Genomic DNA, 209,635 nt, shown 5'->3' on the forward strand with positions numbered 1-209,635 from the left:
GGGCAGTCTTTTTTTTTTTGAGAGTTTCATATGAGCATAGCTTGCATACTTTTGAGATGTGATTTTGTCTTGTGATGTCTTAGCCCCTGCAGCCATAAGCATACCGATAGTATGATACAGAATGGCAACACAAGGGAGACAAACCCTTATTATTATTACTAGAACATGTGCATTAGTCCTACATCTTGTGATTTTTTCTTTACATAGCAGAATATGCTCCCACCATAAACTGATGCAGAAACTAGTGCATAAAAATTCCTAAGAATGCAGGAAATCGTGAGAGATCCCTCTAATGCTACGGCATCCATCAACATTTCTCAGTTTGAATAATTTCCTTATTTTGTGCAATAGTCCACAACCCAAACATCTTAAATTCACCATCATGGACAACAACACACAGACAACAACACTTTGTATTCTAACTCTGGTGGCAGCAGATGAAACGCTGTGGCCAGGCTTTCAACGAGTGTTAAGAGACATTGGACCCATCCTTGATGCAGCTCACTTGATTTCCATGATTTGAAGATTTTATCATTTGTTTTTAAATCCTTGAATGGTCTGGCTCCTGCTTTTATCTGCAATCTACCCATTCTCTGTGGGCCTGATCATGCTTGTTTGAGATCATGAAGGTGACTTTGCTGTGTGGTCCCCTCAGCTGAACTGGAGCTCTCTGTTGGACTCTCAGTGTCATCTGGAAATAAATCTTTTTTATTTGATTGAATGTTTCTCCTAACAAATTCTGATTGTTGTATTTATTTAAATTATCTTATTTTGTTACATGCTAAGTTGTATTTATCACTCTGCCAAGGAATGCGGTGAAGTTGTGTGGCAATCGGCGTAGGCTTGTCTGTCTGTCTGTTTACCTGTTAGCAACATTGCTCAAAAACGGACTCACGGATTTGGATGAAATTTTCAGGAAAGGTCAGAAATGACACAAGGACAACCTGATAAAATTTTTGCTGACAATAACATGATTGTGATCCCATTATAAATCCAGTGGACTTATTGGGACTTATCTGTCAGAAATCACACAAGGACTGAACAGCCTTGAGAGAGTACTGTGCTCTGCTCAATGCTTTTTCTTTTTATTTTAACATATTTTGATAGTTTGTATTGTTGTTTCTGAAAGGTGCAAGACAAATAAAGTTCTATCATAATTAGACAACTAATCAGTTAATAACAGTTGTTGGTTATTTATCTATTAAATAACTGAATAATTACACAGATTATTGTTTCACCTTTGCTTACTTGGTACACTGCAAGTAAAACTTAATACGCACAAAATCAGCTAATGAAATATGATGCCCTATTTTTTACTAAACTGTGAGACATCGTAGAAACAGACGAGGTCAGCTGTCACTGATCCATCTGCAAAATCAAAACACTGCTTACACTGTGATGCATCAGTGACAATAATCTGGTAATACACTAGACACACACTGCCGGGGCTGATCCAGGGCTCTGGCACTAGTTATGTTACTGCGCCACAGAACTCAGCCGTTGTCCACAAACTATTAAAACCTCATCAGTGAGCCACACTGCTGCACTGCGTGGCAACCTCCTTCATTTTCATGAACACGAACTGTAATTTGTTGAAAACCACTTCCATATACATCTCTGCTGCCGCAAACAGTCAGGCACCAAAAGTGCAGTAAATGTGCACAGCTGGAAATAGGACTCAACAAATTTAGGATTTCCTAATGTTTGAGTTGCACTTTGCAGAAACAACACTGTGAATTATTGTAAGTTCATTTAGCTTCAAAGTTTAAATTATCCATCCATTCTCTAAACACCGCTTTATCCTCACTAGGGTCGCAAAATATGGCAAGTCATATATCCCTGGGGTCCGCTTGATGAGGGTTAAGACAGATGTGTTTTTCTCATTTAACACAAAGAACTTATAGCCTCAGTTGTTCAGGATTTTCTTCCTTTCTTTCTTTCTGTTTTTTTTAAACCAGTCAGCAACCTTTGTCACAGTTAGAATGCTTTAAATTATTGTGAACAGAATCAACTGAAACTTTATTTGACAAATGAAATGAATTTAAATTATTAAATTTCACAGCAGGTTTCTGGTTTTTCAAAACATAAACAAACTAGAGTCTCTGAGGAGTTTATCTCTTTAACAACGCTTCCTGGGAAGTCTGTGTCTATGCAAAACTAATAAGTTGAGTGAACTCTCAGCAGCTAATTCATTCAAATTTCAAAATAAGAAATGTTACGTCGCACGAACTAGAAATTGGGTAAACATTTATATTTGCATCAAATAAATGAGAAAAGATGATTAGACTGAATTCCATTATGATGTTTTACTGTGTGCAATGTGCAGCTTGTGTCAGACATGATTTCACCTCCCTAAACAGACTGTCAATGGACACAGATCTATTCTTTCATTGAAATCGATGACATAAGAAAACCACAGAAGCCGCAATCACGAACACTCCTCACCAGACTTCTGCCATCTACTATCAATGAAATATCATGAAATGAATTAACAAAGACTTAAATTAGCACAAAATAAGCACACATCATGGGTTGCTCAGCATGCTGACTCAACAGTGACAGAAGAAATGGAGAAAGTTTGTCTCCCTTTTCTGCTTTTCTTTTTTCCTCCTCCGTCAGTCACTTGCGCCCTTTGTGAAGGCAGCAGCAGAACATCTGCTTAGCTGGCCTCTTTTCAGACGGCCTGGCCGGAGAGCGTACAAGGAAGAGAGAGTGTGTGTGAGAGAGAGAGGAAAATAAAAGGAATGAGCGTGTATATGTGCATGTGGGTGTGTGTTAGGATTTGGGGCTGTGCAGCTGTTGGGGCTCTCCTCCTGATGGCGGCCCATTGTTCCCTCTCTCTGTGTCCCTGGCTCTCTCCCTCTGTCCCGGCCAGTTTATGGGCCTTCCCCTCTTTTTCACAGCACACCGCAACTAAATTTATACCCTTGGACACAAGCCTTTCTCAGGGTATAAATTAGGCTGGATGATCCCCGTCAGAGGAGCATTGCCAAGAGCCTGCAGCTTTACGTTCCATAGTCACATTATTGTCATAGCCATTCACTTATATTTTATTACTGAAAGAAAAAGGAATTCTTATTGTGCCTCGTTAAAGTTGTGGACACGTAAATTAGGTTTCGAACCATTTGTGGAAGCTTTATTATATCTTTGCTGTCAAAAAATCTTTACATTTTCCCCACCTCCATACAGTTTATGGTGAGATTTACACCCAAAAGTTAGTGCTTTGTCAGAGTAAAAAAGCCATTTAAGCAACAATCAGCAGCTGAAACTCTTCTATAAGAGAGTTCAGGATAAATGTGTCAGTCAATATTACAATAAAAACTGTTTAATTAAAGGGATAATTCAGTATTTGCAAGACCAATAACTACTTGGAGACTGGAGCCAAAAAACTTACTCTGACCCACAAAACACCCATAAAAACACTGAAGTGTTGTTTTACATAAAACTCTGCATGTGCCTTCACACTGTGAATTAAACAGAGAAGAGTATAATGTGATCATTTGTGAGCATTAAATGTGCCGTTAAACTCATTTTATCATCTTTGTGTAGAGCCAGAGTGTCTTTATGCTAAGCTAAGCTAACAGGCTGCTGGATATAACTTGACATATGAATGGTATCAAGTTTAAAAACTAGAAACATGGAACACATTCAGAGAAGTGTTTTGTTTTATCGGTGTAATCAGGCTAAGGGCAACATTATAAAACTATGCAACCTCCGCATATTAACAGGCTATCATAAAACCAGGCGTCAGTGAACTGATTGCTGTAAACATAAGCATTCAGTATCTCCTCATATACTCCAAGATAAACTCTTATCTCACTTTACATAAACCTGCCTAAGATAGCGGAGATATTAACCTTATATATTCAGTTTGAACAGAACATAAAATACTGGGGTTTAGTTTTCATGTTGCTTTACAAGGTGCACAGGCAAAAAATAAATAACCAAAAAAGGGCCGTATTAGGGTTGCAGCATCTGGACTTAGAGGTGCACACAGTGATTCATCAAAGTTAAAATTCAGCAGTCTAAATCAGGAAAAATAATATTTCATCCAGTGCATGGCTTTTGGATGATGTTGAAACTCCCTTCTGTGCTCACTGTGCTGCTTTCATTGCTGTAGCCACCAAGAATCCAAGTGAATTCATCTTAGCAAGTAGCAGTAAATAGAGGAACAACCGCTCAATAATTTAAATATTTTATGGTCAAGTGATGCCAGAAAGGACAGTGATCCACACTAACCATTGTAATAGGAGATAAATGCAATGGAACTGAGTTGCATCTAATGACTGTTTTATTATTTATGAATCCGGTTCATCATAGACCAGTAGGAGTGCTGGTTCCAATTTTCAGAAGGCAAACAAGCATAATATGAATAAATAAACAGAACTGACGTTTAAAGCACATAAATACATGCATTATGCATTATTAGTTTGCGGTTACACCCACACATCTCCACTGACAAGCTAAAAATACTGGAAGATCTCACAGGATCTCCTCTATGGCCCTTCACATTGCTCACACTGGGTAAACCACAGGATGACAGACATGATGGCAAAATTCCCACAGATCCTCCATTTCTGACCAGCCATCAGGTCAGCTGATCACCAACCAGTTGATTTAGGACACGCACACACACCGAGAGCCTGAGCTGTTCTTTGTGTCTGCGTTATCAAGAGACCAGCCTCTGAAATGTTTATTGTGACAAGAGGTCAGACTTCTTGTCTCTTGCTACTGTTCTCTGTCGTCTGACAGCTTGTGGATGTGCATTCCTCCCTCTGAGCATCAAGTCCATGTTGCCATATTCACACTGGTGTACTTGTAAAATCTCACTTGTAGGTTTGAAATTCAGTCTCAAGACAGTTTTCAATATCTTATAGATCCCCTTTGGTGGAATTAAAGTTTTTTTTTTTTTTTTTTACCTTTTAACCTACACTGCTGTTTTAAAAGTTTGAGGTCATCCAGGGGAATTATGTTTTCCATGAAAAACTCACACTTTTTTTCATGCGCTAACATAATTGCACAAGGTTTTCTAATCACCGATTAGCCTTTCAACACCATCAGCTAACACAATGTAGCATTAAAACACAGGAGTGATGGTTGCTGGAAATGTTCCTTTGTACCCCTATGTAGAATATTCTATTAAAAATCAGGCCAGTTCCAGCTAGAATAGTCATTTACTACATTCATTTATGATTAATTTATTGATAAAAAACAATGCTTTTCTTCAAAAATAAGGACATTTCTAAGTGACCCCAAACTTTTGAACGCTATGTTATGGTTGATTTTTTTATACTGGATGACACATTATGAGTGAAATAAACAACCATTGCAGAGTCAATGACCTTGAAACAGCAGCGCACTGATGACAGTCTCAAAAACACAGATTCATAGCAAACTGTGGTAATCAATCTTGCTAACTTGCAGAGTGGGACTATCTTTGTTTTTCTTCAGAATTAGTTTTAAGTTCGAACATGTTTGGTTGGATTACTCCATTATCTAGTGTAGAGTAGTTTTGCAGTATTTGAACAGAGCCGTGGGTGAGCTGGTGTGCTTGAGGTTCTTTGTGTGGCAGAGGGGGATGCAAATCCAGGGCAGATCTAAAAGTTACATTTCAGACATCATAAGGCAGGATGGGACTATTTTATGGAAAATGTCTCCAAATCTGTAACTTTGACACACAGAAATGACTTTGTAATGGGTAAATTGATATCCAGAGAGGAACTTCAAAGTAAATCAGTTCGCTGAAAGCTATTAAACAACTGAAAAATACCTACAAACATTTGTTTTACTGCATGACTTCATTCATTTGACCAGTGTTAATCCTTTGACTGTACCATAACACATTCCCTGTTCTCTGTGGCACAAAATCAACTATCCATGACTTACAAGAACAGCTTTGTCGTCAGATTTGTGGTGACGCATTTTTAGTGAATCCAGTGAGTTTAAAATAGTTTAAAATGAACATCATCAACATTTGATATTCTGTCTTGCTGACATTTCTGTGGTTTTTATCCATCAAATGTTCTCAGCTTATGTAACAGCCCTTAAAAGTTTCCACTGCTACAAGCAGACCTATAAACGTCCTGCCATTTATCATTCCTCTTCCTATATCACAGTGTGCAGCTATGAGCGTTATTTTGTCATTTTTTCTGAAGATCTGATGACACTTTACAGATGGTCTTGGGTGGTATAGAGGAATGGAACTGTTATGTCAGCTTCAAACAAGAGGGGAATTTTTGGAAATATTCAGCTGCAATCAGTGGTCCGATACCACAGCGTTACTGTAAATTACAGATATTAAGTTACCATCTGACCATGTCGTTTGGAAAAATTCCACCCTGCGCTCCAGTCGTGAGACCACCCAGGAGAGGACCTCGGGTTTATAAAAGGCCCATGCCTGCTCTGAATCCTTCTGTATGTTCTTCATAAAAAGATTTCAATGACACAAAGCATGGAATCAATAATAATTCTGTGAAATCATGATCTTATAATCGAAAGCACAAATGACAGAGGATCTGTTGGTTCCCTGCTCCAGAAGAGGTCTTCTTGTGCTCAACATCTGTTTCACAACGATCGGTCCAGAATTGCGTGTGTGAAAAAGCCAACTGTCTTGCCTGCAAGGGAAACATCCAAGCGTTGAGGGAAGGTTTTAGAGGAGGTCAGTGTAGTGTGTTGACACCTGGAACCACAGACTGAATAGTACAGTTGGCGACTGAAACCCTCAGTGACATCATCATCCGCTGGTTTCCTGAAGAGCAGTGTGGTGGCCGTCACCATCTTGGCAGTGTCTGACTCCTCTTAGCTCCCAAGCTAATCTAAAAATGAGTAAACAGGTGGAGCAGAAGTGGAGCTAAGTCGGGTCATTCAAACATCTCTGGGCCGTGGACTGTCCCATAACAGTACCCACCTGTCACTCAAAGCAGCCAGGCCCTATAACTATAAGCTTTAATATCATTTAAACAAGGAGTTACAGAAAAATTCACCCCTGCCTAGTTGTCATTAACAGGGACATTAGCTTTAGAGGCCAACACAGAATATTGTACCAGGTTGTAACAGATTGTCATTTCTGCTTTGAAGTTGAACATGTTAACGTGGGGCTCCGTAGGGACTGACTTACTTTTGAAGCAGGCCTCAAGTGGACATTTGTGGAACTGCACTTCCATGCTGGCTTTCATTTTTTTAGGTTTGGAGGTGTCAGTTGCATGGAACCAGTATCCAATTTCGTGAAATTTAACGGACCCTTTAGAATCGACATATTCTGATGTAGCAAATGAATTCTCTGTACTAACTTGCTTACTTCATTTTATTACCCATCTTACTGTTTTTACTAGTCTATTCTAGCACTATACACTGCAAAAACTCAAAATCTTACCAAGTCTGTTTGTCTTATTTTTTAGTCAAAATGGTCTCTTCCCCACTTGATTTAAAATAAATTTAACAAGCAAAATTTCAGCAAGATGGAGGATTGTTCTCAGACATGCATCTAAATAAATAAATACAAAAAATAAATGTCTTGTGAGTCAAACAATCTTGAAATTTTCTTGTTTTGAGTTGTATTTTACAAGAGAACTCAAAGCAAGTTTAATACATCTCAAATTAGGAGGTTACATTTTTGAATGAAAAACTAATTTTAAGCCTGTCTGGCTTGTTTTAAGACACCTAAGCTTTACAATCCTGGTAAAAATTTAGCTTAAAATAAGTTTTCTCAGCCAATTTTAAGATCTCAATATTCTAAATATCACATCTTATTTCAAGAAATCTTACCAAGCCATTTTTCACTTATTCTATTGGCAGATATTTTCACTTATTTCAAGGTAAATGTTCCTTGAAAAAAGTTTTTGTTTCTTGCTCTGAGAGAGGCATTTTTCCAGTGTATGTTGCTCATCGTTTTATCCTTTTTTTTAACCAGTGCACTGTGATTCTTCTATGGTTTTACAGTTGCTCCACAAGAAAAAATGTCACCAAGATTGCACTGTAAAATCTCTTATCTAATCTAAATCCTTCGTGCCATTATTCTGTATAGAAAAGTCAGTACATCTATCACTTTGGTTCATACTGAAATATCTCACCAACTATTAGATGGATTGACATGAGTTCTTCAAAGATATTCATATTTCCTAGATGATAAATCCCACTGACTTCAATGATCCTTGGATTTTTTTCCATGAATGCTATTTGGCTGATGTTTTTACTTGTAAATGCGATCTCTTCACAACTAATAGTTGGATTGCTTGGAAATTTACTACAGATATTCAAGACCTGTAAATGATACATTCAACTGATGTTGGTAGTGGCCAGACCTTTTATTAGCCCCATCACCAGGTAAAAATATCAATTTTCTCCAGCACTTTGTATGGCATAACAGCTATTCTTATTCCTCAGTTGTACGTCGTTTTAGTGCTAATTGACCAGTTACAGCATACTAACAGAATAATCTAAATGATGATATTACTGACAGTGTTGGCTTGCATGCAAACCATACATGTTTTTAGAATTCAAAAAAGGGGAGACAAAGTACTCATATTGACTCTGGGTGCCCTGCAGCACTAGACTGGCAGCCACAACTAAATTTACATACAAGCTGCGACATTGTGCTGACTGTGTGAAACTGTCATAAGTCAGGTAGTAGCAGCTGCTGGCAGGCAGCTCAGCAAAGGTCCCTGAAAAAAATCAATGGGCATCAATGAGGGCTTGACCTTCCAGTCTGTTTGTCAGAATGATAAAAGGCTGCTGTGACTGACACTTCTCATAGCCCTGAGTAGACCGGGAAACAGCCCAGAGGTCTTGGAAATCTCCTGCAATTTTAGTTAATAAGTCACAAGTGACCGCAAACCTTCTAACTATATTTGACACTTTTATATTTTGAGTTTTATTGAGGTGAAATTTGTCCGTGCTTCTTTCAGATTTCATTGACTAAAGCTGTGATTGTATCAAGCGTAACATAAGACCGGGATGTTCTCCTTTATTAAATGAAGATAAGGTCAGCCATGTGTGACATCCAGTGGGACCCAAAAAATGCTTCACTCTGGTAACATGATCTAAAAAAAACACAAAGAGGCTGCAGGAAAGAATGTTGTGGATATCAAAGACAGCAACAACTCAACACCACAAAAACACAAAAACTAAGCTGGAGCTGTTGTTTTCCAGCACAGTGAAAAGCAACACTCTTCTGGGAAATTTCCAGCTACTAGACTGACAACGAGATGAGTAATTCTTAAAACACTGATGGATATGACCTCGCTGCTTGTTACTCATACAGTCAGTATGGAGAGAAGAGTTATTTGTTCGTAAATATGGCTGATAAAATCAGCGAGCTGCTGCCGTCGTGCAGGACCAGGTACACATTTCAGACAAGGCCGGGCACATAACTGGAGGCTGGAATTTTATCAGAAGCATATTTACCACTATTTCATGTCAACTCGTGATGACAGATAGGCCAGGAATTCCTCTGATCACTAAACTGTTGCAAAGTGGAAACTTTTTCGATGCTCAGAAAACCATTGTATTTACTGCAATGACTGGGAACGAATAATCTACTACCTGGATAAAAACAATCATTAAAATCATTTTAAGATGTGCTTTTCTGTTTGCTGTTTAGTTCATGATTTAAAACTAATTTCCTTCCACCAGTACATTTGCAGAATGAAAGTAAATGAATGACAAAACAACTTTATCCATAATAACACTTTTTATTGCCTAAGTGGTTCATAGTGAGTAATACACCACTGAAACAAGACGGTTAACTTCTCCATAGAACTGTTTACATCGAATGAACACGTTAGCTGGAAGAAATAAAAGGTCCATAAAACAATACAATGTTCCAGTAATCTCCAATAATCTGGAATAATAAACTCACAGGAAGCTGATTTTGTTTATTTCAGCACCGATGTGAAGTGTTGTGCTGTACAAGGTACACGAGACTGAACGGTTTGTAAGCATCGAGTATCTCAAGAGAACTGAGACGAGACAAACTTCTGAATCGAAGTTCAGCACTTCCTTTTTAAGAAACACGACATATGTACACGGGCCCTGGTTGTAATTTGGGTGCTCAACATCATTCTTCACTCTAAACATGGAGGGAGTTCTAGTGTAGCTTATGAGCGACATCTAGTGGCCATAGGCTGGAAGAACAGGCAGTTTTTAAATTGCAATTGAAACAGATTTACAGCCATTTTTACTCTAGATTCTAAGGAAAGTCAGTGTCAACACAAGACACGCGCGCACACACACACACACGCCAACATTTCAGTGGTGGATATGTATTTAGTATAATACAACAAAAACACAAGCACAGACCAAATACACCACCACAGCCGTTAATTCAGTTAATTATATTCAAACAAACAGGAGGCAAAGCAAACTCACCAAACCTTCGGACCTTTTGCTGACAGCAGATTAAACTAAGATCAACTGATTACTGACCTTGCAGATTACAGGATTCTAATTAAATTTAAACGTAATTTATGAATATCAGTTTGTTTACTGTTTAAGTGATTCCTGATCAAAGACATTAATTTAAGGAGCGGTACTTTGGTTCTGAAGCAGCTGCCTCACTGCATCTGTAGTGAGCCCTGTGTGATCTGAAGCAGCATTCCTCCCACAGCTCTATCTGATCGGTTACATAATAAAGCAAGACCTGATATCAACACTGAAGAATAAATGAGAAGTTCTGATTTAACTGGACATACATAAATAAAGGCATTCTAACAAAATTCCTGTTTTTTTTGTTAACAAAATGCACCGCTTGAGTCGATGAATACACCCAAATTTGAAGTCAAATACTTCTCTCGTTTTGGCCTTCATTCCTGTCAGTTACAAAAACTATGTATTTACCTGCCTCTTTGCGGAGTCCAAGGGATATGGCTTATGGACAGTCTTAGATCGGATTGCTTGGCTGAAAAAGGCCAGTGCTCTGTACAGGCTGTAAAGCTGTGCCTAGCAGTATCTCTCATCAGCGGATCTTTGGAAGAGTACTGGTAAGAAAGACTGTGAAAATAACCGCCCGATTGCAAAACACCAAATCTCGTCCCAAAATAGAAATAAATGAGAATCAGAATTCAGCTTGGAAACTTTGCACATCGACTATTAATGTTCTGTCTGGTTCCTCTGGGAAAAAAAGCCTTGTTAAACACAACAGCAAAGAAAAACGGCCTTTCATGTGTGGGTACATCCATCTGAACACAAAACAAATACTATTGCTAATCACAGTATGTCAACACATTGATAAAAAGACCCTGTATGTGTGCAGCATCCGCCTGTGTTCTCTGCTGACATACGATGTTTAAAGTATGAACCAACTCGTGGCTGCAGACAGCTTGGGTCTCACTCAGCATTTTGCCTGAGGATCCTTTTCTCTTCTTCTACAAAGTTCTTGTCAGAGGTCGCTTGTCCCATGTCCCTCTTCCTCTTCTCCTTCTGCTGGAAGGTCTCCACTCGCCGCTTCTTGGCAGACAGAGACTGTTTCTCAGATTCTTCATCTGAGAGGAGGTTGGTTGGGTTCGGGAGGTGGAGGGAGGGTGGAAAATAATAGTTTTATATAACTCAACAGTTCACTGTTCAGATATAACAGTATGGCCTTTGTTTTCAAGCAGGGGCAAAGTGGAGAGCAAATGGAAGTGTTGTTTTTGGCATGTTTAGTCACTATTTTGCTGCTAACATCCATGTTTCACCAACACAATGGAGTGGCACAACTGAGGTTTCATATCTATGCAACTGCTTTGCTTTAATGTCCACTGTCTTAATGTTTGTTTTATTTAGAGCAAACATATATTAGTAACAAATATTGACTCAGTCTTCTTGAACACATGTAAGAAGAATATTGGTCAATCCCGAGATTAGTCTTCTTGTTTATCGCAAATGCAAGTAAACTGATCTTCTTTGTGGTTTTAGTTGGCTAGTACTTCATGTAGTGTGTGTTTAAACGCATACAAAATGTTGGTAGCATTTAAATACCACTTACTATAGTGTAATATTGTCAGAGAACTGGTGTGGTAATCGTGTACAAAGTGACGCACATCATCACTTTGGTCACATTGTTCATTTAAGTCAATGAAAACTTGTGTGTTTGTCCTGCAGGACCCACCTGAGTCGGACGGCTGCTCCTCTGCAGGTAAGAAGCGGGCGTTGCCAGAGTAAGCCTGCGGTGCGTCTTCTCCATTGTCCTCGTAGACATTGGACCACTTTATTGCCATGTCCATTCCTGGTGGAGGACCCTTCTTCTTCTCTGGCTCTGCAGCGTAGCTCTCAGGAGGGGGCACAGCATTCGTCTTCCATGGCTTAAATTCTCTGGGAGCCTTCAAGCAATAAGAGAACAGTTTAAGAGTAATGAAGAAGGGATGATATATTGTACATCTAAAGCTGTCCACAAAAAAGCAAAGATGGTTCAACTCCTTTGGTCCCTACAGAGTAAAACAGACTTAGACTTGTACGATACATCGGTCACAGCTAGTCTCCATATCACAAGGTATCAGACAGTGTTGTAACACTAGGATGATGAATCAGTGAGGACATCAAGATTTAAGGTAGACAATGTGTGAATCACTGAAGTTCTTGTCCTTCCTTTCCTTTAACACTTTCACCCCGTCTTTCCTCCCTCTCTACAGGGCAGCTCAGTGATCAGCCTCACAGATACACCTCCACCTCCTGTCCAGCTGCTGTTTCTGTGTGGAGTTTGCATGGTGCATGCGTGGGTTTTCTCTGGGTTCTCCTGCTTTCAACCGCAGTTCAAAAACATGCTCAGGTTAATTGGTGATTCTACATTGTCCATAGGTGTGAATGTGAGTGTGATTGTTTGTCTCTATGTGTAGTCCTGTGATAGACTGGCGACCTGTCCAGCATGTCCCCTCCCTTCACCTTGATTCAGCTGAGATAGACTCCAGCACCCCTGTAAGTCTAATGAGGATTAAGCGCTATGTAGATAATGGATGGATGGATAATCAAATGTATTTGTTGCCTGTGGCTGTTTCTCTGAGCAAACAGAAATATAACTGCAGAGCATTTCACCTGCTGTTGCTGTACCAACACTGATGGATCCATTTTAAAAGATTTGAAGCTCTAAATTTTTATTATTATTATTGGACAGGATTAATTTAGTAGAATTATGTAGTTCTTGTTCCAAACCAGTCAATATGACCGAAATCCAAACAGTGGTGATCCACAGACATTTCAAACAGATTCCATTATTGAATGACATTAGATAATGTGGCTAATGTCACTGATGATGATAATTTATTATTATGTGCAACATTTCATTTTCCTTTGCAACAATTTGATGAATTTTAGCTTACTAATTTTATTTCAGTAACATCGTATTTCTATCTTACTAGTTTTCTTCTTGAAGGCACTGCATTTCTTATGTCATCTGTCGTTTCTGAGCAATATCTGTTACAAGATTAAAGTTTCTTTTGTCATTATGATCTAATCCAGTGTAATAGTGTCACTATGCTGAGATGACTCTCTCTAAAAAATCCTTAACGCTTCCTGCCGTGTGCGTCTGTGTGTGTGTGTGAGGTGAGCAGCTGTGATGCTCGTCTTCAGGTTTTACCTCTTCAGGCGCTTTGACTGACAGGCTGTCCCAGTCTATCTGCTTGTTCAGAGGGTTATACAGGAAGGCGGGTTTGGACACGGAGTTGAACAGCTCGTCAGGTCTGGGTAAAGGAGCCCCTCCAGCGGCTCGTTTGGTCCCCTGTGAGGAGGACTGAGCTGCGCCGCCCGGACCTTCTGTCTCCGCTTTCTTCTTCCGACTTTCTCCCTCCTCGTCCGAGTCGCTGCTGTCGCTCAAATCGTCGTAGCTGGAAAAGAAACCCAAAGAGCCGGACTTCTTCTCTTCCGACATTTTGCAGGAGGTAATAAATTTATAACGACAAACAAGCTGTTAAAGTGAAAAATCGAACAGAAGACGAGAGCACAGCTGCTGAACCTGACTCGGGTTAAAGAGAGCTACTCCATTTTGAATCAGCCTCCAAAACAGTCGTAAAGCAGGGAAGCAGTGTCGTGGCGACTGTCGCAAAGCCATGTGATTAAACAGCTGACTGATGAAAACACTAGCAGGCATGTGCTGGTATTACTGTTACAAAACAAGATAAAATTAAAGCTGCAAACAGCAGTGGACACACCTAGACCCAAAGAGGAAGAATCCGCTCAGATGGGGGCCTTTTTTCATAGCTGACCTATATGTCATGTATCACATATACATCGTTGCTGGTCGGCGAATCCACACATGTCCACCAGGTGGTGCTGAGACCGAGAGTGTATTTCGGCCTGTGGATGTCATCGGGGCTCGACTCTGATCACACATGTAAAATTTCAGGCAGATTGAAGCACGTATGGGGCAGATCACAGACCAGCTCTGTGTCCCAGCAGGGCCATACATTCATCATGCCTGTTTGCCTGTAGTGGGAAAACAAAATATATGTAAATATAAGTAAACCCTTTGACTTTTGCGGAGCATTTTTGATATTTTTTCATCAGGAAGGTGTGTTGCACATACTGGCCAAATTCGAGGTCTCTCGGACTTACCCTTGATGAGTTATTAATCCTGTTGGGTTTAAAGTATGGTAATGATTCGTGTGTCCTGTCCTTGTCACATACCCACCAAATATTGTAGCTGTAGATGAAACATCGTGGAAGTTAGCCTAATGAGCACATTTTTCAATTTTGCAGGGGGCGCTATGGAGCCATTTTTCGACACACATGCGCAACTCCCATAAAATGTCAAATTTTTCACCAGTCCTGATGAGCATGCCAAATTTGATGCATTTTGGGGTATGATAAGGCCGCCAAAAATGCAATTTCCCTGGCAGACTTAGAAAGTAAAATACTAAGAAACCCTCGGGTTTCAGTAGGGTCCCAGGCACCACTGGTGCTCGGACCCTAATAAATAAACGAAATAACATTTAAAAAAAACTCAACTCTATGACCTGAAAGTTTAACTCATGTAACTGATTCAAATAATTTACCCTTGAACATAGAGCTCACTTCACAGAAGTGCCTGAAATGCATTTTGTGAATTACTTTACTTGATCCGCTAATTTACTGTAGATGCCTAGGCTGGTTGTATGTAGCTGCGTACATTCATTCCTGTACTGCTCATGAGTACAGGAGCAACTTTGCTTTGAATACTTTTCATCAGTATTGTTTCAGAGAGAAATGTTTAATTTTTTACTCTTCCAATTTATCAGACTGCTCAAGTGTAAAGCAAATCAGAATCAAATCAATTCTACCTTCTCCAGACGATGTAATATATTGCCACAAGTGGAAATATTAATGGGAAGAGAGGCCGAGGTAGACAGAAGATGAAAATGATAGACGGGCTGACATCATGACGACACATGGAAAGTAGCCTACCCGCGCTAGACCCAGCTCTGAAGACGCAAGGGTCTAGGAACTCTCGACAGGGAGGGAGGCGGGCTAAAAGGTTGTCTATCAAATCATTCTGCAGGAATTGGGTAGATATACAACCAATCAGCGCAACGAATAGGCTGACGTAGTTCCTAGAGCGCCAGAAATCAGAGGATGCGGTAGTTCGGTAAATCCTTATTTATACAGTCAATGGGTGAAGCTCAAGTGTATTACAGACATGTTAACAGAAAGATTATTCAGAGTCGGTGCTAATGGAGCTCAACGACTGTTGTCGTTTTTGTTGTTGACCCTGGCAGAGAATTAAGTTCGTTGCAGTGGGTTGTTAGGCACGGCTAGGCCAGTTGTTTCCGGTTGTTTCTGTCAGAATCGTCGCGGCTCTGTCGTCACTTAGTTACGCCCGCCTTCTGACTCTACACTTCATGGTGATTCGTCGGCCAGTTTTAGGAGCATCCAGCCTCGAGGCTTACCAAGGGTAACTAGACCCTTGCGTCTTCAGAGCTGGCTCTAGTGCGGCAAGGCTCCATGGAAAGGGCAGCAGTCACAATTCAGAAAGCAAAAGACCAGATTAGATGAAGAGAACAATCGCCTACGGTGAATGGCATGGCACTTGATTGATTGACATAACCAACAACTGTTATATCTGTACAACATGACATGACAGCATGACTTTCTGCATGTCCACAATGTTGGAACAGAAGAAGGACACTGTGAAAGAAACCAAAAAGTAGCAAAGTCACTGACATTTTCTGACCACTAGAGTGCAGCACAGTCATAATAATGACACACTGGTGGCAACCCTGCAAAAGCCTGATTATTGTTCACCGACTTTTTCACATTAGTAATGTTCCTGTCAGGTATGCTCGTATAAAACTGCTCCTTAAACTCCTGGTTATGGCATCATGAACTTTACTAGCAAATAAAAGTCTCTAATAGGCCTAATGAACCATTTTTTACGACCAAATTCATTCATTTGTTTCCTTAAATGCACCACAAGCTCACCACATGTACTAAACCTCCACACCAACTCTCACAAAAAGGTCAAAATCTTCCTGTTCTTTGAGTCACACCCCATCTTCTGATGATTAGGAGGCATTTAAGGAGGCTAAAGTCTGTCTGAGCTTATTTTAAGTCAGCTAGACTGAGAGGGGCCATGCTTTGCCCTGTGTGCAGGTCAAACACCTACTCCAGCGCATATAATAGTCAAGGAAGCATAAATCTGCCAGATATATTGCCCACATTTTCTCTCTCCAGTCATCCTTCTCTGTCTTTCCCACCTTCGCTGCTCAGTAATCACAATGCAGATGCTTCAAATGAGATGTTCTGCATTTCTAAGTGAGCTGGAGGTCAGACCTGTGTGGAGATTTAGTGGAAGTCCGGTCCTAACACACTCTAAAGGCTAAAAGTTCATGTAGAGGAACATATTTGCACTTTTGTCACCGTGGGGTTGAGAAACGTCTATTTTTGGTTATGATTGATTGTTGTCTTCATTATACTTCGTCTTGCAGTATCAGAAACCCAAAGGAAACAGTCATGGCAGCATTTAGCTACTCAACCAGAAGCAGTTATTACATGTGCAGAAGAAATAGAGAAATTACCGATCAGCTGATTGCACTTTCTGACAACAGAAATCCTCTTTTTATGAGCAGGATGTTTTGCAGTGAAGGCTCCATTTGTAGGACCATTTATTTTCATTTGCAGTATTTTTGGGGTGCAAAAAAACATTACGACCACTAATTTACTTCAAAGGGGAGTGAGATTTTCTCGCCCACAGAAAATGGAAAGAGAAAAAAATTGTTTTGTATGATACGGTTTTGGGTGAAATGGCCCTTTAAATCCATAACTTGTTGGTTAGAAAGTTTTATTTGGATGGAATGAGCTTTTAAAACTATAGATACTTGCACAGAAGGTAATATTTTGGGTTCAATAAACTTTTAAAACCATGAATAAAGTATCATCTGGGTGGGATAGACCATCAAAACAATAAGTGGTATTTTAGGTGGAATAAACCTTTAAAACCATAAGCGAGCTTTAGCAATCATTCAATTTGGCGAGTGGAAGTCAGGATATTTTCAGGCAGCTAATAACACTGTGAAGCTAGCCCAGAGCTTTCAGATATTCTTCTTTTAGTGTTCAGCTGGACTGGAGAGATAGTTTAATGGACACAAAAACTCCCCGCTGAACTTCTTTTAGCTTAGTGGTTTTTCCAGCTCCTCTGCAAAGTTATATCAGTGTTACAGTTTTAGTCTTAAGACTTAAAGGTTGTCATTTCACTATCGAGTTGGAGCCCCACTGCCCTCCCTATAAATCCTTAACAGTCTTAATGAGCTTTTTCTGCAAATTCGTGGAATGAAACTTCCACAGACTGCTCTTTGGTTTCTATCCAACATTCAAGATTTGTCTCTCTAAACAAAGAAAGGATGAAATCATTAAATTGTTCCCAGAACAATCACTCTTGTTTCCTGATTCTAAACAAGACAGAATGTGGCACATTAAGAATTTGAGCCGTTTATAAACAAATCGTTATTTTTGCTTCTGTTATTTCCTCTGTTGCACTACAGCCTTTTGTACAGAGACTCCAGTACCGCCCTGCTATGACATGACTCCTCTTCCTCCCACATGATATTTTAAAGAGTACATTGGTTTTTTTAAGTCATACTCTCAGCTCCTGACCATCTTAAGTCTCCAGATACTGTGAGAAGTAAATGATAGTAATCCAGAAGGATGGATGCTGCCCTGCTGCAGAGCTGGTGCAACTTTCTCTTCCTTTTGCACTCGTTTTCCTCCTTTTTCCACTGTCCCTGGCCATGATGTGAGAAGTTCCACAAGGAGGTGAAAAGCCACACCTCTCCAAGGCTGTGTTTAATCTAGCCATTCGTAATATCTAGGATGTCTTTATTTTATCCATAGACTTAGTTCAGGTCACGGTTCACTCAGCTTCACCTTAGACAGCATGGAGCAGATGTTTCCTCTCTTTCTTTTAACCTCTGATCGAGAGAGATGCTAATCAGAGCTCACTTTTCCCTTAAATAATCCTCATTAGCTGACACAAGGCATTGCATTGCATCTACTCTCACCTGCAAGTGTTTTCCTGCTCTTGAATGCACTGTGGGTGATTCTGAGCAGAGTTTGGATCTTAATTGTGAAATCCTGTTTACATTTTAGGTAATTACAGCCATGGCCATCATCCTGAAGTTGCCAAACAACACCTGCAGGATGACAAAGGTGTTTTAGTGATGTGCCTATAAAACACAGATGTGTCCATTTATCTGCATATCCTAAATAGTAATTGTAGTTGCACCCTCAATGAGGGAAATTTTTAAGGAGTTCACCCATACTTTGTGCTTAAATTAGTTTGAAAAATCTGAAGAGACTATCAAAGTGGTTTGTTCTGATTGATGCTGCTGAGGCGACCTGTGACCTGAAGCTCCACTGATGTAGTGGATGACACAGAAGCTGGAATAGTGACCTCAAGGTTAATGGAAAGAACAGACATGTCAAGATCATTTCATATGTTCTGCGCACTTGGTGCCTCTTATGCTGTTTTGTTTCCATTTGAGAAGTCACATGCGCCCCAAGCAGCATTTTTGAAATCATATTCTTTCATAATCTATAAGATTCAACTTCGTAACATCCCAGATCTGCCCCACTGACATAAAACATGAGTCCTACACTGAGGTAAGTGATTGCTTGTGTCATAAAATTATTTGTATTTGCCACGTGTCTTCAATTTATCTTCTTTTTTTCTAGGTAGCTGACAATAAACCATTTATACATGAATTTGGCAGATTAAACATAAACATTAACAGGCCGTGTGGCTCATTATTTACATATGCTGCTCATTTACAATCAGCAGGTTGAAGCTGTTTCCATGTCATCCTCTTTCTCTCTCTCCTCATGCTCTGTCTCCAATCTGCTGTCCCCGTGTACTAAAGAAAACCAATCCGGAAAATAATCATCTTAAAATGAAAACTACACAGCCCATTTCTAAAAAGTATTTTTCAAAGCCAGTGTAAATGATGGATTAGATGACATGCAGTATTGTAGTTTCAGGGGCATGCATGTACTTTTCATCACTGTCCCATTATTTAGTTTTTATTTAATCAGAGGATTAGTTTTATGTCATTTACAAGGCAATCTGGTCTCCTAAAATGATCTTCACACACAGCTGAACTCAAATCTCAAGAAGATTTTTAGAGAAGCTAATTTTCTCACCATTTATCTGTGACATATCACCAATATAATTCTAATCAACATATCTTTGCAATGTATTTAATTGTTTTTTTAAAACTACGGATCAAACTTTAGATGGGGTGAGAGCTCCAAACATGTCATGAAAGGGTCGTATTTTAACCCAAATCATGATGCTTTCTAGAACCTAACAATGTAATTTTGGTGTCTGAACCTAATCAAGCTCCTAACATGTAGTTAACATCGCGAAAGGGGCTATTGCAAGCCAAAGCCTGATATTTCCGTAAACCTAAGCTAGTTTTGGTGCTTAAATAAAACCAAACAGCAAGTGGAAAACAGACGTTAAGTCTGAAAGTAATGGTCCCACACAAGACGCAAACCCCAGTCTACTGGCTAAGTGATTTTTGTGCGAGAGGGTTGACAAGACAGATCAGGTCACAATAGCAGCTTAGCGTTTAAAACACATAGTAGGCAAAGCAAAACCTAAACAGTTACATTCCTCCTGAACGCTTGTGTCGTCCTGCGGGTCAAAACTGACCCATTTTAAAGTCTGAAAATGTGGAGGAAAAAAATTCACAGTAAAACTTCTGATGTCCACATTTTCAACATTTTTGGGAAATCTTTGAACATTTTTTGGTGGGAAAAAAAGAAATGTTAAAAATGTTTCTTTAAGAACATTCACAAAAAAATCTACCAAAATGCAGTGAATTTCGATGCATTTTGGTTGATTTTTGTTGTGAATGTTCTTAGAGAAAATATTAAAAGTTTTACTGATATACTGTATATGGAATCACTAGATATTTTTAGGATTTTCACTAATTTTTTGAAAATTACAAGAATTTTCTTGCCAAATTTTGGGGGATTTTTTTTTAAATAAAATTTTTCAGGGAAGCTTTTTAAGGAATTATTGGATATTTCTTCCTCAAGGTTTTGCAAATTTTCAGAAATTTGGGGGATTTTTTGCTGATTTTTTTGGACTTTTTTCAGACAAGAAAACTATATTTTTTTGTACCCGTAAATGAGGACAACAGGAGCGTTAAATGTGTTTTGAATTTGGTGTTTAAGTGCGGAATGCCTGAAATCAACATTTTCAAAGAAGTTCCTGGAGGATCATGTCAGCTTCATGTGTCTATGATGTAAAAGTCTTTCTTTTTAGCTGTCATAGAAGCAGCTAGATCTGACTTCTGAGTGCTTTAGTGTATTTGTTTACATCTAGTGGGCTACATCTCATCAGGGTTTGACTGACTGGTCTGAGGTGCTTTTGTAATCTAAAATATGGCATTGAGACTGAAAACTATAATCAGTAAGCATTGTTTAACCAGCATGCACTTTTAATGTTATTGTAAATGCCATGTAACAGTTGAAATGTAATGGAAACAACCATAGCGCTACATTTATTTTCCTTCGTAGTCACTCATAGTCTTACACAACATACAGCGATTATTCACCGGTCTGGTATGGAACATGACAAAAAATGAGAAGGAAATGATCCAAAAGTATCAAAGCAGCACCTGTGAAAATCAAATATTCATGCTCACCTTATCTTGCAGCATAACTAGGTATACAGTATATCTGTCATCTCTTCCTTTTATCTTTTTTTTTTCATCTCTCATTCTATTTGAATTCAGCAGTGATACAATTACGTGTACAAAAAAGCTGAGGTGGAAATAACATGTGGGGTCATGACTCGTCTTTTTTTCCCCTTTTTTTTCCACAGAGAAAAAAAGACACGCATCTGTTTTAGTTGGAAGTCAAGCCGTGACACTCATGTTAGAACATGCATTTTTATATTTATACATGCTGGGTGTGCTTGCATTAGCAGATTTTGCCTATGGATTACTTCTGTCTCTAGCATTTGCCCTTCTTTTTTCCCCTTCTTCCCTTCATTTTTCTTTCCTTTTAATTCCATTCCCGTGCCTCCTGTTTTTGTATCCACAGCTCTTTATACAACACATGCACACATCCCCTCCACCGCTGTGCTCTCGCTGGTCACTCCACACTTGATTTCAAACCTGAGAGGTGGCATTCCTTGGCTCATTACATTAACTCGAGGCTCTGTGTTTGCACCGCGGCCTGTTGGGGCTCGTGGCTGGAGGCCGGAACAAGATCCAACCGATGTGGCAAGAGGAGAGGAAAGGAGGGGCGGAAAAAAGAGAGACAGAGAGAAGAGACGAGGGGTTTGTTGGGAGAAGGTGTGGGAGATCTGGGTCAAAAGGACAGTTTGTGGGCGAGCGGGGTGGGATGTGGTGTGGGCAGGGGCTGGGTATTGAGGGGTGATCATCCCCATCACATGTTCCACGGTGTCCTGCAGTGTGGATGGCTGTGGGCTAAACACACACAGCACACTCAACCCCGTGCCCTTCCTGATGCTTTGATTTTCACCGCTTCTCCCTCCTCTGAAACCCTGCAACCCGCAGAACATGCTCATACAGACACCACACACACACGCACACGCACACAAACACACACACACACACACACACACACACACACACACACACACACACACACACACACACACACACACACACACACACACAGACACACACACACACACACACACACACACATGGTCTCTGCTGCACTCATTCATAGAAAAGTACGTGTTTGAGAGGGACAGTCTCTGGGTTCGTCATGCTTCTGAGTGGATGTTCATCTTTTTTTTTACTGCTTTGCAGCTAAGAATGGATGTCAGAATGATGAATGTTACTGTATGAGGTAACCACACTGTCAGTTTCTGATTATAGGTCTTCATTGTCTCCATGTTCAACTACTTTAAAACACGCAGGGAAAAAAATACACAGATAAAAACTAAAACCCAGTGTCCCAAATATTTAACATTTTAGCTGTGTTCACAGCATGTTAGCATTTAGGAAAATAAGCTCCAAAGAAACTGTCAGAGTTGTGGCTCTTGTCCGTGCCTTCATGCTATAGTTTGAGTTTTTAATCTGTACTGTCTGTCTCTCTTTGCGTCTTTTGGCTCTTGGCGATCCGTTGTCCTTGTAAAGCTCGGAATGATTGGTTAATTGTGTGGTTTCCTGACAACAGAATGTGTCCTTTTCTTCTCCAGATGTAGGTTCTCCTTAAAAGATGTTTCGCTGAAAGCTAAATTGAACGAAGAACTACATGTACTCATGAAGGCTTTTAACTGGAAAGAGTAAATTAACACTTCGTCAAGTTCTAGCTTTTAACAGACCAGTGAGACGACTTACACAGGAAGTAAAGGGGAACAAACATAAACATGCAAAGACAGTTTCTATGATTTCGTGGATGAGTTCCAAGGCTGTCTGCAAAACATATTGGTCACTGCATGGAAAAGCCTCCCCGCCTGTATGTTCTGCACATGTCACAGAAGAATGCTTTGAGCTGAAGCCAGCAACATCTACCATTCAAATGCATAATTCAAATGGCCCCATTCAGCTCAGTCTGCCAATCATGCCTGCAAACATTAGAGGAGGACAGGGTATCAAGGGTAGACAGCCGGATAGCACATAAATATAGCAATGATCAGATATATATGTCCATCTGAGGGACAAGCGAATAGCTTTCTACATACTGAACATGTTTTTTACAATTGTCAGTGTTAATTAAACAATGTCTGAACCATTTTCCCTCATATTTGAAGATAATAATCCTTTAAAAGAAAGAAGAAATATTGTCTGAACAAAAAATTGTCTGTTAATAGAATCATCAGATTTACAGCTTATGTTTTTCTTTCAAACTAATGTGTCCTCAAGTCAGATCTGAACTGTCACACCGAAGGAATTACAGCACACGTATGTGAGAAAGGGATTTTCCCTTTAAGAAGAAGAGAAGGCTGTGTGCCAGAAATTATGGCACTTCATAAAGATTACTCTTTGTCTCCATGAATCACTCTTATTTAGAACACAGAATGCATTTTTAGACAAAAGATGATTCGTATTTAAGATTTATTTGTCATTTTGCCTGCATTAAATGTTAATGTCCGTTGATGAGAGAGAGAGAGGCAGACAGACAGACAGACAGACAGACAGACAGACATCATAACTTCAGGTGGGCAAATATCAGCCTCACTTGACTGAGGTGAGCAGAGAGCAGAGAGAGAAGATGAGAGAAACATATAAATACATGGAAAGTGAAATAGAAGAGAGGAGGCTAGAGATGCACAGGTCATCGTGGGAGGTACCCCAGCAGGGTTATAGCGGCATAACCAGGAGATGGTTCAGGGTCAGCTGAGTCAATCATGAGCTTTATGAATAAGGAAAAGCTAATCTTAAAATTGGGGAAGGCGACAAAAGAGGAGCATGCAAGCTGTACCTACTCTGCCTCCCGTTTTAGTTTTGGAAACTCAAGTAACCTTTAAGAGAGTAAGGTGCTCTAATGGGATAATAAAGTATTTTGAGGTCTTTAAGATGTGACATGGCTTGGTCATTAAAGGCATTATGGAGGATGATTTTTTTTGTTTAATTTGTCTGATTCACATAAAATGAATATACTGGCCTTTAGTGGACTTGTATGTATGGTCTCTAAAAAAATTAAAAATTAAAAAAAATAACTGTGGACATGGCAGGACCTGAAAAACATCAGCCAATCAACGCGCTCGGACTGAGGCGTTTGGTTTGCTCCCTTTCCTGTCAATCAAAAATCTTCCGGCTCAGGCCTAGTTACGTAGATTATGTACACCTTGGACTTACGTGTTTTCTGTATGTGTTGCTTTGGTATAGCTTCGTAGTTAGCTGGCGACTTGTTTTGCTGATCTTTTTTTACATAATGGCAGATAAAGATCCAGGGGGACCCAGCCGTAAAAGACAACTTCACAAGTCCTACGCAAGTTTCTGGAGGGGGGCGTTAGTGTTAGTGCTATTGCAGAACTCTGCTACCTTTTGTGTGCGTGGACAAGCCATTGCTAACAGGAACGAACAGGAATCTAACTACTCAGCATGGCTAAATATGAAATAGTTATTATATATGTAAATCAATGCCAACTATTTCAGATTTTCTCTAGTTTGGAAATTATACAAGCAACACCTCTGTACACCTCTGTAGGTAAAATTGAGCTTTTTATTTCCAATGTATCATTAGTGTATGTTATTTTTATTGAACGAGTTCTAAAAATGTGCAAATATAACTCTAGAAATTGTAGCACTATGTGGCCTTTTCATAAAATGTGCCACTTGCTGAAAGCCTGTGGTGACAAAAACAAAATGGAGGCAGTGACTTTCAAAGAAACAAAAGGAAAAACATGAAAGCTTAATGTGTGAATTTGTCTGTAATATATGCTCAGAGTTGGGCAGTTTCCCTATCTTGGCTCTTTGCGTCAAGCTTTGCTAAACTGCTGCTGCTGAGTGTACCTTCACACTGAATAGTGGTATCAGTGTTGTCAGAATGTCAAGACATTCCTGTAGACCATAACCAGTAATTCCTCTGCCCCTGTGATGCTCAGATGCTGACCCAGCTTTCTGCACTGTCTGTTCCTGTGCCAGTCCTCTCCTGCTGTAGGTCTCCGGTGTGATGGGGCATGTAAGAAAGGGATTGGGGGCACATTTCACACCTTGGGGGCAGCTTGGTGGGGGGTTGGCAGCAGTTTGATGAACAGAGTGCACCTGGCTGAGAGCTGAGGTCCCCCAGCCTCCCTGGTACAGACATGGTTTGCAGATCAAAGGGGTAATCCCTGCTCTATCCAGTCACACTCCTCCTCCTCCTCCTCCTCCTCCTCCTACACCTTCTCCTCCTTCAAGTCCCTGTAGTGCTTCATCTCTCCAGCTCAGAGCTCGACAGTCTGCAAAATGCTCTCCTCATCCTCACCGCTATATGCTTGAACTACCTGTTTCCCCCGATGCCCATGGTGAACCCTGAAGCCCTGGCTGTGGGATTTTCTGACTCATTAGCTCTGCTCAGTCAAGTGGAGCAGCCTGCAGATTCCTTCCAGCCAAGTTCATCAGTCCAGCCAGCAGCTCCGGCTGTGAGGTGATAAGAGAGAGGGGGCTCCAGCCATCGGACCCCGCCGCGACTTTGTTTAGTGTGAAATGAGATGAGGAGGAGGGGGGACAAGGAGGAGCTCGTGGGGAGAAGATGGGAGTGCTAATCAAGGCCTGCAGATGCGTTGTGATGCCGTCGTATGAAGGCAGCAGCGCACCCTGACGCAGTGCAGCGTATTTAACACAGCTTAGCAGTGTAGTTACGGGAGTGTTAACGCCTGTCAGTTACGCGGCTGCTCTCCTTGGCAGCAGGTGTCTGTTTGACCCTGGGTCTAATGTGCAGACGGTGTCCTGTTGACCTGGACTGTTTAAAGAAATACGATGAATAACATGGAAAGAACACCTTTTCACACCAACATTCACAAAACGTTTTCTGTTGACTGGAAGTGCTTAAAGGATGATAGTTTCTCTCATCACATGTTCTCTGATGCTTAGCTTTTTGGACATACTTGAATAAAACAAAGCTGGGGAAGAATTTCAAGGTTAATTGTTCTGAAGAAACTTGGAAGTGTGCAAGGCTTTATCATCATTGTTGCAGATCCCCTCTTACACTTGGGATTTAGAAGCAAACTCCGACATTTTTAGAGTATCAAATCCTCGCGCTGTTCCACAAAAGATGTAAACATCTTTTGATGTAAACGGACTGCATCAGAGCTGGAGAATGGTCTGACTGCACTTTATTATCATTATGTTCTAGAGGGGAAAAACACCCTTGCTTCTTTCCTTTCTTCTTCCTGTATTTCTTTAAACCAATCACAATCAACTTGGGTGGTTAGCCCAGGATTGAGCATCACCAGCATCACTGACAAGAGAATCGCTTTGGTGGAATATTTGCACACAAGGAGAGCCAGCTCTGTCAATAAAATGGCTAATTCAGTTAAAAGGACCAAAGAGGCTGACAACCCAAATCTTCAACAAAAGTTGCTGTTTTTAGGGTGTAGGCTGTGGCATGGAGGTGGCTGTTCTCGTTTCCCGAAAAGGATTTTAAAGCTGGATCACAGAAGTGGGAGTGAATGCTGTGTGAAATGAGTTGCGGAAATGAAAGACTTCTACTCCCTGTCTACATCCAGTGACTCAGACTATGTATGCTAATTGAAAGCATAGTCTTAACAATGCTTTCGCATTGCAGTAGTTAAAATATTATCTAAATGTCATTGCGTTTCTATTGTAGATCAGTTGAATAAACCAAACATATTGAATTTTGTGGACATTTTGCTGTGGAAGTGGACTTTGCTGTCCCTGCTGAACTTATCCTCTGTAAACAAACAAGCAACACATTTTTCAGAAACACTTGTCATGGATACAGGTGATCAGAACTTTATGCTTAAAAGAAATACACAAAATTAAATTGTAGGGGTAAGTCTTTCTTCATTATACATTTTTATTGTTCTGTGAATGATTCATTTTAATCCTACAAGAGGACAAGGGTCAGTGACACATTTCTTTGCAATCTGAGATTCACAGGTTCCCCCTGTTGGACGTTTGAAGGAAGAACTCAGAGGATTCCCCTCTCTGGAAAGACGATGTCCAGCGCCGATGTTACTTAGTGAAGTTTCTGTGCAACAGGCGTGTGACGAGCTGGTGCTGATAAGTATTTGAGCTCCTACAAAAGATTCCACACAGATTTTGTTATTCAAACCAAAGCTTTGGCAATTGAGCACTTATTTTCACCGGTTTCTGTGACTACACTCAGAACAGATCTGAGTCCAGGCACAGTTTCAATAGAAGACCTCTCTGGAGAACCAGACCAAGGTACTGAAAATATTAGATATCTTCCCCCTAATGGGAGTATGCACCAGTTTCCTGCTTTGTTTTACCCATTTCTGAGCTCCTGCCTCCAATGTTGTTCACAAATGTGCTCCTTATTTGTCTTGGCAGAAGAAAAACAGCAGAGTAACACAAATATAGCACTGTGAAAGGGAAGATCAAGTGTCCTTGTCACTGTGCTGTAAATAAATGCAGATGAATTAGAGCAGACAAGCAGCCAGTCTCTGGAATGACAGTGAAGTCCTTTAGCTCTGAAACACTAGTGACATGAACACGAAGAAAACTGTTGAAAAATGATAAGATCAGGCATCAATAGTGTTACAGTTGTTTGCACCTTATTTGCATCACATGACAACTTTAAAGGCAGTCTTCTTGTTTCATTTAGGTGTGTTCCCTACAATTTAGCTTTTATGTTCCTCTGTATTGTCCACAAGACATGGTCATGTTCAGAGTGCAAATCCACCAACAGTATCATGCAGGGCACAGATACCAGCTGGATTCCTTCTCTGTGTTTCTTCACCCCACAGGCTGCTGGTTTGGAGAAAATTGTTCACAGATCTTACCCCAGTCGCTGTCTTGATTAAGAACAAGCTTTCTTTCCATTTGATTCAAGTTTGGACTTGGTTGCAAGAGGTTTTCCTTTCAGTGTGGAAGTGCTGAGTTAGGATACCTGAGCTTTATGCTGTCTTCTAGACATGAATTTGTCATCTGGGTGTCCTGTCACTGGACATGAGTGTCACTGAATTAATAATGTAAGATTAGAAAGTGCTAAAATTCACAATTAAAAAAACCCCCTGAATGCATCATTTTCAGGGGACACATTACTGTAGAGAGCTTTTCAGGGGACTGTAGGGTGATGAACTTTATAATGACACACACCCAAGATTGCTTTTTTCAGAGTTAACTGGAGCTTTACATTTATAATACAAATATGAAATTGGTGTTGATTTTTCTTCTGACTCATCAAGGAAGTTAGCGTGTTTTTGAAAATGCCAAGCCATGCATTAGAGCTTTTCATGCCAACACAAAAAATAAACTGTTCTTTAGCTTTATTATTTAGTGTTTACAACTTTTACTTTAGCAAGATTACTGCACACAATACAGCTTAACTGATATGTTTTATTAGGTAAGAATAGTGTGCAAAACATAAATTGTTCACGAAGTCACAGATGTAGTGATGGAAGTTTTTACAGTAAAATCACTAAAAAGAATTATTTTTTGAGACATTTATTCTGTGTCTTTATAAATCTCATTACATAATGTATCCACATCTGACATAACCAATGTCTTGGCTGGTGAATGTTTGGGTTTCCGTGCTGCCCAGTGTCCAGCAGAGCCAGTCAGCTCAAAACAGTCTGGAAGTCATGACCTCAGTCCTACCTCTGTCTAGACTGCTCAAATAAATCTATGGTTTATTTTCAGGTTTGCAACAGGACGTGTTCCAAGAGAGTATTCATGATCTTTTAATCACAGCTCTTCCAGGAAGAAGAACAGCACATGTACAAAACATCCATTTACATGAAATAGGTAAAGAAAAGCAGTGTGGTGTCCTACTGGGCTACAGGAACTGATCCGTTTATCAGCTGTGTCTTCTTAACAAAAATAGGATCTCTTAGGATGTTTGCCAAGTAGAATGTTTTGAGTCAGATTTGTAGCAAATCATTTGTCAATAATTCACAATAATAGGAGAAATATTAAGTCATCTGGGCTGACTTACTTGCTCTATGAAGCCTTTCATTTCTATCCAAAAATGCAGTCCATCCATGATATTTGGAAACATTTGTGTGGCTATTAGTCTCCAGCCAACCATCCTACTTAAAATACAGACGTTGACAAGGGAGTCATGAGTATATAGTTTTGTGCTTACAGGCTCAGTAGTTTCCTAAACAGCTTGGCATGAAGGTTTTTGGAAAGGTAGTGTCTACAGATACGGACCCATACCCGTAGCCTGTGGGCTACGGATACAGCACTTTCCATTTGCCAGACAGATACAGACCCGTATGCGAGTCTTGCGACTCAAGAAGCTGCTAACCACTGCAAACTGTTGAAAGGTAAGCAAAGGTTAAGGTTAGGGTTAGTGTTAGGGTTAGGTTTAGGGTCCGTACCTGTCGTACCGATGCTACGGGTCCGTACCTCCAGCGTCTACCGGGAGTCACGTGACCAGATCTCGCGTATCTGATTGGCAAATGGAAAGTACGGGTCCGTACCTCTAGCAACTACCTTTTGGAAAACATGCATCAAACAGGAGTTACCAACACATTTGTTCTTCACTGTTTCTAGCTGCAGGTTGCTACACAATTGATGTTTTAGTGACTGTTTACGGAAGCTGGACAGCAGAGGTCAGGTTGACGAAAAATACACAATAGTGCTGGTGTTTATGTTGAAGAATCGTAATCCAAATAATTATTAGACTAAGCTGAAATTTGTTACCATCGCTTTTGGCTACCACTTTTGCCAAGTTGAGATTTTAGATTCAAATTTAACTTGTAGCATGTAAGAATGGCTTGTATAACACTACTGCACTTACATCTATAATGAGGAAAAAGCTATATCCACAGATTTCCACTGAGCAAATGCTTTGCAAATCCTAATGTCAACCCAGAACTATTCATCATGGAAGATTTTTACATTTTTCACAATTCAAGCCTCTTACATTGGAACAGACTCTCCCAATCACCTCATTCATCAGTCGACAAACCCCGTTTTAGATGTCTAAGTGTCTCTGATTTGGGGCCACTGAGAAAGTATATGAATGGAGTCTTTTTATCCAGTTAACTCCATAGGAAATGTTTAATCTTAAGTCCTTCATGGTCCAAGAAATGACCTAAGACTTTGCTCTTTTATGTCTCTGTAATAGTTCTCCTGGCAGCTTGGCCAGCGTACACCAATGAGGTAATGATTATGAAGTCTTCTGCTCCAAGACACCAAACCTGGCTGTAGCCGTGATAGCAAACACATGAGGTAGTGGTGATTGTCCATCTGTGTCTGGGGACCGGCTTCTTAACCTGTGTTGTGGCTGACAGGTGGCTCTGGCTCGCTGGACGATGGGGCTGCAGGGCAGGAGGCCGGAGCTATTTTTGCCCGGGTGACACTAGATGTTGACATGTGGCAGCTGATGGATAGAGAAGTCTGAGCTTAAAGCAGGCCTGACACATAAGGAGCAAAAGGTCCCTGCCACCCACCCTGTTCTTTTGGGTGGCAGTGGAAATTTACTGTGAAACATATTCTCACTGTCTTCCTGTGACCAATTTTTCCATTAACTTTACCTTTGAAGTAGCAATCATCAATATTGTCATTTTAGCAGTAGATCAAATTACTATCTGGGATGTAAAAGGGCTTGTAACATAGAGAATTATTTCCTGATTATACAGTTCCTTTTCTTGTGAGCATTGTAGTACCGTTTCGCTCGTTGTTTGTTCCAGCATGCTTTCTGTTTTGGTTCACTCACTCAGCTCTCGTGGTGTTTTTAGGTAAATAGCTAATTCTGCTAACATGTTTGTGAATATGATGATTGTATAAATACCAGCAAAGTCTGCAAGAACATGGCTTAATGCTGCAATAGGTTCGATGTAGGACTTTCATTTTGGAGAATGAGGCGGGATTTAAGGGTAACCAGGTAACTCTAGGTTTAACTTTGGGTATGTCGCCATGGCAACTGATCAATGTGGATTAAAACACTGCCTGTAGATCAATCAGGGTTTTTTGTTTTGTTTTGGGTTTTTTTTGGTAAGGAGCGTCACTATTTCTGGAAAATCCTGCAGAGCCTGTGGTGAAGATTCAGAGAGAAATGCCAGAGTTTCTAAAGCTGCAAACTTTTCATTGTTCTGTATGCCTTTGTAGTGTGAGCCTTGCACTGGATGGCCTGTTGACCTTACAAGATTTGCAAGTCTGCTTACCAGTTTTAATTCCCTTTTTATATTTGTTCTTTACTTGCTTCCAAAACTGTTTAACACAGCCAAGGTTGCAGCTGAAAGAATAAGACACAAAAGAATGGGATTGAGTATTAGATGGCTGAAATCTTCCTCCACCAAAGCATTAAAGTAGTTTTATTGTTATTACTTTATTATATATTTTTGTGAGTAACATAAAGGAGCTACATTTAAAATTTCACAATACATTCTCGTGATGCATGAGGATAATAATTAAACAGAATATTGAATTTTTCTTGAAGCAGCGTCAACACAAAGAGGCATGGATATTGATAGGTCCATTATTAATGCTTTCACATTGTCTGCGTTTTTTCCCCCTTCCTCACACATGCTCAATGTGTTGCTTTTATACTGTATTATATTTTAATATGCATCATATTTTGTAGGATTGTAGTTTATTTTTCTTGTGACAAATATATGGCTCCTGTCCATGTTTGCGATTGGTCGTCGGGTGCCGGTCCTTTTATTTGATTGCATTTGTAGTCAAGATCAGAAGTCTTTATAGTAATGAAATGATAGACTAGTCTAGTACAGTACCAGTACAGGTCTCTGGGTTTGACTTGTGGGAGAAACCACAAATGTATGTTGACTTTAAGCTTTGCTGTCAGTTATGACAGGTTTGAAGATTTCAAACCCTGTATTCTCCATCCCATTTCAACCACCTGGGGGTTCATGTCAAATAATAATAGTCTGCAGTATTTCATCTGAAAGATTGACAAGATGTAGTGTCCCACTTTCTGTATTTGAACCAGAACTTAAACAGCTTGAAATTGATCTGCTTTTGCCCATCTTTGGCCCAGATAATGGTTCCCCTCTGCCTCTTGCTCATGTCTCCTCCTCCTCCTTGGGGATGTTATTGTGGAAACCAGGGATCACAGCGGGTCGTCTTCTCCTGCAGCAGTATGATGTCCACCCCCCCCCGAAACTGGGAACAATTTTCTGTGCAGTTGTTTCTAATCATTGGCAGAACACATTGTTGTTGTCTGCCTGCACTCCCACGAAAAAAATAGCATGTCTGTTTTTCATTGTTTTTGTTTGTAGCTTTGAGTAGATGCACTTGGCCCTCTGGACGGATCTGCACGACCGCAGTTTCATGCACAGGTAAAGACGAAAATTTAAGATGCCCTGAGAGTGGAACTGGAGCTGACTTTTACCTCGGATGGCCTTACAGGGCACATCCACAGTTACAGAAAGAGAGACATTAATCGCAGAGACACTCATGTAAAGCCATAAACTCTGTCAGTGAAAAAAAATATGGAGTTTTTCCGAGTGTGTCCTATCTCTATTTTCTCAGAGCACTCTTCCATTGAGAAGTGTGCCAGATAGTATTTTAGCAGAGTGTTTGTTTGAATCTATTCAGAGCACCAGATGTGGAGTGTATATTCATAGAAAAGTGTATTTGCTTTTAAACAGCTTGAGATTGTCTTAGCTTTTTGGCTCTCACACTCTTACTGGCAGAGTCAAAATCAAAGCAAATTCATAAAGCCACAGAGGAGGCCCTCCAAAAAACCAAGGATGCTTCTGTTTTGGATATTATGGCTCTTTTTACAGAACCACCATGGCCAAGTGTTGTGACAGGTGTCATAAATCTCTCAAGTGAAAAATTTTGCCTTACCGAAGTGTTCCTTAGCACCTTCACAGACACCCCAGTCTCCACCTTTGAATCTATGAGATGATATGAGGGCAGACAAAACTTTCTTTTCTTGTGAAGTTGCAGGGAAAATGATAACCCTGGACCACCTTCTGCCAAAAGCCATAATTACGTGATGAATGAAAGTCAACAGATGAGCACAGGGGGTTGGGCGGGGGTTGACCTGAAAGGTAAAGCAGGCCTGCAGTCAGAGCAGAGCAGACATGTAAAATATTTCTGTCCCTCTTAAAGTGCAGGAGAGGCGGCAGCGAGCTGGTGTGAAGTCTTTTCTTGGGTGGACACTTCCGTCCGTGAGGGAAGGCCGTGTCCTGCTGAACCCGACTGCCAGTACCACCAAGGTCACTGTTGTGCAGCACTGCTCTTGTGAGTTTGCCACCTGCGTTGTCTCTTCTCACAGCTACTCTTCTTCTGAAACTGGATCCGGTAACCACTAAAATCTGCTCCTGAAGTGTGTCAGTGAGATTTACAACAGTGTTTGTAAGTTCAGATACTTCCAAATATTATAAAACCTTTTGGCTCAGAAATCGTTCCCAGAATCGTAAACCATCCTTGCATTCCAGATCGCATACTTTAGACTTTCAGGATGTACTGCAACTACTCACACAAAGTGCGTATTGTTGCATGCAGTATGAACACAACTACTACATACTACGTGTTTATTATATTGTGCCTTGATCTGTCATGGACTTGTATATATTTCCATCATAGACTACAGTGTGTGTGAGCACTTAGTGGCTGTAGCTTATTTTTTTAGGAAGATACTGTGACACATCTTTACCTATGCAGAGGATTGTGGGTCAGAATGATCAGGATACACTACATCTTTTTCTGGCATAATACTGAGCATGGTAGTGTGGACAACTGAAACAGAGACAGTCCATCTTGTAGACAGTCACATTGCAGTTTGAGCTTTTCACAGCTGACATAAGGTGAAAGACAGGGTACATGCTGGACAGGTCAGCAATCATCCACACTTGCAATCACATCTACAGCCAATTTAAAATCAGTGATTGACCTACCATGTACACTACAGTTCAAAAGTTTCTTATCTGTTCTGTAAACAGGAAACCACCAGCAGCAGCTGAATTTGTTTGCCGCACAGACTGAAAACAGGCTGAATCAGCTAGCCTGGCCCTGTGCAAAGGTAATAAAATCTGCCTACCAACACCTTTATATTTCCTTAACTTTCAATTAACATTCCTGAACATGCTGCATTTCTTTCAATACAACCCATACAAAAACCAGAGAAAGTAATTTCCAATTTTATGGCAAGCTATGTGCCCAACTGTTTCTTTAAGCCACATTTCTGCTGGTTGTAGCTTCTTATTTAGGATGCAGATATCAGAGGGCAATAAAGCGAGTCAAAGTTTTTCCCTAAATGTCAAATGCAGGAATTATGAGGACAGATGAAATGATATCTGTCACAAACAGGATTTGGACGCATGATAGATGAGTGACAAACCATCAGTCTGCATAAGAGTACTCTTCTTTGATTTTCAGAGTCTCCCTCATGATTGTTCAACACATTATCCTTGCATAAAGATTAGCATCATCAGCACTGGCTTCACTTCACACAAAATATATGGGATCAGGCCTAAATTACTCACAGCCTAATAGTATCACTGGAGATAAGAGTGAGCAAGCCTTTCAAGCCATCCTCTCAACCCTCTCGAGAAATTAAATGGGATTTTGTATGAGGAACATTGTAGTTAGCAGGCATAAAGCCACTCTCTGTTCCACAGCCAGCTCCTCAGAGAATTCACGCCAGACAGAGGATCAGCTCCAGAGATGAAAGTGAGGTCAAGGTGGCTTTTTTTTTCATCCTCCCTAAATCAAGCTTCTTCTATGGCGACTCCTCTCTTCGTTCCAAACTGAGAACAGACAGTGCCCTGCAAAATGAGGGATGATATTGATGTAGAGGAACTGTGTTTGCCAGTCCTGGGCTATGCTAGATTAGGCTGTCTGAATGATGACATCTAACTACTCAGCACCATATTAGTTGAGCTGGATTGATTTTCAGAAAGATTGCCCAGTTGTTTTGCTTTTATAATGTATGACAAAAGTTTTTCTTGTGAGTTCTAATATAATGTACCGTTTGCACACTCAACTGAAAAATCTAAAAAAAAATCTCTCATTTAAAAACCATTCACACCTTTTGCTATGGCACTCTGACTTCCGACAGGTGCATCCTGTTGGCTTTGATTATCCTTGAAAGGTGTCTGATTGGAGTCTGCCCGGAGCTAAAGTGAGTTGATTTAAACAGAGCTTAGAAAGGGAGACACCTGTGTATAAAGGTCCTCAATCTATACTGCATGTCAGGACAGAAACTCTCCAAATATCACCATGATAAGCTTGTAGTGAAGCATAGATCAGGGCAAGGGCTTAAGCCTTCTTTGACCTTGAGTGTTCCCGTTAGTACAGTGCCCTTGATGACTCTGAAATGGAAAAAGTGTACAACCACCTGGACTCTTCCTAGATTTGGTCTACATTAACTACGCAAGAAGGGCCTTGGTCAGGGAGGCGCTAAGAACCCAACAGTCACTCTAAAAGAGCTTCAGAAGTTCACTGCAGATTGGAGAACCTGCTGGAAGGACAACCGTCTTAGCAGCACTCAGTCAAACAAGTCTTGATGGTAGAACAGCTGGAGGGAAGCCACTCTTTGAGTAAGAGACATATGCTTGGAGTTTAAAGGACTGGGAAAAGATTCTCTTATCCGATGAAGGGTAAACTCCAAACATTGTTTCTACTCAACACCAGGCACTGCTAACAACCTGACTAATATTATCCCTACAGAAGGTTTGAATACACTTGCTTATGGATGCACACAGACAGCTGCAGACAGCTGTGGACACCTATAAATGCATAGTTTCTGTTATCATACTATGTTTTATCAAAAGATTCAATTCCATACTTTCACAGCAGGTTGCATTTAAGTTTTCCCTGTGTGCACATAAATGCCCAGCATTATTTCATTACTGCCCTTGTTTCACCTCACTGAGTCAGTCCATCCTGTAGTGTATGACAGTCTGACTGAACTTCATTACCATACTGCTATAGGGAGAAAAATAGACACTCTGGTTTGTTTGTATTTCTTTAAGCCAATCACAGTTGTCTTGGGCATCGCTAAGACAAAGATGCGGTTTCAGTGCTTGTTAACCACGCCTGATGTACACGTCAGCGGGGTTACTGCATTCGCTTCGGTATCTGGCTGGCTGGGTAAGTATGTATGTGTGTATGTCCGTTCAAATATCTGGGCGTAGTTCTGCCATCTACTGAGGGCTGGTCTAGCTCAAATTAGCGACAGGTAGAATTATTTAGGTAGGACATTTGCATGTGAGGAGATGTGCATATTAAAATGGATAATCCACTGGAAAAAAAACAAATAGCAGGTTTGTTTTGCTGCATGATCCAAATCCTCGTTAAAACCAGAAATTTTCCTGGTGGTAGATTGCTAGGCTGGAAGTTTTTGTGATTTCTGTTTTCTGAAACCAGTGACATGTATAGGCTTGAAGGGGAGGACAAAGACACTTTACATGAACAGCTAATGACAGGCTTATACCTTCAGCCTACAATCAGTGAGTCAGACTATAAGGACTCAAACTTTGGACTGCAAAGGGGTCTGCGTGGACTCTTATGGAATAGGGAGGTGACAAAATGTACATAGCGTGGACGCTAGTGGACTCATGTACTTGCAAAAGTGGACAATTTGATGCCTTATAGTATGTTCCAAGTCTGTGGAGGTTCACTTGGAAGACTCTTGCATACATGCACAGAAGGTTATATCTATGGCTCTCATTCATTTACAAGACCCTATCAGGGAAGACACCTCAATACCTCTCCAACCTTCTACAGCCCTCCCATAACAACTACACTTTCTATCCCCAAGGTTTGCACTGTCTTTGGCCGGAATTCCTTTCAATTTGCTGCAGCAATCGATTGGAATTCCCTCCAAAAATCTCTGAAACTGCCATCACTTCCATCACCATACATATTTAAGCAGAAGCTGCAGCAGACCCTTGTTAAACACTGCACATGCTGAATGTCTTCATTGAATTTCTAACATCATCATTGTAAATGAGAAATTGTTCTCAACTGATCTTACCTGGTAAAATAAAGAATAAAAAAAATCTATGTATTCTGTACAAGTGCATACGTATGAGTGCTGAGCGGTGCACCATCACCCTTGTAGTGCAGTCCATCATCTCTCACAGACTTGAGGATAAATGTAATGTCAAGCAGACCCAAGTGGACCCTTCTGACTTGCAGACATGGAAAGTGGTGTTAGCGCCACACCAGTGTTGTACTTCTCAGCTGCAGTGACAGGATCACTGATCAGAATCAAAAGGAGAATGAATGCTGGCAAATACATAGTGGTCCTTGAAGAAAACCTGAAACATGAGACTGGAGAAGTGGCTCACCTATCTGCACAGCAGTGACACCAAAGCAAACAGCCAAGACACCGCTGGAATCACTTCAGGAAAGTCTCTCACTGTCTTCACGTGTCCCAACCAAAACCCAGACTGAAACCCCACAGATCATCTGAGGAGAGACCTGAAGATGGCAGCTCGCAGAAGCTTCCCATCCAGTCTAACGGAGCTTGAGAGGATCTGCCAGAAAGAATGGAATAAACTGCAAAATTCCAGGTGTGCAAAGCCTATAGAGATTTACCCAAGGAGATTTTAATGTAATGTAAATCCAAAGAAGAAGCCATTCAGTGGAGCCACATCCCTTCTAATTTCCTCTGGACATTACATTTGTTTAATTTGGAGGCAGCGCAATTTTCCTTTCTCTTCGTTAGTGAGAAAGATGGGAAAACCATCCGAATTCTTTTGGATGGAGGCTTGATTTAACAACAGGTGATTTTAAAGCCACTGGGGGAGAGACAGAAATAAAGACGCAGCAATGGGACATTAATTACTTCCACAGTGTAAAATGAAACAGACCTTGATTTTACACGTTTCTTCTCTTCCTGTTCTTACTTTCCAGCCAGTCAGTTTTTTTTCCTGGGTGTAGTTAAATACAAGTACAGACACTGCTCTGGGTTCCTAAAACCTGTTAATTGATGATGGCAAGGAGGCCATAAATGATTTAACATTCATCATTAAGTTGTGTATTTTATGTTGCTGCAACAAGTGATTTTGGCTGTATTTAGATGCCAGGGGCTTTTTAAAGTTGACAAACAGGCTTGTTTTTGAGGGCTTGGTTGACTCCTGCTCTACATGTGCAAAAACTAAACCCCTGTTCAGCAATGCAATCCAAAGTGAAATAGTGGCCATTTTCTGGTGAATTCCTCGCAGCAGAGAAACAATAACATTTTTTCTCTTGATGAGTGACAGAAGAGATTTTCTGTGAATGAAAACTACATTTTAGGATGCTGTTCAAATGAACCATGAAGTAACCAGACATTGTTTCAAGAGCTACAACTGTAAACTGCGTCCATTGTGCTTACGAGACTTCACAACAAAACGGAACGCCGAACATGAAGCAGCACCTCCCCTGAGCAAAGCGTGTGTGTGTGTTCCTGCTCGGTGCCCCCTCCATCCCACATGACCCCCAAAGGAGCTTTCACTTTTCCTTGCACACTTCCAAGCTTCCTCCCTGCCTAAACACCCCCTTCTCCTTGGACTCCCCTGGCCCCTCTCTCCCTGCTTTTTCCCCATGGTCCCCTAAGCACTGCAAACCACCCGCTGCATACAACCTCACACACACACACACACACACACACACACACGCGCACACACACACACACACACACACACACACACACACACACACACACACACACACACACACACACACACACACACACACACACACACACACACACACATATGCTGTTACATGGAGCATTGTTTCAGCTATCAACCTCTCTGTTTCACCATCTGTTAAGCACTCTCCCAGCTGTTGCCCACTCTCTCCCTGCTCAGCAAAATAACAGCCCTACGAGCCGGTGACACGCACACAGGACAGAAATTACACAGGGCCATGTCTGCTAATTAGAGACAGAGGCAGGCTTCACGTCTAGTCGGTCTGCAGGTATAGTCAGCTGTCAACCTGGTCGCACAGATGCATGCCGACCCTCCCCCAGTCAAAGCCACGGCAGACGCTTTCTGATGAGCTGTTTACCTAATGAGGCACACTTAACCAACCGTGTCTGCAGCATTATGTCGAGAAGAATGAGCGTACAGTGGGCACTCAAGAACACATTTTTATTGAGCCTAATGACTGGTTACAAGACAACAGTTTGTTTTACGCTCCGCCGACCGCAGAGCTTTTTTCACTTTGCTGTTTCTTTTCCTCTTTAACCAGCCTGGTTGACTCTTTGCTTATAGTCTCTCGTTCTGAAAGTTTCCACGCTCCCTACATTTACAAGCTGTTACTGTGCTAAGAAATGTTCATCTGAAAGATAATATGTTCTCCAACCAGCACATGGGATTTGTTTGGCTTTCCAATAGGAAGCTCTGGAGCTGAAATGACTGAAGGAACAGGAGTGTGCAGGTAGGAATATGTACATGCAGCTCCTGGGACCACGACCAGCAGCAAGGCTGAGTCCAAATGAAGCACATGAAGCACAGACTCCAAACACCATACTGCCAGCAAATGCAAAATGTAGTTTATGTATGAGAAACATATGAAACTGAACAAGAAAAGGCTGTTTTAATCATGCAGCTCACGGCAGAGTTGTTGTCAATTATTTTTTTATTAGTTATGGTGCATTTATTATCAGCTTTGGTGCATTTAGATGTCAGGTTAGAATAGACATATGTGTGTGTTTTGTAATATTTGATTATATGGCTGTGATAATCACAATCCTGTTTGGCCTTTATGTACTTATAAAACTCTATAGCCATTGTCCAAGAAGCCTGGGCTATGTTGTGATTTGGAGTTGATTACAGCACACATTTACGGGCCATTTCACTGGATAAGTTATGAAACTACACGAGGGGAAGACCACATGTTTCAGACAGGGTCAGTGTACACTCATCTGTATCTGCCCATTCCTCAAGAGAGAAAAATGAGCAGTGATCTGATTCTGATTATCAGACACCAGTCACTCTTTGGGCTCAGTGTTTTGGTGCACTGTACATGATGGACTGATTAGTGCACATCTGGAGATGAAAAAAATAGAATATTCATCTTGAAAAGTTTGCTGTAAAGTTATGGTATAATAAACAGTTGTTTTATATATTTTATAGAACCTTTTTACTTCAATAGAGACAATATATCAATAATTTTATCAAGGTTTTATCAACTTGACCCGTCTGAGTTTCTGATTTTCCATATTTTGCCAGTCAGCAAATGGTAAATGCCATATTTCTATATCAGCTCTGTGCCACAAAAACAATCATTTATTAAAGGAAAACCCAACATGTGTTGTCTTATAGCCGCATGCTGCCAGAACAGCTTCAGTACACCCTGACACTGATTCTTCAAGTCTCTGGAACTTTAATGGAGGGATAAACACCATTCTTCCAAAACATGTAACCTCATTTGGTGTTTGGATGATGATGGTGGAAAGCGCTGTGTAACATGTTGGTTCAAGATGCTCAAACGAGTTGAGATCTGGTGATTGCGAAGGTAAAACATATGATTCGCATCACTTTTATACTCATCAAAACATTCAGTGACCCCCTGTGTCCCGTGGATGAAGGCAGAGGACAGAAATGTTTCATCATAGGATAAAAATGATCACTCAGGACGAGTGGATCCAGATCATGCAACTGAAATGCCCCTCACAGAGCTACAAGACGTCCTCACTTTCAGGCCTGTAGCAGGTACACCACATGTGGTTTCCCAAGACTTGATAAGAATGCAATGAAAGATGACTTGTCGGAACATATCACTTGCTGTTGGTTTACGCACAATTGAACTCTCAAATGTGTGTTCATCTTTGCAATAAGGGTTTATGCACTGCTGCCCTACTGCGATGTTCCTCTCTGTAAATTTCATCACTGAACTTTCCTGCATATACTAGATGCTATTACTTAGTCGATATTACCTCACAGATCACACTAATGCATGTCTATCACAGCCACTGGATGTATGCTGTTGACCATACTTTCCAATCCAAATTACTGATGTTTCTCCATAGATATAAATGCAGCAGTCTTTTCGGTCACTGCTCATATATAAATACTAGTTGAGCACTCTTTGTGGCAGAAGCTTCTGCCATCCGTGCCTCATCAATAAACCCTTTTCCTGTTGCCATCTTCATACGAAAACCCCAATCAGCTGCTCAGCATTTCCATAGCTGCCACAGAGCATGACAAGATGCTTAATTGTACCATACATCTGCATCTGCTGTGTTGCTCCATTCATTTATCAAGGTCTTTCCTAAAATTTGTCACCCGTCTGTAATTTCTTCATGATGTTGATTCATGGTCTTGTCAAAGAACCAGCATCTGAGCATTTTTGCTTCCAGGAAGTGGAAGAAAACATCTGGTCGAAGCATTGCTATCCCGAGATACTGGCTGATGGCAAAGCCAGAGAGAGAGAGAGAGTGTGCATCCCATGCATGTGCTTCCTCCTTGGAGACAACTGTCTTTGATGAAGAGAGGAGGTGAGTCTGACCCACTGCTCCAGACACACACAGACTTCTGTGGCACAAAGAGCCTCAGATACCTTGTTTGCAGGCACCATGAAGCCTTTATTAACCTCATTGTTTATACTGGCTGGCAGGCTCTCATGGAGTTTCCATGTCAATCTGACCTCTTCTGTTTGACTCCATGTTTGGGCATCGTCACTGTTCACTGTAACTGCCTCTTTGCTGTTTTCAGGTTAACAAATCCTGCATGCTCCATCTGGGATTACAGGCAGGAACTGCTCTGTCTCCTAGTTGCGTCCTGCAAGGTCCCTAAACTGCAAACCATATGGAGTCCCTCTTGTTCCAGGCAGGAGCGAGGCTGCGGACATCCAGAGGAGGATGCTGGGGTGTATGGGGGGGAGCGAGGGGCAGGGCCTCCGGACCCACAGAGCTCTGTTTCTTCGAGGTTAATGGGTTAGTCTGGACGGGGAATGGTGGAAGTTGGTTAGAGCCTGTTTGTTTGGAAAAATCGATGGGAGAGATAAAAAGAAACGGTGTCATTTTCAAGTGGGGAAACTCTGCGGTGCTGTGTTAAGACTTGGTTACAATGAAAAAAAGAAGGGTTATTTCCAAATGTAATCAGAGCCAGAGGAAAAATGCCTAATGATAAACACTATTTGAGTTTATATACCAAATAAATCTCTGCAGATGGAGCTGATGCGAAATCCAAACACCCCAAAACGACATGGCAGGCTACCTAACGCGATAAACCACTTTCACATTTGACACCCACTGAGTTGCTTGTGCTCTGAATAATGACTGTTTTCATGTGATTACAAATGTAGTGAATTAAAATGAATAATTATGAACTTTATTATTTTTGATGATAATGAAGACAGTGCAGTGATGCAGTTGAGTCATTTCACACAGCAAGACCACATAAGTCTTGGATGCACTACTGCATATTTTCTCACACCAAACCTGACATGTTTCCAAGATTTTATACATCATTTTTTTTAAAAAACAATTTGATCCAAGAAACATCGGAGGTAGTCATTAGCCAAGAAATGAACGACCAGGAAACTTCCTCTATTACTTGTTCAGATGGATTTTCTGACACAGCGCATACAAGAGTCAAACTTTGGACTTGTGATGTCCAATCAAACAGGATACTACTCCGAACTGCTGTGAAATTTATTTTACTGATAAGGGGGCTTTGTTAAGGCAATTCTACTTGAGCTCAAAATAAAGTGTTGTAAACAAGTCTTGGTATGCCTTGTCTAATGCTGGATAACAGATCTTGTTGCCATTTTGCCAGAACAACAGAGCCTTGAGCTGCAGCACCTGGCAAATTTGCTTGTCAGCAAACAACATGAGGCTGAACCAGCTGAAATCTTCTATTTCTCTCTGGCATTATTTCAGTCTTAGAGTGCATGCGTGTGTGTGTGTGTGTGTGTGTGTGGTGTGTGTGTGTGGTGTGTGTGTGTGTGTGTGTGTGTGTGTGTGTGTGTGTGTGTGTGTGTGTGTGTGTGTGTGTGTGATTGCAGACAGGCTCTTTACCATGGGATGTACAGTGCTGAATATACAGTAAACATGGGCATTACACCAGCTTTAGGGTAACACGGTAGTCCAAACTGACAACACGCAGTGAAGAACACAAGCCAAAAGTCTATCCGTGATGTCACGAGTCAGTAACTGGTGAAATCCAACACCACCAGCTGGTAGGAGTTGTGATGGGGAGAATACGGGTCCCCTTTGCATCAGTGCAAGTCAAGGCACATAGCAGAAACCACCGCCTGGAGGTAAAGACGCACAGGAGAGAATCTGCAGTGGCGCTGGAGAGCAAGACGCTAAATCTATGTACCCCTCAGAGCAGTCGAGTTAACGCTGCTGCAGAACAACTAGCCGCACTCCAAGCCAGGTTTTTTGTTCTATGCAACTGTTGCGCGTCTCCACTTTGGATAGAAATAGCCAGATCACTGCGCGCCGCAGAGCGCAAAGGATCTGAGGCTGTAGGCTTGGAAAGAGTGGGAGAGATCTCTCCTCCGCACTGCTGAGGCTACGATGAGGAAATTTTGAAGTGGCAGCACTCCTCCGTCCACTTTACGCTTCCTTTGGCTGTTACCAAAGGTTTAGCCCATGTGCAGGTATCCTCAAGAGTGTGATTCTGTTTTCACCCAGATCTCTGCTGCCTGGACAAATGCATACAAATGCATTTAGGAGCTCAACGGACAAGGAGTGGACACGTTTCCGCGGCAGCAACGTAAGTGGACATTTGGTTCAGTATTACGCAGACGTCACAGTATCTCTGCACTGTTCAGACTGTTGCCAGATATTCATTTGCAACAACAGCAACTGGAAGACTTATTTCTGTTCAGGTATTTGGCCTCTTTCCCTGACAGGGGCGTCAATAGACAGAAAAAGTCCCGGCAGCAACAGATTTTAAATGAAACGTGACTGAAGCTGTGTATGTACCATATGCATTTAGTCACATACATACAGTTTAGTTTTGGATCATTGATCTCTGTTCCTATTCTTTCTTTTCCTGATGTTTCCAGTCAGATGCATTTGTTTCAGTTCTATTCTTTATTTGTACAGAATAGCTGCAGTATAACTTTACATATGGACCGTCCCCATCTGTTAACTCTACTTTTCCTTGCATACATGTGTTTAGATTTTAGAGTCAGATTCTCTTTCATACTTGTCATCTTGGCTTTGAACTCTCCATGTGAACATGCAGCCTGGGCTCTCCTACATTATAATCTGAACACCATGTGGCCTACCGCTCAACCCCCTCCTTTTTATTTATGTTTCACTCACATAGCTATGATAAGCCAGAAAATAAACACTGAAGCATGAAGAGAGAGAGAGAGAGAGAGAGAGAGAGAGAGGGGGGGAGAGAGAGAGGATGAATGAGCATGTCTCGGAAGCGATGATGCTTATTCAGCAAGTGATAAATCTTTGTTGCACTGATATAAGCATTGAAGCAGCTGTCATCAACCCAAGAGTAACAGATTTATCAAACTCTGTCACAGTTTTTAGGCTTTAAATAGAGAAAAGCATCCATTTAGCGCCCTTAAACCTAAACATTCCTCATGGAAGTGTGTATTATTGACATGCAGCGTGCAGGTTTTGTTGTCTCGTTACATTCATTCGGGTCTGTGGAGGATCAGAAATGTGCACTCGTTCAAAGGGTATTTAACAGGAAATTTATCATCTTCTATCAGAAGTGAGTCCAAGTTGTCTGCAGTCTATTAAATCCCTTCCAGATATGTTCTAAAAAGGGGGAAAAAAAATCTGAGATCACAAAGAATTCTGTTGTTCTGTGCTGATAGTGTTTGCTCAGTGGAAAACAAAGTGGACCTGAAATCCTGAGAAATCCTTTTTTTGTCTTTGAGCGTGAAAATGAGAGTCTTATGGTGGAATAAATGTGGCCTCCCTTGAATTCACAGAGTTAGTGTGTATGCATCAGTGGTTAACTGGCTCCTGAGCCTCAGACAATCACCCACTGTTGCAGGCATTGCTGCTCCGTTGCTGGCAATGGTTGGACTGTATAGCTGCAGAGACACAGCCACTCACGTACTGTACACTTGACTCAGAGCAAGAGTCTCCTCAACATAGATCCCATAATATGTTGATAATGCAGGTGTTGATGTGCAGGACTTTGGTCTCTGAAGCAGACTGTCTAGAATTAAGTAAGAATCATTTGCTTAAGTTTTAAAGTGGCTTGAGAGGAAAGTTCTGGAAGATGTCTGCAGTAGTCTCACATCCATAATACACCGAGGGTTTTTCACAACGTCACAGGAGGCTATTGGGGTTGACTGATTGACTGTGCAGTGTTGTCCAGGCCAAAAGCCATTCTTCAGTGATTGCTGCGTTCAGCGTAATGCAGCTGAAGTCTTGAATAGATGCGTTTTCTGTTATTCTTAAGTGAAGAAAGCCCTCGTGAGAAAAGAGCACAAGACTAAAGAGCATTATTGATACTCCTATTGATACTCCACAACCCATCGTTCTCTTTCCATGTGCTCACTAACTCATGCTGTCATTGTACTGGGTAGAGACAATGTAGCTTACCACAATATCACCATCACATGTAATTATTTTAATCACTTTAATATGACCACAGCCTTTATTTTCTATGTATTATAGCTGGAATTCTTTTAAAGACACACATTTACACACATAATACATTACATTTTCAAAGCATTCCCATAAAAGTCATATTAGAGCTTGTAATGGAATGGATTTATCTCATCTGAGTGACATAAGATAGCATAAACTCTGCTTTCAGCAAAATATAATAATCACAGTAATTACATTTCCCACTTCTAATGGTGTCTAAGAAGCCAGTTATGCTTTTATTTGTCCCTGCTGAGATTCGCGCTGCTTAGACTTAATCCAGTGTCAAGTTATAAGGGAGTTGAATAGAATTTAATTTGTGGGGCGCAGACATTAGAAAATTTATGAACCATCACTGACATGGGAACAACTTAACAATAAAGTGTCTTTGCACAAACAATGTTCTGGTTACTCAGGATAATCCACAGACCTCACTGCGAACAGCTACTTTCAACCCAAGCTGAAAACTATCCAAAAACTCAGCCCATAGTGAGGCCTGTGGATTCACAAGCCACTGCTGAGGTGCACAAATACATTTCTCTTTTGGTTATTGTTTGTGTGAACTAAGCCTGATTATCCTTGAAAAATGATGCATGTGGGGGATCACAGCCTCACCAGCATCTCACTGCAGGATGCTCACCTTCTCTGCATCTGTGGCTGTATGGATTTGGGCCTGTCTCTGTGAGTGAGTGTATTTACCCCTCCTAACATCTGCAGGTCCCTCCACAACAGGAAAAGGGCAAACCAATAAAATCCCGTGGAAGTTTACTCACAGCCCCTTGTCTGCTCGCTGTCTTGTGGACTAAGTCAATCTTTGCTCTGGACTGCGGTGACCTCTTGACTCCAAGTACCAATTGAGTGAGCTGACAAACGAGAGCCACGTGAAGCTCTTTGTCAGAGAGGTAGAAGCAGACGAGACACGCTGCTGCTAGAAAAATGCATTGCAAATTACATTTTGATGTACTTTGGAAGTCGTTATGATGTCAACATTTGGCAAACAAAGCAGGCAGGTGAATCCTGGAAACTAGTAGACTTGCTAATTTTCGCTGATGGCCATTTGGAGAGGAGAAGACAAGCTCATTTAGTTCCTCCATAATTCAGTCATTATGATCAGGATGCAGGTAGTGAAGCTGAAACACGGCCAACAGGAACAGATACTGGCAGTAGATCACTTACTTCTTCATGTCCAGGAATGTTTTTGTTGAGATTGAAAGGCAAATCGTGCAGGAACAGAACACCTGATTTGCAAGAAAGTCATGTTTTCATTGACAGAAAGTTTTTACATGAGGCATCTAATCCTTATATGGTGGACATCATTTTTCTAGTGTCTTAGGAGCTACAATACAGCTCCATAAGGCACCGTGTCATTTTATGTGTGTCAGGGTTACAGCTCTCCTTCTGTTTTGAATTCCTCCGCTCTTTTTTCTTGGACTCGAGCGGGCCACATTTTTGCCAAATGGGGCACATAACAGTAGAGGTTAGGCAAATGCTCCGAGGTCACGCTCTATAAACCTCAATTTTGTGAATAACGACTCTATGTGGCAGACTTCTGAACAGTGCTACATCCACTGTGTGATATTCTGGCTGGCTGAAGCCAACGTCAGTCAGTACAAGTGGTGAAATGGGATGGGTCAGTCAAGGTGACTTCCATCAGGTTTCTTTAGCTAGTCCTACATGTCCTTACAAATCAGAGAACCTTTTCACAGAAAGCAAAGGAACGAAAAGCAGTTGTGTACATTCTCGAGCCCAACACAGATCAGCAGCAGTTTTCTTGGTACCAATTCCTTTTGGGTAATCCTCAAGAAGTTTGGAGTTGTTTGGGCAGATTAACAGCTTTGCATGCTTTGTTGCTACTAATGGATTCAGTAAAGGGCCTGTCAAATTAGACATGTAAACAGTTTAATGTGAATACCACTGCTCACAGAGTCACTCCCTGACAGACATCAGTGATGAACGTAAGAAAATAGTTTCCCTTTTCTTATGAGGACTGTAAACAGAAGCTAAGTGAGTTTGCTTCTATTTGCCAAGCCTAATTGAGCACTTCGCCTCTCCGTTTGTTTCTCAGCCTTCTCCTCAGTTGAATGAACCATTGTTAGGGATCCAAGCTAATTTTGAGGGGAGAATGGCAAGATCTGTTACCGCTGGAATGATTCATTGCAGAGGGGAGTTTAAAGTTGTGATTATTTATAGTCTTGACATGACACCCACTCTCCACATAGTGGTATTTCCCTTAGTCAACAGAGCACTGTTTGGGGAGATTTTTCTCGTTTCGCCAGTCTTTTCCATTAACCGCTAAGACTGGGAAACATGTCACTGTCACTTATGCAAGGATTTACCTCAGAATTTAATAAAAAAGTAGAAAAAAACTGGCAAATCTGCATGTAGTCTGTTGCAAATTATTCTGATTCAGTTTTTGATGTTGATGTATGCATATAAGAAAATAAAATGTCAAGATTACATTGATGTTGGAAATGAAAGCTGGCAAATGGCATGGGGTGAAAGTGCGGGAAAATTCCCACCACCTGTGCTGACGTCACTATAGATGTGCTGAAGCGATGAACTGAGTGTGTTTGGTGGCAGAGCCTCAGGGATGCTTTAAATGGCCCCGAACAGGGAGACGGTGAGACAGACGGCAGGAAAGCTGTCTGAATCAGCATCAGATGGCCCCACACACCCCATGAGGGAATGTTAAGTGTTATATATTTTTTTTCCTTTTCTAGTCGGCTTTTAAAAGTTGCCAACTTCTAAGCAGAACCAGCTACTCATCGGCCCTGTAAATGTCTTTTCTATTCTTTTCTCATCAGATGAATGATTGCGTTCATAAATCCAGCACTCGTTTCTTTCTATTACTTTTTCCTGCTTCAGGGATATGTCTGTGTTCCAGGCTCTGGAATGTCGCACCACTTTCTCGATGGGGAACAGGTGACAGACACAGCTCGTGATGTTTCTACTTACAGTCAGCCCATTTTCTTTTCCAATATTGTTGTCTTTGTCTCTCTTATTTTCCTCTTCTTTTATGCTTTTGATTAGATTTTTTTCCTTGAACCTGCAGGAGAACATTACTCTGGGAAAACAAATATGGCTGCTTGTCTGTTGGTCTCTGTAAAACATGGCAACACAAACACTTGTAGCCTTTTTTTGCAGAGTTAGTCGGATGCTCAAAGGCCATGTAAGAGAGATGATTTTAGGATCATCCATCATGCTGTTTGTGGCTATCACACTCACAAAACAATCCCTGAGGGTTTAAGGTGTGACAGGACTCTGTGATTCATGAGCTCTTTTTAGGCTTACACAGCTGCATATTAAAATAGCAGGACTGGTGTCTCCTCACATGTTTTGCTCAGCTACCACACTGTGTCAGTGTTGAAAATTATGACACGAGTTGCCAGAACTATTCCAGCTTGTTTTAGCAGCTGTTGCTGGGCACAGGGCTGCTGATGTGATTGATTTGTTCTGAATATGCAAAGTATGCTTTGAAGATTTACTGTAGATGACAATGTGCTGTACAACATGCTGTGGATTATAAGACAAGGAAGCGATTTGGACTACTGTTCAGTGCAAATTCTGATATACTCTTTTGGTTTCAGTTTGGATGTAAATTCTATATTCTATATATATTCTATATGTAGTTTTTTCAGATTTTCACTTCAAATTTGTTGGTTTTTACTTAGCACATTGCCCTTAAATCTAAACTGCAATAAAATTAAGCATTTTTTCTGTAGCTCCTTATTCTAATTGTTGAGGTCTCTTCTAGTTGTTAGACAATGTCTGCAACTGGTTCATAGCATTATGCAAGGTAGCAACCAGGATGGTGACTCTGTAGATACAATGGGAATGGCTAAGCATTTTCTGCTGTCTTTGCTGTAGTTTTAGAGGTAGAACTGAACAATTTCAGCTTAAACTGTGGAAATACAGACTGAACTCATGATATGCTGGTTGAACATGGTAGTGTGGGTAATCTCTGGTCTCTGAGTCAGTGCTATCTCAAGGTGAATGCATTCTATGTGCATTTTTATAGAAAAGACTATCCCGAATAATTGAGGTGTTTTAACAGTAGAACTGTTAAAGAGAAGTGAAAGGAACACAGAACACATGTTATCTTAAAACAGAAATAATTAAAAATAAATAATTAACAATGTGACATTTTACCATTCTCTTTACCAGTGCACATATAGTCCATTTATAACTACTATTAATATGATATATATGTGGGGAAGCTATGAGGAATATGGATTACTCATGTCAGTGTAACATGGAAATCCACTCTGGTTTCCTTTACTGACCATGTATACTGCATACTGCCCCTCCTCTGTAGCTATATGGTGGGCAGTGCCACCTAGAGGTGGGGTCATTGAGGGTCAAAAGAATGAAGTCACATAAATATAGAGTAAAGTTACAAAATACAGTGCGTTTTTTGCACAGCTAAAAGGCTTTATACCTCATTGTGTGGTTATTGCTGTTGAAGACAATCTTCTGAAATTAGTGAAATGTAAGTGCAAAAATGTTTCTTGGGGTTTTTTTCCATTTCACAATCAAGATGCGCTTTCGCTTCAGCTGTGTTTTGCAGTTAGACGTTAGATGTTGTACATAGCATTTGCCACTTCTCAGAAAATACGAGCAGATAATGTTCTGTTTATTAAACAAAGCTGGTCAGCACTCCCTCAAAGGCCTTTGAAAATGAAGATCCTTGAAGTAACATATTCTTAGCAACTTGAAAAAAATTATTTTAAAAGGCAGGCGCATCACTCATCTTTCTAAATCTTCACTCTTCTCTCCTTGTGGTCAGAGCTGTTTGTGGCATGCTTCCATGAACAGCATTAAATTGTTATTAACGAACTATGCCTTTGAGACAAAATCCATCATTGTCTGGAAACAATAAAAAATGACACAGAAATGCTCTCTGCATGACTTTGACTATATTTTCAGACATAAAAATGTCAAGGTTTAATGCCTTCATAAACAGAGAAGTCCGGTTGCCTTTTAACAGGCTCCAGATTTCTTGTTTTTTGCATTTTCCAACTACTAATTCCAACTTAGTATTGACTAGGGCTGCGGATAATGAATATTTTTTATTGTCAGTGAATATATATATTATTTTGTTGATTGATCATTTAGTTGCTTAGAAACAGCTCAGTATGCTTGTGTTTGCCAAACACCATTTTCATATTGAAAGGTATTTAGAAAGGTCAGAATCAAAAAAATCAACTTCAGAACAAATGAACTTTACTGATTTACTGATTCTCACAATTGATGCCAGTCAACTGATTAATTGAGGATTTCAACCATAGTATTGACCTTTAACTTACATTCTACTAAGCTGCATATCTGCACCATTTAAAGTCAATCGTCATTGTATTGTACATAGTCATGGAATATCTTGGGAAAGGTATGAGCTGATTAATACTGCATTTACAGCATCAGCAGCTTTAACTTCTTGAGTGTATTTATTTAATTCCTTGCATGAATGGGCAACACCATAAGATGTATAGGCATTTTTGGGTAACTCTGTTATTTATTATCCTTATTTGGGATGATACAAAAACCCAGCCAGTTTTGGTACAAAGAAACACTGCCTCTTCATATGTATATCTATAAGGACAGTAGGTAGATTTGCAATTAAATGATTATACCTCGGGGCTGCTCAGCGGCGTAGTGGTTAGCACTTTCGCCTTGCAGCAAGAAGATCCCTGGTTCAAATCCCGGGGTGGGCCTGGGATCTTTCTGCATGGAGTTTGCATGTTCTCCCTGAGCATGCGTGGGTTTTCTCCGGGTACTCCGGCTTCCTCCCACAGTCCAAAAATATGCTGAGGTTAATTGAGTACTCTAAATTGCCCGTAGGTGTGAATGTGAGTGTGATTGTTTGTCTGTATATGTAGACTGGCGACCTGTCCAGGGTGTCCCCTGCCTTCGCCCGAGTCAGCTGGGATAGGCTCCAGCACCCCCCGCGACCCTAATGAGGATAAAGCGGTGTATAGAGGATGGATGGATGGATGATTATACCTCACCTACTTTAATCTTTGGTAGAGTGGTTAAAGTAATATGTTTATAATCTAATGTTGTAGTAGTCTTTTGTAATGGATATCAAAGCAGTAGTACTGCACTGTCAGCTGCATTTGGCCTCTGTTGTACAATTGTGTCTACCATTTTGGAAACAAAAAAAGACTTACCCAATAAAATAGGATTGCAGCTAATGCTAAAGTTAATAGATGATATACATTTTTGGTAGAGTTTATAATTCAGTTTTTCACTAAATGTACAGTATAATATTTTCCTCTTTCACACTTACCCTAAAGCACATGCTGTTTCATTTATAGCCAACATGAAGTGTATTAGCTGAATTTTGCTGAACTGCAATGTAACACACAATAAAAAAATAAGTAAAACAATCCATAGCGTAAATTTGGTGCATTTGTACCCTCAATAAAAACACAAATGAGGCAGAATAACTGCTAGAATAATACTGTTAGATGCAGCTCTGATTTTTTTTAGCACAAAAAATATGAATGGCTATAAATTATGAGTTCATGTAGCCAGTGAATCTAAAGTGGGAAATGTAATTAAATCCATATTTACTTATATTTTGAAATGTCACTGGGTGCTGGAATTTTGACATTTGCCTTTGTACAAATAAAGACATTTCCACCACAAATTGATCCAGTAAAGGCACAAATTGGAGCATAAAAATTCACGAGTGTACAGGAAATGAAGTGTTTGACACTCAAACACCCTTGGATTAGTGTCATCCTCCCAATATTGAAAGGAAACTGATGCCTAATAAAAACAATCTAGTGCATAAAGCAGCAGAGAATTGAGTTATGATACAGTTTGTTTATGGGTTTCTTTCATTTTGACATAAAGAACGGTGGAAAGTCTGGCATTTCCTTAAATGCCAAACACAGACTAAATAGCAGGTTATAAAGACCCCGCTCCATTACGGCGGCAGCAGCTTGGATGGACAGTAATGACATAGCTACGTCTTTGGATCCTGTAATTTTAATTGGCTGCCAGGTGTTCGTTAACGTCCGTAAACGGAAATCACTGCGCAACATCTAAAAGAAAAGCAGCATTAGCCCAGACTTTTACGACAGCGTTTCTTTACGTTTGAAAGTTAAACTGACAGCTAGCTAACTTTTATAATGCGGTCAGCCGTTTCCAGAAATAATCTAAATGGTTTAGTGACACGTTAGGAGCTTAAATAAAACTGTAGTTAAGGTGGAGGCAGAATGGGGCGTTCTCCGTCCTTCATCAGAAATTTGGGGATAACCATACAGTCTATGGGGATAACCCTGGAGGCGAAAGTTCACTGCCGCTTAGTTAAAGGGGAACTTCGGTTTTTTTCAACCTGGGGCCTGTTTCCATATGTAATTTCATACATGTGAGTGATGGAGAAATGAATTTTCGACATAGCTCCAGTATTTAGCCAGGCAGGCAGCTTAGCAGCTCGGCTAGCGAAAAATATGGGGCAACTGCCCCCCCCCGCATCAAAGTCCGCCCTAACGTGCTTTTTCCCCACACTGACCGGCTCGGATAGTCTCAATGAGTGTCCCACAACATACTAGAGATGGGCGTTTCTTTGTAAATGTTAAGAGGGGGGAGGTTAGAGGGGGTGAGGGAGAGGTTGTATGTGCGCATGCGCATGCTACGTTCAAAGTCGTAGGAAATTAAATCTCCTCTAATGCCTTTAAGGTATTTATGTAACATTTACAGTCGGTAGCGGCTGGAGCTATGCTGAAAAATACCAGAGAAGAAGGGTGTACACACTGAATTTTCGCACCGTAAATTTAACTATTTCTGTCTAAATCAGAATTTTCTTTGGTCTGTTGTAGAAAGAACATTTCTTTGCAAATGCCACGTTGAACAACATTTTAGATAACAATTAACAACGTGACTTAGATACAAAATACCCAAAGGCTTACCAGTATTTCAACAAGTTGCTCGGTAGCCTAACAGGACGTGAACATCTTATTGTTGGCATTTCTTTCCTTTTCATGTTCTTTAACTACTGATGTTATAAAATGTGATTGTTCCTACTCTTCCCATTCTATTGAAGGAGGCTTAAAAATATGTTCACGGGTGATGACAGACAACAACCGGATTGTTTAGTATCATTCATTCGCATAGGAATGGCGTCTTTCAGAGAAAAAAAAACGCTCATCTGTGTAACACATTGTTTACATAGCTTACATTTTTATATGGTACCTCATAGCTAATCTGTTTTTGTGCGTCCTTCCAGGTGGAACTTTCTCCTGCTCCTGTCAGTATGCTCAGCAGTACTCTCTGGAGAAGAAGATTACGTAGCTCAAGGTAAACAGCAAATTTATCAGTTTTAATATAATTACTAAGGCAATTTTTGTATTTTGTACATTGCAACTATTTCTTTGTCTTTATGACTAGTGTACTTGCCTCTCTGACATTTTATCATATGTACAAAGTAATGGGTCAGTTTGATATTTTTTGTTTGCTTTTGGCCTCAGCTGGTACAGAGTTGAAATGTCTCTTTGAAAGTTGCTAACTCAAATACAGAGAAGTAATTACCTCAGCAGAAAATCACAACTCTGGATTAGCAATAAAAATACCCCCTACTGCCCCAGAGATCTCTCCACCAAAACACTCACACACGTGTTCACATAAACCTTTAGTGCTCCATATTGATGCAAACCTTCTCTGCCAGTGTGCTTATAGATCCGCAGATTCACTCAGTGTATTTTTTTTCAATCCCTCCATTTCTTTCTCTTGCATGTACGCACACACGTACACACACATACATGCATGCAAATATACACACAGCATTTGTGTTTCAGTAGACATTTACAGTAACTCTAAAGCAGTTTTCAAATGGGACATATGTAACATTGTTAGCATCGTCATTTTGTTACAATGACAGCATTGTTGTTACACATAGGTTGCTTTTAAATGAATGCTTATCACAGCTTCATTTATACATGCCCATCAAAGTGATGGCGGGAGCCACGGTACGCACAGTGTTTGCCATAGGCGTGAGATTCGACAGTGCATTATAATGCATCAAAGATAAAATGGAAACTTATAACAAGCTTATCTGACTGTCCAAATTCATGATGAATATTTACTTATAATTCCCTAATAACTGAAAATTCTTTACATGAGTAATAATACTTTATCTACTGGATCAACTTATGGTACTATGCAATGTATATTCATTGTTACTCAGCCATCTGTTACCATATATTGGTAGTTACTTAAATGATTAGATCACATTCTATTAATAGACTTGTTTTTGGGAACATATTACATATAACATTACATTGCTGAGTAATGCCAATATCTGACTAAGAAATCAAAACCAACACATCACTAGTACATAAGCTTGTTGGGACAGAAAAATATTTTTACTATAGTAAGTGATGCTCAGAACTCCACTGTAGTATAGAATTTAACTGTAGCTTATAAATTGGGAGTCTGCGTGTGAAAGTTTACCTATCTGAAGTGATACTTCTCGATCAACCTGGTCATCCATGTCATAAGGAGATGTTCTTTAGTACCAATATTGGTGTAAAAAGTGTGTACAATCCTTTCCCAAATTGCTTTGCTTAACTCAAAATATGTGTACCTGTTGATGCGACAGCATGCAGTGTGTGCCCTACTGAATGTGACACATAGATGTTACTTTGTTCAATCTAGTGAGATCGCATTGCAACATTGCAGCTGAGAAGTTCAAATGCCAGCAGTGTAAAAATAAGCAGACCATGTCTGTATGTGTCAAATATCTATGTTTCCATTCATGTTAATATATTAGTCACATTAGTGTTGCCATTTTTATTTTTCCATGAAATGAGATGTGACACTTTGCACAGAATATCCTCTGTCTCCAAGTCATGTTTAAGCACTTTATCCCGTCTGTGCCTCACTGTCAACAGACTTAAGATAAATTCTTTGAAGAATTACTTGTGGCATGACAAATCATTGACAGGACTGCTTAGAGGAGAGCTGCTCTCATGAATCTCTGGTGGCAGATTGATTCATAAAGGCTGTGTGGACTGGTTTCCTGTATCCTAGTTCAGCCCCATGCTTCTTTAGCCCTCACTCTTCTTAAGTGCCACAGCTGCCTCTCCGTTACTTACTCTTAGGAAAAAAGGGGATGGAGACATAGAGGCATGATAGCTCATTATTTTTCCCTAGGCCATTTAACTGGAACACTGACAGATGTTTATTTGCATTTTCAGCAGTGATATTTATTTTTTGAGTTAAAATTATAGGCAGGGAAGACAATTTAGACATATATGACATTTGCTGTATCTATAAACAGTCAGAAATACAGTAATACATTTCAGTTATATATATATATATATATATATATATATATATATATATATATATATATATATGTATGTGTGTGTGTGTGTGTGTGTGTATATATATATATATATATATATATATGTATGTGTGTGTGTGTGTGTGTGTGTATATATATATATATATATATATATATATATATATACAAATAAGACCGCTAAAGATGGTGTGTATAACTTTAGTATTCTCTCTACACTGTGTGCCATTGTCATTCCCTCTTTGTTGTGATTTTACATATTTAGGATTTTCCAAGGATTGTTATGAACTGATTCGTACGTAGTTAAAAATGCCTTCATTTCCTGTACTGTCAGTTCTTTTCACCAGTCCAACAGTTCATAATTTAGTGTTTTACAAACTGGGGTTCTGGAAACTGCCTCTCAATTATTAAACTTGATGGGTCCACAGTAAGACCTAAACAGATAATTAGACTATTACTCTGATGGGCTAATACGATCTCTGTTAACATTATTGCCATTTTGGGCCCCCCTAGTCACTTCAGAAAATGCATTGCACTCTGTTTTTACAATCAGCAATTTTTGAATCCAAATCTGCTGCCAATACTAAAATACAAGTCCATAAAAACTGCCAGACATTTTTGTTTCATTACAGTTTCACGTATTAGACTTGTTTTGACACATTTATCTTGCATGAAATTACCACAAATACCAGTACTTCACAACAAGTCAAAGACTTTTTTTCTTTAGAAAGTAATGAGCCCAAACCTGCCTGACTCCTTTATGATCGAGTCTTGACATAGTAAACTTACCAGTGTCTCTTCTGCCCTTCAGGAGTGGATATCCTCTATCGATTGGGCCTTACAACACAAAGCAGCACAGACAATCCCTACGAAAGGACAAGTTCCTCTCCTACCACTTACACCAATGTTCCTTCACACTTGGATGTTCCTGTTCCTGGATATGGGGTGTTACTATACTCAAACTCCCTCTATGAGGCTCCAGCAGGCGATCTGTTCCCACCGGAGTTTGGTGAGGAGTTTTCTGTCGTGGTTAGCCTGAGCTCCTGGCGAGCAAACAATGCTTTCATTTTTAGTATCAAAGATAGCAGGAACAGGCTGCGTTTTGGAATTCAGCTGCTGCCACGCAGAGTGGTGGTTTATACTGCTGAGAAAGCCTCCATCTACTTCACCTACAACTGGCAGGATGGGCGCCAGCACCCTTTTGCTGTTGGTGTTCGTGCGCGTTCAGTGTCCTTCTATGCGGCTTGTGGAGCAGTGCAACAGCAAGAGCAGACCCTGGGGAGATCTCAAACACTGGCAGAATCTGGAGGTCTCTTTACTCTGGGGAGAATGAACTCCAAGGCAGCACCATTCATTGGTCGAGTCTGCCAGCTAGATATCTATCCCTCTGCCCAAGCTGCCGCGCACTACTGCAACTACCTAAAAAAACAGTGCCGGCTGGCCGACACTTACCGATTGCCTTTGTCACGTCCTGGTTTGGATATTGAGGCAAATGACCCCCCTTCCAGCCCTATAATTAAGTCCCTTCATGGAGTAGCAGCTACCCATCATACTCCCATCAAAGCCACAGCAGCTGTCAAACTGTCCGCAGGTAGTTTGATCACACAGTATTCAACTTTGAGCCCACCAGTGCAGCCTCATCTGGAGGACCAGAGCCACATTTCGGCATTGGAACCCCTATCCCACCCAACTACATCCTCACTTCAGCCTGACAGCTCCACCTTATCGACTCCAAAAAAGCAAGCATCTCTGGATCTCACGTATGGCACAGCTATCTCCACTACCAAAAATGTGTTTGTTAAGAGCAGTAGGCCCCAGGGGGACACTGATCACTCTGAAAACAGCACAGAGGAAGAGAGCAGCTCTGGGAGCCAGCAGACTCCAGACGCCACCCCAGGCCTGATTTCCACTGTCAGGCAAAGTCGAGTGAAGGAAGGACTCAGGAACAACTCCATCACCAGCACTAGGGAATCTCGCTTTGGACTTCAACAGAATCATCACGTCCTGGAGACTCATCTGAAAGCCAATGGCACCACTTTGTACAGGGAGAATCAGGTGGACACCTCAGAGCATCATGATTTGGATGGCAGCTATGATGATGTAGACATGGGAGGATATGATTATGGATATGAGGAGCCAGACTTCTTCTATGACTATGAAGATGGTTTCCGTGGCCCCAAAGGAGAGCCAGGTGATCCGGTAAGTTATTTGAGTTTAAGAATCGCAAGCAGAGCTGTCAGTGCTTATAGGATTGAGACATGAGTCAGTGCAGTAATGTTCCTTATCAAGAGTATAACAGAAATTCTGAACTACTAATGTGTGGTCTTCACACTTTGAATGTAAGATTAGGCTCTCCTACATACACATAGGATAAATATGAAATGTGTTGGTTGTGTGGTGCAGTGATTTTAAAGGTGATGGCATGTCCAAGCACTGTTTATTTGTCATGTATCTGCAAGTTGTTAAAATAACACGTCATTCCCTTGTTGAAATACTACCAACTGCTTTTGCTCTTATGTTCAAGAGGGTGATCAACTGAGGGCTGCGGATATACTCTGGCAATAAGAAATTAGCCGTGCATCTGTGTTCAAACCATGATGTAAGCTTTCTGTCAGGATAGCTTTGCCTCTGAACAGGCTTTTTAGTTTGCAAGCATTGCTTATGTTTCCATGAGTTAGAAGTGTCAAGTCTTTCTACCTGTGTTTAAAATCAGGAGTGTATTTAATGATGTAAGCTGTCTGAGCTCATCTTCCAGTTTCCATACTGCTCCCTCAGTTGTAAAGTGCCTGCAGGCCTGTGGGAGGGTCGCAGCTTTGACAGCACATTTTCTTTCCTTTTAATAATTCATCTCAGAAGCTGAGTATGTTTGACTGCAGTAATATGAGCACACACTCTGAGCTGCAGGTCCTTTCCAATGGATTGCATTTTGGCACATATTATGTTAAATTAGCCAGGGTGTTTGTTCTTTTGTGTGGTTATCTTGAAGTGTTTGTATGTCTTGGCTGCTCTGATCACTCAGATGCAGGCATGTGCTGAGTGCTGGGTCAGCTTTAGGTCACTGACTGAATCTGGGTCTTTGGCTCTTAGTTTGAACTTGAAAACAAGCTCACTTCTTCAAGGGAAGTTTTTTTTTTTTTTTTTTTTTTTAACAATTTTGTAGCCACATAATCAGGCGAGTGCAGTACAATTTTCACAACCTGCCTCTGGTTTCAAGAAGGGTTCTGTCATTAAGATTATAATACCAAAACACAGGATCTTTGCTGATACAGATTCCCTGTCTTTTAGTAGTGCTCTCATTTCCATATATTTAGTATTTGTTTTACTGCGCAGAACTTAGTGGGACTGTATTTGTGTTGGGCAACACAAGGTCAGGGATTGTTGCTATGGCTGTACAATCTCTGTAACTTAATAAATGTGACTCACAACAGAAGCAGCAAATCTGATCTGACTTATATGATCAATTTGGTGTACCCCTATTGCAAAACCAAGCTCAAAAGACACAGGACTGGTGTGAGCTTATCCTTCATGTTATGCTCTGAATCAAACATTGTGGCTTCTAACATTAAAACTGTAGTATAGGATACTTTATGGTATTTTAAGAATTTAATAGATTGTCAGTAAAAATGGACACATGTCAGTTTTTCATTTTGAGTTTTCCTCTGATAGAAAATTTAATTGTTACAGTGCTGCTGTTGGCCAGAGGAAAAAAAATGTATATCCACTTCACTGTAAAGAGCATAGCTGTGTTATGGAAAACAGTATTTTAGTGGACAGGGAGGTGTAGAGAGATGGAAAGAGGGAGAGAGAATAGATGGAATGGTGATCTAGTGAGCAAAGGCAAGGACATGTTGGTGCAAAACCTGATGTGGTGGCTTGTGAGTTGGCAGAGATATGCCTGAGCTGAGGGGATGGTGTCTAAAGCTGGGCCAACAGACTGGCAGAAAGACCTGGTTAGTAACATAAGACAATAGCAGTCTTGATAAAAGGGATTTTGAGATAGAGACCAAGACCAAAGTATACAGGCAAGACAGCACAATGAGCAACAGGTAACTGAACTGAATTTGGCCGTAGTGTTTGCACTACTTGGCCGACTGAACAATCTGGCAAGGAATGGAGTGAAAAAACAGGTTTTAAATATGGCAGCAAGAACTTGATGATTCGATGAGGACCAGATGTGCAGGTGGACTGGTAGCCAGGAGTTAACAGGGCTCCATGCTAAGAATAGGACTTGTATATACAGAGAGAGACAAACAGGGAAATGGCAAAAAAACACAAGGAGGGTATGGAGACAAAACATGTTGAATAAGGGGAACATCCAAGTAGCATAGGTTAGATTTAGTTAACTGCAATTTTATGTGGGGAAAAAAAATCAAATTAATTCTCAATTTACTATCATTGCATTTGCTCAGCTTTATCTGCATGTGATGCCTAACTAATGTTTCAGACCATTACTAGTACCCCATTCAAACACTACAAGGCTTTGAGTTTTAGAGGATATGTTGCTGCAAGTACTGAGAAGATAAAATATGATTTAGTTATAGTAATTTATCAGTGAGTTTGAAGGCTTGTCAGTTCCCAAAACGCTCATTATACTATTGGGCAAATTTTCCAGTGCTGTAAAATTATCAGTGCAGTCATGAGGTAAGCAGGACAGGTGTGCTGTTCATGCAACAAAGCGATTACCTGTAACTGTATGCTTTCATATGCTTGATTGACCAGCACAGGTTGTTAAATGACTTGTAGTGTTGGCTGTACCTTACATTTGGCTATTATCCTGCTTTTTAGCTACAGTCTTCTGTGTAGGGAACTCCAACTGTATTATCCCCAAGTTCTACTTGTGGAAGCTGTTTTCTTGTCCATTGTATTGATAGAAACTGTTTGGTTCTATTTTGATTATAGATGAATATAGAATACAGTAAATCTGAGCTTCTGACCTCAACAAGCAGACAGTTGCAATGGCACTGTGCCAAGAATCAAATCCTGATTGGTTGAAAAGTAACCTTGAACCGGAAAGACTAGAGAGTCCTTTCTTAAATCAATACTTGCTAGTAGCTCTTATTACAGTCAGATTTATTGCTGGTATGATCTTTCAGGTACGTCTGTCTGTCCTGGCTGTGAAGTGCTGCTTTGATGGGGCTGTTGGGAAAAAAAATTGCAATCAACCAAAGCATTCTAGACTGCTGCTCTTCAGCCTCAATCCATTATTTTTATTACTCAGTTTTACACCATTGCACTCCACTGTTTTCTGTGGCAGGACAAAAGCAAAGAGACAAACAATGCAAATACGAACAATTGCAGCCTACATGTTCGGTTGCTCCATATGTTTTTCATACTACCTTCTAGTGGCTGTAGACAACTGCAGCAGGTAAACATGCATCTGCAAAGTTCTGCATACCACTACACAGTGCCAACACAGCAGTATGTTTGAGTTTTTCGTCATTATCTTCTTTAGAAATTTCCCCTCATGATGATATCTCAGCTATATGAGCTGCACATGTACGCTCCTCATACAACAGGCAGCTTATTTATTGATGTCGGTTTGGGTAACAGTGCATGGGGTATTGTGATTCATCACAAGTTAATGTCACACAGTGCAACTGTTCAAAAGATGATTCATTCTGCCCTTTAACTTTCCAGACAACTGACCTCTTGAATTCACTCTGTTAGGAAGATTTGGCCCTGGTCTTGGCAGCACAGATGAAGCATGTGAATATTATCATTTTACTGCATGAGTGCCTTAGTTCCTTTAGGCCCTGTTGTTGTGGTGAAGGCGGTAGTGTGCTCACAGTTTCCATGTGTCAGTGTGTGGGAGTCTGGAGGAACAAACAGCTGTTTCTTTATTCATGTCTCACTCTGTGCCTGTTTACTGCTTTGACAAGGGATATGGATGCTACAGAGCACCCCACCAAAATCTCTAATAGTAACAGTAAAAGATCAGATCTTATTTAATCTATTGCATAATGTATACCTTTTTAGAGTCATTCTCTTTTTAGGCTGAGATGGTAATGGCATCTAAAGTCATCAAGTAGAGATGGTCGTTTAGATATGTCATTTTCAGTCAGTCTCTATTCTTAATTTACTTTTATTCTTCATTTACTATAAGCTCAGGCTAAAATTGTACTCTTCGAAAAGAAAAATATTTTTCCTCGTGGTCTTCCTCTATGTAGGTTTTGTTTTGAGTGCTCCGGTTTTCTCCTACAGTCCAAAGATATGCAAGTGAGATCATTTGGTGTTTGTAAATTGGCCGTAGGTGTGAATGGGAGTGTGAATGGCTGTCTTTCTGTGTTTGCCCTGTGATTGACTGGTGAGCTGCGCAGTGCTGTCCCTGACTTCTGATAATGCCATTTGACGTATGCTCCCATTCTCCCCTTTCAGTGATGACCATACTTAGAGAAATGTCACAGATTTATCCAGTTTTATTTGTTTTTTTGACCTTTCATCTTTTACTCTAACCTCTATGTCCTAATAGTGCTAAATTTTAAGCAGACCAGCTAGTTTGTAATGAAAACATTTGTTTTCACTGTAGATCAAAATGTCAGTGGAATTTTGGGGAATTGTTTGAGTAAACATTGGCTGTCATTTGAAAGTGCCTAGTAAGATGTATTTACATAAAAAAATTTTTTTTACTGGCCTGTGCCTGTACTTGTTAAATTGCTAAAAGTGAAATTAAAGTAAAGTAAATTAAGTCAGCCTCTGTACCCCATGTACATTTTCCATTAAAACTAATCATTTAGCACTAACAATGTCTCGACTGTATTTCTGATTAATATGTTATTTTCATTGAAAAAAAAAGCTTTTCTTTCAAAAATAAAAACATTTCTTAGTGACCCCAAACTTTTAAACAGTAGTATACATACATACATACATATATACATGTATGTGTGCATTTACAAATTACATCTTTTCCAACCTACTACATATTATATACTAAATGTCTTTCGTTGTACATACATTTAATCAGTTAAGTTGTTACATAAGGATTGCTTTTCAAAGTTACTTTTATGCTTTACTGTAAGTGAAATAGTAAATGACTGGACAACAGGTGACTTACTGGTTACACATGCTGAAGGCCTTATTAATGTAACTTGGCATTCTTCTTGGCATTCATAAGTGCAATACTTTGATAAATTAAAGCGCTTATACACGCTCAGATTTTGTTTTTTTTTGCAGGGTTCTGTATTATCTATCAATAATTAAATAAAGAATAAACAATTGAATAAAACTGGCTGACAATTGTTTTTGATAATCGGCCCTTTTTACAATAGTGCTTGCCAGAACTCAGATATTGTAGCTCCCTGTTTAACATATATTTATTAATATATTTTTGATGAATTATAGTACAATCCAACTTTTTATGATATGATTTTTGTTTTACATCTTGCATCCAACAGAACATGACATGCAGTTGTTACATTTATTTCATGCAATGCTTGCTGATGCTAGGAAGTTAAGTGTATATGCTGACCCAAGATTGCTGGTGTCTCATCTTGAAAGTGTGACTTGACCCTTCTGCTCAGAGCTTTCTTAATAGAGATTTTAGTCAGAACACTTGGCTCCTTTCTATGAACTTCCTAGCTGTTACATAAATATAGCACATGCTCATCATTGCAGAGGCCTGGACAGTGAACTACATGTTATTGCTTGCCATTAACATACTCCATCTCCTTTTTCTTTTTCCTCTTCACTCCCCTTTGCTCTCTCTCTCTCTCTCTCTCTCTCTTTATCTCTACAACATTCCCTTCCTTCTCTCCCTGTCCCCCTGTCTCTTTGGTTTAGGGTCCTCCTGGTCCCCCTGGTTTACCCGGTCCTCCAGGAAAAAGAGGTTCTCGGGTGAGTAATCTCTGCAAAAATGGTTGTAAACATTCAGTATGCTGTAATGTACATATAATCTATTCAGAAGGAGCATTTTGCTGATGCATATATGCAATAGTGGGATACTATTCAGAAGAAGTTAAATTATCTATAACTGCGTCTTTTTTCCCTCGTAATTCAATAGATAGCTGTTTTTGGATTGAAAGTTGTATATCTGGATATCTGTATTGATCTCAGACTATAAACTTAAATATCTCTCTAAAGGTCATAAGGGGAAAACAGAAAATGGATGAAACACAATACACTAAAAGTACTGTTTTGTTTAGAAGGCTATTGTGACATGCTTTGAGACATAGGCCACTCTATAGGGGTTGTCACAAAGAGAACTGTGGTCACGAGAATGATGTTAAGGTCAGATTTATTGGCTCTGAAAGCATCAAACACGCTCATCAACACTAACACATGAAATGAAAACTTAATCGTTTTCGTCTTTTGCTACGACAGTCAGCAGGCACTCGCCATATGTGCGTCTTGCAACTGTCGGGAAAGAAGTGCTGACAGACATGATTGTGGTTAGTGTGATTACAGTCAGGAAGAATCCTTGCTCTGTAAAGACACATGACTGTGACATAGTTCACTTTGAGGATGCACGGAACATTGTACTTGCTGACACCTTTGGAACATCAATAAGTGACTGTATTGTCACAACTGGAGCCAGCAGCAGAAGCATCGGCAACACTGGTTACATCTCTACTCTGGTGTTGAGACTACTCTGTATGCAACTGCCAAGGCTGTCATGACGTAATGCTGCGATCATGCCACAGACCCTGGAGGCATCCTTAAACAGAACAAGACACATTTTACTAGATAGATGTAGTATGTGTTAGAGGGAAGGTTTATAAATATGTTCACTCTTGCTCTTTGTTCTACCCTGCTCAACAACAGCACCATGGCTAATTTAACTCATGGAATGTAAATACCTGGAGTGGATGACAACGTGCAACACAAGTAACTTCATTACTTATAGAATGTTTAGAACACCTTCTTCTGAACTACATCAGACAGCAGCTACTTATGTAGTTTCCTTCTTGACTTTATAGTTAATAGTCTCAGTTAAAAGCAACATGCAGATGTAACAATTTACCTTTTTTTTTCAGTGTTTTAAAAATTGTATTAGATCCCAGAAGATAGGTGCAACTTCAGCAAAATCTGAGCAAGTTTCAGTGTTAATGCAAGACGACTCACCTTATTTCTGTCCATATCCCTATGTTTACATCCCTGCTGTGACAGTTGGCTTGTTATCATTAAGAAGATGAGGTTAACAATAAAAACATGGTGGTTGGTTCCATTCAAATGAAGGGTGGGCTCTCTAACGGTCTAAGCATGGCCTTGTGACTTGCTGTATTTTGACTGACAGCATGACAAACATGCTTGAAAGCAGACAGACATGCAGCTAGATGGAAAGAGGTGGCATATGGTAAGACATGTCTTCTAGTACAAGACTTGGAAAGCACATGGCTGGTATAGAGCATACTTTTAACCCAATCTGCAAAGTCATAAAATAGGAAAAAGTGAGACTTGGGATTGTTATGTGGAAGGGTGAAGGCAGTGCTTTGTGGCTGTCTCTGCTGTTTCACCTCAGAGCAGCGCACTTATTACAGTATGCTGCTTCTAATTGTTAGCATGATCAGACTTTAAGCCATTAAACCAGGCACATCACTGGATGTGGGCATTTGTCATGGAAACAGACTGTAATTTACTTAAGAAGTTTTTGCAGCCCATGGCTGTAACGATATTTAAGTGGTTATCAATAGAGTAATAAAATATTTTCTGACATAAAAGGGCTGCAGGTGATTTTTACAATGCAGTTGTTGACATTTTGAAAACTACCCTTTTCACTGTTATGGACAAATATTTGTGACCCCATAGAAACTGCTACATTTTGTCCTAAAAGTTATGGATCTATGTGTAAATTGAAATTTTAGACTCTCAATCAAATGAAGACTTTGAGAGATAATTAGTTTCAAGATTACACTTTTTATTCTTTTATGTTCAATGGACACAAAGCCTTTGCAATAGACAATGGACTCAGATTACTGTCAGACAAACTGACAGTGAAAGAGAGTGAGAAATGCAAAGGGTGATCCTTCTTCCTAGCCTTTGCAGAGAAATCCTGATCTGCAAGCAGCCAGGGTACAGATGTGCAGGAATGCAGTGTATTTATGATGCCTGTGTGTGTGCACATGACTGTGCACATGTAGTTGTAGGCATGTGTGGTCGTGCATTCATTGCAGAACTCTGGTGTTCAAGGAATTAAAGTGCTTTGCATTGAGAGCAAAAGTGATATGCAGGGATGGGAATTTTCCGCGGATCCGTGGATTTCCGCGGATTTCATCTCAAGGATCCGCGGAGGGATCTTGCTGTTCCCATCCCTGGATATGCTAAAAATTTAATTCTGAGGAACCACTGCAATTATTTACTGATTCTAGAGAATTACTTTCTTTCACTAAATGCTGTCATGTTGTCGGTCTTTAAATAGCTGGAGTAAATTTAGTAGTTTTATGATCCATCTTAAATACTGAGATGTTTTTGAAAAGACTTAGTAATTTGATGTTCTGTGTGTTCTTTTTTTTTGTCTGCATCTGTTCCAGGGCCCCACTGGTCCACATGGAAACCCAGGACAGCCTGGACCACCTGGGCTCAAAGTGAGTGACATTTTCCAACAAGGGGCATCAGCAGTTCCCTGAGAGTAGAAGAAAGTGGGGCTGCATGAATAATTGAATAATAATCACGATTTTGTCCTCCTACTGTTAAATGGACATGATCGACAGAGAAGCTTATGCCATTACACTTTAGATACAGTAGACACTGTGTTTAGCTTGAAAGTATCAGGTTACAGTTGGCTTATATATAAAAGAGAACCCTGGTTTTAATAATTGGGGGAGGCAATTGAAGAATCCTGATTTCCTCTGGCAGTTTGGTACAGAAAAAACACATTTTCTCACCACATTTATATACATTTTACAAGTATGCATCTGCATGACAAAAGACTACAGACAGGGAAAGCACTGGACGACTGGATAAGAGGAACAATCTTGGGCCAGTGCATTTAATATCAGCATCTGAATCAATCTGAATAAAGTAGATTGTTCAGAAGTCTAAATAAGGTATTTCCACTTCTGAACATTTGAGTATGTGTTTCATTCAGACTGTGCTGTAAAGAAGAATTCAGTTCTGCCTCTGTGTTTGTCCCATTTTCATTGGTTCTCCAAATCAAAGATGTTTCCAGAAAGAAAAAGACCTTCGGACCCCGTTAGTTTGTTGATCTCTACAGGGTGCCACTTCAGCTCTTGTTGTTTATCTTTTGAGACACTTGTGTAGTGATATCACCAGGTCACTGTATTATCTTTAAAGTTTTACACACTTGAGGAAGTGTACTGCTGTTAGCTTTTACCAAATGGCAAATGGCATCAATTATAGCAACTGATGAGACTGACGTATTGTCCCCTGAAGAGAACAGAACATGTGCAATTGGAATTAAATCAAACACAGCCAGATGTATGCAAGTGCAATAATAATAATGAGGAGACAAGCGTGGTTTTTGGTCTAAATGGCATATCCTGAGCCTTGATCGTTATTACGCTGGTTTTCACCACAAGGCACAATCATGCTAGTACTGGCTCATTAGCCACAACACTGATTTCACATAAAGGGGGAAAATAAGCAAACACAGCATCTCTGGTAAGCTTTTCCCCAGGGGCCACATTTATTGGTATATCGGAGCAAGTATGTGGGCAGCAGCTCCATGCAAATGTTTGTGGTCACTGCATTCCTGACTGGCCACCACAGAGTGGCTGCATAGACCATGTAATCAGTGATGCATGCCGAAAATGTCATGTAGGAACAGAAACAAAACATAAGTTGATGTTCAACACTTGCCTCCTCGCCACTGGCTGTGAAAGGTTTTGCTTAGTTGGTTCCTTGTCATTTGTAGGTGTAATAAAGTTAGGAATTTCATTTGTGAAATTTCTAAATGTTGTGTTTTCTCCCTTGATTGATCGGACAGCTTAGGGAGGCAGGCTTGTTCTGTGTCGCCTCTGATCTTGCTTAGACAGTGAGTATTTGACTGCAGTCCTCTGATAGGTTATTATGAAATACTGGGCCACCTGCTGCCTATCTGTCCCTTTAGCCTGCACACCCACATTCATGGAAACAAACACAAAGCATATCTAATACCGTAGTGACTGGTCGATGAGTCAGTCTTAGCCCCCAAAACCCTTTTGTGGAGGCAGGAATGGGATTAAGAGACATTCGGTTTAGGAAAACATGTCTTTTTTAAAAAATGGAATACTCACTCAGTACATCCAGAGGAATACTCACTGATGTAGAGCTTCGTTGATGTGTCACAAGCACAGTCTGCAATGTTATGACGTGTGCTGTTAACTTGTAGAGCATGCCAATCTGCTTCATGGGTTGCTGACTGTTTATTTTTTTTAAACAGGAAAGAGCTCTGGTTTTATGCTGTGGTAGAATTTCTGCTCTCCCGTCCGTCTCTTTGAACGCTTCACTAACTGCCAGTCAAAACTATGGAAATACGATTCTCAAAATCCAAAGGAAGAAATACCTGTTTTGAGTTGATATAGGCAGCAGTTGAGGAGAATGTGTTAAACATGTCCTGATAAAGTTGGAAATAACTGCAGTGTTTACCATATTTGTTCTTATCATATTTTAGTCTATACTCCTTAGCACATGTATGTGTTAAACACGCATCTTAAAGGATCAGAGAAGATGTTGTAATGTATTTACTGATGCTGGTTTGACGTCCCATCTTACTATGCATCCCCAAAAGTTTAAAGTGTACAGAATCATTTATTTTCTTGACTACTCCTCCTGTCCTGCCAGAATGGCTAACTCTTCCCGCCTATGATTTTTAGTGATGACAGCAACCAGTCAGATAGCCAGATTTAGTAATGATGCTAAAATTATTTGATGATCTGCTGGCATTGCGGCTTTGGCATTTCATAGCACCTCTGCAGATGAAGGAGTGACTGACTGGAGTTTAAACTTTGCTTCCCATTGAATGACAGCAGAAATGATTTTATAATTCTAATCCTTGTCAGTTTGAGAACAAACACTGTGGCTGTTGAAACATTGTATTGCTGTTCTGTGGAAACCATCAGTCTGTGGGGATCAGCTTGGCTCCAGCTGTCTTTGATTTGTTCCTCCACCTTGTAGGAGTTACACATGTGGGAGAAGAAAGAAAGAAGAATCTTGAGATTACCCAACTAATGCTATTTTGGTTTTTCACGTTTAATTAGTCATGTCTTCTGAGATGATACCAAAACTGAGTAAGGTCTGGATTCTCAAAGGCATTGTTACTTATTTGCTAAGAGATTTGCCCTGCCACTGTGCAGATAACCAAATACCAAATCTGTGATCATGTCTAAAAAGCACATAAACCCTTTCGATTTACTTGGTTTCCAACATTAGTTGGTGATAAAATGTGATCTGCAGTTAAATGCATAGCCAAGCACATCAAGCTTGTAACAGAAACAGTTATAATATTTTGTGTCTCTATTGAACACACCTCTTAAACATTCAGAGAAAAGAAAAAAAAAATGAGGTGAACCTTGAAGATTTACTAACTGGCGGAACCTCCTTTGGCAACAGTAATCTCAAAGAAGTAGTTGTGTTGTTCAGGAGGGATTTGACAGTTTTTCCCTATAAAACTGTTGCAGCTCAGCCATAGTCTTAGGGCGTCTGGTTTGAGTGTCTCTCTTGAGCATTCCACAGTATCTCCGCTGGCTAAATGTCTGGACTCTGACCGACATTTTGTAGTAGAGCTACTTTGATAATTGGGGTAATTGTCCCGCTGTATCACCCAGCTTCTGAGCTACAGCTGGCGGACAGCCATCCTGACATTATCCTGTAAGATAACTCGATAAACCTGAGATTTAATTTTCCCTTCGATGATGGCAAGCTGTCCATGCGCAGAGGCAGCAAAGCAGCCCCAGATCACAAAGCTCCTGTGCTGTGCTCCACTTTTAGGATGATGTTTTTGTGTTGGTATGTGGTGTCATTTTAATGCCATATGTAATGCTGCATGCATGGTTGATGTAGGAACAGAGGTGGTTTCCAGCTCCAGTGACTCTGTTAAGCGTGTTCCATTAGAATCAACACATGCTACTTGTGAATAGCAAAGCACTTAAGCATTTTTTTTGTCAAAGGAAGAGTAGCTCTTATCCAAACCTCCTATATTGTTTAATTGATTGGAACCAGGGTTCTCTGTGTCCTGGCCCCAGAAACCTTTTGTAGACGTCATTAGCCGAAGCGTTGACAACATTTCCAACCCACATTGTGACTGTTTTAGGCACAATCAGAAACCAAGACAGAACATGTACACTCATCCTATTAACTTGCCTCTTTTTTGCCTCTCAAAATGGAAATATTTATAAACGGGAGGTTTATATTAGTGAGAAGTGTTCATATCTAATTAATGTGGAAGATATTAGTGACTTTAATCAGAAAAGACTTTATTAAGTACAGTTCTAGACACCTTGTAAAATCTGGTGCTGTCAGTAAGCTCCAGATTAGAAATAAATTTAAGTTGCTAAATACATTGCAACCTTATGACCCTGTTTCTGTTTTAGGGTTCAAAGGGAGACCCTGGTCTGTCTCCAGGCCAGGCTCCTCCGGGAGTGAAGGTAAGGAATCTGCTACTGGTCTCTATGCCTGGCTTCCTATTCCTCTGCTACTGTCTGCGTTTCCCTCAGGCCTTCATGCTTTTTTCTCCATATATTTTTGTTTAATGTATCTCTCCTCTCTTTACCCATGGCTCGTACAATTTCAGCTCAACTCACTGAAGTTTTTTGTCTCATGGATTTCATAATGGCTCATTTGTGCAAAATATTGTGACAAACATTCACAATCTTAAAATGTTGGTACAAATCATACACTGTAACTAAGAAAGATTATTTAACAAACGTGCATGTGATTCATAAATATGACTCAACACTTTGTAATTTACAGATGATGAAAAACAGATTTATATTTTCAGCTACAAAATATTGTCTGTTTGAATTTGTTACTGCTTGAAGAATGATTTGAAGAGTCTGGTTTTCCTCATCCCATTTAATTCATTCAGCAGCTTCTCGAACTCCCTTCTATGCATTTCTGAGTCATTCTATTATCTTTGACTTGCGTGCCGTCACCACAGCTGTGTCTCTTACTGTTTCTTCATCCTTGTCTCTTTCTTCCAAACATAATCACAGTAATGATTTTCCTGAGCAGAACTGCTAAATCTCTTGAATTAATTAAGATCCAAAAGTATCGTTCTCCTTTGAAGTTTAATGATCTGCGCACTTGAAAAAAATTACCAATGAAAGACTAAAGGGGAAGGAATAATTTTGCCCGTCAGATCCTTCCCGGGTTAAACAGATTATTGTTAAATTTCACTTTGAATCAAAACTGTGTGTGTCCATGCAAGTTTATCCAGCTTCATTGTGATGTCATACCCACAAATTGCTGTAAACCTGTTATCACTTTTCAGGGTTTTCCCTCCTGTAAGACCTTCATGAGACTTAAAATACTTACACACAGCACCATGTGTTTTTACACAGTCCCCATGCTGAATGATCAAAAGAAATCTATGATGGAGGGAAAGGTATTCAGTAACATGCAGGGTTGTAGGAAAGCAAGACTTCTTGCCAGATGTGGCCGCAATCTTAGTAGAACTAAGAACACTGAAGTAGATTCCTCTCGTGCACATCTTGATGGAGCATGGTAACGATTAATCAGTCTACATGGGTTTTATAATGACACTATTTCACTCCTGCTGTATGCCCACAAAGCAATCTAAAGCATTTTTCTTTGTGTCAGGCCTATTTTTCTGTGTTTTACATATGAAACTACAATGATATGTATTAGTCCCTGAGCCTTCAGCATTATGTGTGACCTATAATTCAGTACTGTCTGAATTGTGTAGAGACATAAATGGACTGCAGCTGCTGCTGTGGCTCTCATAATGTGCTGCTCATGCTGTGCTTTCCATGTAGGCAGGGCTTTACACTTTAGTGGCAGTAAGCCATTGAACTTTCTTCCTCTCTTAGCATATTTGTCTGTAATAAAATAATCTGTCTAATCTCCATTCAACCTTTCACCTCATGTCTTTTCTGTTTTATATTTTTAGCCAAGTATTGCTCAGCATATGGTTTTGATTAGAAGCAGCCATCTCTAATATAGGTAGATGGCAGACATCGCCTGAGGTACAAAATCACCACTGTGCATCTTATTCACCTGTGGAAAACCTGTTTCTTTTCTGCTCATAATAAACATGAAAACCGTTTCTCCTAAATAATGACTCGTCTTTTGAATCATTGCACTTTTGTTCAGTAATCATCTGAAGTTAATAAAAATAATTAATTTACCTGTATGTGCTAGAAAATGATTTATTCTGTGCCTGGATATTATGTCAGTGTACAACTATGCATCTGTATATTAAACTCATGGGATCCGCATCTGTCTTTTTGCTCATATCTGAACTATGACCTTCATGGCAATACAAATGTGAAATTGCTCTGTCTTTCATTTGTTTTAGGGTGACAGAGGTCCACCAGGTCTACCTGGGCCAGACGGATTTCCTGGTTCACCGGTAAGATTTCCCATTTGAACTGTCATGAATGCGATTATCTGTGAGTATTGATCAAGATTAAAAAATATATGATCTAAGTCTCACAATCTGTCAGACTATTTATGTGGTAGGAAATGAACAGTTCATCGATTTCAATTGAAATCACAGTTTGAAAAAATACTATTAGATAATTGCACTGGCTACGATTTAGGATAAACAAGGTGTGGCTATTATATAATAAGACTAATGCTGTAGTTCAGTGATTTTTATTTTGAGCAGGTTAAAGCTTTCAGAGTTTGTTTATGTTGCTTGCCCATTGATCAGTGCACACTATGTGCTTTAAGTATGTGCAGTGTAGTTTGACAGACATAAGCCCAGACTCATTAGCATGTCTGACCCAGGGTTTAAACTGTTGTCAGTGGTTTCACAAATTTGATGAATCTATGGAACCACTGCTTGTATTTTACTTTCAAAGAAATGTGTATCTTTCACTTTATAACAACTTTTTTTTGTCTGTTATTAAATCCTGTGTATTTCCTTGAGTTTAATCAGTGTTCCTACTGTGTTCTCCCACTAGCATTACTGCCCGTTTTACCAAACTGTCCTTTATGTATCTGTATCTCAATAGAAGCAAGCATATACAGTATATTGTATATATTACCTCATACAGTGGATAAAAACTTGCACACCATTATGCATACATATATCTCTGTTTGTATTGCTACCCTCTCTCAGTCAGTGCTTTGGAGCTGGCTGTTAAGATGTGGCCCTGCCTTGTTTAAATCTGATAGACTTTGAGGCCAAAGTCAGAGGTCATCTGAAAAAGGAAAGGCACCCGGCCCAGGGCTGGAGGATCAGTGACACATACAGTGTGCCATGCCTCCTCAGGGTTCAATTGTTATGGCTAAAAACAGAGAATTTCATGGATGCTGCTTGCAATAAAATGGATGGCATTATACATATTCCAGCCCGATCTCACGGGGATTCGTGAAACTGTCACGTAAGTTTTAGTTTCGGTTTCGTGTGCACCAACATGATTTCGTCATGTTTTTCGTGCCGCTCACCACGAAATGCGCACCAATGTATTTTAAACGGCGGACTTTTCGTGCCACTCAGAACGTATTTCAAAAGAATGTGTATATTATATTTTTAATGTAAAACCGTGGCGAATCCAACGCTATATTTTGCATGACATCGTCCCTAAACATAACCATAACCATAACCCTAACCATAACCTAACCATAACCTAACCATAAGCCGGTGGTACACTTACCAATTTGCATAGGAATTTCAAGAATGTCCGGCGGCCGGCGGCCGCAAACGCAATCACACAAGCAGTATGCCGATGGACAGCTTAGATCGTCATGAATCCGCCGGTATAAACCACTTTCAGATGTGATTACCACAGCGAAAAACATTTCGTGGTGAGCGGCACGAAAAACATGACGAAATCGTGTTGGTGCGCACGAAACCGAAACTAAAACTTACGTGACAGTTTCACGAATCCCCGTGAGACCGGGTCAGCCCACATATTCACACACTAATTCATACCCCATATCCATCCATCCATCCATCCATCCATCCAGTCTCTATAAACCGCTTTATCCTCACTAGGGTCACGGGGGTGCTGGGGTCTGTCTCAGCTGACTCGGGCGAAGGCAGGGGACACCCTGGACAGGTCGCCAGTCTGTCACAGGGCTATACCCCATATCTGTTAACTCATATCTTTAATATGCTTTAGTGAGTTCATTGGTTTGAAGGAGCACGTGTCTGTTGTCTAGTACATTTTAATTTGCATTGAACTTTTGAACTCAGCAGAACTCTGTATCTGATAAAAACAATAGACTTCATCTGTTATATTAGGTTGCTCTGCTGCTCTCATGACTGTCTACACAGTTCTTCAAGTAGCCTCTTATTGAAGCTCTTAGTCTGGTTTTGCATAGCTGACCTTAACCTTGTCTCCCAGGAGGCCACATTAGTGTTTGCAGTAGCTGAACTTAATATACCCAACACACGAATTGTGCCCCATCAAGTATTTTCAGAGGAAATGACTGGCTTGGAGCCTGTGCTCTTTACCCCTATGTGGGCCGTTTATTGAGTGTGAAGGTTCATATGTCACAACCTCGGAAGCGCTTGATGGAGTTGATGGTACTTTTCAAGAAGGTCCCTCGCTGCCCTAAAAAGATACTGACCTGGCCCTGACCTCGTGTTTTGTTGCTGTAAACATCTGTTGTTGATAATCACATCAAAGGGAAAAATAAAGGGCTTCAGAGTAGAAAAGCTCTGATTTACAGAACAATAAATTCTGTTTAGTTTACAAAGTGTTTTTTTTTAACTAAATGCAGGATTTGGCTGAAGCTCAGAACTGATTTTGATTAGAATGAGGTAACTCAACTCTAAGAAGTCACAGAAGTCCATTTGAATTTCATAGAAAGTTTTCATGTTGTGACATGTTATAGTTAAACCTCAACCACACTGTTGAATGTAGAGCCATGTTTTTTTATACAGTTTGTCAGGGCCTTTTGTGGAATCTAGACTGGTGCAAACTATTTTGAACATACTAAATGTGATTTTAAAGAGTAATTTTCTAAAATAAATAAATAATTAAATGTATAACAATCAGACACGTATATGGTTTTATCATCTACTTTCTTAGCACAACCCATCTATTGCATGCACTGCCCACTAACAATGACCAATGCTCCCTTATCAATGTTCTTTTCAGTCTTACAGCCCACTTACCCAGAAACAGACAGTTTCAGCTATTTTGTTTTTAGTAACAACTATCAAACATATCTTAAATGACCCCTCTTTTATGCACAGGAATTTACAGTCAGTCATAGCCTGCTCACCCTCCAAATCACACCATCACGATTTCTAAATCATTTATTATTTACCATGACCTTGGACATTTAGAGTAGTACTAAAGTGTATTTTCCTTTCGGCTTTTCCCTTCAGGGGTCGCCAAAGTAGTACTAAAGTGTCATGTGGAGGAAAGAGGATTCAGAATATTTCTAAAACCCTTATTATCCGTCAAGTTGTTTCATTAGTTTTGTCATACTCCAAATGAATTACAATCAGCCTACTGAGACATCTTTTTACATTGCTCTAACTGTATACACCTTCAGCCATGCTAGCAGCTTGCTCTTGGTTGGTCAGTGGGCTTGGTCCAGTCTTGTCATGTAACTTTGATTCCCAAGCGCTGAATCCTAATGACTTAAGTGATCCCCTGAGTCTGAGGTTTTGTGTGGAAATCTTGACAGTTACCAGAGGAAATGCTATGACATTTGATGCAGACATTCGCGTACCCCTTTACCGCATAACATGCTAAACTAAGATGTGAACACAATACCCAGTATACTGCACACAATATCAGTGTGAATGTCACTGTGAGCATATTTTAACATTTAATTCTATTTATGGTGTGTTTTTACCGCTTTGTAGAACTACAAGCATTGCTGTACACTCTTAGTGTTGTTTGCTATTGTGCTGTATTTTGGTTGAAATATATCTAAAATACTTTCTGAATGGATTTTCAAAGGGTCCGAAAGGTTATCCAGGTCCATTTGGGCTTCCAGGAGAACAAGTAAGTGTGTGTGTGTCTGTGTGTATTTGGAAGCAGGAGTTTATCAGTGCAGTTCTCATTAGCACTGGTGGTACATGTGTGTCAAACAGAAGGCTTAAAGTTAAGGATTAGACACATTCTGCAGTGCAGTGGTTGCACTAATGCTAGTGGTCTGTGCCACAGCATTCATACATACACAAACCTTTACAGACTGGTTCATATAAATGCACACACACAGTCAGTTACATCAGTCCCTCAGCTGTCCCCTTTAGTCAGCGGTTTGTTTTGTCCTTTGTCATCCTTTTCTTTCTAAATATTCTGCTTGTCAAAGTTCTAACAAGTAACAAGCCCCACTACAGTTGGCTGAAACAACAGCAAAGTAACACAGTGAGGGAGGGGTAGGTTGGAGGGGTGCAGAAAGGTACACTTAGTAGACAGGATTGTCTGGAATGAACAGTGCTTGTTTTATTCCTGCTGGCAGTGCTGGTAGAAGTCTGTGTTTCTCCTCTTTCACTTTATCCATCCACCTAATCTCCCTATTCACTGTTCATTCATGTTCTCCCTCTCTGGTTCTCTCTCCTTGCTGCAGGGCATACCAGGACCTCCTGGGGAAGCCGGGGCTGCAGGTTACCCTGGCAGGCAGGTGCAGTGAAAAACACAAAAAATGTTCCTTCATTAATCCTTTCAGATTCTTCACTGCTCTATTCCACAGAGAGTACCAGCTATAACAATGATAACTGCCTCATTAACAAAGCTTTCTGCTGCCATGTGCACATTAATAGCTCATTTTGGATCTGAATGGTGAACAATTGCTATTCAGTTGTGTAAAATAATGAATTTGGTATTCCAAAGTATTTTTTTCACATGTGCAGTCTGTGGTATTTAAATGGCAGCAATGACAAAATATCAAGTGCAACTTAAAGTATAAACACATTTTATATGTATTTTCTCTTGGTCATCTGTCAGTGTGTCATATGTTTAGCTGTGCTTCTTTATTTGAAATCAAATTGCATGAGTGCACTGTGACAACCGGTTCTCCTCACCACAGTCTTTCTTTTCTTGCAGGGCTCAGCTGGGCCACAAGGTAGCCCCGGGCCTAAAGGTGTCCGTGTAAGTACAAGTAACTCTGTCTGTACTCTCATTCTGCCCTCCTTTCTTCAGGTGTGCTGGACTAAACATTTTATTTCCTGTAATGATTAGGACAGCGTCAGGCTTTTGGCCTTGCTTCAGTGAGATTGATCAGGATTTCACTGGTATTTCTGACAGACTGCCTTCTTGGAGTCTGCTTGTGGGAGTTGGTCTGACTCTGGGTTGCCTCTGTGAAGACTGACTGGTTCTTCTCACTAAGGTTCATTCCTCAGCAAGGAATGCCCCAAAACAGAGAGAACAGAGAAAAGACAAGAGGATGGAAGAGAAACAGATGGGAGAAAGTATGAAAGCAAAGGGAAAGGGGTCAGATGAGCTAGTGAGAGAAGGGACTTAAGTGGAGTGTTGCAGCCCAGAGAAAGAGGATAGCTGGGATTACTATGTCAGACTGAGCCTGGCAGAGAGAAAAGGAGCCACAAAGACAGACGGTGTACTGATAAGGCAGAAGTGTGAATGTGGAAGAGAGGAAAACAAAGAAAGAGGGTGGGATGAATATGTGCAAATGACTCATACATACCAAGTAAATCCTCTGCCAGCTGATATCAATACCTGAATGCAGTTTAGCTGATGCTACCTATAAAAAAATCATGATGTCCAGAATGAAAGTACAGCCAGTGTGGGTATTTAAAGGTTTTATGTTAATGTGACAGTCATTTGGCTGCAACTGTGTTTCCTTTACAAAACTACCAACAGATTTTGTGCTTCTTGTGCTGGTTGTAATAAATATATTTTTGGGTAGATGTTAGCCTACAGTGCGCAGTTGCAGTATCACAACAAGTCCTGACTTGTAATGGTTAATCAGAAGTTACTCCTGCTTTTTGACTCTGTAATTGCTACAAAAAATGAGATTAATTCATGGTCTCGGACTTACAGGTATGGACACAAACCCTATCTACATAATTCTTGGGAGCAAACAACTCCATTGCACGAGGACACTGTCATTTGCAAGCAACTATGTCAGTAAAACAGTCCAGACATTGCCTGGCACCACGTTACATTTACCTTTAACAAAGACTGTAAAGAGAGTGCATCGGGGCTGAATAACTAATAGCAACCTTGCCAGTGACACTAAAAATTTCTCCAGTGTTTCCCATAGAGTGCGTCTGACTCACAGTCACAGATGTTTCCTAAATCCAGAGAAGACATGTAGAAAGGATACAGTAACTTCCATGACAGTATGAGCTTCTTCTTTACCTCATTAGCAGGGATAATGGATTTGAGAATGACCTTTCATTTGGTCCGTGTGTCATCCAGACCAACATACTCAAGCTTCTGCTGGCAAAGTAGGAACAATGTTGTAAATATTCAGTTCCAAATGATTTCAGCCTTCATCCTTCATCACCAGTTCTCACCTGTATTTATTCCTTCTACATAATAGGTTAATCATGACACATAAATACTACTTGTTAGCCAAAGTGAGCATAAATGTTTATGTTGCTGCTCCGTGACATCACATTACTATTTTATCATCACATTTCTTTTACCTGATGTGCTATGCTGTATAAACTGATTTGTTAAACACCAGGCTAGATATTTGTATTATGGGGTGATTTCACTAATGAAATATCACATCTATCCATTAGCCAGTCCTATTTTGTCCTGTAGAAGTCATGGAGGGCCGAGGCATTTCTTAGCTGACAAGGAGTGAGATGAGGGCGTTATGTCTGAATAGATTGCCAGTCCATTACAGGGCTAACGCAGAGAGACAGACAACGATGCACACTCACACCTACAGCCATTTTAGAATGACCAGTTATCCAACATTGCTTGTGGACCCAGAACCTTGTTGCTGTGAGACGACAGCACTAATGGCACCAAAGGCCTTATTGGCTTACATTTTGGTAATATCCCTGGACAGTAACTTTGGGATAAGAAGACCAGGTTTCTATTTAAATAAATGAGTGTATAAAAACACCAGTCAAATCTAACAAAAACTGCTGAAAAAATGTGTGACGTTGCACCAGAATTGCACCTGCTTCATAGCTGTTATAAAGAAGATAATTGGGAAAGGGACAGGGCATGTGTCTTACAACTCTTTGGAGCTCCAGACTTCTCTCACAGATTTTGATTCATGCTGTTCTGCAATGAAATACTGCATTGTTGTATTTGTGAGGCAGTGTTGTGATTTGAAATGTTGCTAATTTCTAGGGTTTCATTGGGCCTCCTGGTGTTGCTGGATCACCAGGGCTGGAGGGTGAGAGAGTGAGTAATGTTTCTTTATTTAAAAGGCCCATCCTATCAAAATCTTTCATAGCTATTCTCATGCTCTTTGGCATATTTTTCATTTCCAGTACTATTTCATTTACCTCTAATTAAGTCCTTCATGTCTTTCCCCTCTCCAACAGGCTATCATACTTTTCCTAATAATGTCAGATGCCAGGTTTCATGATATTTTTTTTACTGCGTTCTTATCAACATTTAGCTTTCAGCTTTGATCCAGTATATCTTGATTTATGCGCAGCTACTAACTACTTGCAGATGTATGTCAGCGCATCTGTTCTTACTCTTTTTTCACATTTGCTAAATATATGCTCTTCTTGGAAAGTGTTGAGTAAAAGTAAAAGGTGCTGGAGTTATATATGATGGATTTAAAATTGTTAGACTAAAGAAAAAAGGAACTTTTCATTTCAGTTATGACTGAATAACGTCACACATTCCTTCATTCTTTGAAAATTCCAGGCTCCAAGAAATCCTGGTCTTTATGGCTCTATTATGGATTGCTGCACATGAGCCTAGGTCTGCCAAAAGAACTATTAATTCAATGGGATAAAATAGTTTTTGAATCCTGGCTTACAGTAGACTTTATTAAGAACCACCTCACGGGATTATCTAAACAGCTAATAATAAGGGTGGTGTTTTTACATCTTATTCCAATGTAGAAAAATAGAAGTGATTAAAAGAGCTGTTACTACTTAATTTCCTTTAGTCTGTCAAAACCTTTCAGTTTCAATCTTAACACTTGCTGTAACACATTTTCCCTAACTTCATACCACAGATTTGAGTAACCTGTCCACTTGTTTTTCTTTTCTAGGGCATTCCCGGTCCGATTGGGAAACCTGGTCCCAAAGGAAGACATGTAATAATTAGTTCATTTTGGTTTCTGCCATAGTTCATAGTTGTTAAAATGTGTGTCTTTGCCATCTGCTGCTAAGTATTGGGGCAACTGCAGGTGTGTTTGAATGTGTTTTCTGTTCTGGAAAAGCAGGCAGATTGGAAAAAAACTGATAGAAATGATGCCCTTTTCATAATATACGTATGTAGTATGTTCTTCTAACACAGCAGTACCCTATATCCACAAAAGCCCCAGGAGAAATTTATTTACATCCTGCTGCTGTGAATATGCTAAAGCAGCAGTGGACTGACCGGATAAAGTGTGCACAGCGAGAATACGATACATTATTCAGGTGACAGCAAAACACATGCAGTCTGGTATAGGTCCTGCAAAGTTTGTTTCAGGGTGGCATTGAAAAAAACCTATTTGGCCAGAGACTGATGGAATGTCTAGGTTGGGCCCTCACACTGTGAAAAGTTAATGTTTTAAAAACAAGCTTTAGTTTCTCTGTGTTGAGTTTGCCAAGCGGGCAGGCTGCCCAGTGTCTGTTTTATTTAAAGCTTTTTTTTTCTGCCTAATACACTGACTAATCTGGCTTCATTAAATAAGAAGTGTTTTCTTGCCATGTCCATGTAAAGTTAATCTCGGACAATAATTTGCGGAAAATGCATGTTACATGTTTTATGTAAAGTAAATTATAGGTGCCAGGCTTTACAGAAAACCCAGGAATTGATTTAAGTAGAGAATATAAATAAAAAAGATCATCTGCTGCTGTTTGTTTAGCAGTAGGGCAGTGCTACATATGGAAAATTGAGGTCTTAATTAGTAGTGGTTGCCTTGATTTTCTTAAATTGAACGTGGATGTACTTTCCCCAACAGGGTGTGGTGGGTGACGCAGGAGAAAGAGGGCCACCTGGACCAGATGGCAATGAGGTGAGAACTCTTGTCTGGTTCCTAGTGAATGTAGTTATCCAGCTTTTTTGGACAGCACTTCTCATTTCTGTTGTCTTCTCTCCATTTTTAAAGTTTGTGTTTACACATATGTCAGTTGTCCTCTCTTATCAGTGACAATGTGAACAAATGTAGTGGATGGACTGTTATTTCTATTCAGATTCACATACTTTTAAGTTAACAAGTTTTATATTTTTCATGCATCTTAAGGCCTCTTGTCACCACTTTGAAATATATTTTCTATTCAAGTACACAACTTTATCAGTAGGTCATTACAGTTAGATGCACATAAATTGACCAAACATAATTAAGCATTCTTTTTCGATTTTTTTCTTCTGTACTGTCCATGTCTCGTATTCTGTACTTAAGATGTTGTGATGGTGTTTCACAGGGGCCTACAGGTGGGACTGGCATCAGTGGATTTCCCGGTCTGAGGGTGAGTATGAGTTGTTTTAATGCAATTTTTTAAAAAAAGTATGTCATATTCGATTTTCCAAACCTAATAGGCGTTTGGCTGTCGCAATATTGTGGCTCTGTCTGTCGTTGTGCTTATTTTGAAAAGTTCTTGGTCACATCTTTCATTCCGTTTGTCTCTTGTGGTCAGATTAAGGTTTGGATAATGGAGTGTGTTGTGTCGCTCAATTGATGATGAACATGAATTTTCAAGCTATTTTTTGGTTTGACCTGCTGTATTGCTTTACTGGGGTTTGTATTTTAGATGACGGTATATTGCTCACTGGTGATCAGTGCTGCTATTAAAATTGTTGTGTTAAGTCAGGTCAGGTGACTCTGGTGAATGCTAAAGCCGCCATTATTTCACAGGGAGTCAAATATATAGAATGTACATAAGATGACAGTCAGAGCTAAAAATGGGCTTAGCGTCTTTAAAGAATCTCACTGAGAGCATTTGAGAAACTGCAGCCTGGAGTTCTTAAGGGGAAGGAAGACTTCAGATTCAGTTTTAGAAGATGCTGCATGTGTATTATAGCAGGTATACAGAGAGTGGAACTGGAATGGTTACTGGGTCACAGCTGTACCGCAGTTGATGCACTGTCCAATATTCCTCAGGGCAAACTCATTACCACCATGATGTTTTTGTCCTGTAACCTTGAACAATCATTTTTGTCATTAGTAACTCTACATAAATGGGCCTGCATTACGACAAAGACACATAGCAGATCAGTATATATATTGCAAGATGAAATGGTGTAAGTATAAACAGATTCACTGAAGCACTTATATTGACTCTGTAGCTTGACAGAACATTAAAAACAAACAAATCAGACGTGTCACCAAGGATAGGCTACACTTTTTAATCTGCCATTCTTGTCATAAGCAATAGTCACTGTGTGCCGGCGTCTTTGGCTTTAGAGATGTTTACTTTTGAAAGGAATGACATTTTCATAAAGATATGAAAATTTGACATCAGGCATGCTAGATCAATGCCACAAGTCAGTTTTTGAATTTTAAGAAACACCAGTTTGTAGACCAAAGTGAAATAAGTCACCTGAGCTCACTCAGTTTATCCATCAACCAGGAAGTGTTGGTGTTTGAAAGACACTCACAAGCCTTAAAGGTTACTAGTGTAACCGCCTGGGAGGCTCTGTTTCATTATTGCAGTGTGACAAAATCCAGACGGTCATAGGCCTAATAGAGAACAAGCTGTTTTTTCACAGCAGCCTCTAAAACATCCAGTTGTTCATGTCAGCAAAATTGATACGGCACCTTTCCTGTGGCATCCTTTCAAGCTTCACTTACGGGGGTGCTGTCCTCATAGCGTAGGATTTATTGGGGTGTTTGAAGGGTCACTGTGTGGCGCTAGACACATCTGGAGGGATGGGCTTCCTCAACCTTCACCTCAGCTACAGACTGTAAGTCATCTTTACTACTGACACAGTCTGACATGAAAAATGCAAACACTGTCCTTCATGTTTTTTGCTTTTGCCTAAACAAGCCTGTTATGTCATGTACATAGTTACACATATCAGGCAACCAAAAATGACTACAATGCAATATTTTGTCCTCCTTATGTTTTCATTTTGTTTTTTAACATTCAGTGGACATTATTTTAAATTTACTACAAATTTCTCAGTAAGAATAGCTGAATGTTTTTGTTAGGTGCAAATCAACAGTTTTTTTTAAAATGTATATACAGTGAGTATATATGTGCTATAAATGCATACAGCAACAATAAGCAAGAGCAAAATAAAACATTATGCTTTACTTTATCGGCTTTTAGTGGTAAAAACATGTCCATTTTGCCTTTGTCGTCTTAAAAAGATACATAAAGATGTCAGCTTTCTGATTCATTGCCTGCCCTGGCATGTCAGATCTGGCCTTTGCTGATGTGTGTGTAGAGTGGACACCGTGGCAGAAATTCAGTCCTATTGTGGGCCTTTGTTATATTCAACACACACAGTGGCAGCAGAGCCCCATGTGGCCAACATGCACTGTTTTTTTTTACTTCAAAGCTGAAGCTGGTGAACTGAACTTCACCTGACTGAGTTATGTTAAACGCATGTTCTGATGTAATCGTGGTTGCAAACTTCTATAGCTTCAAGTTTTTGTGGTATGTAACAGATCAAACGAAAACATTAATAAACTGATAGAGATGATGATTATATTATGTGTATTTAATGTAACATATTTACGACTGATATGTTGTTTAAAAAGCTCATATCTCAACAATGCTTGAGCTGAGCAATACATTATCTTGCACATAATGTAATCCTGTACCATTTTATTTACAAATTAGAAATTATATAAAACTTTATATAATTATCTGTTAAAATTATTGGACCTCTTCCAAAAAGAAAAAAAGAAGCAGAGAAGTTAATTATTGGTCATTAAAGCTGATTTAGCTCTTTCTTGTCTCTTTATAAACTATTAAGTTCTTCTGAATAATCACACTCGAGAGCCAAAATACTCACATCTCTTTAATCCAGTCTTTGATGTAATTCATATCCCACTCTCCAGCTGAGTGATTTTGACACAGGGTAGGTCTCACAAAGAACTTTAATTTGACATCAAAATCTAATTTGCACTTGCCAATGTCAGCCACATCCTTGTGGCTCTAAGTTTTGTTCACTCATTTATTGATAGGCAATTACACTTTTTAGTTAAGTAATCAGAAAGAGAACAAAAACAGCAAGTGTTCATTCTGGTATGCATTTGATGTCTTTGCCAGTGTGTGACTCAGCAAAATGTGATGCAGCCAGTTAATGGTTTTTATGTGCTTTTTTGTGTGTCTTACTGCTGTACCACTTGCTTCAACCAGTTTTGATCATTTTTACACGGTACGGTGACGCCTATGTGCCCTGTAATTTAATTGCATTTCCCTGCATGCATGTTACATTTAGAGAATATGATTGACCCCATTTAAACCCACTCTTTACACATCTTGGGCGGATTACATCAGGTCACATGAATACATCCAAGAAGCCTTGAAGATCAACTGAATTCCACTTTGTCAAATAACCTCAGGTGTGGGTTTGGGACGCACTCTAACCAGATTTTGGTGTAAAAACATCTCTTCATTTCACTGCAATTTTATTTATATAGCACCAATTACAATTCAGATTGTCTCAAGATGCTTTACAGAACCCACATGGTCTGAACATCTGACATTTGTCTCGCCAAGCTGCATGTGCAGTCTTTTTAAAAAAATATAATTCATGCCTTTATGTGGCAGTGGTAATGGAGGCACAAGAAAGCCTGGGGCATGTTGACATTGTAGTTCCGTTTTTTGCACCTTCACCATTTAAGCTACCTGGGTTGTAACCGCGTCAGTAAGTAGTCTGTGGAATCATCCAGCCACTTTTTTTTTCTAAATGCATCCATTTTCTGTCTCCTCTGCCCTTGAGATTACTGCATTTAGCTACCCCATAGTTAAAGTAGAATTAACTATTGTTTCATGTCTTATTAACACAGCAAAGAGAAACGGCTCCAGCAATTTCTACACATACAATAAAATACAAGGCACACAGTGGAGCTGAATGATCTGTGTGCTTGAGAGAGCAATGATTTGCATGAGAGAGGGAAGGAACTTGAGTTGGAGCCTGTAAATGCAATAAAACTTGAGTCTCACTCATAATTAACTGCTTAAGCTGTCAAGTGCAGAAGTTATTTTTGTGTGTAGCCAATCAGATTTGTAATGTGGCTAACAGAGACACATATATGTGGTTAAGTGTAAATTACGATGTCTTAAATGTCATCTGGGTTTGTCTGGATTTGAGACTCTTAAAATGACAAATGTAAATGGGCTTATGATGATACCCTGGGTGCATAAGCATTTTATGTTTGATTGGATATTCTGTGGCTGCAGTGGGTGTCTTCAAACAAGATTCACAGGAATACCAGAATCTGGTTTTCATCTAATGTTGAATCACTTGTCTTCCCGTGTGGCTGGATGATCTCTAATCACTTGGCAGTCAGGCTTCATCTTGACAGCATTTTGAGCCAAGTCTACGTGTGGGATGTTGATGTACCACACCACTTCAGCTGGACTAGCAGACACTAGAGTTTAAGAGAAAGTTGTCTTTCTATTTTCTACTTCTCCCAGTGTGTAATTTTTCATGTGCTCTCAATTGAAAACTCCTTTGATAGAACATATGTGATTTGTGTCCGTCCTACTGCAGTACCACAGTGGAGCCTCAGCATCAAACACCAACCTTACAGGGTCCAGATGGACTCTACTTTAAGCCACATGTCCATGATGATATATATAAAAGCTGCATTTAGGTAAATGTCTGAGTATATTTGTGAGAATGATCCACTATGCAGGGGCTCACATATTCCAAGACATGCACACACAGACACGCTCTCTTTTTGATCAGTGGCCCACCTATCTGCTTGCAAATTCCACTTTTTATTCAAGCCACTCTGTCTATTCACACCTCACCCTGTCAATTAGAGTGGATGTTGTAGGCTGGCAGTAGCGACCAGGGCAAAGCCTAGACCCACACAAATTAACTGAATAGACTGTCAGCACCGCTTAGTGCTTTTGGGAAGGTTGTGACAAAAAGGAATGCTTTGTGTAGGAAACTGCAGAAAGCAAAATAGTGTTCATGTCCAAAGAACATCATGATGGGATCAAAAATATGCCAGTTGGTGTACGTTGTTTTGTAATTGTGATACATAAATTCCATTGTTTTCTTCTCTCCACAGGGGGACACAGGGCTTGAGGGACTACGAGGAATTCCAGGTCTGGTGGGACCTCAGGTAGGCTAGATATTGGCTACTGCTGATGTTCTAAATTTTAGGAGAACACTGTACTATATAGTTAGTTATTTGTTCAATCTGTAAAATATGTAATCTGTTTGCCTGGAAAATCCAGACTGACTTTATTTATGTATTAATATAAATACAAATAAAGGCAATCTGGCATTGTGATGATAGGAGATGATTTCAAAAAGGAGGGGCTAACGAATGCAGCTTGAACGAGAAAGAACCAATCAGCGTAACACGGATGTGACGCACAAACAAATCGACTTTGAAGACCGTGTAGTCCAAACAACAATGGCATGCAGCCGAGAAAGCGTCGCGGTGAATGATTACTGCCGTTTTTGTCACAAAAATCTGCGAATACATGGGGTACTCTCAAGTACAACACTTATTTTTGAAAAGGCTACGCAACAAAAGACTCCTTCCGAACGATTAGCGGTGTTAGGAATAACTTTAAATCGGAGCCAAACCAAGTCGGTGCGTATGTGTAAAAGTTGCTTAAATTTACTCACACGTTTGGAACGGGATTTTCCTCTGTACAAACAATGGCAAGAAGCCGAAAGTAACGAGCCATCCACTGCCTCTTCATCGTCAGAAACGTCAAGTGAAAAGAGGCAACGACTAATGCCATCCAAAACGCCAAGAGACCACAAAAAGATTCGATTTGGCCCCCCTCCTCTCTCTCTCTCTCCTTCTTGTTTTACGGCAGTGGCCCCCCTCCTCCTCCTCCTCCGGCATCATCTTTATGGGTAATCCTGGCGCTGAAGATGATGCAGCATTAACTCCCGCCTCCCGTGCTATGATTGGTCGTACCAAACTGTACCGGGAGGGAAACGCGATTCAATTCGCCCAATGCCAAACTGACTCTCCTGTATCTCCTAACATGGAGATAGGAGATTACATGGAGATTCAGTTTGGATTTTCCAAGCTAGTAATCTGTCCCTGTCAGGTCTGTAGCGAGGAGGGTGGAAACGGTGGAAGAACTGGGATGGAGTGGTGGTGATTTAAAGGTTTTATTGTGAGGGAGAAAAAGATGATTCTGGAGATGGAAGGGTGGACCTCCCGGTCTGGGTCTTGGACTGGGGTTCTGTGATGGGATTCTTATTGGCGGTGGATCGGGCTGGGGTTCGGGTCCTGGTCTTGGCTGTGGTATTGTCTTGGCTGCGGTTCTGACTGCGGACCGTAGTATCCTTGTGGCTGTGGGTTGCGCTGGGGCTCTGGATTTGGTCTTGGCTGTGGTAATCTCTTGGCTGTGGGTCAAGCGGCGGTTCTGGGCTTGGTCCTGGCGGTGGTATCCTCTTGGCGATGATTCAGGCCGGTAGTGCGTGGGTTCCGAGCAGTTGAGACTGGTGAAGCAAGGAAAGGCAGAGTTATACACGGTTTAAAGCAAAACAACAACGAATCTTCCGAATCCAATTTCTGAGACAACTGGGTTTGGCTGGCGTGTCATTAACTGTGAGTAGTTTGAACAACAATCCGGCGAAGAGTGGATGTGACGACCGGCTTTTAACTGTCAGGGTGAGATGATGACGAAGTGGAGTCAGCTGCTCAGTCCAGGCTACGTGGCCAATCACCTGAGTGGCTCCAGCTGCTGCTGAAGCCACTCTGACCTGATTAATGAGGGTGAGAGAGAACCGGTACAAAGCAACACAGAAACACATGGCAACGGCAGAGCTCAAAAGACATGGCATGACATCAGAAAGGAAAACCCCACAAGGGTTAAAAAGGAGTCTGTAGCCAGCAAGGCAGGACGGGAGTCATGACAGAACCCCCCCCTCAACGGGCGACTCTCGGCGCCCTTCGGGGCTTGTCAGGATGGGCGCGATGGAAATCGCGAATGAGATCCGGGTCCAAAATCCGGGCCTTGGGAACCCACAGGCGCTCCTCAGGTCCATACCCCTCCCAGTCCACCAGGTATTGCAGGCCCCGACCCCGGCGGCGAACATCCAAAAGGCGGGAGACCGTGTATACGGGGTCGCCGTCTAACATACGCGGGGGCAGAGGAGCGGACACGGGAGGGGCCAGCGGGGCCTCCTGAACCGGTTTAAGCTGCGAGACATGAAACGTGGGATGGACCCTCATGGATCGTGGAAGATCCAACCGGACAGCGACTGGGTTAATGATCTTGGAGATTGTAAATGGACCAACAAAACGAGGAGAGAGTTTTTTGGGGGATGCCCGGAGGGGAAGGTGTTGGGTCTTCAACCAGACCCGTTGGCCAATGGAGTAGGTCGGCGCCTCGGACCGATGACGGTTGGCCTGATCCTGAGTGCGACGCGACGATCGGAGGAGAGCGGCACGTGCACGTCGCCATGTGCGTGCGCACCGGCGGAGATGGGCCCTGACTGAGGGCACCTCAATTGTCTCCTCCAAGGCCGGGAACACAGGTGGTTGGTAACCATACAAGCACTGGAAGGGGGAGAGACCAGTAGCGGCGCTGGGGAGGGTGTTATGCGCATACTCCACCCAGGGGAGTTGCTTGCTCCATGAGCCTGGGTTCTTGGAGGACGTGCATCTAAGGGCGGCCTCCATGGACTGGTTCAGCCTCTCTGTCTGGCCATTACTCTGTGGGTGAAACCCCGAGGACAAACTAACCTTGACCCCGAGTGCAGTGCAAAAGGCTTTCCAGACAGCCGATGTGAACTGCGGACCCCGGTCCGAAACTATGTCCCTTGGCAGACCATGAGCCCAAAAGACATGGTGAACGAGCAGATCGGCCGTTTCTATGGCAGAGGGAAGTTTAGGCAAGGGAATCAGATGAGCGAACTTTGAGAATCGATCTATGATAGATAGTATAACGGACTGACCTTGTGACTGAGGCAACCCGGTGACGAAGTCAAGGGCTATATGTGACCATGGTCGTCTTGGGATTTTCAGAGGATGGAGATGACCCACGGCCGGCTGTGTGGACGTCTTATTTTGGGCACAGACAGAGCAGGCAGCGACAAAGTCTCGACAATCCCCAGCCATGGAAGGCCACCAGAACCGCCGCCGGAGATTTGATAAGGTCCTGAACTCCCCTGGGTGGCAGGCGAACTGGCTGGAGTGAACCCACTGTAGAACCTCCGAGCGGGCAGATTCGGGGACGAACAGAGTTCCTGGGGGACCAGCTTCGGGGAATACTTGGTTCTGTTGAGCTCGTTTTACTACTGATTCTATATTCCAATTAAGACAGGCCAGGTGGCGAGGGGACAGGATGGGCTCCGGGATCTTAGGAGAGGCATCGTTAGAGAAGATGCGGGACAAGGCATCGGGTTTGCCATTGCATGATCCAGGACGATAGGCTAATGTAAACTGGAATCGATCAAAGAATAGCGACCACCTGGCCTGTCTAGGGTTTAGTCGTTTGGCGGTCTGCAGGTATTGGAGGTTCTTATGATCAGTCCAAACCAGAAAGGGAAGCTCCGCTCCCTCCAGCCAGTGACGCCACTCCTCCAGCGCCAATTTGACTGCTAACAACTCCCGATTACCGACATCATAGTTCCTCTCGGCCTGTGACAGTTTACGTGAGAAGAATGCGCATGGATGAAGCTTCCCATCCCCGCCGGCACGCTGAGATAGCACCGCTCCCACTCCGGTGTCCGAAGCGTCGACCTCCACAATGAATTGTTTGGTCGGGTCTGGTTGAATGAGAACTGGGGAAGAGACAAACAGAGATTTTAACGTGACAAAGGCATGCTTAGCGGCAGGTGTCCAGACAAACGGAATAGCGGCGGACGTGAGTGCGGTTAAGGGGGAAGCGATCTGACTGTAGTTACGAATGAAGCGGCGGTAGAAGTTGGCAAAGCCCAGGAACCGCTGAAGCCGTTTGCGGTCCCCGGGCTCCGGCCACTCAACCACCGCCGCTACCTTGGCTGGGTCCATCCTGACCTCTCCCGCGGCAATGATGTAACCCAGGAAGGACACCGACACTGCATGAAAAACGCACTTTTCAGCTTTGACGAAAAGACGGTTCTCGAGCAGACGCCCGAGAACCGTCCTTACGTGCCGTCGGTGCTCCTCCAGGCCGCGGGAGAAGATCAGGATGTCGTCGAGGTAGACGAAAACGAACCGGTCCAGGAAGTCCCTCAGGACGTCATTGACGAGATGCTGGAAGACGGCCGGGGCATTGGTCAAACCGAAAGGCATGACACAGTACTCAAAATGCCCCAATGGAGTGTTAAAGGCCGTCTTCCACTCATCCCCCTCCCGTATCCGCACCAGATGATAAGCATTTCTGAGGTCTAATTTTGAGAAGATCGATGCGCCGTGTAAGGGAGTAAAGGCTGAGTCTATGAGGGGAAGGGAGTATTTGTTCCGAACGGTGATTTCATTTAATCTTTTGTAGTCCACGCATGGTCTGAGTCCGCCGTCCTTTTTTCCCACAAAAAAGGTTCCAGCCCCGACTGGAGATGTGGACGGACGGATCAGACCGGCCGCTAGCGATTCTTTGATGTACGTTTCCATAGCAGCTCTTTCTGGTTTTGAGAGGTTATACAACCGACCTCTAGGAAGGGGGGCACCCTCAAACAGATCTATGGCGCAGTCGTACGGCCTATGTGGAGGCAGAGACACGGCTCGGTCTTTATCAAAAACGGAAGCCAAATCGTGGTATTCTGTGGGAACGTTGGTCAAATCGGGAGGTAACGACCGCGGTTTTGTTTCCGAATCCCCTGGGTTTTGGGCGGATACTAGACACTTGGCATGACAGTCTGAACTCCAAGTCAAAATTTTCCCTAGCTGCCAATCTACTTGGGGATTATGAAGTTTTAACCAGGGATAGCCCAGGACAATAGGCGAATTTAAATCTGACAGTACAAAAAATACGAGTAATTCAACGTGATTGCCTGAGGTTCTGAGGGTGACTGGGACAGTTTGGGCACTCACCTGGGCTAAACGGCGACCATTGAGAGACAAGGCACATAAAGGTGGTTTTATAGGTTCAGTAGGTAACGAAAGTTGACTGACCAGAGTTTCATCAATGAAATTGCCCTCTGCTCCAGAGTCCACCAGAGCCCCTACTGTGGACCGGTGCGTCTTCCAGCATATAGACGCAGGTACCTGGAGATGAGTCAAAAAAGGGGAGACAGAGGTTTGGCTCACCCGGACCCCCCCAGACCGAGGTGAGCCGTGACGTTTCCCGGCCTAGATGGGCATGTGGCCACTAGGTGTCCCCGTTCTCCACAGTAAAAGCAAGCTCCTCTCTTTAGACGTTCTGCTCGCTCCTCCGGGGATATGCGAGCCCGACCCAGCTGCATGGGCTCCTCTCCTGACGTTGGAGTAACCGGAACAGAGAGATTCCCACGTGGAGGAGGAAGGGACGGCACTGTGGAGCCGGAGTCGCGGGACCGAGGACCAGGGCGAGGGTGGACTGGGGGGGAAAAGCGAGACACCTGTGGGTTCGTATGCCTTTTCTCTCTTCTTCTTTCTCGCAGACGGTTGTCCAAGATGATTGCCTTGTCTATGAGTGAATCTAAATCCTCGATTTCGTCTCGGTGAGCCAACTCGTCTTTTAGTTCCTCGCTCAATCCTCTGAGAAACTGAAACCGTAAGGCTGAATCGTTCCAGTCCACGGCGGCTGCTAATGTCCGGAACTCCACCGCGTATTCTGCTACACTTTGTCCGCCTTGGCTGAGGCTTCCCAGCCTCTTCATGGCGTCCGCTCCGCGCACCGGGTGGTCAAAGGCGCGCTTCATTTCCTCCGTGAAGGCGGCATATGAAGCACAGGCTGGTCTCTTATTTTGCCAAACCGCTGATCCCCACCGAAGCGCTGCTCCTGTCAATAAGCCCAGGGTATAGGAGATCTTTTGCTCATCGGTACGAAAGGTCTGTGGCTGTGCGCTAAAAACTAGGGAAACCTGCATAAGGAAGTCACCGCAGGCTCCTTGATTCCCAGCGTAGCGCTCGGGGATAGGCATCTTGGGTTCTGGAAAAAAGGTCCGAGGCGTGGCGGTAGGTTCAGGGCTCGGTGGTGGTGGATTCGGTGGGGGAACCGGTGGCGGTTGTGGACTGGAGAGTTGAGCCAGAACGGTGGTAATCTGGTGCAGCTGGGCTGTCATACTTCCCATCTGCTCGGTCAGAAGACGGCTCGAAACCCCCAGATCGTGGAGGGCTCGGCTATGCTGGTCTAAGACAGAAGGAGCGGTTGCTACCTGGGTCATTTGGTCAGAAAGGGAATGAAGCTGGGTTGTTACCTGATTCCCTGCTTCTACTAGCTCCCTTAAGGTCTTGCTGTGTTGCCCCAATAGTTGACCATGGACGGAGACTGCGTGCAGAACCTGGGAAGGGGAAGGCTCGTCTGGACCCATGTTCTCCGTTTCCATTTTTGCTGGCCGGATTGTTCTGTCAGGTCTGTAGCGAGGAGGGTGGAAACGGTGGAAGAACTGGGATGGAGTGGTGGTGATTTAAAGGTTTTATTGTGAGGGAGAAAAAGATGATTCTGGAGATGGAAGGCTGGACCTCCCGGTCTGGGTCTTGGACTGGGGTTCTGTGATGGGATTCTTATTGGCGGTGGATCGGGCTGGGGTTCGGGTCCTGGTCTTGGCTGTGGTATTGTCTTGGCTGCGGTTCTGACTGCGGACCGTAGTATCCTTGTGGCTGTGGGTTGCGCTGGGGCTCTGGATTTGGTCTTGGCTGTGGTAATCTCTTGGCTGTGGGTCAAGCGGCGGTTCTGGGCTTGGTCCTGGCGGTGGTATCCTCTTGGCGATGATTCAGGCCGGTAGTGCGTGGGTTCCGAGCAGTTGAGACTGGTGAAGCAAGGAAAGGCAGAGTTATACACGGTTTAAAGCAAAACAACAACGAATCTTCCGAATCCAATTTCTGAGACAACTGGGTTTGGCTGGCGTGTCACTAACTGTGAGTAGTTTGAACAACAATCCGGCGAAGAGTGGATGTGACGACCGGCTTTTAACTGTCAGGGTGAGATGATGACGAAGTGGAGTCAGCTGCTCAGTCCAGGCTACGTGGCCAATCACCTGAGTGGCTCCAGCTGCTGCTGAAGCCACTCTGACCTGATTAACGAGGGTGAGAGAGAACCGGTACAAAGCAACACAGAAACACATGGCAACGGCAGAGCTCAAAAGACATGGCATGACATCAGAAAGGAAAACCCCACAAGGGTTAAAAAGGAGTCTGTAGCCAGCAAGGCAGGACGGGAGTCATGACAGTCCCTTTGCGTCTTTTATCGACATACCTTGAAATGTCCAAATATATAAGATAATGCGGGCGTAATTCATTTTTACATACTAAGTTACTGTAGCTAAATAGAACAAATTAGTTTTAGAACCTTTTTCTACAATATCAGCTGTTATCGGCATCATTTCTTTTCCCTCTTCAACTGTCTCTCTATCCTTTCTTCTCTCTGTGGCAGGGCCCACCAGGACGAGCTGGCCTGCCTGGATTGAAAGGTGATAAGGTGATCTAAATATTTATATTATTGCAGTGCATCTGTTTGTGATCTGGCACTATCCCATTTTTAGAGATTCTGCTGACATTTTGATAGCACAGCCACCAACTCACCCTTCATGAGCAATTTGAATGTTGGCAGGCCGAGTGAGTTAATGTGTAGGAAAAAGTAATAGAAATAACATTTTTGAAAAAAATATCTAAGTGCACTACACTTAGAGTAGTTATATATATATTTTAAAAACTTGGTCGTGTCATCACAAAATGGAGAAATTAGGTTGAGTGTAGCCAAAATGAAATGTGGACCAAGAAGGTAATTTTGACACTGAAAAGGCAAAAAATGTGTTTTAGTGTATATAGCCAACAGGAGAACCAGTGGAGAACAGGCCCGTTATCTTGGTTGGTGATTTATGTTGCTTATTTGTTAGCCAACATTGCAACTAACATCTGAGAAGTTTGCTGTTCCCTGTCAGGATATAGCAGTATAGTATTGTCTGTTTAATGCTGGTAGCTGTACGGATACTAACTGTAAAACTAATGTGCAAGTTTAAGCTGGTATCAGTCGTATATGTTGTGTGGTGTAATGTGACATACTGTGGGGAAAATAAAAGTGTTTTTAAGTTCTAAAATCCTCCATTTTCATTTGAATACTGAGTCAAACTTTTGATCACAGATTGCTTTTGCAGTTTAAAGGTGTTCCTGCACACTGTACAAATAGATTATGTAGTGGCTGTGTCTTATCTTTTTTTTGTGGTCGTAGTATGGTTGCTGTGGGAGGGCAGTGTTGTGTTATATCTCTTTTTGATACTGTGAAATCTAGGGTGAAGTGGGACCGAGGGGCGAGCCAGGAGAGATGGGGTACCAAGGTGACAAAGTAAGTCTGTCAGGCCATCTTAACTAAACATCTATTATTACTTGCGAATTAGGAAGAAATAAAAGCTTTATAATGACATTTCTTGGCTAACAAAATGCTTATATTTTGTTAGCTTCACATGGGGTCTGACAATGCTTTCATAATTAATGCATTTTCTTCGATTTTTCTTAATATTTTACACATGTAGAAGTGAGCTTTGTTTTTCTCCTGCTGTGGCAAATAATCAGACAAAGCAGAACATTTGTCTTTGCAAAATCAGAAAAAGATTAGTCAAAACTGTTCCAGTCCAGAAATGCATTAAAATGAATGCAGATGTTGGCTCATTAATCACATGAAGTCATCACATAATGCTTGATCCATGCCATTAAGGGTTTGTACACAGGCACATCCAGACATGCAGTGCTTTGTATGGAAATGGATGAAACATGCTTACAAAAGGACGTGTTAGACCAATGTGTGAATGTTGTTTTTGAAATTTTCAGGGTGCTGCTGGTGCTCCTGGTCCAACTGGGCCCAGAGGGAAACCAGGACCACCGGTATGTTCGTGTGAGTGTGAATGTGTCTGTGTAGGCAAAGCTGCATGTGTAACTATTACTGAAGGTGTTAGAACTTGTGCATTTGCATGTTTGTAGAGTATGCGTGCCATTTTATGTAGGTTCTATTCAACTTTAATAGACAAAGCCAAGTAAACATTTTGTACTGCAATAAAATCTGGATCTGTTTCTTTTCTTTCTTTTGGGTTGTAAACTAAAGTTGATTTGGTGACATTCACAACACTTCACCGTAGGGTAGAGCACTCCAATAAGGGGAGGAAAAAGTGTAATAGAAATTTTGAACAGCTTCTTTTTTGCTTATCAGTGGAAATAAAATGAAACATTGACAACTTCCCTGAACGATGATTTTTAAACAAGTCAAAGTGCTGTCCTGTCCACAGCATCTAGTTTCTATGCAGCATCGGCTGTTGCAAGAAATTAAGTTGCTACATGCCTTAAATAATGAGAATAACCACATGGTTTACCTAATTTAGTGACACGAAGAAAGAAAAAGAAGATTCACAGCACCACCACAAAGTTACCACTACTAAACTTTTATCAATTTTGTGTTTTCAGCAAACTAATTTTGCTACATTTCGACTAAAATGTTCTTTAGCAAAAAGTTACAAAAATTTTCTAAGACATGTCTAAGACTATGATCGATTGATTGATTGATTTCTTGATTTTTGTCTCATGCACAAAAGTGTGCCCAACCCTCATGGGTTTACGAGACACCAATATACCAGCATTGCAGCAGAGTACATCCAAAACAACACAATATTCTGCTGCTCAATCCTTGAACAAAATATGTTGCCTTTTATCCCAGGCCTGGCAAAGAAATTCTGCTATGATAAAAATCCTCTTCTAAAACATAACTCTAGTTTTTCATGGTCATCCAACCAAAAGAAATCAAAATAAGCAGAGGGCATCTTACTGAAAAGTAAGATGACTAACTATGACTAACTTCTGAAGTTTATATTCTGAAGGAAGAAATCAACCGATTTTACTGATTTCCTTCTCTACATTGAGGTTGATAAGTGAAACCAAAAAGCCTAATCAATATATAGGAAGATAATGTTTCTCATTTAAACAATTCTCATTGGAGACTCAAAGCAAAAACAACAAAACAACAACTAAAAAAACCAACAGACTTCCACATGACATATTTAGTAGAGTGCAATTCTGTGTTCTATAAAAGAAAGATGTAAAATACATTTCTAAGAATGCTTTTTATGTGGATTACGCTTAAGCAAACAAAAACTGCTAAATATGAAATGAATTAAAGATTTTGGGTTAGAGTTTGCATGGCTAGTGATGGATTGAGTGACCTGAATTAAGCATTGATACCTGCTAAGATACAAAGCAGCGTTATATTGCCACTGATGATGTCTGTGCTACACCCATCAGTGTGATTAAGCTTTTATTAAATAATCTGAAATAGTTAGAAGGACATACTGTACCCAGACAATGAGTAGTACCCACAGGAGTTGCACAAGAGATTGTGGAAATGCACGGAAAACAAATAAGTAAAGTTGAAAAAAATGCAGTTTCTTATTTCTGTTTGTCTTTGTATCTTATTGCATTGTAAACAGGGTAAAATTGGAGAACTGGGGCCACAAGGACCACCTGGGCCACCGGGACCAGAGGTAGGACATACATGTGACAAGCTTTCATATTTGACACATTTTATTGGTTATTTAGTATTTATTAGTTTTTTTTTATATTATCGTCATGACAGCTACCTGTTTCTGCATACAGTGAGATCTGTAAGCAGAAACATTTACAGCAAAAACCAGTCCACATAAAATGACACATGATGACACTGCGTGAACTGTGGCTTTAGGTCATTATTTCTTTATTTTGTTTACCTGAAGTACACAATTTAGGTGTAATAACTTAAATTCATATTCCTGTTTTCTACAATACTTGCAATTAAGTAGGCTGTGCTTTACAGAGGGTCAGTTTTCAGCTGTCCAGGACAGGTTCCTATATTTGTTTTTCAAAGTATAAACCTGCTGCGAAAACACAGTGAGAATAAATGTAAGTAAACAGAAGTTTTTCAGCCTTTGCCAGTGGGTTGTGGTATAGTATCTAAATGCACAGAAACATTATAAAATTAATACAAACTCAGTACAATAAGACATTACTACTACTTTTTTTTTTGCTCTACTTGGGCACAGAGGAATATGCAGAATAAAAGAAAGATGGATTGTGAAGTAGCTCAAACACAGACGTGCTATAAAACATAATCCTCTTGCTGTATCTACGTTACCAATTACACTGTGTAATGTCTTTGGCGCAAAGTCAGAATGCTTTTTTTATGGCTGCTCCCACTCAAGATTATGATCACTTACAAAGACATTAGAAAGATCGACACTGTGGGGGGTTAAAGTAGCAGGTAGCAGCTGAAAAATGTAATCTTCACTGCACATATGTCAGGTTTTAGCTGCAACCTAGGGTGTTGTTAATGATGAGCATATGTTGTAGGGCAAATCTATTTAGTACAGTGAACTGCATATAGACAATTAAGAACAATCCAGATGGTTGATGACAAGTTTTAACCAGATTGCTAAGCAGTCATGGCCCCTATAAATCATACTGATTGTATGCCTTCCTTATCTATTTCTGCTGGATCTTCACTTTGATCTATGTTCTGATGTCTTGAAAACTAATGGAGGGATTACTTTGCAATTTAATACAGATTTTCATGTCCCACAAAGAAGTGATCCTCTGGCATTTGGGATGGTGTTATGTGAAATACCTAAATCTTACAGATCACAATGATTTAAATGAAGACATTCATACTTGCCAGGGGAACTTTTTAAATGTTGGTCCTTCTCCAGACTTTCCTTTAGTTATATCATCAGATCATATTCTCAACTTTGTACTCGATATGAATGGTTTTATTTAGTACTGCATTTGCTGTGGGTACTCGTGTTTTTTTTTTTTTTAGACTTAAACACGTTTCTTCTTTTGCAAAAATGTACTCTTGCACATCTGTAAATCTGATGACATAATCTGAACAGGTGTCTTTGGCCAGTAGATGACCTTTTGATAATCTTATGACCTTTTCTTCCCTTACCAACCCGTACATCAACAGTTTCACTGAGATATATGGCAGTGTAACATGCCAGAAATAATAAGTGCAGCCTGCTGAGGCTGGTAGTTGTGGTATACTTAGGTCCTGTTGATTACAGACTTTTACAATATTATGTGGTGCACTTATGTTAGTGAGATTAGATTTTATCTGATACAGTGTTAAATTATTCATGTTTAACTTTCAAACTGAATTTGAGCTCAGGCCTCGGACCCCAATACTTTACAACCTTCATCCTTTGTGTTACAAAAACAATGATAATTTGTCCCTTGGTTCTCCTCTTCTGCCAAATTCCCCCAGCCTGTAATTAGATATAGAATACCTCACCTTTTGTCAAGAGTCATTGTTGATGCTGCAAAGCACATGAGAAGCATGGAAAACATAAAAGACACTGCAGTCAGGAGTGCTAAGTCACCAAAAGTCATATAGGACACAGCCAACAGCTGTATTTTCTGAACTGAGTGATTGAGTCATAGCGTGTCTGAAGGTATTCAGCTTCTTTCAGCTCAGAAGCAATCCGTCAATATTTTTACATCTGTTCAAGAAGCAACCCCTTAAGATCTTATCTTATTATTTATCTGATTTGGAAGTAGGCATTGCTGTATGACCACATATGTAAGCTCATTATATACCCGCCATTTTAAATGGATTGCACTTCTGTGCCTCCTGTGCTTTACCCAGGACTGCACTGATTTAAATTAATATTTTTGATCAAACAAAATAAAGCCATGTGAGTCATGACAGGGGACATGAAAACATAGACTAACAATGTCTCTGTCCTGATTTTGCAAGGGGTTTCCTGGGGACATTGGAGTGCCAGGACCTAATGGTCCACCTGGACCAAAGGTAGAACAACATATCTCTCTCCCTACCTCCCTCTCTATTCACTCATCCTTCAGTTTACTTCATCCAGTTGAAATTATGCATTGGACTGTGTTTCAGGGTTTGCAGGGTGCAAGAGGGCCACAAGGCCCGCCAGGGCCCAAAGGAACACTGGTGAGACAATTAATCATGCAACTCAATTCTACATGTCTGCTCAGCTTTTGTTTCTCTGATACAGAGAAATGGAAAATATGGCTCAGGTTTTCCATTTGATCATTAGTCTAAGATAAGATTCATTATCACAGTCTTATCCAGCATCTAGTCAAATCCCAAACTGCTTAGATGCTGGGGGGAGTTTTTTCTCTGCTGTATCTCTTAGGGCATGTTCCACCGGGTGAAGTCATGATTCACTATTGGGTGCTTAAAAAAACAAGGCAGAAATTTTTTCCAGCCTTGGAAAAAGGAACAGAAGTGTTTGGAAAGTGTACAACACACACAGCTTTTCTATTGTGCTGATCGTAACAGAATTGACCTGGCACCCATTCAGAAAGGTGAGGAGTTGGCCTGCGTACTCTGCTATCACAAACGCTAGTCAGATAAAAGTGCCGGCACAAGCCTTAATACCCAGGAGCTTAGAGGTGGAAAGTAACAAACCACATTTACTTAAGCGCTTGTACTTGAGTAAAATATACAGGCTTGGTACACAGATAGAAGATAGAAATAGATTATATTTATCTGATAACTGTGGTCTCTATTGTATTGTAGGCATGGTTTCATATGCTGTGGGAGCACAGTGAGGTATTTTTAGAAACTTAGAAATGTCTCACATAGATTATTAGGATTGAAGTGGCCAGACTTTGTTCTTTTGCTTGAGTCATCCATTAGTGTGTATGTACAGCGTGTTGTACATTCGAGACTTTTTTATACAATGTCGTGATAGATTACCAGATGTCTGTGGGACGTTTACGTCATCATGTTGTTACATTTACATACATACAGTATGGAAATGATTAAAGAATTATTACTCTTTTTTTAACTGTATAAGTCAGTTCATTCTGTTACTGAGTTGGTATCAGTATGTGTCTTGAGATTTTAAGCTATACAGGGTTAGGAATAATAATATAGTTACTGTTAACAATGAGTTTATTTTCTTTTTGTACATTAACATTTTTTTAATACATGTGTGCATTTGATCTTTTGTTTTGGTCCTAAAGCTGTGTTCACTCAGCAATAGGGTTCTGTTGTGTATGTCTGCTTGGAAAAATTGTGTTTTAACTGTACTGTTTCTGCAGGGTGAGGAAGGACCACTTGGCCCACCTGGCAGCGCTGGCCCTACTGTAAGAACTCACAGATTCACACAGTGGATATACACAAAGACACACACGCTCACATGTTTAGCCATTTGCAGGTGGTTTGAATGAAACAGTTCCCTTAGAAGTTCCATTAGGAAGCAGCTGGGAGGAGATGAGATAAATGCTGTGAGCTTTACTATCTTTTGATCATTACTTGTTTGTGTGTGTGCACATGTGTCTTTGTAGGGGAGACCTGGAAGGAAAGGCTACATAGGTGAACCTGGCCCCGAAGGTTTAGAGGTGGGTCTGCTTTTATAACTCATAAGTTTTTTTAAGTGTACTGAGCATTAAAACATATGACCCTTACCAAATTCCTAAATAGTTTTAACTTTTGTTATTAGTACAAACCAGGGTAGGTCATGTGTGTAGCTGAAACATTTTTTACATTCTAAGAATGTCAAACAGCAAATAACAAACTCCTAGAAGAAGTTAAAGCAAAAAGAAAGAGTCCCTTAGTATTAGTTGTTAACACGTTGCACTGGGCACATATTTTCTTTTCAGTGAAGATTATTTTACCTTTAGTTACAGTGTCAGTTCAGTTTTTTATACATAAGTAGCACAGCATTCATTCATTCATTCTTGGAATACCCCTCATTTATTGCATTTTGAACCTTATACAAATCCCGTGCTATGACTAAGGTATTGTGCTTCAAAATCTTGTAATTCTGAATTCTAGTCTATCACATACCTCTGACTGCTGGTAGTCAGAGGCATGTGGTAGACCATGTTTTTGAACCCTGTACTGCTTAAGCTAAACATGCTCTTTATTAGGAGAGAAAATGATTTCTTCCAGGGCCGTCATCTTAGCTGATGGCAGACCACAGTATAGAGCAGCATAAAATTATTCACAGCCCCATGCAGTGTGTGTGTGTTCCTTTTTACACTTGTAATATCCTGTGAGTGCTGTGCATGTAGCTGTGCAGGATGGTGGCCGAGATCTCTTTAATTACAAGACACTAACCAGCATACTGTTTGATGTTCACTGCTTACAGGGAGAGAAAGGGGACACGGGAAATGTTGGAAAAATCGGACCGCAAGTAAGTCGCTTTCACACTTTAATTAACATTAACATTAATTAACATCCATCATGCTGTGCAGTTGCAGCTTTTCATTAAATCCCTTTGCATGTGTGTTGGTACAGAGCCTATACTGTAAGTTTTCTTTTCTTTTTTTTATTAGTTTCAGTTCTTATCCTTAAACGTTTTTAATAGTGTGCTCAAAATTAATTAGATTAAGATAATGAATCCACTGCTTCCACAAAGCTAATGAATTGCTCCAGTGTGGCGATGGTGGAGGAAGTCACAGGAGCACTTTCTGGTGTCTTGATGTCTTCCTGACCCTTTTTTATTGCTAAAAGAAATGTGGATCCTGTCCCACCAAGTAGTGTTTTCATCATGAAACTGGCAGAAGACCACAGTAGAGCAGAAGGAACACCCATCCGAGATCCTCAGTGGAAGTGACCTCATTTGGGCTTGCACGTTTGTTTCAGGCTTGAAGTCTGCAAAAGTGTGTTCTTTGTATGTTGTCCAAGAATCATGATTATGTTGCATGTTGTTAGATTGTAATAACGATGGCTGAAAAGATGCTTGGTCTTTATCCAGTGTCCCAAAATATTTGTAGTTTGATTATTTCTAAAGCTTCTGATTAACTGCAAAATCATGTTTGTTTTTTTTGTATCTGTCTGCTTGTTTTTCATGCAAGTTAATGCCTCATAACAAACAGGGATACTGTAGAGAAACGGTGGGACATTTCCCTTTTGTAAAATTCTCACACAGACACAACTGCTCTGAACATCCAAAGCATGCGTGTCCTTCCTGGAGGCCCCTTAATGTTAATATTTGCATTCTGTACATAGTAGAGGCAACTGAATGAGCCATGTCGGACTGTGTTGCTGCAGTGCACATATGTAAAGCATTAGGCAGTTACTGAGCAGAGGGTCCTTTGAAGCCAAACAGGAACCACGGGGCTGTGCAGAGAGAGAAAAAAACTCTGAAACATATGGCAGCTCTAATGAATGCCATTACATCACTTTCCAGATAAATTGAACGTGTAAGAAACTGAGAAAGATTATTAACCCAGGGTTGATGCAATAAGGCCTTAGTCCACCTGTCTTCACTGAGTGCCCCTGTATCACCATGAGGCCTCACATAAAGTGTTTCAAGTGAACTTTTACTGGAGGTTTTACGAGCATTGTATATTTTAGCCAATTTAGGTTGGCTGCTGAGTGTTCGATTTTCATCTCACTTTCCAGTCTACAACTAGCAAAACATTAATCAGACCTCAATTATCAAAGGCAACTACAGGTGCGCTTTGAATTGTGCTTGACATGTCAGCCAGTGTGCTTTGATTTTCATGTTACTGACTCCCTGTGTACTTACATGAGGGCATGAGAAAGAGACACGTGTGAAGGAGACCCTTAATACTCTTAACATTATGTGACTTAGGCTGGATTTCTTCCCCAAATGTAGGGTTAATGGGGGTAGCAGTACTTTTGTAACAGAGGCTATGCAGGCTGGGAAACCAGATCACCTTCTGAACATTACTGTTAAAGCTCCCATGTCAAGGCCCTGTCACACAGAAAAGCCTTTTAAACCATTTCCTTCTGGTAAATGATACAGGGTACCACATTGTCCTACTTCATGTCCCAATTAAGGGATTTGAGGTCAATTTAGAGCTCCTGTTCCCATGCCTGCAGGCTGCATCCCCTCACTGGCACTCTGCTACTAAACCATTGCTCAACTGCTTTACCTGCATTCAGCTGGGCAATACTTTTAATAGGATGATAAATGAGTAACACTTTCCCATTGTTAGACTTTTTTTTAGCTGAGTTAGGAAATAGCAAACAGAACAAAATCTTATTTTGCTTGTATTAGGGATCTGTTCCTGTCTCACTCTCTAATTTTTGTTTTCTCTCTCCTTTGCTAGATACATAGAGGCATGCAAAATTAGACAAAAAATACTAAAAAATAAACTAATATATTATATGTATTCATATATTGTATAAATTAGTATATACAATAATAATGCCATAATCAAAGAATGTCTGTCATGTAGAATCTTCTGACCTGTTAAAGATTAAGTGTTAATATATCGTGTGCAACACTGGACATTGGCCCCACACAGCAGAGACAGCCACAGTCTGACCACAGTGGCTTTAGTGGTTGGCCTGCAGTTGGGCAGTCATATGAATTAAAAAACACTTAGATTCAGCGTCCTGGTGGCTCAGTGCAAGTGCTGTGGTTCTGTGCACGTGCAGTATTGTGGCTTTAGTTTAGCTCTTGTTAAGTGCGTGTGGCTGTATTGTTTGTATCCTTTCTGTTTGTTGCCACTCTTCATAGTTTCAGTGTTTAAACACTAGGCATTGTTTTAGAAATGTAAACACAATGACAAAGTTTCAAAATCCCAGTGGCCTTTTCTGGTTGGAAGTCTAACCAGCCACCCATAAATCTTCCTGTTGGTCCTGATCTCCAGATTGTCCTGTGGAGAGGCTGGCACAGGTCCAAACCATAGCCCCTGTCCCAGATGACTGGTCTGGAAATGGTTAAGCTCCTCTCATAATTTAAATTACTGCATTTAAGTTAGCTTGTGCATTCCCCATAAGGACTTCTTTACAGAGTAATTCGCTTGTTTTGGGGAGGCATCTGTTTTGAATTTCTGCATGGTGTAAAATTAGTATGCAAGTAGTAATTCCCAGTTATTGTTTTTGCATCCATGAAATGTTTTTCTTCCTTCTTGCCAGACAGTGTTTTAGTTCCACAAGTCACAACAAGGTTGCAAACTTTTCTGGCTTCACTGAATAAGGGCAGGTGCCCATGTATTGTTTGTGGCAGGAAATTTCAGGCAAGATCATTGCTAAAATGATGACCATGATTGTTTTGATCAATACTGAGATCACACTTATTTATCACAATCGTTGATTTTCTGGGACAACATATTTTACTGCATAATCACATTTAAATAAACAAGCAAATAAGCAAAGCTTTCTGTTCCATGCTGCATAAAAAATGCTGGGTGCTTTTTGTGTTGGTGGCAGCATGTGGCCACATGCACTTTGTTCCATGGCGAACAATTGTAGAAACACACGGATGGGCACAAAACAAAACCTAGGAAAACAGCCTGATACCTTGTTGTCACTTTCATATGGGTTGTAAAACAGATTTCAGCCGTATAAAAGTATGCCAAGTTTCCTGGTAAATAATCATGTGTTTACATTGCTTTGTTTCTTTGTCTTACTGTAAGGTTTTTAGTTATACAAGTCAAAATGTGAATCTGTGTTATTTAGAAGTAGCGGTAGTGAAATTATATTCAGCCCAACTTGTAGGTTTCTCCTGCTTTTTGCTTACGTAAGTGTTACATTGTAGTCTGTGACTTCTTACATTCCAGGTGTCATGACATGCTGAGAAGTAAACCTTTAACGAACCAAGATCAGGTCTTCACGCTGACGTAATTTCTTGTGAAGTCTTTTTGTTTTACAGCGTCTCTTCTCTCCTCTCTTCTTCAGGGTCCAATAGGCCTGATCGGGATAGCTGGGGTGATAGGAGTTCCCGGTGAAAAGGTAAAGAGTGTGTTTCTCTGTCATTAAGCTGTCAGACAGCATCGGCCGCTTGCTTGTCAGTGGCAGACCCCTATAATTAGGCCTATACTAAGCGGCCATGGCTTGATGCCCCAGAGGCCCCGGAACACATGCTTGTATAAACACTCAACACTCTCACATCCACATCATTAACAATATTGTCAAATCTATGACACCATTACTGTCTTTCATGCCCCCACCCCTCTGCCGAAGCAGGTATTTCAGTGTAGATTCAAAAGAAAATTTCAGGTTATTAGTCGACAAGCCTTTTTAGACAAGTTTAGCTGTTACTAATGTCAACGACCTACTTGTTGCTGATTGGTGTCATTAGACAATGGACAGTGCTGACCTGCATCTTGTACATTTGCTTATTTAAATGCATATTCAGTTATAAAACATTAAAGGCAATAGCAACATATTTGTAATGGCAGTTTAATCATGCTTGAGATGCTATCTCCATGTTTGACTGCTGCTGCATCTCAACCTAATGAAAAATGTTGCATGCAGTTCTGCAGCATGCAAAATCTGGCTGTTGATTATTGACAGACCTCCCAAAAACACCTCCTTTTTACCATCTTCATTGTTCCCTCCCTCTATCTCAGCCTGTTGCCCTTTCCTTCCTATCCAGAAGGCCCGTTTGTCAGAACATGTTCTTGTGATAGGAAGCCATCTGCTTGTCAGATTCTTGCTTGTCCTCCTACTCCTCTTACTCAAAATCCTCCTCCTGGTTCAGTCTTTCAACACCAGCCATACCCTGACAGCCCACAAATTCCTTTACCATCATATATGTTTAATTCATTACCATGCCTCTGATTTAGACTTGTGTTTCCAACACAGTTCCTTTAAACTGTTTCACTCACTGTTTGACCGAAGTGCAACAAGAACTGGAAGTGTACTTGTACAGCCATGGATGTTACACAGTTCAAAGGGGATTAATGCATCACTGACACAAGTATTGGAGGGGTTAAACTCAAGATCTAGGCAGCTTTACTACTCACCCAGGGTTATCTTTCCTTTTAACATTGTGCAGAGTGCCACCAAAGGAGTTTCACAGTACCTGCTTGCTTTAAACTCCACTCAGCCAGCTGTCACTCTAACCTTCTTCATTTATGAAACTCCTCTAGAGTTCCATGGCTTTTATTAGGAAGTGTAAACGTGAAGCTGTGTTAGGGTTTTCAGTGTTGGGGTTGTCGGTCACAGTATAATAATCAGCTCTCTGTCTTTCTGTTTTACTGTTACTTTTTACCAGGGGGACCGGGGACCAGCAGGTCCAACAGGCCCGGTTGGAGAGAAGGGGCCAAGGGTAAGGGCATTCACTAAGGATATTCTGCAGAGCTCTGAATATTTTCTAGGAGCTGGTAAACTTCAGAGGCCTAGTATATATTGACCAAAGTTTTCCAAGATATCAGCAAAGCTATAACGGTCTACCAGAGCTTAAACACATTTTTTTTTTAGTAAACTAATGTGTCTCGATGATGAATATAAAAGTGAACCACTCAGCAGTTTGGCTGTGAGTTTTGGCAGGTGTTACTTAGCTGTAGGGTTTAGTTCATGGAAATGAAAGCAGAACTACAAGAGGCCTGAAAGGTTCCAGACTCCTGTTACAACTCTAATAAATGTAAATCTTTGAAAAAAATCTGTCAGATTTGTTTTCCACAGTTAGTTATGCTAAATTGTATCGAGAACTGGGATGATTTTCTTGCCTGTACCTACAAAATTCCTCCTGACCCCAACAGGAGAAGGCTGTATGACAAAAATGTCCGCAGATAGCCTCTCTGTTAAACCATGCAATAGCTTTTTTAACTTGTATGTCCACTAAGATCACTTTTTGTTGTTTTCTGCCTGTCACATGTCTTTGCAGTAGTAGCATTTTTATTCAGTTCTTTTTTATGAGAGGGATACTTTAAAGACCCCCAAAGTCTAGTTAAAATATTGCCTGTAGTATATCTAACAGTCTGAATGGTCTGTGTGTCATGCTACACTTCTGTATGAATCTGAATAAAGATGCAGACCAGTGTCACTCTGCTTGTGCCTGATTGTGGCAGTAAAGGACTCCTGTGGCATACAGTGTAAGCAGTAGAAGGTTTTTTAATGGAGCAGCAAAAGCACATTTTCCCAATGTAAAAGTTATTCCAAATGTATGACATGTATGGTACCAATGTCGTCTACAAACTTTTTTTTTCACTGAACACTGTGAAACCTTTTTAAGATTGCATGAGAGTAGTGCCCGCTGAGTTTGTGGTAGAAAAATTTGCATATAAATGACTTTCTGAAATTTGTTGTTGTCCTAAAGCCATGTAGTGTTTTGAAACTGGGTCTGATAAATATCTGTTAAAGTTTGCAGCATTTGTTCATTCACTACTGTGGAGAATGCGTTCCAGAGGAAAAACAAGCTGCTGTCCAGTGCAGCAGTGTTTCTGCTGTCTGCTGTAATACTGCATAAGTCTTAGAAAGAGGCTGACTTGCATCCCTTTGTCCGGGGGCCTTGGATTTACTCCATGTCTGTGGCTTTGGCCCCAATCCTGACCTAACTGGCTGACTAAGTGGCTAGCAGGCTGACTGACTGGCTGATTGGCTCAGCTGGAAGAGAGGATGATTAATTTGGTAGCTGGCTGAATGGTTAGATGACTGAATGACTGTGTTGGTGTGCACACTTGTATGTGCGTGTGTGTGTTGGTGTGTGTGCATGCTCGTTTAACAGAGAGAGCACTTTGTGACTTGTATAAGCAGCTGTCATGATTTGTGTGGACCCGTTTGTGCTGTAATGTAGCCACATTAACAAGGGATGGCAGTTCCATGTGAGGGCTTTAAGCTATTTCATGACACACTACAATGATCGTATCTTGAAATTCTGTTCCCATTTAAAGACAGTTTTGCAGGGATTTGTATTTTCTGGCAAATCTCAGTCACTTTTGTCACTACTGACTCTCTTTTATATTGTAGAGTTATTGCCTATAGATTATTATCGGAAGAGAATGGGTGTTGGTGATGAGAACCACAGCACCCAGCTGTCTTTTTTTTCTCGAGGGCCTGGAGCACATTCTGACAATGTAATATGAAACACAGTTCTACAGGACACTTGTAATTCTTTCCAGTTGCAGATGTAGCCATTTTATACTACATGGTCTTACACCATTGCTGTGCTGTTGCTCCACTTTAGTCAATGACAACAGAAGCACTCGTGCAGCATAGCTTGAGTTATGTGTCTTTGTTACCCACTTAGCAGTAGATGCTATTAACAGTGACATGGCTTCTTGTCTACCTCTCTATACTGTTATGTTTTTTTTCTGTTTTGGTAAAAGGGTTATCCAGGGTTGCCAGGAAGTCCAGGAGACATCGGCCTGCAAGGTGCACCTGTAAGTGTTATATTTTCACCACTATGAAATAAGAAACAGTTGCTGTACTTTGCATAATGATGCAAAAAAGACCCTGCAGATCCACATTTACTGCATGCATTGAGAATGTACATTTCTTTACTACTTACACATCTGCCTGGTATTTGTTAATACTTTTTAGCATTGACTTACTTTGCTGAAGTTTGCCACGGGATTGCGTTTAACTCGAATTCACTGACATTATCCGTGGATATACTAACTAACGGCCACATAATAGCTGTTGAGCCTGCTGAAAGACAGCAAAATGTTCTGTGGTTTTTCAGTAATTTTGGCTCCATGGTGTGTAGCAAGATGAGCCAAATGCTAAGCTTGTCAAAACTTTGTTTTGTAATTACTAACACAGCTTTCATAATCACATTATTCTTGAGCAAAAAAGAGGCAGATGAATAACACAAAGACAACAAAAACCTTGCAGTAAAAACAGAACAAGAGTCTTTGTCAAACATTATCACAGGACCTCGGTGTTGGCAAAATATGGTAGGAGAAAGGCAGTAAAAATTTTTACTTAACTAAAATTACAGAAAAGGGAGGTTTACACAGGATTAAGGTTCCAGAGATTCTTCACATTTAGTTTGAATCCAGAGGTCCCCAGGTAAAACTGGTCTCATACAAATGGGGGTTTTCACACATTAGTAATGATTGTGAAGCCTGGTTGCATTAAATCTGATCTTCTGTACTCCAATTCTGGATATTATAAATGCCTACACTTTAGGACTAATTCAAGCTTTTACATTTAATTGGAGGAACAAACTGCTACAAATACTGTTACATAATGCTTTAAACACCTCAAATTTGAGAGGGAGATTTAATCCATTATTGGGTTTGCCACAGTTTAGTCTAGACTTTTGTACACAGTGTTGTGTTAACTCACCGATTGCTCTGTAGTTCTGCTCAAGTCCTTATAGAACATTGGTTCACATGACTAGTGAGGATGTGGGTGAAAAAATGCACAGCAAGGTTATGCCCCATTTAATCTGAGTCTACATATTTCAACTATATTTTTTAGTTGTCCTAACTTCATCAGAGCAAGTAATATTGTAAAACACTTCAAACTTTACTGTGCACCTTCAATTTCCTCATTTTCATTCTCTTCTCTCCTCTGCTTTCTATCTTATTTTCTCACAGGGTCCACAGGGACAGAGGGGCATTTCAGGCATTGCTGGGTCAAAGGGTAGAATGGTAAGAGTTTCCTTTACCTTTTGGGTGTCAGTTGTTCCATTCCTTAGTAAATTATGTGTGCGCCTAAGTGCAGCTATGAAGACTTAATTTGTCAGACTATTGGTTGTCTGTTTCCCATTAGAGCTCTAATCCCAGAAACCAGAGATTAAAGCAGTTAATAGACACATGCTAATCTTTGCCCTTGGCCTAAACTCATTTTTTGGTGCATCGACAAGTATAAGGCCCTCTGAATCTCATTCGAAGTCCATACTGTAATGTGAAATGCATGAGATGGCATAATCCTGGTGGGACACCGTGTGGCCGAGACAAGAATGACACCTAAAGGTTAGGAGGTAAAGATAAGGTTAGGCTCATAGACTGTATATATAGTGGACGTAGCATCTGGCTCCAGAATTGAAGCCCACCCGGAAGTGTCAAAAACTTGCAATATCCCGCCGTCCGCTAGGGTTGGCTCCAAAAAGCTTTTTCTCCATAGACCCCAATTCATTTTTGGAAAAAATAAAATTAGATTTTCTACAGCTCAGGATTTTTTTCCCGTTAGTTTTCATGGTCAAAATGAGAGATCAGGTGGCCGATCTTAAAATAAATCAATACTGAATTTTAAATAAATCGTTAAAGTTGGTGGAGCCAGGGGGCGTGGCTATACTTGATAGACAGCAGCAGAAGCCTCTGTGGTAAAATGTGGGCGGGATAAGAGAGTCCTCAGCCAATCCTGCCCCTAGTTGCTCTCCGGTCCAGTCTGTTTGATGATGCTTTTTACGTCACTGGCTCCAAAAAATCCAAAACAGCGACCAGGAAGTAGCAAAATCCGGGCTTCATTTTCTCGGCGTTGAAACCAACGGGTGACGTCATGGTTAGTTTATGCCTGGTTGGGCTGCTTGGATTTTTTCAGAATTTCTACTTAAGTGCAGCAGCAGCAACAACCGAGGAAAATAAATAGTCTGAAAAAGGTCAAATGATGAGGTGCAACAAGTTTTAGTTTGAACACTGGTGGAAATCTGATTACAATTTAGTAATAACAAGCAATAAGGTGCAGCAAAAAGTTATATTAATAATAATTTTTTTCTTTCAAGTGACACAAAATGCAATGCACTTTTATGCATTATTAAATAGGGTTAGAGTTAGTTTTATATAATGTTAATCAATTATTATAGCAGCATTGTATTCATTGGTAGTTCTTGAACTGTAGCTTAAACGTTATTGAAAAGTAGAGTACCAGCGGATCTGAATATTAACAGTATTTTTCATGTGTTACTATTTAGAAGAATTTTTTCATCTTTGTTATCTATCTGTAAAACTAATTGATGACCATTCAGATGTGAATATTGTTACCAACTCTTCCCTTTCATGATAATGCCTATTGTTAGATCAGCAGCAGTATGTTTTGTACCTCCGGGAATGTGTTGCTCCTCTGATGAGTGCTCAGGTCCTCATAGGAGACTGCAGAGCTATAAGGCAACGTCTGCCACTTTCTTTTTCCCCTCATTTAGCTTTGTTCTACATAGCAGCATGTCCTGACAGTTTACCCCTAGTTTTGTTTAACTTTGCTTTGCTTCACCTTTTCTAAACTGATGCATGTGCGTAGCTCCAGTGTCACACTGCGTAATAGTGTCATGGCTGAAGCCCTTTAGCTCACTCTGTGTACATTTCAGTTAATTCAAGAAAGTAGGTACGAAGTGCTATGAAGTCCGTTCCGTAATAACACACTACCAGACTTCTTCAGTTCTCACACATCATCACTCATCACCTCCTTTTATCTTTTGTTCACTTATTTTTTTCCGACTCAACATTTTGCCAACCAGAACATATGGCAGCAGTTAACATGCTGAGAGTCGTGTTGTTTACAGTAATCCACATGTGTCAGTATGTGGTTGCATTTCCTGTCCTGTTGTAGGAGGTTGTGGTTATCCTTCAATTCTCCCTCCTCTTCATCTATGGTTTGTCTCTATTGTCCTGATATAAAATAGATAACGGACCAGAGACACATCTTTCCCATCTATCTGTCGTCTTTGGAAGAGACATCAAAAATAAAATACTGCTTTCTCAACACTGTTTTTGACAAAAAAATAATTTCAGAATACAACATGAAAGAGGCTGAACCAATGACCTGGAGCAGAATAATTTCATATCTGTAGCTGGCACATACCTGCAATATTTCTCTAACTATTTGTCTTTGTGTTAAAACAGGTAGCACATCCCCTCAGCTTCACCTGCTCTAGAAATACTCATGTGTTGTCATGTGCGACATTAAATGGAGATAAGCATTAGTTCATTTGGCTACCTGTCTGTAGGTAAAGGTTTCAGGCTGGGCAAACAGTGCTGATGGTTAACATTTGCTTCCTACTTGTCAGAGTATGTCTATATCAAACTATCTCAACTTTAAAACAGCAATTAAAGAGTTTGGTCTACAGTAAAATGCCACAAAACCACAAATATGACTTGATCTCTTCTTTACTCTCTTCTCACTCGGGAAACAGCCAAACTGTGCGTCATAGCCAACATCTGGTAGGAGGTCAGGCAGACAGAGCAGCTGACCAAATCAATATGCAACGGCCGGGGTGTCTGAGAAAATCAGTCAAATGCAGGTTAAAGGCAACAGCTGTGCTCTGTGTCCAGTTATTTTGATGCTCAAAATGTGTGATTGCAGAATGTAGAGAGATGGCAGAAAGTTCCTATAACTGTCTGCTGCACAGCGCAGGCCAAGGCTGCAGAAACAGTCGTCCACTGTGCCAGATTCCATTTTTTCTTTGTGGCCACATATTCTATGTTGTCATGCAGCCAGATTTATTTAGTTGTTCTGATTTACATCTTTTTTTCTGTTATTGCTGTCAGATGGCTGAATAAATATGCAATACACCACATGGTAACTTGTCACTTCAACCTGCTGCAGTGCAATAAAGTCCTGATTTCATTTTGTAGTGTTGTCTGACCAAATCAGCATAGATGATTTTTGTTTGTTTTTACAACAGCTATGCTATGCATTTGACTATATTTTTGCATTCAGTGTTTTTACAGTGAGCATTTGTGGTTATGAAAGTTTGTCTTTAGTTTCCTGCCACACAACCCCAGTCCCTTAGTGCAGTGGCTCAGCTGACTCATACTGGAAATACTCTGTTTATCCCATACACACTGAAGTTGCCATCTCAGACTTACATACTTTGAAGGCAGTTTTGGACAAGTATAATGTGGATATACTCTCAGACTAACTGGGTCATAAATTTATTACCAGAAGCTGAAATCTGTTAAGACACTGATAAGGATGTACCACAACTTACAAAGGAATTTATCATCTCAAAAGTTTGGCAGAAGTATTTCCCTCCATGACCTTTAAATCAGAACTGGAGTGAGAGAAGCAAACTACAGGAAGAAGCAAAAGGAGAGATGAATAAAGCCTTTTCTTTATGGAAGCTTGAAGGGAGCAGAGTGATGAGGGTCTGACTGAAAGCCAAAGGCTCAGGCAAAAGAGAAGCCGAAAGGTCATCAAAGGAAGATATAAAAGAGGAGAGACAAGATGGAATGATAGGCTGAAAGAGGAAAAGTCCTGAAAGAGAGGACAGGGGCAAAAAGCGATGGATATCTGGCTGCATTTATAGATCTTTATCCGTCACCCTTTATGTGTGTTGCTACAATGCTGGGAAACCTGTGGAATGTTTGTGGGGGTGGTGGGCTGTGGCATCAGGATGGAAAACCCCCCCGAGCAGACATGAATACAGACTAATTACTTTGCGCTTAGTGGTATTTCACTACATTGTTCACTGTACGTATCTCAACTTGTGTGTGATGTCAGATTTACTGCTGATTGTTTGAGTGATGTTTAGAGGTGTGTCTCATGTTGCTGCTGCACAGGGGCCTCGGGGTCCAGATGGACCACTGGGAGAACCAGGTCCTGAGGGAACCAAGGTAAACATTCACGCCACCCTGTTGAAAGTGTCACTATGTGCAGATCGAATACTTATAGTGTTTTTGCATGAAATGGCTCCTCCGTAATGTATATTAACCAGGATAGTAGTGCTGGCATTATCTGCAGGGTTGTATCATATATTTTAAGGATTATTTATCTGAGAAAATGGATGGTTTCTTTGCAGGGTGAAAAGGGTGGAATTGGACAAAAAGGAGAGCCAGGATTCATAGTAAGTAGGCTTTACATTAATGTACCCCCTTTATACACACTGAGTTAAAATACTTACCTTTAACTGCTGAAGGGTTAGGATTCTGTAGCTGTTTGATGTCTAACGCATTTCTGGATGAAGACTTTATGTTCCTGAAGTGAAAAGGCAAATTTATTTGTATCGACATTTATCCAAAGCCAGGAATAATCAGTGCCATAAAACAGGCATCATCCAGCTGCAACAAGTTAACAAGTACATCCTTTTTGAAGATGCACACTCGCCTCATGGAAAAGTCATTACCACATGTGATTTCAAACATTTCTTCCAGCATCCAGCATAGCCCTCTGGCCTCTGTAAATGCTTGGTGGGCCTTTAATCAGTTTTTATTTGCAGACAGGGCCTTTGTTTTTTGCCTCTGTATAAGGTTATACTCAAATGCAAATCATATGTACTGCTGCCAGCTTAGAGTAAGAAAAGCTGTGCCAAATAAGGTAAGGAGTAGCATGATAAAGGTAAATGTTATAGATACCTTGTTTTCATGAAGAGATTTGAAAACTCTTCTTTTCAAAATGTGTACTCAGCATATGCCATCACAGTCATTTTAAAGGCAAGCTGTATGCTCATGTGTTTGCACGTGATGCTTCTTCAGATGTTGTGCTTTTAGGTTGATGGTAGTAGCTGGAAAAGGATATTTGTAATTGATGGCACAGTTGGCATGGTTGCTTTAATGCGAAGATTTCAAAATATCATTATTTAAGTCTTAGAAATATTATTATGGCCAGTGTTTTTTTTAATAGTATTGATTTAGCTATATTTTCTGCGTCTCACAGACACTGTGGCTTGAAATATTGAAATCAAACAACGATAGTATAATACTAGCATTGTACTTAAGAGGAAACAATGTGTTGCAATGGTTGGTGCCACATTTGTGAACATTAAACTCTTTAAAATTTCCACACCTGGCATTTTAGCACACACAGGGTGGATTTTTAGCCGTTTTATTTGCAAAAAAATTATTTCTCCAATTATAAGAGTTGCATTTTGAATTCTATCTGAGAGAAATTTTCAAACATCTGAAATGTGTCCTGTCTACCAAGGATGCCAATAACGTCAATAAAATAACAGTAATAATAAATTTATATTTGTAATGCACTTTTCATTTAGACAAAACCTTAAAATGCTACAATGAAGACATAAAACGGATAAAAAACAATCGTAATTAAAACGAAGCAATCAGATAAAATAAAAATGTTGACATGCAATGAATATAAGATCTATAAAACCCAGCACACACAAAATCACAATCAGACATGTCAGTGTACTGTATTGTCACTATACTTTTGATAAATGGAGATTATTTGGATTGATTTAAACTACATAGTCATCATTCAAATTTTGATTTCTCTATTTGAAGGGCAAGGCTGGCAGTCCAGGAGAGAGAGGCCCTCCTGGGAAGCCTGTAAGTAACGGTTGACCCGTGTCTTTCTTCTCTTCCAGAGCTTTAATTAGCATTTACACTTTTACAGGAAGCATCACTGTGTCTACAACACAGCAGACAAACTTGTAAAACATGTCTGCATCCTTTTTCACCTGTATCATGTATAATTATTTTAAATATTTGCACCAGTAAAGTTACCTGGAGGAAGTTGTGGTAAGAAGTAAGTGGAAGTTGCGGTGCTTCTAGTCTCATTAAATATGTGTGTGATCCTTCTTATGCTGGTGTTATTCTCTCCATGTCTGAGTGCGCAAAGGTCAGCTTAGGTCTGTGGGATGTAACTTTCATTCACCCAGTTCTGCACAGTGACTCCCCTACAAGGGCAATAATACACATGTATGAAATGGAGTCTTCCAGGTGGACTCCAAGCAGACTAGAAAGTAGTATGATAACAACTATGTATTCTTGGTGTTTGCAAATGTCTGTGTGCAGTTCCACAAATGTATAACAAAGGCTTTACTCATCTGTTGTTGGGGTACAAGGGTTTCGCTCAGCGTGCAGATCTAAAATTCAGTTTCCTATGACATACAGTTTTGATGAGCACAGCATAAGAACATAGTTGAAGCTATGCTAACGCAGCTGGATAGCTCAGTGACTAACACCCCTGACTCTGGCTCGAGAGATCAGTGGTTCAGATCCTGATCAGGCCGCCATAGTCCAGTGAGGACCCTTAGACAAGGTGCTTAGTGCTACCCCGCCTACATACCTGGTGTTGTATCTACTCACAGATGTACGTCACTTTGGATGAAATTGTATGTTGTAATCATTTTCAAACTAATTCTTTGCCTCCTATGTGTATATTGTATATCATTTCAAAATGAATAGCATTCCTTATATAATAAGATATGATGATGTAAACTTTACTGAACCCTGACTGGTGTAATTTACAAATTATAGTTAACCAAAAACTAAAAAACAGTCCCACCTGACCCCATCAAATTCAAGGATTTGTTTTTGGTTTTTTTTGTTTAATAACTTCAATATATTTAATAAAGCCATGCTTTTTTTAAAAAAAACTTTATACTACACATGTTTTGAGTCATAGTCACCTAAAGTACCTCCTTAAAGGAGATGTGATGGGTGGAAATTTGTAACATTTTAGTTCACCTGGCTTTTTCCAGCCTTTTTGAGCCCTCATAACAAAATAAATAAATGAGAAAGACATACAATTTTCAGGGCTGAAAAACACATTTGAGTTCTGTTTAAACCTGCAAGCAGATCAAGTTTACATTCAGTCCAGGTTTCACAATCTCAAGCCAAAATTTAGTTTCAACAAACTTCAAGTATCAAAGTTATGGGATATATCATAGTTTCAACAGCATAACTCCCCTAGTTGAATGTTTATGACATAGAGTAATAAAGAAAAGCATTGATACCCTGCAAATGACTGTTAGTTTCAACATGGCTCATGTGTCTCCTAATTTACTGATAATCAGTACTGGTATATTCCTTAAAAAACATATTGGCTGACTCCTGTATTAGTTACTAACAATAGACAGGTTTTTGGCAACTTGAAGCCCTTTGTTTGGTTTTTGCAATTAAGAAAATCATAGTTTGTACTTTTGATATGCTTTTGAACAGAAAATAGAAATAACTGATGTTTCACGGATGATAGAAACTTTCTAAACAAAAACAGATCCAAAAACAAAGCCATGTGTCAGATGCTGATCGTTATATCCACTGTGTTTTTGTGATAGTGCTGTTTGTGCCATCCTTTTAAGGCTACATTTACAAACTACCAGCTGCAGCAGTGCAACATGCAGTGTTGGACTCTTCCTCACTTGTTTGACTTGCCCTGTGTTCCAAAGACAAATGATCTGCACTTTCAAGTACTGACTTAACATTTTACATTTCAGGATTGTTGGTAATTGGTCTTAACAGACACACAGGAAACCCACACAAAGCCACATACTGGCCTGTGCTCTTACTCTCAGACAGCCATCTGTACACCAACATACTTACAGTATGTCCATACACTCCTTTGGACAAAACCACAACTTGGGGCTAGCTGTGATCTTTCACTGAGTTGCTATAAGTGTCAAATACAGTTTGGATCGCCACCTCCCAGTGAAAAGTTACTGAGCATCTGTTTGAGCCGCTGTTGTTGCCTGTTGTCCAGTGAAGAAGACTTGTCACTCTTCAGAACTATTGTCAGTCACACTACTTTGAGAAACTTAATCTTTCGTTACTGCCTCTTCTTTGGCTGCTAAATGGCAGCAACATTTCCACTGTCCACCTCTAGAGTCACAGCGCCATCTTGTGTCTGAAGAAATGAAGAAATTTATCATGCCTGATTCCTCATCCCTCTCTGCTCTTTCATGAAAAAGTACTGAGTGATAGGTTGAAAATATTTCTGCCCATTCATCTCAGTGCTGAAAGCAATTTATTGCAGTTGGAGTTGTAGTTACACTATAATTTCCATTAATCTATTTCTTTCCCTAAAACCTTCCGATGTTCTGATTTGGGGTCATTATTCTCACTGGCCTTTTCTATGATGGGGGGACTGCATGAGTGTTTGGTGTTTTTTTTGTGTGTGTGCGTTTTTCACAGTTGATTTAGCTTCACACTTACGTGACAGATGTCTGTACCTAAGATCTTGCCTGCAACATTTCATATCGAGCTTGAGGCATTTAAATAGTTTCCTTAGTGTCATATCTATTCGAAGCTAAAATGATTTAAGTATTCATTATGATCAGTTATGTCCTACTGTTTCGCAGTACAATATACAATTTAATTAGTCCTGCAGCTCATGCCGGATGCTGCTAATCTCACTGCTATCACATCTAACTTTGGCACTAAGCCACCTCTCTCCTACACACATAAAACTAGACAAGCCGTCAGTAGATGGCAGAACCACGCCCATGCGTGATACTCTGTATCAATTTTGATCATCCTACGTATATCCCTTCCTATACAAATGATGCAATATGCAAGAAATGTGCTAAGTGACCCCTGTGACCTTGACCTTGATCTGCTGACCTCTAACTCCACAACTGAGCAGGGGACCTTAGACCGATCTTCAGTGCCAAGTTTGATCAGCACTTGCAGAGATATCTGACCGGACATACCCACATACATACTTACCCAGTCAGCCAGACACTGAAGCGAATGCAGTAACCCTGCTGACGTACACCTCAGGCGTGGTTAAATAGTGTCCACAGTCAGCGTTGTTTTACATACTGTTTCCAATTAGGGAGTCTTGTCTAAACTTGGCAACCCAGTGTTTAGACTACAACAAATAGATCTCCAATTGCAGGAAAGCGAATCTGTTTGTGTTGCATCAAAGAGTTTCTGTGTTGTGTCTGTAGGTGTCAGGCAACCCTGAAATATTAGCTTACTCATCATGTTTGTGGTTACATTGGTAATGATAATAATGAAAACAAGACCATGTACAAAGTCAGGTTTTCTTGTGCTTGTTCTCTGTAATTATATCAATGAATCCTCGAAGCAAGCTCACTCTTGTGTGTGTTTTTCCAGGGTAAACCAGGTATTCCAGGCAGCACCGGGGAGAGGGGGCCCCAAGGTGAACCAGTAAGTATGCTGTCTTCTGACTGCTGCATTGATATGGTTGTTTGAGGAAACTACAAACAAACCACATGCTGTGGAAACTGACTTGACTGGACTCTGTAATGACTGTGCGGAGATTACACAGAATCATAATTGCTTACAAAAGTTTCATGAGAAAGAAGCTTTTGGGTTTTTAATTATTAAGTAAATTCTGAAGAAACCAAACCAGAAATTGAAGTGTTTTGGAGGAAAACTTGGAATCTTTTAGGTTTTATATATATAATTTTATTTTGCTTTCTCCTTCTGCATTCCTCACACCTGAAAGCTCCCTGCCTCCCTTCTTGGATTAGTCTTCAAATTCTTGATTTTTCCTGGAAATCTGCCAACTCCTCCGGGACATAAAGAATGTCAAACAATCAGATACAGATATTTATTAGGGTGGGAGCTTTCAGTAATGCTGCAGGCATGGTTACCTTATGGGTCCCTTCTTGTGTTTGGCTGCTTTTCACTCCTCTTATTTCAGACATTCTCAGCTCTCTTTTTATAGTGACTAAGACATTTAATTGTATGTGTATGTTTTGTCATTTTATGCTAAAATTTTGAGTTATGCTTGTTCTAATGTTTTTTCTTGATGTGGTGATCATCTAATAATGGAGTCACTGTATCATTGAATCCGTGATCTTTAGGTAACATGTGATTTTTACTTTTCTTTCAGGGGCCCAAAGGACCTCCTGGAGAGGCTGGACCTGATGGAGAGCAAGGATCTGAGGTATTTTTGATGTTATTATATGTTAAGCATTTATAACTACTTAGCAACTCATTATTAGTTGATGTTGGCTTTTATAGTTGGCATTCCAGTGTATGCTGTGCATTTCAAATAAACATTACTCATGCCCTTTGTCTCTGTGTGCCATCCTTGTAGGGTCTGCCAGGTGTAGAGGGAGAACCAGGTGCCATTGGAGAGCCAGGATCAAAGGTCAGTACAACCTCCCTGTTATTTTTTGTGGTCTTACTGAAACAGCAGCTGATTATTATATTAAATTGTCTGAAGCATCAGTGGTTAGTGTTGATGCCAATAGAAGTGTGTGTTGACCTCCAGACAGCCCTGTGTTGTGTTTTGTCTCCCTGCAGGGTGATGCTGGGCCTCCAGGACCTGAAGGGGAGCAGGGACAGGAGGGAATGAGAGTGAGTGACTACAAACACTCCACTAATCCCTTCCTTCCTTGTGTTTGGATAAACCTAACCCAGTTGTATATTTACTCCCCCTCATTCTTAAAAGAATGCATTATTCTCCAGCCCGAAGAAAGCAGAACGATGGAACTGTTTTTGTCTGATGAACTATATAAATAGAAGTTGGACTGCTTGAATGTCATCTTTCTGCACCGTACAGTTATTGAAATACAGAGCGCAGTACACTTTTATTTAGCTAAGTTGTAAAAATGTTGGAAGATTAAAGAAATTAGATGATGTCTGTCTTCTCTGTCCACTGGAATTCTGTCATCTTGTCTGGCAATCTACAGCTGGATAAAGATGACTGTTTTGCAGCCTAGCCGTTTCTCCCAATAAAAATTTACTAAGGACAGAGTAAAACTTGCAGCCAGAGAACAGGGTGAATCACTGCTTTGCAGTCCAGTCTTTAGTTGCTTTTTAATTCTGGCATGATCCTTCACTGTGACTTCAAACACACTTGATTATTGTGCACTCAGTATTGGGTTGGTTTGCCCAGATGACAATAAAATGCACATTCTCATGATATCACCTGCAATTAGTGATATCAAGCTATGCAAATAGCTTTACCTTCATTAATCCTAGCATCAGTAGCAGCAGCTCTGTCCAGAAACTGTGTTTCTGTTACTAAGGATTACAGATCATTTTGTCATGTTAAACACTTTCCAGTCAGCTACAACATTACAACCACTGGCAGATGAAGTGAAAAAACATCTATTGCCTCATTACAGTGACACCTGTCATAGGGTGGGATATACACTTACTCGAAAAAATTAAGGGAACACTTTTAAAAAACATCATATTTCAATGTGGGGGGAAAAACAAACTGGATCTTAGCATTGATATGAACTGGATAATGTGTTAGGAATGAAAAGTGTCACATTGTTTGATGGGAATGAAAATTATCAACCCCCCAGGAGGGCTAAATTCAAGACACCCCAAAATCAAAGTGAAAAACTGATGTGGCAGACTGGTCCATCTTGCTGAAATTCCTTGGCAGCAACTCAAAATGGTATTCAGTAGTTTGTATGGCCTCCATGTGCTTGTATGCATGACTGACGATCTCGGGACAAGCTCTGAATGAGACGACAGATGGTGTCCTGGGGTATCTCCTCCCAGAACTGGACCAGGGCATCACTGAGCTCCTGGACAGTCTGAGGAGCAACCTGGTGGTGTCAGATGGAACAAAACATAATGTTCCAAAGGTGTTCTTTGGATTCAGGTCAGGTGAGCATGGGGGCCAGCTAATGGTATCAGTTCTTCATCCTCCAGGAATTGCATGAGTTCTCTTACCACATAAGACTGGGCATTGTCGTGCACCAGAAGGAATCCAGGACCACTGCACCAATGTAAGGTCTGACAATGGGTCAAAGGATTTCATCCTGATACCTAATGGCAGTCAGAATGCCATTGTCCAGCCTGTAGAAGTCTGTGCGTCCCTCCATGGATATGCCTCCCCACACCATCACTGACCCACCACCAAACCGGTCATGCTGAACAATGTTACAGGCAGCATAACGTTCTCCACGGCTTCTCCAGACCCTTTCATGTCTGTCACATGTGCTCAGGGTGAACCTGCTCTCATCTGTGAAAAGCACAGGGCACCAGTGGTGGACCTACCAGTTCCTGTGTTTTATGGCAAATGTTAACCGAGCTCCACGGTGCCAGTCACACAGTGCCCACTATTGGACGTCGGGCCCTCAGACTACCCTCATTACATCTCTTTCTGATTGTTTGGTCAGAGACATTAGAACCAGTGGTCTGCTGGAGGTCATTTTGTAGAGCTATTGCAGTGCTCATCCTGTTCCTCCTTGCACAAAGGAGCAGATACCTGTCCTGCTGATTGGTTGAGGACCTTCTACAGTCCTGTCCAGCTCTCCGAGACAAACTGCCTGTCTCCTGGAATCTCCTCCATGCACTTCAGAATGTGCTGGGAGACACAGCAAACCTTCTGGCAATGGCACACATTGATGTGCCATCCTGGAGGAGTTGGACTGTCTGTGGAACCTCTGTAGGGTCCAGGTATCACCTCATGCTACCAGAAGTGACACTTACCCTAGCCAAATGCAAAACTAGTGAAAAACAGAATTAGGAAGGAAAAAAATGTCAGTGGCCTTCACCTGTAAACTCATTCCTGTTTTGGGGGTTGTCTCATTGTTACCCCTCTAGTGCATCTGTTGTTAATTTTATGAACACCAAAGCAGCTGAAACTGACTAAAAAGCCCCTCAGTTACTTATTTGACCAGATCAGTATTCCACATGTTTCACTAATTTGATGCAATACTTAGATTAAAAAGTGTTCCTTTAATTTTTTTGAGCAGTGTATTAAGCAGCAAGTGAACAGTCAGTTAATGAAGTTGATGTGTTAGGATGGAGAAAAACAGACAAACGTAAGGATCTGAGACCCTTTGATAAGGTTCAAATTCAGAACATTTCCAAATGGCAGATCTTTAGGGGGTTTCCTTGTAAGCAGTGGTTCATATATACCATAGGTCTCTCAAGATGGACAATCTGCAAACCATTGACAGGATCATGGGTGCCCAGAACTCACTTATTTGAGTGGGGAGTGAAGACTGGCCTGTGAGTCCCACTGAAGAGCTATTGTTACACAAATTTCTGAAAACTTGTTATTGTCTGTGATTTTAAAAAAAATGGTGCTGGAACACAAAGACCATCTTAGTTTGTTACATATAGAGCTGTACACCAGTGCTGATGCTGACCCCGACCTCTGTACATTGTTGATAGCGCCTACGTTTGGCCCATGAGTGTCAGAACTGTGTAGTGATGATAGCAATGGGAGATGATGATCATCTTGTCCTGTGTATCATGTGGATGACTGGACACGTGTGTTGCTTTTTACCTCGGGCCACGCTGCAAACATTGTTCAGGAATAGTTTGTGAAGCATGACAGAGCTTAAGGTGTTGAATTGGCCCCCAAATGTCCTATAGATCTCAATCTCCAATCCAAGGAGGTCCTACCTCACGGCTTACAGGAGCTCTAAGGCCTGGTGCTGACATCTTGGTGCCTGATACCACATGACACTTTCAGATGTCTCGTAGAGTCCAAGCCTTGACAGGTCAGAGTTGTTTTGGTGGCATGACGGGGACCTACAAAACATCGAGCAGCTGGTTTTAATGTTGTGGCAGAAGATAGTAGTTCCAATAAAAATTCAAATAGCAGTGGATAGATGCGTTTAGCCACACCAAAACAATCTGCAATGACAATAATACGAAAATAACAATTGCATAGTTCTTCAAAAGCTGACATTGAGGAGAAAACTGCCCGGCTCCTGTTTTATTTGTCACTTTTTAAAGCAGTGAAGAGGTTTTGTTATAATTTGTGATCTGTTTATAGGGTCCTCCTGGTCCTCCTGGTGAAGATGGCCCTCAAGGGAAAGATGGAGCCAAGGTAAACATGGGAAATTCTTATTTTTGTTGACCTCTCCAAAGTTCGCCAAGTAGCTAAAATGAGTTATTGATTTGTTTGTAGTGGGGTTTACCGTTTGACGACATGGATGGAGGGTTTGAATAGAAGGATTTGCTTTAGTTTATTCAGAGAATAGCTCAGAATGTAAACACATTAAGACAGGTCATGTGCTGAATAAAACTTATCACAAATCACACCAGTCTACTTAATTTCACTTTAGATTTGAGTTGGATGTTACTTTTTGCAAAGGAAATAGAGAAAATGAAATAAATTTCACTAATGTCTTTAATTAAATTCTGAATTGTTTGACCCAATTGCCGGTGTGTTGGTAATATGAAACCCATTATATATCACTAAAGTGTCTGTCACTCTGGTACTGTGTCTCTATCACTCTATCAGGGTGAGCCTGGTGAGCGTGGGCCAATTGGAGAACCAGGGGACAAAGTGACAGAAGGAGACCCTGGGCCCCCAGGACCACCAGGAGAGCCTGGGAAACAAGGTTTTCGTGTAAGTTAATTTGTTGTTTCTGTAGTTCAGTTGATAGATGATGAAAAAATGTATATAGACAACCTTGCTTTAAATTAGGGATGAACAAATAAAGCCAAGTATTTGTGACACTCTGGTTCAGAATTTCAAATACCTGCAACTAACAGAAACAAAGATCTCTTAATGCACTTGTATCCCAGTAGGGGTCAGCCTTCCCTTCAACAAAGACTTTTTGCTACAGGGTCACTAAAAGGTATTATATCATGGATTATAGATGTTAGCAATGTCGGATAGCTTTCAATTAAAGCTGTCTCTTAAGGGCTTGTTTGTTTTCAGATACAGTGCCAGATACAGCAATGGGTGATGAGGGGTAAGAAGGTCACTAGTGTTAATATGAAAGGGTACTTCAAAGTACAGATACAGAGCTCTGTTTTGACCATATTAGAAAATGTACGCTGAAGAATTTGATTTTAAGCCACATTATAGGTTATGAACTGTTAATCTCTGGATATAAAATGCGCTTTTGATAATATCTGGAAAAACTGCTGTTGTATTATGATCTGCTAACAATCTGAAAATCAGGCAACAAAGAGAGGCAGAACCAAAAATATGACTCATTCAGAACATGTATGTCATTTAATGAGTTTTGTTTTACAGGGGAATGAAGGAAAACTGGGTCCACCAGGGAACAGAGGTCGGCATGGAAAGAAAGTAAGGACCTCGTTCATCACCACTTTTTCAAGACAATGTTTCCCAACAATAAACAGCGCAAAGCAAAAAGACACAGCCGATGCCCTTTGATATTAAAGTGATTACAGAGAACTAGAGAATCATTTTGTTTTGGCTGTCTAAAAGATCATGATTTTGGTCAACTCCCTCTTAAGTTTTTGTCTTCTGTTTTCAGAAAGAAAACAAGTTATTGCACCCAGTAGTAAAGACAAATATTCTGTTCTGTGTCTAATAATAATAATAATACATTTTATTTGTATGCCGGTTTTCTGGGCACTCAAAGACACTTTACAGGCAAGTAATGAAAATAAAAAAACAGGCAATCAAAATGGAGCAGGTTTGAAAGCATAAAATAGTTAAGCATTATAAGCAATCTTAAAAAGGTGAGTGTGTGTGTTTTCCCCTGAAGAACAGTTGTACAGAATAGATGCTTCCTACTGTCAAAACAGATGAATGCCGACTACAGTTAAAGGACAGACTCCATGCTGCCTTTTTGTAAATGTTTCTGTGGTTTACCCTCACATGACATGAATCTTTCCAGGGAGAAAGAGGTCCTCCAGGTGTAGCTGGTGAGATCGGGTCTCGTGGAGACATCGGCCAACCAGGCGAAGCGGGTCTGAAAGGTGCCAGGGGAACTCGAGGCACACCTGTTAGTTGCCATTATTTCTGTCTTTCCTTTCACATTTTCCAATAGAAAAGGGAGGGAGAAAAGTAAACATATTTATTGTTTTATGTGTAGGAAATTGTGAAGTTGTAAGTGGTTGAGGGCCATCTGGCACACTTTGAAGCTCTAAACCAACAAAGGAACTGCTGCATCCCTGCTGCGTTTTCATTTCTTAAGTACTATTATGGTTTATGGTTTAAACATGGAGCCAGTTAGATTGATTCAGAAAAACGTCATTTCATAATTTTTCTTCAGTGCATGAAGAAATACAGTTCAGTTTTTGCATTGTGTGTTTTTTTATGCACTCCTACATTTAAATAAAAAGGGATGTGAGACTTTATTCATTCATGTATTCTATTTCTTGTGGTAAAACTTGAAAAGCAGAGCAACAAGGCCTGAGAGAGGGCAAGACAAGAGGGGGGAAAGCAAAGAGGAAGGCATTAGTTTTTACTCTACAGAGGAAGACAGCTCCCTTCTAGACAGCGCAACCTAGACTATGTTATGATAACTGTGGAGAAAGGATTTATATTCCTGTCGTAAAACAACTATAGTATCAAAATTCAGTTGCACATGTGTCTGTTTGTGGCCAAGGTTATATTTGTCTGAACTAGAGAATATATATCCAAACAAATCACCAAGACTGATTCACTGCCTTATTTTGTGTACATGTTCTGCTTTGCTTCTAGGGACGTCCTGGAGTCATGGGGTTAGAGGGACAACCAGGACTAGCAGGATACCCCGTAAGTTTTTGTTTCCTATAGTTTTATGAGAACTATTTGTAACTGTACACGCTTACTCATATTGTCCAAAAACATATGGTATACACACATAACTTATACAAACATCCTTTTACCTACATAAACACAGATGCTTCTAGTCAGAGTTTTATTTCAGCTCATCTCACTGTGCTACCAGTTACTGGGGTTTTTTCATACAAAATAGAATCCTTATTTGATAAATACCTTTTGTAGAGAAAAACCTTGGTTCTCCAAAACAAAACAAAAAAACATCAGGAAATAACTTCTACAGATACTTCACAAATGAAAACCAGAAATGGAATTTAATGCAGTGAAGTCTCCAATCTAACTTTTTAAAGCAACATCACTGCCTGGTCAGTGTCAACAATGCTGCCATTGGATTGCATAACTTAAATAGTGTACCTCAGATTCATTTTGTAGCTTTTTGTCAATGTGTGTATGCGTGTATTTAAGGCTTTTTAGACTCATTCCTACTTGCCTCAGGTTGCAGAGTGATTTCTGAGTCTGTGCCAAAACACAGATCCTTAGTTGACAGAATATAAGAGCTTCTCTACAAGGAATTTTGTTTATATCAAACACTTCTGATTAACATCCTGACAGCCTTCACAGGGAAACTCATGTTTCTCAGAGAAACATGCTGCAGCTAGCCAGTGGATGTAATATGGCTTGTTATATACAATAATGAGATTCCTTCTTTTTTTAGGGTCACCCTGGCCAGCCAGGGCCGATTGGACCGCCAGGGCCAAAAGGTGAAAAGGTAATATGATACCTGAGCTAGCATCTGAAATGCTAATGTTTCCATATTTTGATTTGGTAGGTGCATGCAAAGTGCCTTAGTGTATTGTCTGACTGCACAATCTTGTCTGCATCTATGTATGTGTGATTGTCTGCTGTTGCTACATTCCAGGGTTACCCAGGCGAGGACAATAAGACCCCAGGACCACCAGGGCCCTTAGGTGAACCAGTAGGTCTTGCTTTCCTTTAAACTATCCTTTCTGAACACTCCTCGCTCTGTTTAACCCAAGCCATTTAAATACCAGATTGACACTGGAAGTAACGGCTAATCCTAAACAACTCCTGATTGTAAAACCAAATACACTCATTGTTTGTCTGACCAGATTGATAATAATGTATCACTGTTTTCATTGTTCTGAAATCTGTCATGCACATGGATCCGATTATCAATGTGTGTCCAGACTGAGCATTTACTGGGGGAAAAAAAATGTCGAGGGTTTTTACACTTCAGGGTAAAATGAAAGCTGAGCTTTGATTGTGTTCTTTCCTGAGCCACAATAAAGTAGAGGTCTCATCACACAACCGTTATGAACACAAATGTTCCATTGTGAAAACTAAAACAACGTCATTGTGAAGCTGTCCAAAACAGTTTTTCTTTCGACGAGACCTAGAGTGTCTGTGATTCACCTTAAGTTACCCCAAAAGTTCTGCATATTTCACAGGAATACCAATTGCCAAGAAAGTCATATCAAAAGAGGATCAGGACATATCAAAGAGTCTTAACAGCTTGGGCAAGCTTACAGTAATACAGTACCATGATTATTATGTACTCTGAGATGCATTTCCCAGCACTGAGACAGGCCTACACTGCCTGTACAGTCAGGGTCACTATCTGTCTGCACTGATATAGATAGTATACTGTCATATGCATAGTGTGGGACTCTCAAGTTGGCACAGAATTGAAGTGCATAGTATGAGCAATACAATGACAGCCTCTGTGTTTTTTGCCTTGACCAAGACTGTGTGAATGCAAGGCTCATAGGCCACATCTATAAAACATGTTTCACGTGTGTTGACTTGAGAAATGATTGTCAATAAATTGCTCAGCAGCTGCGAAGGTCGGGGAAAGACATGCATACACAGTAAGTATGTTCATGTGTGTGCATTTGTGTCTACACAGGGGCCTCCAGGAGAACGAGGAGAACGCGGAGAACCAGGGGATGAAGGATATCAGGTAGACAAAACCATTAAATTAACATGAGACACATCACACAGTTGGGGTGCTTATCTGCTTGATTGTTCTTCACGCCCTATTAAAACACTGCTTGGCTCAGACAGGGCTAGACCACACAGGCTGGAGAAGAATACCACATTCCCACCAATAAGGCAGAGAAAATCTGATGATGTTATCACTTTCAGGACATGGACTCTTTGTTCTCAAAAACAATACACACACAAGCACACATTCACTGTACAACCAGGGTTGTTTTCTTGTGTGATTCTTTTGCTTTTTGATGAGCTGGCATTCACACATCTTTAAAGAGATAGAAAAAGAAGAGAAGAAGAATTGAAGAGAAAAATATAACCATACATTGAAATTATGTCGCAGGGCCATATTGGTACCACTGGATCTCGTGGGGCTGTCGGACCACAAGGCCCACCGGTGAGTCTGTTTTTCAGTAGCTACAGTATATAAATAATAGTGCATTGTTGCATATCTTTGCTACATGTGTTAAAATCATTCTACCAGAAGTTTTGTATTATTAGTGAGCACCTATAAACTGTAAACAGTGATGTAATATGATTTTAAAAAAAGAGTTGGAAATAAAAAAAACACACTTGTCCTTACAGTTTGGAGGCTATAAATATGCAAAATATGTAAATGTGACAAGAGTGTAGGTAACTCAAAAGACCTTTATGTCCTAAAAGCATGAATGGGCTACGATTAGGCTGCTATCTACTTGATTAGAAACTTGTAAATCCTCATGTTTTGTGTGTCTGTGTTTGTCTTTTTTCTTGCATTGTGCAGGGATCACCAGGCTTCCCTGGAGAACCAGGCCCAAAAGGAGAAATTGGAGCTCCGGTGAGTCTGTGCAAATATTGTTAGTGAAGCTAACTTTTTTGTTTTTTTCATTTATGCGGCAGTGAAGTAGATCCTTATTAGTCATTAAATCTTCACTCTACTTTGCAAATGTTATATGCCATCACTGGATAAGAACATGGCCTGCCTCTGTTTCTCGATGAATGAGACCAACCACAAACATTGGGCCAAATCATTGCTCAGGTTGCCACATGATTATGTTAATGCAGGACACGCACATGGGCAATAGCCTTCATTAAATCTCGCGAGTGGCCGGCCCAGATGTCAGCCAATGAGCGTCACGCAGATGCTCCAAATGCTCGTGATTTAGGTCACTATTCACCATACATGGCATCACGGAAACAACCGAGACAGCAAAGTACGGCTGAGATGGGGAGACATAAATTAACCTAGATAGGCACCCAGTCGATAAAAACAAACGCACGTGGTGTTATCTGTCAAAATAACAGCGTAGCGGCCCTAATCACAGCGTAATCTTTTAAACGGACAGCGTAACGGCCCGGTATGACAGCGTAACAAGCCGTTAAGACAGCGTAATGGGCCGTTACGGTTACGCTGAAATGTGCTGGCGAGAACCCTGAATAGATGCAACTAAATCCATCTTAAACCACGCAGAAAATAAGGTTGGGCACTACAGTGAGATTTGGGCAGTAACTAGGAAAATACAACTTTTTATCTTCACCATGAAAGCATAGTTCTTCTCTTGTAACTCTTTATCATTGATGTTTATCAAAGATACATTGCTTTTGCTATTTGATCCTTAGATTCTGAATACATCCTATCTTCAGTGTCTTTCAGTAAAACATGCTTTCCTGAACTTACAGGTTACAGACTTTTAGCTGTCACGTTCTTGCACGTACTTACACTTCTCTGGGGTCTTCTCATTACATAACTCAATTTCCCCTGTGAAACAGTTTGAACCTTGCTGATGAGGTTCCATGTAACCTTTTAATAGTGAAGTGTCACAGGTTTCCAGATATCACTGATTTTCCTCCACGTGTGAAACAGTTTGTATGGGAGAGTGATTATATAACCAGTTCACGTACTATGGGAGCATTTCTGTTCATTTTTTATGCTTGGCGTGAGTTCAGACTGAGTTTATGCTGTGAATTCACATGCAACATGTGTAGCCATCTGTTTGAAAACAATGATAATGTAGCAGTCTGCCAGGAAACACTTGGAATCTCCTGTATGGCTGTTTCAGATTAAGTGCTTTGGTAAAACATTCCTTGAAAGACATCTCTCTGGGACTGCGCATAAATAACTATCGACCCTTAATAGATTTTACTGTGTTCCCGTGTTATGGCTGTGTAACATGCATGTGTGTATGTACTGTAGAAAGTTATGTTTTCTGACATGTATTTTACTCAAACTTCAAACATCTCAATATGATTTAACTGAATACCATTTGAATTGTTGCATTTACAGCTGACAGATGTGTACATTTCTTTGACTGTCTGGACCAAGTAAAGTTTAGAAATAGTCCTGAATGCGTGTTCTCCCTAAGACTATGTTATTTAGCATTTTAGTTGGAGTAGTGTGTAATATATACCCTTTTGTGTTTTGTGAATGTTCGTGCATGTTGTGTCTTTCATGTTTTGTTTTTAGGGTGCAGCAGGAAAGAAAGGAGGAAGGGGTCTGACTGGAGCTCCTGGTGCTGAAGTGAGTATCACAACGTCTCAGCCAAATGGAAGGCTAACAACAACTTTAGTATAATTTGGGGCTAAGAGCTTTTTTTTAAATTCTGTGTGATGACAATGTAGTTTGGCAAGAAAAACCAGCTTAGTACCTTTATCATCACCAAAATATTTCACGGCAGCAGAGCTTATAATATTATGCCACTAAAGAATACGTCACTTCGATGCATTACCATTTAGTACGATTTTATTTAACATTAACAGAACCGCTGTTTAACTAGCAGGATCAGCAATAATCACTATAGCTAGTGTTTCACCTCCAGAAAATACATTTTTAAAAAGGGATGCATTCTAAGAATAGTCAAAACAGGAGGAATACACAAACTGAGCACAAATCGACCAAAATACTGGGTATACTGATTAATAAATGATCTCTGTGCAAAGTAGAAGTGGTTGGTTTAAAGAAATACAAAACAGCCAGGGTGTTTTTCTCTCCTGTAGCAGAATGATAATGAGGTGCAGGCAGACCATTCTCTAGTGCTGACTAGGGATGGGAATCGAGAACCGGTTCTTTTTGAGAACCGGTTCCCAGTAATTCGATTCCTAAGAATCGTTTGTTTACTTGCCCGACGATTCCGCTTATCGATTCCTCCTACATCGCAAAAACGTGATGATGTCACACGCAGGTTCTGGACTTTTCCAACATGGCATCCCGGCAGAAGCACTCAAAAGTGTGGCTATATTTCACTCATAAAGACGACACAGGGCTACTTGCAACTTGCAATGCTTCAATTTCGTCAAAGGGCGGAAATACTTCCAATATGCTGAAACATCTGTCCACCCAGCATTCAATTACTTTGCGGAAATGTACTGCGTTTGATACGCTACTTAGCGCAGGTGAGCCTCATCCAGGTAAAAGCAGGAGCGGAGCTAACTCCTCCAGGTCCTGTACATTGTGTTTATGCTAGCGCAGTTAACCTCACTTCACCATATGAATATTGCCTATCTCCTGGAATTATATTTTAGATGACAATGATGATGGCCTGAGCCATGCTGGCTCAGATGCTGGCTCTCACTCTGGCTTGGAGTATTGTATTTTTTCATGCCCTTACCCAATGAGAATCGATAAGAGAATCGATAAGGAATCGGATCGATAAGCAGCATCGATAATGGAATCGGAATCGCTAAATTCTTATCAATTCCCATCCCTAGTGCTGGCACAGTACTGTGGGGATGGATCTGACTATGTAAGACTTTATATCAAGTCATGGAATGTTACGAGCGAATGGGACAGTACTGTATTAAAAACCTGGCAGACATGTGAAATAGTCAAAGTGAAAGTGTAAGTGCTCTTCAGGCTGAGTGACATTGTCATTTTCCAGGGTCCAACTGGTTTTCCTGGACTTGTGGGAATGAATGGTTACCCAGGACTGGATGGTCCCCCAGGACTGACTGGCTTACCAGGACTACCAGGAAAACAAGGACGACAGGTAATCTGTGACGTATCATACAGACAGCAATGTGGAGCTAAATATAAATGTTTCTGGAACTTTGACCTGTCTGAGCACAATTAACATTATAGCAAATGCTAGCAAGTCAGTTGACTTGCCTGTCCTTTCTAGGAAATTATGTATTTGTTAAATATATATAAAGCGAAACTCAAAAGTTTGTGCTCAGCACCATAAATGTAGGTCACACAAGGAGTCAGAAGGTTTACTTGCATAACTGAACTTTCAAGAGGATATTTCCTTTGCTGTGCATAGCGTTAAATCTCCGTAGCAGATTGGTGGTCTGTATTGGAAGGATTTAGGAAAGCAATGTAGCAACGAAAAAGTCGACCACTAGACTGAAGGAATATATTCAGTACAATTAGCTGATGGCTATCATTTTTTTGATCTTAGTGCTATAAGACTACAGAGTGCATCAGGGCACACCATATAACCTCACTATACATTCACTCATCATGCGAACCAGTGCTACACGATCCACGTAGGACAGGTATTTTATTTGAGCTGTGTCTGAGTGTATCTGAGACAAAGCACAAGTAATCATTCAAAACATTTCAATATAATGTGCTTTCAAGCTTAGTGTTTCCATCTGTCTTTCATTTACACTACAGAATGTGTAAAAGTCGAGTAAGTCTAATTTTTAAAACTAGTGTTTTTTTCTCACTTCTGAATTAAGTCTAGTAACAGTCAAACTGTGTTCCAGCTCCTAAATCACATGAAATGCATAAATTCTAAATAATAGAATGTTGCCTCATTTTATTCACAGAGACCTTTTCGTATACATTAAATGTTTTTGCAGATAGCAGGTTTTTCTTGAGCCTGCTGACTTTGGTTTCTATGTTTTCAGGGCATTCTGTAACTGAGACAGGGCTTTTCACAAATCACCCAGGGTTGTCTCAGCAGGAGAGATCAGCAGGAAACTTTTCAGTTTCTCATTACATGCTTCCATAGTAGGAAAAAAGCAGCTGGAAGGCTTCACAGTCCCTGTAGAATAGTCTTCATCCTCTTTATCCTTGATTGTCATTATTCCTATAATAATGATGGTCTTCATAATCATTCTTTTCCTCATTTGGACAGTATAATGTTGGTGAGCAACAGGAAAGAAATGCAGTGAAGATTATCCTCTGAAATCCAACTTACAATGTTCCAGCAGCATCTGAGGAACCAGACTGTTGTTTTGTAATTCAAGTATCTGACTGGTGTTTTGACTGGAGGCTTCTGTTTTTAGGTCAGCTATTCAATAGAAGAAGCATGTACATTTGATAGCACCAGGGAACCCCGATAAACAAAAATTTTTTTAGACAAGCCAAAGTTATGTTTTTTCTCCATTTTGGCGAGTAGTTGTCAAGCTGTCAGCCAAACTGTGCTCCGCTGCACCTCACAGACGAGAAAAATTGTTTAATTAAAGCACCAATGAAGCTCCATTAATTCTGTAAAAAGCAAATATATTTCATGTAACATCTGCATGATAAACTGTCCCTGCCAGTTCACCAGCACGTTACCAGATTAAAGTCACAACAGCTGAAAATTCTTAGTTTATATTAGCAGTAACTTAACACAGCTCTGTATAAACAGGGACTCGTGAGTGGAACTAATTCTCAAAGTTTTGTAAGTACCACAAGCTTTCTGTTGCTGTATTATACACAGACTTTAGTAGGAAGCCATGTTTTGTTGGCTTGACTTACTGTGGACTGGCGATGCAATATTGTCAACATTTTTAAGACATGATGTCAAAAAGAGCTCATAGCATACAAATCAAAATTATTTTGAAGCTTGTACCTCACTACTCAAATTTCTAAATCAGCAGCAACATATCAGCAGTGGAGACGGTAAAAATAGTAACCCAGTCCTTCATGTCACAAGTTTCAGCAAGTTGGAATGTGATTTATGATTATTCTTATATATATGTGTTACACAAGATGTATATGAAATTAAGAACAGACTATAATATCTCATCTGTTTAACAGGCCTATTTTTACCTGTCATTGACTTGACGTTACAGCATCTGTTTTGAGGTGAATTTCTGTACTGTTGTGTAAGTACATGTCTGCATGCAGTGGCACTACTAGAATTTTGGGGATCCTGTTGATAAAAGGTCAGCAACAATTTTGACAAAAAGTATCAATGATCGCTGCCATGTTCAGCTCTGTCCTCCCATGTGTGTAGTACTGAGTTACATCCCTGTACGTGGGAGAGGCCATGTGTTAGAGTTGAATGAGTTTCTGGTCTCTGAAATATTACTAAACTTCTAGACAGTGGCTTTGTCTTATGCAAGACTTTTCCTGCACCTGCAGGTTGAGGGGTTGACCCAGTAAACCTACAGTGGTGTAATTCCAGCCTTATTCCTGACTTACCCGCTGTCCTCCCAGTGATTGAGGAGCAGAAGCTGTATGTGACACGACATCCCACTCCGTCTGTTATTCTAATATCACTCGCTTCCTTCTGCCTCGGCACACTGCCGATGAAGCAGGAAACCGCTGCGGTCTGCAATGTGAGATAGAAACTTAGTGACAGGCAGTGAGTTTAATGGGTGCATTTGAGAAATATGCTGTAAAGAACAGCTATATTATTGTGACAAATTTAGAAATGTGTTTTGAACATGTAATGAAACACATGGTGAAACTGAAATGCTGAAAAGAAATAAATAGGTGATTATACTATACAGAACATACAGCGGCCTCCATAATTATTGGCACCTCTGGTTAAGATGTGTTCTTTAGCTTCTAATAAATTCATTTTTTTCTAAATAATATAGGACCACAATGAAAAAAAGAGGAAAGTCCAACCTTTAATTCAAATGCATTTATTCAGTGGGGAAAAAAATCGCACATTAAGAAATAATTATTTTACATCAAATCATGTGTGCCACAATTATTAGCACCCTGATGTTAATACTTTGTACAACCCCCTTTTGCCAACAAAGCAGCACCTAATCTTCTCCTACAATACATTTTTCAACAATTTTCAGTGTGAGAGTATGCTTCTGCAATAAAAATTGAATTTATTTTAAGGTTTTCAACACATCTTAACCAGGGGTGCCAATAACTATGGAGGGCGCTGTAAACCATAGCTTTTTTCAATCGAATTGTCCAGCACAAACACATACACAAGTACTCATCAGGCAAACTACCCCGTCCGATTTTCCAGAATTCATGCGCAGAATTGTGTTTTGCTTTTCTTTTTTAATCGACCAGAAGGCTGGTTTTGCATTACATTAGCCTGCTGCCTGACCTATTTTTGATACAGTGTGCCACTGACTGCTGCTGCTGGAGGCTCCAACATCAGGGGTTTGAGCATCAGCTGTTTAAGAGCAGCTTTTCAAAATAAGAAATATCCAGATGTTGATCTTAAAATGAGGATTTACTTAAAACTAGCAGCACTATGGAGCAGTGTTTTATTGAACGGAGCAAACAGTGTATGGTTTTTGTCTGAACACTCACGCAAGGAAGTAAACACAGTAGTCATGCTTTATGTATCCATTATACTCACTGAAACGTTAGCTTACTATAAAGTATAGTAGTGTTAATATTGAAGTGTCCTTTAAGAATGGTTTCATTGTTTTCTTCTGCTCAATAGTTGGTACTAATAATATTCCAAGAAATTTAACGATGAGTAGCAAAAGGCAGGGAAGACGAAAAACTCTCTAAACAAACTTGCAAACAATACAAGTTCCAAAGATTTGAAACATCTGCTTTGCCAGTTCTCTATGAGGAAGTGATAAATTTCACACATCTTCTCACACCTTAAGGATACAAACTTTGTTCATGAGAAAACCTGGTAACAGAATGCTTCTGCTTTAGGTCACAGTCAATTAAGCTAACTCTGTTTGGGAGGTCAACCTATAGAAAACAATCTTTTTCTTTTTAGCTTAAAAGCTATTTTGATATACCCATACTGATAATTTTACGTATTCAAAATTGGAACATATTTCTTTGTTACCCACCCTGCAGGGTCAGAGAGGCTTGGTGGGACATGAGGGACCTGTTGGACATCCAGGTCCCAGGGGAGAAGTTGGATCTCCTGGACCACTTGGAGAAAGAGGACTGCCTGGTCAGAAGGTGAAAATGATGACAGAAGGCCTGGTTTATTCTTAATTAGTGCAGTGTGTCATGACAGACAAAAATGTCGCTGGCAAAGGAAATTTTTTAAATATATTTTTCTACTGTTATTTTTAATTCCCAACCTTTGTTGATTCAGGGTGAACCTGGTCTGCCAGGGGACAGAGGAGCCTCTGGAATCAAAGGCATGGAAGGGGCTACTGGTGACCAAGGCAGAAAAGGAGACCCAGGAACCAAAGGACAACCAGTGAGTATATGCAGGCGTTTTAAAGGAAAAATCTATGTTAAAATAGGAATATTTGGTTCGTTCTTTGCCTGAAATAGATTTTTAACAATACGATTGATGTGAAAATCTTCCTTTTGATATGAATGTTTCAGGTGAACCCTATTCCACCCTGTTCTTCCATTCAGTCTCTGATATTTGTGTAACCGTTTTATCCTGACATTCCTACAGTTTTCTTTGCTCTTGGTTATGCAAGTCTTATGTCTTTCACACATCCATGTTTTTTGAAATAATTGAAATCATAACAGTCTAGGGCTCTGCATTGCTCTTCTTAAATTATTACCATCCCTAGGAATTCTCTTGTTAAAAAAGGATTTGAAAAGCTTATGTACATTATTTAATACCTCTCTATATATAGCTTGAGGGGCCTATGCATTCAGTCTGTGGTCGGCTTAAAATGTGTGTGTCTGACACTTTTTCACCCTGAGTGGAGTAACAAATTATCTGGGCGAGACCAGGAATGGAAACATTCCGCCTGGTAAGGCCAAGTTATGTAAGATCCTCACACTCCAGAGAGCTGAAAAAGAGGTGCTCCACTTTACTTATGTAACTCCTCAAAGAAAAAGAAAAAAGAAACAACATTCAATCCCCTCCTCTCCCCTCCCTCCACTAGTTATCTCCATTGACGCTCATGAAACAGAGAGGCGACTTGGGCCCAACAGTCAGATCCTTTTACACTTTTTGGTGAATAGAGTTCCTCGGCCAAACTCACCGGTTTGAAAGTGGATCAGTCTAAAGGATGTGAATGACTGGCTGTACAAACACAGTGCCTGCCACCCTGAACGGCAGACATTGCTTAGAAACAGTATAGGGTGCACATATCCATCCCTACAGAGCATGCGTCTAGGATTGTATGTGAATATGTATTGGGGCTGCTGTTGATCCAGAGCTAAAGCCTTGCGTGTGTCCCGCTTCTTTTGAAAAGGTCAAGGAGAGTTTTTAGGGCCATCATACTGTGTCCCTGTTGTGTCTGGACTTATTGATAAGTAAATAGGGTGGGAAATAATAAAATCACATAACTACATGCACACAAACTGTATTTACTCATTATAATGATATGATAAACAAGCTAAATGTGAAAATGGCCTTCTGCTGCTATGATGTGAATACGTTTTCTATTTGTAGGGGGAGTCTGGAGATCTGGGAATGGTTGGTTTACAGGGCTTTCCAGGGCCAAAGGTAAGAGACTGAATAGTTTACCAATATTTAAAATGTGAAATATGAGAAAATATATTAGAAAATAAGGTGAAGAAACAAGTCCTAGCATATTGACATGCCTTCTTTTACTTTCAAACAGGGGCCGAATGGTGATTTAGGACTGAGAGGCTTTCCTGGCCCTAGAGGCCCTATGGGTACTCTGGTAAGTTTGAAAAAAACTTAAATAGTCATTGGTAGGCAGGGCTTCATTCTAATGTACCGTTGGTAGCCAATAAATCTTCTACCTAGCTATGTAAGTGCATATTAAGACAGAGGATACATATTTAATTGCTCTGGACACAATAAAGCCTTTTCAGACTTCCATTTTGCAACTAACTTTTCTACATTGTTACTGTTGATAAGATCAATCTCATTGTTTGTTTTAGGGATTCACTGGACCTGTAGGCCCTGAGGGAACGATGGGCCCAGTGGGAAAACCAGTAGGTGTCTCTTTATGCACGTGTAAATTATGTAATGACAAAGCAAATATTTCAGGGCAATGAACATTAGTTTTTAAACTATTCTTTCGCTTCAAATAAAGCTACTTTTGAAACTGACCAAGTTCTAATTCAAGTGTGCACTTATAACAGAGTGGAATACAGTGTTTGCGATGTCTTGACATTGTTATTTTTCTTTTCTACAGGGACCGCAGGGTCCAAAAGGAAACAATGGAGAAATGGTAAGATGTAATTGCTTCAGTAGTAAAACACTGAAAAGCCTGTTGAGATTGTCAGAGTGAATTCTAGTATGTATGATTACAGGTCAACATACCGTATGATATTCCCATGGCAACATGATATTGTCATGGCACCACCTAAAAGAAGCTTGTGGATGCAAAAAACAGAGACTGTAGATGATGAAGTGTGCTGAAAGGATACATGAATGCACGCTTGTGGTAAATGCAAGTTTTGTATCTAGGGCTGTCATACAGTGACAGTAGTACGCTGTAGCTGAGTCATAGTGTACGTAGCGGTTACTCGGTATCTCCTGGATGTGACGCCTTACAGTACTCTCCCTCCTGTGTATACGCTGTTGAGGAAATGCCTTGTCAAAATGTTAGCATGGCAACCCACAGTAAAATCTTCACAGTCATTTCTACATCTCTGTTCCCACTCTGTAATGTAAACTGTTGTTAGATTGTCAGTTTAGATTAAATCCCTCTGAAACTTACACTGTCATACACGCATACACAAAGAGACTGTTTACACAATGGACCATCATCTTAGCCTTTCTCTCAAACAATGTCAAATGTGTGCATATGCATATATATACAGTTGTGAAAAAGTGTTCCACTCGACAGATATCTTCTATTTTTGTGTATTTGTCACATTTAAATGTTTCAGATTGTCAAACAAATTTTACTTTAAGATAAAGATAACCCAAGAAAACACAAAATGGAGTTTGTCAATGATGCTTTTATTTATTCAAGGAAAAATGCTGTCCTGTCCTACCTTTCTCTATGTGAAAAAATAATGACCCCTACGCTACCAATCTATCAAATGACCAAATTCATTTGGCAATTGGGTTCAGTTTCACCAGCCACATCCACATATGATTACTGCTGGGCTTGTTGAATCTAAAGATCACTTCAGTAGAACCTGTCTGGCATTGTGAAGTAGCTAAAGGGTCTCAAAAAGCAGCACCATGCCACGTTCTAAAGAGATTCAAGAATAGATACAAACATTGACATTTATCAATCTGGAAAGGGCTACAAAGCCATTGCTAAAGCTCTGGGACTCTAGAGAATCACAGTGAGAGACATTATCCACAAATGGAGAAAGATGGAACAGTGGTGAACCTTTCCAGTAGTGGCCAGCTTACCAACATTTCTCCAACAGCGCGTAGATATCCCATCCAGGAGTCACAAAAGAACCCAGATGAACATCAAAAGAACTGCAGACCTCACTGGCCTCAATTAAAGTCCGTCTACATGATTCCACAATAAGGAAGACACTGGAAAAAAATGAGCTCCCTGGAAGAGTTGCCAGGTCCACTACTGACCAAAAAGAACAAAGGCTCGTCTGGTATTTGCAAAAAAAAAAAAAATCTGGATGAGCCCCAAGACTTTTGGGATAACATCCTGTGGACTGATGAGTCAGAAGTGGAACTTTTTGGAAACATGGGTCTGTTACATCTGGTGTAAAGCTAATACTGCATTCAATGAAAAAACATCATACCAGCAGGGAAACATGGTGGTGGTAGTGTGATGGTTTGAGGACTTGGATGATTCATCATAATTGAAGGAACCATGAATTCTGCTCTCTATCAGAAAATCCTCCTGCAGAATATCCACCATCAGTTATTGACCTAAAGCGCAAATGGGTTCTCAGAATGACAATGACTCACAGCACACAAGCAAGTCCCGCTATGAGTGACTCAAAAAGAATAAAATCAAGGTTTTGTGAAACTTTAGTGATTCAAAGTCCAGACTTGAATCCAAATCAGATGCTGTGGCAAGACCTCAAACAGGCCATTGCAGATCGAAAACCATCTAATGTGGCCGAATAAAAACTATTCTACAGAGTAGAGTGGGTCAAAATTCCTCCATGGAGATGCCAAGGGTAGCCCAACCAGTTGTTTGATTAAGAAGGCAATTACTTTTTCAAACTGTATTTTGTGGTTTGTGGGTTATCTCTGTCTAATATTAAAATTATTTTAATGATCTAAAACATTTAAATGTGATAAATATTCCAAAAATTAAGATACTTTTTCACAGCATTGAATATGGGCACGAGATCAACCTGAAATCCTAAAACAAATTTCAGGTAGTCCACCTGTCCCTTGTAACTGCTACAAGAACAGTGGTATGTCCCTGATCGGCCAGAGGGGGCAGTAGGTGATCACATATACCGTAACATGATGGTACTCTGCTTCTGCTCTGCACAGCATCACAGAAAGAGATGAAGGAAAAAGTTAATCATAAATCTTTCTTGCTCTTTAAAGAGCAATGTTTAGGTTCATGACCAGATCAGATTTAATGTAAAGAAATATGGATCACAACAAGAGTTATGATGCCTTTGAGGTCAAAATGTATATTTGTACACATAGAATGGAAACAAGCTGATAATTGCAAGCCTGCCTAGTCAAAGACAGCAAAACAACACAGGGATTAGGGGAAATAATGTCCATTAGTAAAACATTTCAGAGTATTAATACTTACCAGAACAGAAATAAATGCCTGAGGATCAGCTGGTATTATTAATCTCCCTATACTAACATAAAGCAACACGTTTTTACAAAGCCATATGAGGGAGAGAAAGTAAGTGGGAGAGAGCTGACTAAATTAGAAGTTTTCAAACAAAAACAAACAATTTCCATTTTTTCTTTAAGATGAATCTCTGATAGATGTGTGCCTATTGCTGCTGCTGCTGCTGCTGCTGCTGGAACTTAAGGAGCTGTCTGTGCCAAAGAACATCCTGTCTGAAACTCTGTGGTGTCACTTGGGACAACTTCCTGTCTAAAATGAGAGCTGTACAGAGTCATTTTTTTGTTACTGATGCAGGCTGCACAAAACTGACCCAGACACAAAAGCTAACTCGTTAGGAAAAGTGTAAACTTGGTGTTTCAGCAGGTTGTAATTTTACAAATGCAGTAATTCACCAAAATAAAAGATGTATAAAAATTAAAGTCATTAGCCATAAAACAAAACAAAACAACTTTCTAAACTCTAGCTGATTTTTTTTACCGACTATTGTACAGTATGCTGAGGCCGACACAACTCCGTTATGTCACATAATGTGACGTGGTGTAAAAAAGGTTTTTGATTGCTGCTCAAAAAGGCTGCTTTTTCATCTGAATTTTTGCCTTTGCCTCATAAAACACTGAATTGTGCATGCATTTTTCCAGCTATAAAGTATAGATTTAGTCAGAAATTATACCTGCAAGTTGCTCATTAGGGCCCATTCTGCTCACTGTGATGCTTCAATGCACAGTTTTTAAAGCTGGCAATGTGTATTAATCATTTAGGTTGTAGTAGTTTTTTAGCCTTTTGACTCATATGGTCTGTGTCTAACAATTTCAGGGGCCTCAAGGACCACCGGGAAGTCCAGGACCCAGAGTAAGCATAAACTTTATTATTACACTTCAGCATTATATGTACTGTATAAATGTAACAATACACTTCTGGTATATTTCTAATTAGAAATAATTATGGGGGAAAACCCTTTCAATTCAGCCCAGTGTGAGCAGATTTTTATAAATTTTGGGTCATTATGTATGGAATGTAAATGAAGTAATTTTACATTCCAACATGATATGATTTGTTACATACATTGTTTAAGTCCAAAACAAAGACACTGCTCTATTCATAATTCACTTGGGCAGTCAGGATTAGGCAGTTCAATGATTGCACTCTTAAATATATATAGTATATAACATCATACATACATGATAGATCAGAAAGTAAACTGACTGCAACCACAATGTTGTTTTTTCCCCCCAACTCTGTCATTTATTTAGTGTTTTTCTTTCCTCCCATCCCAGGGACCCCCCGGTGCTCCCGGTCCAGCAGTAAGTATTTGGTGTCAGCAAGGTAGACAGGTGGCCAAGGTTGGCTAGGTCCTGTTTCTGTGTAAAATGCAGAAGATTTGGACATAAAAATGTAAAAATGTACAGCTCTGGACTCGGTTAAAAAAATGCGTACCTCACCATGTTATGTGTTTATCTCATTCTGTTTGGGGAGTAACAAAGTTACATCTTTCTTCTTTACTGAAACCAGAAATATGCTGCTTTTCCAGGCCTCAATAGACTTTTCAGAGAAAAGGGAAAAAGTACAATCCATTTCTCTGACAGCAGCCAGAGTATGATAGAGCCAGGGCAGATGTCTATTTCCTGTCTTACTGTAGATGAGCCAACAAATCATCCATTTCAGTGATAAGAAAGAACACGTGTAATTTTGTTCTGTAGCACTGCCAAAACGGATCATTGATTGTCCTCTGTTGGATCCGTATTAGAGCTCTTTCTCGCTTCTCTTATTTGTCGTAACTTGTGGATAATCTGTAGATCTTTACTCTCTGAATAACCTTTCTGTGTTTGAACAATTTTAAAATCCCAGAAAAACGCCTACAGTATGTCAGGTGCCTTTTTTGTTTACACACATTAAGTGATAACTGTGGTGTTTATATTGAGTGGAATGTATTTTTCTTCCCCCTCCTGGAGTCAGGAATGTGATGGTTTATTGGTGCAAGACTTATTTTACTGCTTTTCTATGGTATTAGAGTGTATTCGGTTCTGTTAAGATTTTCTCTGCAAACTCAACATACTGAAGCGCCATGTTTTCTAGAACCAGTGAACAAACCTACAGATTAACATCTTTCACTTTAATAATGAACAGTACACTGGATCTATTGTGGCTTTCATTCAGCTGGCTATGTTGATTTTGTATCCACAGAGGCATGTATATGATGACTTGGCAGTCTACAGTTTTTCTGACTCCAATGCTGCCCTCAGGACAGAGGTAAGGCACTCTGCATGAATGGATGGATAAATTATGGATAAGCAGATATGATGTTGTGTAGGTGGTTGGAACTGGTTCACTGGAATTCTCAGTTTTAGAGTTGACTGTGTTGCTTTTAACAAATTTTAACTAGAGTTTCCAGAGCATGGAGATGAGCCTTCCAGACCAGAATACGGAGATACTCAAGACCCTCCGTTACCTGAGCAGTGTGATTGAAAGCATCAAAAAGCCTCTCGGCACAAGGGAGAACCCAGCTCGTGTCTGTAAAGACCTGCTGGACTGTCAGCACAAGCTCAAAGATGGTGAGTTTTGTTGCTCGTGTACAGAAGGGAAGGGATAGCAAGAGTTTGTTGTCGTTTTGTTATAGATGGTCTCACTCTCTTTCTGTTCTGGCTTTTAGATTGGTTCTGGGTTGATCCAAACCTGGGCTGTACCTCTGATGCCTTCAAGGTCTTCTGCAACTTCACTGCAGGGGGACAGACATGTTTACATCCAGTGGCATCTAATAAGGTAACACTGAAGTAGAAGTGTTAGCTATGAAGCGGTTTTTGCTGGGATGAATACTAAAACCCGGAATGAAATGAGAAAGAAAGAATAATTAAGAAATTCAGAGTGCTTTACAGCTGTACACTAAAACTAAAGTTTTAAAAAACAACTCCTGCTTTCAGTGTTTTACTTAAAGGTAAAGAGTGACAGAAAGAAAATGAATAAGAGAGAATATAAAGCAGCGCTAATCCTTTCTTCATTGGTTTTGTACCAGATTAATGAGCAGTCTCTTAATGATATCCATTCCAGGGTTTTTGAAGATTCACTGTATTAGAGCTGACATTATTTAACACAGAAGATAAAAGAATCCAATTAACTTTCGATTACTTTAGAACCTTAACTTGTAAAAGCATTAATTTGCCTAGTCCTATTTCCTTAATGTAGGAAACATTGTCGTCTGTATCAGAGCAAATGTTCCTTTGTGATCATGATGACAGTGATCACAGTACACACGGTCTGCTCTCTCCCTTAGATGGTGTTTGGTGCAAGTAAAGTCCAAATGAAGTTTCTCCACTTACTGAGCACTGAGGCTAGCCAAAGCATCACGCTTCACTGTTTAAGTGATCCACCCTACGGCACCACAGATGGCTTCAGCTCCACCGGACCCTCACACAGAGAGAACACCAGGCTTCGGTTCCGTGGCTGGAACAAGCAGATATTTGAGAAAGACACACTACTTGAACCACATGTGCTACAAGATGAGTGCAAGGTAATAAACAGAATAGATGTCTCAAGTGAAGGTCTTTTTCATTTATTTTTATTTAACCAGATAAAAGACCTATTGAGATCGAGACCTCTTTCACAAGTGTGACCTGACTGAGAGGCAGCAGTAAATATCATAGTAAACGAAAACAGACAGATAACAATAACAACAAACATTAAATTATTAAATGCAAGCAAATAGATAAATAAAGTACAGTAACAATTAAAGAACACAGGTACTGTTCGAAGGATTTCTGTTGTCGATTTCTTAAGATAGAGTGGAAGGCTTCCAATGAAACAAATTCTTACAATTTCAGTTCAGATGTGGTTGACATGAAACAGGAATAAACTGATATGGTGCAGCTTTTAAACATTCATGTTTTTAATGGCCGTTTGAAGTTTAATGGCCGTTATCTTCGTCCACATCTGAAGTAAAACATGAATTAGAGTGCTTGTAGTGAAGAACTTGGCACTAGGCTGTAATCAGAGAGGATGTTTTGTCCTGATGCACTAAGGTGAAACTACTAATGTTGATAATGGCTGAATCCCATTTAGGTGCTAATATTGTTGGTGATACCTGTGCTTTTCCTTCAGTTGGTCAAAATATCACATATACCATTCTCATATAAAAATATTTTTTACTACATTTTGTGCATCTGATGTTATTGAAAGGCTGTGCTACGTAGAACTATGTTATTGAGATTACTTTTTGAATATTTTTTACACAATCATTGCCCTGTTCATAAGTTATCTGGAAGGATGGATGCTAGTGATTATGAGAACTAGTGAAACTGTACATCACGAACAACAAAATCTTCTTTTGAATTTGGGAATGAAGTGGTAACACTTATTTTGTGTCACCAATATACTCTTTTAATATCTCTCTAAGGTTTGCACCTTTCACCAGTATTATATTCCAACCTCACAGCAGTATGTGACTTATGTTAATATTTACATTCTATATACACACGTTATGACTACTTTGCGTGTAGGACTATGTGTTTCTGTGTGTCCTATATGACAGTAAGCCAGATATCATTGTTTTGTGGACAAACAACATTGGGGATCTCCTCTTGAATTTTAGTAAACACTCAGACATTTTTCACTATTTTCTGGTATTTTATGGACCAAGCAGCTAATCAGTTAATCAAGAAAATATCTGACAGATTAATCAAGAGTTAAAGTGCTCATGCAGCCCTAATGGAAATTAATGTTATAGCAGAGAATTATTTCACAGAGCTCAGCTGACTGTCTTTTTTGCTTTGGAGAACCTTCAACTACAGAGCTCTGTATGTGCTTCGGAAACTGAGAAGTATTATGTTTGTATTTTTTTATATGACAGATAATAACAACTCATACCTTGACTCTTTTTGTTCAGATAAACTGTGGATTGTGTGATGAATAACTGGACTTACATTTTTCTGTTTCAGATCCAAGATGGCAGCTGGCACCAGTCACGTTTTCTCTTCCATACTCAGGACAGTCGTCAGTTACCTATTGTAGACATACAGGACCTTCCCACTGGACCGCTCAACAGTCAGCAACACATAGAAATCAGTCCAGTCTGCTTCCTCTGACACCAACATCACCGTCCTGTAGCCCACTCACATAAACCACTTAAATCCACTGATGTTTAAAAAAAGGCTTCCTACCAAAGAAATGGTTGCACAGCAAGCTGCAGCGAGTGTCCATGAGAGTTTGTTGTGTTTGCTGGAGAGGGTTAATGGGACTTTGTGAGAGTAACAAATGCCCAATGTCCAACCAGGCAAACCTACATGGAGGAACTCGGTCTCTGTGGAACATCATGGCCGAGAAGGCCAAAGGAGAACAGTGTATACCGATATTTATCAAATCAATGTGTAAAGTATGTTTTGTTTGTTAAATTTTCAGTCAAACGGTGCTTAGGTTTGCTGCAAATGGACCCACACAGGAGTAGGGCTCACATTGCGGCAGCCTATCTAAACCCCAAATCTCACACCTCCCTCCACCCCCCCCCACCCCCACCCCCCCACCCCAAACACACCATCCTAATGAGCAGAGGCCCAACCGAAGGATCGTGCCAGGCCTCTGCTTAGGGCACTGTCAAACTAAAGGTTTATATAAGTGCAATAGCATGTGGATAATGTGTGACTGCTTTAAATATTTCACTTTCCAATCAGAGGCTATATTTGGCATTGTTTCATGATTTTTTTGTCTCTGGTCCTGCCCAGTCGGACCCATACATCTTGACAGATGGTGCTCTACCTCTACCCGCTTATTTGCTTTCTAGAATAGTTGCTAATGTCAACTTAGTCATTTTTGCCTTTGTGTTGTATGTACCGGTTACATCAAGATTTGTTATATTGTATAAGTACTTATGTTGATTCGGTCATTTCTAATTTATGAACCATTTTTTGATACACTACATATTTTTGTAGCTTTTCCTTCTATGTGGTAGGTTCCTCAGGGGAAACCTATCAGTGGTGCTGCAACAAAGAATGAGTCATCAGTGACATTTCCTGTGTATATATTGACAACATACTGTTTGTTTATTTATAACCTTTTATTTTTTTGTTCACATTACTGTACCACAGTAAGTTATACTCTCAGAGAACTATTTGGTCAACCACAACTCAGTCTAAAGAAGTATTTATGTTTTAAAGGTGTGATTGTGCGTTCACACTTGTGACTGTATGTTTATCATACTGCTTTCTCAGTTCTTTCAGAGGTGGTTTGGTGGACTGGCAGCTACAGTAGGCCAGAGTCAGAAAACACAGAAATCAGTCATCATATTCTTAACTTATATTACATTTAAAGTGTAATTATATAAAGTCTGTGGAGGATAAAGTTGGAAACAAATGTGTAAATAATAAATAATTTTACAAACAAATAAATGGAACATTTTATCCACAAACAGTTTGGTACTGTTTTTTTGAGTACAGTATGACCACATGTTCACTTTTTGATGGGTGCAATGAAAGGCCGCCAGTCTGTTCTGTATTGGAGCCACATTCCAGCAGGATAGATTTGACTAGTCATTAATAATCTGCAAATAATGAACAATACAAGCACTTGTTTCTTTTTGAACACCATTTTTAGGGAGCAAATGTGAAGTGTAAGTAAGATCATGTTACTGAAAAAAGTGTTGCTCTTGATGATACAATCCTGAACAAGTACATTTTAAAAGACAGACTGACATAGTCTGGAATTCTTGGAAAAATATCATTAGAGACTTCTAGAAGAGCACAGATTTCCCCTCCAAACTGTGAAGTAACTGTGATTACTCAGTTTTAGTGCAAAGCATTGATCCTTTTGTGTGGGGAAACACAAAAACATGGACACAACTTAAAGATATCATTGGCTCCTACCAACACGGGTGTTACTAGACTTAATGCTTTGCATTTCTCAAATCACTTTTTTTCTATAAATGCCTGGTGTATGTATCATTAACTGTTCTGTAGAATATGAACATCCCTTGCTTAGTCCATTGTTACTGACACTATTATGTTGCAGCTACTGAAACTGAGGTGACTTTTTAAGATAAAACGAGAGATAATATTCTATTGGAAAATATTTATTTCATCATACATTATGAACATTGAGACCTGGGCTAAAATAATTTAGCTACAAAGAAGGTGGGGGATCTCTGGTCTTGTTGATGAGACCAGTCACATCTCCTCTGTCTACATAGACATTCCCTCAGTGTGTTACTTTAATGTACAGCTTTTAAATAGGATTATTGTAATCTTTTTGCACATTTCAGATTGTATACACTACATACTGTGAGATTTTGCACAGCGAACAATTTACACATTCCTGTACGATCTGTACAACTGCCTCACGTACATAATATTACTTTTATTACAGTTTCAATTTGCTACACTTGCCTTTCAAGTAACGCCTGTTAATTGAGTCAGAACCTTTACTGTTAATTTGCGTTGGTGCTTTTTATATTTCTTTAAATATCATGCTTGTCAGTGTTTGCTGTTATACGCCAAAACACAAGCAAACAAATAAACAAACAAAAATCCCAAAAACAAAACAAATCAAATAATTTTTGTTAATAAATCCTCCAGTACATAATTAATCATGTCAAGTAATCAAATATTTAAAGTTCCATCGATATTTAATTAATAAGCAAGGTATTCTGTAACTTTTTTACACTGCTTCTCATGTTGTTTATTTAGTAATTTATTCATTTATTTATTTATTCAGGGAAACTTGACTGACATGTGTCCAAGTCTTGTGTAGTCTGATCACACTTTTACTGAATGAGGGTAAAAAAAAAAACAATCAGTAGCTGAGCCTACATGAACATATATAGCAAGTATCCTACAGCCAGACAGAACAATTTACAAATGTACAGCTGCTTATATTCGGTCCTCTTGTCTTTGTCATCATGACATGTGCAGCTTTAACCTGGGTGCTGCTGGGAGTTGTAGTTCTTTCTGCGGACACCTGGAGGCGCCTCTGCGCAGCCTTCCAACAGGAACTCCCCTCCACGTGCTTCCACCGGCGGAAGACGGTTTGTTTTGAAGCCGCCGATAGTTTCTAAACGTGGAGCTGAACTTTTGCCGCCATGAACTCAGTTACTGTCCCAGCAACAGCTTTAACGGCGGACATGGAGAGAGAAACCGACAGCAGAGGAGAAGAGCTGGAGGAAGAGCAGAGAGGGACGAAGAGGAAGATTTCTCTCTCCGCGTGAGTCCTTTAAACCGTCAGCGGCTAATTTCGCTAGCAGCTTCACTTTGATATTTGTGCGCTCAACCTCGGTTTTTATATATTTAATAGTCATAGTGTTTGTTAAGTAAGCAGCAGATATTCCCAGAGTCAAACGCCGGCTACTGTAAAACGCTAGACAGCTATAAAGTTAGCATGCTATTAGCTAGCTGGCGCGGTAAAATTGGTTTTATATTCGACATTCGCTTGTTTTTTCCGTTTCTAGCCTTAATAGCCTCACGAAAACCGCACCAATTCCAGCCAGGTTGGTATTATTTTGTACAGTTAAGTCAGAGAGACATTTCACTGTTGCCATCAACTCACCAACCACAATGATTGTGGCGAAAACTAAAAGGATCAACGCTGAATGTCCGTCGGAGTTCCGTGCGGCAGCCGGAGCGTTTAGGGACCGTCGCAAAATTGCAATCGGTGATTTTTCTGTTTGGACAATCAAGGAGAAAAAAAACCCCATACAAATACTGTCTGTTTAAGTTTATTATACATCTTTCACAAGCATTATCTAGAAGAAAATGCATTTAAAAACACCTCACAAAGAAGAAGTGTTCATTCAATAAGAGTTATTTCTATTTCCATTTTTGGAAATTGCTCTCAGAGATTCCAGCCGACCAACCACAAAATATTTGTCATGTGTTCTGCTGTTCTTTTACGACCATTATGTCCAACAGATAAAACATTTCAATATATACCAGAAAAAATGCATGTCCATTGAGTGTGATATAAATATTTCTCCAATTTATTTTGGAATAACTTGACCTACCGACACCATTCAACTTGTTATGTGTTGTTAAGGCCAACATTGATCTTTCACAACCATTATCTGTAAGAAAATCTGCTGAAAATATTCTCAAAATTATAAGTAATAATTGTGTATATTTTAGACATATTACTTAGTTTTATTTAGAAATAGCTCACAGGAAACTTGACTTACAAACACCATTCAACTTGTTATCTGTTGTTAAGGTCAACATTGATCTTTCACAACCATTATCTCTTAGAAAATCTGCTAAAAATATTCCAAGAGCTATTAGTGATGTTTGTGTATATTTTACGCATATTACTTAGTTTTATTTTGAAATAGCTCACAGGACACTTGACCTACAAACACCATTCAACTTGTTATCTGTTGTTAAGGTCAATATTGATCTTTCACAACCATTATCTGTAAGAAAATCTGCTAAAAATATTCCCGAAACTATAAATAATAATTGTGTATATTTTAGACATATTACTTAGTTTTATTTAGAAATAGCTCACAGGACACTTCACCTACCGACACCAGTCAATTTGTTATGTGTTGTTAAGGTCAACATTGATCTTTCACAACCATTATCTCTTAGAAAATCTGCTAAAAATATTCCAAGAGCTATTAGTAATCATTGAGCATATTTTACACATATTACTTAGTTTTATTTTGAAATAGCTCACAGGACACTTCACCTACCGACACCATTCAACTTGTTATGTGTTGTTAAGGCCAACATTGATCTTTCACAACCATTATCTCTTAGAAAATCTGCTGAAAATATTCTCAAAATTATAAGTAATAATTGTGTATATTTTAGACATATTACTTAGTTTTATTTAGAAATAGCTCACAGGAAACTTGACTTACAAACACCATTCAACTTGTTATCTGTTGTTAAGGTCAACATTGATCTTTCACAACCATTATCTCTTAGAAAATCTGCTAAAAATATTCCAAGAGCTATTAGTAATCATTGAGCATATTTTACACATATTACTTAGTTTTATTTTGAAATAGCTCACAGGACACTTGACCTACCGACACCATTCAACTTGTTATGTGTTGTTAAGGCCAACATTGATCTTTCACAACCATTATCTCTTAGAAAATCTGCTAAAAATATTCCAAGAGCTATTAGTGATGTTTGTGTATATTTTACGCATATTACTTTTATTTTGAAATAGCTCACAGGAAACTTGACCTACAAACACCATTCAACTTGTTATGTGTTGTTAAGGCCAACATTGATCTTTCACAACCATTATCTCTTAGAAAATCTGCTAAAAATATTCCAAGAGCTATTAGTGATGTTTGTGTATATTTTACGCATATTACTTTTATTTTGAAATAGCTCACAGGAAACTTGACCTACAAACACCATTCAACTTGTTATGTGTTGTTAAGGCCAACATTGATCTTTCACAACCATTATCTCTTAGAAAATCTGCTAAAAATATTCCAAGAGCTATTAGTGATGTTTGTGTATATTTTACGCATATTACTTTTATTTTGAAATAGCTCACAGGAAACTTGACCTACAAACACCATTCAACTTGTTATGTGTTGTTAAGGCCAACATTGATCTTTCACAACCATTATCTCTTAGAAAATCTGCTAAAAATATTCCAAGAGCTATTAGTAATCATTGAGCATATTTTACACATATTACTTAGTTTAATTTTGAAATAGCTCACAGGACACTTGACCTACCGACACCATTCAACTTGTTATCTGTTGTTAAGGCCAACATTGATCTTTCACAACCATTATCTCTTAGAAAATCTGCTAAAAATATTCCAACAGCTATTAGTAATCATTGAGCATATTTTACGCATATTACTTAGTTTTATTTTGAAATAGCTCACAGGACACTTCACCTACCGACACCAGTCAATTTGTTATGTGTTGTTAAGGTCAACATTGATCTTTCACAACCATTATCTCTTAGAAAATCTGCTAAAAATATTCCAAGAGCTATTAGTAATCATTGAGCATATTTTACGCATATTACTTAGTTTTATTTTGAAATAGCTCACAGGACACTTCACCTACCGACACCAGTCAATTTGTTATGTGTTGTTAAGGTCAACATTGATCTTTCACAACCATTATCTCTTAGAAAATCTGCTAAAAATAGTCCAAGAACTATTAGTGATGTTTGTGTATATTTTACGCATATTACTCAGTTTTATTTAGAAATAGCTCACAGGAAACTAGACCTACAAACACCATTCTGCTTGGCAACTATTTGTAAGGTTGCCACTGCTGTTTCAGAAACATTATCTCTGAAGTAATCATATAGCTTGGACATAGCTAGAAACAGGGCCGGACTGGGAAAGAAATTCAGGCCGGGAGATTTCCAATCAGTCAGGCCACTTCCGCCACCGCAAGGGTTGTGTCACGTGGGAAATGCACCAAAATTGTGGTTTTTTCCTTCCAAAAATATGCCTTTTACAGTTATGTTATAGCAATTACAACACTACCAAACAGACAGTAAGTCTATTAAACACAACCATAAGGACAGCTCCATACAGTCCAGAACTTTTCTCTTCTGTAATCTCTTCACTGCCCTCACCAATTTTTCCAATGTTTTCCTTTTCCTATTATTTATATAACATGTGGAATTTAAAAAAAAAATTATTTTGTCAGCAAATCATTTAGATGTCAGCTGGTCATAGCTAATAGTATATGCAAACACCAATGTTCATTTTATAACTGAAAATTGTAAGTCACCTGCCTATCCTACCTGAAGAGGGGGTCTCAAACGTTTTCAGGCTTCCTGCAACCCACCTGACACCTGTGGAGCTTATTTGGGCCAGACTCACCATATTTTCCGCATTAAAATTAGCATTACATTTCCATCACCATGTTAGAACAAAGGTGTAATAATTATTTGATTCATTTCACTTGCAACTGACAAAATGAAACAAAGTTTTCTAATATAGCCAAGCAAATCAATAATATACCAATCATTTTTTATTAGATTTTGGCCTTTGAAGTCTGATGATGCATTTGTGAGAAGAACCAACTGTTTGTATTTCTCAGGGTGCTCCATAATCTTCGCTCCTTCCACCCTCTCGTCTCTATCTCATATCACCGCTCTGCAGTGCATGCTTCCCCGTTCTCGCCATAGACATAATAAAGAGTAGACGCCACTCGGGGTGCTGCGCAGCAAGAAATACGGCCGCCATCTTGGTCTGGTCACCCGCTCCACTCAGCGCTGTTTGACAGCGCATTTAATCCATCTTAACTCTGAATATTAAACTGATTTTCACGCGTTTTTTATTTTTATTTTTTTGCTGCAAACGTCATACATGTAGCCATACACGACAAATGATTCGGCGTATTTTAATATTCATAGCGGGATTAACAGTAATAGAATATTCTGAAATTAAGCTCGACTGTAGACAGGTATTTTGCAAACACTGTAAACACACACACACTAATATATGTTAGAGAAGCAGATAATGGCAGTAAAGTCAATTATTTTAATAATTTGAAGAGACAATATATGATTACGCCATATATACATATATAAACAAAACACTGACTAATGAACACATATTTCTATATAAAACAATAGATATAATTTTCTGACATATCTTTTTTTAATATATATGTATGAATTATATTGACAGTCTATACGTGATTTATATAATAATTTTCTCTGATATATAACTTTTATTTATTATATATGTGAATGATGTTGATACTCCATCTATGATTTATATATATTCATTTTCTCTGATATATAATTTCTATCTATTGTTTTATATAGAAATATGTGTTCATTAGTCAGTATTTTGTTTATATATGTATTTACAGCCATGGCCATAAGTTTGGACACAAGTACCATGACGCTTGTGAATCTTAGAAAATACCACAAAATTGTCACTTACAATACAGTACACAACTCCTGAGAACTATATTAAGTTTCATATTTTAAAAAAACATCAAAAGAGTTTGGTGTCATTTTGTTATTCTTACCAAATTCGGTTGTGAAAGTAATGCATTTTTTGTTATTTTATTTTAATATTATGTTTTGGGAACAAAGTTGTTCCAGTTGTTGGAATTTATTGATAATATTATATCCCTTGTTGATTTGTTGACTAATTAAACTGGTGCTGTCAAAAAATATTAGTTATGTTCTGTAATAGACATCAAAACAGACATAAGTCATGCTGTGTCCAAACTTATGGCCATGGCTGTATAGTGTAATCATATATTGTCTCTTCAAATTATTAAAATAATTAACTTTACTGCCATTATCTGCTTCTCTAACATATATTAGTGTGTGTGTGTTTACAGTGTTTGTAAAATACCTGTCTGCAGTTGAGCTTAATTTCAGAATATTCTATTACCTATTATTATTATTATCTATTATTCCCGCTATGAATATTGAAATATGCCGAATCATTTGTCGTGTATGGCTACATGTATGATGTTTGCAGCAAAAAAATAAAAATAAAAAACACGTGAAAATCAGTTTAATATTCAGAGTTAAGATGGATTAAATGCGCTGTCAAACAGCGCTGAGTGGAGCGGATGACCGGACCAAGATGGCGACCCCACCGCTCGTCAGCCCCAATAGGCAGTAGCGGTCGATGTGGCGTCTACTCTTTATTATGTCTATGGTTCTCGCTATGAAGGGGCGGGCCATAAAGTGTCCTGTGAGCTATTTCTAAATAAAACTAAGTAATATGTGTAAAATATGCTCAATGATTACTAATAGCTCTTGGAATATTTTTAGCAGATTTTCTAAGAGATAATGGTTGTGAAAGATCAATGTTGGCCTTAACAACACATAACAAGTTGAATGGTGTTTGTAGGTCAAGTTTCCTGTGAGCTATTTCAAAATAAAAGTAATATGCGTAAAATATACACAAACATCACTAATAGCTCTTGGAATATTTTTAGCAGATTTTCTAAGAGATAATGGTTGTGAAAGATCAATGTTGGCCTTAACAACACATAACAAGTTGAATGGTGTTTGTAGGTCAAGTTTCCTGTGAGCTATTTCAAAATAAAAGTAATATGCGTAAAATATACACAAACATCACTAATAGCTCTTGGAATATTTTTAGCAGATTTTCTAAGAGATAATGGTTGTGAAAGATCAATGTTGGCCTTAACAACACATAACAAGTTGAATGGTGTTTGTAGGTCAAGTTTCCTGTGAGCTATTTCAAAATAAAAGTAATATGCGTAAAATATACACAAACATCACTAATAGCTCTTGGAATATTTTTAGCAGATTTTCTAAGAGATAATGGTTGTGAAAGATCAATGTTGGCCTTAACAACACATAACAAGTTGAATGGTGTCGGTAGGTCAAGTGTCCTGTGAGCTATTTCAAAATAAAACTAAGTAATATGTGTAAAATATGCTCAATGATTACTAATAGCTCTTGGAATATTTTTAGCAGATTTTCTAAGAGATAATGGTTGTGAAAGATCAATGTTGACCTTAACAACAGATAACAAGTTGAATGGTGTTTGTAAGTCAAGTTTCCTGTGAGCTATTTCTAAATAAAACTAAGTAATATGTCTAAAATATACACAATTATTACTTATAATTTTGAGAATATTTTCAGCAGATTTTCTAAGAGATAATGGTTGTGAAAGATCAATGTTGGCCTTAACAACACATAACAAGTTGAATGGTGTCGGTAGGTGAAGTGTCCTGTGAGCTATTTCTAAATAAAACTTAAGTAATATGTCTAAAATATACACAATTATTATTTATAGTTTCGGGAATATTTTTAGCAGATTTTCTAAGAGATAATGGTTGTGAAAGATCAATGTTGACCTTAACAACACATAACAAATTGACTGGTGTCGGTAGGTGAAGTGTCCTGTGAGCTATTTCAAAATAAAACTAAGTAATATGCGTAAAATATACACAAACATCACTAATAGCTCTTGGAATATTTTTAGCAGATTTTCTAAGAGATAATGGTTGTGAAAGATCAATGTTGGCCTTAACAACACATAACAAGTTGAATGGTGTTTGTAGGTCAAGTTTCCTGTGAGCTATTTCAAAATAAAAGTAATATGCGTAAAATATACACAAACATCACTAATAGCTCTTGGAATATTTTTAGCAGATTTTCTAAGAGATAATGGTTGTGAAAGATCAATGTTGACCTTAACAACAGATAACAAGTTGAATGGTGTTTGTAAGTCAAGTTTCCTGTGAGCTATTTCTAAATAAAACTAAGTAATATGTCTAAAATATACACAATTATTACTTATAATTTTGAGAATATTTTCAGCAGATTTTCTAAGAGATAATGGTTGTGAAAGATCAATGTTGGCCTTAACAACACATAACAAGTTGAATGGTGTCGGTAGGTCAAGTGTCCTGTGAGCTATTTCAAAATAAAACTAAGTAATATGTGTAAAATATGCTCAATGATTACTAATAGCTCTTGGAATATTTTTAGCAGATTTTCTAAGAGATAATGGTTGTGAAAGATCAATGTTGACCTTAACAACAGATAACAAGTTGAATGGTGTTTGTAAGTCAAGTTTCCTGTGAGCTATTTCTAAATAAAACTAAGTAATATGTCTAAAATATACACAATTATTACTTATAATTTTGAGAATATTTTCAGCAGATTTTCTTACAGATAATGGTTGTGAAAGATCAATGTTGGCCTTAACAACACATAACAAGTTGAATGGTGTCGGTAGGTCAAGTTATTCCAAAATAAATTGGAGAAATATTTATATCACACTCAATGGACATGCATTTTTTCTGGTATATATTGAAATGTTTTATCTGTTGGACATAATGGTCGTAAAAGAACAGCAGAACACATGACAAATATTTTGTGGTTGGTCGGCTGGAATCTCTGAGAGCAATTTCCAAAAATGGAAATAGAAATAACTCTTGTTGACTGAACACTTCTTCTTTGTGAGGTGTTTTTAAATGCATTTTCTTCTAGATAATGCTTGTGAAAGATGTATAATAAACTTAAACAGACAGTATTTGTATGGGGTTTTTTTTCTCCTTGATTGTCCAAACAGAAAAATCACCGATTGCAATTTTGCGACGGTCCCTAAACGCTCCGGCTGCCGCACGGAACTCCGACGGACATTCAGCGTTGATCCTTTTAGTTTTCGCCACAATCATTGTGGTTGGTGAGTTGATGGCAACAGTGAAATGTCTCTCTGACTTAACTGTACAAAATAATACCAACCTGGCTGGAATTGGTGCGGTTTTCGCGAGGCTATTAAGGCTAGAAACGGAAAAAACAAGCGAATGTCGAATATAAAACCAATTTCACCTCGGTTAGCTAGCTTCAGGTAACAACAACAACACCAAACTACATAACCGTTTTATTTCTATTAGCTGCTCCTCAACTGTAACCTTTTTATATGATTCATCTCTAGAAAATTGGCTGTTGTAATTGCTGACAGTTTCAAATTTTCCCTCCCAGCTGCCTTTGCTTTATTAAATTAATTTGTCAAATGCTCTAATTAATTTTATAACGTTGCTAACTTAACTTTATAATAGTCTTCATGTTGCCATAGTTTGTGTGTGTGTCTACAGCTTTTCTTACTCGGTCTCATTGTAAATGAGGCCCCTATACCTCAATTTAGTCTGATGTTGAACATATATTAGCAGAGTTGTGTATCAGTCAAGACAGCTGTTGATTTGATTGATCATCTTCACTGTTTATCTCAGTTTAGTTGCTTAGTTTTGTGCTTCCTGCTGACATCATGTCTGTCCTGCAGCTGTGGTGTTTGTGGATCAGAGGAGGCCAAGTACAAGTGTCCTGCCTGCCTCACACATTCTTGCGGGTAAGATTATTATACTTCAACGTAAAGTACTTAAATTGCTGTGTGGTGAACAATAGTCAGTCATAATCTGTTTACCGTTATTTCACTTTCTTTTTTTAAAATTGTGAAATACTGAATGCTTTCAACTCTGCAGCCTCCCAAACCTTTTAAATGAGAGTCTAAGGAGGAAAACCATCCTTTAGTCAGAATGTCTTTACAGACATGGGATATGTAATGCTGCTGGCTTCTTCGTCACCTGATAAAGTAATGGATTTTTACATTCAGACATGGGTAACTTCTCGACAGCATACTGACACCCACAATATATAATTCACTTCAGAGTGGATAGTATATCAAGTGATTTATAATATATATGAATGCCTTGATAAAACTCTAACTCTGATCTTGTAGAAGGTTGATCAAACTGGTCAAATAACTAATAACCTTGTTAATTTATGATTTCTCTCATCACTTAATATTTTGTGCTTGTGTAATGATAATCAAACTACCACCTCACCAACAGTAAAATAAGAATATCCCGACAGCTGTGACTGAGCTCAGGATTAAACCAGAGGATGGCCACTATTTATAAATGATTTAACTGCAGCTTATAAGCTCAAACACAGTGTGACTTGTTGTCAGATCCTGATCGATCCTGTATCTGTCTTGAGGATGATATACACTGCCTTGGATTTAACTAAGCAAATAGGTAAGAGCCTTCCACTGGATAATTACTGCAGTGATGAATACGTTTCAGCTGCAACAGCTGGCTGATGCAGTGAGGAGCTTCTCATTTTTTTAAATTACTGAGTTAGAAGACATATCCTGTCTTCCAACAACCATCGTGGTCATGGAAAGGATGTTATTCTTTCTCAGGAGGGTCAAATTATTGTCCTGCATCAAGCAATGAAAACAACTAAGGAGATTTCTTAAACTGCTAAAATCAGGTTAAGAACCGTCCAACGCATTATTGAAACTTGGAAGGACAGTGGTGAACCATCATCCTCGAGGAAGAAATGTGGTCTGATGAGTCCAGATTTACCCTGTTTCAAAGTGATGGGGGCATCAGGGTAAGAAGAGAGGCGGATGAAGTGATGCTCTCATCATGTCTAGTGCCTATAAGTGGGGGTTAGAGTTATGATCTGGGGTTGGTCAGGTTCAGCAACAATTTGTTTCCAAACGAATGAGGTCAGCTGACTACCTGAATATACTGAATGACCAGGTCTTTCCATCAAATTAGTTTTTTTTCCTAATGGCATGGACATGTTCCAAGATGAAGATGTCAGGATTCATGGGGCTCACATTGAGAATGAGTGGATCAGGGAGCATGAGACGTCATTTTCACACATGGATTGACCTCCACAGAGTCCAGACCTCAGGCCCACTGAGAATCTTTGGGATGTGCTGGAGAAGCCTCTCCCATCATCAATGCAAGATCCTGGTGAAGCGATTAATATATCTCTGGAAAGAAACAAATGTTGTGACGTTGCAGATGCTTATTAAAACGATGCCACAGCGAATGAGTGCCGTACTCGAAGCTAAAGGTGGTCCATTGAAATATTAGAATGTGCAATTTCTTTTTTGGCCAGCCAGTGTATATTATAAGTAATAAATGAAGTTACCAGCGCTGTTCTACTTCTGTTTGCCACTGAAGACCGTATCAGGTGTTATTGTTTTTGGGGTATTGTGTGGTCTTTAACATACCAATACCAGAGTGGTAACTACGGACAAAGTAGAAACGTTTTTAATTAATTGTTTTTTTTGTCTGGAGTTTTTCAAAAGGAACAATAATGCTGATTGTCTGACAATTCTGAATATCACTTCTACTTATCAGTCGGACCAATAATCAATCAACTCCTGTTATTTTATTGATACATTTTAATTCTGTTGAATCATCTTTTGCTCATATAGACAAACAAGCATTTTAACTGCCAACGCCAAGGAAAACGACCTTTCTGTGAAGTTACTGCAACTCCAGTAATACATTTAGGCTATGTCTGGTGCTCAACAAACATGTACATAATTGTTACTTATTTCAGTTCTTTAAGTTGGCAGGGAGCACTGGGGGTGCATTGTTATAATAGAATAAAAAATGTGCCATGTTGTTGTAAAACTTGCATTTCATGGGGAAAAACAAACGACTTTAGCTGAACCTAGACTGATTTGTTTGAAACAATCATCCCAAAGCGCTTCGTCTTCCCATGTGTGTCAAATTGCAGTGAGTGAATTTAATTTTACATACTGTCAGTGAATCTGTGTGTATTGAACAGTTTAGTGGTCATAAAGCAAGCAGAACAAGTGAGGTTTAACCACATTTAAGTCCAGCTCAAGTAGTTTACTCTATGCGAACACAAAAAATCACAAATATCTTGAATCACTTGTTTGCAACTTTCACTAAGCCCCTTTGCAGGATTATAGCAGGGCAGTGTAGATTTTAAAACAAAGAAACCAAACCTTTAGTGCCATCAGAAACAAATAATTGTTCTTCACAGTGTTGAAATTGCACATATTTCTGTTAGAGAGTAGATATTTTATCATTTCTGAAAACTACGAAATAGTTTGGATTTTTCTGAATGTAGGTATAATGACTGTTATGACTATTATTGTCACTATTATGTAACGACACATATAGCTTTAAATAATTTTCTGGCTTTGCATTCATGGACATATTTATGATTGACTCTTGGTTGTGGTTTTGTTTTTGCGTGCTGAACTTTACTTTGACTCATGGCCAGCAACAACATGCCACTGGAAACCTTTCCAATCCGTGGCCTACTCCTCAAATTCAATAGATGCTGAAGGATTTACAACTTAACCTTCAAGTAGTAAATGACACAGTAAAGGTCATCTCTGAAACTTTCATTAGGAGTTATCAAAAAGCACCGGTGAATGTCCTTTCCCTTCTCTCATTGTTGCCTGTGGATCTGGGCATCAGTCTGCATTCCTTTTGCATAGTTTCTACAGATACAGTCTCTGTCTGACTCAGGTCAAATACCTGTCTCTCAGCAGGAGTCTGAAAATGGACCTTTTTGAGCTCGGATTAAAACCCAGGATGTTTTTTTGTGTGTGCGCGTGTTTCTAATATTGGAGTCGATAATATTTTACTTCAGGACATCAAAGTCTGTTGAGCATGCAGGTAGCCCGTTGTTAAAAAAGTATTTGTATGTGTTACTTATAAAATTAGCAATACCACTATGTTAAACAGTCTATCACGAGTTTGACTTTTCCACATAGAATCTTGCTTAAGTGAAATACAGAAGTGGTCTCAGCAAACTGTGCTCACTACACTACAAAAAAATACATTTGGTACCATATGCATAACTGTGTGTGTTTATAATCAAATAAATCAATCTTTTTTTTCATTAGAAGTACATACAACCATAGTGCAGGCAAAATGAGATGGCGTTTTACTAGGAATCCAGTAACAGAAGACAAAAAAACATAATTTAAAGTACACACACATCCCTGAGATGTATATTATTATTCTAACAGATAGATTTACTAGATGAAACCAGATACAAACAAGATACGTAATTAAACTTGATGAACTAATTATGTCAGTGTTATTCTTGACTTTTATTTTGATATAACCTACAGAGGCGGTGAAATAAGTCATTTTGCCCACAGTTAGTTTATCTGTCTGTAGCTCTTTTCAGAAAGAAAAAAAAATCACAATTCAGAATCGAATACAAGTCAGACACCAAGGGTGTTTACACATTAGTGTATTTCAGTGTATTCTGCTCTACATTCGGGCTGACTAGGAGGTAGTTCAGAGTCAGCTGATCATTTTGAGTCACAACAGTCCTCTCAGCTACCACTGTTCCACAATTTTTATTGTTCACATTAAAAATTACAGGACTGCTGTGACTCAAATTGCTAATATAGCTAACTATCATTACTTTTGAACTAAAACACAAACAATTTCTAACAAAGCAGACATTGTATGCAGTATGCAGCCTAATCTGAACTATTTCTAAAGAGCATCCACTACATACACACACAGTCAGATCCATAAATATTTGGACATTGACACACCAAATTCCAGATAAAACTACCACACTTGAAATGAACTCGAGACCTTTTTTATAAATGAAATAATGAGGGAATAACACATGCCAGTCCATGGAACAGCTGAGCAGCCACTTGTCCAATTACTTTTGGTCCCTCAAAAAAGGAGGATGTCCTCAAATTAAAGCTGAAAGTCTGCACTTTAAGCACATCTATTGTTTCATTTCAAATCCATTGTGGTAGTGTACAGAGCTGAAAATTGTGTCAATGTCCAAACGTTTATATTCCTGACTATCATTTAGTGCAAGTGTCATACATTTACTGAGAAAAGGCACAGATGTGAGGATTCTAAATCCTTAAAAAGAGGAGAGGCACTCGGTGGGATCCAACACATCCTGGCCGACAGCCAGTACTGATAAATGCACATAATGTTGTTTTTTCTCCCTCTTCATCAGATTAGCATGTTATTGTTGCCCACTGGCAGGTGCAGACATACATATGCAATGGTGTTCTAATGGCCGCAAAATAGGAAAAGCTCTTGAATGTATGCAAGTCGTTTTAAATAAATGTTTGATTTTTTTTACCATTTCCAAACAAAACTATGAACTTACCCAGAGTGTTAATTTAAGACAATATTTCATTTTAAGGCCTTTATCTAGTGTTACAATAGCAACATCTGTCCTAAATTGAAAATGATAATTAAGTTTGTTTGAAATCTCCTTCATCGCTTGTTGTTCAGTGCTGCTTTCGCAGTTGCTTCAAGTAAAAACAGAGTGAAAGCAGTAGAGTTTCAGTTAGTATTGTAGAGGAAGAGGAAAATAAATACGATCAGCTTCTTATCGTTCTATGTTCATATCTGGGCTTATAGTTGATGGATGAGATCAGATAGTTTTCTCTGAATCGTTCTTCCCAACACAGATATTGAATCTCTCTGGAATGAAGATGTCCACTGTAGATAAGGAAGGAAATACGAATATAAATGTGTGTCCACCGGTGCTATTAGTTATTTGTCCAAATTAGTCAGGTGTAATTGCATTTTTACATGTCAAAACAACATGGCTAGTGTTGTTTTCATCTTGAGTCTGTCAGTCTATCTCTCTGTTTGTGTTGTCATGGCAAAATATGGTTCTGGATTCATCTACTGTGGCCAAAACTACCACAAGAGTTGAGTTTTTTTGGAAGGTGTTTATTCATCTTTCTGATTTTGTCAACAATACAATGTTGCTAACATACAAGACACAGTTAGGAGTGTTTGCAGATGTGTGGTTGAGATCAAAATGAAGATCATGTTTGGTCAAACTCATGAGTACAGAATACTCTGATGAATGTGGACAACTAATGAAATCATGTAATAAAAGAAAAGTACTCAGAGAGCACAGTACTCCGCCAAGACTGTTCATTCCTCAATTTGTATATTCAGAAATCACAGCAACATACAGTGCCTTGTGAAAGTATTTGGCCCCCTTGAACTTTTCAACCTTTCGCCACATTTCAGGCTTCAAGCATAAAGATATAAAATTTTAATTTTTTGTCAAGACTCAACAACAAGTGGGACACAATCGTGAAGTGGAATGAAATTTATTGGATATTTTAAACTTTTTTAACAAATAAAAACCTGAAAAGTGGGGTGTGCAATATTATTCGGCCCCCTTGCATTAATACTTTGTAGCGCCACCTTTTGCTGCAATTACAGCTGCAAGTCGCTTGGGGTATGTCTCTATCAGTTTTGCACATCGAGACTGAAATTCTTGCCCATTCTTCCTTGCAAAACAGCTCGAGCTCAGTGAGGTTGGATGGAGAGCGTTTGTGAACAGCAGTCTTCAGCTCTGCCCACAGATTCTCGATTGGATTCAGGTCTGGACTTTGACTTGGTCATTCTAACACCTGGATACGTTTATTTGTGAACCATTCCATTGTAGATTTGGCTTTATGTTTTGGATCATTGTCCTGTTGGAAGATAAATCTCCGTCCCAGTCTCAGGTCTTTTGCAGACTCCAATAGGTTTTCTTCCAGAATGCTCCTGTATTTGGCTCCATTCACCTTCCCATCAATTTTAACCATCTTCCCTGTCCCTGCTGAAGAAAAGCAGGCCCAAACCATGAGGCTGCCACCACCATGTTTGACAGTGGGGATGGTGTGTTCAGGGTGATGAGCTGTGTTGCTTTTACGCCAAACATATCGTTTTGCATTGTGGCCAAAAAGTTCGATTTTGGTTTCATCTGACCAGAGCACCTTCTTCCACATGTTTGGTGTGTCTCCCAGGTGGCTTGTGGCAAACTTTAAATGAGACTTTTTATGGATATCTTTGAGAAATGGCTTTCTTCTTGCCACTCTTCCATAAAGGCCAGATTTGTGCAGTGTACGACTGATTGTTGTCCTATGGACAGACTCTCCCACCTCAGCTGTAGACCTCTGCAGTTCATCCAGAGTGATCATGGGCCTCTTGGCTGCATCTCTGATCAGTCTTCTCCTTGTTCGAGGTGAAAGTTTAGAGGGACGGCCGGGTCTTGGTAGATTTGCAGTGGTCTGATACTCCTTCCATTTCAATATGATTGCTTGCACAGTGCTCCTTGAGATGTTTAAAGCTTGGGAAATCTTTTTGTATCCAAATCCGGCTTTAAACTTCTCCACTACAGTATCTCGGACCTGCCTGGTGTGTTCCTTGGTCTTCATGATGCTCTCTGCACTTTAAACAGAACCCTGAGACTATCACAGAGCAGGTGCATTTATACGGAGACTTGATTACACACAGGTGGATTCTATTTATCATCATCAGTCATTTAGGACAACATTGGATCATTCAGAGATCCTCACTGAACTTCTGGAGTGAGTTTGCTGCACTGAAAGTAAAGGGGCCAAATAATACTGCACACCCCACTTTTCAGTTTTTTATTTGTTAAAAAAGTACAAAATATCCAATAAATTTCATTCCACTTCATGATTGTGTCCCAATTGTTGTTGATTCTTGACAAAAAATTACAATTTTATATCTTTATGTTTGAAGCCTGAAATGTGGCGAAAGGTTGAAAAGTTCAAGGGGGCCGAATACTTTCACAAGGCACTGTAGAGTCTGGCCATTTAATATAGATCGACCCACAAACTAACTAAACAAACAAAAAAAGAACCTTGCATGAGCACAGACATGTGTTCTGCATGCGTACGTTTTGCAGTGTTACCAAATATATAGTGGGTCGAATGAATAGATGCAGGCAACTGACACAGCTTTCAGTTGTTGTCATGGTTACGGTGACGCCATGCTGGCCGCAACATCTCACAATGAGGAATCTTTAACAAATCCAGACTATAAGCTACATTGCTGCCAAAATCTAAAAAGGTGATCCTTGTGTAATTTATGACCTTCCCTGAAAATTCCTGAGTAGGTCTGCTCCGAGGTTAAAATGTCACCATGTTGGTGGGTGTAATGTCATCTGTGTGTTTGACGTCATTCTGAGTACTTCTCTTGTTTTGGCATCTTTTTAGCTTTTCTTTGTGCATTTTGAATGAGCTGAAATGGCATCAAATCATATTTTCTTGAAAGAATTGAAGCATCATGTAACATATTGTGTCCATGCGTATTTTTTCAGCTTGCTGTGTGTGAAGAAACACAAAGAAGATTCAGGATGCAGTGGAGTGAGAAATAAAACTGCATTTGTGACCCTGTCACACTTTGATGAAATGACACTTCTCAGCGGTGAGCTTCTCCTTTCCTTCACTGATATACTGGGGAAGATTTTTGTCTGTGTTTTAACTAAAACGTTGTTTATCTTGGATTTTAGGGCATTTTATCAATGACTGCATTATAAAAATTCATTATTCTCTTTTACTTTGTGTGTTCACTGTTTGTTCTTGGCCTCCACTGTAGATTACAGGTTTCTGGAGGATACTGGACGATTTGCAGATGGAGCTAACAGAGACAACCTCATCCGGGCTCCTCGCACCACTGTGAAAGTGAGTCCTTGATTCATTGCTTACAGTTATCTAGCATGTAGGGCCATTTGACAGAGACTATAAGCTAAAATGAGTTCACCTTTTAGATTTATTTGAGTGCACGCTGCACTTTAAATAAAACTCTGCAAACACAAGGGACAATGTTGTTGCATCAAATGAGAATGTTTATATAGAAATATATATCCTGATATACCACATGGTTAGGTAAGGTTTGACAAATAGCCGTTTCATTTCATTCAAAGAACACACACATTTTTCTCATGTGCAGTGTGGTATACAGTGCTTAGCAAATTCATGAGACCATCACCCAGTGTATGGTGTTTGCCACTGCTGCCCTAAATTAACAGTATTGCTGATTCCCAAAATGTTTTTTTTTTGTATTTCTGTAATGGTTAGTCCACCAGCATGTGCAAGCTCCTTAATCAAAATGGTATCTTTAATGCTTAAATATAATTATTGTTGTTCTCTGAGTTTTCAAATTTACTGTTAAAAATAGCAGAAAAAATAGTAAAACACGTGATTATTTTGTGACTGGAAAGCCAAATTACAGTGATGGGCTTGCATTCATGAACAGAAAAAATAGTTTCAGTGATTGTATGTTTTTCTTGACTAGTTTCTGACTTCTCAAAGAATTCTGGTTTGCTGACTCAAATTAAGGTTTAAAAACATGAATTCAGCTGAATGCAGTTTCACTCCTGTTCAAAATGGTGAAGCGTAGGGAACTCACTGAGAAATGCCCCAGTCAGTATGCGTCTTGGTCACTGATGTTTCCACCCAGATTGTTAGTATGGAATGTGCCAATAAACTGGTATTACATAAAAGTCTTTGTTGGCCTCATAAATCCCATGCCAGTTCAAGCTATTCTCATAAATGCTGACAAATATTTAGCACCAAATTTCAGTTCAGTGCAAAATGCTTGGTTGGAATTAGTCCAACCTACAAATGGACAGATGCACAACATTTAAAGATCAGTTTGAAAGGTGAAAACTTTAGTAACTGAACTTATTTTTGCTTAAATATGATTCCTTTTCAATATATGGCCGAAGGTGTACAAAGCAGACTTGCATAGTATTATGATCATTTCAAGATTCTTTTATAAGATTCTTTATGAATGCAACACCAGTATAAACTTAGCTTTCCATCAGAAGAAACCAGCATAATCTAAATGCCTTTCTCTTTTTGTTTTTATTGCACCATTTGTATAATTTGTGGCTGCACTTATGTAATGCCTGCTGCTGCTGCTCCAAACCGCAGACATTCATTTGTGGAAGAGTTCATACCACCTATTACCTGTGCTGTTACTACAACACAACTCAAGTGACTTTTGATAGCTTGGAGTAATTCATGTTCTTTTATGGGCCTTTTAGAGGCAACGACTGCTTCAGCGGTCACAAATCTATCAAAATAATGAGGCTTACTCTCAGGGAGAGATAAAGGCTTGGCACATGATGAGCTTTGGGATTTGGGTTTCCTCCAGAACATTGCAAGTGCAATAATCTGTTAATAGCCCCATGTTGCCCTAACTTTTAATAAATCTCTTTTACCATCTCTCACCACCAATCCAAAGTTACAAAGGAGCCAGAAAGGAAAAGCTTGTCCTTTCAAATTTAGATGAGGGCTATAAGGAGTTCAAGACATCTTTGTTTTAATTGTTAATGAAACTTGCACAGCTGGATTTATTGATGCAGAACAGATATTTACCTCCGCCAGGAGGTTATGTAATCACCCGAGTTTGTTTGTGTGTGTGTGTGTGTGTGTGTGTGTGTGTGTGTGTGTGTGTGTGTGTGTGTGTGTGTGTGTGTGTCTGTGTGTGTGTCTGTGTGTGTGTCTGTGTGTGTGTCTGTTTGTCTGTTAACAGCATAACTCAAAAAGTCATGGACGGATTTTCACCAAATTTTTACAGGATGTCCGGAAGAGCAAAAGTAACAATCGATTAGATTTTGGAGGTGATCCAAATCACCGTCTGGATCCAGGAATTTTTTGAAGGTCGAAGGACAATTGAGAGATGGCCGCCAGGCCATCTCTCAATTGGACAGAGATCCGTCCAATTGGACAGAATCCGTCCATGACTTTTTGAGTTATGCTGTTAACAGACACACACACACACACACACACAGCCAAACGGCATGGCGGAGATATGCGCTCTCCGAGTGCTTTTCTAGTTGGTATTTAAACATATTTGTTCCTGGAGAAGTTATTTCCTCTCTGAATTTTCCACTGAACTGAAATGTCAGCCTGTGTTTCCAACAGATCTGATGAAGCTTTTTGTTCCATCATGTTTCACTAAACACTTGTTTGTTTGTTTTTTAAGTATGCTGCTGTGATGTATTTGTTAAAGATCTTAGGTTGGTTGGGTTGTGCTTGTTTCTGTGCCTTCCTGGCACTTTTAAAATGTTCTGTAAATCAACCAATCCCTTTGTCTGTGACACTACCCCAGACAAAACATGCTACAGTAATGTTGTATATTCTGTGCAGGGCTGCAACGGGCCATTCTCGGTTAACAATTTTGGTTTGACAAGTTTAAGTTTTATGCCAGATAGAAATCAATATATATATATATATATATCCGCTTGCGACCAAAAATCTTTCAGTAGCGACTCAACTTTTTTATTGGCCGTATTGGTTTGTCTGACATTTAACAGGTCAGTCTGTGTGTGTCTCTGGCGACCTGCCCATGTAGATAAAATCAATCGGTTTCCACTGAATAAATCTTACATTACAACAGCGTTTTTTCACTCTTTTCAACACGTGCCTGTCTGAGTTCCTTTTGCTGCTGCACATTAGTGGGCACTAGAGGTTTCTCTGTGCTTAGCTGCCTCGTGGTGTCTACTGACACATGTGAGGAGTGTAAGGAACACCGATGAACCTTTACCTAGACTCTGCATGTGAAGTGTTTAGGTACCATCTGTAAATTGTAGTGCCAGAAAACGACCCAAGTTACACTCACCTCTTCAAAATGATGAGCCTCTGCCCGCAAATTGTTCATTCCATGCCACCCACCAATGCAAGAAAATTCAGTCTGTGAAAAACACTGGGACATGATGAAACAGCCAGCATTGTGCAGTGCATTTTTTGCAGAGCGTGACCAAGGTTCAGCTTTGAACAGTCCTTTTTTGAGGTCGCAGCCATCGTGTTCAGAATAGAAACATTAAAAAGCACAGCCTCTCGGAGAAACTTGTCCTCTGCTTTGACAGGTGCGTAGCCAACAGAACAGCCCTCACGCTCTGCAGAGTGTCAGTACCAGGCAGTGGCCAGTCTAAACAGTGAGATGCCAGAAATGATAATGTAATTTACCACTGCTTTTATTATAGACAAAGAAGAGCCACATTTTAGCAGCTTTAAGTCCCAGGCGATTACTATGAAACAAAACCAGGTAAATGTACAAAACATGTTCTTGCTCTTTTATTCCTGTTCACAATCATTTACATAATATATTCAGAAATTACTGATATATATATATGGGAACTGACAAGAACAGATAACGTTTAAGTTGTATTGTCAGGGAAAAGTTTGGGGTGCAACTGAGTTATGTGCCGGTAAACCCAAATGAAAAGGTTAAGCGGACTTGTGCAATCAATATATAAAGCTAGTTCTGAGCCCTGTTGATGAATGAAGTTCCATTGTAATACTGTACAACAGTTCTATATTATACTGTATTATCTTGAATATTGTGTTGTCCAGGCGAAGACGCTGGTAGCCAATGCCAGAAAGATGAACATCACTCTGAGGCTCCTGCCCGTCAGCTTCTCTAGGAGCAGAGAAAACTCTACCGTCTTCCTGAGAAAGTAAGAATACAATCCCTCAAATACATTGGACAATATGTTTTTTGTTAATTGCTTGTTCTTTTCTGTGCTGTAATTTGACTAACTAGTGTTGCAGAGAGTACAAAACAAATATGTATTTCTGATATATACAAACATAAAATGTGTGTGTGTGTGTGTGTGTGTGTGTGTGTGTGTGTGTGTGTGTGTGTGTGTGTGTGTGTGTGTGTGTGTATATATATAGCCAGCATTACACAGGTAAATTAACTCTTGAGACATCACTTTTTTATCCTCTTGGGTAATGAGTTGCTCTTCCTTTTTGCCACTATTAAACATGCAAAAATAATATCGCTATATTTTTAAGATAAATGGAAGCCTGTATAAGAAAAAATGTCTTCTTATTTTATCAGTACCATCCTGATATAATTTTGACTATAATGTTATGTTAGTTACCCTTCTCTTGAATAATCATCTCTGGTGTCACAGTTCCATAGAAACAAAGAAGACATGGTCGAACAAACACAAGTATTAGTCATTATTACTTGCATAGTTATTACTATCTATGTTAATGTGTCCATTGAAGCAGCACCTCAAAATGTTAAAGGTCTGCGGTTTGTGATAGTCACAGTCAAAGACATTACTTTGTGATTTTCATAAGTCCTGCTTAACCTGCAGCAAAATGAGCCTCTGATTAGTGATGTTTTACTTTGCCACAGGATGGCACTCTTGTTAAGCCCTAACTGCAGTTACATGTAGGTTATCTAATGGCAGTCTTGTGGATAGTGATGGAACATGAAGGTCTACCAATGTCTAATGAAATATAAGCTACCTGACTCAATTTAGGTATCATTAATATTCATACCAGTCTATGAAACTGTGAGATATGTGTATTACTGCAGTTTGCAGGTTTGCTGTTTATTGTTATATAGTTCTGTTAGGTACAGAGGGGGACCCTTTTTGAACCGATGATGTTTAAGCCATTTTGTTGGTGCTTGACAGCTGTATCAGAATCAGTATATTTCCAGGAAGTGCACAGACACACATGCACACTTGTTGCTGAGGATCAGTGGCACTGTAGTCCACGCTGCAGATAAAACTCACTGTGCAGTGCATTTCCTCCATTACAATACTACCGTACCTCAGTGACAGGAACAATCTGTAAACTACTGCTGGACTGGGTGAATAAAGATCAAGTGTATTTCATATTCTGTAATGATACGTGGCACATTTTAATCAATAATCAATAGACTTTTTGAAGGCAGGGATTTTTGGAAAAGTTTCAAGACATTAAAAATGTATTTGAGTATCATTGCAACCCACCATCGGTCAGTCTATCTTCCTCAGGCTTAGATGTTATAGAATTCACAATCAAACAGACTGAGGGTATTGTATTCTTTGTACCAAATGTATGGCTGGACTACAGATGGATGATAAATTAATCAAAAAAACAACCTGAAGGGTCTTAGTAAGGTGTTAAGCCAACCCATGCACACAGAACAGCTTCGGTGCACCTTTGCATCGATTCTCCAAGTTCCTGGAACTCTACTGGAGGGAAGAACATCATTCTTTCATAAGACATTCCCTCATTTGGTGCTTTAATGGTGGTGGTGAAGAGCCTGGTCTCAAGACGTTGGTCATAAAAGTCAACAGATGTTCGTGTGGCTGGTTATCTGGTGACAGAGAAGACCATTACATATGATTCTTATCATTTTTGTACTTATCAAGCCATTCAGTGGTTCCTCCTACCTCATGGTGGCATTGTCATCCTGGAAGACGCCGCTCTAAACTGGAGGGATGAAGATGATCCTTCAGAACATCTTCGTATTGGTTTGCAGTGGCTGTGGGGGTCAAGAGTTCAGCTTTCTCTTTTATGTTGTCATGCATCTATAGTTACTGATGACTAAAAGATGATTCTCAGAAAAGGTTAAATTCAGCCAACTTGGTAGATTTACAGTAATTTAGAGTTTGAGACTCATAACTTCTTTCAGACCCTGTAGTAATTCTTTTACATGGATTTTTTTTTAATTCAATCCTTGGACCACCTTATACCACTCATTATACCTTTGTGCTGGATATCCCAGAAACGCCTGAAGGGAAGATCTTGCAATTTTCACTCATTTTCAGTTGGCCTCAGCAATAAGCTCATTACATTTTTGTGGTCCAAGATCACTATGACCTCATAAAATAGGGTTTTGGCCATAACTTAAAAATTCATGTGATAATTATGACTAAATATCACAAAAATGTCTAATAGAAAAATAAGGTCAAAGGTCAACTTCACTGCATAAACATCATAATGTCAAGAACAGAAGGGGACATTTTCACTATATTCCACTTTTTGTTGACTGCTGGTCTAGCAACATTAATTCCACCTTGAAACTGTGGTGCTCATAGAGCTCCTCTGTACTGCTGGGCTGAAGATGTGTGCGAATCAATTTGTAGCTTCTTTGCTGCTGCATCTATATTTTATATTTCATTGTCTGCTGTCATGGCAACAACTTTATGCTCTATCAGAATTTATTGTCCAACCGTGTGATCAGATAGAAGGAATTTGGTACAGGTTTTTTTATGATGTTTGTTTCTCTCATCGAACATACACACTTCATGTATTCATGTATTATGAGTCCAGATGGGCATGAATGTGAACTGCAACTTGCCTGGTTGGCGAAGGCATACATCCGCGAGGCAGTAATTCTAGTTTTACCGTTGCTTTTGAGACTAAGCCCTGCCACTCTAATCCCATGGTGGAAGAATAGAGGCGGAGAAGACGGGGAAAATGGTTATTGAACTGGATATTAAAGTTTTATGAGTCTGAACTGCCCAGGGACAACATTAGGTGCCAATCAGGATTGCCACTAAAAGAAACCTTTGTCAGTCCCTCCAGCTGGTTTTATGTTGTTGCTTTCCCTTTCACCACCCTCTTTTCCACCCTTAAAGTCTACCACGCTGTCATGTGAGTCTCTGGTGTTTTGCAGGTGGTGATACGTTTGTGCACATCACAGAATTAGACGTTACGTTAGGTTGTAGTAGCAGACTCCAGCCCTATTCTCCCTGGTCCCAGTTCAGCATTTGTCTGATGATGACAGAAAGTTTTTGGAGGATGTCTGCTGAGTTTTTCACAAAGGTTCATCACCTGGGAAATGTGTGAAGTTCCCATTACTGCACCAGCAAATGACTCAAGAGTCTTTTTGCCTTTGTTATTCTTGTCTGTAAAGAGGAATCATTGACCAGCTGCACAGACTTTCTTTGTTTAGTCTGGTTAGTCTCATTATGTCTCACTGTGAAGATTCTTCAACTAACCACAACAGTGTCGCATTCACAGAGCAGCAAATGGACACGAGGGATGGGATGAAAGGTATACACTAAATAGCAAGGGATTGAGAGAGAATGTGCTTCAGAATGTACCAAGTACATAATATAAGAAGCAGATGTGTGAGCAGTGTGACTGCAGCTGGTTAGCGACATATTCATGCTACGCACTTGCCCTGCCAGAGAAGGATCATTACTGGCAGACAGCTGACTGGAGAGCTTTCATGCCTGGCGATGGTGTGTGTGCGTGTGAGCATATGTGCTAGACTGTGAGTTAGTGAGCGCGTGTCTGTTTGATTAAATGTTTGTAGGCAAAATAATGGCTGTGTAACTACTTTCTTTCCACCTCTTACCAATGACTAATTTAAAAACCAAGGCATGAACAGTAAAGAGATTGACCAAAAAATTACAGGCTGCCTCTCAGTCCAGCCCTTGGAGGGTAAGTATATAATAGCTGGCATTTGGCAGAACATTGGAAGTAGTTGTGTTAGGGTGGAATTATGTTTTCTACAGCCTGAGCCTGGCATAGCAGGGCATTTTCCTCATAGACAGCTTGAGTGAACTGGACAACACATTGCAGGAACAGTTACTATGGGTAATAACTGAACATATTTCTATAATAACTTGAGATAATTGGTAACATGAGCCGGTGCGGTTTTGTGCCCTGCATATCACTTTCCCATATATTGAGAATCAGCCTCAATCAACCCAGCTTTCTAGCTTAGGGGAGAACTAATTTTGTTTCTAGTTATTGACAGGTGTTGAAGAACATTGAACTCAAAAATGAAATGCTTCTTAGTGATAGCAGTAGAGAAAAATAAGCTCTTTGTAGATTGATTAAAGGTATTGTAACCCACATATAGGTTCTGTGGAATCAATAAACTGGCAGTTATTGTTCCCAGTGCCATTTTCATTTGTCAGACCTACAGTTCTATTAAAGTCAGTTCATAATGCATCTCATCATCCTTTTTGTGCATTTGTCGCACTACCATTCTCACCGCCGCTCGTGGTATAAACCTTATCTGCAAGGGGAAACCCCAGTAGGGGAAGAAATCGTCCTGTGACGCCTTGTCACCTGCTTGCTCTTGCAGCAACTGATCAATCCTTTAAAACATTTCTTGATTGATGTATGAAGCCTTAAAATTGTGTCAGAGAAACACATACACTTGCCTAATATATGGTTTCCCCCGCATGCCGCCAAAGCAGTTCTGACCCACTGAAGCCTGAACATTGTACCTTTGTGAGTGTCCAGTGTTTGAGTCACTGGGATGTTGGCAGATTGGATTCTGGGGAGTTGCTTTGGACGCTCAGTCACGTTCCTCAAGTTGCTAACATAAATGCTAGAACCTTAGGATTCCCAGAAAAACATTGCTTTGTTACAACATGATCATTTTTCATCACTTTCCTTGTCAGTGTTTTTTATTGGGGCAGAGTGGTGCATGTTGTCAGTCTCTTTTCTTGCTATTGGCCCTATACTGACATGTACTACTAACTAATCATAACCTCTGCTCGCACCTTACCAGAGACTTACCAGTCAGTTGCTTACCCTCATGACTAAGACTAGTTTCATTGGTCTAAGAAAAATATGCATGTAACCGTCTCCCTGTATGTCTATGAAATCTGGAGTACCATAGGTAATATATCCTAAAATCTTTATCATTTAGACCAAAGTGTCAAGAAGGCAGATTTATTCATCAGGCTTCTGTTGGTAAGGGGGCTCAAGGAGAAGAAGAACAAAAAAGTGAACTCAATAAAGATCTTTTTAAGTGAGAAACAGCAACATGGACATGAAATATGCTCAATGTTCTACACTCATTTTGGAAATTCATGTTCCACATTAAGTCAGCCATTCTTGTAACACCTCAGGAAAGCCTGCCACTAATTTGCTGGTGGAAAACTTTTAATCTGAAGGAACAGATTTCAACTACCATTAGCTCAACAGCCTTCACAGTGTTTCAATACGGCTCTACTATCTTGGCAAAAGTGGTCTTGGTCTCAACACGGTGAAAACTATCAGCACTGACCAGCACTTATCCTTGTGGAAATGCACATGCACAGTGTACCACAGCTGAAGCTCGACTTACTAAGACCATGGATAAAGGTCATTTTTGCAGTCCATTAGACCAATTTACACTTTTGAAATAGCTGTAGTGTAGCTTTACATTCATCATCAGGTTTGTAGAAATCCATGTGACGTATAAGCTATTGTATGTGATGAATGAATATGCAAATGGATTAAAGCAAAATCATAAACCATATTTCACCCCAGATTTCGTGGTGGGGGATGGCTATCCATCACTTGAAGCTCATGTGCAGTGCAGCTTCTACTTTCCAGAAATTAAGTTAAAATGAAACAATCAGCGGCAGCTTTAGTCAGATGTTTTTCAGACTCCAACAGACAGCCTTCTGGCTGTGTTTGGCTTGATTAACCACTGCTGATGCAGAGCAGAGACTGTGTCGGCTGCCATCTGAGGCAAACCTCACATCAGAATGGCAAGCAGCAGTTTCATCAGTGTTGCGAACACTGTCATCACAATTGGATGTGTAACTGTGGCCTACATGCTGCTCTCTGACTCTGAGTGAAATTCCAAACTGAAATAACCAGACATTTGATAGTGCTGCATATGGTAGAGAACATAAATGTGCCATGTGTTCTGTTTGGTTGACAACATTTTTATAAATCTGTTTCCATGTGTTCTTTGAAATTAGTTACATAGTTTTTCATTTGGCCAGAAGAACTTGAGTATTAGCAGGGTTTCTGGCTATGAAACCTTTCTTGTTGCTTTTAAGCCACACTAATACTTTGGCTCTAGAAGTGACTACATTGGAAAAATACAGTGACAACTGCTGTATATTTAGATTAGTGTGAAATTTCTTACAGACAGTCATGCTTCCTAGAGGATTACTTCTAATGACCTTAGCTATCCTTTGACATTTCATCAAGTACACTAACGGGTCCAACTTTCCAGAAGTCTAACACGTGAGAATCCTGAAACTAATGACCAGGCATATCAGGCCCAGATTTACATTTTGTCCCATTAGTGATGTTAGTCTAAGAACAGAAAAAATGCCATCCCATTTGTCATCCTTTCAACAATTTCTTCCTTTCAAATGCGCTCATTATTACAGCCTCATGGAACATTTTGAACAACTGCAGACTAGTTGTTTTCGTCTACATTCACACATAGATCTAGATGTTAGTATCATTGTGTTCATAACTTTTCAGGAAAAGCAGTCCCATGACTTAAGATTGTAGTGTTTGCCAAACAACCAGGGTTCAAGCCAGGACTTGAGTAAGAAGTCTTAAGATGCAGCTGTCTGTAATCTTTTTCTCCTCTCCCTTTCTTCCATCAGCTTCTCTGCCACTTTACCCTCTGAGATTGTGGGTCTAACCATTGCTTCAGATCCTGAATTTATTTATTGTATCTTGTTTGAAATGCCTCTAAAATCCTGTCATCTCATTCCACCAGCACCCACTTGCCACCAGATATTGGCATCTGCCTCTGATGTGCATAAAAACAAGGCACATGGTTTCACATGTAGCGCGATTTTTGTTGGTTTTCTCCAGACCTTAATCCAGCCAGATGGATTTCAACTCTGACTGCCAGAGCAACAGTCAGGCTTTTTCTCTCTGGTGTTGATGGCACAAGAGAGTCCAATCACTTACTTAATCAACAGAGTGTGTTCTTGTTAATGAATCCATCCATCTTCCTCTGAGTCGACTTCATTTCTCACTCACGGATGCAGACAGTTTAAATTTGGAGAAGCAGCCAAAGTTGTATCCTGAAATAGAAGAAGTTCAGTTTATTTAAGACAAACTAGTAAGTACACTTTGTCCTTGTTGAAAGGCAAGAGGGCAGCATGGCTCAGTGGGTACAGTGGCTGTCTTGCAACCGGAGGGTTGCCGGTTCGATCCTCGGCCCGTCGTGCTCATGTCGTGGTGTCCCTGATCAAGACACTAACCCCGAATTGCTCTTGATGGGTCGTGGTTAGAGTCTTGCATGGCAGCTTCCCCCATCATTGTGTGAATGTTTGTGTGAATGGGTGAATGTGACGTATCTTGTAAAGCGCTTTGGGTACCTTGTAGTAAAGCGCTATATAAATACAGACCATTTGCCATATTTAAGCCTTTTACACGAATAGTAACTGATGTAGATGTAATGAGTACAAAGCCTTGTTTTTCTTTCAATATCTGGCCAATCAATGTGTAAAATGGACATTGCCGTTGTATTGTCTGTTTCACAAAGTTCTGAAAGTAAAATCGTTCTTAGAGAATAATACCGCCATTTCTCCAGAAAACATGCTTGTTAAACTTGTGTAGTAGGTTTTCTGCTACCTTACATGGTCAGTATTAAAGAACATGTTTTCCCCTAAAAGGGATTATTCATAAAATAGCTTGTTGGATGACAAAAGGCTTAAGTATATGAAGAAAGATGGGCATAGCCAGAAGAGATTGGAACAATGCACACATGCTGTATTAATACGGTGCCAAAGACTAACTGCATGGAGTTTATTGGTTGTTGTCTGCATTCCTGAATGAGTGTCAATCATAAAAGTATGTGGGCTTTAATGCATGTGAGAAACAGTGGTCATCAGATCAAGATTTTGTTTCAGTAGTTGAGCTTTGTCTGCTGAATCTGAACTCTGGATTATGATTCCTTATTTTGCTGTTTGAAAGACGGCCATGTTAGACATCCTCACAGTTAATTATAAGCATACTGAGCCTTTAACGATTTGTACTTCCTGTTGTAAGACATTTATTATGCATTGTAAAATAAATGTTGCTTTTTTTTTTTTATACCTATAGCTGTGTAGTCTCTGTGGACAGATAGTGTTCCGCAAAGCCGGAACACCAGCTGTTGTCTTTATGGAGGCTTCAAGGGAAGGATGACTAATTCAGTCATTAGCTGGAGTGACCAACTCTTCCAGGAAGGGTTCTTCAAAATTTGTCTAAATATGTTATTTTGAGAAACAGGGATGCGTTTTTAGGGATTTATCCACAGACCAGAGAGACAGATTTGTAAGGTGGTGCTTTCTGTAGAGCTGCTTTAAGAGATTATATTTTCATGAACTTCTAGACTAGTGACTTTAGCTATTTTATTATGTCAGTGTCGAGTATCCGAGAGAAGCACACATAATACTACTGTGCTTCCAACTTGAGAAAGAAAACAGCAACCACTTGGGAGCAGTGGAACACTGATGACTTCCATCCTCTCTATATAACTCAGGTTGCTCAAGATGATTTGTAACCCCAACATTTTTACCCAGGAGCCAATGGTTTCAGAAACAAAATAAACTGATTGTGAATCGAAGTTAAGATACTCTTCACTCTGAGGAATATTCTTCCTAATACGTGTACAGATACACACAGAGCTAGACTTCAGTAGCTCAGTCATAACACCGATTTGAACAGATCTGGTTTTGTTTCCTGGAAATAAATAGTTAGTTACTTGTATGGTATTAATAAGGAAACATGCTTACATTTTTTTCTCCAATCTTTCCTGGCCAAGTACTAATCCTATTTCATTCAATAAGGCTTAGTTCTTGTCGTCCAACAAGCTGTTTGATGAATAATCCCTCTTGAAGGAAAATGCCTTTTAATGCAGGCCATATAAGGTAGCAGATAGCTTATTGCGTCGGAATTCTGTTGAGGTTATAAACCTTTCAACATAATCTTTTCATGGTTTTCGTGCTTAATCTTTTTAAACTGCCATGTTTTGAGGAGGATTGTATTTTGGTGTATATGAAGAAACTGCACTACTAACTTTGTAGTGTTATTGCTGGTCACCTTTGCAGCTTAAATTCCTTGCTTAAGGCCCTTCAGAAAAAATTTTGGAAGACCCAGCATTGTGACCTGTTTTTAGGAGGTTCTGGTATTCAAAGCAGTTGTCCTCCTCAACTGTTATGGCTTCTGTTTTGACTTTCTTAAGTTGTTCTGTCCTCTTTTTTCCAAAAATAAATGATGGCACTTATCCCAGGTATGCACTGTGGCCTTGCAGAAATGAATGCATGCATCTTTGGGCAAGCCCTTTTTCCACTGAAAGGCATAGTTTCCATTTGCTGTAATGACAGAATAATAGCATCACACCTGGTGCTCCACCTTCTTTTGCTTGCACATACAAACACATACACACCTGTCACACATAAACATTTACACACACACACACTGACGCACTAAAGAAGAAACTTGGCAAAAACTAAGCAAACACATAAATTTCTCTGACTAAGGGTTTCGGGGTGTTGGGTACCTTCTGCAGTAGGGAATCCCCTCCCAGTCTCTTGACAGTCGACACTCCCTTTTCCCTGCCTACAGCTTTACCTCCTCACCCTTTTCTTACAACCAAGTGGAAACTCATAACCTCCTTTCATTGGGTATTCTGCACAGATTTCTCTACTTTTGAACTCCTCCTACCCACCCTGTCTCTGTTTGCAAGGAAAAAAAATGCCCCCTGATGTGAAATGCTACCATCTGGATCCACAACAAAAGGATTTTAGTTGAGCAGCTTGAACTAGTCCCTGAGGAGATATTTAATATGCTTACTATGTTTTATTGATTTGACCAGGATTTTAATGTGACCATCTATTTGCATAGTCATACTGATCAACAACAACAACAACAAAAGCGCCATTGTGTGACCTTAGTAAAAGTCCAACTTGTATGTAAATATGTAGTCCCACTTTGTAAGTAAGATAGAATGAAAATGTACTGTTCCTCTATGGCAGCATATTAACACACTTTCACGGTGGATATGCAGCGATAAGCCAAAACAGTCTGACCACCTGTTTAATATATGGCCAGTCCTCTTGTCCAAACAAAACAACTCATCGAGGCATAGACGTTACACAACCTCTGAAGGGGCATTTTTTTAAGTTCTTTTTTCTTTCAAATTCGAAACATCCACAACTTCCTTAAAAAAAGTCCAATTCATGTTCATTCTCTTATTTTATATATGCAAAAAAGAGAAACTATCGTGGAAAATTAAAAAAAAATAATGGTTGAATTGAATCGCACACCAGGAATCAACACTTCAAACGTGGGAGAGACAGCACTAGATACCCATACTAAAGGAGCTAAGTACCAAGCTGCTGCTGTGTGCAAATCGGCTCTAAAAATCGTCCCTGACTTTATCATCCTAGTGACTAGCATGATAGTACTGCCAACTGCCGTGCTTCCCTCTTGTCCACCTATAAACAAGGGATTATTTTGGGTACTGTGTCCAGAAACTAACCCCAACTGCTGCAGTTATTGTGGGCAGGAAAGGCGGCAAATTCTCATTATTCCTCCATGCCGTGGACACAGATTTTTTTAGGTCATGTTACGTGGCATCCAAATAGCTACAGGTTTGCATGCAGTCAACACAAATGTATATAGTTTTGGACTGGCTTCTGATTTTAGGAAACTGCATTTGTCCAAAGTATAGAAAGAATGAAACCCTGAAGCACATTGTACAGGCAAAACAGTTGGACATGCATGTCAGGCTGTAGGATGGGTCTGCAGTGAGGACTAAATACTGAAGATATCGTGAAGAAAATGAAGAACTTAGAGATCGAAATCTAAATGGATGGGCCAACTGTGAACTGTAGAGTGTTCATAATACTCTAGATGTAGACATGCAGAATGATGTAGGGAAGACACTGATCAACATCAGTCTGTGGGGGTTGCACACTCTGCACAATGCATCGAGAGATACACGTCTGTACTGGAGATCCCACAGATGCCCTGCCCATCACGAGGATTTTATGGCAGCAGTTTAATGTAGCACGCCCATGTTTACGTTTTGTAAGCATTGGTGGATTGAAAATGTTAATGTGTCAGAAAGTGGATTGCTGCTCTGGCTGCATGTCAAACGCTGCATCAAGATGGTGGGGAGAGGTGAACCACCCAAACCGAAAGTGAAGTCATTTGAGGAAGCGAAGCTGCAGATCCTCTCGTCAGAGTCAAAGTGGGGATATGTGTCATTTTAAGAGAAAAAAATCATTATTCCCTTCCTAAGTAAGGATAAACATTCATAGTGTAATTGCTTGTGTTTCATTTTATACATTGCTGTCTGATAGAAATGCACAAATATATGAAGTGTAGCTATTTTTCACATATTTTCTATTTTTCTGCTCCCAATCCCAGGGCAAAATGTTTGTTAGTACAACAGCAAATCTGTCATAATTGCCATCCTAAACAGCCAAAGACAATTTAACAGCATTGTTGTCCATGACATTTAATTTCGTTTTTCATTTGCACATAATTTCCAGAAGGGAAATTGGTAACATTCTTCATTGTCTCGATAGACTCACCATAACAATGTGGAAATCATGCAAAATTTCTCATTTTTCCTCTTTACAAGGAACATGTGGTAGTCAACAGAGTGCAGGACAAAGACAACATGTGTAGGACCTTACATATGGGATTATGTGTTTTTGTGTTAAATGATTAAAATGAAATTAATTATTCTATAATGTACAAATTAGAATCAGCATCCCACATTGCAGTTTGTGTCACCTAAGCTATGCGAGTGAAATTTCCACTCATTTATTGTTTAATTCAAATCAAAGGGGGATACATGATGGTTTGTAACTTTGCAGATTAGGAGGGATCAACCTAAAATGTGAAATCCCTTCATTTCCATTTTTTCAGGGGCTCATGGGATGCCTTCTGGAGGAACCTTTTAACGGGCCACATGTTCACTGAATCTCCTTCATGTCCCTTTTCAGTTCAGTTGTCACATTGATGTTGGATCTGCAGCAGAGGCCACCCTGAACCAACTCACGTCTTCTAAACATTTCAGACAGGCCAAGATGAGAGATTAAGATGGACTGCAAGATGTTCCATCAGAGGCTGCTGAAAATGGCTTCAGTATGTTTTATTTGTGAGAAGTGTATAGTGCCTCAGCCCAAAATGCATGGTTAAGGAGCTGTGCGTAAGTCAAATGAAAAGAATGTTGCCCATACTTGTTGAAGCGAAACACGTAATTTATGTAGTTTTGTGATTCAGCAGCTCCTAGATTATACTCACTGAATTTGACCCCAAAACAGATCGAATGGACACCCTGCTGTGCAAGACAATGTGGACAAAAACCATCACCAAACATCAACCATCAAAGAATCATAGCAAAGGTAGAGATCACAGGAGAGTTGTTCCTTTCACCTGCAATAGCAAGTATCACTGTTACCTCGAGGAGAAAGAAAGAACAACACGCTGTTGACTTGAACAAGAAGACTCTCACAAATGAGCTGGACAATTTGAAAAGAAGAGAGTTAGAATGGAGTTGGATATTTCTGCCCTTGAAAGATCAGAGGAAGAATATGTAGAAGTTAGAATCAAACTGACCTCCACCACCACATCAAACAGAATGTGCCAAACTGTACACAAAGAAAGAAAGCATATCTGATGAAGATTGCAATGCATATCTTTGAGAAGCCTGGAAATATTAAGCAAAACAAATTTTAAAAAAACAACTTGTAGATAATTTTGGAGGTATTTAAACAGTAAAGGTTGTCCTCTGTTAATGCTCAGTCAGTTTAATGGTGAACAGTGGGCATAAGTGGTGTAAAATCTTTTTAGTTACAATATCTTGTATTCAAAAACAGAATCTGTCTGACACTGTTGACTTCTAAAATTTACATCTGTTACTGAGCACTGTTACTATCTTATTTATTTTCTTGTTATTTGTCATCACTTAACTATCATTTTTGTTAACTTGGCCACACAGTGGACTTCTCAGGGTTTGAACTTGAGTCCAAACACCTTAGTTGGGCATCTACTCAAATACATGTTTATTTTGTATCAAGCCACATAGCTTGTCATTTATGTTAGTTAAGATGCACTGTGGGAATAAACATCAAAGAATAAACCAATTATTCATAGAAGTCTGTTGGTAAAAATGTGCAACAACTCTGCTAATATATCCCAGACCCTGACATGTAATGATGATAAGCCTTATTTGCTCTATCTGTGAGTGGTCAGAATGTTTTGGCTCTTCTGTGTATTTGTATTTACTGTACTTTTAGCCTGATTTGAACTCTGAGGAACTATGCAAAGCTTAGTTTCTAGATGAGTTTTTGAGCTAAAAAACGCTGCAAATATTTTAGATTACAGATATTAATAGAAAGCTCCAGGCTGTGTTTCGAATCTCTCCTGGTGAGTGCTAAAGCCCTAATAACAAGGTTTCTTGCTTGTGCCTTACAATTATGCTTTGCGTCTTTCTGAGGGTACGTTTCATCTTCATCTTTAAACTTCAGTGCCTCTATTCTGCTGAAGAAGGGGCTGATAAACAGCACCACCCTTTATATGGTCAACTCTGTGGTCTTGGTCAGTGCAAGTCCTTGTACTTATGTTCAGCACTCATAAGTGATGTATGACTGCAGAGAGTAGGACTTACTGTTTCAGTCGACTTTATTATATTCCTTCTGGTCAACAGTTTACTTCCTACACACGTGGACAAAATTGTTGGTACCCCTCAGTTAAAGAAGGAAAAACCCACAATTCTCACTGAAATCACTTGAAACTCACAAAAGTAACAATAAATAAAAATTTATTGAAAATTAAATAATCAAAAACAGCCATTACTTTTGAATTGTTGATTAACATAATTATTTAAAAAAACAAACTAATGAAACAGGCCTGGACAAAAATGATGGTACCTCTATAAAAGATTGAAAACTATTTGACCAGAGTGACATGATTAACTCAGGTGTGTCATTTAATTGACGTCACAGGTGTTTCCAAACTCATAATCAGTCAGTCTGCCTATTTAAAGGGAGACAAGTAGTCACCCTGCTGTTTGGTGAAAAGGTGTGTACCACACTGAACATGGACAACAGAAAGCGAAGGAGAGAATTGTCCCAGGACATCCGAAAAAAAATGATAGACAAACATCTTAAAGGTAAAGGCTATAAGACCATCTCTAAACAGCTTGAAGTTCCTGTGACAACAGTGGCTCATATTATTCAGAAGTTCAAGACCCACGGGACAGTAGCCAACCTCCCTGGACGTGGCCGCAAGAGGAAAATTGATGACAAATTGAAGAGACGGATCGTTGGAATTGTATCCAAAGAGCCCAGAGCAACCTCCAAAGAAATTAAAGGTGAACTCCAAGGCCAAGGTACATCAGTGTCAGATCGCACCATTCGTCGTTGTTTGAGCCAAAGTGGACTTCATGGGAGACGACCAAGGAGGACACCACTGCTGAAAAAAAAACTCATAAAAAAGCCAGACTGGAATTTGCAAAAATGCATGTTGACAAGCCACAAAGCTTCTGGGAGAATGTTCTTTGGACAGATGAGACCAAACTGGAGCTTTTTGGTAAGGCACATCAACTCTATGTTCATAGACTCAAAAACCAAGCATAGGAAGAAAAGAACACTGTCCCTACGGTGAAACATGGAGGAGGCTCAGTAATGTTTTGGGGCTGCTTTGCTGCATCTGGCACAGGGTGTCTTGAAAGTGTGCAAGGTACGATGAAATCTGAAGACTATCAAGGCATTCTGGAGAGAAATGTGCTGCCTAGTGTCAGAAAGCTTGGTCTCAGTCGCAGGTCATGGGTCTTCCAACAGGACAACGATCCAAAACACACAGCCAAAAACACCCAAGAATGGCTGAGAGAAAAGCGTTGGACTATTCTAAAGTGGCCTTCTATGAGCCCAGATCTGAATCCCATTGAACATATGTGGAAGGAGCTGAAACATGCCATTTGGAGAAGACACCCATCAAACCTGAGACAACTGGAGCTGTTTGCTCATGAGGAGTGGGCCAAAATACCTGTTGACAGCTGCAGAACGCTCATTGACAAATACAGAAATCGTTTAATTGCAGTGATTGCCTCAAAAGGTTGTGCAACAAAATATTAAGTTATGGGTACCATCATTTTTGTCCAGCCCTATTTCATTAGTTTGTTTTTTAAAATAATTATGTTAATCAACAATTCAAAAGTGATGGCTGATTTTGATTATTTAATTTTCAATAAATTTTTATTTATTGTTACTTTTGTGAGTTTCAAGTGATTTCAGTGAGAATTGTGGGTTTTTCCTTCTTTAACTGAGGGGTACCAACAATTTTGTCCACGTGTGTATGTTTTCTTGGTTGTATCTACATTGCAGGATTCTTTCTCTGTAGTGTTCAGTTTATTTTGATTTGACAAATTGGTGTATAGGCATTCACGGTTTAGAGCACACCAGTCAGATATTTACTAGAGGTTTATATATCATTGTAGACAAATAAAGATAACCGAATTACATGTTGTTTTGACCTCCCCAACTGTTTGATATTAGGGCTGGACCCGAATATCCGAATATTCGTTCGCTATGGCACTATCCGGATATTATTTTGGTATCCGAATATCTCCCCCCCCCCCCCCCCCCCCACCTCCTGCCGTCGGACGTCACCGGGCAGAAAGAATATGCAGCGTTACTGTCTTCCCTCCGCATTCGGCCCACATCGGCTCATCTCGTCCTGTGATCACATATAAGGTATACACATATGTCTATAACATATACACATATGTCGATGTGATCACCCCCTCCTCCCCCCAGACGAACATATTCGGAGCTCGTCTCTTCCCTGCGCCTTCGGCCCATTTCGGTTCATCCCGCCGTGTTCTTCGGCTCATTTCGGCTCCTCCATTCGTGTTTGTAAACACCACCCGAATGGCCGGGTGGCTACCGACTCTGAAGCCACGCTTCACTTCGTTGCATAAACACAAGACAAGATGCAGAAGACCGATGTTTGGGAATTCTTCAGTTTAACTAAAGACTAAACAAGGGCAAAATGTGGACCCGGGAGACCAGACGAACGGATCTGACTATTTGGGCTGTCTCCGCTGCCGCGCCGCCGCACGACCCACACGAACGGTCGCCCGTCGCCCCTCCCCCGGTCGGACGTTAATGGGCGGAACGAATATCCGGATATTCGTCTTTAGTAGGTCCCGAATATTCGGAGGCCAGAAACCACTATTCAGGCCAGCCCTATTTGATATATTGCATGTTCTTGGCTGTTTCTCTCCACAGTAGTAGATATGAACACTGCAGCTGTTTAGGGAATAAGTGTTTGGTTGTAGAGCACGCCCAGCAACCCCGAAAACCAACTACATTGAACAGTTACTGCTCAAAGCATTACCCCAGAAGAAGTGATTATTATGCGATATCCACCAGCTGGTGTCCTAGTATTGAGTGTATATATCATGGTCTCCGTGACAACTCTGTTTTGTTTTTTGTTTCATTTACGCATGTACACACAGTCCCACAGATGGACATGCTCTTGGAGGCAGCGAGGCGTATTGTCTTGGACAGATTAAGGCCGAATCCATGTTATGCTCTGAATTTAAACAAGGACATTTGTGTTTGACTGTGAAGGGAATATTATGTGAGCTCAGATGACCTCATCTGTCTGTTGAAAAACAGGCAACAAGCACTACTGTTGTTGATAATCGGAAACTAAAAAATGAGTTTCTCTGTGTCTCATTTAGAGATAAACAGTTCCTGTGGCACCTGAAGCTTGTATTTCCTCAGAGCAGCTTAGAGTTCAGTCAGAGGAGGTGAGTTGCACAACAATATTACATTTCTTAAATTGTGGTTTCTGCTAAACCTCCGGTGTTTGTCTCGTGAGGGAAATCTGTATCTGTACTGATGTTGTTGATCACATATTTTCTCTCACGTTTGCCTCTTACTTCACAATCTCTCTCTTTTGTTGCAGGGTGTGCGACACACAAACCTTGGAACAGATCTTGACCCCTTACATTCACCCTACAGAGTCGGAGCCTGTGACTCGTCAAAAGTGAGCTTTGTCCATTCACACTAAAGCTCCTTCCATGCTGGTCTGACTCACTAATCTGGATGTAGACTTTGGGTATATAGTTGTGATTATACGTTTACATACACTTGTAAAAACCGTGTATATCATGACAGTCTTGAATTTCCATTGGCTCCAATAACTCAGTTTTCTATGATGCTCCTGTATCATGACTACTGCCTGGATGAAAATAGTAACATCAGTCTTGACTACCAGTAGTTTATTCACCGTGTATAATGGCTGCTGGATGGAGATCACTTTCATTTTAGGATGCTGTTTTAAAATAAAAACATATCATTGTGGATGTGGCCCAAAGTCTATAATCTAATATGTTGGTTTTCTTTGTTTGTAGTGACATATTAATGCTTGTTCTCTCCTGAAAAAAATATACTGGAAATGTGTCAGATCACCAATTATTTTGCTGTAAATGGGGGAATTTATACAGCCATAGACTTTAAAGGCCTTTTTAATTTTATTTGTAACTTTAAGAAGGTTTATTAAATAACATCATTACAATACAGGCACGACTTTCAGATATTAAAAGTGCCGGTGACCTGCTGTGTTCATCAGTGATGTTATATTTGTTAGTATAAATGTGTCAATTTTTCATGCAGGATGTGGACAAACAGCAACTACACATTGATGAATGTGAGATAGATGTCTGCAGTCTTGTTGTGATTTGGACCTTGAATAGCTGAAATGAAAGATATGTCCATCATCTGACAATAATTAAAGGGCATTGTATAAACAACATGAATCGTTGTTACTATGCCTGCTTTGTTCCATTGAATTCATTTATTGCGTTGACTACAGTTCTAGTTGTATCGCGCAGCAAAGCCAGACACCTTAGAATTATGTGTTGCATTCAGTGGTTGAAATTCAGCTGCTCTGTTTTTCTTGTTCAGTTGCTCGACTCATGAATAGAAATAGAAAACTTAACAATGTGATAATAGACCAAGACGTCAGCACCATTTGCTGCATGGTTTGGAAGCTCTCTAAGTTTTGGGGTAATGACTGCTGCTCAGTCCATTGTTTTCTCTTTAAAAATTTAAATGAGTGGGTTTAATGTTGACAGCAACATTTGAAGCTTTCATTCATAGACTATTGTTCTCAGCACAGTGTAGAAGAGGAGTGGAGAAAACAAAGCTAAATGAATCATTCACTCATCCACTCATATAGATCATATCAGTACATCACAAACAAGGTTTGGTATAAACTACAAAATTATGAATGCATTAGGAATGTAATGCTATGTCATCATATTGTGTCTGTTTATCTGCTTTTTATATCACTTGAAATTGCCTTGTACAGAAGCAGACATAATGGGCTGTTGTACTGAAGAGTTATGCCTTGGAGCCACAATTTTTTTCTGTAAAATTTCAGCCGTTAGTCACCATGACTGTAGCTGCGGTCATGATGATCTGTAACAGGTCCACTGTCACCTGCAGGACAGACCAGAGCTGTCTGTACAAAAGCCCTGCGGAGGAATAAAGGAATCAAACTGCAAATATAGCCTTTCAACAGAATAGTGTTCACTAACATTTTTATTTTAATAATTGCTGTTCTTCTTTCCACAGCAAATTTTAAGTATATTTCTTTCCCTAATTAAAATTAACTTTACAATTAAAGCATGCATGATTGCATTTAACACTCCCAGAGCAGGTAAACTGACAGACTGACTGCTTTAAGTGAGTTCCATTTGTCTCAGTGCAACTAAGGAGAAAATTCACTTACTGAATATACAAAAACTGTCGTTCAGAGGTTATCTTCTATCCTGTTATTTCGGCCAGCTCAATCCCGTTTCAGTCACAAAGGATTTGGTTAAGGTCCTTCTTTGTTCTGTCTAAGTCCCACATTTATCTTTGTAATTTTGCTCTTGCCTCACGTTCTGTCTGTGTCCCAGGCTCATGTTTCTTCCAACATAAACTGCAGTCTTTGAACACGGCAGGTTCTTTGGTTGCAGAACACTGTATTTCTAATCTGAACCTCTAACAGAACAGTGATCTGACTCCTCTGACCTAACCTTTATGCTAACAGTCAGCAGTAAGCGGCCTACTGTAGAAATACGGCATATTGTAGACAGGTGTTCCTCTTTAAATAGATACCTGAGTTGGCCCTATGCCAGCCTTTTAGACACAGGCTCTGTCCGGATTCAAGTGAGTGAGGTTTAACGCTCCACAGGCCATAGCTGTTTACAGCAGGCTCAGGTGCCAAGGTTGTCTGTAGCATGGAAGATTGTCCTTTACACAGAAACCTCAGTCAGGGCCTATACATATATCAGTCAGCATACCAGTACATTTGGGTCTCTGCTGTGCTGCACTCAGTCAATGAGCTCTTTGTGTTTTGGCCTTACAACGACCACCTTAAAAATTCGCAGTCAGTGTACCCATGTGCTTCTTTCTTGTCTTTTAGGCGCTGTTGGAGTCTAACCTCCCTTAATACTGTGAATCTCTGTTTCAGGCTGAAGATGTACGTCCATGCTCCGTTTGATGATGTGAAAATCTTCATGAAAGCAGAGGGGAGAAAGGCTAACTCTGTGCGGTGAGATGTTTCCACTTTTTGCTTCCCATTTTATTTTAATGTTGTGACACACTGTTGGTTTTTAGTGGACTTATTGTTAGGCCTTCTATTGTCATTTAATTCTAGGTGCAGGTTTAAAACGGTGCTGACGCAGGATGAATCCACAGTCATATTTTAAGTTGCTTGATAAAGCATTACTATGTATCAGAGTTACATTTAAACGTTTTACTGATGAAAATAATCCTTTCCTGCCTTAAAATGGCTTAGATATAACTCTGCACCATCCCTACCTCTGTTTTATCACTCACCTCTCCCCTCTCAATGCAGCTGGAGCACACCTGCTCTAACACTGCTGCACAACAACACATTGACCACATTTACATGAAGTTTTTTAGTTCGGAATTATTAATTCGTAATTAAAATTTTGTGCTTTGCGTTTACATGGAAATATTAATTCCGCATTAAGGTTTACTTGAACCGCAACACTTGGGCGTTGGAAAGGATTCTGATTGGACAGGGAGTGGACGTGACGTATCCCTGTTTACCAGAAGAAAACAAACTCCATTTGCCATGGCATTTCTTTTCCTCAACAACACGGAGGAACAACTAAAAAGCACATTTTTTGCTTTGCTTTTTATTGTTGCTTTGAAACAGCAACTCGACACTGGCGCACTACTTCGGTTGCAGAACGTGTACATCGCTACGTGAGGAGCCAAGCATGTGCAGAATGACCGGAATTAACTAAAGCAGAATTAACTGTGTACATGTATAGAATGTATGCAGGAATTAGTCTATTCAGAATTAACATTGGAATAGACCAGATAGTTTATTTGGAATTAACTTTTTAATTCGGACTTAAGTGTTTACAAGGAGATTTTAAAGCGGAATTAAATGTGCATGTAAACGTGGCAATTCTAATATTGGAGTAATGCAGCTGCCAATGTTCGAATCAAAAACTGATTTTGAAGAAAAAAATGATTCAAAAATTCCCACCCTGCCAGTCTACAGGATTGGTTCCTCAGTTTTGTTCCAAATGAATCCCTGGAAGTCTAAATCTGCCATCATTTCGCTCATGGTGCCTAATGCATATAAATTTTGACAGGAGGAAGTCTTAAAGGAGTTCCTGTTTATTTTTTTTGCACTGTGCTTGTCTCCTTATTAAACAGTTGACCAGTTAGTTTACTTAAAGGAAAGTGCATGTGTTAATGGGACATGTGCCAGTTGATAGAAATAGAAGGATGCTGGCAATGTCTTCAGATAAACATTACCCCAAAACCCCAAGAAAGCCAGTTTATTAAGTATGACATTATCCAGAGAAAAGCCATTAAAAAAATAAAAAACCTTTTGCACTGGAGGCGCTGGAACTGGAGAATGTCAGCGTCTTTCTTTCAAAATGATTATGCAGTTAATCTGATAATTTTCCGTTGATAGACTAATGTAATAATGAAGTATTTGTATCAGCTGAACTACAGAGCTGTTTCCTCATCGCAAACCCAACACAAAGTTGGAGGCACGTGTATACGCTCCAGAAGTGTGTCAGAGCCTCGTAATTTCTTCGGCATTCTGTTCGTGTGACTGTGCTGACCATTTGTTTAAGCTTGCTAGTCATAAATGATTTATTCAGCGTGTATGAAATCCATGTGATTTGTTGATGATTGTGACATCACTGGCTTGTAAATTCCTGCACGCCTACGCAGACTGTCAGAGAAACCTAAATGACCAAATTTTTCTCCTCCCCTTTTTACTTTGATTCCAACATTGAAAAATGCCATTGATCAAGAAAATTCTTCTCAGCTTTTATCTTCCTTGTCCACCCTGTTTTCTTTTAACTTGCCCTCTGACTTTCTCTTTCCATCATTTCTGAACTTTCTCTTCCCACCTAGCTCTCCAAGTTCCTTTTTTTCTTTCTGTGGAAGATGATGACAGTTGCCCCCATTAGCCTCGCCTACTTTTGGATTCTTTGGCCGTCATCCATTTCTACTTAGTCATGGAATGAATGATGATTCTTGGGGCTCATAATCATTACCCCCTGGCCAGGATAAAACGTCATGAAACCTCCCATCCCATCCTTCATCCTTGTATCACATGCTTGCTCCTTTTGTTTAGCTCAGTGGGCTGGGCTGCATACTTTCTCTGAGCGTATAATTTATATTTTATGACAGCATATAGAGTTGAATTACTGAGAGGTGAGTGTAGAGATGTGCCAAGATTTAGTGTGAGCTGTCACCCTCTACTCCTATTAATACCTTAAATGTCAGCTATATAATGGCAGTCATTACAGGCTAGCTTATTAGAGTGAATAATTACAGGTTAATAATTACATCTGTCAAATGTATATGTTAAAACTAATGAGCTCTAATTACACATCAACATATAATTTGCTTATAACAGCATATAGTAGCTTCTGAGCATGTGTTATTTTCTACCATAATCATACCTCCAGTATAGTTGGAAGGTGTTGATCAAATCCAGCGATAAACAACCTTTTTGTTTCTTGTTGTACCATTCCTTGTCTGTCACTCCAACTCAGGGTTTTTACATCTATATATAAATGTTAACAAGGACTGAGAAATTAATTGAAATATAATCGTTATTGCAATTTGGCCAAATGCAAAATCATATCTTTTCGAGGTTCAATTTTTTGATAGATAGGGAGATAGGTAAATGCTTTATTAATCCCAAGGGAAATTCAAATTTTCAGCACCTAGCATAATACAACAACAAAACAAGAACATAAAAACAGGCAGGTTAGTAATCAGATTAACATTAAGGTTTGTATGTACTCTCAACTTGCTGTACAATACCGTAAACAAAGCACTTCTAATTTTAAAATCTATAGACATACCAAATGTATAAAGTGGAGGTTTATGATGTCATCAAGATGCCTTTGCCTACAAATATTCTCCCTTTTTGGTGCAGCCAAAATCATTTATCCATCATCTGTACACCACTTAATCCTTATTAGGGATTGTGGGGGGCTTTAGCCTATCCCAGCTGATTTAGGGTGAAAGCAGGGGACACCCTGGACAAGTCACCAGTCGATCACAGGGCTAAACAGAGAGACAAACAGTCACACTCACATTCATACCTACAGATAATTTAGAATCATCAATTGACCTTAGCATGTTTTTGAACTGTGGGAGGAAGCCAGAGAACCCAGAGAAAACTCATGCATGCACAGAGAGAACGTGTTAGCTCCACATAGAAAGATCCCAAGCCCAGGCCGGGACGCGAACTGCGGATCTTCTACCTGCAAGGCAACCACTGATCCACTAATTTTTCAATTTTTTTTAAAGTGGAAAAGAAATGCAATAAAATCGTCACTCAGATTGCAGTATCTGGTGATATAATCGCAATGTTTGTTTTTTATTTGCATAACGTTCAGCCCTCAGACATGCACATACATGCAGGGCACCAGCAAAACATACTTGTGACCCTCTTGAAAGTTGCACAAACAGAAATGGTGTTGGCAATGTTTGGTGTGTATGCATCTATGTGTGTTTGTAACAGCAAACATCTAGCACATTACTTATAGAGTCTACACCTTCATGAACAGTATTCTTGGCTGCTTTTTGGGAATCTTTCCACGCCCAGTTTCTGTCTAATCGCAAAAACATTTGGCCAAAGTCAGCATTTATTCATGGTTTGAGCGTAGTGACACAGAAGATGACTTTGGAGTTTTCTGCCATTTTTCATAAAGCTGTTTATGGACAGACTGGCGAGACATGCATGTTATTATATACACTGATCTATACAGGGTATGCACGCCATGTCACCCCATGTGTAAATCATCACAGTCACTCCCCCAAGAATGGCAAACATGCAACAGTCAGCAGTTTCCACCGTACTCTCAGAAGGAAACATGCATCACTGCTGAAACGAACAAAGCTGTTGTGAATGTTAACGGCATAAACAGATGCATAAAGAATTCAGGCAGACGTTTTTTACAGTCTGCAGGCTAAAAAAAAGAAGAAACAGTATGAAGTGATGCCGTGTAAGGGTTTGTGTGATGTTTCCTAACCGCACTGATAGTTTGGTTAAATAATAAAGTCAGACTTTACAAACTGATTCACAGACAACCAGGATATCCTCTTAGCTCCTCATGATTTTTTCAGCTTGTCAAGGTTGTGTTTTAAATAAGACCCAAATGTTCCCTCAGCAGGTTTTTGTGTTGTTCAGTGTAATGTTATCTCATCTGGATTGAAGTACGTTTATACATAAATGCCTCAATAATATGGCCTCATTTTGACCACCACTTTACTGCCACTTTATTTTCTACCCAGGATCTGCCACTTTTTTCTTTTTTCTTTGCACTCTGTTTAGGTGGGGTGCAGGGTATTGTGTGAAATGGACACGTCAAGGTGGAAAGGTCTATAAACACCACCACTACCTGCTGCTTCCTGCTGAGAGTGTTTGTTTAAATGAGTCATAGCGTTTACTGTCATTTGCATATTGACTCTGCTTCTTGAGAACGGTTTTATGGGTCATTCAAAACAGCTATTAGTAGGATACAGTCATAGCTGCAGTATAGGAAGTCGAGAAGGAATTTTTTGACTCTTGTCTTGTCAAGTCTTTGGTATTGAGTAATTCAGGGATATAAATCACTCTCACATTATCACACTTTCTCTTTTAGGAGCTTTTTCCTGTCATACCTCAACAGCTGATTATATTGGGCTGCAGAATAACAACCTATTAAGTTTGTAATTCAGTTCTGAGGAAATGTTTGCTGTCAATATTATATTTAATGCAGATGAATGCAAATAGGGCAAAACTGGGATGCTTTTCCAAGGAGATTTATCTTGCATTAACTAGGTCCAGTTATATAATGACACCAAGACTACAGATTACAGCTTTAATAAGAAGAGAGGGCCTCTTCTGACTGAAGTTAGATTTCATTTTAGGGGTCCCAAACTAGATTAAAGCATTTCAATCAAAAACAACCTCTACTACTTGAACAATGCAGTCTTAAAAGAAAAGCCCTCAATTTTGAACTGTCTTTAGAGTCTTATGAAATCATGGATAGCAGTAGTCATGGCTCCTAAGAGGTCATGTACATCTAACACAAAGGGTATGACTGCATGTTTTTGTTGTTGAATGTCTACTGGAATATAAACCCACTCCAATAAAGAAGTTCTTGTTCTAAACTAAACAGAGCTGTATAACCAGCGTCCTCTAAATGGAAAGACGTCAGACTGCTCATCAAAAGAACCATTCACACATTTCTGGCTGTTTGTTTGTGTTATTTTTGATTCTTTCCGCTCCTGTGATTCTGAGGATGCCCTCTCCTTTTTTCCCTCTTACTTCTGAGTTTCCTCTCAGCCAGCCCAATCCGCAGACAGCATAAGCCCGTTGATGTGTCAGATGTACAGGAGCGGTTTTACATATTTAGCTGATGTCTGCATTCTGTTTATAACCTGTGTTGTGGCCCCATAAGAAACTGATGTTTTTGTCCTGTCCAAGCTATTCTTACTCCCACATATTTGTGGCGAACCTTTTCCTTAACCCTCATGAGCCTGTCAATCTGCTCCCCCTCAGCTAGTCCTCAGGCTACGTACAAGTGTGTTTCTGCACAGCAGATGCTTCCGCAGGTCTCCTGCAACGCTGAACTGATTTTGTGTATTGTTACTAAAATAGCATGGAATTAATAGCAGTGAATAGTACAGCATGGAATTGTTTGGTTTTGGTCAAAAAGAATTTATTCCTTTCAACCTCAGCAGTATTTTTAGATTATAGGCAGGAGCATTCTTGAAAGACACTTTGAAATAAAGTGTGGTCAGACCATGTCAAAGGCAAATGTTTTTGGGGAATCTCTCTTCAAAGTCTTTCATACTTTGGGGTTTTTTTGCAGGAAAAATATCTTGGTGATGTGTTTAGATCTTTAGATTTTATTTTGGGATAGGGTGGAAAGGTTATGTGGACAGAAACAAAGGACTTAAAGTAAGACCCTGCTTGACCTCAGGTTTGTACTCAAACTCTTTTCAGTTGCTGTGCCTTGAGTTGTTGTGTCAATACAACTTTTTTTAAGTTGCTTTACCTTAAAAGATACCAACTCTTTGAAGTACTTGAAGCTTCCCTCCCCACATTGACAAAACTACAACAGGGGGGGTAAAGAAGCAATGACTGTAGAAGGTGTGGCACTCTGGGGTAGTTTGTAACATGGATGGTTAGCAGACACCAGCGAGGCTATCTGACAACTGCTCAGTGTAGTGTGCACAACAACCTGGAGCTGGTAGCCAGAGATAACCAGCCATGAGAATCTGCTGTTTGACTCTGTCACTCTGCAGTACAGATTGGGAGTCTAGTGGAGCTTTGATTGTCATTGGAAGCACATTTGTAACCTTTTCAGTTTTCTCATGGTACAGAGAATTTAACTAAACCAAGCTTCAGAATCCAAGCAGACACATACAATCTAATTTTGAGTTTTGTGCACAATCTGAATTTTGTTGGGAAAGAGTTTGAGTTTTTGTTGATGTGACCTCTGTCCTTGAAACAATGTGTGTTCTCTGGAACTGTCAAAACACCACTGAGGAAACATTGATGAAGGCCTAATGCTACAAAAGTTACTGTGTTGTAGCTTTATTGTCTAAAAAGACAACTTGATTGGGGTTTCCTTGTTTTGTTTTGTTTTTTACTTTAACCTCTGTGCAGTGTGGTGGCTTCATTTTGGTCACTCTCCATGAGCCTTCGAAATTGCTTTCTTTTTTAATATGTACCAAAGATGAGATTATTCCTTCATCCTTATTTATTTTGATTTATCTTCATGTATTCTGTATTTTTCATAAACACCATTGTGTGTGTAACGCTTAAGCCTTGTGTTAAACAGGCTAAGATTTGATCAGTTTTTTTAGCTATATATCCCCTAGCTCTAGCTTAATGCTGTTTGTTCTATTCAACAATCAGCAACAATCAAACAATGAAGAATTGTTAAACTGTTGTATCAGTGTAACATTTTACTTATATTCACTGTTTGTGTTGTTGAAAATGTGCGTACTGTGTGTTTGCCTAATGGATTTCAGAGATTAACAAGTTCTGTCAATCAATGGCACAAATACAGAGTGCAGTGTATTGACAGTAATGGAAAACTAAAACCTGGAAACCTCTGGCAATCAGCAGCATGTGGAAATGAGCTTAAACATAACAGTCACAACACCTTTTACACAACAAAGTTGGCACCAACTAGTAAACCAGTGCGGACAAATCCAACTTCCGTGCTTTGTCACACTATATATTGGGTTTCATATTTGCTGCATGTCTGTGCCTTCCATTTTCACACTGCTGCCTCCCTCCTGATGGGTCTCAGCATTGGAGGGGAAAACAACAGGAACCTCCCTGAAGAGAACATCAGTCTTGCCCTCTGTTCTGTTCATTCACTAGAACACTATATAGAGACCAGATGTGTGCGTGTTCCTGGCTGAGCCACCCAGTCGTGTTTCTAGAAATGGCCAGAGTTTTTAACAATCCCATCGACACCACAGGGAGCGGCAGTCTGCTTTGCCATCTACCTTTTAAGCTGTTGTTTACCAACACGCATGTTTTAATTTAGCTTGTATATCCTCCAGAATAAAAAACATCCGTGAGCGTTCATTTATTACAAGTTAGACATAAAAACAAATGACATGAATCGGAATTTGCCAGGTGCACTTCTCTCAAATGGATGCGGTCCTTGTAAATATCCTGCTTGAGCCCCCTGTAGTATTTGTTTTTAAACTGAGTTTGCACGTAGCAGCTTGGAACACAGATTTCCCGGCTTAACCTTTACGTCTAGTTTTGTATGTTTTTCTGTCTCTCCCTGTATGTCAAATAGTGTGTCCAAATTTGCATAGGCTCTTCTGTTTTCACGTGAAGCTTCACAACTATCACTTTGTTGTGCTGTAGGAACACATTTCCCACATATTTTGACACCCGCAGGCTATCATTTCTTTTATTTATGTTGTCTAACACATGTGACCTAAGTGAAACTCTACTTGGATGAAAGCCTTCTTAGAAGCAGTTTCTCCTATAAATGTCACGTAGCAGACTGCTTTGATTGGCTTGGGTGGGTGTCTAGCCCGCGCGGCTCTCAGTCTCGTTGTGCTTTTAGCAAAACTAACAATGTCTCAATAATGTTTGGTTTGACAGGGAATGGAGAGGGGGCCAGTAGTATGCGTATCCAAATTACATATATGTATTGTCTTTTGGTGATGGCAGCCTAAGCTTGATGGATTTGAATCAGTTGAGTGTAGAGGCAGTCCATGCCTCCCAAAAATCCAGTGAACTATTTAGTCTGGTGATTTATGACCATTTGTAATGCATGACAGGAACACTCTGAGAGGAGACTAGACTGATGTCATGTGGTGTAGAGCTGAAGGAGGGCTAGAAGATCTGCTTCACATGCTTGTGAGAGATGTTGTTGATTCTTGGTAAGATTGGTTTCCATCTCTTGAGACACCACCAACCAGGATCCTTACTTTGCCAAACCATGACTCAAATCCCTATCAATCCTTCAGTGATCCTCGATGACAAATGTGTGACAGGCGCCTAGAAAAATGAAAAGCTGCAGTTTCCAGTTAGGAGTTTCAACATTAGTTGCAGTTTTTGTTCTGTCTTGGTTGCTGTAGCACCTACAGTGAGGTTAGCATCACATCATTTAGCTATCGTATAATTGCAGTATTTTTTATGTTGTCTTGTAATCACTCTTTTGTCTTTTTTGTTCTTCAATTTGATCTGAAACAGGTACCATGAGTTGAACATTCACAAGAGCCTAAGGGATAACTTGAGCTACAAAACACTGATTGAGTATCCTGTGCTTCATGTTGTACTCCGAGATCACTGGAAGGACTATCCACTAAAAGGACCAGGTAAAAAAAATACACCCTTATCTGACTCCTAGATTAACACTAACCTGCTGCTTTCTTAGCACAAAAATAAATTCTCCCTCACTGTGTACAGATTAATGCTTCCCTTTTTGTCTCTCTGCTGACTTCTAAACCTGCGCTTTTAGTATCCAAACCAAAGAGTGACTATATGATATGAATCAAAACAATGCGTAGCCCCAAAACCAAAGCTTCTCTCCACTCCCCCCGATTCCAACAGCATTGTATCATGTCCTGGTTTCTCCAGCTGAGGCTTTAAGACTCGGTTCCCTTATTTTTCACTATGGCAACATGGTACCCCAACGGAAATGAGCGTGTTCTGCTCAGCATCACACGCACCAACTTAACCTCAGCAGCAACTGTGGCCAGAAAGAGGATCAAACATGGCTTACAGTCGAACAGTGACCTCATGAGTAGTGAAATGACAGAAGATGAGAAAACAGGAGATCAGTGTTTGCTTTTTTACACCTGAGTGCCAGTTTCTTCCAATGTCGGGTGTCAGTCATGTCAAAACATGACTGCATAGCACGAAGAAGTACTCTCATCGATTTATTCCTTCTCAAATGTGCAGAGTGTGGTCATACTGCTTGTATCAAAGGAGGGTTGGTATGGTCACCAAAGACCACACAGACCCCGTATCATTACAGTGTCAGACCCAGACGGGCTGAATGACGAATGGTGTAATTTTGGTCTGAGTGTGTGTGCTTTTAGTGATAAGGCCTCGGTGCTACACTGTTTTCCTATAATGTTAGCTATAGAAACATCCTGATAATTACACATGCTATGGCCTGGGAAGCTGGGCAGGAAGTGATAACAAGCAATCGGACACTGTGGCAGCAGCATATCTACTGAGGATAAAGTGATGTTGAGGGTCTGGCAGGTTCCCAAACATACAGCCAGTATTCTGGTTGAAATTACATTCAACCAGTTAACTGACCTTAAGGCTATGCCCATCAGAACACATTTCTGTTTAAAAACACGTACCCTCTGTGTTCAGTCTTCTCTAAAGTTTTAGGACTCTTTAATCAAAGACTATGGTTCTAAAACAGAGATTTTTGGAAACAGACACATGTTCGCTTTCAAACTGGGTCTTTGAGTCACATGTGTCATCCCTGATTAGTTGCAGTGTTATCGCATAGCTGTTTCCTGGAAGAAAACAAACACATCAGCCTTGACTACCAGTTGTTAATTCAACATGGATAATGAATTACAGGCATTGTTGACCGTGTTGTCTCTGCGAGCAGCTGCTGTGCAGTTAAGGAAATCCCTGGTTTTTCTTTTAGCCAATATTTTCTACAACTAAGCAACCAGCCTCCTGCTTCATGTTCACACTAGCACCTGCATGCTCAGTGTAGTTGAATGGGTTATGCTATGATATGATGATTTGCATTTTCAGACATATTTGTATGCACAGAGATTAGTTCTGAAACAGTTTATTTGCTGGAAAGATTATTTAGGTTCTAAAACAGTTTGAAATCAAAACATATTTTGTGGATGTGGCTTGAGCTGGCATCTCTGTTATTTTGCTCTTGTTCAGGTCATTTTATGATATTACCTTTTAATACATTACTCACAAAGCACAGTTTGTGACTCACAAGTTGCCAACTTATTATTGATGATCTGTACTCAACAAAAAGACAAAGTTAAAGCCAATTATTCTCAGGTTTATATGATGTCAATTACTTCAACTTCTCCTTGTGGGATACACCCTTTGACAGTTTAGCAGTGAGGTGAAAGCAGGCTTTTTTAATCGTTAAGGTCAGTCCATGCTTTCTGCATATTTGTGAAGGGTCTGTGTGGTGTACATTTTGTCAACAACCCAAGTCCATGAGAGCCCGTACAGAGATTCTGAATGTAGCCTAAAATTGTGACTGTAGACTACAAGTGTGCCAACTATGCATGTGCCAGTAAAAAAAATGGTACTCAAACCAAATGCTTGTCCCAAGATAAGGCTGTGTGAGGAGATTCTCCATCATCCACATCCTTTAAATTAACCCTCAAAAGAGTTATAATTGAAGTAGTCAGTGCTGGACTTGGGAGATGCTTTGATTTGTACATGCATTTGTAGAGTCGTTGACAAAGGGAAGTTCTAACCCGTCCAGTAGTCCTGTGCTGTGTCCACCAGTGTGCTCAACACAGCTTCTGACTGCCAGGCCTAAGCAGTCCTCTAAATGCTCATACAGGTACATACTTAGGTCTTGGTTAACTCAGAAAGCAGCCCTAGTTTAAGTTTAAGTTCAAGTTTATTTTGCATGCAATTTGATCCGAGTCATTCAATATTTAATATTTGCCGATACTGCATCCCATGGCAGGACCATGTTCCTAGATCATACACACTTGAAGTAATTCAGATTGGCAGTAGTACCTGGTTGTGCCACCAGGTGGAGCCTCTTCCTGTTTAATGCTGTACCGACCAGAGGAGGTGAGCAGTTCCAGTAAAGCAGAGAGCTTTGTGGAGGGATTTAGTTAGTAAGGGGGCACCAGGACAATGTATTCAGTGACACTTAATGACATCTGGTCAGCACACACAGGTTAAATCAAGTCAGGATCATCTAGGGTGGCATTCCCATATTCTAGTGCAGGGGTCAGCAACCCGCTGCTCCGGAGCCGCATGCGGCTCTTTCAGCCCTCTGTTGTGGCTCCCTGTAACTTTGGAAAATACATTGTTCTGCCTTTCAGGGGCGTTTCAATGCATTTTAATATAGAGAATTTTATTGTGAAATTACCGCTCTTACTTTGACGTATCACTCCACCGGATGTGGTGTGCCTGTGACATGAGAGCGCAAAGCTGATGAAGAGAGACAACACGGAGCTTCCGATTCCCACACGTTTCATGCCTTTTTTAAAATTTTACTCCTGGAGAAGCAACGCCTGTAGTTTCACATCGTTTTGTACTCAAGAATGGCAAGGCTGTATATTAAAGCTCCACTCCAAGAAAGACACGTCTTTGAGTCAAAAGTACTCATGATAGGGTAATACACGTTACTCGAAAGAACACGGCTCGATGTCACATCCAGGCAGCAGGTCAGAGAGTCAGAGGAGTGTCGTCTTGGAAAAATAGGGCAGCGACTTACCGGAGAAAAGTTATTAGCTTAAGATAAATAGATTTTACAAGTTAAATAGACATTCGCAAAATATTGATTTCCAGCTAACATTATGTAAGGAGCAAAAATGACATTAACCAAGTAAGATACATATTAGTGGAAGGACACAATTAAAAAATGAATCTATCTAATTGGAGGCTTTGTAATTAAGTAATCAGGACTGATTAACAAGGGCATAGAGGTAAAAAAAAAAAGATATATGCAGCGTTGTCTTCATTTTAAATGCCAAAAGGATTTTGCGGCTCCCGGTGTTTTCTTTTCTGTGGGAAACGGGTCAAAATATGAGGAGACGTCTTTGCAGCCTGTATTGTGCGTCTGTGGCTAAAATAACAATACGAGCTCAGACAAATGTCCAGTGTACTAAATTTGCAATACAAAGAAACCTATCATTGTTAAATTTATGATACCAGTTTGATAAAAAATTGCTTCGATCAAGGACATCCCTAAAGTGTAATCTAAATTAAAGTCTGAGTACTCGAAATCATTTCATTATTTCTTTATTAATTCAGTTAACAATTCAGTATTTGTTTTGGGGCATTTTGTGTCTTTTTTGACAGGAACAGGGGAATGACATGAATGAACCAAGGCTCCGTCTGTTAGTGCCTCTGTGGTATGCATCGTAACCACTTGGCTATCAGTTCGCCCCATGTACCTCAAATTTAATGGGCAAAATGGTGTGCACTAGGATTTCTGGAAGTAATGATCCATACCAAAGACAAATAGTTAATGAGGAACAGACATAGCTTTTTATTGTTTTGCAAAGAAGAAAAGCTGAATCGTATTAATCCTTCATTTTCAGAGCTCTGTTAGATAACCAGGCGAAAATTTTAAAGGGATTTTTACACGGGGTTTATGTGCATGATTGCATGTGTTTTAGAATTCATCGGACTGTAGGGACATCATGTTGGGGGATAATTGCTTGAGTCACAATTATCGTTTTACAGTCGTTTATTCTGCGGCCTTTCTTTCACACGTCCACCCTACTTTGTTGCATAACTAATTGCTTGGCATGTTGCCTCATCCTGGAATCCAGCTCGAAGCCAAACCATAGCATCATCACTCTCCAAACTGTCTGTACTGTCGATTTCTTTCTCACCATTTCTGCCAAGCATGACCCCAGCTGTGCTCTAACTATTCGAGTGCTGTTCACTCTGATCACTTTTGAATATGTTTGGACATGTAAGAATTTTACTGTTGGCAGTAGCCGTGTTTAATCATGTTATATGGGAATGTGGTGATATTGTTTCAGCCGAACCTGCATCAACCTGCACTGGTATTGCAACAAAAAATGATGGGATGAACAAAGAGAAGGAGGTTGAGACCCAAGTTGCACCATCACCAGGAAGCAACATCTGGACTCAAGAGACCACTCCTGAAACTCAACCCCCAAAGGAGAAAAGAGCAAAGAGAGAAGCAGGGGAGGAAGAACAAGAGGAAGGAGAGATTATAGACAGCAGTGATGAAGAGGAGGAGGATGGAAATGTTGACGTGAACACCTCATGCCATAGGAGCTGTGATGATCCCAAAAGCCCTGCTAATGACTTGGAGGTGATTAAAGATGAGCCAGCAGTCAGCGATGTTCAATGTTGATGATGGTGTTAATAAACACAGTGACAGCAGCAGGGATCTGTATATAAATGAGCACATTACTGTTCTACTGATGACAGTTCAGCTGCCAACGAGAGTGCTGAGGTCAGCATGACTAAGGCGGATGCTGTGAAGGAGCCCCAGCGCTTCATGTCCATCACTGTCGAGATGAAAATGAGTCAGCTAATGATGCTGACAGCTGGGGAATGGAATGATGATGCCAGATGTTGATGGTGAAATGAGTGACAGGGCAAATGTAGCTGTCAGGAAGTCATCAATGTACAGTCAAAATACAGTGGACCAATGCAAACCAGCAGTTTTTTACAGCGATTACAGTGAGAAACAAGGACAACGATTTTCTAACTGTATCGCTTTATATACACGTTGATTTATTTCAGTATTGTTTATATTTTGTTTTTGGCTAATTTGATTGGAATCGTGTTTTCTCAAATAAAATCTGTTTTGAAAGATGTTTATGTGATACTGCTGATGACACAACCATCAAGGACAACATGAAAACATCATTTTTGCCATCTGTGTTTGTTGTTTAACAACAGCTGTTGACAGCTGCACCTCCATCACACCACGTAATCTTCCTCACATCTGCAGATGCTGTAGAAATCCAATTTTAAGGTCTGTTTATTGGCCATTTGGAGCTTTTATCGTCTTCATTAGATTGCCTCTGCTCATCGTGGAAAAAATGAATGCCCCCAATAACCTAATAAATGGGCCTTGAGATAAAATTGTTCAGTAAAGTTGTGTCACTACTTGTGCAAACTGGGAAAAGAAATCTTCTAAAGTACTCAGAGAAAAAGGACATTTGATCATGGATGATTCAGGGGAAGCTGGATAAATGTTTTCTTATCAAATTGAGCTTTAGATGAGGTGTCATTCCTCTGCCAAGGTGAGAACAAAGGTGAAGGAAGACATGTTTGTCTAAGCAGGATTGTGTAAAACTACCAAGCTGAATTAAAAAAAAAAAAAACTTACTGGAAAATGATTCATGGGTGCATTATGCATCCATTACATTTTGTTGAGAATACAGATCACTTTTTAAAAAATTGTAGGATAGAACACTGACCTTGGTGTAGGACTGCCATCTCCAACAGCACTTCTGGTTAGTGAATCGCTTGATTGTGAACTAATCTCAGATGTTTTTAGAGAACTCCTAAAAGTTTAAACTCAGAAGTACATGCCGTTCTGTTTAACACTCATTAGGTCATGTGTCCCTCTGTTGACTGTTTGTTTTAATTGAAAATTATGGGAAACCAGCCCGACACTGCCTCCACCACCTTTGAAGTTCAGCACTTCTCCCCCTTCTGTCAAGCTTCAGTAAGATCATTAGTCTCATTTTTCCATCAGCTAATAAAAGTTAATGTTGACATGCTCGTTTTTCTGACACCTCTGGGGTGTCTCCCTGTGTGAATGTACTTACGTGTGCCGTGCCTCCATGTACCGTATTCTTACCTAATGTTAGTTTATTACGACTATGGAGTGCCAGTAATAACTGACAGTGGAGCCCATTGGTGGGGCTTGTATTCATAGATGTGTTTTTATAACTCCTGCTAACCTCTTCTGGATGTTAACCCCGATGGACGGACACTCTTTGATGTCTGGCCTGTGATGACGCAGTTTCCACCCTGTAGCAGTCAGGGACAATGATCTCACATCTGACTGCGCATCCTTCACTCCGTGTCCTGAGTACTGCAATTTTACTGTCCATGTTTCAGTTTTGCCATGCATTTTGGAACCATATGCTCATATCCAGCTGGGCCTTCCTTTAGTAAGGTGTATAAACATTACCTCAAAGTGTTGCTGATTTTATGCTGCAGAATTGTTGCTTTATTACCCTATGTATAAGTGAAATTGTTTTAAGTGAAATAGAGGAGAGTGGATCAATACAAGGAAAGACTGCCAGCAGCTGGCAAAGTTATTTTATTACAAAAATTGGAAACTGCTATCTTTGATCTGTTCAAAGGTGACAAAATCCATCTACAAATACCAGGAATTCTTCCACAAGACCCTACATACAACCAGACATTGCCATTGTTGTGCTTCAGTCTTGTTTGGATTGAACTAATATGTGTTAATTATTGAGCCTTAGGAATACTTGCAGGGGATACAGCAGATTTTGTTTCCCCTTAGACCTAAACAGACAAACTGTTTCCCCCGGTTTTCATTCTCTGCTCATCTACTAGCTACTGACTGTAGCTTAATGTTTACCACAGAGATTTTAGATGTTTCTCTCAGCAACAAAGTGAAAAAGCATCCAGCAGAATCCTGTCTAAAGCAGCTAGACCATGATGGTGCTGACTCATCCGTTACTAATACTGACTGCATGTAGAGTCCAGCAGTTAGATAAGGTTATACACTGCTTGCTCTGTGTAGGAGCTGATGTAACATATCAGTAAATGGATGAAAGTGTTAACTACGAACCTCTGGTGGCTACACATCTGTTCCGTCTTTGCTCATTGCTTTCTGTGTTGAATTACCACCCATTTTATTTTAGCAGTTCTCTTAATTGTCTGTCCCAATAAAGTCACTCATTGAGACCACACAAAAGCTGTGCTTTTGTTTCTGTTTGCTGTTAAAACTAAATTGGAGCTGTTTTTAGTCTGTGGAGAGCACAGGCTTTGGAAATAATGCCTCCAATTTAACTAAATTGGCCTTTGAAATTTCTGAACTTGGTTTGCACTTAATTAGTCTTGATTTGGTGGGCAAGGCTCAGTTTTAAAACTTGCAAAACTGCTTTTTTATGAGACCATCTTCAGGGACGCAACTCTGCTGTGGTGGCGTTATCCACAAGGGCAGGTAGTGAAACACAAAAGCGTGTTTCCAAAGCCTGATGTCATCCATTTTCACACGGCACGCAGAGTTGTTGTCATTAGACACACTGGGAATCATTCATCGTGTGGAAAATTAAAACGTTTTCAACTTTCTGTAACCCAGTTGACAATATATTTCACATCTGGAGCTAACTTTTAACAAATATGTTTAGCTTTTTGACTGTTCCAAATATAAAGAAGTGCCACTAAATGAGGCCTTTTGTTTTTTCTCCAAAAATTGCTGTTGTTGCTAAATGTGACATTTAGCACCATTCCACCATAAGGATCCTCTATGGTCTGTTCATTATTGCACTCTCAGAGCTGTTCTTAGCAGTACCACAAAATGTCTTGGTCGACACCTTATTTTTTCTGAATGCACAGACTCTGTAAGATAGTCACAAAGACAGAGACTTTGCAATTTTGTGTGAGGACTTCAGTGGAGGTTGCACCCTGACTGAGTATTACTAAACTATTAAATCACCTCTAGGACATATTGAGGCCAAATGCTCCAGAGCTTTGGGGTGATTGAACTCCCGCTGCGCTTCAGATAAATAAGTGTCACTACTACACTTCAACACAAGCAGGCCAGTAGTGTCGTCACCGCCATCACCCCGGAGACTGATCCCCAGTATGTTGTATGCAGGAGGTGATTCACTTGTTCCCTTTCGCCTGTCTTGTGTCATTTTGACAGTCTGAACCAACAGAGCCTGCTTTATGTCTGTAATGCTTTTCCTATCAGCCTCCAGTTATCATAGTGGAATCGTTTTAATGCCTTCTCATTATGTTTTCTCTGCTCCATTACTGCAGCTACGGTCTCCTCGCTGAATGCAACTCTCAATGAATTCTTTTCAATATTCCTTGACTCCCATTCCCCAGCTGTATAGCAGATAATTTCACGGACGCCTGGAAATTAAAATGGACTGCATTTACAAGGCACTTTATCCAAAGTGCTTTTCAGTTTAGCACTCATTGACCCGTTGACCTGCATAAGCATTCAAATGCAATGTGTTAACGTAACTGTCTGGAGCATTTTGTGCTTCAGTGTCTTGTTCAAGGACACTTGACATGGACAAGAGTAGCTGGACACTGAACCATCAACCCTGAGTTAGTGGATGACCTGTTGTAACTGCTGGGACAAAAGCTTGTGGAATTTTAGCTACTTGAAACTACTATGCAATTTATATAAGAAAAATGCCTTTATCAGATGCAACATGACTTATAATGGACAAACTTTCCTCAAGCAAACTAGTTTCAGGGAATGTATGTCCAACAAGTGTAGAGTAACAGTGCTCTCCTCCTGAGCATCAGCAATGTAAAAGTCACCATGTATGCATGGCAAAACCCCCATTGTTCTGTTTCACGTGTGCTCACAGAATGAGAGTTACATCCAGTAACTACTAGACTTTGTCGTTAATGTACTTGGAGTTAATGATCGAAGATGTCAGAGTTTTCACCACAATAGAAATGGAATGACTGAAATTACTGGAGATGTTTGCACTATTTTGTATGTGTCCCAAGTTCTTGCAATGGAACGCCAGCTAATAATCATTCAGTGGTCTACATGGGCTGTTTTTTTTTGGGAGGAATTGTCTACATCAGATCAGTGAAACCAGGGTCAGATCCTCGAGTGTGGCTTTGAAAAAAAGGTCCTCGTATAGGCAACCACCTGATACCAGGGCCTGTACCTGACGGGTGCAGTCACTAGTGAATCTGAATGTCTGGAAGTAGCAAGTAGTGGGAGCTTAGACCTATATGCAGCACCATGTCTGGAATCAAATTCTCAGAGTTTTACTGTCTTTTTGTAGGCATCCATTAGCCCCTACTTGAGCACAGTTGCATGCAGTTTTCCCTACAGAACAAGAGCATTGCCTCAGATTGTGTGTCATTGTGGAGAAGGCACCATTAAACTGTGTGTGTGTGGTCTTCTTGGAGTCTCTGGGTGGTGGTCTTGGAGAGTGCTCCACCCAGGGACTCTCAATCCTCAGGAGGACTTGTTAGTGAATGTTTATGCCTGTCATGAGTTGTTCATTACTGACATTTCAGGCCAAAAGTGATCAGCAGCTACTAATGATCGACTTTGTAGTTGCGTCATCTGATCTGGGATATTTGCTCCTCCCATTAGCTGTAGATGCTGTAGAGGTTAAGTTACTGTGTCTGGTCGTGTCCACAGGTTATGAATGACTGATCGTGCAGCAGTTGGAATGAGACTCTTCCAGTGTCCTTGATGCTCCTCCGTGTGGAGAAGTTCAAATATTTGGAAGTCAGTAAATGTGAGATGGAGCATGACATTGACAGGCAGACTGGTGTAGGATTGGCAGGGAGGCAGGCATTTTACTAATATCCCTCTACCTTTCAAGCCTCATTGATAGTCATGAATTCGGTAGTAATATGTAGAGCTCACACATCAAGATGAAGCTCCGAGTGAAACTCCTGCTCCTTTGCATTTAAAGAAGCTAAGGAAGTTGAGGTGTTTTAAGCAACAGAGTAAGGTGCCTCTTAAATGCCTCTCAGTGGAACTATTCTTGACACATCCAGATGTTCAGGGACCCCATGGCAGGCCTCAGAATTATTGACAGGGATTTTATGTCACATCTTGTCGGGGATATGACATTGAGAAGGTTTGATATGTGCTGAAAATGTCCGTGCTTGTATTAATATGTGTCTTGCTGTCTTTACGAGATAAAAATGCAGTGCCATCTTTCATTCTCATGCAGCATCACAAGTTTCATCAGTTTGTGCTTACTCTCTCCTCTTGGTCTTATTTCTGCAGACACTGGCATGAGACAAATAAATGTAAAGCCATAGTTGGTTAAAGGACGTTTATGTGAGTCTTTCCTTACATTTAGATCTTTTCTGGGTGTGTTTACTTAATTAGGATTTTGTGTAAAGCGGAGGCCAGCAGACACAGTTTAGTTCATGAAGCTTGGAGTCATAGTTGCCACTCATTAGCTACTTTTCCATGGTACAAGTATAGTTCCAGTTCCAGAGATCAAAAGATGCAGAAGAAATCAGAAATGGTATTGCAGAGAAAGGTGGGTGGCGATATAATGACTAAGACATTACTAGCCCTTATCCTTTGACAATAGTGGAAACCAGGCTGCAATTACCCAGCATGGGGGAAACAAAAGACTTGGAAAATACATCACTCTTGTCGCTTAATGTTCCATAGAAACATCAGCAAAATCCTGAGGCCCACCGCAGTTCAGGAGTTCAAAGCATATTGTTAAATTCTAACCAGGAAAATTGTATTTTATGACAAAAATCATTGTGGTGCAGATTTAAATTATCTATGAAAAAACTATGCAATTATGTCTCCCACATTTTCCTTAAAATTTTAGCATCAGTTATGACCAAATCTGAGTGGATCATCAAAGACCGTAGCACTTGCTTTTAGAAAGTAGTGTCCACCAGAGTCACTTGTTTTATGTTTCTTCTACCATTGATCAGCATCGTTTTAAGTCATTTTATTGTTGAAATGTCTGCAGGTGATACAGTAATCTTTAAGGTAGGCTGTGTTCAATAGCTGAGTATGTTGGATGCACTGTATATTTACAGAAAATTTAAATACTGCAACGGCATTTTAGGTACTTCACATGTTCAACAAAAACATCTGTCGTAGAGGATTATTTTGCATCTACAATCATTTCTTTAGCAAATAGTAACGTATACCAATGAGATCTTTGTATGCTGTTCAAAAGAGTATCAGACCATTTTCCACTTGGAACAAAATGCTAAATTGGTAGAAATCTTCTAATGTCGATTAACAGCAATGTAATATGAAGGGTGAACCAAAATCATGAACTGCCATGGGCATAGTTGTATAAGGGGAATAAAAACTGAGTCTGGTATAGCCAGACTAAAAAGGTTGACAAAGTGCTCAAATGCTCCAAAACAGTCGCTCAGCATCAGCATGATCTCTACACTGAAATTCCACAACAAGCAGGTGTTTTCATATGTGCTGTCAAACTCCTTTGCTGAAACAGAAAAATAGGCAAAGTTAAGAGCTTAAAACCTGATATTCAGCTAAGGAAACGGAGTTCAGCAAATAATACACATGAAATTGAATGTTCTGCGGTACAGAAAAAAGGCAGAAGATGCTCTGGACTGGTGATTCAAAATTTGAAATATGAACAGGAGGCAAAGAAAGGAAAAAAAATTACTGTCTAAGTAAGGTGTTGGGCCACCATGTGCTGCCAGAACAGCTTCAGTGCTCCTTGGTATTGATTCTCCAAGTCTCTGGAACTCTAGTGAGGTGATGAATAACATTCTTCCAAAAGACATTCCCTCATTTGGTGTTGATGGTGGTGGAGATCACTGTCCAACACGACGGTCCAGAATCTTTCATAGGTTTTCAGTTGATTTGATCTTGAAACTGTAAAGGACATAGATCATCAAACCTTTCAGTGACCCTTCATGAACTATGGTCACTGCCTCTGTGGAGGAGACAAAATGTTTTATCAAATCACAAAAGGAATCACTCAGAACAACTTTATATTGATTTACAGTGACCCTTTCCTCCGGGACCCAAACCGTCCCAGCAGAATACTCCCCACAGCAACACAGAGCCACTGTGTCAGCAGGCATCAGTGAAGCATGGTGAACCTTTCTTGTAATTTCTGGGCTGCATTTCGGTAAATGAAAGTTGGGATTGGACAGAATTTAAGAACTCCTCCGTGCTG

At 39.9% G+C, this 209,635-nt stretch overlaps 3 protein-coding genes across 5 annotated transcripts; 2 read left to right on the forward strand and 1 right to left on the reverse strand.

Moving 5' to 3' along the window:
* Positions 1–9,669: 9,669 nt before the first annotated feature.
* Positions 9,670–13,982, reverse strand: c4h1orf52 (chromosome 4 C1orf52 homolog). Its single transcript, XM_022209486.2, has 3 exons — positions 13,544–13,982; positions 12,083–12,293; positions 9,670–11,477 (listed from the first exon to the last, which is right to left on the reverse strand). Exons 1-3 carry the CDS (start codon positions 13,832–13,834, stop codon positions 11,323–11,325), a joined length of 657 nt encoding a protein of 218 aa, XP_022065178.1. The 5' UTR covers positions 13,835–13,982; the 3' UTR covers positions 9,670–11,322.
* Positions 13,983–43,087: 29,105 nt separating this feature from the next.
* Positions 43,088–146,907, forward strand: LOC110965809 (collagen alpha-1(XXIV) chain). Of its 3 annotated transcripts, XM_051947462.1 has the most exons (60): positions 43,088–43,639; positions 53,729–53,799; positions 56,616–58,003; positions 63,581–63,634; positions 66,268–66,321; positions 70,267–70,320; positions 72,213–72,266; positions 75,787–75,831; positions 76,400–76,453; positions 76,876–76,920; positions 79,105–79,158; positions 79,988–80,032; positions 80,888–80,941; positions 81,351–81,395; positions 86,126–86,179; positions 93,531–93,575; positions 94,386–94,439; positions 94,922–94,975; positions 96,565–96,618; positions 98,862–98,915; positions 99,012–99,065; positions 100,184–100,228; positions 100,430–100,483; positions 101,236–101,280; positions 104,745–104,798; positions 106,066–106,119; positions 108,119–108,172; positions 109,337–109,390; positions 113,237–113,290; positions 113,476–113,520; positions 114,914–114,958; positions 118,472–118,525; positions 119,217–119,270; positions 119,424–119,477; positions 119,633–119,686; positions 123,084–123,137; positions 123,555–123,662; positions 124,299–124,352; positions 124,912–125,019; positions 125,721–125,774; positions 126,496–126,549; positions 126,700–126,756; positions 127,708–127,761; positions 128,137–128,190; positions 128,557–128,610; positions 130,237–130,290; positions 131,648–131,755; positions 135,724–135,831; positions 135,971–136,078; positions 137,240–137,293; positions 137,412–137,474; positions 137,698–137,751; positions 137,955–137,990; positions 141,333–141,368; positions 141,794–141,820; positions 142,701–142,766; positions 142,900–143,068; positions 143,167–143,276; positions 143,785–144,021; positions 145,445–146,907. In XM_051947462.1, the coding sequence occupies exons 1-60, from the start codon at positions 43,587–43,589 to the stop codon at positions 145,589–145,591; spliced, it is 5,187 nt and encodes a 1,728-aa protein (XP_051803422.1). In that variant the 5' UTR covers positions 43,088–43,586; the 3' UTR covers positions 145,592–146,907. The 3 variants fall into 3 exon arrangements, with proteins under 3 accessions (XP_051803422.1, XP_051803423.1, XP_051803424.1); XM_051947463.1 differs by lacking the exons at positions 43,088–43,639; positions 53,729–53,799; positions 56,616–58,003; ... (9 more) ...; positions 80,888–80,941; positions 81,351–81,395 and adding an exon at positions 84,175–84,255; XM_051947464.1 differs by lacking the exons at positions 43,088–43,639; positions 53,729–53,799; positions 56,616–58,003; ... (9 more) ...; positions 80,888–80,941; positions 81,351–81,395 and having other exon boundaries at positions 86,127–86,179; positions 93,531–93,567.
* A 1,242-nt stretch (positions 146,908–148,149) lies between these two features.
* znhit6 (zinc finger HIT-type containing 6) lies at positions 148,150–202,603 on the forward strand. The gene is made up of 10 exons (XM_022214966.2): positions 148,150–148,694; positions 157,221–157,286; positions 164,858–164,964; positions 165,136–165,221; positions 168,903–169,006; positions 185,746–185,814; positions 185,973–186,053; positions 188,529–188,609; positions 197,301–197,425; positions 201,794–202,603. Exons 1-10 carry the CDS (start codon positions 148,573–148,575, stop codon positions 202,132–202,134), a joined length of 1,182 nt encoding a protein of 393 aa, XP_022070658.2. The 5' UTR covers positions 148,150–148,572; the 3' UTR covers positions 202,135–202,603.
* The last annotated feature ends 7,032 nt before the right edge of the window (positions 202,604–209,635 follow it).

The sequence above is a fragment of the Acanthochromis polyacanthus genome, chromosome 4, assembly GCF_021347895.1.
Source record: "Acanthochromis polyacanthus isolate Apoly-LR-REF ecotype Palm Island chromosome 4, KAUST_Apoly_ChrSc, whole genome shotgun sequence".
In the NCBI taxonomy this organism is placed as follows: domain Eukaryota; kingdom Metazoa; phylum Chordata; class Actinopteri; family Pomacentridae; genus Acanthochromis; species Acanthochromis polyacanthus.

What these genes read in the sequence shown, in the direction of transcription:
- znhit6 (XM_022214966.2), top strand. Translation starts at nt 148,573, where the DNA reads ATGAACTCAGTTACTGTCCCAGCAACAGCTTTAACGGCGGACATGGAG. An exon ending in TGAAATGACACTTCTCAGCG is followed by an intron (nt 164,965 to 165,135) that starts GTGAGCTTCTCC and finishes CCTCCACTGTAG; the next exon opens with ATTACAGGTTTCTGGAGGAT. An exon ending in CTATCCACTAAAAGGACCAG is followed by an intron (nt 197,426 to 201,793) that starts GTAAAAAAAATA and finishes ATATTGTTTCAG; the next exon opens with CCGAACCTGCATCAACCTGC.
- c4h1orf52 (XM_022209486.2), bottom strand. Translation starts at nt 13,834, where the DNA reads ATGTCGGAAGAGAAGAAGTCCGGCTCTTTGGGTTTCTTTTCCAGCTAC. An exon ending in CAGTCAAAGCGCCTGAAGAG is followed by an intron (nt 12,294 to 13,543) that starts GTAAAACCTGAA and finishes TATTGCTTGAAG; the next exon opens with GCTCCCAGAGAATTTAAGCC. An exon ending in GGAGCAGCCGTCCGACTCAG is followed by an intron (nt 11,478 to 12,082) that starts GTGGGTCCTGCA and finishes ACCTCCTCTCAG; the next exon opens with ATGAAGAATCTGAGAAACAG.
- LOC110965809 (XM_051947462.1), top strand. Translation starts at nt 43,587, where the DNA reads ATGCATTTAGGAGCTCAACGGACAAGGAGTGGACACGTTTCCGCGGCA. An exon ending in CAGGTTACCCTGGCAGGCAG is followed by an intron (nt 76,454 to 76,875) that starts GTGCAGTGAAAA and finishes CTTTTCTTGCAG; the next exon opens with GGCTCAGCTGGGCCACAAGG. An exon ending in GAGGACTGCCTGGTCAGAAG is followed by an intron (nt 135,832 to 135,970) that starts GTGAAAATGATG and finishes TTGTTGATTCAG; the next exon opens with GGTGAACCTGGTCTGCCAGG.